Source organism: Falco rusticolus, chromosome 4, assembly GCF_015220075.1.
Source record: "Falco rusticolus isolate bFalRus1 chromosome 4, bFalRus1.pri, whole genome shotgun sequence".
In the NCBI taxonomy this organism is placed as follows: Eukaryota; Metazoa; Chordata; class Aves; order Falconiformes; family Falconidae; genus Falco; species Falco rusticolus.
Window position 1 is genome coordinate 47602636 of NC_051190.1, and position 279752 is coordinate 47882387.

Sequence of the window (279752 nt, forward strand, 5' to 3'; positions counted from 1 at the left end):
CATTCCTGCTTTGCCGGGCCCCCCTCCCACTCCCACCACCTTTATTATCCCCCACCTATATTAGTGCTGCTGCTAATGAGGGGCCCCCAATTAGCCCAGGCGGGGGGGGGGGGGGAGAGGGAGGGGGCAGGTGTGGTGCTGCAGGACAAGGGGGGCTCGCAGGGGTTTGGCCCCCCAGGACAGGGTCTGTGGGGCGCACTCGGCGGGCGGCTCCAGCACGGGCGGAGGAGCCACATGCCTCAAAAATTGCGCACGCCGCCATGTAGGTCACCGAGCCAGTAATGACAGGGCGGCAGCACCGGCACCCACAGCCCCGGGGGGTCACCTGGGGGTGCCTGGCGTGGCGGGGACACCCAGGGCGGCTGGGCAGCTCGCCCAGCCCGCGGGGGTCCCTGTCATCACGCAGGTGCTGGAGTGCTTGCAGCCATGCTGGCTGTGTGCTCACTGCATGTGTGCTACATGCTTGCTGCATGGGCGATGTGTGCTCTCCAGGTGTTGGGTGCATCTCATGTCATCTGCATGTCACCTGCAAGTCGTCTGCATGCTCTCCACGTGGTCGCTGCACCCTCCCTGTGTGTCTGGTGCATGCTCACTGCAAGCTTGCTGCCCGCTGTGCGCTTGCCATGTGGCCCTAGTGTGACCTCTGTATGTTTGCTGCACGCCTGGCACACGCTCTCTCTGTGCTTGCTGCATGCTCACTGCATGCTCTGCACTGCACGCTCTCTGCACACTCACTGCATGCCTGCTTAATCACTGCACACTCACTGCATGTCTGCTTACTCACTGCACACTCCCCTTGTGCTCACAGCTGATGCTCCACACTCACTGCACACTCTGCATGCTCCCTGCATGCTCCCGGCTCGCTGCCTCCTCCTGCACCATATCCCACCTGGGAGGTGTCGGGGCGATGCCAGCACGGTTCAAACCAGGGCTGGGGGCGGCTTCCTCTGGCTGCGGGGTCCCAGGCTGCTGGGAGCAGGGAGTGAACACCCAGTGCCATTTGGCCCAGGGGGTTCCCGCTGGTGCAGGGGGCTGGGACCCCCTCCCCTTCCCCATGCTCCCACCCGTGGCATCGGCCTCCAGCACCCAGGGGATGTGCACCCACCGGGGCTGGACGCTGCGCTGCAGCTGGATGTGTGCAAAAGCACATGCACGTGTGTGCGAGGGCAAAGCAGGAGGCAGCAGAGCATTGCCCCACGTGGCGCTTGCACACGCTTGTGTGGCCAGCACACATGTGCACACACATACATACGCATGTGTAGCTGGCACACATGTGCATGCACACACACACACGCATGTGCAGCCTCTCCAGGTGCATCGCTGCAGAGCCATGTGGTTGCCTGAAGGCTGGCACACGCACACATATGTACATGCACATACATGTACGTGTGCACACGCACACACCATCATGCCGGCGGCGCCACTCCACGTGTTGCTTCCTGCTTGCACACGCTCATCCCGGTGCCTCGGCCCTGGGGGCCAGGGGTCCCCCTCACCCACACAACCCCACGGCTGCAGGGTCCAGCCCAACCACCCTGCTGGAGCCTGATGCTCCGGGCCTGCCCTGGGCAGGTGTGTTTGGGGGCTGAAACTGGGGGTCCTGGGCTGCACCCCCCCAGTAGCCCTCACTGATCCAGGGCCGCGGCAGCCCCCTGCTCCAGCAGCTCCAGCTGTGGGCACACACGTGCCCTGGGCAAACCCACAGGCGGTAGAAGGGGCCACGCTGGCACCCAGTGAGAGGCTCCTAGCGCCGGGCATCCACATTTTTTTCAGGAAAACAGGATTTTTGATGCCTTTGATGCCACCCTGTTGCTCGGCGGGCGCAGAGCCCCCCAGCCCCCCTCCGGGTGACACATCCAGCATCCTGGGGGCTGCAAAGCTGGGGCTGGTGGCAGCAAACCCCCAGGGCCACGTTTTGCACTGGCATTCGTGAGTGGTGAAACACCCCTGGGGCAGCTGTGCCCCCCCCCCACCTCCCCCGGCATCGCCTGTCCCTGCACCCCTGGGTGCTGCCAGGATGGGGGCCTCCACGCGCCAGCGGAGCCCCACACACCAAGACCGGCCGAGGGAAAACAGGAAAGCGAACAGGGCCGTGCCGGAAGGCGGCTATTGTTGGCGTGGGGAGCGGGGGGAGCACGAGGTGGGCTGGGGGCCACCGTGGCCACCCTGCCTGTGGCCCCTCCGGTGGGTGGCACAGCCAGTCCCGCTCCCACGGGATGTGGCTCAGCCCTGGAGGAGGCAGGAGCAGCGGGAAGGCGGCTGCTCGTGGTGTGCGGGGCTTCCTGCCCTGCTGCTCTGGTTTGGAAGGAAAAAAAATTAATAATAATAATAATAAAAAAATATCCTTTTTCCTTGTGTTATTTCCCCAGCACAAGGGGGGCCTGGCTTGCCTCCCCTGGAAGCAGGAGGATTTGGAGCCCTGGCTGCGTTTCAAATGAAAGATCTTGCAAAAAACCTGGAATTTCCTGCCAGGCAGAAACCCGGAGGTTGGACCCTCCTGGTGCTGGTTCTGCTGCTGGGGCAGGACGGGGGGGACGGGGGGGACAGGGGACACGGAGGACATGCAGATGTGCATATCCAAGGTGCACATGGATGCATAGCCATGCTGGTTTGTCTGCCAGCAGGTCCCCAGCTCCCCTCCTCGCCCCGATACAGCCGGGGATATTTGTGCAGCCCCCACGGCTCTGGGGCAGGGCTGACCCCCCACCCAGCTCCCCACTGTGGGGCAGGATGCCGGGGCTCAGCGCACCCCTAAGTGCCACCTCCACAGTGGGCTTTCCCCAGGGACGTGGCCCCAGGGACATGGATGGCCCCAGGGACATGGCCTCCATCCTTCGGTGTGGGGAAGGGCCAGTGCGAACCCCGCTTGGTTTCTGTGGGGTGAAGGACCAGCCAAAGCAGCCGGGCAACACAGTCCTGAGGGGGGTGCAAACACGCACCGGGGTGCTCTCACCCAAAAAAAGCCTTTGGGGACATGGCCAGCCACCGCTCTGCCACCCTGCACCAGCCAAACTCAGAGGACAAGGGGATGGGGGGGGGGGGGGGGGGGGGAGGGGAGCTGGGCCAGGGCTTGGCACAGGCATCCGCTGGGAAGACGGATGGAGTCACTCTGGGGAGGGAAATCCCTGCAGCCCCCCAAAAGACGGGGCAGGAGCTCCAGCAGCCGTGGTTTGGGGGTGTCTGGGGAGCAGGGCGGGGGGGGCTCGTGCTGTGCCACAGTGGTGGTCCTGCCTTCGTCACTGGGGACAGATGGGAGAAGCATTTCCAGGTGGCTTGTAAACACCCCAGGCTCTTTTTGCCCCTCTCCATCCTCCAGATCCCCCGGGAAGGGGGGAAGCCCACCGGAGCAGCCCCAGGTCACCGTGCGTGGCCCCAGTCACTGGGGAGGGGACATGCAAGCTGGCATGTTGCAGGGTTTTCTAGAAGGAGCAGAATATGTCCCAAACCACCACAAAAAAATCACCCCAGCTCCCTTGCTGCCTGAAAAGAGCACGGAAGCCACAGTGGGGGCTGTGCACCGCCGTGCTGGGAGCCACTGGGAGCCACTGGGAGCTGCCGGGTGCTGGCGGCTGCTCCTGGCGGGTTTGCAGGAGCCAAACCGAACCCAGGGCCCCTGTCCTTCAGCCGCTGGTGGTTAAGTGCTGTGTGAGCCATGGTGGCAAGGGACTGTCCCCTCCTGTGGGGACAGCATGGGCGCAGAGCAGCAGATGCCCTCTGGTATCAGAGCCAGGGAAGGGACACGTGGGACATGCGGGACACGCGGTCCCTGCTCCGGCACTTTCCGGCAGGGTCACCAGCTTTGGCCCACGTTCCCAGCACGGGGCCGGGGAGCTGCTGGCTGCTGGCCTGGCTGCTCCACAAGGGAGAAGGGAGCGCATGCCATGCCCATGACTGTGCCCGTGTCACAGGAACAGCTGTCACCTCCTCCAGGGAGTCCCAGAGCCCCAAACCAGAGGGGCGCAAAGCCAGGGCCCCCACCCCCCTGCCCAGGCTGGGTGGCTGCCAGGGCCCTGCAGGGTCCCCTCCAGCATCAGCTGTCTAGAGGGGAAAAAAAAAAACCAACCAAAAAGCACATTTCAGAGCACTTGGAAAGCTGCTGGCTGCTTGGGGACAAGGGACAGAGGAGCAGCTGGCCATGGGGCATGATGCTCGGGGTCACATCCCATGCTACCCCCTGCCCTTGTTTGCCCAGCCCCAAAGGTGCAAGGGGGAACAAGCTCGAGAGGCGGCAGAACCTCCTGGGGGGGACACACAGCCCATGGCCCCTGGGGGTGGCTCCTGGGGGGTGGCTCCTGCGGGGCGCAGGCAGGGACGTGCCCTGAGCACCATCTGCTGAGCTGCTGGGGCTGGAGGGTCAGCGCGGGGCTAAGGACCGGCTTATGCTGCAGCAAAGCCCCCGCAGCGCCCTGAGCAGGATCTGCACCGGGGGGAGGCAGCAGCGGCTGGGGATGTCCCTGTCCTCCCGCAGTGGGGACGTGGCTCCCGCACAGACCCCACGGACGTTTCCTGGCTGAAGCCCCACGGCTGCGGATGCTGTAGGAGACCCCCAGACCCTGCCCCCCCTGTAGCTGGTGCCGAGGGCCCGTGCCATCGCTGCCCCTACTCCCCCGCTTCAGGAACCAGCGCCGATGTGCCACCAGCTAACGGGAACTGAGTCCTCAAGCTCTGGAGCTCCTCAGCGTCGGAGAAGCCCCATGGGGAGAGGGCGCAGGGCGAGCCGTTCCCTCGGGAGCAGCGGTGACACCACGCTGAGCCGCAGGACACTGTATTTCCCGTGGAACATACGGCCCCACTGACCCGCTCCGCGCCGGGCAGAGCGCCCTGCAGCCCCCCAGCCCCTCGCCAGCTCCGCTGCCATCTGTGCTTCTTGGGAAGGGGGCAGCTCCGCAGAGGGGGGGCTGCCGGAGCCCTGGGCACATTACCTGCTCCACCCGGGCCTGGATCTGCAAATCTGTTCTCAGGCTCTCACCAAAGCCTTCGTGCCACCCCACTGTGCCTCCCACCAGCGCCCAGAGAGACAGGGGATAAAATGACCAACGGGTCCCGGTGGCGGCTGAACCTGCTCCACCAGGCTGGGCTCGGCTCCCGCTGCAGCCCACTGGCCTCGCAACAAGGCGGCTGCGGCTCATGGGCGAGTAACCACGGGGCCCCGCGCTGCGAGATGAAAGCAGGGTGCTGCTGGGCGGCGCAGGCAGCAGGGAGGCCGAGCGTTGGCTCTGCAAACCTGTCTGGGCAACATCCTGCGCCGCCGCACGCTGCAGAGGATGTGCTCGGCGGCAGCCGCACCTTCACGCTCCATCAGCTCTTCTCCACTAAAGGCGTTTTTCCTCCTCCTCCCATAGCTGAGCCAGGGGCACATGGAAGCAGCCGGATCCTTCCCTCCAAAAAGGGAAGGTGGCGGAGGGCAGCACCCTGCAGCCCCGTGGGTGACAGCTGGATGGGTGCTGGTGCCCCCGGACACGGTGCTGATGGCACCGGAGCTCAGCGCCACAGGGAATGCTGATGGGAAACACCACGAGCTGACCTGGCAGCACACCCCGCCTGCTTCCAGCTCCATCATAACCCCGGTCCCTGCGGATTTGTACCCTTCCCTGCTCGTGCCCGGGGTCCGGCCCCGCTCCCGGAGCACCCCAGGGGCTGGGGGGGCTGCTGCACCCTCTCGCAGGCAGCAATGGGTCCCAGCTCCGTGGGGGGCTCTGGCCACAGCACTGGGTGGCCACACTGCACCCCCTAGCAGCACCCAGCTGGGGGAGAAGTGGCTCCAGCTGAGCTGCACCCACAAAACCCTGGGAGAGGGGCCGGAGGGTGCTCGGGAGGGCTCAGCACCGGCGGCAGGCAGGGGGAGCGGGCAGGACCTGGTGCTGCAGGGAGGGCACAGCCAGCTCAGGTAGCGGCAGGAGCTCCGGCTGCAGGGGCCCTTACTCCCCCCCAGCAGGAAAATAACGTGCAGATCATCAGCGCAGTGCTTTGGCCAACGTGGCCCACCAGCCCCGGTGCCCACGGCTGTCGGTGGCAGCAAAGAGCCCGTCGGCGCTGGCAAGCCTGAATCCACCTCCCTGCCCACAGCCAGCCAGGTTTCAGAGCTGGCAGAACAGCTCAGCCCTCGGGTACAGGGACATCACAGAGACAAGTCAGGACAACCTCGGCCTGCTGGCTGAGCTCCAGCACCCGCCTGCTCTGCCCCACAGCCCCGGGAGCCAGCGTGGGGCTCGCAGCAGCCCAGGCCTGGCACCTCGAGAGCAGGAGGAATCAAACCTTGCGGCAGTCGAACCAGGAGCGCACACCCAACGGCTTTTAGCAACTGTAGGAAACAGCTCTCCAGCACACGCTTCCCGAGGAGTCCAAACACACCGTGTTTATTTTGCTGATAGAAAGGCTCTGACGAATGTGTAATCACGAGACATTTAGCAATCGGAGCGTGCTGTGTAAATACAACATAATTTATTGGTTCCATTTCAGAGAACTATAGTGGTATTTGTATGAGTGTCCTAACGATAGTACAAGAAATGAGAGTCACGTATGTACAGAGATTCCAGGACACAGAAAAACTCTGTAAGGAAGAAGTGGTTAGTGGTAGTTTGGTCACTGTTCATGGAAACCTTTTCTCTTACCATCAGCCCTGCTCCCCCTCCCCCCAGACCCTAGGTAGACCTATCTACCTACCTCAGGGGCACCGCAACGCTCTCGTCACGCAGTGGAGCTGCTTGTGCAAGCAGCAGGCAGGGCCAGCGGGCTCTGGCTGCACACCAGACTTTGATTACAAGATGTGTGCAGCTGAGCGGGGACGTGCTGCTCGGTAAGAGGGAGAAGGCTCTGTACCCTAATGGGAAGCAGAAAATGGTCCACACGCCCCCAGTAAGCGAGGCAGGGAGGGCAAGCAGCCCAGGTCCTTCTCGGCAGGGCCAGCGTACCGCCAGGAGATGGGGAAGTGCAGGTGTTCGGGAAGACGACTTCCCCACGTGTGTCCCAGTGCCTTCCCTGCGTCATTCCCACCGAGCACAGGTCTGCTGGGCCTGACGCTGCCGGCGCAGATCCCTGTCCCCCGTGGGGATGGCGCATCCAGAGCCGCAGTGGGGCTGCGCGTGGGGAGAAGCTCAGCTGGGGGCTGGTGTGAGCAGATTCACAACAGCAGCGCTCCCGCAGACTCCGTTAGCAGTGGCAGTGCTGGCCTAGCCATGAAAGGAACCCAGGTCCGGCTTCTTTCAGAGAGAACACAAGGAGGGCCAAGCTTTGGGGACAGGATGCCAAGGGAGGGTGAGCACAAAAGCAGCTCTGTCCAAAAACTGGACTCACAGCCAGTGGAAGAGGTGCTGGAACCAACCAGCACCCCAGGGGATCCACGTACACCAGCATTTCTTCCCCAGTCCCCATGTAACCTCCCTTCCTGGGTGGGAGATGGGTGCCTGGAGGGCAGTACCGCGTCCATGGCAGCACCAGCTACACGACATGGCTCTAGCTGAAGCATCTGGCTCGGCTCACTCGGTGCCGCTGCAGTGAGGGCACGGGGAAGAAGCGGTACATGGCTTTTCCCTCCTCAAAGAGCAAGCATTTCCACCAAGTGGCCCAAAATATTTTCTTTTTTTTATAGAAATTACTATAAAAAACTAGTTTATCTAGAGCATCTTTAAAAAAATATTCCTGCGATATCACAGTTTTACCTTGAAACTCATTAAAAATATATAGATTTCTTTAACAAAACGTCTCTGTTCTCCCCCTGAATCACGTCTCCAGTACAGGAGTGGGACTCGGAGTCCTCGGAAGAGATGCCGAGGTGGGAGCAGGAGGGTCTGATCTCAGTGGCACATCCGGGAGGTCATTTCCTTCTGTCAAAGGGACAGAAAAGACAAGGGGATTGCCAGGTGAGGGTGTGGATGAAAAAAGCCTCACCTTTGTTGTTTAGTCATCAATACCCTTTTCGGGCAGGCGGTGACACTGCTACTAAGAGCTCCCGTTTGGGCAGGTCCCTGCTCCCCCCACCACTCCCATTCCCAGGCACCACAGGACACCTTTCCACCTCCCAGCGGCTCCGCAAGTCCGCTCTGCTGCTTACGGCACCGGGAACACCATCACCACCTCCCAGGCCTAACAGGTCACGTTCTCCAGGCTCCGTGCAACGGCAGTGGCGTTGCCCTCGCTTTTCAGCACGGGAAGGAGGCACGGGGGGGTTGGCCATCCACGTCCTGGATGGCCGACAGTGCCAGGCTCAGGCAGAGCACACCAACAAGGCAAGCCGGCTGCTGGAGACGCGAGAGGCTGCTGGAGGACAAGCCACCTACCCCCAGCCAGCGCCCAGCGCCCCTCCCCAGCTGTGTCTGCACATCCTGACTCCCAGTTTCCTGACGGTCAAACTGCAAGGCCAACCGACAGACTGAATTCGGGCAACCTGCTTTGAGAAGGTACCAGAGACCTCTGCCCCCAGCCCACCCCTTCTGTGCTGGCTGCGGATCCCGACAGACCAACGTGTACCCCGAGCCCACCCAGACACTCACCAGTGGTTCCAGCTCCTTGGTGTCTATGAGATTAAACTCTTTCACAAAGTAGTAAAAGTGCTTGTAGCAGGTGTTCACGTGGGCTTCCGACCCCATCTGGGTGATCCGGTCAAAATGGTGGATGTAGACATGGACAAAGACCCGGAAGAGCCGGGAGAGAATCTTCTTCACCACCGGGAGGAAGTTCTTGGGGAAGGGAGTACCTGGGAGGGAAGGCACGACCACGAGAAACTTTCAGCCAAGTTAAAACTGGTTCCTTGGGGGCTAAAACACATTGATAAAACGGACAGACTGAGACAAAAGGGCTTCTGTCCCCGGTAATTTCCAGTTCCTCCCTCCTTTTTCCTTTCTCTTTGGATCAGATTTTTTGAAGCACAAATTTCTTAAGTGACAGTATGCTGCATGCAATCGATTGCCACTAGCAACTGAAAGCAAGAGACCAGCCTTGAAGATTCCCAGCAGCTGTTTCAGCCTGATAGAGGTTTCTTCTACTCCCATTTGGTGTGTTTATATAAACAGCGCAAAATAATAGATACAACCAAAAAAGTTCCCAAAAGAAGAGGCAGTGCTGTTAACTCCCCACAGTTACCTCTTACTTGGATGTGTCCTTAGCTCTTTGGTTAAAAATTAAATATGGTAAGGTCCTCTTTAAAGGCATCAGTTCTTTGGGATTTGTTTAGCTGGGGCCCTGCAGCAGAGCAGTCTGGCCAACCAGCCATCCCAGTAGAACACCACAGTTTAAAGTTCACACAGGTTGTTTCTGGAGGAACGAGGATTAGTTAAACCCTTCCAGCGCTCTGCGAGAACTGCAGCATTTCAGTCGGCGTTAAGGGTGAGGAATCTGGTAAAAGCCGAGCTGAAAACAGTATCAATCAAAAAAATAAAAAAACCCAAACCACAACCCTCCTGCTGTCGGAAACTTGTCTTGCCTCCCTGAACAGAACAAACACCCTGCTTACAGTCCCCAGAGAGTCTCGCAGAAGAGTCCCAGCTAAAGGCAACGCAGCAGTCATTTGGGCGACAGGAGGAACGAGCGGGGAGGATTTTAGTGTTTCAGCTGTCTGAAGAACTGGCTGCTTATGACCCTGCTCCCCACCTCTGCCTGCTCAGCACCAGGTTTAAGCAGCATGTTGGCACGGGTGGAGGAGCCCTGCGAATGCTCGTGTGGCAGAGGCGGCAGACGTGTCCTAAAGAGGGGCCAACTGCATCCCGTCAGAGCTTCGACGGGATTAACGCCGGGGCAGGAGGGAGGGAGCTCTGCTGCATCTTGTCTTTTGCATCCCAGAAGATGGGAGCTCTGAATGGGATCAATCATATATACCTAATGCTTTAGATACTGAGCTCTCACATCTTATTGTACACAAAATAAACAAAAACCCCAACTGTCTTTGTCCCAAAGCCAGTACACAAAGCTGGGTTTGGATATGCAGATTTAGGTGTCTTAGGCCAAATTCTCATTTCCATCACCCTGGCAATAGATGAAACGCTGCCCCTCCCTCCATGCACATGTCAGCATCCCACCCAGCTGCAACAAACAGCCGAGTGCACGCCAGGAAGCGTTGAGCTAGAAAGGGCAGAGTCAGCTAACACCAGCCTGTAATAACAAAGAGGCTAATTATGGAAACGTGGCCACCATCACCAGGCCGACGCAGAGCACGCGTGTTGAACCCAAGCTAGCAATCAGCTCTACAAGAGCTGTCCTCCAAACATGAACTACTCAAGAGTCATGTCAGGGACTGACTTTTCTAAGAGGAGCCTCTTGTCTTCACTGCCTAGGCTCAGCCTGGCTTTCCTCGAGATATCCATGACTCCAAACGGGATCTGGCACAGCTCTGGGTATTCTAGCACTCCAGAAGAGCTCTGAAGTTTCTCAGGTGCTCGGAAGAGCTTACTATGCTGCCAGCCTCTGAGTGGCACAAAAGGAAACAGCTCTGCTACACGGGTGACCTGTGCAACAGCATCTCCTGGAACAGAAATGGGACCCGAGGCCTCCAAGGAGAAGGCTCTGCACCAGCCTCCCTCTCCCCAGCCACAGCTGGAACTGAACTCACCAACATTAGTGGGAAAGATGTCCTCGTTGTTGATCTGTACCTCAATCCAGTCCATCAGGAGGTTCATGTACTGGGGAGCAGAGAGGGCTGTGGGTTTGCGGTACTTGTGCTCATCCTGCCATCGATACTCGTACTTGGGTCCCCCTGACATGACAGGGCAGGACTGCTCCGTGCAATAGTCACTGATGGTGCCGTAGATCAGGTTGATGCGGTTGAAGAAGTCCACCACGTGCACGGCCACCCAGTCGTTCTGCTCCTCTCCCGGCGGCAGCTGGACGGCAACTTTCAAGTCCAAGCCAGCGTTGAGCGAGGCTTGAGCCTTCTTGTGCAATTCGAACCGCTGAGTCCCTGGCTCAAACTTGCGCTTGGGCCGGAAGGTTTTGTCTTTATTGAACACTTGCTTTAAAGCATGGGACATTTTTCTTCTCTTCTTCTTTCTTTTCCAGGTCCGTAGCGATGACAGCTGGAGATGCAGCACTGCTGGGCCGCTTCCCAGGGCACGGCTGGGGTGACTCTGATCTTCACAGAAACCTCCCTCTACTCATCTGGTCCTGATCTGCAACACAGCACAGAAGGGCAGCGATTAGGAGCAGCTCTCTCAACAGGAAACCTTGTCTAAATCCCGTAGGAAGAGATCTGGGATACCATCTGGGCCCTCGCCCCAGATCTGAGGAGGGGGGGGAAGCCAGCGCCAGCTATCTTTCCTCCCCCTTCCCTTTCCAGCCCAGCTTGCGGCGGCTCAGCTGCCAGAAGTGACCTGGGCTGAAGGAAGTCACCCCTGCCAGGTCTCCCTACAGCTCAGCGTGGGGGCGAGGGACCTGGCCCCACGGGGAAGAGCTGTGCCCTCCGTGGGAGATGGCGGCCACCCACCCTGACACCACACCAAGAGATCCGAAAAGCCACAGAAACAAGGAGAAACGCCACCACGTACTCACCTCCGACACACCACATAGTTAAAAAGGGTAAAACACGCTGGCTTTTACCTGGACCAGATTTTTCACCTATGCTTCCCCCCCGTCGCTTTGGAAACAAGCCTACCTAAAAGGTAAGGTCACGCCAACCTACAACGCAGCTCAGCTCTGTTGCCAGACATACTCCAACAAAACGGCCATTCGAGCAGAAGCCGCATGCGCTGCTGCGGTGCTAAAGACAGGACACAAAAGGGCAGAGGGGAACAAGAAAAAGAAGAAGTCGTCGCAGCTCAGGCAACCAGAAAAGAGAATTATCCTGAAATAACAGCAGCTCTCAGAGCAGCCACAGCCTCATCTGCAGGTGCAGACAGACCATAAACATATTTTTCATTTCAATTTAGCTCACTTCAAGCTGAAGGCTGGCTGAAAGCTGGAAGACCAGCGAAAGCTTGCCTTCCTCTTCCAGTCTGAGAAGAATTAGCTCCAAGAGGGTGAGACACAAGTTCAGATCTGAAAGGATGCTGACGAGAAACACAGTTCTGTTTATCTGTAGCTAATTATACCTCCTTTGTTCCCACATCCATCCCCTCGTATAATTTGTGTCAAGCTGCTCTTTGATGGAAGCTTAAGGCAGAAAGCTATGTGTACCAAAAATATTATTTTACACGTGCCGGACAGAGAAATAAATAAGGCATCAGAAATTAACTAAAGCTGATGCCTTACCCAACCTGGCAAATAAAGAGCTTCCATAATGCTGTAAGCAAGGAAACAAATCCCTTTCACCTAGCAGAAATCACTTAGATTTATATGAAGCCATAGCGTTGTTCCAACAGGTAAATGGCAACCTCAAAACGCTGGCATGAAAATCCCAAATTCAAGGTCAAGACTACCTTTGCCGCAATTCAGCCCATCTCTAACAGATGCTGCATAGTGCTAATCAGCATTTCTTCTCTGGAGAAAGATTAAAAAGATTTAAACTAAGGCTTCTTGTTTTCTTATTTAATTACAGCAAGGAAGAAAACCCAAACCACTTCAGTTGGCCCCGCCAAGAACAGGCTCAACGTTTCCTAGTGCTGCTCTTCCTGCGGGAACGGGTTCAGTAACCTCTGCTGTGCAGGAGCCGAGAGATCCAAACTCCTGTTGCAACCTGGGCCACGACATAGGCTGGGAGAAACTGAAAAAGCATTTTAATGGGGCTCAGCGAGATCCACTCTGGGCTGCAAGGTGAATTCACCGCACGCACACTTTTGCTGTGCACACCACTGCCAGAACAGCTGCTGTGACCCCCTACGCTACTGTGTGAGAGTCAATTAAGAAGACATAAAAAAGAAGAGAAAGAAGACGACCCCCCAAAAGAAACGTGTCCTTAGGAGGCGTTTGATCACACCACAGACGTGGTTAGAGGAAGTAGCAAACAGCGCGGAGGAACATCTGAGCGCAAGCCGGCAGTGTGGTTGGTGTGCTGTGTCACAGCCCCACCACATCCTGCGGCACAGTGCCCAGGCAGGAGCCCTCGCAGGCTGTGCCCACCCTGCCGCGGTGCCGTGGCGGAGCCAAAGCAGGACGAGCCTCCAAGGAACCAACAATGTGGACAGCAGGTGCTGATCTGCAGCTATTTCCAGCAGGAAATCACTCCCCGAGAAGCACTTGCACGCCACGATTTCCCTATGCTGGAGATGGAGAAACGTCCTTTCAAACAAACAAGCTGTAAAGACGCACGAGCATCGCCCTCCACAGAGCTCCCCGGAGGAACGGCAGCATCCTCAGCACGGTGCAACTTTGTCCGTGCTTATTTGCCATCAGATCTGTCTGATGGCACCTGTGCTGGCCCCCACACACCATGCTGGCCCCCACGGCAGGCGGGCACTGTCCCTCCTGCTGGGCGAGGATGCAGGCTGCAGAGGATGGGGTAAAACCACAGGGAAAACCCCAAACATCCCTGGGGCTTGGCCACGCACACCAAGAAGCAAACACCAACCATTTACCAGAAGAAATTGTCCTCTGAGTGGGGCGGAGAGATTTTTGATATGGTTTATTTGGTACCAAGGCGGTGTTCATCCTACAAACAACTTCCTCTTCCTAAGGAGACATCATGCATGAGACCTGGGGAGCTCAACGTGGCACCAATTGTCTCTCCTCAGACGACTCAGCACCTGTCTGAAGGCATTAGCAAAATGAGTAGCTAAGACTTCAAAAGGATGCAGCCTATTTAATTACAGTCTTTGACCTAAAAGAAACACTTAGCTCTAGGAGAAGTTAAAAAAAAAAAAAAAAGAAAAAAAAAAGGCACAAAACCCAAAAGCATCCCTGACATTGCTTGAAGATGGTATCACGCATACAACACCTACTTCCACAGGCAGGAGTCACAGCTCGGGCAGCGCTATGACACTGCCTTTGCAGGGAAGAGAAAGGAAAGGTTAGGAACGCTCAGGATATGGGACACGCAAAGCACCTGAATTGTATTTGCAAGCTTCAAAGATGAAGAAAAACAGCATAATCCTCCGCAAACAAACCTGCAGTACATTTTGTTTACCCCTCCTTTCCAGCCAGCCAAGATTACAGCGTACGTCACTGGTGCTCCGAGAGGACCTTGGCCACCCCTGCGAGATCACACAGCCGCCGCAGAAAGCCCCACGCTGTGGCAGGCTGGCTGGAGCACAAACAGACCTTCGGCTTCCCCGCTATTCCCAAGGACACGAGGGGCGCGGCTCGGAATTACGCCGGTTAAGGAGACAACTTGCCTGCCCAGCCAGGGGCGTCAAGGCCTGGCTCTCCCTTCCCCAAAGCTCCTTTTCTCCCCTTCCTCCCCGCTCTTGCAGCTCCAGTCCTCACACGGATTTCTGCTGGCGGAGCCCGGCGCAGGGCTGTTCCCCTCCCCTCAGCGGCGATGGCAGCTCCCGCAGCGCTGCCTTACTCTAATCCCGGGCTCTGGGTAGAGGCAGCCCAGGCGGTCGCTTCCCCGTCCCTTGGTTACTTCCACACGCAGCTCAGAGCAGGGATGAAGATAGAAGAGATGATCACCTCCTCCAAAACACCTGGGAAGTGCCCCCCCTCGCAGCCTGCCGCAGCCGTCCCAAGGTTTCCCAGGAGCAAGCGGCTGCCGCCCAACGCTGCCCGCTCTGCAGAGCCAGAACAGCTTGAGAGCCTCTTCCTGGAGCCCCCGACTGCTCTGCCAGCATCTGCCCTGAGCAACACCCAGTGCTCCCCCGCCACTAACACCCTGCAGGGGCTAAACAACAGCTAGGAGGGGGGAAAAATAAAAAATCAAGCAAGCCAGCATGTCAGCAAGCTCCTACCTGCGTTTCTAGCCTCGGCAGATTATCCTTGCAACGGCTCAGCCCGTCTCTGCAACTTCTACGAGTGCCTGTAGGCACTGAGGCAAAGAGCTTCCTTTTTCAAAGGAGGGGAGGGGGTAGAAAAAGTCCCGTTTCATGCGCGGCTGCAATCCGAAGGCTCCCGCAGGCTGGGGAGGGGTCAGACACGCGGCCACTTCCCTCGCAGTGACCCCAGCACTGGGGCGGCTCACATCCTGCTGCCTCGCTGGTAACAAAACCCTTAAGCAAACCCCAGTGAGCAATGCGTTTCTCAAAATGATAGATTTCTCTCGTTCCCCTTTCGAGAAGCCATGCCACTGTCCTGCGAGACGATACCAATATGGTATTGCTGCTCAGCCTTCACATCCAGTCCGCTGAAAGCTCCTTCTGCAGCTGCTTCTAATTGCAGCCCTTTGGTGACAAGCCTGTGCTGGTCACCCCGTCCCCGCGGAAAGGAGAAGGGAGCAATGAGCCACCGCCTTCCTCCCAGTGAGCCGGGTGCAGTGTCCTGACCAGCCGTGCCCTCACTCAGGCCAGAGTTCCCAGTACAGGACACAACCCCCCCCCCCCCCCAAACCATTTTGATAAAGCAGCCACAATGTATCAGATGCTCTGAGCATTTCAAGTAAAAACCGAATTTACAGAACACGCCTAAGAAGCAAAGTGGCTTCAAAACAACTTAAAAAAGCAAAGATGGATGCACAGGCACATTTTTTCCATAGTTTTCCCCCGCTCCTTTCACAAATACCTTCCCACGGCCATTCTGCACTAGCTCAGTTTCTCGGTACAAGACGATCCTGGTTTTCTACAATCAAAGGAGAGATTTTAATATGGATCAGACCAATTACAGGAAGCAGGGCTGGACTGGCGCTGGTTTCTGTGCCTCTGGAGCCAGCCTGGCAACAACCAGACAGCTCACCTTCACGGGCTGAGGCTCTCGACTGCTCTTTTGAATTGTTTTATGACATGAGAAACAAAAGGTCTGTCCCCACGCTTACCTCAGCCAGGGTAGGGCACGCGAGGAGCATGCGGGGTGGAGGAGGAGGAGGAGGAGGAGGAGGGCCAAGCGCGGCCGCAGCAGGCACGCCTGGCCATTCATAACCCGGCGAGACGGCACTTCCACGTCAGCCAGCTTCCTGTCTGGCACCCAGTCCGGCCCACGGAGCTGCCAATGTTTTCCCAAAAGCGAATCATTCCCCTCTATGAGCTCCGTCGTGGTGTTTCTGTCTTTTCCTCCTGCGAGATGGCTCCAGGCTGCTGCACGAGGCAAGCTCCGCGGCAGCTCGGCTCGGCATCACCCTCCGCACTGCCTTGCCTTGTTTTCCCCTCCACACTTGCTCCTGGCAGCTGAAGCTGCTCCAAAGTTAAAGATGGAGCAGAGAGTTCGTTCTGCTGCTCTGCGGGACAATATCCACATTTTTCTTTTGGAAACCGCTTGAGCAGCAGCCTTAGCAACAAACTTAACAGAGCCATTCAGAAACGCACATTTGAAATGTCGAATTCCCAAGGTTTAGGCCAACAAAGAGCCCTTTATATTTCGCCACAAAGTCAATTTTAAGAAAGTCCTGCTGGTCACCAGCCACCCCCCTACCCCCCGGAATTTAAATCTGCTGCACAATTTGGCTATTTCCAAGCAAAGAACTGTACAGGCACCGCATCTCTCCAGCACCTCCTGCAAGGAGGCTTGCTCAGGAGCGGGACGTGCCTCTAAGCCATGCAAAGGCAGAGCGTGTCTGCATCGCTATATGCTTAAGAGGAGGAAACAGTATAATAAAAGACTAAAAATAGTTATACTGGGCTTTGTTACCTTCCCCCCCGCTAAAAAAGCTATGCATTCAGACCACTTGTAAAGTCAGGCTAGTTTCTACAATAAAGGGAAGAGCCCAGTTAAATTAAGCCACAGCTGGGTTACCAGCCCCAGCGGATCTGAGCGCGGCCGCCCTGGCAGAGCCCATCGCCTGCTGCTGCTCCTGCCGGATGGAAACACCGCCCCACTGAGCGGAGAGCCCGGCTCACCCAGCGGCAAGAGGCACCCCTCAACCAGCACAAGCAGGACGGAGGAGCTCTGCTCTGGCAGTTTACTGCTCTGCTCTGAGCTCAGGATTTAGATCCAGACCACACAGCGGTGACAGGAGGGACGTGATGGGTTTCGTGTGATGGAGCTGGTGCTGCAGGCGGACACTGGGGGGAGGCAGGTGAGGGAGTGAGCGCCAACGGGGCTGGGTAACCCTTTCTGGCTGGGCAGAGGGAGGGCCCGATCGCCTTCAAACTTTGCAGGCAGGAAGACAATTTCCAGCATGGGTTGACCCCCCCCCCAAGCCTTCCAGGCATCCTCCCCACCTCCACAGAGGGTGGAAAAGCCACATGAGAAAGTAACTGTTGTAAAAGGTCACCGCTTCTACTTTCCCTTCCCTGAAAAGGGAAGCTCAGACAGGAGATGCTGTAATTCAAAAATCTTCATTTGAAAGCCTAGAAATGACTGCAGGACAGCAGGGACAGCTAGTCCTGAGCTTACAGATTTAGGGCCAATTTTCTTGCCTCTTACGTGACATCTGCACCTATTGCAATGTCAGAGCTGCAGCTCTCTTGGATGGTTTCCACAGATTGCGCTCATGCATCCACGCCGGAATGACGGCTGCATGTGGAGGCAGAGCTAATCTGCTGCAGGCTTTGCAGACGCTGCATTAAGCTGACAAGCTGGGTCACGACTCCAGGAGACAGGTTAACTGCACAGACAAATATTTCTAGGATAAACCACAGGCAGTGACGCCGCGCTAAGAGCGGCCCTCTCTTTTCGAGGTGTCAAGGGCTGTATTTTGCAGCCTGCTTCTTTGGGAAGACCCTTTGCTGTCCCCCAGCCTGGCTTTGCCCCCCACCACAGGACTCGGAAGGGGAAGTGAGGTATTTATCGAGCCCAGGCTGTGAGCTACACGTTTCTTCCTGCTGTTGCAGGCTCCACATTATTGTCCTCACTGGGCAGGGATATTTTTGAGCCAACAGCAGTTTCATCTACACTAATTTTGGGATCTGCCTCCACCCAAGGAAAAGGTAACAGCGGCTGGGAGATGAATTTTGCCTCAGGCTGACAGAATGACTACAGCAAGAGGCATGATTTTAACAGTGTGGCTACGGGTTTGAGATCACAGGACGTGCCGGAGCTATGAGCTCCTTCACCCACGGACTGAGCCGGAGCACGAGCTGGCCACACGGACAACCTTTCTCATGGCAGGGCTAATCCCACCGACAAACACCCCTTCTCCCCACGTTCATGTTATGCTTTCAGAAGAAAGGCAGTATTTTTTCTCACTGAAAGCAGATGCCCACGAGGCCTGCTCTTCCCCTCTATGAGGAGATACGGCAGTAATCCGGCATGTCTCCAGGCAAGGAATAAGCCCACTGATGTGGGGCTAGAGGTCACCTCAAGACTAACCACATCATAAGACCTCCTGCCACACAGTGAGAGGAAAAAAGGGGGGAAGAAACCAAAAAGGGCCCACAAGCAGCCCCAGGAGAAGCCTGCAGTTAAGGTGAAGGAAAAAAATTACAGTGCCTTTCAGAGCAGCCATGGGCCTGACTCAGCTCCTGCTTGAAACTAAAACATGTTTTGGATGGCTCTAGCTCATCTGCTGTTCTACAGGCTCCCTCGGAGCCAGCGCAGAGGCACGCGGCCACAGCCGCCATTCACCCAAACCCAGCTGGGACCCGGGAAATCCAGCACCGCGGCCCCCGAGCCGGCGAGGGCAAGCACCAAGCGTGGCCAGCCACGGCAGGACGATTCCACTGTGGCACAGCCCTGCCCTGGCAGCACGTGGGAATGTCCGGCAGCGTCACTGCTTTTGCCTCTTCTCAAACTGACTCGAGAACAAAGCCAAGCACCTAGGGACTTCATCCAGACTTTGCTGGAGGAAGTCAAAGCTGCTGCAGCGCAATGGATTTTTATTGTGTTGCCTTTATATACTTGCAAAAGTGGGTTTTTTTCTGGCCTTTGCTGCCTCTTTCCTTCCCCTCTCTCCCTGGCTGCTTCAGGTACCTGGAGCAACAATTCTCCCATTTCATCAGAAGCAGAACAGCACTTTTGGTGCAAGACCAGCTCCAGAGGGAAACAAGTAGCAGACCAAGACAGGAGTCTCTGACAACTCAGCCTCCCAGGGGCATCTGGAAAAGGTAGGATAAAGATGCAGCCTAAGGTGCACTCTTTATTGAAAGCATTAGCTGGATATTATGTATTTCTAAAGATAAGCTGCTAAACCCCCAGCAAAGCTGGTTATGGATCCACTTACAGCAGCATTTATGGCTCAAGTATCATAAAATACCTTCCTGTCTCATAAGAAATTAAAACTCACAAGTTGAAGGCAATTCTTTTCCCAAATCTGAACACCGTGCACAGATCTGGTTAGGTTTTGCAATCTCCCTTCTCTGACCCCACAAGTTTTTTGCTGCTGACAAGGGAAACATTTTTCCTTTGTGCACCGTGGCCATAGCAATCACTGGCCCATGCACAGAGAAGCACGAGTTACAAAACACGGCACACATCAGTACAGTCCAGCCTCTACAAACGGGACTAAATTGCACCATTTCAGTTCGGGTGCTACTTCACATCCCGTCAGTGGAAGAGCCATGTTGGAGCCAAATGTGGACACGGAAGCATCTGGCAAACAGCTCCCACACCAGAGGACTGTTGTAGTCATGAAGCAGGACTTTGCGCAAGATGCTGAGTACGCTTCGAGCTCCCTGAGCCCCAGCCAAGCAGACAGGAGCGCCCGTTTCCATTTCTGATGATAGCACAGTTGACTGCACAACCCCAAGTAACATGTCCAAAAGAGCATCCCAGATCCTGAAAGGTGAGCCAGGCACAGAGAACCAGCTCCCTGCTTGGCACCTGGGCTCAGCTCCTCAGTGTAAACTGAGAACACCAGTTTTTGCTACCACACCACCAAGCTGGCATGAACTCCCAGCACTCCTCCCTTTCTGGGGAATTTTGAAAGGTTACAGGCTTGCCCTCCTGTCCAACTTCACAAGAGCATGACTAAGACAGAAAGTGAATCTAAGATACAGAATACACAGTCCAAGAAACTACAATAGATAAACACAGAGCTGGATGCGAGCCTAAAGCCTGGAAAGAAAGCGGAGTGCAAGGACAAAGCCCTGGGGACTGTGATAAACAGGTGGCTGGGGAAATTTCACACCTCCTAGCAAAAATCTCCCTGTGCCCTGCTGCTTGCCAGAAGACTTCCAGACCAGAAAGGGATTTTAAACAAAGAAAGGGTAGAAATCGAGACAACATGGCCACTCTTCAGTTCCAAGCACTAGGAGAAGGGGGATCTTGCTCTTCACTAGCACTAAAGTCTATGACACAGACTGTCCAAGCATCTGTCTCGCAGGCTGGACAACTTCAAATCCCTCTCTCCCCTCTCAGGAGGGCTTCCCGCCCTTCCCTCTTTGTTCTTCTCACACACAGCAAGTTTGCTTTGAAGGAGCCAAGATTATTGCGCTGCAGATCACAGCAGAGGCAGCTACTGTAAGATTAACATTCCTGGCTCATAGCAAGAGACAGAAGCAGGGCAAGCGTTCGCTTTCAAGCATCACAAGCTGTCCCTCATGACAGCAGAGCTGCAGCTCACCACGATCAGAAAAAAACTGAGGAATTCCTCATTCCCCCCCAAGCACTTAAGAGATTGAGGAGTTTGAACTTCAGGACTATGCCTTCACCTAAAATAGAAACGTTTATTAGCACAGGTAGAGAAGGATGAGGGAAAAGAGGCGGGACACAACACATGAGTATCCAAGGCTGTAACTTCACAGTTACTCCGCAAAGCCCTCGCTCTCTGCGCTGGTTTTTTAACTCACTTCTGAGCCGCCAGCAGGTCCCACCGCCCGGCCCCTGCTGAGGGGAGTCACGGCCGGGCAGGGCCCCCCCCCAGGCCAAGCCAAGGCAGGCTGAGCTGGGCCAAGCCAAGCCGGGCCGAGCCGGGCCCCCCGGGGGCCTCAGGGCCGGGGCGCCGCTGGGGCTGCGCGGAGGCGCCGGTCCTGCCCGGCCTCTTTCAGCAGCGCCGAGGCCGGCGGGGCCCAGCGCAACAGGCCGCTGGCTGCGACCCCCGCCCGGGGAGGCCCTGCCCGCCGCGGGGCCGGGCCGATGCGCTGGGCTGGGGACCCGGCCCGGCCGCCCCCCGAGACCCCGCGGCTGAGGGACAGCGCGGCCCCCCCCCGGCAGCCCCCCTCGCCAGGCCCCGCGCAGCCCCTTCCACAGGCCCCTCCGAGCGCCCCGCTCCCCTCAGCCCCCCCTTCTCCTCCGAGCCCCCTCGCTCCCCTCCGAGCCCCCCCCTCCCCGCACCTGGCCGGTCGCCGCTGGCCCGTGGCTGCGCGGAAGCGTTTCCCCTCGTGCGGCCGCAGCACTCCGCCCCCCGCCCGCCCCGCGGAACGTGGCGGTGGCCCCGCTCGGCGCGCGGCGGCCGGCACTACTTCCTCTTAAAGGGGCCGCTCGCCCGCCGGCTCCTCCCGCTGGCGGTCCCGGGGGGACGGGCCGCACCGGCGGGGCCCAGGCCCCGCAGCCAGGGAGACGACTATTTCCTTTTATTTTTCTTTTTATTCTCCTTATTTCCTTTAATGTCCCTTTATTATTTCGTTTTTCCGCTTTATTATATCCTTTTACCCCTTAGGCCCTTTTACCCCACCCGCCCATTTATTTTTTTGTTTCCTTTTACCCTCCCCCCGCCCATTTACTTCCTTTTATCCCCTCCCCCCTTATTTCCAACCTTAACCCCCCCACTACCGCTACCGTGCTCCCCTCGCACACTGTGATGCCAGCCCAGAGGAAGAGACAGAACAGCTCGTTCCTGTCCTTCACTTTCCAGACATCTCAACACCATTAAAAACTTCCGAGTGCTTAAATTTTAGCCCCAGCTGCGACCCAAACCAACAGAACTCATGCAGCTTTAACCAAGATCGCCTGAATATTCCCCCCCCCCCCCCCCGCCCCGTAACGTTTTATCTAGTGCCAACTCCTTGCCACGGTGCCTTCCAGAAGCACGCTAAAACGTGCCAGCCTGCCCGGTTATTCCCAGTGTTGGTGCCTATAAAAGTACCAAGGTGGTTTAAAACAGGAGATGAAGAACAGCATCACTGCTGTCTCCCTCACTGCAGGGTCCTTTTCTGCTCGTGTCCTTCGTGCCTTAGCACTGCTGCCGCTGACTGCGGGTATGCGATCACCCCCCGATACGCACAGTGGGGAGAGCACAGTGGCAGGATTCACGGTCCCCAGCTGATAACCCCCCCGCCCCCCCACCCGGCAGCGGCGTGAGAAAGGACTTCTTACCTCCTCTGCAGCTTCTGGAAGGAGCTTCTCGTACCTCCCCTAAAGACACAAGCAGTCAGGACTGTGGTAAATCCACGTCACGTTTCCAGGTCCATACAAACTGGAAGGGACTGACTCTTCACAAAGCCAAAAATATAACTTTGTTTTGAAAGTTTATTGGATCATCTTGACACAAAATCATTACAGCAGCTTGTGGTATGTTGTTTTCTTTTTTGTTGTTGTTGTTTTAAGGGAATGTTGATAGCAAATAAATTTGCGAATGTAACACATCATACAATTTCAAAATTCTAGAATCACTGCACAGGATTCTGTAAGAGAAGACTCTACATGCTAAAGTGACAGTTTTCATCCATGAATTAAAAAAAAAAAGGAACACTAGTTGAGGAACATCATCCTTTAAGACAATTTTAATATGTTCAGTTTCTAATACACAAACTGGCTAACCAAGGGAGGTTGACCAATACCAAATCCTACCGCTCCACCCGCGGTGAAGCTTGCTGCAAGCCAATTCCCGCAGCGCGCAAGTGCGGTCACTTATGAAGCTGGTCCTAGCGATGACATCAGAGCAGAGCCTTTGCAAAAATACCTTAACATGGGAAGAGTGTAAAGAGCACAACACACGCTTAAAGTACAGGACGTTCACCCAAAGGAGAAGATCAACGCTTTATCCTGTCTCTGCGTGATGTTTTAGCTCCACTCTGGAGCACTGCTGACGCCCATCGGAGCAGCGACAGCGCTGGAGAAGAACAGACCAACCCAACTCCTCCCTGGGGACCCTTCTGGTACCAGCAACTGGCAGGTCTTGACCTGTGCCTCAAAGCAAAACCGTTCAAGTGTGTTCTCAGCTTGCCGGGTATGGAACAGAAAGTAAAAGAACTGGGGGGAAGAAAAAAAGAAAAGAAAAAAAAAAGCAAGCAAGAGATCTTGGAGGACATCAGCTAAGCATCTCTGTAAAGGACACAGTGACATCCCTTTCCCATCAGCGATTCCACCGGATTCCTCTAGTGCAGAACGGGCTTTGCTTGGTAGACCCTCCCCTTCTTCCCTCTAAAGCAACCTGCTCGCTACAGACGCAGGGCTGCAGACCCCCACCACCCCCTCCCTCCTGCCACCCCCCAGGGCGAGCTCTGCCGCAGGGACCCGGTTCCACTTGGGCTGCTCAACCTGCAGCCACCGCTGCCAGGGCAGGGCCATGGACACGAGGAGGACGACGGAGCCAGCACCACACCTCTGACTTCACAGCACAGAGGGAGGGAGCAGGGCTGCTGCAAACTGGTGTGAGCACAAGGGATTACACACATGGGCACTCTAAGCTGGTAGTGGTCAACCTCCGCTGGTGAGCAAAATGATAACAGAAGCAGGAACAGACCCCTTTGGATTTCCAGTTTCTTGCTACACCCTAACTTTTCAGGAATGTGAAATTGAAGAGGACTCATAAAACACATCAGCAGAGACTGCTCAAAGGGGAGAGGCATGAGAGACTCCATTTGCAGGGGTGGTCAACAGGAGCAGAGAACCACACAGTAACACTTCCAGCCTGTTTCATGCGTTCGCTCTACTCTTTCAGCTGTCACTAAATGAAGGTTAAGGCTCAAGGCAACTACTATAAACAGAAACTCCAACATCCCAGTTCTCACAGGGCTCATTTGGATTAGCTCAAGGAGATGGAGGATGTTTATATGCTGATCAAAATAGATCTTGAGATAATAATAATAATAAATCATATTAAAAAAAAAAAAAGAGGCCTTCAGGTCCAGCACCAGCCTCTGCTAGAAATATACATCAACTACAGCAGCCCTGAAGACATATTCCATGGCTAAGGATCAAGTCAACCTTCCCTGGCAAGAAGCACAAGCAACAGACTCTGTGCTACTGTCGATAAAATTCTGCTTAGTCCACCGTCCCACGCAGATGGCAAGGTTTATGGGATCTCCATGAGCTGCTGAATAAATAGCGCCCCTCCCTCCCTCCCTCCTCCAGTCATGTCACCAGGATCTCTTTGGGCTAGAAAGGGTTAACACCACAGTTTGTAAAAAGTTTTGAAATAAAAAGGTAACATACAGCCTTAAAATGTCTAAACTGCCAACAATGGTGGAGTTAACTGAAAAGCACGTGCCCCAGGATAGTACATGCGTACGAGGGAGAAACTTAACACTTGGGTCTGCTCATCTTTACACATTAGGTGTGTTTCTTGTAGTTGGAATATTTTGTAAGGAATATTCAGCACTTGGACAATGTCTCTTTCATCTCATCCAACAAGTTGCTAAGCAGGGTGGAATCATTACATTTCCCATCTATGGATACAGAGTTCTCTCCCTTGGAAAGAAAAAGAAAAAAAAAAAAAAGAAATCCATTAGTCTTTTCTAAGCAGGGACAATTTTACTCCCAGACAAGTTCAGGGACTGGAAACAGGCGGTGGAGCCTGCACAGGAGCGAAGCAGGCTCTGCCGAGAGGTCACTCTGGGGAAGCCACCAGTGCTGCTGCTACCCACCCAGTATGCACTGGGCAACAGAAAGCCCATGGCGAGGTACAAGCTGCGTAGTAGCACAGCGAAAACTGCTAGATGGGCCGGGTGAATTCAGCTACCCATGGTGCCCCTGGGTGACTTAGACAGGAATACTTCCCTCTTTCTGTTAAGACAGAAAGTGCTGCAGGTTTACCTTCTTTCAGGTCAGAGTGTTACAATGCTCTCACCTTTTTTACCAGTAGGCAGACGTGATGGCCTTGGATAGAACGACTGTACATTGATGCACACGAATCAACGCGTTCCACAACTATAAAGAAAGAAGGAGTTTTCACTTAATGGGCCTGGTTTTAATGTAAGGTTTGCTTCCTGTGAAGAGGAACCACTGCTTTGCCTGGCCTCAAGGAAGAGAAGCTTCTACTGAGTGAGGGGAGGAGGAAGTCAGGGTCAGGATGATATATGTGCCTGGCTCCTATCTGGGACATTTTGCAATAATGGAGGTTAGTCATTCGTCTTTTAAGCAAGCTGCAAAGGTTTTGTGGCAAAAATGCTGATCAGAATGTAATCTCTTCCCCAGAAATACTTTCAGTGAGACACCATCTAACGCACACACCAGAGCATGATGAAACAGCCATTTGTTTTGCTTCATCCAGTACCTCTGTTTTAATAAGTCCAAACTTGAATAGCTCAGGCTCTCCCTTACTGAAACAAAGCACTGGGAAAAGAGGGAGGCTGAAGCACTGAAGATCTAACACACCCTCCAGAGAACAGTCGCAGCCCTAGCCATAAGCAAGCTGCTCTCATGATACCTGCCTCGTGCCTCGCTGGACCGGAAGAAAGCCACAGGGACAGGGAGAACTCATTTTGAAGAACACCGCATGCTCTGAGAATACCAGCATATTACAAAACTGGAAAAAACTCCTCTCCCAAATTTATTTGATCTGGGTATCACCTGCTTCTGTCATCGCTGAGGCCACAGAGCATTGCACTTGCCAAGCACAGCAGAAATTTTAGAATACGGAATTTTGCAGAAGGTTCTGGATCAAGGAAGACTCACCTGAAAAATGATGATGAAAACAGATCTTTGCCAGTAGATGTTGGAAAGAAATGCTAATTCCGTCTATTTTAATAGAACTCATGTGCAGATCTCCAGACTCTAGGAGCTTGGCAAAAGCATCGCTGCAAAACAGGAAGGAAAATAAACACTCATACTAGAAATTCAAGGGAAATCTGCTACATTAGCCCCATGCAGACCTTGAAACATCTCAGGATGCAGAAGTCTAAGTAATACCAAGCTCTAGGAAAATGGGTTTACAGCAAATATAGGAAGCACACTCCACTGGAGTACCCTACGACCTCAACCAGAGCTACTTCCACACAATCTCCACCAGCCTACATACAGGGCGTATAGCTTCTTCTCCAGAATCACTTGAAATAAGTTGATGGACATATTTTAACAGTCAAACGTTACACAAGATAACTGAACCATAACCAAAGCAATCACAAGCAGCCAAAATCAAAAGCATGCTGCATATCTTGCAGAGACGGCCTGCAGCCAAAGCTCAGCTTCACATGGGTGGCAAAAGCACCGATGTTGTGCTCCCTAGATGGCACTTACCTATAGCAAGGCGTCGTGATCAAGTATGAAGCGCAACTGAAGTGCAATTTGAAATCTAGTTTTTCATGGGTTGAACCTTCATCATTCTGCAACAGGTCAAAGGAAAGGAGATGAATGGGAGCCCTGAGGCAGCAAGAGGAGGCACCACCCCCACCTACCAAACAGGCACCAATGAAGAGCTTTAGGGCTTGATTCCCTTCGATGTACCCTGGCTGGGCCTGAAGAATCAGCCCCGAACAGCCATCACGCTACAACATCAGGCCACTTAAGAGAAAAGATTTGGGCAGCCATGCTGATACGTACACCTAGAGCAGTTAAGGGACACAACTGGAGGGACTGAGCTGCATTTTTTGTTGCACTCTGCTGAAAAATACTGAGCAGACTGAATTTAAACTAACACCTAGAGATGTGCCTTTACAGTTCACTATTTCCCAAGGAAAATAATAACCTTGTATCTCCCAGATTTCTTAGGTACTGAAAATAGAACTAGTATACTATTTTGAAGAAACCCTTAAAATAAGAGATAATGGCTGACTCAGAAGTAGCCACAACTGTCTCCATTTACTTCCTTCAAGCTATTCACGCAGCTCCTTCGTTAGTAATTTTACTGAAATAAGATCAGAAACCCTATAGTCTTATACAGGCAAATAGTTTTAATTAAACAATGCCTTCAGCTAACCTTACTCTTGTTCTGGATTTCCATCCTTATTAACTGTATCTAATTCTTATCACTGTTTTCCCAGCCTTGTATCAGGTAGCAGTGTCCAACTGATCTTTGGATAACTGAGATCAAAACGAACAGCCTCTGGGTTGCATCTCTCACTAGTTGGTTGACCTCCTCTCCCCAGCAGATGCACCACTGCAGTGATTTTATAGCTGACAATGTGGCATATGTTTCAGGCTGCATTGCTCACACACTGCCAGGAATGACAATTTAGGACATGCTTATGCAGTATTCTAGACAGTCTTTGCACAAGATGTCATGTAAAAATACTTCTCACGTCACGGGATGGGCTGGTGCAGCAAAGATGAAATGATGCCTTCAAAAAAGCTCTAAAGCAGTGCTTTCCACCCAAGTCAAGCTCCCTTACGCGGTTCTCCAAAGGAAGCAGAAACAGAGTTTAAAGCTGCACTTACTTTGACTATAAAGGACAGTGTTCCTTTTAACTTCTGAGCCATAACAATACTCTGAAGTGTAAACACAAACTGGGCTTCATTAGAGATTCCTAGCATGAAGAGAGGAGAGGGAGAAGTCAGGTCAGAAAATGGTTTCCATACGCAACTAATGGTTAGAATAAACTGATCAGTAGCAGCTAAGCTTGAAACTTTCCATGTAGTTGGAAGAGAGTTATATGCACAATTCCTGTTGTGAATTAACTGTGTTACAGCACTTAGCTCTCGGGTCTCTGAAAAGCAGCAGTGATAGCTGGCATTTGGTAGAGGTTATTGAGTGAGCAAGCGCCTGGGCGAAGTATGTGACAGTGGCAATAAATTTATACTGTTTGTTTCAACTGGAAAAATATACAGCTTTCCAAGTAGTTTTCAGACTAATTCAAATTCCATTTCTGTGTTTTTCTTTTACTATACAAGTCTGTCTCAAGAACTGCCTTATACAGAACAACAACAAAAAAAAGATCCACTGCTTTTTGTGGGGGATCAAAATGCACCCTGAAGCCACTAAATCCCAGAAGACTTCTGTGAGCTGTTTCAGTATTCAAATTAACTCTTTGGCAAAGGAAGTGAAATTCAAAGAAGTTCAGCGATTTGACTGTACTATTGTACTATGTATGAAGTCATCATCCTCCATCTCTGTGTCTAATATTTCTTAAGGGCTCAGCTCCCCATCCAAATAAGCACATACTTATCACAAACCTTCACTGCACATGGCTTCTGCCGTTAAAACAGTGGAACAATAGCTCGAGAATAAATCCAGAGTGGACGCTAATGGTCCACAAACCTATAACTTTGTTTCGTTTAAATATCATAGCAAACTCCTCATGAATTTTGGATTCCTGTCGTTGGCCTTGGTAGCACGTTCAAAGGTGTGCCAGCCTGCAGTCACCTGAAAAAGGAACCTCGGACATGCAGACTCCCAGCCCTACGTTACTGGCTTTGCTCTTGCTGTACAGAACCACCTGTGCTTATAGCCATACTGTAAGAAGGCTTATCCTCTCCAGGGAATTGTGTGAAAGCCCAGGCAGAAGGACATGTCTTTCTGGAAAACAGCAAGGAGCAAGAAGTTCAAAGAATTCTTTCCACAGGAGGGCAGTGCAGGACTAGACATACTCCAAGAACCCTGTGCAAAGCTGCGCATACCAGGGGGTAGCTGGAAGGGTACAGGTATCCCATCATGTACTGATGATCCTTCTGGTCGGAGCATTTTAGTGTTGAGAGAGTCCAGGACATTTAATTCCATGCTCTTAAGGAAGCTAGTGCTTTTGTTTTCAAAGATAACAGAGACAGTAACTTGACTATCGTTCTGCAGGTTTCCTTGAATATCGTATGTCTGCAAACGAAGAAAAAAAAAATACACATCACAGGAAAGATTCAGGAACTTCAAACAGCAGACCCCCAGAACAGAACACAGCATCAGAAAAACGCAAGCTTTAAAAGGAAAGTAATTCAGTACAACTGCAGGACAATGAAAAGCAGGGTGATGATCAGCTCCACAGTAATGCTAAGCAGTGGGAAAATCAACAGCTTAAAAACTTGTTAAGCGGGACATCCAGAGGAATGCAAGTGGAACTTTGTTATATTCCTCCTTCCTGGGATTTAAACAGTTCTTCTATTAAGTGTTGTCTACTTCAAGTCACTATACTATCCCCAGGGTATCCCCTCTTTTCTTAGAGAACACAAAACCAGAAGAGACATCTGGATTTGAATGTCAAAAAACTCACCGTTTTAATGTATGAATTTTCAGCAAGGAGGCGGTAACTGGACATAGGCTGAAAGACAAGAAAGAAATCACAGTCACAGTATAATGAGTTTCTCTGAAAAGAGTTGACTTTCTCCTTCCTCCCAGAAGAGTTTAGCTCCTGCCTTTTCTCCAAGGCAAGGGCTGTCAGTGCACAGCTACTCACTGGTAGTGGTTCATCATCTAGTGTTCCATTCTGCACAGACTCTGTCGTCTCCTCCTCACTGTGATGACTCTTCTTTTTGGCTTTCTTTTTGTCCTTTGATTTCTCTTCTTTCTCCTTCTTGTGCTTTTTCTTCTTATGTTTGGAGGATTTCTAACAAGAACAAGAAACAACAAACCCTTAAAGAAACCCTGTATTTGCAGCCATTACATCATGACCTCTCTACCAATCTTTCAACTCTGGACTCTCCCTCTGTGCAGCCTTCTGGCCTGAACCAAGTTTCCCTCTGCTGCAGGAACCTGAAACAGAGTTCCCATTCCTTAAACCCCAACCATCATTCTGTGCCGAGTCCCAGTAAACCCTTGCTCCCCACTCGGGTGACACCACCTTAACCCAAAGCAGCCCGGGATCAGCAGAAGGACAAATTTCTTCAACTGTTTGGAAGCTCAACTTTAAAACTGCTTCCCGAGCCTTGGCTCAAAGAACAACCAAACCTCTTCCTATGAAGGTCCTCCTCATGATAACATTCTACTGCTGCCTATTTGCAGGTGGTCACTATACCGAACAGGATGCTGGTTGTGATTCCTGTGTGCTTCTTTTTAAGGAATACGAGACACAAGGAGAATATGGCTAAGGGCAGCAGCAACTTAAACCACTTACCTTCCCTTCATCCTCCTCCTCCTCCTCTCGCTCCTCCCTTTCTTCCTTTTTTACCTCTTGAGGTTCAGCCCCAACAGCAGCACCCACTTCAGGCTCACTCTGAGCAGATTAACAGAAGAATTATGACAGTAATTGAATGCAGCTGAAACAACTGAATCCCACACCAAAAGAGATCTTAAGATGACACTTGGCCTCACACCAACTCTTATTTCAGAAATTGCATTAGACTAACATGGCAACAAACCTTCCATCTTATGCCTCTGAAAGCCAGCAAATATGATCACCTGAGGACAAGACTCAAAATACTTCCTCCAAGGAATCCATCCCTTTATATTCTCTGTCTCTTCCTCTGAAGTCTCCCATCAAAATTCATGAGACTCCTTCAGACTGTGTCTCTCATGTCTATTAATACTGCTAGTGTCTAGCTCACACTAGGAAATAAAACCATACAACAATATTAAACTCCACCAATAATATTAAAATCCACCAAGCCTGTAGCTGCATCTGTATTTCTATCCATTGATCTGCACAGCAGAATGAGCTTGAAACCTCCCACTACAGTGTCTGTAAACTGGGGAGATAAAATGTCATCGCTTCATAGCAATAAGTGGAGGAGACAAAGCCTATCTTCCCATCCCTCCTGCAGCATGACAAAGCACTCTGATCACAGCTAAGATGCAATCATCTGAAAAAGTTTCCTGCGATGTGCTAAGATGTCTACCTGTGGCTGGGTAGTGGAAGCAGGTGGTGGAGCAGTGGAGAGCCAGAAATCCAAGTCTTCCTCCTGAATTTCAACAGAAAACAACCAATTATCTTTGTTTTGATAGCATTTTTTTTTTTTAAAAAAAAATCAATTAAACTCTTAAGTTTTCATGGAAATGCACTGCTCCAGAATGCTTATATGCAGATGCTGCAATACATTTAGGAGCAAATAGCTTGGGAAGCTTAACTTTAGCCTTCAAGCACACTTCCAAATCTGGACACAGCTGACAGTAACTGCAAAGTACCCTGCGTATCACAGTACCTACAGGCATTCAAAGCATCATCACAGCACACTGGCTGCATCTTAGGGGAAAAGTGCATCTCTGCAGAGTGGTTAACAAGAAGGATACTTCAAGTCTTCAGAGTAACTGACAACTAACATCAGGTTTTGTAACCGGAAGATTCTGAAGTACATAGGGGACAGGATGTAGAACAGAAGTGAGTTCCAGGTATCTTGCTAACGAGTTCCCCATTTTAAGGGCAGACAAAATATCAATAAACTCAGCTTCCAAATTAGATCTGGAGGCTCTGCTGTGTAGGCTGCAGTAAGCTGAATTCTGCTATCTTATGAGGCTAAGTAAATGTTATTTTTATTAACATAAATCTTTAAATATCTGCTCTTACTGTTGTAAAAATTTAAGGAAATAAAGGTTGAAAACATCCAGCTGTTTGAATTGTCAAATGTGACTGTTCCCAAGCAACAAACACCACAAGAACAAATATGGCCCATAACAGCAGTTTCTAAAATAATGCAAGCCTTGGAGAATTACCTGTTTTTCTTCTTCCTCCTCTACTACCTTTTTCTCTTTCTCTTTCTTCTTTCCTTTCTCTCTCTCTTTCTCTTTGTGTTTCTTTTCCTTCTTTTTGGGTTTTTTGCTCTTCTTCTCTGCTAGGGGAGCTTCTGAGTCTGGTGACTTCTGGGTCTCAACATTTCTGTGCCTCTGCACTGGCAGCTTCTCACTGTCTGCTAAGGGTCTTAAAAATAAAGAGACCATCACCCTTCTGCAAACAGTCTCCCTCAGCTCAGATTATCTACTGGAGGACCAAGACAAAGTATGCTTTGTTTTTAAAGAGTTTGGCTCCAAAAGTCTTAAATCAGCACATGCTTCTGTACCTGAAGTTTATTTATTTAACTGCAGACACTGCCCTGCAGATTAGAAGTTAACAGAAACAATCTGAAAGTGACTTAAGAGCCAAGCTCTTGCTGACACCTAATCACTCTTAAAAGTGATAACTACAGACCTGCAGGCTGAGTAAAACCTACAGAACATACCCCACTTCCAAAGAAACCACTCCCAAAAAGCAAAGACATGAAACAGTGGGAAGCATTTGCAACAGTGCGGGAATTCCAGCAGTGGAATGGTAGCGTGGCTCAAACAACAGCCCTTGAAGGGGGTGGGTTTTGTTACTGATGAACAGATCACTCCAACTGAAGTGCTTATTTTGAGCAATAAACTGTTTCATTTTGGAAGTTTATGCTATGAATCTGTACTCTACCATTACATTCAAAAATGTGTTTTATTATGGGTACCTATTTCCCTAAAGCATGGGTAGTTCAGATTTACACTGTATCCCAAATCCATTACTTGGGGAAAAAAAAACTCACCAGACATTTCTCCATGCTTGTCAAACTCTGTCCAGAAATCAGTAAGAAGTTCACCAATTGCCTCCTTTGCTATTTCTACAGCTTTTACTTGATATTAATTTTTATGTTTGAGCAGCAAGCACCGGTTTAGGAAAATTTCTAAAGGTCTCGCCCACCTTAATTATTTTGCTTACATTGCATGAAGAACCCACCCCAATTAATTTTATTACTTTGAAACACGCACTCTAAGGGCAGCATGGACCCTGTCTGTTTGAACAGTGAACAGATCTCATCTTTAAGCTATTTCACATATACCTGTACAGGAAAAGGGACTGGTGTTGAAAGTCAGTGGGGAAATAAAACCCACACAAATCTGAGGGTCAATGATTTCAGCAGTTTCACCACCCTTCAAGTATTCATGCTGTCCACTGGTGTCAACCGACCTGACAGAGAAGGTCACCCACTAAGCAATGTACTCTTACCTGGAAGGCTTCCCTGAAACCAGACTGCATGTGAGCGTGACACAGACATAGCAGTGCAAGCACAGAAAGAAAAAGAGAGGACAGAGACATGAGAAACCGTGACAGGAGAACACACTGACTCATATGAAATGGAAAGAGAATGGATGGAAACAAAACAAAAGCCCAAAGATGCCTCCTGAAGCACAGCATTCCAAAACTGCTCCGTTCAGTTTGTTCTACGCTGTTGAGGCTTGTGATGCAAATACAAGGTCTACAGTCAGAAATTAATTTCCTTTTATATATTTGCCCCCTGCAGACTCAGAGAGATGTAACCAGCTCATGAAAAAAGGAAGTTTTTTCAGAAACTGTGCATTTTTTTTAAATGCTACATCACTTCTTTGCAAGGTCCTGAGGGACCAAAGCCCTACAGATTTGAGAATTAAAAAGAATGTCAAGACTTTAAAGCCGAGTACCAGAAAGAGAGAGATACTATGCATGCACACGTGCCTGCACAGCCTTCAAAACTTTACAGGATGCATCCATGGACTATAAATCAGCAATTATTTTTAGCAAGTTGATTTTGTAAAACAGCAACTAAAAAAATAATAAAATCTTTATATGCAATACTTAACAGCCCACTGCTAATTATCGCATGGCACGCAGGGATTCAGAGTCTGCTGCACTGCAGCCTTGGGGTCCAGTACTGTAAATTACTTCAGTAGCTGAACAGGGACCAGGCTCTGGTCTAAGTTACAATATGCAGTTCACTCAATCACGCTGGAACAATGTTTTTCAACAGTGGAACCACACTGAATGCCTACAGAGCAATGGGGATGCGACGAACGGGCTGTCACCAGCCAAATGGTTGCAACGCAGAGCATACAGGCTTGCCACGTGTACAGAGGTTCTGAGAAGAATGCAGGTGAATGCAGGTCGCACTCAGTGCCAATGCCAGTTAGACCAGAGAGATACCGGTACACCCAAGAGCTCAGACTAACTCAGATCTGACCCCAGCTACACTGCCTGGGTTTTCAGGCTCATTCAGCCACACCAGCTGATTCCCTTGGCCCTCCCCAGCCCCCTCCTACTTCAGTAGCTTTGCTTTTATCATCTGTGCTGCAGTGGGAACCCAAACCTGGATGATCATCCAAGGTTACATCCAAGACATGGCAAGAGACATTAAGTCTTTTCACCTAATGGACTGTAGATAGTGCCTTTGCCAGACCTGCCCTCATGCATTCTGGTTAGCAATTAAGTAAATTCACATACAAAACCGTCACTTACTTATCCAGATCTATATCAAGTGCCTTATATGGATCATTGGGATCTTTGTCATCTTCGTCACTGGGCAAAGCATTCTGCAGGAGAGATAATGAGACCATCCACTGAAGCAGCAAACCACAGGCAATTCCAAAACTACACCTTTACATCACCCAACCCCGTTTAAGATCGTTAACCCTGGAACAGGCCAGCTTGCAGTCAGGCACAGTAAGTTATGGGAACAATGCATTTTAATGCAGCATCTAGTTACAAGATTAATTCAGAACAGAAAGCCATTCTTCAAAAACTGCAGGATTTGAATTGCTGCTGTTCGGTTTTGATTAAAGGGAATTTTGGGAACAAATACAGATTACATCATTAGCATGTGCAATTAATTACGATCAGCTGCAAACCTGCTGACTAGACAGCAAGTTAATGTCAAAGTGAAGCAGTTAATGTCAAAATGAAGTGACTATTTGGACAGTGTTAGTTTTATAGCAGAGATGCATATTGTTTGTGTTGTTGGCTTTGTTATTGTTTTGTTTGTTGGGTTTTTTTAATAGCTTCAGTGGCAATTTTGTGCACAAAAAGACAATAATTTCTCCCCTGCAAAGAACTGCCTAGGACCATCTCAATCAGTCGTTTCTTGAACAGCTTTGCAAGAAATCAGAGCTCTTAAACTGCAGCAGTACAGACTGGCTGGCAATTTTTGGGGGAAAAAAAAAAAAATTGCTCAAAAGCAGCACACAGATAAACCTCACAACAGAAACCCCCCACCAAACAAAGCAACTGACCTCTGGCATCTCTTCTGTGATGATATCGACATGGTGAGCTGGAGCAATATCCTCCTCACTCTCTGTGTGCAAAGAGTTATGACGATGATGTTTACCTCTTTTCTCCTTTTTCTGTTTTTTCTTTTTCTTGTCTTTCTCCAGTTTCTGTTTATGTCTTCGCTCTTCTTCCAGTTTAACATACTGGTCAGACATAGGCATTCCTGCAGAAGAAGCCAAACTGCTTTCAGGCTACAGTCCACGTGGACACTGATCACTGAAGCAGGCTGTTCGGAGTGAACCTTGCTTCCACCTTCCCAGAATTAGAAGGCTCAACACCTCTGTGCTTCCATCTGATCACACATACAGCCCCTCCAGCACCAGTTTTACTATCACCCTCCATCTCGCCAGAGATAGGACAGAGGTCTGTCCTGCTCCCTGATTCTTGTCCACATTAACTGGATTACAAAGAGCATCTAAACGTTGATATTTTGAGCAGAACCGGTGCCACTGCCGTACCAATGCTGACAACTTCCCATGCTTTCTGAAAAAACTGTTATGTAAGCCTCAAATATCTGCACTTAGAACGCATCACTCGCAACGTACCACGCATCAACAACAGCTTTTCAGGGCAGTATCAAACAACTCATTATACAATTACCTTTTTGTATTTGAAACAAGTTATTAAAATAGTACCTCTACCATTAGACTCAATGTCTCCTGATCACCTTCATCAGCCCTTTAAGACATTCCCAAGGTGACTTACCTACACAGAACAGTGGTTAGTTTACGTGTTACAGACTAGGCTGCACAATATACTTGAATCACAGAATTAAATCTAATACTGTCTTGAGAGGCACTGCACTTGGACTGCCAACTACTACAGTCAAACACATGTAAGTTCAGGAGATAAATATTTAAGAGTCTAATGGAAGTATGCTCCTTGCCCTTAAAAACCTCAGGAGGGATTCCCAAGGAGGAATAATTATTTTTGTCTAACTGAATTTCTGTAATTAAAGAGTAGTTGCACTTACCTGGAACTTTTAAGGGGACAGAAAGGTCAATTTGGACCACAGGTATATGTTCCACACCTGGAGTGTCTTGGTACCGCTGGGAAAATGAAAGTTTGTTACGTTCTAAGCATTGCCAGATACAGATCTATATAAACAGACACATTTCAAGACATCAAGCAGTTTAATCCCTTAAGTGAACATTTTAAAAGATGGGAATGGAATAGCTCAGTACTAAATCCTGTGTGGTAGCAGAGTGCATTTTTAAGCCAGCTGATAACAGTTATAAAAGATCCTACTTTCAGCTCCACTTTTTTAAACCCTACTACTGCCCTAAAGAAGGCTTGTTGCAACAATCTGAAGAATCTTTTTGCTTGTGTTTTATTGCTAGTAACTTGCCACTTCAAGACAAATTTTTGAGGTTTGAGTTGAGGAAAATGGGGCAGTCCTTAGGATATACTGGGAATAAAGCAGATTCTTTTCCTGAAAAAGGTGTTAAGAAGAGACCACGGTGACCTTTTGATTCATAAAACACACTGCATGTTCAGGAGGAGCATGTTCAAGGTTCACTCCCCTCTTCATTCTTCTTAACGAAGTGCCTGGCAATCTGAACCCATCCATCACCCAGAGCTGGGACAAACCACCCGCACAGGCAGTGAATTTGTGACACAAGGGCACAGAGAAGTGTTTCTGTAGAGCTTTTAGAGAATCTTTACTGAAATACAAATACTGAGCTTTCCATAACAAGTTAATCCAGACCATTCCAAACTACTGTGTCATGGGAGCTGTGACAGCTACCACTTCCTTATTTCTAAACTGGTGGTCCACCAGACTCACAGAATGCTGGCTGCTCTGGTGATATCACATCACTTGTGAATTTCTCAACACGAGCAAGACTTTTAAAGACAGTTGTAGGTAGCCACTGCAGCCAGCACACTGATCAGAACTGCAGTGGCAATAATCAGAAAGTCCCAGAGGGAAGCTGCAGCTCTGACAATCAGCGATCCTTTACAAAATTATATTAGAGGCCAGCAAGATATTTTAATGCAGGATCACTCACCTTCTGTGGGGAGGGAGAGCTTTTAATATAAAATGGGTTGTTTGCCTGTTCTTGTTTCCGGGCTTCTCGACGCTAAGAGGCAAAGAGCGTTTGTTGTTAGAATGTTTGTTTATAAGCAAAGAGAGAAAAAAAGGCATCAAAGTGCAAAATGCAAACTCCCTAAATTTTTGGAACAATACATAACTATTGCAAAAAGGCTACAGCACAGTAGTTTGCAAAAGATAAACCAGTTTTGAGTTAGAAGACATACTAGGATATAACTACAAGTACTGTTACTACTAATATTCGTTAGAACGACCCTTCTTTGCTTTTTAATTGTAGACTAGACAGGGTAACTTCCCAAAGACCAGATTTTGATGGCAATCCAAATGTTTCTATTTTCATTTTTGTGAACAGAGGAAGAAGTGAAGATATCAGTCAATAAAAAGTTTTCTTTATGAAAACAAAAAGGTCAGAAGCAAGAAAGGTGATATCGCTACTGCAAACAGTCACATTAGAGTAGTTCACAGAAGCTGCTGAAATCCATGAGCAAAGATGCTTCTTTTTCTGCTAATACAGAGCACACACAGTAACAGAAATACACCCATGGAAGTGGCATGTAAAAATCCAAATAATTGCAGAGCCCAGCACAAGTGTCCTTCCTCCAGACCCTATACTTTGAAGCGGACTGCACCAGACACCACATAGTTTATAGGTCAGATTTTTACAAGAGCTCCAAACTCCTAACAAGGGCTGGTTTTTATACGATCTTGCTTCCATTCGGACAAGATAGCCAAGCTGGCCTTCCAAGAGAACTTTGTACCAGATGCATTCCATAATGTCTAAGAAATATACCTGTATTCAAATACATGTATTTTGTTCACATCAAATCATCAGATTTCCAGAGCTGTAGAGAGCTGGTGGCTCCCTGGCTATATGGAGAATCCACAACAGCTCCAACTGCTTTAGTAGCACTTTTAACATTACTAGTGAATTATGGAGGGAAAAGCATTTTAACATTCACTCACTCTGGCCAGTTCCTCTTCATCTATTTCTGGCTGTCTATGTCTGGAATGCCTTTGCTCCTCATCATGAAAAATTGTTTTGGGCTTTTCATCTTCAGACTCACTGTCTGAGGGAGGTTCATTGATCCAGGCATCAAGGTCCAAGCTGGTAAGAATTGCAGTAAACACACACACTGTAATGCTCGGGGTACTAACTCAAGCTGTGTTTCTCATCATACACTTAGCTTTATTATTTAAGAGTTTAAAAGTTTAAATAAGCCTTTGGGAGAGAGAAGGAACCTTACCCCTCTGGAACTGGTACTTTCTTCTGTGCTTTAGGAGCCACAGGGTTCAGCTCACCAGCAAACAGGGCTATTACTTCCTCAGCTACAGGTACTTCTTTTATTTGTAGCTTCTGAATGTATTTTATTAGCTGCAAGATGCAAGAAGCCTAAAAACAAATGCAAAAGTAATTTCAGCAGAATTAATATTTTAACAAACTGAACGAAAAAATCAACCGCAGTGAAAGTCAGCAGAAGATGACTGTTCTACTCCATTTAAGGGAATTACGAGAAGTAGCATGAACTGCAGGTTTAGAGCAAATAAAAAAATATATCCATGTTAACACTCTCTTCTAGCTGTGTCCTTTTCTTGTCCTTAAGTGCTTGCATAATTTTAAAATTAAATAGTTTTGAGTGAAAGTCTTGCAAGCAGTCTTCAGGGGCTGTATTGAACTGGAATAAGATCTGGGCTCTAACATAAAGTGTCACAACTCTTCCAACTCCAGTTCTAGAGCTTCTCTTTCACCAAGTTACACAAAGTACAGAATAAACGCACCGCTCCATTGATAATAGCGACTTACATAAAATGTGCATGTCTACAGAAAATTACATATATGCTCCAATACAGATGAGAGAATATAAGATAAATTACAAAGTACTATTTTCTTACCCTCTCCTGAACTTCTAGATCTGCACTCTGTACAAACTGAGGCAAACGCTCAATCATCAGCTGCGTAATTTCCTGAGCTGCTTCCTTTTCCCCAGACTGCTCTTTCTGCTGGAGGATGGATGCGTAGAGCTTCACCATATTCTGGACATAAACCGCCTGGATGTGGCCTGGTAAAGTTGTAACTTTAGGCCTCAACATTGCTTCTAAAGTTTGGTTTGCTTCCTCGAGGTGTCTACAAACACAGAGCGAACAGACGAAAGACAGCAATTGAGAAATTTCAACATTTCAGTCTTCAGGGAGATTTCTTCAAAAACCTCGGTTGCAGTTCAAAACGCTACAGAAAGACAGGACAGACTACAAATACATAATCATTTGTCCTCTGTGTATTTTCCCACTCCACATTACAGTAGTAACATGGCACAGAAGAATTTAGAGCTTTATCTTTTTACAGAAGGGGAGGGACATCTCAGTTTCCGCCTTTCCGTGTTCAGCATTCTCTCCATTAACTAAGCACTGCACTTTTCAGTGCTAACTCCATCGATAGTCTGGATCTAGCAGCCCAACTACCTTCCTGCCATTCTGTATTTCACCACTCACATCAATGAAGTTCTATTTCCAACCATTTACTGAACAAAATCTGGTAGGCAATGCTTAATGACAGAAAAGAATGCAGATCATAGCACTTGTTTTAATAAATCTCATGCTCTTATTCAAAACTCTCTGCTCACAACTAAATGGAAGATGTACAAAAAAAAGTTACTGGCCCATTACAAATGGAAAGCTAAAGTTCTTTCAAAGTAAAAATGTGATCAAACTGAAAAAGGAAAGTATGTTCTCTTGCTTCTTAATCTAGTTTTCTTTGCAGAACATTTTTTAATTAGATGAAGACCTGAGCCGTAGCAATGTTCCCTAAAAATATCACACCTACTATGTGAATTTAAACTGGAACCAGTGTTCAGAGTGGTAATTACAAGGAGATACCAAACCAGATGATAAAAGGATACTACAGCATCATGGTCTGTCCAACTCACCAAAATGAAAGCTAGGTAAGCATGTGTATCTGTGCACATGGCCAGGAGATAAAACCATCTATTTAAGCTAGATGACAATGTTGGCACAAGAACATTGAAAATTGTGCTACTGTGGGTACAGAGAAATTTTGAGCAAAAAATAAGACTTTCTAATTCTCAGGAAGATTAGGTTCTGCAAAAACCTTTCAACAAGGGCAAAACAGGGAGAAGAGCAAAAACCAATTCAGTGATCAGACATTTTCCCTAATATCTAAGTGGGGTTAGAGGTTAATGATTAAGGAGATCCTTCAATGGCTTAAGATCTTAGAGCTCATACCCACAACCATGCCTTCCTGCACGAGCAGGCAGGACTAGGGAGACAAGAAAAAAAGACCAGATATAAGACCAGATTTTCAAAATGAAGTATCCGTTTTGGCTAGAAACAGCTGAGGAGTCTATGGGGTGAGGGAGCAGGAAAGAAGCAATCATTTTGTTAGCTTTGGGCGCATACCCTGGACTATCCTTCTCTCAAAAATACGTTTCAGTGACTGGAATCTTTGTCCAAAAGAAGCGGCTCAAAGCGCGCCAGGCTTTCTGTTTGCACTTACTCGGAGAACTCCCCACATATCCAAGCAGCAGCATAAAGCACCTCACAGATCCCATTTCTCTGGGTGTTGCTGGCTATGAGATGAGCATTGTCCAGAAGCATGGCCATTTGAGAAACTGCAAATTTACGAATAGCTTTAACTCTGATAGCTACATCTAACATCTGAGCTGCTATAAGATGCCCGTGCCGCGTGCCTTCCAATCGGGTCAGCTCCACCAAGATGCTTATGTACCTACAAAAAGTGAAAGGGATGCAATTTTATCAGCAGACAGTCATGCATTACCATTACTGATGATTTCAAAGTTGACACATAAAACCACTGACCATTCAAAGTTTGTGATATATTGATAATTGGACTGACTACAGATATCTATGATTTTGGTCAGCAGCTCATCCCGGTATGTTGTCCCTTCTGCTTTATCCACATGAATCATCAGTTTCTTCACTATCTCCATCAAGTTCTTCTTCGATACCTGTTAAAGAAGTTATTGAAGGGCTGAATCACAACTAAGCCATTTCCCGTACTGTCAAGTCCTTCTAACGCCGTTAAAGCAGCCGCTAGCTCTTTGACAGACCCATGTCACATGTTAAGTGAGAAATCACAACCACCTCTAAGCCTCAACTTTGGTCACAATCTGAAAAATAACCTATTTTTCTTTTCGATGTTTTTATTAAAGCAAAGGCAGCACAAATAAACAAAACCATGCTGTGTGAGAGCTGAGAATCAGAACTACTAGCAGCAACATCAAAATCCAGGAGAAAATTAATCTTCTGCCAGATTTAACAGTTTAAAACATTTTTGCTTTTAAACTAAAACAAATTTGAAAGCCATTAATATCCAATGGAATATTAGCATTTCAAAACACAACTGTATTAACTTGCTCTGGAAACTTACTTGTCTAAATAAAACAACCAAAATATTTAGTAAATATAGTTGTTGTGACTGGCTGCTTCCAGCTATGCTCTCCCAATAGGCATATGTTAGAGATATCACTAACAAAAAATGTAGGATACATTCCAGCAAAATGGCAGACTCCCTGTCCTAGGTTATCTTTTGACTAAACACGTAACAAGCAAAATTTAACCTACAGGAACTAAGAACAAACTCCAGTTCTCTTTGCAACAACATTAAAACCACTGTTCTCAAATTATTGAAATTATTCTCATCTCCTGAGTACCACCAGACAAGAGGTGTCCCTTCTTACTTTGCGCTTTCTCCTTCAGAATAGGAAGCCGTGACACACATCTATCACAAGCCCTTTGCGCACTGGAGAAGGGGCGGCACAGACTCTTGAGTGAAAGGCACTTGACTACAGAAGTCACAACCACAGCCCTTTCAGAGAACAAATGTTATCCCTCCAAGGTTGCTCCTGCAGTCGATGTATGTTTTATGAACCGCCCCGTGCAGCTGCAGCACACACGAGAGCAAACAGAATGAGATTCTGTACGCGTCGTTAAAAGGCATGACAGAATTTACCACGATGGGCGGATTTGAAGATTAAAGCTGCCTTCTCCTGCTGTTTCAGAGTGCTCCGGACTGTTTCCCAGATCGCACGACTTATGCCAACCTGAGCTACAGTGTGCTGCAACATGGACTGCAATCTAGAACAGCACAGACCCATCCCAGTATGCTGATGGTCTGCTTTGCACCCAGTCAGTCCGCTTCATACCTAGCTCAAGGACAGGAGGAGCAGCTAAGGCTTCGGCATTAGAAAAGTAGCCGTCTGGGTGTCTCCCACTGCCTCAACTCAGAAACTCCTTCCAGTCTGAATCAAAAATTAAACCCCTCTCATGCCGTGCCAGACGTTTTACTTGCCATGTCAGAAAAAATATGGGAGTTACTATCACAAGACTGCTGGGGAGAGAGGAAGTGAAAGTTCCTTGTTTTTCTTAAACATCAGCCTCCTAAAGTGTCACAGGGGCTGGAGAGAAAAGGAAATACTTATATTCTATAAGTATTCTTATACTCGTAATATAAAAAAATACACAAAAAACATACCATGCCATACAGGAGATCCAAAGCTCTGAGTCGGATAGACTCATCTTTGTCATCCAAACATTGGAGAATGAGATCCTTGTGAGACTGAACTGACTTCGGATGCGTTTTTAGGATTTTGGACATAGCTAACAGCCCCAAGTATTTCACTGTGAAAGACAAAATAAAACTTCTTTCCAAATATAGAAACACCGTTTTGCGTTGAGCATGACATCTCAATACCAAATGCTTCTACTGAAACCAACTTTAATAAACTTTAATAAAAATCCGTGATGAGGAAAAGCAGTTTTGAGAAACAGTGCATCACAAATTAGTCTTTAATTTTATAATCCCATATGCAAGCACATAATTACATATATAATCTTCATCCCGGTCTTCCCGCACCTCAAGTTTTATCACTGTTTTTAAAATATGTATTTAATATATAGAAACTATGGGTTTTGAGAACAGGCATCCTAGAATGAACTTTAAAAGCGCTGCAGATTGGTGTGTTAAGTAGAAGCCCTGTTCTCAACGGGAAAACAAAAAAAAAGACAGTAGGAAAAAGGGCTGCACAAAAAAGGATTTCTCTGTGCTCCTTGTAAGTATTCCTGCATTTCACTATTATGCTTACACTGCCAAACACTCCTCACTACTTTCCAAGCAGCAAGTTTATAAAAAGAGAAAATCCAAACCATGGAAAGAGAGCTGGGTTAGATTTAAATAGCACAAACAGCAGTAATAGTTAATCTCATTTGGTTTTAAAAAAACTCATTATAAAGAAGGGCTCACTATCAAGAATTATTTCCATGTTTGAAATCCCAGCAACTGTTTACAACATACCAGGCGCTACAATACTGAACAAGCTGTCTGGAGAAACAGCTCACTCCTCTAGGACTGCTGCAATTTCTCCCCAGTGGTTGATTGCTAAAAGCTTCCATGAAGACAAGCAACATACTTACAGTTCTGGTCAGAATCTTCTATCAATATCCTTAACTTCTGAACACAAAGCTGGAAAAAAAGACCACATCATGCTTATTACTAGCCTTAATTAAAATAACTCTTCATAAAGTTTACTCAATACACAAGGAAACGTTCTGACCAAGCCCCCGGACCTCTAGGTAAGAGGGTCTTGTTGCATTAACAGATTTCAAAACAAAAGGAACCTCTGTATGACTGTATTGATAGCAGCAGTTGAATAAGGGAGTTAGGAAAAGTAAGAAAGAAGAATCTGCATTTTAGAGCAAAGGAAACCAGAATTTACATAGGAAATGCTTCAGTCTGAAGGATTCCACCTGACTGAGAGCATCTCGGGGAGCTATTGCTTTAACTTTTGGCAGAGGAACACTATCCAACTTCTCCATGGCACTTGGTATTACACAGTAGAGCAGAACAAATAACCCCCCCTCCCAAACCCCAGTGTGGTACCTGGATGCTAGCGCTGTGATTAGGCATCCCAGAGGACAAAGAGATCAAAACTGAAATACACAAGCACAAATTTCAGTTTGTATTTCTGTGTTCTGAATGAATGCAACAACACAATACCTAAAGGTCAACAGCTAGCTCAGCTCACAAGGAAAGAAGCCAGTTTATTTTGTCGTTTGCTTGGACTTCTCAGGGGTCTAGGGGGATGAGAGAAGGTTGTGACACAAACTATAGTTTCATATACTTTAACACTAGCAGGGCAGGGAAAAAAAAGGTGTAGAAGCAGGAACTGCTGCAACAGCCAGGTAAAAGCTGGTTTTCATTACACTTTGTTCTCACTGAGGTTTACTTTACTGATACCGTCTAGCAGTCAAGACTAAGTATGTCATCAGCTACGGCATAACCGAGTTTTTAAGTGTGCACTTCCCTAATGTGATGAGATGCAGCAATAGATCCTGGAGTTTAATGTAATTAGACTGCAGCTTTAATCAAGCCAGCTAGAGACTCGAGGCACAAATCAGGCCCCATTGTTGATGATATCGGACATTTGTAAAGCTGGCAGCACGCAGCCCCACAGCAGAAAAGGTGGTGTTATCTTGTTAACTGCTGCTGCCACAGAGCATGCCCATGTCAACACCAGCTCCGACCGAGCCAGTCACGCATGCTGACCTCAGGCACTAGTAAATACAGCGGCATTTTGCTCCCCATGACCCTGCAGAGCTACGCCTCAGAGGTGGTGTGGTGGATGCTACCATTCCAGGTCATGCGAAGAGCTGGCAGGGGCAAGGTGCTGCTCTAATGCAGGCACGCAGCTCCACATTTCATTTTCCGAGTTTGAGTTTTACATTACAGTCCCTGAGGTGTCCCGGATGTCTGAATTTCCCTTTGACCCACAGAATTATCCTATTTTATCTCAGTGAAGCACACTCTGAGCCGCAACAGAATTAACCACCATGTTATCCCCTTCCCCTACCATCATAATGTCACCTCACATGTCCCCGAAGGAACAAAGGAATATAAATGAGTGACAGATCACCCTTTCCTCTTTGAATTGACCCAGTACAGTAAGTTGCTGCGCCACTATCCAACCTACTCACAACAGACAGGCTCGTGGCCAAACTGTGGATGTCAATAGCCCTCTGCTTCCACACTACGATAGGAAAAATGCCAAGTCTCAGCTGGGATACTGTTATCCCTTTTTGCCTTTGTTTCTCTCTCCACCCCCGTTATGGAGTTCACTTCCCTTCCCCAGAAACTGAAACTGTAAATCAATGATTCCAATTAACTCCTTTAAGGAATTACACCAAGCTTTTAAGCTGTGAAATTGCAGAATTAAAAAATAACTGTTCCTTCATCACATAAGAAAATTTTGTCAGAGTTTTCACAAGGCATCAGTCTTTTTTAAATTCTATTGCTGCTTGTATATTTTGTAGTTCTAGCAGCACTGAGGAGCTTGCATATAAATAATCACTTACTGTTCATACGCCGTTTCAGCCTTTAGCAAATGACATAGCTGTAGTAACTTAGCCTCACCGACTGACAAAGGCTTTCGGTTACAGTTACATAGTAACATAAATCAAAGTTTGTCAGTTGACTGACTTCAGTTATAAAACACATTAAGTTAGAAAAGGGTTTGCTGATGGTGTTAATTGATGACAAAGTTCATTTTTTTTCTAGGTTACAAATTTCAGTTCTCACCTGCTATTACTGTGTTCACACATTCATATAAGAGAGACATGGCTGAGGTGCTGAAACAGAAATCAAGTATTTTAAATAAGGAATGAAAGCGGCACATTTTGAAGAGTTGTCAGCAGTATGTTGGAGCTAGTTAACACCTTTAATTACACAAGAAATTGCCAGTATTCTGTTCCATATACCTTCAAACTAGATGACATTAGTCTCACTTAAAAACTGCTGGGGGGATGAAGGACTACTGAATGTTTTAAAAAAAATATTCTCTGAGAAGCAGCAAGCAACAGCATTGTAACGCAAGGAAGGAGGGAGGAAGCAGTTACTCAAACCCTCCGTACCAGTTACAGAGCACTGAAGCAATCTTGTCCAAGGATCAAATTAAATCCTCTGCTGAAGGTCTAAATATCACGCTAAGGCAGGGAGATGGAGAACTTCAAGTCTCTCACTCTCTCCAAAGGGAACGAGTCGCACGCAAACAGCAGACTCTTCTAGCATGCAGGGACACACTTGCTCATCCCTAAGTGAGCAACCCATTTTCAGTGTCTTGATTTCCCCAAAACTTAAATTCAAGACAACTTTTGCCAGTTGGAACACATATACAGTGCAATGCTGAGGATTTCAAAGGTATTTACAAATCCTGATCTACACAAGAGGGAAACACAGCAAACCTCACAAGTAACAAAGGAGCAGACTCCAGAAGCAAGGTCTGCAAAGGTAACAAGCAAACAACTCCAGAGGCAGCAAGAGCAAACAATTCTGGAGGCAGCAGTCAGAAGCGATACCGTGAAGGTCACTCGGCGCACTGTATATGTGACACTAGCACGCTCACAACCGAGACAATAATTTTTGCTCCCTATGCACTTCGTGGCGGATGGCAGAGTGCTCGGCCTTATCCCTAAGTGATACGAGATCCAAAATGACTGAATGGAGACCAAACAGAACAGGATTAAGGCCCCACAAAGAATAAAATGAATGATTAATGTGGAAGCTGGGGAGAGGAGGTAGTGCCAGGACTGAAGACATACTGTCCATCTTCCTGCTTTTTCTGGCTAAGTACTGTTTCTGGTGAATTTGCATCTATTGGTCACTGCTGCAAAAACTCGCTTTCGGTATCTAGAAGCAAGGCTGCTGGCTGGTCTGCTCTGAACCAGCCTTAAAGCTATACTAGTAGGATGGACAGAAATTTTTGGCTAAAGCTGCTCTCATGGCTACACTGATATATGTTCCCATCTATCTTCTTGCTCTGCCACATGAAAAGAAACAAACCTTTCAATTTAACAACTCATGCACAAAATCACACTTCTCGTAACTGGGAAAACACATGGATTCTCTTCCAAGACATTTACTTTCTGATTTCAGTTCAGAATTAGATCCAAAGTAACACTACAAACCAGCTTTAACAAGGGACAAAGAAGTATCTTCAAATTTATCTGATCTGTATTTAGGATGTATATTAAAGGAACCTCTTCCAAAACATGTCTGGGCTGACAAAGGCATGAGAAAAAACATTAATATACTCCTTGTCATGCTGCTTTGGTGGGTCAGGCATTTCTAAAAAAGTGGAACAAATGGGTGTAGGTGAACGGATACACAGCTCAGCCTTCTTAAAATCAATTTTAATATGTTCTCCATAGTAACCTCTGGCTCAAAATGAAGTGAAAGGAAAGCAAATTGCTCCAATTTTAGTGCGTGCTTTGAAGAAATTCATGACGACAGCCAAACACCCCAAGAATTTCCTTTAAGGTATTTTACCTCTGTCAAGTTTTTTAAAAATAGTCCTGATATGATTATCTTTTGATACTCTAAACAAATAGATCGAGACTCAAGAAAGAGTTCAGAAATGCATCAACAGACTTAGCTACTGATCTACCCAACAGGCCCTTCACCACTCCTAAATGAAGAAAGTAGCATTTACATACATACCTATGGATGAGGTTCGTCAGGGGCTCAATCAATTTCTTTCCCAGCCTAGGTTCTAATGGAGTAAGAGCACCAAACTGTTAAAAAAAAAGTGCAGGGAAGAAAGTGATTTAGTAAGTGCTTTCAAACAGTATGAAAATGTGATTTAAATTGCAGCTTATTATATTTAAGTGAAGCTATATTAAAATATTTTTCTCTTTTTGTATATGTTCACAAACATTAGAAGATATTCCTGGTTTCTTTTTGTTTGGATTTAATGGTAACTATACCTCCAAGCAAGAAATCTATTTTCACACCCAAGGTAATTTCATGAGAATGCTAATCCTGTAAATATAGAATGTATGTAAACAAGAATACCTACCAATTTTATAATTTTAATAAGAACCCAATTATTGGTTGATGACGTCATCAACTTGAAAAAGAGTGGAGCAAGGGAAAGGTAGTTTTTGGGATTGCGTCGAGCCAGCTCACAAATAACATTTACTGCAGCAGACTGCACACCTGGGAAAAAGTGGGAAAAGCAGAAATCTCATCAATGCCTTAATTGTAACCAAAGTTTCTGGTGCAGAACCCCCAGAACAAAAGCAGCTCAAGATCCAGACTTGTGTGTCCAAGAGGAATGGTTCAGCCTCATTACCAACCATGAGGTAGTGAACCAAACACAAGAATGCAAAAACAAACCAAGAAAGGATTTTATTTAGTTTTGGCTATTTCCTAATATATCAGCAAGCTGGGTATCTGTTTTGGGTCCAGTATTAGAAAGAACAGACCACTGCCAGCCTCCTCCCTCCTCTACTGTGGGTAGCTTGTCTGCGGGACGCAGACAACTTTATAATCAACAATCCTACCCACCCTGGAGCTCCCAAACACTCTTGCTTCTTCAAAATATATTATTTAGACATGCTTAAATACAAGACAAAAACAATCCTTAAACAATCTGACTGGTAAAGTTCATTCCCTTCTAACTGCTCTAAATTGATTGTTCTCAATTTGAAATCTTTTAATCTAGATAGTCTGGGTTTTCTAGCAGACAGCAGTCCTTTTCTCCATAAAGCACAACAGTAAGTTATTTCTTAGTTTGCAGGTAAGGGGTGTGTCTGTTTTGCTGTCATTAAAAACATTGTCCCTGGAAGATGCATCTTAAATTTCTACACCAAAGTAGCCCACTACATGCAATTAAATTTCTCGTTCTACACAGACACACATAAATCAGCTGGATATCACAGAATTGCATCACGCACAGAACTCTTGAAACACACGTACAGCGTTTTGGTGCAGTGAAGGAAGACCAGCACCTTCTTGGAAGACCAAGTATTAGTGTGAATATGATACAGAGCAAATGCAAATTTCCTGTGCTGCAGTTCAATTGCACTGACAGTACTGAAGGGCCCCAAGAGCAGCCTGGGCTCACAGTTTAAATGTAAAAAAAATAAATAGACTAAGCAATGTGAAAAATCCACAGCAAGCCAATAGCTGCAGCTTTGTAAAAAGAGCACGGGAAACAATAACAACCAAACCCCAAATCCTGAAATCAAGAGAAATATTTTCAACAGCCAAATTAAGCAAGCAAACAAACCAGGAATCATTAAGTAGCTTTGTCCCATTAAGGTTTAAGCCACTGATGAAGTTTCAATAGCTTTCTGTTACAAGAAAGAACTGGACATTTTCAAGAATGTATTTCTAATACGACAACACCTGTTAAAACTCTCATACAGTCATCTACCTATTAAACAGGCGAATCAGTACCCAAACCACGATTACAGCATTCTTCATGTATTCTCATCTCCACAAGCTCTAAAAGCATGCATACCTAGACGTTTTGGAGCAGAAGAAATTTACCAAAATCCACTCACCAGGATCTGGATCTTCAAGTTTCTCTTTAAGGCGAGGAAATGCAGGACGGAGGGACTCTGGGTATTTCAAAAAAACTTTGTACATGATTAACACTGCCTTCTTCCTGATATAAGGCTTTGTATGTGACATCTGTTAAGGAAACAATTGCAACAGCCTCTCAGCAAATCTGTTTCCAGAGTTCTTCTCAAGGTCCTTATGCCCACACTAGCGCCTCAAAATTTCTTTCTGGGAGACTCAAGTACTTTTTGAAAACTCAGTGTTGAGGGGAGGAGAGTAAAATACTGTCTCATTCATCACTAAAACTAACAGAAATATTCAAGGTAATCCTCTTGAGCCAATTAAGGTCTGTCACAGCTCCCCAGAGAACCCACAAGAACAAAGCATCACGTAACAGTTCTAAATTCAATAGATGTTTACCAGATTTGAATAATTTAATATTCTTTAGTTACAGGGAAAAGTGATTTCAATCTTATCAACTCACCAGTGTCATGATGTCATTTGCCAAGTCCCTGGCAAGATCTGGAGTAACAAAACAGGACAAGCCAGTCAGTGCAACTCCAGTATCATATTGGTTAGGGCTACTCAGATCCTAAAAAAGGAGAAACAGGCTCAAAAATTTAAGATCACACAGGATGTTGAGAAACAATTTTTTCAGAGCAGTTTTATTCACAATACATATGAAGCACAGCTTCTACTTCATGGGTATATTCGTATCAACTATTAACAGGAATGTCCTCCAACACCTGCTAAAATACAGCTAGCCTGGGGTTTAATGGACATGAGGAATCGTAATAGAACAACGGATGATTGCAACATGAAAGCAATTAAAGATACCATACCTTGGTGCTATTTTAGGAACAGCAAATAATTTTTTAAAACTCCTAACATGATCACAAACACATTTAAAGTCCTAAAAAACTTGTATTAAACACTAACCCTGCTAAGTCAAAGCCCAGCTGTCACCAACTCCACTAGGAACAGGTCCTCTTGTCAAGTGCTTAACAGCAGCCTTGCTTAACCTCTCTGTTACAGAAATGAGATTACTTCCCTTCCACGCTGCTGGCAGCACTGTAACTTTCAGTTCATAGAGACATAACACAAGCTAGGGTGTAGTATATATTTTACTGGCCAGGTTCCCTTGGTCTTACTTGTAGTCAGCATTCTACATAGTCCTACACAGTCTTTCCAGCATTTCTAAGCTTCAGACTCTTAACAATATCAATATTTGTATCTGGGTATGTTCAAGTATAATTATAAAACCAGACATTATTGAATACAGAGCATCACAGATCATGCCTTAACTGCAGTTATCAGGAAACAAAAATACGAAGGGAACTGCACAAAGCATTCCCACATGAACTACCAGAATTAATCATCCAGATTCACATGTACACGGAGGCTGCTTCAGTAGAGCTAAACATAGTCAGGCCTTCAGGGTTCTGTGCCATTTGCATCTCATTTCAAACCCTTTTGCAGGTGGTAGGAAATCAGATTCTACTTCAAGAATCTACTTCTTCAGCAGCAACAAAACTGCAATTCATTCTGGCTGTAATGTATTTTGAGAACTGATAACCCCTTAAAATACAAAGCTGCTAGATCAACAAAACATGGAAAGGCATAAATAAAGATGCTTTTAAATAAAAAGCAGAAAAAGGAAGGAGTAGCCTAGTAAGTGACTGAAATTCAGTATAATAAAGTCTCCATAATACAGAAAATGGAGGGACGTTTTAAAAAATATGCACTTATCAGAGCAGAATAAAGGGAATATGAGATAAAGGGAAAAGCACTAATTCTTTAGGAAAAATGTTGGATAACATCCAACTGATCTTTTTTAAGTCAAAGATATTTTAGCTATCTAGATGGTAAAAATGTAGGCACATCTTGTACTGGATCAGTCAAGTTTTAAAGCATTGACACTTCAAAAAATTAAACCAGAACTTTAAAAATAGGAAAATAATGCTGCAATCCAGTAACTCTGAAAAAAATTCAGTGATAAAGCTCTATGAAAATGAATACAACACACTTCGGTCCATTAATACAGCACATAACTTTACATACACCCTTCACCATTTTTACACGTAATTCTACTAAAGTAGTGAAAAGCCTGATCTGTTATTACCAGAAGAAACCAGGCCCTTACAAATAGATTCTGTGGAGCCAGGTGACTGCTCATTTTCCCTCAAGACTGGGGACATGTTTCTTTACCCATTACATTCTCATAAGAGCTGCCTAAGAGACTAGTAATATTAGCAAAGGTTATTGTGGTCACTATTCACTGTATTGAATAAACACAGATAGCTGGTATGAGGCAGCAGAGTATTTCATTAACCCCTCAGCTTGTGGAATGAGAGTAGACTGTAAACCAAGTAAATAGACTTCTGCTTAAACACCTTTACATTCCTCAAAGAAATATTTCATATGGATTTGAAAATACAAGTAGGGAGATGGTGCAAGAAAAAAATTAAGAACTGAAGCAAAAAGTTTACCTTTCGGATCTGATTAGTAGTCAACATAATTACATCAGTCCCTTCATGAAAGCATTGAGAGGCAGCTAGGTAACCAATTCTCTGTAAAAAGGCAAGGAGAAACCCAAAATTTATTTTTAAGTAAATTTAGGCAATGTTTAGATGAACGACAACTGGTAGCTTTATAAGAAACATTAAAAAGATGAACAATTAGGCAAGAGGTTCGCACAACAGAAGAGGCATGACAGGGTTCTTTAGCAAAGGGGGTTTATATCAGGAAAGAAGAATCATCTCAGACAAGTAACATTTCTAGTGGTAGCACAGCTATCTTAAGGGTAGTAAAACTAGCTTCACCTTTTAGTGATCCATTTCTGGGTTTTAGCATCCACCACTTAGTGGATGAGGGAAAGGCTGCGGATGTTGTCTGTCTGGATCTTGGCAAAGCCTCTGACACAATGTCCCACAGCATCTCCTGGAGAACTGCACTGCTCATGGCTGGGCCAGGCGCGCTCTGTGCTGGGTAAAATGCCGACTGGCTGGTCTGAGCGCAAAGAGTGGTAGTAAATGGAGTTACACCCAGCTGGCGGCCGGGCACACGCAGTGCTCCCCAGGGCGCAGTGCTGGGGCCAGCTCTGTTTAATACCTTCACTGGTGATCCAGAAGAGGGGATCGAGTGGGAGTGGTGATCTGTTTGAGGGCAGGAGGCTCTACAGAGGGGTCTGGGCAGGCTGGACCCATGGGCCAAGGCCAAGTGTATGAGGTTCAACAAGTCCCAGTGCTGGCACTTGGGTCACACCAGCCCCAGGCAGTGCTACAGCCCTGGGAAGGGGTGATGGGAAGCTCCGTGGTAGGAAAGGGCCGGGGGGGGGCCTGGTCAACAGCCGGCTGAACATGAGCCAGCATGTGCCCATGTGACCAAGGCGGCCAACAGCATCCTGGCTTGTATCCCAAACAGTGTGGCCAGAGGACTGGGGCAGTGATCGCCCCACTGTGCTTGGTGCTGGTGAGGCTGACCTCAAACCCTGCGTGCAATTTTAAGCCACCCACTTCCAGAGGGACGTGGGGGTGTTGGTGTGTGTCCAGAGATGGGCAACAGGACTGGGGAAGGGGCTGGAGAACCAGGGTTACGAGGAGCGGCTGGAGGAACTGGGGTTCTTCAACCTGGAGGAGGCTCAAGGGAAACCTTCTCACTCTCTACAGCTGCCTGAAAGGAGGTTGTAGTGAGATGGGGGGGGGTGTGTGTGTCAGTCTCTTCTCCCAGATAACTAGTGAGAAGACGAGAGGACAAGAGGAAACAGCCTCACGTTGTGCTGGGGTAGGCTTAGATTGGATATTAGGAAAAATTTCTTCACTGAAAGGGTTATCGAGCATTGGAACAGGCTGCCCAGGGATCACCATCCCTGGAGGTATTTAAAAAAAACCACACAGACACAGTGCTTAGGGCCATGGTTTAGTGGTGGACTTAGCAGTCCTGGGTTAACGGTTGAACTTGATCTCAAAAGCTCTTTTCCAACCGAAATAATTCTATGATTCTCTACTCTGTTAGAATGTATAGATTGAATGATCACAAAGATGTAGAAATAAGGTAGGACTGCCAGTAGAAGAAATGGAGAGTATTAAATTTATTTTGTCTGTGTTGACTCCCGACTTTCAGGTACTAAAGCCTGATGTGGGAACTATACCTTACAAAAGAACATTCCACCCTTTCTGGTGAAAAAGTTCTGTAACACAGAGCATAAAAAAAACCTTTCAAGAGAAATTACAAAGCTATTACAAAATAAAATATGCCCACTACTAGGAAACCTAGGTGTTCTTCACAAAAAAATACCCTGTTTTTCCACAAAAGATATCTGACTGCTATTGTCAAACATCTGGTAGAAAAAGCCTGTATTAGCAGGCCAAGTATTACCCATTTACTAGCAACAAATGGGGTCTACTTCCCTTCCGTATTGAAAAAAGCAATCCAAAAAATGATGTATGAATGCATTCGTTAAATACAGTAACGACACAGCTTGGCTAGTACAGTTGTAGTTACACAGAGAACTCACTTTGAATGTAAACTTCGATGCACTCATGACTTCAATAATATTGAAAGCAGCCCAACTGATGTCGTAGCCCAGCATCTGTAACTGTGAGCAGAGAAGCCAAGATAAACAAACTGCTGAAATAAACAGACTCAAGAAAATAGGTCAAGATAACTCACAAAACCAAACACGTAACAAGAGTCAAAAAACAATGCTATAGGACATCTCAAGTTTATGAGCAATGTTACATTCCACACTACTTGCAGTAAGTGAAAGAAATCTCAAAATTCCACCAGAAGCAAGTTTTAAATAGTCTGCATTAATTCCAGGTAATACATATGCAGTTACATAAGCTTCGTTGTGAGGAGTTTTTTCCCTGGATTTTTTTTAATAAGGCCAGACCAGAACCATTATTATTAAAGTAATTCTTCAATACTATTTCTATCCCTCTCCTCCTCCTCAACCACACAAAGAGAAACAATCACCAGTTTCAAGTGCTCATGCAACTATGTGATAAGAAACAATCCAGTAGAAAACAACTTTTTTTTTTAGCTTGGATTAATTTAAATCAGATTAGCTTCCTGACTTATCTCAATAAAATAAAACTGTGCCAATACTAGCACCAGCATAACGAACAGAATGGGAATACGCAGCCTCTGACATCAGACCCACGTGGAAGCATTTTTACCTGCAGCTTGCTCTTACAATAGTCTCAGAAAAGCAGGCATTCAGACTGAAAATTAGCTCCAAGTCAGCAAGAAATAAAAAAAGTATGTGATTACATCATACCCCAGCAAGGCACTTACGTATGTAAGTTTGCAGACTGCATTTGCTTTCACTGCAATGTTATCCTGCTTTAGCTCCTGCTTGATCTCATCGATGCACTGGGAGATGTATTTTGCCTGAGGAAAACAAACAAACAAACAAAAATTTGTGCTCCTTTACCGGTTTTGTAGATTTCTAGCATGTTAGTGGGGGGAAGCAGCAGAACTCATCATTTGCAAGCACCAAACCTCTCACACATGCACTCTATTCAGGGAAGCGTTTAATTCTGCCAAAACTATTAATTAACAAGAAATATTACAATTCTATTACACTGAGATGTTTCCTCAGTGGCTTCTCTTCTCCTCCCTCTCCCTCACAATGACACTGCTCAGTCCAGAGCTCTAGTTTCCAAGATTTGTGGAAAAAAGTTGTTCAATGGAGATTATGTGCCTAGGGGTCTGAACAGAACCTGAGCTCCATCCACCATTAGTAGGACCTGTACCAACAGGACAAGGGGTAATGGTTTTAAATTAAAAGAGGGGAGATTTCGGTTAGGCGTGAGGGAGATATTCTTCACTGTGAGGGGGGTGAGGCACTGGCACAGGCTGCCCAGAGCAGCTGTGGGTGCCCCATCCCTGGCAGTGTTCAGGGCCAGGCTGGACGGGGCTCTGAGCAACCCGTGCTGGTGGGAGGGGGCCCTGCCCATGGCAGGCGGCTGGAACTAGACGGTCTTTAAGGTCCCTTCCAACCCAAACGGTTCTGTGACTCCTAGAACATATACTAGTCACCTCAATGGGAAGTCAGAGATCATAACGCATCTAGAAAAAACTGTGTCAAATGCTATTAATAGCCCACAAATGTATGGTGACTGATGAAAATACTACAAGTTACTCTTCTTCTGGGCACGCTCCGTGTGCCTACAACAGTCCTCACGCCTGAAGGGACACAGCACAAGTCACATACGGGATACACACACTTCTGCCTGTATCCCTTGCCATCCAACTCCACCAAGGCAAGGACAGCCCCTCCCTGGCTGAATTTTGCCATTTACACATTTTGATAAGCCACAGTTATTTGTATGAATTTCTCAGTAATTCAGAAAGCCAAATGTCACAATGTTTACATTTAAATAGCGGCCCTTCATTTCTTTCCAAACAATCACATCTGTGCTTGTAGGAGGGATGTGGCAAATGCATGATTTAAAAATATCTGTATAGATTTTAGTTTATACATAGGGTTCACTGAGAGTTCTTTCAGTTCACAATTAATTACAATTTAAGTACTGAAGCTATCTGCTACAGAAATCATGAAAATTTAAATGCAGAGAAATAATCTGTCTTTAGAAAGCCATACATACACCAGGGCATTTCATATTCCATATAAATAAATCAACTGCCAGAGGAACCAGGTCAGAAACAGATTACCTATTTTCAACGTAAAATCCTTCCTGAATACCATTACCTTCCACCAAAAAGATATTTTCAACACATAAGTTTACTGGTTTGCCTTTAATTACCATCTCTCCTCTTCAGACTAAATTTTGTGTATTATCAAACCATTACTTGGTCTTTTACAAATGTTCTACAGCAATACTCATGCTTCAAGTCATAAAAGTTTGCTGCTAGAAGAAGAGAATGTTATTTTTTATAAATAGCAGGTGACAATAAAAAGCAATTGTACAAGGTCTGTAGTGCAAAGAGCCACTGCAGTGATCCAGGTGAGGAAATGTAGCAACTCAATTTTAAAGCAGGGACTTCATACTCCAAGCAGCAGTCATATATTAACAATTTACACTGCTATCATACATAGTTTAGCGATACCAGAATTAGAATCCACCATCAGGATGCACAGTGAATACACACAATTCAGAGGAGCAGAAGCTTTACTGGTCTAACAGCTTCTATAGAAGCAGAAAAATTTGTGTCTTTCCTCTCCAACTTTGCACTTAAAGGGATAAAACCAGCTCCTCCATGGCACTGGTAAGCTCAGGTGGAATCGCATTTGCTATTGGAACTTCTACTAAAAGTCCATGTTGACCCTCACGGAGGTCCTGTGTGACCCATTCCCGCAGCCTCCTGAGCTCCCTCAGACAGCAGCCCTGCTCTCCAGAGTAACAGAACTCAGAAGGTCTGATGGAAGAAATTTATGGCAAATGAATTTACTTGAAGAAATTTAAGACCTTCCTAAATGCCTGTATTTGGGACACAAATACTATCTTTGCAGTGGGCATTTTCATGTTAAGGGAGGGCATGCTAAACACCAAGCCACCCTTTCCTTTACAGAGATACCCATCTGTCCTCCTGGATACAGGCACGTGGATCACATCTGCCTGGAGATAGCATTGTCCCCAAACGCTTAAAAATGACATAGAGTCCAGATGACTCCTCCCTGGAAGCAGAACATTCAGGATTCTAAAACCCTTTGCCTGAGGAGTGATTCTGGTCCAGACAAATCCCACAGCAGTTTAAACCCTTGAGTATAAACAACGACAAAAAAAAAAAAAAAAAAAAAGAGACTTCTGACAGTAGGAAATAAATACTTGATCAGAGATGATGAAAGAATGAAAGAACAACGTATACAACACGCAACTGAGCTACAAATACATTGTACCTAGCTTTGAATATTTTATGCACACATAGGAGCATGCTGGAACAGTGTCACACAATCCTTCATGTGTGTATCTTATTGCCACATCTTGGTCAGCAAGGTCAGCACTGGTTCTCAGTGCAGGATACCAACACGCCGGGCCTCAGACGTTATGTCCCTAACCAGAAAGACACATTATTGTCATTTCCCACAGCATCTATCCCCAACTATTTAAATATTAGCTTAAGCTTCCTGGCAACTTTTTGGGAGTTGAACGCAAACCACTGTATGACCAGGGTGTGTGTGGAAAGGTCAATAATGCACAGCCCGGGGCAGCTGAAGACAGGCTCCCAGGTCGCTAGCCACACTGGATGGCCCCAGCAGCCTACAGGCCAGCCCCTGCCCATCAGTTAGCCCACCACAAAGAGCAAATCCTGGAAAAGTGTATTACAGAACTCAGAATGAGATCTGAAACTGAAGTATGGGATTGTGAAGAGCGGAAAGAAGTCCTTCCGAAGTAGCTGCACTTCAAACACTAAAAGACTACAAGGCATGAAAAGACCCTATATATAGAAAGCTTTAAAGGATCAGCAGGTATTAACTTCTTGTTAATCTCTGCAGAGTAGCACCGTCATGAATGAGCAATATGAAGAAAACTGATCTAGTCGGTCTCCCCCTTAAATCTGAAATCCAACCACCACACCCTAGCCAGATTCCCTGCCACATTTAACATATGTAACATTCTACATAAATAGGAAGGAACCAAACAGGCGTGTGCGGACCTTCAGGGAAGCTCTTCCCTGGTCTGGCGAGTGGAATCGCTGACCTCAGCAAAGCACCGGACCGCAGGCTGCACCAAAGCTGACCAACACCCCCAGGCCCCACACCGCGGCCTGCAAGCTGTTCAACCGAGTCAGGCTACGTGGTCAAAGGATGAACCACCACTTGATGCAATGAAGAAAAAAACCACAGTCACTGAGCATGGCCTAAGTATTTGCAGGGGGAAAAAACCCAAATGCAGTTACATACCAACACAGGACAAAATCCGAGTATCTTTCCCAGCATTGATTCACTAATAGTTTTTGCACAAATCCTTCTAATATAGCCATTTGCCAGTGTGGTAATTAAAAATAAATACTTCCCAGAATGTAACTGGCTCTATTTTCCTTAAATGCTTTTGAGATCCCACGAAGAAAGGAAAGCAAATAGAAAATACTTCAGCGTTCATTTATGCTCACAGTATTCATTATAACATCAACATATTTCTTAACTACCGACTTCTTACAAATTCTGCAACAGTCTCATTTGAAGTCTTCCCGGGATGCTACTCCACAGCTGACACATTTTGGCCAGTCAACTGAGGAGCACTTTTAAGTCACAATATTTACAGACCTTTGGACATTCCCAGCCAGGCTGCTTTGAGCAAGCAAGGCAATTACAAGGCTGCCTTTCACTCCTGGTGTAGTGGAGAACAAGCAGAGGCATTAAGTGAAAGAACACCCTCAGAATGATGGCAATCCAGGCAAAGCTGCGAGCCTGCAGTCAAAAGCTGAAGGGCATATGATAACATAGGGAAAAGAGCTGAGAGGGGCTCTTTTATTCCTGCTAGGCTACCAAGTGGGAAAGGAGCCTTTCCCAACTCCGTGGAAAAGGCTCCTTAATGAAATGCTATTGCAACCACTTGGGCGATTGTTTTCTCTCACATATCCCTCAGAAGGAGGAAGATTACAGAAACACACTCAGAGCAGCGCAGCTAAAACCCAAGTAAAGCATGCAGATGTTAGCAGTAATTACTCAACAAATCTGTGAATACAGCACAGTCGTAACTGCCATTTCTTAATGTATTCCGAACAGATGCAGTAAGCATTTTATATCCATTAACAAAACACACAAGCTAATTTTTAAAATAAGCCCAAATTCCTCAAGGATTCCAAGACCTCACCTAGAAAATATGTGCGTTTAAACGAGTGCGACTGGCTAAAATAAGAATGAAGGTATCACAAATCAAAGACACGATCCCTTTGAAAAGGAGGGAGAGAGAAGGGAAAAACCAAATGTCAGTTTATAGGATTTTTCATCTCCCTAACCATATTCCTTTAATTAACTTTGAAAAACACTAAAACTTTATTCCAAGCTCCAGCCAAAACAGAACTTGGGGTTTGCTGACTATTTCAGAGATGTTCACAAAAGACTAGTATTTTTTCTAAGCAGTATGTGAACAAAATTGAAAAATCACTAATCTAACCGAACAATTACATTCCTAGGAAATGTGACTCTCTATGCTGTATTTTCATCGGTTGATGAGAAGACACTAATAATCAGAATGGGTATCACTGCAGAACCTTTACATTTCATCGCAAAAGCTATTAATTTCCAACAGCCTTAAATAAGCTGTACTCTTATCTCAAACATATACCATCTTCAGAAACAAAAAGAAGGCAAACCCATATTCTTACCACTTAGGGTTACAGTCCAGCAAACCAAATGCAGCGGAATCCTTCACCAAAGTCCTTGTCAGGATCCAGCCTCAACCCACCAGATCTGCTGCAGCTGATCTGAGATTGAAACCTGTCACTTACTGCAACAGCAAAGTGCTTCCCACCCAGATGAAAAAGCAAAACGTCAGCGGACGCTAGTCCCTGTTTCTCCTGCAATTTCAGAGTTAAATACAGTGTTTTAAGGAAAGGGTGATTAACAGCAAACACCACAAGGAGCAAGACAGGATCCGACAAAAATGCATTAACTACACCACTCTAAAACAGGAAAAGTTTGGAATAAACATAAAAATAAATCACTGAAATAAACACAAAATATGACATTTCTTTCCTTTTAAGCACTGTAGGATTTATCTTTTTCTGTAGGACTTTGAGACAAACTCCATGAAATCACATTGATCACAAGCACATGGCAATCTCACATGAGATTAAGATGCCCACGGTGCTCCAACTTCCAGAAAACCAGCAACAATGGCCCCTACCTTCTTCTTTTTTAATAATCTTAAGAAATACTACCGGTGGGATGCAAGCCGTGTGACATGACCACCATGCTTAACACAAGAGGCAGTTACATCAAAGACACTCTGTTGGAGGCAAAGCAACTTCCAAATTTGTGCTTCAAACAGAAGATGCTGTTACAAGCACAGTGCAGATCAGCTGCCACCTCCTACCTTAGGAAGGAGGATGGAAAGAAATATGTATCACTTGCCAGGCTTCTATCAAAACCCCCAAAAGCAGTACTTCCCTTCAACATACACCACTGAACTACTCAAATGGAATTTATACACCTGTAACTGACTACAGTACCTGGAACACAAGCATCGTACCATGACAGCACAGCATAAATGAACTGAGGTAACAGCCAAGAGCATAAAAAAGCAAAACGTGCTGCTTTCCACTCACTTGGACACGGTAGCAGAGATAAGTATATTAGATGTTATCTTCTGTCATACAGAACTAAAAATATTATATTATTTAAATGCTGTAGAAAAAACTATTTGAGATAAGCAACAGGATCCTTTGTTAGGATTACTCCACGGCTGGACAGAAAGAATTCCAACGTACACGCTCCCACATGGTATCTATCTCACAGCTAACTTCACTAGAACCATACATAAGCATGTAACAGAGTATAAGCAGCAACTGAGAAACTGCACAGCATTTAAGCAGGTTTGCAGCAGCCAAAATGAAACTATGCAGAGGGTAGTCAGATGTAATAAAGAGCTCAGAAAACATGTTACAACTTGAAAGGCATTTCCAGAAAGCCAAGCTTATCTTTCACTCAGCTGTTGATAAACAGTATTGCTATACGTGCTTTAACATGTCTGTCTTTGCCTTTGCTACCTAGCTTTCCAGGGATTTATTTGCTCATTGTGTAGGTAGCCTTAAGTTCCTAGATCAATGTATGCTTCCTAGATTAATGTACGGCTCGCATCGGTGATAAACACTGGAGGCATGAAGGTGAACCTTTGCCATTTCATTTGCAGTAGTCTTCTCCTATATTATTTATTATAAACATGATACATTATCCACTACCCCCTTGTCTATTACAACCAAAATGAGACAGCAAGACTCCTTGGCCAAACAACACCGATGGAGGAATGTGAAAAGTCAATTTACACTTTTTTCTTTACGTTTACTGAAGTTATACATGCCAACTGACATTTTGCATGATGTGTCCATCTGTCCTAAACTGATTCATGAATAGATAAAAACCTCTGAACCTTATTTTCAAAATTCAGAGAGATGCTATGCAAGTAGTGTACACCTACCAGTTTCACAGGAGATACTAAATGACCCCAAACAAACCACCACAGCACCATAAGGAGCTGCAGAACACCACATACGATCTTCTGAACAGGTATGTAATACAGAAGGGTTGGATTTCAGAAAAGAAACAACATGCAGAGTTGCAGCTGCTCATCCGAAGTGACTCCAAGCGAGACCCAGGCAAACACATGCACGCAGACACGCTGAGCACTGCAGTGCCAGCAGCTTCTCTGCAAGCACCAGGGTGTTCTGGAGGCTCCCATGGAGAGCGCCTTTTCCATGGCTTACCCAAAGAAAACTGAAGTATTTCACACAAAAGAGCACGTACACAGGAAGCTGGAGCACAGCTGTGCAAGCCATCCTGGAACACCTCCACAGGCGGGCTAGGCTGAGATGCCAACAATTAAGTTATTAGCAAAACCCACAACAGCCCAGCACAGATCGGAGTAAGCAAGTATCATCAGCAAGGGTCTAGAGATGGCCCTTAATATCTCCAGTCTGATCAGTCCCTTAAATATACATGTCTCCAGCCTGATCACAAGTACTGTTAATTCAATTGCACAGCAATTAAACAATCCTCAGGGGCCTGTACTGTCTAAATCACACCTGAGCAGACAACTTTTAAGACCAGAGAGATGTGTCAGATAAAAGTGCTTGTCCCTGCAAGTACAAGATGTACTCAAACTTTTATTTTTACATTACTATGCAAAAAGCTATACGAGTACTTTTACAGTAATTTTTTCAATTCACTGGTTCCAGACATATTTCCGTGCATAGTATCAGGCTTTGGTAAAGGCAGGCTTCGTTACAAGCACGTGTTTTGTTGTATGCATAGGAAAGAGTCACTCCCTTCCAAGGAACTAAAGGAACGATTATTTCTGAGACACAGCTGACTGGAAATAGTTCAGAGGGAAACATCACAATAAAGATGCTTAATGATGTATTAATACTATATAAAAATGTAACACTGAATATATAACAAAGGTGTAACACTGATTTATGCAAAGCTATGAGTGCTTTTCAGTTACAGAAAGGTAAGTAGGGCAATGAAGAAAAAGATGGTTCATGGCCATCGCTGACTTAAATTCAGTACAAAATATTTGTGAAATTAAAAGTAAGTTTGTTCAATTACTCCCTGCTGTACAGTCACACCACTCACTCTAAACAAACTTGTATTTCTCAAGGCTGAAGCACAGTGACACTGCGACAGCTCCAAATAATACATTTTATGCAGCCTGAATTTGCCATAAACATTGAGCCCACTGGAAGAAAGTTTCAAGACATCCACTTCGACTCCTACTTACCTTTAAACACCTTCTAACATATGAATCTCAGTGAAAGCTATCAGGTTTGAACATCTAGATCACAAAAGAAATAACAGTAAGAACAAAAGAGCTAACACAAAAACCAGCACTCAACTAAGTGGTCTACAAACTCTGTTGGATCAGCCTACTGACCAGGGAACTGAGGAGCTAAGCCAGTATCAACCAAACATTTTTCCATGCCCAGGAACATTTCAGTATTCAACAGACTTGCAAATATTTCAGTTACTTTGAAGTAACTGGTGGTTGAGTGCTTCTTATTTAAAAAAAAAATTAAAAAAAAAAAAAAAAAAATCACTCAACCACCTTTATGAGCTACTAACACTACCACTAACCATGTTGTTTTCTGCACCTCCTGCCTTACTCAAATATCTTTATATTTCCTGCCACCTGGATTTAAGCAGACTCCCCTTTAGAATTATGAAGCATTTCTATTTTTCAGCATGAATGATCAGGTTTTTTTAATAACCTAAGGAACACAAACGCTTCTTTGTAACTGGTCCCATGACTCAGTCTTCCTGATGTATGTCGTTCAATGCTTCCCTCGCTGCTCTTCAGGTCACACCAGAAATGGGACACACTACCACAGAACTCTAAGTGAAAAACCTAAAGGTACTCTGTACACCAAATATATTCACTAGTCCACATCGTAGAGGATGAGGTTTTTCAGTCACTTTTGTGGACACTGATGACGTCAGAGGAAATCACAAAAGGCCCCATTTTCTGCGCTGGGACAAAGATCTGCATCAAAAAGCATCAAACAGACAATCCTCTGAAGACGACCACAGTACAGAAACGTAGTCAGGATCTTTATTCTACCCTGATTTTTCTGGCCACTCTTCCACTGGCCTTGCAAAAGGCGTGGTGTATGGGCCACTGCGTTTCTTAGGACAAGGTCCTAGAAAGCTCTTCCTCTCCCCTGGACCTGCCTAGACAGAATTTGTGCTCACACGTCTGAAAAAGTGATCTGTCTGGCGCACTTCAAACCTGCAGAAGAGATGGCTACAAAATTATCTGGACTGGGAACAAAGGTATTAGCCCCACTTATGCCACAGTCAATTAAGTAATATTTAACACAGGAGAAAGCAAGAAGCTAATGAAAGGCAGCACTAATGCAAAGCCTCAGCTGCTCTCTACTTGTAATCATACAAGGCGGCCCACATCTTGGCTTCTGTTCCAAGGCTCCAGGCCCTTTATTTTCCGTGACACAGCAGGTAAGGCAGGGACACTGTTACAGCCGGCCTTGCCACCTCAAAGGCCAGCACTAATCTGCTTTTTAACTGATTGGTGCGAGGTCCCTATCCAACCCTCTTTTGTGTATTGTTTCTATTTCTGTCTTTTCCAGTGATTCACACGCTCAAAGAATTAACAATAGCAACTCTAGATCCACTTGAAAGTGGGTGGAATAATGAGCTCCCTTCAAAGATATTAACACACATATGACAAGCAGTAACCGATCGAGCATCAGTGACTGAAAGAGCTGTCTGTCATCAATGAACTGCACGCTGCCTTTTAGTTGGGCTGTTTTCTCAGTCTCGGGCACTAATAAGCTTTTTAGCATTCCTCAGAATTCCCCTGTTAGGTTCCATCCCGTACCCTTTACCTTTAGATACTACCACTGCGATAGTGGCTAGGTGCCAAGCTGTCAGAAGACCACAGCATTAGACCGTCTTCAGCCTCGTTCACCAACTGCACTCAAAAAGACTTTTGTGATGTTAAAAGATTGCTCAAAACTCTTTATCCCACCATTTCATCTGAAAACACATCAGAGAAGTAGCTGGAAGTATGCAGCCCAGCGCAGCAGCCCTTTATTTAGTGGAAAAGGGTTTTTTTATGATGCAGACCCACTGTCCTCAGGTAACAGTCACTAAGAAGTGAGAACGTGCTGCCGGTTTGGTAAGCCCAGTCTCTGAGCAGTGAAATACATATTTCACAGCACAGACACTCAACACACCTCTCATTTCACATTGTATCATCAACTGAAATTAATTAACCAGAAAGATTGCTCCTTTCGCTCTTCCAACTTGCTTCTGTACAAAACTTTTAAAATGTAAACCAGCAATGAGATATTTATCTCCAAGCACTACACGCAAGAAAATTTGCATTTTTTTTTTAATACATTTTTTCCTCAAAGTATTGATTACCAAAACCATGAAGCGCTAATCCTGGCACACAAGCAGCAGATTCTCTGAACGAAGAGGGAGGCAATTTTCTCAAGTCATGAGAGAAGTGCACAGACAATCTGTGCAGGATTTTTTTTTTTTTTTAACCCCTTTGCCCTCCTTAAGTGTCCTCCAGTAAACCAAAGGCACTTGAAACACAGAGGGCTATGGTCTGAACAGGACAAAGCACCACTCATTTAACATCTCTGTTTCTGTTATTTTATCATTTCAGTTTTATAAAGGAACCTCTCACCATAGCATGACACAGTAGTTTCCTTGTTGAGAACAACAAACTTTCTTAACTGCAAATACAAGACACTGCGCAAAAGCCAAATACCATCAAAGGATTATCCCTTCCTTTTATTTCAGATTCAGGAGAATATCCCTAAACAGAATTAATTTCTCACTTTGGAATATCTCGGAAAAAAATCCATTACACTTCTAACCGGCTATGGTACCAGTCATTCCCCTCCCGAGCGTGCTGTGTAGCAGATCCATAAAAAGTAGGCACAAAGTGGGGGAAGTTATTCCATAGGGTACAAACCCACCTAGTAACAGGTGAAAGACTCATCACTTATTATCCAAAAGATTTATTTTCCAAGTGAAAGAGAGAAAACAAGGTATTAAAAGTAGAGGTCAGAAGAGAACGCAATAGGATCAACTCTTTCTTGCAGGTTTGGCTTTCCCTCAGACTTCCAACTGGGAAACACCACAGGGTTTAAGGCACCTGTACAGAGCGTTGCAAAGTAAACACAACATGTCAAACCAGGAAAAGATCTAATGCTGTTACACTACCTCATTCCTTCCACACCGTGTTTACTTTGCAGAAGAATGGTGCAGCTCCAATCTGCCCCAGAAGACTGGAAAATGGAGGGAATATGTCTACACAGAAAAATGACTGTTAACCAACTCCTATCCCTTACCGCTCATCCTTACAGAAGGCTGTTGCTTCAGTTTCAGCATTTTAAATGCAAAACAAACAGGTCAGCTTTGGATATAGACCAGAAACTAAAATGAAAATGACCTCTGACAGGTAATTAAGCCCTCTGCAGGAAGAATGTGAGCTAAAGTGCAAGGCAGCCTCCAGTACTCTCTCAGTTCTTCTTGTGAGGCGGAGGACACTTAAAATTTATCGGTAAAGAGCTGTGATGCTCCATTTACTTCACAACAAGCCTTTGGGGTATGCACTTAAGCGTCCCAGCAGTACAGGATGAACACGTGACCATCAAGCAAGAACGCAGGTCTGTCAGAATGCTGTATCGAGAAACCCACGCCTGAACCAAGGTGACAACCACTTGGCGCATCCTGCACTACAAACATCCTCCACGCGTCAGTGAAATACCAGATACACTCCTTGTGATGGTACCTGCGTAGGAATTGGAAATGAATAAATCTTACTACCTACCAGGAGAGCTGCCCAGGAAGGTGAGGGACAAAGGATGGCACAATTTCAATGTGATTAAATTCCAAAAGACAAGAACCAACACACACAACAGAAATTAAACTTTTTCAAAAAGCTTAACTAAATCAGATGTCAAAGCAATAATCATGCCTTTACTTCTTTCTATCTCATTTTTATGTAACAACCACAGTACCTCCTCTCTAGAGCCACCTCTTCCGTAGAGTGACTCCTGTTGAGCTGAGATCAACAGCTAACATCCTTGCCACCAAAGCACACTGCCGTTTGTTTTAAACAAATCTGCACTTCTGAACAGGGCAGGGCGTGTGTCTTAATTTTAAGCACTTATCTTGAGACACACAAATATTGGTTGAACAACTACATTCAGTATTGAGGCAACATTTAATAGATACAATGAACAATGGCAGCACTGTAGGAAAAGGCGGAAGAAATGCTGCAGCTACTTCCTCTAAAATACCATTCTGATTTTGTAACATCACCTGAAAATTAGCAAACGTCCACAACCATTGCCTGGGAAGTACTGAATTCACAGCAGAAGGTTTACAACCCTCTTCAGCTAGCTCAGCTAGAAAAAAGCAACAGTCCAGTGCTGTCTGCAGCCACTCTGTGTAATTAAGCAAAATCTTTGAAGGATTCCGAAGTAGCCTGCGTTACAGAGGGCACACATTTCATCAGTGCAACATCTACTGATCAGCTGAAGACGTCCTGAAGTTCAGGTTTTAATTTCTGCTGTGCATGTGAGGACATAAAAATTTCAAGACTTGTATTTCAAACCAAAGAGCTACCCTAGTTTAAATTACTACCGTGCTACTATCCAACTACTGCAGCTGACATCAGCCTCTTTCTTACAGTTACAGGCAACACATTTCCTTTGACCTCAGTGAATCCTAGAGAGTGCGTATACCCGTCTAACAACTTCCTTCAAATACACAGAGCCCTACAATATTGTCTGAGGAGTACTTTTTCCTAATTCCAAAGGACATAAAAGCCACTGCATTTTAACTAGTTCTTGTCACAAACTGAGAACAAACTGGGTACAGCTTATGATGCACAGGAACATGTTAATCCTGACTGCATAACAGCATCTGTGCTCTTTATGAAGTCCTGGAAAAGGAGCTATTTGTCACGAAATTATTTTAGAAATGACAACAGTACATTCAACCCTCCTCAAAGACAACTGGTGCCACAAAGGCCTGGACCAGCCTGGACCTTCATCAGAGGGATCCTCAGAGGTCTGACAGCTTGATGAAGCATTTTCTGTCCTATGCACAAAAGAATAAAGCATATTTACTGAAAGCAGCATAACATACAAACCGGGCCTAAGCATGCTATGGGGAAGTGCTCCATAGAAACTCTGTTCACCTGTTTCAGCTTTGAGTACAACGCATCAAGTGTGCACATAAACACACTGTTTCTGCTTTTCCATGTAGTTTCCCCTGTTTTGCAGGGCACTGCACACTTTATAGTAGGACTATCTTCCTCTGTCACCAAATCAATACCCATAAATTTAACATATACTAAAACAAAAACATAAGTTTCCCAGGTATCATCACTACCAAATAACGCCTTGCCCTGTGCACTACAGGCTTAAAAACCGTTGGAACATTCAAGTGGTTTGGAGGTTATGTTTTGCGTTTCAGTCCAACAGCACCAGGAATGAAGACCATAGCCTTCCAAATTCAGTATTCCATTTAGTTCCATGCTTACAACTTTTTCAGATACTTTTCATAGCTGATACCATTTGGATATTGTACTTGTATGAAGACCCATGGTAGTCTGCAAATACTTTTAGCCTGTCACTAACTCCACAGCAACTCACAGATATCCCAGCAAAGCAAAACTGTTAAGACCATTCATGAGAAAGCTCCCACAGCCATGACTACTTACTTGAAGATGAACATAAATGATATCCTTAGTGTTTGTTACTTCCCAATTAACAAGTGACACCTCAATGTGGAAAGTCTCACATAACACGTTCTTGATGACTAATTATTTCACCTATACTAATTTCCCAATCACATGCTTCTAATACAAGGGAGAGTTAACGGGCCAACACTTCCAACTGCTTTCTGGCTACAAGACGTCTGTAACAATGAAAATACATTTTAGTGAGAAGATGTACAACATGAATAACTGAAAAGCTGAATTGTGCCTGGGGTTTCCCGTGTATCAGCTTCACGATGGAGTACAGTCCACTACAGCACTTGACCCTAGCAGCACCACAGGGCGGAATCCCAGTTGGATGTATATGTATGTACGCGTCTCGGGGATCCGGCCACCACATAACACACTAAATGCCGGTATCAGGCGCGACCCTCCCTCAGCCTCCTTTGCAGCTCCTGCTCCCCGGTGCCTTCTCCTCGCACGGTCCTTCCCCCCAGCCCACACCCCGGCATCATCTTCCTCGTTCTGAGTCCTGCTTCCACCTCCCCCAGCGCAACATCCCCTCTCCCGGGGGACCGAGCCCCCGGCTGCTCCGGGCCCGGCGCAGCCCCGCGGAGGGCAGCCCCCACCGCCGGGCGGCCCGGGTGACAGCCCATGGGAGGGCTGAGGCGAGACAGCCCCGGGCGGCGGGCCCGGGGGAGGCGGCAGCCCCTCGGTGGGGGGGCCGGGGCCGCTCACCTCGTCCTCCTTGTGGTTGCGGATCCCGCGCACCAGGTCCTGCAGGTTCTTGTCAAACATGCGGTCGATGCTGCCCTTCACCATCTTCAGCGCCATGGCGGCGGCGGGCCGCGGGGCCTGCGCTCGGGGCTGAGGGGCCGGGCCCAGCCGGGGGGCCGCCGCGGCTCCTACTGCCGCTACGGGTGAGACCAGCGGGCCCGGGCCGCTCACATGCCGGGTGGGGGGCAGGGGGCGCGGGCGGTGCCGACCCGCGGCGGGGCACGGGGCGAGCGGCAGGTAGGGGCGGCCCGGCGGCCGCAAGCCCCAGCTCCGGGCTGCGCTCGGCCTCCCAGCGCCTGACAAAATGGCGGCCGGTCAGCTGAGGGCCCGGCCCCGCCCCCGCCCGCTACACCACGCCCCCGCGCCCGCCCCCGCCGCGCCCGGCCGGCCCCGGCCCCGCCCCGCCTTCCGCGGCCCCGCCCCTCCCACGCTAAACCCACTACGCACGGCCGCGTCACAGGCTGCCCCCGACCCCGCCCCCGAGTTCCCGCCCACCCGCTTGGCCCCGCCCCCGGGAGCGCTCCTGCTGGTCCCACGTGGCGGGGGGAGAGCGGGCCCACGCCTAGGACGGGGGTCCCTCCGTGGGATTCGGGTCACTTTGTGGGGCTGGGGTGTGGGACTGGGGTCCCTTGGGTCCCCTTCGTGGGGCTGGGGTCCGTCCATGGGCCTGGGGTCTGTCCGTGGGACTCAGGTCCTCTTTGTGGGGCTGGGGTCCCTCTGTGGGACTCGGGTCCCTTGGGTCCCCTTCGTGGGGCTGGGGTCCGTCCATGGGCCTGGGGTCTGTCTGTGGGACTTGGGTCCCCTTGTGGGGCTGGGGTCCCTCTGCGGGACTTGAGTCCCTTGGGTCCGCTTCATGGGGCTGGGGTCTGTCCGTGGGGCTGGGGTCCCTCTGTGGGACTCGGGGTCCCTTGGGTCGCCCTGTGGGGCTGGGGTCCTCCCACGGGGCCGGGTGCCGTGGGGCCCTGGTGGGCTGGCAGAGCTCCAGCCGCAGCTCACAGGTGTCATCACTGGCTGCACAGCCAGCAGGGCCCAGTTCTGGCAGTGCCCTGTTGGGGACGCAGCCCCCAGGCACCCACTGCAGCCACCCCATGCGGAGCGAGCACCAGCCTCCACAGCCACTTGCAGCCACTGACACTCATGGGGACCTGGGTGGCCTCATGGATAGAGTCACCCGCTTCCCCAGGTGACAAGTGCCCGCGCCCAGCACCTGTGTCAGCCCAGGTGCATCTGCCGGGGGGTGCCGTCCTGCAGGGGTGGCTGTGCCATGGAACAGGAGAGAGAAAAGGAAACGTGGAGGGGCTGCTTCCCCACCGTTCCCACCCCACCTTCGCCTCCTGAGCAGGATTCCAGCAGCTGGGAAAGGAGAGGAACAAACAGGCACTTGGGATGAGACGGAGATGTGACCTTGCCAAGAGCTGCTCGGGATTTTGAGCCGCTTCATAGCCGGGGGAAGGAGCAGGGTTTCCGTTTGCTTCCCATGCCTTCCCCTTTGGTCCCTGCCTGTGGATCCGACTCCCAGCTCCTTTTTGGGCCCTGGCAGAAGGGAGCCAGAGGGGTTGTTGTTGTAGCCAGAAATAGCTGTGCACATCCACCCTGGAGCCTCAGGTTTCCTTTTTTCAGGGAAAAAGTCAAAGGGTGAGAGTTCTGTTTGCAGGAGTCCTCACAGGATGGATGGCATCCAGGTACCCCCAGTCTTCATCGGATGGATGGCATCCAGGTACCCCGGAGTCCTCATCGGATGGATGGCATCCAGGTACCCCCAGTCTTCATCGGATGGATGGCATCCCAGTACCTTGGCTGAGGTGGTGGGTTGTGCCCACCCATGCTGCCACCGTCCCCCAGCACTGCCCCCCTGCGCCAGTGCTGCTCCCCAAGGGGCTCCACCAAAAACCTCCCCAAAAGCCCCGGTGGCCACCCAGCTCATTTCCCAGCCGGAGCCCAGGCCTGCACGCTGCCACACTGTCGTCACGCTGTCACACCGCACGCCCATGGGACAGGGCTGGCTGCGGGAGCGTGGGCTGGGGGGCACAGCAGCGTGGTGAGCTGCTCAGCGCCATGCATGCACCCAGCGCCACAGCAGCACCTCCGAGCAGACTGCTGGGAACCGAGAGTGTGGGGAATGTCACCTACAGATGAATTTCAGCTCAGGACTTGATCCCTCTGGACTGAGTTTCCAAGGTTTTCTCCTCCTGGGGTGGCCTGACTTGTTTCAGCCTTAAAGATTTGGGGTAATGACTTTATCACTCTTCTTCCTCCAAATCCTTATGATCACCCTTAATTAAGAGCACGGCTCTGACCCTAATCATTGCCATTGGTAATACCTCAAGCCCTTAAAATTCCTATCTTGTCTCATGGCTTTTGCAGCTCAGCTTTATTATTATTTTTTTTAAATAAATAACGCCACCTCCTGTTATTGCTGTTACAATTTCACAGGCAGCTTTCTCAGGGAAGGAACTTTCCTGCTCGATGCTGTGCCTCCGAGCATCCCTAAGGGATGCTGTGCCATGGGAGAGCTCCAGCCACAGGCTACCCAGTCCTGGTGTCCGTCATGGGGAAGCACCAGTTTGGCCCATTGCATCCCAGGTGGAGCTGGGCTGAGCTGCCTCTTCAGGGCCCGATCCTGTTTTTCCCCCAAAGGCAGCACTCCCCTGCCCCGGGGCTCCGAGTGCTCCGTGGGTTTTGCTGCTCAGGCTCCATCCCAGTGATACATAATGAGGTTTGGCTTGTGTTATATTAATTGCTATTTCTGTGTAAACTGAAGGGGAAAGAAACGTGACATCGGAGCTGTACAGCCTCCAAGGGCAAAAGTAGGATTTGCTGCAAAAGTTGTACTCAGGCTGGGCTCCAGCAACCGCTGCGGTGCGAGGGGACCTCAGGACCATGATTACTGGACTGGCCAGGCCCAGCAGCACCAGTCCCAGGGCCATGTCCCTCTGCCGTCCTGTCCCTGGATAAGGGGCAGACTCAAGCTGGGCTCGTTGGGTGCCCAGCCAAGGTCCAGGGGTGCTGGGTCTCATGATGCCACTGCCCTGTGGCATGTCCCTGCCCCTCACTGCTGGCCCAGGCACAAGCAGGGCAATGGGTGGTGGAGCTGGGGTGATGGGTGCCCATGCTGGGGTGCATGTGCTAGCATGCCTGTTAGGGTGACCGTGCTGTGGTACCCATATTGGGGCTCCCCATGTTGGGGTGCCCGTGATGAGATGCTCATGACAGGATACCTGTGACACTGTGCCCGTGTTCAGGTGACTTTTCTGGGGTGCTCCATGCCAGGGTCCCATATTGGGGTGCCCCATGTTGAGGTGTCCTTGAGGGGATGCCCGTAATGGGGTGAGTGCACCAGATGGCCACACTGGGGTGCCCATGTCGGGGTGCCTGTGCTGGAGCACCCATACCAGGGTGCCCCACGTTACGGTCCCCATGCTGAGGTGCGTGTGACAGTGTGCCCGTTTTGGGATGCCCACACTGGAGTGCCACATGCCAGGGTGCCCATATGGGGGTGCCCTGTCTTGGGGGTGCCCTTGCTGGGATGCCTGTGCCAGGGCACCCATATTGAGGTGTCCGTGTCAGGGTGCCCTGTGCCGGGGTGCTCATTTTGGGGTGCCCATGCTGGGGTGCCTCATGCCTGGGTGTCCTGTCTTGGGATTCCCATAGCAGGGTGCCCATAGTGGGGTGCCCGTGTCAGGGTGCCCTGTGCTGGGGTGCCCGTGGCCAGGTGCCTGTGTTGCTCTGGCCTGGCCGGCAGCCCCCGACCGGCACTGCCCGCCCTGCCGCCCCTGCCCGCGCTGCCCGCCCTGCCGGCGCTACCCGCGCTGCCCGCCCTGCCGCCCCTGCCCGCGCTGCCCGCCCTGCCGGCGCTACCCGCGCTGCCCACCCTGCCGCCCCTGCCCGCCCTGCCGCCCCTGCCGGCGCTGCCCGCCCTGCCGCCCCTGCCCGCGCTGCCCGCCCTGCCGCCCCTGCCGGCGCTACCCGCGCTGCCCGCCCTGCCGGCGCTGCCCGCCCTGCTGCCCCTGCCCGCGCTGCCCGCGTTGCCTCCTGCTCGGTCCCCGCGAGATGGCGCCGGCGGCCCGGGAGAGCCGTGGGGGGGACAGCGGGACCCGCCGCGGGTGGGGGTCCCGAGTGGTGTGCCCCTTGTCGGGGGGCTGGCCGTGACCCGCATTTGGGGGATGGGTGCCCCGCGTTTGGGTGGAGGTGATGGATGCCCCGTGTTTAGGGGATGGGTGCCCCGCGTTTGGGTGGAGGTGATGGGTGCCCTGTGTTCAGATGGAGGTGATGGGTGCCCCATGTTTGGGTGGGGGTGATGGGTGCCCCGTGTTTGGGTGGGGGTGATGGGTGCCCCATGTTTGGATGGGGGTGATGGGTGCCCCACGTTTGGGTGGAGGTGATGAGTGCCCCACGTTTGGGTGGGGGTGATGGGTGCCCCATGTTTGGATGGGGGTGATGGGTGCCCCATGTTTGGGTGGGGGTGATGGGTGCCCCATGTTTGAGTGGGGGTGATGGGTGCCACACGTTTGGGTGGGGGTGATGGGTGCCCCGTGTTTGAGTGGGGGTGATGGGTGCCACACGTTTGGGTGGGGGTGATGGGTGCCCCGTGTTTGGGTGGGGGTGATGGGTGCCCCGTGTTTGGATGGGGGTGATGGGTGCCCCACGTTTGGGTGGAGGTGATGAGTGCCCCACGTTTGGGTGGGGGTGATGGGTGCCCCATGTTTGGATGGGGGTGATGGGTGCCCCATGTTTCGGTGGGGGTGATGGGTGCCCCATGTTTGAGTGGGGGTGATGGGTGCCACACGTTTGGGTGGGGGTGATGGGTGCCCCGTGTTTGAGTGGGGGTGATGGGTGCCACACGTTTGGGTGGGGGTGATGGGTGCCCCGTGTTTGGGTGGGGGTGATGGGTGCCCCACGTTTGGGTGGAGGTGATGAGTGCCCCACGTTTGGGTGGGGGTGATGGGTGCCCCATGTTTGGATGGGGGTGATGGGTGCCCCATGTTTCGGTGGGGGTGATGGGTGCCCCATGTTTGAGTGGGGGTGATGGGTGCCACACGTTTGGGTGGGGGTGATGGGTGCCCCGTGTTTGAGTGGGGGTGATGGGTGCCACACGTTTGGGTGGGGGTGATGGGTGCCCCGTGTTTGGGTGGAGGTGATGGGTGCCCCATGTTGGATGGGGGTGATGGGTGCCCCATGTTTGGGTCACCCACGCTAGGGTGTGGGTGATGGGTGCCCTGGCTGGGTGACGGGTGAGCTGTGGGGCGGGGGCAGCTGGTGTCCCCAGGGGCCAGGCACGGAGCGGGGCACCCAGCCAGCTGGCACTGTGGGGACAAGGGACCCATTCAGGCGGCTGCGTGTGCCATGGCTGCTGTGGCCCCGCAGTGGGCGGCTGGGCTCTGGCACCCTGCTGCACGTGCAGCCGGCACAGCCCCTTGCCCCGACTCTGCCAGCACCTCTGTCCCCCACCCAGTCCCCCCTGGAACAGGGACACAGCCGCACGTGCAGGGACGGTGCCATCCTGGAGCAGGGATGGATCCCAAGGATTAAATACCGCGGCCTCATGCCCCAAAATGCCCCATTTAATTGGTTGCTTGGAATTGGTTGCAAACACTGCCAGGCTGGATTGGGCCGGCCCAGTGAGCTGGGGGTTTGGGGAGCCCCTGGAAAACTGGGTGCTGCGTCCTCCCCATGCACCCAATGGAGCCAGGGTGCTGCAGCCTGGCTGCCCACTGCAGCACGGGCAGGGGGGCTGGGGGCTGCCCAGCCAAGGGGTGCACTGGGGCCAAAAGCTGCCCAACTGCTGAGCCAGCGGCAAGCTGGGAGCCCCAGTGGTGGGGACAGACTGGTGTGGGCTGTGGGTCCCTGTGGGGTCACGGCAGAGGGTCCCCACGCGGACCCCGTGGCCCCGGGAGCTCTCTAGCAGCGTGGCATCTGCTAATGCATGGCAAGGCCATGGCGCCAGGCGATTCAGGTGCCGGCAGAGCCTAAAAGGATGAAATTGGGGCTGGTTTTCCGTGGCACAGCACAGAAAGCTGGCAGGGTTGGGGGGGAGCCGGGGGGAACCCCAGCTCCAGGCTGTGCAGGGGGGTTGGAGCTCAGCACCCCTCGAGCAAACCCCGCTCCAGCCCCATCCCACCCGGCACCCAGGCAGAGCTGGGCTTTCCCGCAGCAATTCAGCAAGTGGCATCGAGCGGGTGCCTGCGTGCCCTCAGGAGGTGCCTGGTCCCCAGATTCTGGGGGGGCTGTGTGTGACGGGGAGCCCTGGGCTCAGAGTGGAGGTGAGAGCCCCCGTTTTGTGCCTGCACATTGCTCCCTGCAGAGGGAAGCCCCTCTGGGGGTTTAACTCCAGGACCTCTGGCTGGGTTGATCCACCACCGGTGTGGGGCAGCAGCCCCCGGGGCCACTCTTGCCCCCCCAGTTTGGCTCCTGGCTGGGCCCAGGTGCCACCACGTGGTGATTGACTCACCAGCACATGGGCACCCACACAGCCCACGAGCACGGAGCAGTTGGTGGGCGCAGGGGGAGTTTCCTCCTCCCCATCCTCTGCCCGTCCATCCCAGCGTGGTGGTGATCCCCGTGGGAGTGGGATGTGCGGGGCAAAGCCCTTCATCATAGCACCACCCCCTGCCCCACACAGCAGAAGGGGGAAAGCTTCAGGGTGGCTGCAGCCCCAGGTGACAGTGACTGGGGGGGGCTGGCAAGGGCATGGGGTTCACTTGCAGCCAGGGTGGTGCACAGGGAAGGGCAGGAGGGGACAGGCTCAGCGATGCCCTGGTGCAAGCATAGGGTTGGTGTTTGCTGAGTGGGGGGAGAGCTGGGAGGGGGTCATGTCCAGTCAGCACCAGTGTTTTTCCCCCAGCTGGTACTGGTTCACGATGGGGGACCTCTCGGCCGGCTGTGCAACCCTCTGTACCCCCTGAGAACCCCCTGGGCTGAAAGGTGCAGCCGCAGCACCCATGGGGGTAGGCAGTGGGTGCCCGCCAGCCCCAGCAGTGGGGGCGCTGGGGACAGGCAGCAGAGCCCATGTGGGATGTGCAGCTATTGGAGCAAGGGGGACGCAGCCCTCTGGGCGCCGCACACCTGGCCACACTGGGGATGTGATCACTCTGGGCTTGTTCCAGTGGAAACATCCCTGTTAACCTCGGTGGGGTGTGGGTCCAGCCCAGGGGGGCTGAGCAAAGCCGGCAATTTGGCCAGCATCAGCTACGGTGAGTCTGGGATGCTGGCTCCTCACGTGCGGCACTGCCATCCCTGGGCAAGGGCAGCTCCAGCGGTGGCAGCCGTGTCTCACTGGGGAGAAAAGCCCCCCCAAACTGGGCTCAGACAGACCAGTTTCCAGGACCAGACTGGGGACATTCACAACCACGAAGGGCTCTGTCCTCCCCACACCTCTGCTGGCACCAGTGCGGCTGCGGCATCTCTCGTCTATCCCGGTCCCCAGTGTTAATGCAGCTTCTGCATCCTGAGAGGAAACTGTTGCATCATTTTGTTGTTGTGGCAACTGCAGCCGGAGCATCCCCGGAGAGATTTGGCCCAGGGAGCTGTCAGGACAGATGGAAAGGACAGATGCTGCTCCATCATGTGGAAGGGAACTCCCCATCACGCTGCAGGATTGACCCCTGGAAATAAAAATGGGGCTTGGAAAATGGCACGTGGGCCATTTTGCGAGGAGGGGAAGGGAAGCTCTGCAGGGCTGGGCTTGTGTTCGCATTGTCAAACGTCCTGCCCTGTTTCACGGGGCGGCTGGAAGGCTGACAGGGGACCAAGACATGCAATTCCAGCTGGGGTTAAACAGCTTAACTGCTCCACAAACCGAGCTGTTCGACAGGAGCCATTTGAAGAGCCTGACTTTTATTGGTCCTACCACGAAACAGTGAACAGAGCTTGGCTGTGGTCCAGGCTCAGGGGGAGAGGAGGAAAAACCACGCACCACCAAGGGCACCAGTAACCCTGTCACAGGGGAGCCCAGATCAGGAATAAAGAGAAAGATGTGGGCAGCCAGGATGAGGGGAGACTTTTGCAGGGATGGGGGTGTCAGAGTGGGGAGCGGGTGTCAGAGGAAGGAGCTGAGCCTGCCCCCTGGGGCTGTGGACCACCAGCATCTTGCCCTGCTGTTACAGGGGCAAAAGCCCAGGGCTCCAGCTGGAATATTTAATCTGATGGGAACAGACTTGCCCGCATTAACCCGCCTCATCATCCAACTTGTTATTGTCAACTAAATCAGGTCAATACCCAAGATGAGATGTCGCTGGAAAGGGAACTTTCCGGAGGAAGCCATATGCACCTCGAGCCCCTGAGCCCACCCAGGCCCCCACCCCATGGCCAAGCCCCACCCCATGTCACCCACGAAGGTCAATGCACCCAGGAGCATGGTGGGGTGTCCCGCGGGGAGCTGATCCTGCAGCCCCAAGGGGAATAACACCAGTGTGGGAAGGAGCTCAGGAGGTGCCTTTGCACCAGGCTTGTGCAGGGTGTGCTCGGAGCACCGCTTGTGCAAGATGTTGTTGGTGCATCGATGCCCTCCCTGTGTCCCCCCCATGCCCGCAGGAGCCAGGCAGAAGCACGGCCGTGGTCTGGGGGCTGCGCAGCGCTTCCCCGTTCCTCCCTCAGTCAAACCCAGTTTGCTTGGTGGTGGCAAAAAAATTTACTTAGTTCTGAATTGCAGCGGCACGGAGCCGGGAGGTGCAGGCAGTGGCGGGGGATGCAGCGGGGGCAGCCCACCCAGGGGGAGACAGGTACCGCTCCCCCTGCAAACCTCTGCACTGGCCAAACGCAGCAGCCGCCGATGCCGACGCTGGTCTCATGGCGCTGGAGTGGGTGATGCTGGTGGTCACTGCCTGGTACCCCCCAAAAATCAGTGGTCTGTGGAGCCCTGGAAGCACCTGGGGGTCCTGCTGCAGTGCAGAGCCGCGCCGTGGGCAAGCATGGGGCAAGTGGGCAGAGGAGACCCAAAAAAGCCAAATTTTGGGGCTGTCGGAGGGGGCAGAGCAGCCGCCACCTCTTGGGGGCCAGTTCAGCTCACTGCGCCGGCAGCAACCAAGCCATGGCTGTGCTCACTTCCCTCGCCTCGTCTGGATGGAAAACTTGGCGAGATTGGTGCAAGAAGGATCTCCGGGGTAGGGCAGGCATCACCTGCCAGAAGACCCCAGCGCTGGCGCTGAGCTGGATCCGTCCAGGAAACGTTGTCATTGTCCCTTCCGTCACTCCCCATTAGTAGCCCAGGAGCCCACTTGGGCCACACAAGGACTGTGACGACAAACTGATTAAAGACCAACCTAACGAACTCAAAGAGAATTCTTTAAGCGGAGCCTGCTGTGCCTCGGAGAGCTCCTGCCATGTCTATTTATTTAAATTTAATGGAAGTTTTGTGGTACGCTAATTAAATATGAATTGATTATTTAAGAGGCAGTCAGAGCAGTTTAAGCACTGCTGACTTGATGATTTTAGTGTTTTCTTTAGAAAAACATTCCTTGTTATGTAGCTTTCTGCACGTACGGACATTTAAGGAGGAAAAGAGGGATACAAAGGGAAGAGCGGCCGAGCTGGGACCTGGATGCGCTCCTGGATGAGGGAGCAGCAGCAGGGACAGGAGTGGGGACATGTCCCAGGGCGAGGTCGGCGGCGCAGGGCTCTGCACCCACCTCTACCCAACAGTGGCTCGTCTCGGTGGAGGACAGCGACCTGTTGAAAAGCACAGATGTTAGACCATGCACAGAACACCTCGCCAGGAAATATCCCGCTCCAGCACGCAGTGCTGCCGGGATACGTTTCAGGCACGGTGCATCCCCCACCTGCCCACGCGGCGCCACCAGGGCGACAGGAGCAGGAGCATGGCGCCTGTGACCCAGGCCATGATGCTGCTTTTCAGCCCAAATATTGGGCGTCTCCGTGCGTTGTCAAGGCGGAGGGAGCGGGATCCCGAAGGACTCGGCAAAAGCCCACTGGGCTCTGGTGGCCTTGCCTGGCCCCAGAGTTGTAGCCCAGCACAGGGGGAGAGATGTCGTTACAGCAGAGCAGGGACACCGTGGGCTGGTGCGGACCCTGGCACCGTGGCAGGTGGCCCCCCAGCCTCCCCAGCATGTTTGCAGCTGACCCACATCCTCTCCATCAGGGGAAAAGGGAGATGAGATTAGTACGTGGGGGGCAACAGCCAGGAGAGACAGATGGCAAAAGCATCCTGCCCCGCGCCGTGTTTACCGATCCTGGGCTGAGAAAGCGAGAACTTGAGCGGGGTGTCCCCAGCCCCCCGCTTCCAGCACAACTTCCACCGCTGCTTTGGTGGGGAAAGGCCGGCTCCTTCCAGAAGCTGTCGGCAGGACGCGGGAGCCGAGCTCAGGCTCAGCAATGCCGGCCCAGGCTGCGAGCGCTGCCTTGGGATGCTCTGGACCCACAGGGAACTCATCCCCAGCAGACGCGGGATGCTCCTGTCCCACCAGGATGCTCATCCCCAGCAGATGCAGGATATTCCTGTCCCACAGGGATGCTCATCCCCAGCAGACGCGGGATGCTCCTGTCCCACCAGGATGCTCATCCCCAGCAGATGCAGGATATTCCTGTCCCACAGGGATGCTCATCCCCAGCAGACGCGGGATGCTCCTGTCCCATCAGAATGCTTCTCCCTGGCAGATGTGGGATGCTCCTGTCCCACAGGGATGCTCATCATCGGCAGATGTGGGATGCTCCTGTCCCATCAGGATGCTCATCCCCAGCAGATGCGGGATGCTCCTGTCCTGCAGGGATGCTCATCCCCAGCAGACATGGGCTTGCTGCTGCTTTTCCAGCCCTCAAATGGAAACCCGCATGTGGCATGCAATCCCCCCGCTCCAGTGGGCGTGGGGTGGGAGCGGGGTGCAGTGAGGCTGTTGGTGCTGCAGTGGCGTTGGGTGCTCTTCCCTCAGAACCACCTGCCACCAAGCTGAGGGCTGGAGAGCCCCGAGGCACTGGGCACTGCACCCATGTGCCACAGCCTGAAAAATCACCTGCTGGGATGGCAGCGGCTGCTTTTGAGGGCTCCCAGCCGACCCGGGGGTGCAGGTGCTTCACCTGCCGGAGCTCTGAGCCCACCACCCCCACTGGAAACACTCCTGCCCCCGCACCAGGGCTGAGACTGGCAGCTGTGGTCGGCTCCAACTGCTGCGACGCAGCGATGATGGCAGCTCCTGCGGTCCTGCTGAGACCTTCGGCACGGAGCCTGCCCCTTCTTGGGGGGATCATGCCCGTGTGCACCACCAGGACCCTGGGGCGCCGCAGGTGGGCACACACCCTGCCAGGAGCCGGTGTCACCACCGAGGGTGGCTGAGTCAGTGGTGGGCGTCGGGGTGCACCGTCCCTTTGCCAAGGTGCCAGCGTGGGGCGAGGTGACCCCGGTGTCGCCGGTGGGTGGGAATCCTGCGTCGGCCACCGCGGCTGCACCTGCCGGGGTCCCCAGTGCCGCAGCTGGTTTGGGGGAGCTGTGGCAACGCTTCCTCCGGCTGGGATTTTCTTGTCCCCACAAGCGGAGGAGCCCCAGCAGCAGGAGGCCCCCATGTCCCACCCCACCATGGGGCTGTGTCCCTGTCATGCGTGGGGATGGGGCACCGGGGCTCTGCCTATAGCTGGAGGGGGACAGCGCCTGCACCCCAGAGCAGGGTGGCAGGGCACCCAGATGTCCCTGCACCCCACCCAGGTGTCCCTGCAACCCAGGACAGGGTGGCAGGGCACCCAGGTGTCCCCAAACCCCAGGGCAGGGTGGCAGGGCACCCAGATGTCCCTACACCCCACCCAGGTGTCCCTGCAACCCAGGACAGGGTGGCAGGGCACCCAGGTGTCCCCAAACCCCAGAGCAGGGTGGCAGGGCACCCAGATGTCCCCGCAACCCACTCAGGTGTCCCCGCAACCCAGGACGGGGTGGCAGGGCACCCAGGTGTCCCCACACCCCACCCAGGTGTCCCTGCACCTCAGGGCACCCACAGGTCCCCAAACAAGGGACATCAGCACCCACAGACCGCACCGGCAGGGGAAGCTCTGGCCTGACGTTATCGCTCAGCTTTTATCGCCCAGCTGCGGACACAGCTGGGCACCTACAGAGATGCCAGGGGACATCATGGCCTCCTCGCACAGTCCTGCTACCGGGTTACGCTGGGTTGTAAGGCTGTAGTTGCCTTAGGGAGCAGCAGCTGCCGGGCCCCCTATCGCTGCTCTCTGTGCCTCCGTTTGTGGGCGATGGACCCTGGTGCCCCGGCCCCGCCAAAAGATGCACCGATTGACACGCGGGTGCTGCCCTGGTGCGAGGCCGCGGGCTGGGGGTCCCCATCCCCCACTGAAGCTCCTACCTGGAGCCACATGGAGCCCCTCGGGTGCCCCCGGTTGAGTCACACGCGTCTTGTGAAAAGCTCATGCTGTCACTTGTGCGAAGACTTTGCACCAGCAGCCACGCGGCACATGGGCATGTTCTGTTGCTTTAGTGACCTCGATGTTGCACGGGGCGCGCCAGCCTTGCACGGCCACCCAAGCGCTGTGTGCCAGCCTCGTGCCATTGCATGGGGCACACCAGCCTTGCACAATCCTTCGAATTCAGTGCGTCAGCCTTGCACCCTCACATGGGCTGCTCCAGCTTTGCACGGTCACCCAAACACTGCATGCCAGCCTTGTGCCGTCACGGGGAGGGTTCCAGCCTTGCACTGTCACATGGCGCTCCAGGCTTGCACGGCCACCGGAGCACTGCGTGTAACGCTTGCACTGTCACATGGGGAGCTCCAGCCTTGCATAGCTGTGTGAGTGCTGTGTGTGACCCTTGCACTGTCACACGGGGTGGTCCAGCCTTGCACGGCTGCATGAGTGCAGTGTGCAAGCCTTGCACTGTCACACGGGGCATTGCGGCCTTGCACGCCCACCCAAGCGCTGTGTTCCAAGTAGTGTTACAGCTTTGCACGCCCACCTGAGCACAGCATGCAAGCCTTGCACTATCACATGGAGTGTTCCAGCCTTGCACTGTCACACTCACGTGGGTGTTTTACCCTTGCACAGCCGCCTGAGCATGGTGTGCAAGCCTTGCCCTATCACATGGGGAGCTCCAGCCTCACACTGTCACACTCACACAGGTGTTCCAGCCATGCACTATCACACATATGTTCCAGCCGTGCACTATCACACGCATGTTCCAGCCGTGCACTATCACACAGGGTGTTCCAGCCTTGCATGGCCACCTGAGCACAGCATGCAAGCCTTGCACTATCACAGGGGGAAGCTCCAGCCTTGCTTGCACTGTCACACTCACACGGGTGTTCCAGCCGTGCACTATCACATGGGGTGTTCCAGCGTTGCATGGCCACCTGAGCATGTGGTGCAAGCCTTGCACTATCACATGGGTGTTCCAGCTGTGCACTATCACACTCACACATGTGTTCCAGCCGTGCACTATCACACTCACACATGTGTGTTCCAGCTATGCACTATCACACGTGTGTTCCAGCTATGCACTATCACACGTGTGTTCCAGCCGTGCACTATCACACTCACACGTGTGTTCCAGCTATGCACTATCACACGGGTGTTCCAGCCATGCACTATCACACTCACACGTGTGTTCCAGCCGTGCACTATCACACTCACACGTGTGTTCCAGCTGTGCACTATCACACTCACATGTGTGTTCCAGCTATGCACTATCACACGTGTGTTCCAGCCGTGCACTATCACACTCACATGTGTGTTCCAGCTATGCACTATCACACGGGTGTTCCAGCCATGCACTGTCACCTCCCCGTCACACACACGCGTGGCCCCGCAGCCCGGCCGTGCTACGCGTGTGCAACGTGCTGGCCTCGCCCCGTCGCGCCCCCGGGGGTTTCCAACCGGTGCCCGACCGCAGCGCCCCAGCCCCGCGCGAGCCCCCGCCGCGCGTGACACCACGCGCGCCCCACCCCCCGCGCGGGGGCGCGCGGGTGTCACGCGCGGCGGGGGCGCGCGCGTGGGCGGGAGCGCGCGCGGGGAGGGCAGCTGAGGACAGGGGGGAGGGAGCGTGAGGCCGCGCCCCCCCCCTCCCCGCCCCCCCCTTCCCTCCCTCCCCTCCCCGCGTCTGGCGCGTCGGTCGGGCCCGGCCCGGCCCGGCCCCGGCGCCTCATTGTGCTTTGCCTCACGCCGGCCCAAGATGGCGGCGGCGCCGGAGAGCCCCGCGAGCCGCTAACGACAATAGAGGGAGGCTGAGGGGGAACGGGCGCCCCCGCCGGTACCGGCCTCCCCTCCCCGCCGCTCCCCCCCCTCCTCCTCCTCCCCTTCCTCCCTCCCTCCCCGTACCGCCGCCTCACCTCGCACACGCCCCCCGGCCGGGCCCGGCCGCCACACCCCACCCCGGCCGGCCCCTCTAGCATGGTGCGGGGCCGCCGCCGCCTCCTCCTCCTCCTCCGGCTGCCGACATGGGCGAGAGGCTGGAGCTGCGGCTGAAGTCGCCCGTGGGAGCCGAGCCCGCCGTCTACCCCTGGCCGCTGCCCGTCTACGTGAGTATGGCCCCGGCCCCGGCACCTGCCCTGTCAGCGCCGCCCGGGCCCGGCCACCCGCGGCGGCCCCCAGCCCCTTCCCCCCCTCAGCGCTCCCTGTCACTTGTTAATCAATCTGTTAATGCGTCCCCTTCCCGGCAGCGGGAGTAATTGGCGTTATTTCCCCGGGAGCGCTGGCCGGGCGGGAGCCCCCCCGGAGCGGCGGGTGGAGGGTGAGGGGCTGCCCGGCCCGGGGCGCCGCCGCCGCTCTCCTGCAACTCAAATCCCCAATTTCTTTTTATAATTGGTTGACTAAACCGAAGGGCGGGGAGGAGGAGGACTGGTTAATGAAAAGTTTTCGTCTTTTCCTCAGCTGGTGTAACTGGTTAATAACCAGGGCTGCTTCCAGCGGGGTGGCGAGGAGGGGGCTCCCGGGATGGTAAACATCGCCCCCATCACCCACGGCTGCGGGTGGTCGGGGGGGCACCCCCCCCCTCGTGATATGTGGAAATAATCAAGAGAAGCGTTAATTGCGGGGAGGTTAATTGAGTGTCGGTGCTGCTGCTGCCGCCTCCCTCCAACGGGTGCCCTTGGAGCTTCTCTTTTATTTCGGCTGAACAAGAATTCAAGTCAGGTTTGTCAGTTGATGGCAGCCGTAATCCGCATGCTTCCCCAGAAAATGTCACTTGTCCCCGCTCGGTGACACGAGCCGCCGTTTTTCTCCAACTTGCCTGACTTTTTTTCCTGCCTCTCCCGAGCCCCGGGTGGGAGATGTGTGACCTTGATAACAATGTCCATGTGCCAATGGGCGAAAATCTCACGAGAGGCGAAAGGCGTCGGAGGTTTTGCCTTGGTGTTTTTCTAACGCCTGCAGGGTTTGTACCAGCCCTTGGACGATTTTCCACTCTTAACTGTTGGTAGCACCTCTGAGAGCAGTTCGTGAAAGGAAAAAAAAAAATCTCTCTGTTTTACTTGGCCTGGGTGCTGTTGATGATCCCTTGTGTTTCAGGCTTTGCTCTTGTACGTGTGCTGCTGCGCGGGGAGAACATGCTGGGACACACAGGCTGGGGCGGCTGATATTGTTGCTCGCTTGGCAATCGTGACGCGCTTGTGTGTGAATGATTAGAAATATATTGCTTGTGGCAGGGGAGATGGCTGCGTGTTCGTATCTCCTGCCTGCCTTTCGGTGCTGTTGCTTTATCTATGGTTTCCCAAACATCCTCCATGTATACTGGCGTGCTGTTTTCATCGGCTGCTCCCGGAGCTGGAGCCTCCAGCACACGCTGGTTAATGCAGCCTTTCCTGTTTGGGCAGCTCTGTCATTCGTGTCTGTGTGTGTTCGCGGGCGCGGGCTCTGCTTAAATTGACAGAAACTGAAAGTATAACGATGTCCAGTTCGGTTTTCTTCGTGTGGCCAATTATTAACTTGCATCTCCGAGCAGGTTGCGTGAAGCATAGGTTAAAGATTACATAGGTTAGGGATTAATCTGGAATGAAGGAATGGTTTTATGTAGATTCATAAAACTTCCTACAGGCTTAACAAATAACCCTCCTCAAACTGTAACCTCAAACACCCCCACCCCGCCTTAAAACGTGTGTTTCAGTGCTGCTTTTTGCAGCATGGGAAGTAAGGGTTTAGTTAATTTAGGAGAACCTGGGCAGCCGCTTGTGAAGATGGCACGGTACATAGAATTTCTTTCCCAGTGAATGAGAAGTACAACGGGCCGGGATGCTTATCCACATGTGCTATGTGCATGTGTTAAGGAAAACTGTACATCCTGCTGTTAAACCGGCCTCTTTGTGTTGCAAATTTTTCCACAGTAATACAGAAGCGGATGGGTCATCTGGAGCCAATCAATATTCTGTTCTGCAGTTTTGGTGGAAAGATCACACCGCGTATTAGAGAAGCGTGCGACTGCGAGCGTGGGCATGCAGGCACACACACGCACGCCGCTTGCGGCTCTGGCCTTTGCAGCAGCGGATGAACTCTGGAGCTTTAGAAATAAATCCTTCTCTCTGTACACGGCAGCGTTTGGCCTGCTAACATTGTACTTTGCTGAACTGTAGACTTTCTTTCCCTCGTTGGCTCAGCCTTGAGTTGGCAGCAGGGTATATGTACCGTTGTGGTTTCAGAGCTCAGCTCTGTTTGACGTAAGCAGAACATTTCTTAGTTTCACCACTCTTTCTGCTGCTTGGTTCCTAGGAAGCAAGGTGGGATACCTGGAGGGGGGGGTGGCGGGGGGAAACCACTTCAAGTAGTTTTATTTAGCAGCATTCTCGGTGCTTCCTGTTGTATGCCGTGAGATATATTTTCCAAAGGGAGCTGGAGAGAAAGGGGAGGGGAGGCTTGCAGTCCTCGCTAATTATTTTTGTGGAGAGCGCCAGGAACGGCAGGGAATCATCTTTCCCAACATTAGAGGCCGAGTGGTATTGTAGACCTGCTGCTTGATGAGCACTGCTGCGTGATGTAACCCTGCATTGAGTAACTTGGCTATTTTTGTGCTCTTACTACATCTTAAATTAGCGGCATCGGTATTGCTGTGTAAAAGGCTAAGGGTCTAATCTCTCGTATTAATGGATGCCTGGATTAATAACGCATCTATTTACTGCAGGAACGCTGCTTATTTCATGTATAATAGGAAAAGTGGGGTCTCCTCAGACTGCTGAGTTTGCATAATAGCTCAGCTGACAAACTGGTGCTTGTTGGGATGCTAAAAGAGCCTGGGAGGGTGATGTGAAACATGTATTTCCCTACCAGTCTAATTAGGGCCGTGGGAGGAGAGAGCATTGGTGTTGCAGATACAGCCTCCCACTGGCTTACATACAAAACTGAAAGTATGACTCTTTCCCCCGCCTTCTGCTTTTCTCAAAGGAAAGGCCACGGTTTCCTAATGAATACATGGTGAGCAGTTCTGTCCGTAGCACACTGTGATGAGTAAGTTGAATAGTGCATGGTGAGTAATCTCTCCTCATGACTCACAAAATATTTTCTGATGTTGACCTCTGTTTTTATGAGTGCCCTGCTTAATCAGAGCTGAAGTGAGTTTATTCTTTTGTATGCTGCTTAGCTCCTTGACTCCCACATACCTGCCCCATTTTTTTGTTTGCGTTAGGTTGTCAGAGACCAGTGATACTGCGTTAAAAATTTTGATTTTTGGTATCGGGTGAGGTACGGGCCTGGATAAAGGAAATGCGTAATGTGCTCAGATGGGCGAGGAGCAGAGTTAATGGATCTAGGTCGTCTTAAATAGGCTAATGCTGACAGGGGATGGCATTTGTAGTCATCCTTCAGGTATTGATGTGCACGACTTGGTACTCATTACTTAGATCTGATGGATACAAGGGCTGAAGTCCCCTTGTAGTTCTAAGACTTGCAGATATTTAGGCTTATTCCAGAGAACTGTCTTTTAAATTGGTTCACTCTCTTGTCTCTGGCTTTTACTATAGTTAAATCTGAATATTTATTAGGTTTAACGGTGGAGTTTTTTCATATCGTGATAAGCTCTGCTTAATCTGTGAGGTGTCTGAGGTTGCACTTTGAACTTCTCTTGACAACAGTTCCTGCTTAAGGAGTCCCAGCCTACGGGTGTGTGTGTGTGTGTAAAAAGGTGTCTGGGGTAGAGTTTTTGTTGTTGTTCTGTTTTGTTTTTATATTGTGTTTTTGGTTTTTTGCTGTGTTTTGTGGGTTTTTTGTTTGTTTGTTTTTTTTTTTATCTGCATCAGTTCCACAGTCTGGTCTGGTCTGGTTCTGCTGATGTATCTCTGGGACCAGCGAGGGTTTGCTTGCACACGGAACTGAGCAACAGGAGGCTTCAGAGCTGCTGAAGCTAATTGTCACCAAAACTGATGTTTGCTGAACTGCACCCTATTGCAAATGTATGTGTTTGTGAATGTGGAAGAGCCTGTTTTCTGGTACCGTGTGCATCAGTAAGGGAAGACTGTGGTTCATTTATCTCCTCCTTTAGGCTTGCCCTGAACGGGTCTGCAGCGTGATCACAGTGTCAGTGCTGACAAAGGGGGAACGGGGAGGCACAGCCAGGTGATGAGAGAGGGGAGGTGACACGGGTGTTGGCTTTGAGTGGCTGATGATGGTGTGGCACCGTGTCCTTCACCCAGCTGGCTGCAAATGACTCGCTGCCTGTCACGTTAAATAGTGTGCACATCCTTTCAAGTTTCAGAATTGGGCATCTGCTTGTCTTGCCTTGCTCTTTTCGTGTGGTAGGCCTTCCTGTTGTTTGCCTGCTGAATAGCGTTTCCCCAAAAGACAACTGCAAACCCTTGTGTGAGTCAGGTTTGTGTGTGTTGTGTTCCCCCATTCCCTGGTTGACTCGTTAGGCATTTGTGTTGTGATAGTGCCTGGGAATCGTCCTGCAGCCCTGGCTGCTGACGGGCAAGCTGCTGTGGATCCCAGTAAGGTTACGCTCTGGGTCTTTTACCAGTTTTGATCCTGTGTTCCAGCCTGGAAATCTCAGGCCCTAGACCCAGTTCCAGGAGGGGACAGTCCTGGCTGTGCCGTTGTGCACATCTTACCAGGGTGCGGTACCTCTGCCGTGCACTGCTGAAGCTTAAGCCTCCGCCTCCAAATTAGCAACAGTGACAATAAGTCTGGTTTGAATAATTCATTGATTTGTCTGTGTTCCTCCTCTTTGCTGCTGACTTTCCACTCAGCTGTAATGGCAAAAAATTCTCGTTGGCTAATTGGGTGTTGTCAGAGCATCGCCCTGCAGCTGTAGGAGAGGTGTGTGTGTGCCTGCTACCGAGGAGTGATGGGATACAAGCTTGATAATACTGGACTTTGTACAGGTGGAAGGGAGCAGGGTGTGAGTGTGTGTGTGTGGTGTGGGGTTGTTTTGTTTTCTTTCTGTTTTTGTTTTTTTTTTTCACCCCCTCCCTCCACCAGTCCATACAGCTGATACCATTCTGTCACTAAAGGAATGTGCTGCACACAAAAAGCTCAAGGGCAGGCAGTGATAATGAAAATCACAGCCCAGCAGGGAGTGTCACCTTTGAAATTAAAGATCAGCGGTAGAGATGAATAACAAACCTTGTTTAAGAATTTAGTGCCTTTTTCTGTGTGTGTCACTCAGCGTTACTGGGAATAGTTTTTCTGATGACTAGCTTTGACTTCTCGGACAGTGTGAGGTAGGTGTGGGAGCCGTCGCTGAAGCTGAGTGCCATGGCACGGAACGGTAAGATCCATTTAGGAAGAAACTGGACCTAAACTGGTCTCTGCTGTGTTGCGCCTACCCTGTTGGAGCTGCAGGCCACTGCTGAGGGGTGGTCCCCTGTCTCCTTTCATCAGCCACTTGCTCTCGCTGTTTCCCCTGCACGGATCCAGCCCTGCCCTTACTACAGGCTCCATTACACTCTGGCGGGATGAGCTGATGGAAAGCAGTTCCACGTTTTGCACTTGCGTGTGGTTTTTCCCTTGGATGGATCCGTGCTGGAGGGAGAAGGTAGGGTGCCGGAGCGAGAGCATGGTGAAGCTGCCCCATCAGCTGCTGCCTGCAGTTCCAGGCGTGGTGGCAGACCCTCTGCTGTGCTGCAGTGGAGCTGTGTGTGGGGCGGCTCTGTGAACTGGATCGCTGAAAATATCTGGGCTGGAAAAAAATGTTCCAGTGTTTTCACAGCCGCCCTGATCTGTAATCTGACTCATGCTGCCTTCCCAGGGCAGCGGTGCTGGTACAAAGGAGGGGGTGGTGAGCAGGGGAAACTGTTGAGCTGACTTTGCCAGGCAAAACCTCCTCACACCCTGAGTAAGCGCCCAGAAATTCGGCAGTGGTGGCAGAGGTTAGGGGATTTTCTCTGATTTAAGAGATGCTGTCGATGCAGCTTGTTGGGAAATGTTTGTGGGGGATGACTAATTGCTTATAGAAACTTCTCTAGTAAAGAACAGGTTTGAAAACTTCAGCAGACTTCCGATTTCTCAACACCCCTGTACCCTCCCCAGTTCTAAACCGACATGGAGTGGGGAAGAGTGAATAGTGTACAACTGGGAAATAATTGACTTGGTAATTTCAAAAGTACTTGTGTTTCTCTACTGCCCAGCAAAAAACCAGAAGCAACGACAGAGTTGGCACAGTTACATCATTTTTTCTGTGCTTTTCTGCTCACACAAATGCCAAAGGAAGCCCAGCTATGTGCTGTTGGGAGGTGAGGTGGCCTCACAAGGTGAGGAAGACCATAACTGTACAGCGTTTAATTGTGCAGCACGTGGTTATTACAGAATAGCAGTTTTCTTCTGGGCTTTACCCTTTGAAGTATAACTTGCTACGAGTGACAATTGGTACTTGTTCAGTTTTCAGACTGGCTTTTGTTCAAAGCTCTGACCCATTGGATGCAATGTAAATCATGAGTTCAGTTAACTTACACTTTTTTCCTTAGTATTTCTGTATGAAAAGTGAAAGTTGTCTCTTACAGTGCATCTTAAGACCGCAGTAGTCTTTATTTTTCATATCACTGAATTATCTGAAAGGTAACACTTGAAAGACAGAGTAGCTGTTCAGGATTTCTTGCCCTCCCCCCAACTTCTATCAGCAGATGAGTGTGGATTAATGTTCCTGTTCTAGCCAAAGTTCCAAACTAGGATAATTCAAATTTATCTACCTAAAATTCACCCATCAGTTACAGTCGGACACAGTATTGAAAGCTTTTAGTGTGCCAAGGGAAATCCGTGCCACCACATGCAACTCCAACTCTTGTCCTTCATGGCAGCCTTAATATATATGGAGATGATTATCCTTTCAAGTCTCAGATATGTGACTGAATTGTGTCTCTTCTGGGAATTTAGGCAAAATATCTTACCTCTTGGTATGCAAGATTTATGGGAAATTTAATCACCCTTCTCCCCAGACATCCATATGTCTACTTTTGTACTCTTCCTTCTTTCTTTTTCCCCTTTCATACTGCCTTGCTGCCTTTTTTTTTTTTTTCTTCCTGCTTTCAGTTAACCTTTGAGTGCCTGACTAAAGCTTTTTACTGTAATGATCAAGACAAGGACCGGAGGTGGGGTGCTTTTTGGTCCCTTACAGTGTATTTATCACAGATTGATAATAATAAAGTTTCTCAACATATTTAAAATATTTTCGCTTAATTTATTTTCTCCTTCCTAACAGAACGATCCAGATCCACAGAAGCAGGACAAGTTTGTATTAGGAATTGTGAACAAAATATATGTACTTTTGTAGTAATTATTAAAGATAAGACAAAACTAAGAGGAGCAAGAAAGAAAACTGAATATAGGAAGATATTGGCCACATGCTGCTATAGATGTCAAATTGAGTAGGTACTATTTTTAGAGCATAGGAAGAGGGTGAGTATATTTTACAGCAGGAAATGATGGCTTCATAGATATGAACAGATCTATGAATAACAAGAAAGTTCCTGTTCTGAGTATTTTGTTTTGTCTCATTTCATGAGTGAATGAGAGTTTCCTAAAAATCTGCACTGAAAGAACTTTTCAGTGTTGGATTAAAAGTTGGAGGGACAACTGAAAACAGACTTAGGGAGCATTGGGAACTTTAAAAAAACCAAGGCACTGTGGAAAATTCTGAATAGCTTTCTTAGTAAAAATTAATGGATTTTAATACCGCTTCTGCAGTTGAGAAACTTTCTGATATTTTTTGTGTAGCACCAAAGGGCAGTTTCCTGAGGTTTTGGTGTCAATTTGCCGTTTACTTCTTCGAGCTCAGCAATATTATTAGTGTTTGACTTGTGAAATTCTAAAAAGCTTGAGCTTTCAAGACGGCTTTTTCTTTCCCCGGCTGGATTTCCACAGGGTTGCAGGTGATTACCTCTTGTTTGCATATCTGTTGGCAACAAAGCCCTTCGGTACTTGAGCTACGAGGTGCTCCGGCACAGGGTGGCCGCTGACCCTGGGAAGCTGGGGATTGGGGTCTGCCTGGGTCCGGCCGCTGCTTGTTAGAACAAACAGTCATTTGCAACACACTGTAGGGTTGTTCACAGGTCTTTAAAATGGAAGCTTTTAGAAATGGTTGGCCCTTGGAATTTCATGTGTACTGTTCAGAGGCTGCACTGGATGTGGCTTGTAGCACTGCTCTGCAGCACAAGTCGAAGCTTATGGGGGGGAAAACTGTAACCATTCATATTTTTCTTCTGTACCTCACAAAGCATCTTTCTTTAGGCGCTCAGTAGGCTTCAGAAAGATTACAGGGTTTTATTGCTAACTTCTGTTCTGTAGAATATTTATGCTTGTTAAGTAGGAGCAAAATTTCTGAGCTGTCCAAGGCTGAATTATCTTTACAGAATGTAAAGGCGTTGCTTAAGATGTTGCTTTCTCACCCAGGATGCCCTTGGCCTGCCAGTTTTCCTTGCAGGAGGTGGGGATCAGCAAGTGCTGACCCAAGGGCCAGGGTGTGCCACGAGCTTCCAGCACCCACCAGGGCTGCAGGAAAGCTGTGGGCTTGGGAAGGATACGGTCGTCAATTTCAGCAACAGCGATTTTAGGACCGGCTATTCGTTTCTAGCAGCAGCAACCCTTTGCATAGGTTTGACATAAAGGTTTGTTTCTGGCGGCGTGGATGTGTATGGCTGTTTTCTTTTCTGCTTCCCCCCACCTCTCCAGTTAGTGCTAGTGGAAGGGTTATTTCTTCATTAATGGTTAGGTGACAGTTTGAAACTGATATCTCTGCAGGCAGAAATAACTCTTCCCATCTCTGTCCACTTGCTGTTGCGTCTAAGCTGCCCTTACCCTTACTACGCTGTGGTGAGCTGATCTGGTTGAAAGATAATTACACCAAAATACCGAAAATGTTTGGTTTTAGCTTGGGCCTCCCCTGACTTGGCCATGTGCGCACGCACAGACACCACTGGCCCAAAGCGAGAAGCAGCTCTCAGGGAAGCAGTGGCAAGGCAGGTGGCTGCATTGGCTTAAACTGGGTGAAATGATGGTAGGGCCGCCTGCCTTGTTGATTCGAGTGAAAGCCCAGTAGTCCGCTCTGTCCCAGAAAAAGCAAACACTGGACTCTTTTGCATGTACACATAGTGCTGCTTCAGCCACTGGGATCGCTACGGCATCCGCGTGCTCCCTCCAGCTGTCGTACTGTGGGAACAGTTTATAATTGCCTAAAACTTAACTGAAAGGGCAATAGGATATACCAATGCAAGGCACCGGTTTACCAACATAATTGTATTCCCCTATGTATTCCAATACAGACATTTTGGATATATATATTTTTTTTTTTTAACTAGTCTGTCTGTTTGCATAATAGAACTATTACTTACTAATGTCGGGGCTGTGTCTGCTTTGCACAGACTAAAGCCAGTAGGTCATCCTCCTGTAACTGTCCCATGTGGATGTTGCCTTAGATGCTCCAGCAGAGTGATTGCATGTTAATATATTTATACAGACCCTCCTACACACTATCATGGGAACCGTTCCCTCTTGCATTTGTGCAGTGTCCGTAGCAACAGTTGGAATCACTGTGTGGAAAGGCAAAACGGTTTGATTGTGGTTTAGGCAGCCAAGTGAAAGTGCGAGTCCCTGTTGCAACCAGATCTACAACTGTCTTGTCTAGAAGTTCTGGATCACCTGTACTCATGCTTTATAAGGATTACCTGGAGCAATTTGGATCATCTTCTTTAATGCCTAGTTCCTTTGTTAACTCAGTAATTGAGTATATTTTGGATCTTGGACCACACTTTTTTTTTTTTCTCTTTAAAAATCCTTATGTAGTTGTTAAGGAGGCTATAATGCTCTCCGTGTTTTCCATTTAGTTTTGTGTGACAGTAAACTTAATAGCTACTGAAACTACATCAGCCTTGTCTGCTCACTTGCGTTGTGGGAGATGGGTTTCAAAATGCAGCCTTGGTAGCTCTTGCTTCCCCTGCTGCTTCTCTGAGGCTGGGAGGAAAACAACAGACAAGCTGTCCTCTGCAGATCTCTTTTTATACGTGCTAATATATATGTATATTTGTGAATGTTCTTATACTTTCTTGATGAATGGAACGACAGTAATCGGGTGCTTCAAAGAAGACTTGGTCCTCATCTCACCTGCAAAGCACAAATTTTCTTACCTTGTTGCTGTGGAAGCTGAATGACACAGTCTTGATTTGGGGTAATATTAAATGAAGTCTAGCTGTACAATATATGAAATATTGCACAGTGCAGGCTTTCCCTTTTCCTTACCCAAAGTGTCACTAGCATTTGAGCATGAGGCAAAGACGTTAAAATGCGAGGTGATTGAAGGCACTAGCTGGCAGGGCTGCAGAGCCAGAGATCTTTCCTCTTGTGCAGCTGGCCCGCAGGCAACTCTTTGCTGCTGTAGCAGCTGGAAGCACTTTGCTTTTGGCTTTTCATAGGCTCTTGTCAACCGCTCTTTGCAGGTGTATTGAATATGGAGGTGCTCTGGACAAAGAAGCTTTACTGGTGAATCTTTCTAGACAAGGTGTAAATTAAGTTAAACCCTGGGGGAAGAGGAGCGCAAATTTGTGACAGGCTGAAGGCAGTGGTTTTGAGGGCATCCATGTGCCATGCAGAATGCTGGATGCTTTCCTGGTTCCTGTGGGGATGCTGCAGCTGCAGTAGCTCACATTGCCTTTCTTGGTGTCTAGAGAAATGCTTATCATCCTCCACAGATGGAGGAAACCTAGGGGACATTAAAGAGGCACTTGTCCCACTAGCCTTGTGCAAGATTGATTAGCTTTTCCTAATCCATCTTTTTGATCTCTGCTAACCATCTTGTCTCCAGCTGTAACATCATCTCCTCTGGATTTATGGACCACTGCCTGGGGAGAGAGCTGCCACTACAGGCAACCAAGCTGTTCTTTAAAACCAGGGGCTAGTGAGACTGACCTCTTTTTGTTTTGCGAGTTAAGCAGATCATGTGTTGATCAGAATTCCGTAACTCAAAATGACTTCTGTTGGTGTTTAGTACTTGGGAGCCGGTGTTACTTAGTGGAAGTACTGGAAGTAGAATGGTATCTAAAGACAATCGCTAAGAGGTATATGAGTGTTGCCATTGATTTATTTGTAACCATCTTGTTTCGGGTTTTGTTTTCTTTTAATTGTTTGGATTCATTAGGTGGACAGCGAAAGGCTTGTAGGAAAAATCTTCCTCCTCCTTCACAAATGCTTGGCTGCAGCTTGTTTGCACATTCCTGAAGAGCTGCTTTGGCCATCCAGGCTGTTTTTGGGGGCGTAAATGTGGTCTAACTAAACTGGCTTTGCAAAGGTAAGAACTGCTTTTGCTGTGGGACAGTTTAGTCTCAGGCAGTCAAAGCTATGCATAAAAATGTTCCTATCTATGAGGAGCAGATAAGGAGTCTTGGAGTTCTGCGTATGGTGCTTTGAGAGCTACTGGTTGAAGGCGCACGAGCTGTATTTCTGTTTTCAAGATCCCATCCAGATTTTCAAATCGTTTGTTCTCCTCTCAGGTTTGCAGGCTTGGGCTTTTTTGCTACCTTTAGTGTGTAGCACTGTGCAGACTGATCGGATCTCACAAGGATCCTGCTCTGCGTGGGAGGAAATGAAGTTTAGTGTTCCCCCCTGAGCCCCAACTTACACTTATCCCCGAGGAGAAGCATAGTTTCATAAGAAGGACCTAAATTTAAGAGGGTGTAGATTTGGAAGGGCACTAGGGTGTTGTTCCTTGCTTCAGGCAATGATGGCAGACCAATTTAATTGAACATGTTCTTTGTGTTTGAGGAAGAAACATATGTTTAAATGTATTGCTTTAGGTTAGAGATTCACTTTAGAGTATGAATTGTTGCACTGTGAGATAACTAGTCCTGCACAAACACACCTGAGAGGATACAGTACTGGAATACAGAATTATATCAAAATAATGCCATTCAGATATCCTAAGGGATGTTAACTTGAAAAGATCATGTAACCAAAACAGCCACACCTGGTGGAAGGGTGTGCAGTGCTTTGTGTTCAGGGTGCATCCCAAGCCTTTCTAATGGCTAGCTTGTGGCAAAAATGTAACAAAGAGTAATTTTCACTTTACCTTGCTCATGCAGAGTGTTCCACCAAAACTTCTGATTCAGCCATTTTTATTCAAAATTTGGTGCTTTGTAGACCAAAGTTATGTATAGATAACTGAAATGAGTCTGGTACTGTTCACATGCATAGTATGAATGGGGCTCCTTTCGTTTTCTGACGTAGGTGTTAAGAGTGATAGCTGTGAGTATTACTGAGAACTTACAAGTTCTGGTCCTATTGATTTTTTTTTTTGTTCGTTGTTTTTTTTTTTTTTTTAAATTTGGGTTAACAAACAAACAGTATTTGACTGTAGAAAATGCTTGCATGAAAATACATGTTGGGAAAGAGCTTTTGGGCACCGTCTTGTTTGGCCTTTAAAACCACATTATAGGGCTTCTGATATTTGTGAGATACACATCCGAGAATATGAGATACACATACAAAATGCCTTTTGTACGGAGAGGGCTGGCTGACTCGAGCTCTGAAGCACGCAGAAATGTTCATTATCCCCCCCTGCCCCCCACCACCAGAGAGCTGAGCCTAAACTGCAGGAAAAGTTCCTAACTGAGAACCCTCGGGGTGGGAAACTTTTGGAGAAGAGGTGAAGGGAAAGATCAGCCTCTTAAAAATTGCCCTACAGCCTAATTTCCGTGTCCTAAAGGGCAGAACTGCTAATGCAGCTTGTTGATTTCTGTAGGAGGACTCAGCTGGGCATGGTGTGTGAGCAGGAGTCGTGCGTGCCGGTAGGGCTTCTGGGCACTAGTGTACTAAAAGTAATAGCAGTGGGTGTGTTTCTGGCTTCAAACTCCTTAACTCTTGTGATTAGAGTTGTAGTAACATGTGGATGGAGAAATCTGTTGTAAGAATCGGAACTGTGAAGCTGTTCAGTTTTGCTGGCTGAGACTGTTCTCCGCTGTTTTCCATAGAAAATTGGATTCTCTTACAAGTGACTTTTGAAAAAGTGTCTGCTTTCTTTCCATTATTTTTCCAATGAAATGTCTTGGCAAAAAGTATTGAATTTTCTCTGGGAGCTCACATTTCAATTTTAAATTGAACATTTAGGTTGAAAATAAGAAGTCTTTACTGTAAAGTTCAGCTGGAGAGAATTGACTGCAATAACTAACTTTTAATGTGTGTTTAGTTTTTTTCTTTATTATAAACTTGTTATGAATAGCTTTGGGCATTCCCAATAATTACTATAGGCTGCAACTTTTTACTTTAAATACTTAGTGCATAGACCACAATAAAGAGATAAGGTCTTGTCTCATGAAATAGCTTCCATTTATGTGGCTCAAGATTCCAAGGGCCTCTCAAACTACATAAATACAAAGAACATTGCAGAAGTACAGCCAGGCCAATGAGCAGCACGTAGTATGCTTCCCATCAGCGTGTAGGGGAAGACAGAGGGAGAACAGCTTGGATAGAGTCAGAGGATGAATGGAACTTCTCTTCGTGACAGAGGGTACGGTGGTATCATCTCGTGACTGCAAACAGAACAGATATGCTTCTTGAGACTCGTCCAAAAGGCTTCTGCACAGTGTATTTCAGGGTTGATAGCCAAGTCTGTCTGTAGGAGGCTCTTTACCAGGATATTTTACTGACAAAGCACTGCGAGGACGGATGCAGATGCACATAAAGCTGTGCTCTCACAGATGACTCTCTGCCAAAGTCAAACATGACGTGCTCGTACAACGCGCCTGCACGAGAGGTGTAGCTGGCATGCTGGTGTTGGTTATGGGTCACTGCAGCCTGAACAAATTAAAATAAAAACAAAAACAAACCAAACCACCAAAACCCACCCCCCAGCCCAACCCATGGCTGTATTGGAGAAGCTTCAGGCCATCCTTGAGCGTGTTTTGCCTGGTGGCCGAGGTGGGTGTGAGGTTTGTCCGGCTGCGGTGGTTGCAGCACAGCCAGCGGGAGCTGCTGCCAGTCCCTCCTTGGTTTCCGTGTTCAGCCACTGGGGCTGTAGAAGAGTTTGGGTTCAAGCTGCTGCACCGAGCTCATTTGTGCGCCTGGCCAAAACCAGTGCCTCTGCTGGAAAGGGTGATGGGCAGAGGTGATGCTGGTTGGAGTGGGATTGGTGGGTTTGGTGAGGTTTCTGTTCAGCCTGCCTTTTGAGTTGCTGAAGACTCCCTTACTTATCACTGTCGGAAACAGTTGCACGAATACAGATGTGATGGCTGGTACTGTTTAATGTCTATTCTTAATGAACTTTACAACTGTAATGCTGAAATGGGACTGAAAGTTTCTTTGAAGAAGGAGAAACTGCTTTGGATGCCCTTTAGCTCTTCCCCCCCCCGCTTCCCTCCGCTGTTTTCCATGGCTGTCCCTGCTTTGAAGAAATGTTAGGTGATCATCCCTGATCTTGTTTGCAAGACTTGCATGAGATCTTGGGAGCTTGTCTGCTTGGACCATATGTCTATAACATATACGTTGGTTATAGAGTATAGTAAACTTGGGAAGTGTTCCAATGCTAGAAGTTTAGCGGCAGTAAATATGGAACTGTTTTCAACTTCATTATTTCTAGATAATGACACAAACTAAACTCAGGAAAGGCCCCATCTGGCTGGAGTTCCCACATGAGGTTGTGTTAGTAAAACCACTCACTTAAATTGGGTGATCTGTAGTTGTAGATGTGCATTGTGTTGTGTTTTTTTTTTTTTAAATTTATTTTTCACTTTTTAATCCAAGACAAAGGAATCTGTTAATTAAGCAATTTTGGTAATTCATGGGGAGGTTCATGAACACCTATAGGACAAGGGGTTTCTCCATGTATTCTGCGACCACTGAAACTGTCTAAAACCATCAATGAAGAAAATAACTTCTTCAGAGAAAACGGTTATGCTAGAATAAGCATGAATTCACTTTTCCGGTGTAATGTGCTTATGTTGATAAAGCATATTCTTACTATACAGGAACACAGTTTACTGGGAATGCTAGATCAGCCCAGAGGGTTTCTGCTGTGATAATTCTGCGCGTAGTGAAACATGAAAATTTATAGGGGATGTTTATGGATGAGCTGACTGTCTTGCATTGTTTTTATACTTTGCAGATAAGAAATGAAAAGAAAGTAAAGTCCTCCTCCTGTATGCTTCTTCTATATGGGCACGGAGAGTCAGGAACAGATTTCAGTTCAGTTGCTTCCCTGTTTTCTAGGCGAAGGTTTGTCAACAGAATGACTTACCTGACATCTCTGAACTTAAATGGGGTGACTGGTTATGGGTGCTGTTGGTTTCTATTGGACTGGGGCTGTCCCAGTCCTGGCCCAGCGTGACCTCCCAAGGACTGGAGGCAGCCCAGCCCCAGATCTGTTCCGCGTGGCTCGCCGTGTTTGGGGCGTTTGTGGAGCATCGGCATGTTGTTATGAAACATGACCAAGGTAACACTCAGCTTCTAGGACACAGTGTATTCGATCCCAAATGTCCTGACTACTTTTGTTGGCTGTTTTCTCTTTTTGATACTGTCAGCTGGCATGTTTTGTTTTTCTTTGATTAGTCTCTCGTGTGATTCCTAGCTCTGGGGTTAACTTTTTGCATTCTGAAAACAAAAGCTTTTCCTAGTAAAATAGGAAGTGTTGCTTCATACTCTTAATGTAACAGACTTCAGAAATGTTTGCCTCTCTACCACTCTGTCATGAGACTTTTATCCAGGTATCTGAAGGGCTGTGTGCAGTTTTCTTGAAATGAGAACTTCTACAAGATTGGCTTATCCTATGTGTATAAACTCGTCGTACATGGGGAAATCTGTTTCCTTATGCAAATACAAAAGCTGTGATACTGATAGAAAAGGCTTCTGTTTGACTTAATATTATGTCCTTCCATGTCTTGAAGAAATAATCCCAGCTGTTTTCTGTCATCTGTCCATTAGTGTTTCTCTTCTTGCGTTCCCTTCCTTCCCCTGCCTCTAATCTCTGCTTTCTGTTGCCTGTCCCTACCCTTTGCTATAGAATTTCCCTCTGGTAACTCTATAGAAGTGACATTTCTGCAGCAGAAGACAAGGGAAATTATTTGGGAGTGAGTGAGCCTTTACACTTTTAACTCTGGAAGATCCTTAGATACTAGACTCCTAATTAAAAGGTCAAAGCCACTTCAAGAAACAAATGTCTAAATATAACCTCAACTTTGTGGAGATGGACTCTGGTAACGAAGGCTTCGCAGGATGGATACAACAATATAGATAGGAACTCCTGTAATTTCCCTAAAACAGAATTTTTTGTAGCATAGTGCATATACATGCAGCTCCAGGGGCTTTATTAGCATGAATTTGGAATGGCTTGCTAAACTCAGTACTGCTTCTGTTGCTCCTGAGAAAACTCCCAAATTAAAGTCAACAAACATCTGTGCCTTACAGTCTAGTGTGTACGTGCAATGCACAAGTTTTAATGTGTTTTGTGCATGTGTGTTTTATTTTTCAGTTCACTAAGAGGTCGGCATATTCAGGCTGTCTCTTTTTTTTTTTTTTTCTGTGCGCTGTGAGGTTTTTTTCTTTTACGCTGATACCCACTCCTACTGTTTATTTGATGCTTTATTTTAGAAAGCTATTCACTGGGCTAGGATCTTGCTGCCCATATGGAGCTGTGAGCCTGGACCAGATGCGAGGTGGATGAAATCAGCTGTTCATTGTGGAACTTGCAGTTGAGTTCAACTGCATACCAATAATCCTCAAGGGTATCAGCTACACAATTCCTGACTTCAGGAAATGACAAAGAAATAACTAGAATGACAGTTCCTTCATGTAAATCTTCTGCTAGTTCATAGCAACTTGCAAAATGTATTTCCTTAAGCCTTATTTTTTTCTTTGAGGGCTCATTTTGATGGGTTTAATGGCCTGAGTGGCAGTCAAAGACTCCTTTCCTGGTATGCTTGCCACCTATATTCTTAAAAAGATGGTGATTCCTGAAATCTTCTGACAAACAGTACACCTGATGTCTCTCTGAAAACATCTCTTCTTTTCTTTTTATTTCAGGACAAACACCATGATGCTGCTCATGAAATTATTGAGACAATTCGGTAAGTGTTCAACGCAGATATGGCTAGACCTGTGTCTTGAGATGTCTTGAGACAAGATGCAAAGGAGTGCAGAAGTTACAATTATAATTCAGCAGCTCTAAATTATTTTTGAGCTGAATTGATACTGCTGCAATGCAAATCTCCCTGTCAAACAGACTTTGTTTTAACTTGCCATAGTCTATTCCCTTTTGAACAGAATTAAAAATAAGTAGTGAAACTCAGTTTCAGTGCTTATGGCAGCCTGTATTCGATCTTTAAAAAAAGCAAGGTTTAGTAAATATCATTGGCATGATGTATAAAGTTCTGATCTTGCATATCCTCTTCCCCACCCTCTCCCTTTCCCCCTGTTGTCATGTTGCAGCATTGCTAGCATTTGCATTATTTGGGAACGATGTCCCTATTGGCGTTCCTCTTAATTCTGACCAATGTGGGGAAAATGGGAGGATAAAGGTGAAAGACAGGTATGGAGAGTAGGAAGCCTGAGCACTTCCCAGCACAGGCAGTGGTTATGACATGGCTGGCCGTTATTTCAGCAGGCTTAGGAGGTGTCTTGCTGCAGAACAACTTTTATTAAATGCTAACACAAATTCCTCAAACACCTGAGGGACGTTAATGTGTTATCCGCATTAGATTGTTTAAAAGCTGTTCTTGTTAACTGTTTTAGATCCTTACCGTACGGGCTTCCCTTGTCTGAGGGCTGTATCTGCAGCGGGTTGTAAAGGCTGGGTGGTGCAGATACAGGCGAGGTTCAGAGAGTGATGTTTTGCCTGCAGAGCCACCTGTGCTTTGGTCAGTCACATACAGCCTTGGAAAAGGCAGTGAGCCTCGTCTGCTCCCAGCATGAGCGTGACAGCTAAGTGCTTGCGTGGTGGTGTTGATAGTATCACTTTTATGCACATGAAATCATAGTATTTTCCCATGGTCTGTGGTCGAGAGAATGTGTAATGGGGCTAGAGCTGAGAATTTTTCTTCTGAAGAAGTGTCTAACTACAAAACCTTGACACAGGGTGCTTTGCCATCACTACTTCCAGTTCACTTGTACCGCTGTTAATAAGATCTGGTGCCTTGGGAGCTTGTGGCATCGTTAGTGTGATTATTGAGAAGACCCTTTCTAAAGGGATTTAAACAGATGTGGTGCTGGAAGTGATTGCTGGAGTCATTGGTGCTAGGGCTTTCTGTGCTGTGCTAGCTGAAGGCAAGGGGAAAACTGGGTTAGAAAGTAGTTGAGCCCCAAGTAATATTTCACAACCATGTTTTAAGCAAGATTGCAGTGAATGCAGTGTGTTAGAAGGCTTTTGTGCCTGCCTTGTGCAAAGTAACCGCAATGTGGTTATGGAAGTGGTGGGTAAAAGAATGCAAAGAAGTATTTATCTCTTCAAGCCAGTGATAGACAGCTTTTGACTGCCCATTCCTGAAATTTAAGAGAAAAAATTATTTAGATCAGAGCCCTAACCTTTTTAGGGAGACAGGAGATATTAGTCAGAAGAGTCAGCCTTAGATGTAGAAGTTCTGTCCTTTTTTACTTGCCTGTATATTTATTTGGTAAGTGTGAATCTCACAAAAGGAACCAGACTTGCTGGATCTCTATAGTCATTATTATTCTTTTTTTCCCCCCCACAATTTTAACATTGAAGCACACATCAAGGTGCACAAAGAAGAAACTGTGCTGTTAATACTGGAATTCATCCTATGACATGCTCTGAGGTTATTTGTGGTGATAGTGCTTTCCCATTTTAATGCTTTTGGAGGAAAGTGTGTGCAAAGCTTATGTGGCTTTTAAGCTGTCTTTGAAAGGAAATAATCTTCCAGTGTTCCAAGAGCAAAGATCTCTTCTGTGAGATGTCATCATCAGACGTGTGGCAAGTGGGTGCGCGCTTTCCATTTGTAGTGGCAAGAACATACAGGGCTTTGTTAACTCAGTATGTAAAAGGAATCTTTTATCAAAATAACTTTTGAAAATCTGGTTTGGCTTGGGTCATGTAAAGTGTAAGAGCAGTTTAGAGCACTACACAGAGGAGAATATCCTTGGGGTGAGTGGTTGGTGGCATTGTTTTGGGGTGATGTAGGAAGTGTCTTATCCATATTCAGCTTTGTCAAACCTTGTTACGGTATCAGCATTCTTTTGAAATATTGCACTTCTGCATTACATTTTATGTTAGATTAGCATCAGCCATGGCTTTGAGTATTGTTAGATGCACTGAATACATTTATCACCTTGTTTTGAAGTTGTGCCATTTCAAGAGCTTTATACTACTGCCAATGTCTATGGGCACCTTGCTGTTTATTCAATACAAATGTGAGCTATTGCAGCTTTCCAATTAGCATTTTGTGGTGTCTGCCTTACTCCTAACAATACTGTGATCTTTCAGGTCTGCTGCAGTATTCTGTCTTAACATATAGCTATGCCAGTCTAGAATTGAGACAGGCTACCTTACTATACTTAATTGAAGGCGTTTTTATTTCTTTTCTTGTTCCAGATGGGTCTGTGAAGAAATTCCAGATCTCAAGCTTGCTATGGAAAACTACGTTTTAATTGACTATGATACAAAAAGGTGAGAGGAACATTTTTTTTCCCACCAGGAGGACAGGCCAGCACAGTTTATAGTGAATTAGTTTGTAACTGGTTATTCTTAGACATCATGAACTGAAGTTTTCTTTTAGAACTGGCTTCAGACTCTGTGGAGTTATTTTGGTAGGAAATGTGTAACAGCAATATTGGCAAAGGCTGTTGGATTAAGGACATAATTGGAAACTCCACACAGCAGAAAGTTGAGCTCTGCTGTACGTTGGTATTACTCATTCTGAAACAATGATCGGTATCTGCGCTGTTGGACTGTGTCCAGTGTTAGGAATCTGAATGACACTGAGGTTTCTGGTTTTGTAGTAGCTAAGAATTCCTGTTTAGAAAGTGGCATGCCAAAGCTGTCCGCCAGTGCCATGTTCTCTGCCTGCTGTGCCTGTAGGAGGTTAACCTGCCCCATCCCTCCTCTGGTTAGGATTCGGTGCAAGTGGGATGCTGTTTGGGTGAGGGGCTAAATTAAAAGGCAAGCTATTCATCCTGGTCTTCTGAGCAGTTAGAAGTCATTTTAAGATGCTTGTGGTTACATGTGCATATCTATTCCATGAGTAGCTTAAAATGAACGTATAGTACGTGGCATTCACCTTGAGGCTGGGAGAGGCAGATTCCAACCTGCGGTGTATCTGTGGAGAGGTCGGTGGATGTGCATTGACTTGGCTATACTGAGACTGGAAAAAGAGATGACCCTCAAGCTGCAGTTTACAAAAAACTCTTTGGTTGCTTTCATGGGAAAGACTGAATTGGTTCAAGTCCACAGCATGACAAAACTTTCAGAAGGAGGTTACAGATGCAACTACATCGCTGTAATTAATCACAGGCTATTGTCCTGAGCACCAGATCTGCTCAATCATGATCTGCTTTATTATGATCTGCTTAAGGTATTTCTTCCTCCTGTCTTAATTTTAGTTGTTCCATTGCAAGATGTGTTGGTTCCTCTTTTCCCCCTGACAGATTCAAAAGGAGAAGTCAGGGTTGAGCATCCCTTGTCATCAAATCCATTAATTTGGATTTGTGGATTACTTCCAGCGACTGTAATGCTGTAACTTTTGTAGTTCTGGCACTCTCCCTGGGCACGTTTACCTGGGGAGCATCAGTGTGGTCAGCAGCAACACCAAATAAAAAGAGAAACCCATCTGTTCCCAAAAGTCACACCTCACTTACCTTTCTGCAACCTCTCAAGGAAGTAATAAATCTGTAATTTTGGTAATGATTTTACTCTTTTTGCTTCCCGTGAAAAACATTGTTGGAAAAATTACTTGTGGCAAATAGACTGAGACATGGATGTGAATGAAAAGCAGCAGATTATAGTAGTGCACAGGCTGTGCAGACAGAAACCCATTTCAGCCTCTTGCTTTGTCTTAATGTGGACATGAGCATGGGCAGATGAAAGCTTGAAGTGGAAGTCAGCAGTACTCCTCTGAGGTGTCCTAGCCAGCACAGTGGTAACGAAGATCACAAGAGACTGAAGAGCCACTTTCTTCTGATGTCCCCCAGCCCCCCCCCTCCCCCCCCCCCCCTTCTGGATTTGGGAATGGCCATGATTTAATTATCTTACTCCTGTAGCTCCTTACTGGGGTTTTTTTGCTGCTGCTTTGTGGGTCTGATTATGTAACGGATGATATTCCTAGTAATATCTTTTCTTCCCTGGCCTGAGATGAATTTATTTAATCCTCTCAGCTTCTGTCACTAAGGCAGCTGCCTGAATTGACTGTAATCCCAGCCCAGCCCATAAAGCAATCAGTGTGCTTTTCTGATGGGTGAAATTTTAGATTGTATCCTGGGTCTGTCTGCATTTTCAGTTCCAGGGTTAATTTCTAGAAAAGTATCTACTTGTCTCAGGACCAATGATCATGGAGGGATGAGGGGACAAAGGAGAAAAAGTTACAGATGTTTTAAATTTCTGTGCAGCTGAGAATATGGAAAAGAAATAATAGACTATGAGAATACAAAACTTTGTAATAAGTCATACTTCGAGTTCAGCTCTTTTCCCATTAATTAAAGAAAGTAATACTATTTGACATATACTCCTGGTCTACTGGGGAGGTTTTTTTTAAAGGAAACTGTTACAGAGTCCTAAGGCTGTGTATATAACCACGTGTTCTGCAAGAAACAGCCCCGAACTGGCCACCTACTTACAGTATGTATGATGACAAAAAAAGCACAAGGTTGTACCTGCAAACCTGCGTTTGAGCTCTCTGAATTTAACTGACCCTGCGTTCTTTCTCCCCGCGTAGCTTTGAAAGCATGCAGAGGCTTTGTGACAAGTACAACCGAGCCATTGATAGCATTCATCAGTTGGTATGTATTTACCTTTGTTACCCACCGTCACATTTAGCTGGTTCGAATTCACATGTAACAGACAATATCCCGAAAGCGGTGACTGACTTAATGCTGGATGGTAGGTTAGTCAAGTTAGCCTGCTGTTAGTCTAGTTGTACCATCAGCATTTAGCACTTCCATTCTTTGGGGGATTTAAGTCTGATATTAAACCTTATTTCCTTGATCACACCCAGGCAGTCAAGGAGTTAGTATTGGTGGAGGGACATTCTTGTAGGAAGAAAAGAAAAATTACGTGTTTTCCCCCCTAACTGCAGATTTGTAAGCTATTACTCTTTAGTGTGCACTTCTGGCACCATTATTTTGGCACTTTGAAATAGCTGAGTTACCTTTAGGGGAAAGCATGTAGATGTTTCACGGGGATTTATCATATAGATTTACTTTTGCATGGGGAAATCTATGGCTTATGGGTACTTAAATAATCCATATGAACTCTCCCGTGTATTGTGGAAGTGATCCATGGCTTAGGAATTTCCTTGCTTGCCACTCGCTTCAGCCACTCTGTTCTGCAGGATCACTCTGGCAAAACTAGCATGTAATGTCTTTTCAGACGAATTTAACAAGCTTTTTTGGTTTTCTTACCCCTTATAAAAGGTTGAGCTAGAGGAAACAAAACATGAACAATGAATTAATGTTACTGTTTGGTTTAATGTTGAAGGTATAGCTGGATTTTTTTTCTCTGCTGTGCTTGTGGGAAGTATTTCAAGTGTGCAGTGTTAAGACAACAATACTTTTTTTGCCAGGCTTCCCTTCTCTTTGTGTGTTTACAACTCCCTAAAACTTGTGCTTGTTTGGATTCGGGTGTCCTGGTGTGTATGTTGGTTAATAGCTAAGAATTTGAAGCTATTCAGCATTTGCAGTTGCTGTCTGAAATGGCAAATGTGATTGATTTAATTTTCTTCTTGCCATCTGAATCTCAAACAGAGAAGTGTTCGGGAGGGATTGTGGAATTGTCGTTTTTTGGTTTGTTTTTATCAAAGGGAGAGATGGGCATTTTTAAAACTTAACAACTTTTATGTTTAGGACAGGGTTTTTCTGATGAAGAAAGGAAACTTGATTTTCATCTCTTTCCTGCCACTCCCTGTTTGAGTACATATGATCCCTCCCATCCTACGGTTCCTGAAAGAAAATGAAACTGCTCTTGACTGTACAGTCCACAACAGTTCAGTGGCGATCACTAAACAAAAAATGAGTGAAAAATTTTTTACAGCTACTCCAGCTCTATTCGGTATTCAGCTTTACATTGCCTATTCATTTTTACATCTCTTTAATTTCCCCTTTACCGCTTATTTCCAGCAGACACATTTGCAATTACCTATTCGTTGAGGTGGGAAAAAGGGTAGGGTGTTGTGTGATTTCTTTAGTGGTGTTCACTGTTTTTATCTTTGCAGAGCACCTGCAGACCAGCTTGTGAGAGAGGGGATGGGAGGGCATTTCTCTCATTTCTACGTTACGCCAGTGCAGCCTGGGTTTGGTGATGTTTCCTTGTCCTCACCGTGGGTTCATACCTTCTTCCTGCTCTTTACCTTTAGTGGAAGGGAACCACGCAGCCGATGAAACTGAACACTCGTCCCTCCAACGGGCTCCTCCGGCACATCCTGCAGCAAGTCTACAACCACTCGGTGACTGATCCAGAAAAACTCAACAACTATGAGCCCTTTTCCCCAGAGGTTTACGGAGAAACTTCCTTTGACTTAGTGGCCCAAATGATAGATGAAATTAAAATGACAGAGGATGATTTGTTTGTTGACTTGGGCAGTGGTAAGTGACTAGTAACTGAAGTGGGTTTTGTTTTTCCCTTTTTGCTTGCTGTTTTTCCCTTTCTTTAAAGAAACAAACAAACTGAAATTCATATTTGGAAAGTGAACTGGGGTGAAGGATTGTTCCAGGATAAGCACCTTTTCTAGATAATCCCCAATGATGCCCTTGCTTTTTATGACAAGATTAAATAGGCCCAAACGGACATTCTAGATGTTCTTCCCTGTGGTGTTAGTGAAATGTTGGTCGACAAATGCAATAAACCGGTGTGACAGAAAACTTGGTTTCTGTTGCTGTTGGTGGATACGTTTGTAAAGAAGAAACTATTAAAAATGTTGCTTGAAAGGTAACAATAGCAGTTCCATTTCTAAGGATTCATCTGTTTTCAGTGGATTCAGTTTATGTCCTTCATATGTTAAAATGAGGTTTCTTGACCCTTCCCATGCCAGCGTGAAGCACTTGGTGGGGAATCTGAAAATTAAGCAGTTTTTTCCCTCTGACATACTCTTCTGTGTGTCAAAAAAGACTGTTGTTAGCTTTAACAGCTGCCTTGTGAGACCCCACAACATCTAGCTTACAGCCTACAACTGATCTCGTGAACAGGTTAGAATTTTAAAAGGAAATATATGTTTCTAGTTCGTAAAGAAACCAGAGATGACTCAAACACATGTGGAAGAGATATACTAAGAAGATGATGTTCTTTTTGTTGCTAAAATCTGGTACAGAGCAGGAAAGAAGTAATAAGAATTTTCCCTTTTACTGGATGGTTGTAAAGTTTTAAATGAAGTATGTTTTGGTTTTGTTGCTTGTATGATACAGGACTTCTGAGAAAACAATATTTCAAAATACATTCAGTTGGTAAACCCGAAATACATTTTGAATTTAAATACAGCAGGACTGCCATCCCCTGCAAAACTTAATACATCTTCAGTCAGGGAATTATTATTTTTTTTAACCCCCCTGCCTCCGTCGGTGGGACCTATGTCTGAAATTTCCTGTTTCAGTGACTTATGTTCAGATGAGACATTTGGAAAGACATCAGACCTGACAAACTATTTTCCATCTGGAAGAAAAAAAATTGCCATAGATGCTTGCAATTGTTTGTTCAGGAAGGTTGAGAAAGATCATATCTGAAGTCCTGTAGGGCTGCTAATCATGTAACAAGCTCAAATATTAGACACTTTTACCTGCTATCGTCAGAAATAAAACCAGGTTTTTATTGCTAACTTCTCCACTTTATACTGCTGGTCAAGCTCCAAGATTAAAAACTCAGTCTGAAAAGCTTGTATGTAAGGAACGGTTTGAATTCAGAAGCCTTTGGCTTCTAGTGTTTGGAGTGCTGAAACAAAACCAGGAGTTAGTTGTTGAGTTTGTACTTCATTCTTTTTTGTACTTCATTCAATTTTTGTAAATTGTAATCAATGCAGTATCGCATGCAGTATAAATGAAAACGCTGTCATAGCATATTAGTTTTACCAGTAAATGTGATGCCTTTCCAATAACGATGTGCATCTGGCAGAGGCTGACAGCAGGGCTAAGCCCCCCACTGGGGTGCTGGGGCTGTTCTTGTTAGTTTGTGTGAGATGCCAGGGATGAATATGTGGCTCATTGCAGGAGGAATTTGTGGAGGTATGCATCATCGTTAGGCAAACTGCAATTACAGTGCAGTTAAGTTCTTGCAAAGAGAAAAGGCAAAGACAGACAAGATTAACAACTTCTTACGCTGTATCGTATGCTATCTGACAATGCAGTGTGTTCTTCATTGTCCCTTTAGTCTTTGTCCTCCTTGCTCTTCAGAAATAAGAAACAGCAGAACAGTTCTGCCTCACATCTTTGGTTGTCCAGGTTCTCCCCCTGCATAAATTTGTACATCCTTACCTGCATGCGTATGAAATATGCATACGTGTGCAAAATGCGAGTTGGTGAAAAGACCAAAAAGCAACCAAAAAAACCCTGTCAGCACTAGAGTTCTCGTTGTGCCTGACAACATGATAGTGGTAATGGTTTAAATGCAGGAGTTCCACCCCTGCAATTACCAGTGCCGCTGGCCGCCGGCAGCCAGCGGCACGGAAAACAGCAGTATGTTTTCTGTTTCTGAAATGGGCTCTCCTCTTAGATCCACTCTTGTTTCCCATATGGTCATCTGCAGAGTGATGAAGTGCATGGGTGAGACAAGAACCCATTTTGTGTTAGTCAGAGACGAAAAGCGATGTATCAACGTCCTGTGGATGAATATTGGATGTTTGAAGAAAATCTTAATTAACTGCTTTAACAAATGTGGAATGGTACTGCTCTATGGTGGGTAAAATGCGGGTTGCCCATACAGAGAGAAATCTAATGAGTGGTTTTTTGTCATTTTAGCATAAGCTGGGGTGGGGGCACAGGGAATGTGTTCAGGCGAGGTGTAGGAAAAAAAGTAGCTGGTTACTGTTGGTAGCATCTATGCAGGTAGAGTTTGGAGTGATGGGAATCATGCATTTTGAAGTAAGACTCAGTCTTGCCAGCGTAGTGGTTGCTCCTGAAATTTTGAGTGTTGAACCCTATAATATTTTCTAACGTAGTATTCTAAAGTAGCTCGTATATGAATAAGCTTTACATCTTCTCAGACTTTGTGCTGCATTTCATGGTGAAAACCAGTATAAATATTGCTAGACTATAACCAGTCTTTAAATTAATGGCGTAGGTGTGTGACCAACAAGTATTTATTTTGGGATGTGGTAGGGGTTGTCTTAACTGTTCATTTACTTAATTAGGTAGTGATTTACAATGTAAAACCTGTAGGTTTGCAGGAATGCTTATACAGTTTTAAAAAAATTATAACGCAGCTATTCTGAAACCTGTGTGAATTTGTGGAAATGAGCCTGTAGGATTTAATAAAGTAGCCTTTAATAATTTTCAATACAAACATTGTGGTAAATGTTGTAGTTGTATGCTCTTGTCATAAAGAGCGCGGTGTATTGAAAAATGTAAACCTCAGAGCCACAATGCTAGAAATACTTTGCTGTAAGAAAAGTGAAATTGTGCTGCTTACTTTCTAGTTGGGATGTAAACCCTTTTTACTGAAAAACAGGTTCTTGGTATTGCACATCTGGTCGGGAAGTGGGACTTCAGTAATGCACGTTGCCTTGAATCTGCTTTTCAGCTGAGAGACAGGCAGGTTCGTACGGGAACTGTCAGACGCAGCTGTGGGGTGACGTTGTACCCTGAACCCTAGTCCCACGGATTACCTGATTATTATTTTTTTTTTTTTCCTGCTGCCCTTTGCTCTGAAAGCTCTTATCTCCCTTTGCAGTGGTTTTCTACTGAAACTTGTCCTCAGGTTTGTTAGTTTGGTTTTGGTTTTTTTCTTTTCTTTTTTTTTTCCCTGCAGGTGTGGGTCAGGTGGTGCTTCAAGTGGCTGCAGCCACAAACTGCAAACATCACTACGGTGTGGAGAAAGCTGATATTCCAGCCAAATATGCTGAGGTGAGGTATTTTGGTGGTGTGGGTGTTTTTGTTTTTTTTTTTTTTTTTGGAGTTGTGTGCATATGCCTTATTTGAAGGCTCACTAAGTGGTTCAGGATTCCTGTTAAGTGCTGTACAGGAAAAAAAAGTAGAGTTTCAGCCCTCGCTGATTTTGCTTCTCAGGTCAGTGAGACCTAGAGCAGGGCATGCTTGGGGAAAGGAGTCTGGCTGGACATTTGCTAGCAGTGCTCACAGGGTGCACAGGAGCATTGGCATGGTTCTGAAGTGGTGTCAGGACTAGGAGATGTAACGCTGTTTTAGCATAATGGCATAGGAGCTGCTCAAAGGGAAGCAGTGTAAGCTTCTCCTGGACACCTGCGATCGTTCAGTGTCTGAAATAGCTCCGATACAGGGCTTCCAGAGACCACAGCGTTCAGCAAGTCTAGGAATGAATTCACCAAACAAACCTTCTTAAAGATTTTAAAGGCTGTGTTTCTGCTTATGGTAGTGATGCCCCTTTTTAATGTTCTAGAGTTGAAGTTCAGCTTAGTTATTAAACTGTTACCCAACACGGGCCTCGTCAATTAGCCTGTATCTGGTTAATAAGTGCTTAGCAGGCACCTAAATGAAGTCTTATTGTAAGAAAACCATAATGTTTAGTCAGACAGACAGTTTTCTCTGCACTTCTAATGCTGTGCCAATGGGGAGACACAAAGATAATCAGTTCCAAGACAAACCTGGAAGGCAATTGAGCTGCAAGCAAACAATAGAGGTTAGTCATGCCTTACCATAAGAAGTTTACTTTCTTCAGTAGTCTGAACAGAAACTTACCCTCCATATTGCTAAAACAAGCTGACTCAGTTTGTACGGGCTAGAAAATTATACCTTATGAAGGGAGGGGAAGAGAAAAAAATCCTTGATCCTCCTTTTCAGTGGTGTGGGCAAAAATGCGTAAACACAGTGGCAAAGAGAATCAGACAAGGATCTAAAAATCCTATTTTGTTTTTCCTGCCATGACCCAGTGGAAATTTCCAACTGGAGTACTCTTTGCAGTCCCTCTGCGTGAGCATTCTGGTCTTGTTAGGTAGTCACTTGCAAGGTCTGGACTCTTGTCTGTGTTTACTGGTAAACTTAAAGATCGGTGTTAAAGAGGGAAAGTTAAATTCTCACTTTCACTAATACCCCTCTATGTCATTGTGCAAACACAAGGTTATAGTGAAAATGATTAGGGAAAAAAAAAAAGTTACCCACAAATTGAGTATTAAGAGCACATGGGGTACCTTCAGTTTCAGAAGTACACCAGTATTTCATAGTTTCAGAAGTACACCAGTATTTCATAAGTTATTTCATTATTACTGGACGAACAAAATATACTGTGTTATTCTTCTGGTTACAGACAATGTCCTGTCAGATTTAACAACTCAGCAGCTGCTGCAGTGTCAGAACATGTGAAGCTGCCTGTGCACAGCTAATCTGCCTTGTGCTGTGTGTAGTGGACCAGTTTTCCTCCCCATCTCTGACAAACATTTGTGGAAGGGATTGGATTAAGTTTCTAGTTAAGATTGGCTGTGGCAACACATCTCTGGTTACTATGATAATTAATGCAGATGACTTTGAAAAGCCTCAGCTGAGGAGGAAGAACGTTATGGATTTTTAGTGAAGTTGTCTTAAAAAAATATTAAAATGTAAGTTCACACAGTGTATGAAAATAGTGAAGATTTTTGTGAGTTATCCTACTGAGTTCTGGAGTGCTTTAGAAACATAAAGAATTTTAGAACACATCTGTCAACACACACTGTTTTATTGACCAACTGATGGAGGTGTTCACCATCTCCAAGCTGTCAGTGAAGCCAGAATTCCTGCTATGCTGCTCTCCCTTATCTCCTCTGCCTGCTACCTCCAAATTTGGGCCCTCCCATAGGTGGAGTCAAGTCCTAAAGCTCAGGAGTTTTTGTTTTTGTTTTGTTTGGGTTTTTTTCCGGTCTTCCGAGACACTTGAGTTTCATTTTCAAATGTATTGAATAGGTGTAGCTGGACCCTCACTGCCACTCTGATGACCTGTGCTAAACACGGTCAGTTTATACAGATGGGGACAAGATTTTGTGACTCTGGAGGTGCATATTTGTAAGGCACGAAGCTATCTGGATGTATGGGGGTTTTGGTTCCTTTCTCCTGTATTTGGGCAATGGAAAACTAGTGCCAGCGACCTGGTTGGGTAGCAGCAGGCCTTCCCTCCTCCGCAGCCCCAGGCTGTTTAGATGTGCTTTGACCCATTCTCCCTGGTTGCTCCAGTAGCTGTGATGCTCCTTCCATTCGCTGTTGCAGTGCCTTGCATGTTGCTTTCTGCTTTCTCGTTCACCCTGGCAGACCTGTCTTTATCCTGTTTGTTCCTTTGCTATCTGGGCTTAGACTGGGCTGCATTCAGTGCCTCCTACTTGCTGTGGGATTATGTACCACAACACAGTAGCTACTTAAGGTTGCGCCATTTTTAGTGCTGAGCACTGTCAGCTCAGATTGCCTTGCTTATAACATGTAACTTTGATGAAAAGTGTGGGGAGAATAAGATGCCAGCTTTGACTTGGCCCTGATGAAGCAAAGTTGTTTTTATTTTTTAAAGGAAACTAAACTACATACAGTAGTTGTCTGTCTGCCTATCCTTTGAGTGTTAATGGCAAAAAATGCCAGACCCACCAAACAAAAGTCTTGGGGATCCACAAACAGAGCTGCATCTTCTTTTACTGCGGTGTAACTGGTAACACGAGAAATCCTAATCGGTGGTTTTGTTTTTCCTCCCTTTTCTAGACGATGGACAGAGAGTTCAGAAAGTGGATGAAATGGTATGGGAAAAAACATGCAGAATACACAGTGAGTGAAATTCAGCTGAAAAACTTTATGGTCCATGCTGATGTACAGAATTTGCAAAGTCCTCCTCAGCCTTTCACCAGCCAAGCAGCAGTATGAGTCATATCTGCTTCCTGGCTTTTATCTTGATCCCGAGGATGGTGTTCTCAAAGACATCCTCCCAGGCTTGTCTCTGACTTGCTTGATGTGATATGGCATTACTGGGAGTACTTTCAGGTCTTTTCAGAAGCTCTTGGAAGATATATTCTTCTAAAATGTTCTAATTTTAACTGGGGCTGCCATGTGTCTTAAATTTTGTATGTTTGTATTAAATATCCCCCCCCGTCCCGCCTGGTGTGGAGGTTCTGCTGTGTAGACTATTGAAAATGGCAGCTCCTTCCTGGGTTTCTGAAATCTCCTGCTAGAAACAAAAGCTGAAGCTTTGATTCTACAGGCAGGTGAAGGTGTGCTCTCCTGGGACAGGTGGTGGGAGGGGATGGGATGGCAGGTGTTTCAAGGATGGGATGGCAGGGGTTTCAACACGGGAGCGTGGGGCTGAAGTTCTGGATGAATACCAGCACTGTGAGATTAGAGCAGAAAACTCCAGGACCAATTAACAGGATAGATGGCTTGTAGTTGGAGGTGTGAGGGGTGGGTTGTGGGCTCAGGGAGGATGGAGGGTGGTTAGTTCTGATTTGGAAAGGATTTGAGTTAGGTGCTGTGAGGGTGGAGGCAGAGCAGGAGGAGTAAATGGGTCCTTACAGAGGATCTCTCTGCTTGTGGCTAGGGACACATGGTGAAATAGCTTTCCCCTTCCTCCAAATGTTACTTAATCATTGTGGATATTTTCCACTGTAATGGTAGTGTGAAGCATGTGCAGAGTCGTGCACTGCCTTGTCATTCCTTCCCCTTTTCCTTTTCTCCCCCCTCTTAAATGTCATTAAGAAAATCTGCTCCCCAGTTCATCACTTTCTAATGAGGAAATGTACGTAGTCATAGTACAATAGGAACCCACTGGGAGTTTTGAAAATACATGCTTTTATGCTTCTCCTACCACCTTCCTATGGTCAGGGAAGAGGCTGGATGGATCAAGGTTCTTCCTTAATTGCCCAGAGAAGCTGGGTGACACTTTCCTGCTCAGAAGTCACAGCTAGCAACGTGTACCGCGGTTGAAGTGCCAGCAAGTAGTTGAGGAACTACTTCTTCATTTTCCTTTTGTACAGAACCATTATCGCTGTGTTACTGGAATGGTTTGCACCACATGGCTTTCAGCATTCCAGCAGTGTGGGATCAAATGGCAGGTCGTAGATGGCCAGGCGTTGTTTCCCAATTTTCTGTGTCTGCTGAGATCCCCAGTGCTCTTTAGAGGGCTTATCTTGTAAGGAAGGTTGCTACAACCATCCCTTTGGGAAGCAGGCGGGATAAGGTGATAGTGCCACCTGCCTCTGCACTTTCTTCCTGAAATGCCTTTACTGTATAGTGTGATTTTCTTCAGAGGGATGCTGGGCCTGCTGTGGGACTAGTTTGTAGGAGGATTGATATCAGGCTGCTAACTCTTTCCTGCTGTGGAAACACTGTGAATGCTTTACTTTTCATGAAGTGGCCATATGGCATTTTTCCATTGTGTCACCCAGCTGGCATTACATGAAAGGAATTGTTACTGAAGATACTCTGCTTGCGAGCTGTGTAATTTAAAGAATAGGATAGGAACTTGGACTAAAATATTGAAAGCATATTGATTGCCGTAGGCAGCGAGCATTTCCATATTGTGCATTCCAAGTGACAGAGTCTGGTACTATACTGAAACAAAGCTACTTATTTTTTCCTAGGTTCTTTGGCTTTTGCAACTGTTTTCTGAAAAGTGTTTAGAGTAACATTTCTCTTGAACATACAGTCTGCTTTTCTGAGAAGAGCTGAACACTTACAGCACTTCTTGTCTTAAGGAAAGTTTCCTATCACCTTGTGGTAGTGATGCTTGATGATAGATTTTGGTCTTTCACATGTAGAAACACAGGGCAGATTTTATTTAGAATTTATTGCTTCATCAAACATCCTAGGCTTTTGCCAAACAGTATATTTTTCTTTAGTAACTTCTTAGCATCTTCTAAGGTGACTATTGTTAAACAGAGCAAACATGTCTCATAATACAGCTAGAAGACACTGGAAGGCATGGAATTAAAAACCTGGGATCTTTATCTGTCTGGAAAACAACTTTGGCCCTGAAGAATGCTTAGTGGGATCCCAAAATTCCAAATGTTGAAGTCAAATAAGCACAAATCGAAATGGTCTGTCATCAGCAGAGCTTAACTTGTGGATTCCACTCTAATGTTTTAGGCAGTCAGATGAAAAATAAATATTTTGAGAAGAATAAAGTGTTGGAGGAGGGAAGCTTGGCAGAAGTTCAGTGGGGACAAGTCTTGGATCACACCTGCAGCTTTGTCTGAATAATGTGGACGGTGGTTTTGACTTCATGCACATAACAGCTGCCTTGCTGTAAAAGTAAAAATTGTGGTACATAAGGCAGCAATAAATCCTGGAGTTGAGCCTGCAGGGTTGTGGGTGGTGCGTGTGTTTTTTAACAGCCAAGAGCCTAGTACAATTATAGGTTTCCAACAGAAATGGGTTTTTGATTTCTCACTGAAAAGTGATCTGCCGGTGAAGTCTTGTCTTGTAGCTAGCACTGTTTTGGTGAGGCAGCAGTTGATTGCCCTTAACAGCTCTGCAACAAGCTCAGCAGCTTGGACACATGAATTCTGCTGAGCAAGGTTCTGAGACAACATTTAAAACAAATCCTGATCATCCAGGTGTATTTCCATTCGATTTTGTCCACAATCATAGAAAAAAAGTCTCTTTTGAGAAATGGTTCCATACAAAATATGCAGTCACATATATGCACATTTTTTCAGTAAAACAAAACATCATTGTGTAGTCACCTGCAGGTGATAATTGCATATTAAACTTCTCCAGTAGCTAGTGACACAGAGTCCTGAGGCACGTTGGGTGCCTGAGGCTTCTGCAGAGCTACAGCTGCAGAATGGGTCGTTGCTGCAGCTGCAGAGTGGGAAGATCATTTTGGGGCGTGAGAGGAGTGGGAGAAAGGTTGCTCACCATAGGTTGGCTTGTAAGTCTCCTGATCTCCAGCTGTTGTAGGTAATCGTATCTCATAATCCTGTTAAATGAACAGAGTTTCATTTTAAATGAGCTGTTCAATCTCATGAGTCTAATTGGAAAAAAAATTCCCCCAAACCCAAAAGAGTAACAGTTTCTGATAAGAATATTCCTTAGTTCTTATATTCAACTGATAATATTTCAACTTGACATCAATATTTACATCCCTGTGCTATGGTTGTATGGTGGTTGATGTCTAATTCCTGACCAGTTAGGGATAATCATGTTCTTTGCAGGTCTTCTCTTCTGCATCCAGAGGGAACGCATTATACTGCTAGGGCTTTTTTTATCATCATCAGCTGCTTCAGCTTGTTGAGCTAGAATGTCCCACTTCCAACACATCTCACTTTGTTTCAACTCCTTTTATCTTCTTTTTTTCTCTTCCCATGGAACTGAGGAGTTTCCAAGATTAGCCTTACCCCATTCTTTTCAAGAAAACTGTTGTCTGAAGGAAACAGGAGACTTTTCGAAGGTCATTAGGCCGAGATAATTAGAGAGTCTTTCTTGGGGAATTTCTGCACATGTGCAGCCATCGAATTAAAAAGTGATATTGCAATTAAGAGGCAGATGGGTTTTCATGGTTTCTAACTGTAAATATCCTCATGTGGCCTCCAAAATGGGAGCCATCTCCAGGTATCTAGGGCACAGTGCTGCCATTGCCATGTCGCGGAAAGTGCTTTGGTGTTCCTCCCGGGGTACCCTTGAAGAAAGTTTTCAGTGTGTTCTCAGTGCCTTCCACCTCTTGTACGCTCCTGCTAGGGGAAGGCGTTCTTCTAGTCGTAGGTTAGAGTAGGTCTCAGCAAGCGGAGCTGGAGGTAGCTGCAGTTGCATGTTGGGCTTTTGCACAAGGCCAGGATTTGGTTTGGTTTTGCTTACTCAGGGTTGTCATAACAGAATACCTCCCCCTGTTCCACAGAAGCTTGTTTTAGTGGTAGGTGGAAATCATCTACAGGTCTTCAAAATAAGGCAGGAGAACACAGGTCAGCGTTGCTAAAGGCTGGGATTTTGGCTGGATGGACATTGGTGGCACGTGTGCTGTCTGCTCGGAGGAAACCCCAGTAGCTTCTAATTGCTGAGGATGCTCTTGTGGTTCAGCTCCGTGGATCAGCGGTGATTTTTGTTGTGCATTAATCAGGGGGAGCCTGGTGTCTGTAAGCTCACAGGCTTGTCTCTGATTGAGTTTGGGGTGCCCCCTCTGGCCTGTTTTCCTGGAAATCTCAGTTCTGAGCAAAAGCAGAGGGATTTGTGTAGGAGTTTCGTTGTCTCTTGTTGCCTGATACCAGCTGCTGGTTTGTGGGGATAACTGACATCACCGGTATTTAAAAACTTCCATTGCTGAACAGTGCCCTGCTGCTGAGGAGAGGGCAGGATATCTATTTGTCCCAGATAATTTCGAATGCCCTATTTCAGCGGGAAGCTTGATGTTTTGGTATTTGAAAAGCCCTCCAAATGTCCCCTGTGGCTTTGAAATGATGCCACATTTTGGAGGTTTGGATTCGTGCCTCTAGTTATTTTTGAAAAGAACAGGAACCTAAAAATAACCATGTGTACTTTTCCAGGCAGAAATGACTGGTTTTTGTGAGCCAAGTGTTTGCATGGAGGCTGCTGGAATGAGGCGTATTCTGCGTGTGAATTTATGGGTTAGTGTAGCCGGTCAAACAGAGCGTTACCAGAGAGACTCCCAGCCCGGCGCTGGGGCGAGAATGGAGCCCTCCTCCGCGCTGGAGGGGCTTGACCTTCATCAACTGTTGCTCTGCTACGTGATGAATGCACGGTGCTGGAGTTGTACCTCTTGTTGCTTCCCCCTGGGCGGTGACCTGCTGGTTTGCTTCGACTTACAGGAAGAGTTAGAGGAATCAGATGCCGTTGAGCGTTATTTCTGCAGTCTCCGTAGAGCAAATTTATCTGTTTGAAAAACCTGAATAAAAAAAACCTGTTTTGGCTTCTAAATTTAGAAACAATGCAGGCTGGCAGCTCTCTGAAGCGGATTTCACTGAGCTAATTATCCTTTTAGATAAAGCAGGGCTCCTGCATTGTCTAATCAGATGAAAATATCTGCATTACAGATGGTCCCTTCCATTCATTATTCACTAAGGAGATTAAGTTTCGAAGGGAGAGGAGGACCGGGATGGGGGTGGGGACACTGGTGGGAAGAGATTGAGTGCATCCCCATCGCTGTCACCGCTGCTTTGCATGGGTGTGCCACCTTCTCCCTGCGTGGCCATAATGGACCAGTTTCTTCTGGTTTAGCTACTGCAGCCCTTGGCCAGGAGTGAGTGAGCTGGAGTTTCCTTACCAGTTCTTGTTTTGCTCTCAAAATTACTGTAAACCACAGAGTTGCCTGGGATTTTGGGGGGGATTTTGTTGGATTCCAGTTGTCAGTTGATGGGGAAGGCTCTGCTTTCCTCCATTCAGGCCATCATGTATTGATTACTGCTCCCCACGTAGAGTAGGCAAAGAAACTGGGTGTCAGGAGCAGTCAATTAAATACCTCTTGTACTTTGTTTTGCATGTAGCAGACCACTGTTCCAGGAGTCACTGTCTTGCTTCCAGAGAGGAAAAAAAACCCCAATTTTCTCCCAGCCACAGTTGACCATCTGGTTATTTCTATACTCCAGTATTTTTCCTGGTGAGATTTTCCCCTCAACTATTGGCTAAGTATGAGCTAGGGTAGCATTACGGTACAAAAATAGATGGGCTTAAACAGGGCTGTGGTTCGTTTGAATGTAACATGGCTAGATCTTGCCAAAGTAGATGGGGGGGCGAGGGGGGAAAAGGTGTTCAGCCTCCATGGGTTGTATTAGTTTAAAGCATGGAGATTTTGGATTTAACTGCGTTCTTCCTGACCACATGGGCAGGACAAACATATAGTGTAACTGGATCCAAATAAAGTAGAACAGCCATTTAGGTTAGATTTCAAGACCTTTATATGAAGCTTAGTATTTGAAAATAGTTTCATGTTACACTGCTTCTTTGTTCTCTTGTTAGACCGTGGCTTTATAATCATGCTTCCTTATTTTTCAAATGTTTTTCTTTCTCCCGTTAGTGTATGAAAACCTTGTGTGGACATTAAACCATGTGGTGTGGAGGACTGCAATATAGAAGCTAACTTGCAAAAGTTGTTGTAAAATAAATATAGTTGCCTTGCATGTGGGTTTTCTTCTCCTGTGTCTTGGTTACTCAACGTGAAACTATTTAAAGAACAGATAAGACTTTGAGACAAAATTATGTATTAAAAATAATCTAGAAATGGTCTCCATTTTACAAATAGGGCAAACAGAACTCAAAAAAATTGTTTCCATATATGAGGTGAGAGGAAGTCAGTACTCCTTAGGACTATTCTGATGTCTCATTGAGTTTCTGCTTTAGGTTTTGAAAATACCTACTAGTATGTTGTTAGGTTGGATCTCTCTGAGTTCACGCTCCAACATCCAGTTTGTTTTTACTCTAATGGGGATATCAAAACGTGCATCCCTTCCCAGTAGGTGTGAGAATACAGGTAGTAATTCTGCTTTAAAATCTTATTTCAGCCTAGCTGTTTGGCAGAACAGAGAATTCTGACTTAACTTCAGTTATTCTAACCTGCTGTTTTCAGCACGTTTAGTTTCTAACACTTCAGAATCTTTGCCAAGTTCTTGATCTCTTGCCCGAGAACCCTCAAATGTTCACTTTTCCCACCCGTCTTGTGTGTAGCAGCAGGGCATTTGGACTTCTTTTCCCCAATTCCTTTCCGCCTGAGAAGCAAACCCAGTCCTGCTGGCAGCTGTGGCTTTGTCCTTCCCGGCGGCTCAGACAGGTTTGCCTCTGGGCTGCTCTGCTGAGAGGAGAAAGCTGCAGTGGAAAACACCAGGCTCTGGTGCTTCACGGAGACAGGGATCCTGGCTCAGCTAGCGAGGCTTGAGAGTAGCTCGAGTGTGTCTGCATTGCAGTGCCGGCACTTCTGTTTGAGTTGTCACTAAATGAGAATAAGTGCTGGCATGTGCAACGCTCGCTTCTTTCCGTGCGATGCAGTATATGCAGAGAAAGGATACTAAGCAGTCACTGTCGTTGCTTTGATGTTCCTGAGGTTCTGATATAAGCCATCATCTTTCTTGCTTGTTCAAAGTGCGTCGTCATCATTAATTATACAGCTGCATATTATTTTTTTTCTTGCTTCCTCTTATCGTCCTCCCCCAACTCTTCTTCTGCCTTACTTGTGGCACAGCGAAACAGCATGGCCCGTAGATTCCCCTCTCATTTCAAAAGCACAACTGAGAAAACATTGCTGGGTGTTAGTTGTGTAGCTGGGACTGGCTGTGGTTTCATCAGAAAGGTACTTTATAAGTCACTGAAGTCATAACAAATTATTTTCAAATAAGCCCTTTATGTTACTTGAAAATGTTAGAAGCATTCCAGTTTTATATTTAAAAATCAGATGCATGCCTGTCTGGTGCAACAAGAGCCTGAGTTATGACCCTGTGCTGAGTGTCCTTGCTCCGGTTCCCCCCGAAGCAGGGCAGTCAGCAGGGGCTCAAGGGGGGTTTGCTGATCGCTGCTGGTCGGGGTGCTGCACAGCATTGCTGGCTCCTCTGTGGAGCACAGTCTTCAGAGGGCAGTGGTGAAAGCTGGAGACCCTTCCCCACTGCCCCTGGGGCAGGAGAGCAGCTGCGGGCGGGAGCAGCGAGGGAGGCACCGTGGGGAGCCGAGGAGCAGCTGGGTGCTTGGTCCCCTCGGTGTTCCCAAAGGAATTTGCTTGGCCTTACCCGCAGCAGCATCCCTGGGCTGGTGCAGCATGCTTGGCCTTGGCCAGGGGAAAAGGGATACGGAGCAGCAAGGAACAATGTTAACCCATCTGTGTGTGTGTGGTTTTTTTTGTGTTCTTTGTCTTTTTTTAAGCTGGAAAGAGGTGACTTCCTCTCAGAAGAATGGAGAGAGAGAATTGCAAACACAAGGTACAGTACAGCGATTGAATGCTGCTTTATGAACTGGATGTTTGGGAGTTTGTATAATGGAAATTGGGCGGCTGGCCAGCTTTTTATATAGAATTTCCATAGCAAATACCAAAAGTCGATCTGCCAACTTTTATACTGGCCTCTTTAGATCCTGTTTTCTGACTAGAGGAATGGGTTTAAATGCACGTCCCATGATATTCCATACAGGGGTGTATCCAAGATAAATTCTGGTTATACAGAGCAGTATAAACCTCTGTTTTGCATATCCTCGTAGTTCGTGTCAGTGATTCTAGCAAAACATAGTTATCTTGGCTATTGGTACACACAGCTAGGCTCACTTTCCATTTAAAAAAAAAAAAAGCAAAAGGCCCAAGTGAGTCTGTTCCAACTTAAATTGGGAATTAATTTAAGCTGATTGTCTTGAAGACTTATTTCTGTGAAGATCTGTACAGAGGGTTAGACTCCTTTCTGATGGTAGCAAAAAGGGAGTAAATTTCTGAAAAGCAATAGGATATTGTTCTGTATTTTTAAAGGCTTTGCAGTCTTTCAGCCTTATGGACGGAAGAAAAAGTCGTTGTTTTTATGACCTTGTTGGGGAATGGGAGGCAGTTGCCAAAGAGGGCTCTCTGAAAGTCTTCAGCGTTATAGCAATTTATGAATTGTTTCCAAGACACTGTTTTTAAGAGTACTCCATCAAGAAGGCATCTGCCAGGCTGATGATTTTTGTATTATTATGTACCTCAGTTAAAACTTCTGGAGGCGCCGTTTAATTTGTGGACAGACTTGTCCCACCTTGCGGCATGGTGGGGCTTAGCTTTGTTGCTTGCTATTCCAAATGCAGGCTCCTCTGCTGTCTGTGCAGCCTTTCCTGGAACAATTTTATATATATATATTTATATATATATAATTTTTAGCTGAGGTTCATCTAAATGCATGCAGAAATGCTGGTAGATGTTTATTTTGTGTGGTATGCAGCTAACTGCATGCCTACAGATCTACAGCCACCTTGCTCTCTGATACAGAAATCCAAAAACCAGTAGCTTTTTGCCCGCAACTGTTAGGTGTTTGTGTTTGTTCCGAGTGTGCCAACTGTTCAGCGTCTGCTCTGTCTAATGAGGCTGCAGATTGTCTGATGAATTTGCACTGGAGCCATCCAGCCTTAGGGAGTAAGTTGAAGTGCCCCCTTCCCGTGAGCATGGAAGCTCTGAAGGGAAGGGTGCGTTTGTACCACGGCACGGTCCTACGTGGTTGAGCGCTGCCGTGTGAGCAAGCTGTGCGGCACACGGTATAGTATCCCTGTAGTAACTGTACTTGTGGCTTAGCAATACGTGCTGAACAGAGGGCTGAACTCAAGGTGGGCTCGGGGCTCCTGTGCTTTTGTCATGTGCATATAAAATATTGTGCCAGAATGAACACTAAAAAAAATACAATCTGGCAAGCTCTGTCTTTTTCCCTTCCTTTCCTGGATGTTTTCTAGTCCCATTAATATGCTTGGCTGTTTTGCAGGGCCTCTTTTTTGGCACACGGAGGGAAGGAGGAGGAAGAAAACCCTGCTAGCCTTACTTGCCAGGCAGGGTTTCCCAAATTTCCAAGAGCAAGGCGTAGCAAGAGTAACTTTTTTTTTTCTCTTGGTGTATAAACATTTTTTTCATCCGTAGTTTTTAATAGCTTTGGCTGCTGCTCTTAAACTCAGTGTCCTTGTTGAACACGTTTCGTGCGTGCAGGCACTAGGAGGGGAGTTTTCAAACACATCTCTTGCAAAGAAATCAGTTCTTCGTGTTGAAACAATATGCCAGAAAGGCTTTCGCAGTTCATCAGTGCATGGTGCTTGACGGCTTCCAAGAGATGTTGAGGACTCTTGTTGCAAGCTGGTAGGAGACAGGCACCAGGGACAAGGACAAGCCTATCCTCTTAAAAATAAAAGGATGATGTTTTTTTTTAATCTGTGACGTGTTACGTTTTTCCCAAACATTTTTATCATTTGTGTGATTCAATCTACGTGCAGGTTTTTTGTTTCTATTTGACTGGGTTTTTTTCAGGAACAGCTCCTCCCTCACTGGGTTTCCTAACCCAAAAAGAAAGATGCAGCTCCTCTGTTGTGGGTTGGGATGAAGCGCTGGGTCTAGGTCAGGGAGAACATGCTGAGAGATGTCAAGTGTCTTTTTGCATTACAGGGGAATTTAGAGCTAGAAGAGAAAATATATTTTGATATTTTGCTCTGGTATCTTAAAAGCATGTGAAGAAGTGATGGGGTGAAACGTGCCTTGTGTTGGGAGTATTGCTTTTCATGTGTGGATTAACTACTGTGTGTTGGTAGTTACTGTGTTGGTGTTTGACCTCACCATGGCAGAGATGTGAAAACATTTTGTGCATTGTTTTTATGTTGGAACTTACAGTACAAAACTCAGCTGGATGCTAGGAGGAGCTGTTGGAGGAGGGTGCCTTTAAATTTTTTTAAACATGTAATTTTGCAGGCAGTGTCCCTGAATGTGAAAGGTAAGGTCCTGCTTTGTGGCACTGTGCAAGAAGAAAGGGTTTTGTTGGGTGGATGTCACTGAACAGTGGGGGACGAGCAGCATTTTTCAGTTTCATAAGTAGCAGTAAAGGCTTTATGGGACTGTGATCGTGGGGGGGTAGCTGTGCTGGGGTGCCGTTTGCCTGTCCCTGTTCATTAACTAGACCATTATCTTGCAGTGTTATTTTTGTGAATAATTTTGCCTTTGGTCCTGAGGTGGATCACCAACTGAAGGAGCGATTTGCAAACATGAAGGAAGGTAACAAATCGAACTCAAAACCTTTTTCCATTGGTGTCCTGCTTACTGTGGGAGCTGGTGGTGGCAAGGGCTTAGTGACAGCCGTCAGAAGCCAGGTTGGTGGGTTTCGTTCTGTGCCTTGCGGGCAAGCATCTGCACCACAGTGGTTATTCCTTGGAATTTTTGCCTCCTGTCTTAATATCTCTAACCTACCTGATTACTCAGAGGTAGCTCTGCGTGTACAGACTCTCTGCAGAGCTCTGTAGGGGGGGAAAGAACTGCCGGTCTTTCCTTACCTGTGACTGGAACCAACAAAGCATGCAATGGCCAAGACTGCAAAGCTTCCTGGTGGCCTCAGCATGGCTTTGGATATCCAGTTGCTGTAACTGGATTCTGTTACTGGCTTCTCCTAGTTAAAGTTGTCATGTTTAATACTGGGTATTAACGAGTAAGTATTAAAAAGGGGACACTGTCACTGGGTGTCGTGTGTGCTTCTTGAGAAGTCGCGTTGCAGACACCAGTGACCAGGCATGCCCAGTGACCCCTCTGTGGCCGTTACGTTGCCCGAGGGGCCTTTTTTCTTTCCTCTTAACCTCTTGGATAAGTAACAATTTTATTTGGTTATAGTAGAAATTACAAAAATAATATTTTTTGAAAGAAAAATGTGTGGCATGAACAAAGAAGCTGTGGCTTCCCATGGTACAGCTTTGTGCTGAAGTAAATAATGTGACTTCTGGGCTCTGTTGCAAACTGTAAAATCCCCAAACCTAAGCTCTTGTCTGTAATTTTAGTGGGTTTTTTTTAAAACTTTTGCTTCACGGTGGCTTGAGAGAAGTGGGGAAGGTTCAAGAGCGCTTTACAAACCCGAGAAACCTTAGTTCTCTTCCCAGAAGGTGCTGAGGCTCCTGAATGACCGCCAATAGCTGCGAAGTGGAGATTATCAGTCTTTTGTTTAAAAGGGCTTTGGGGGCTTGTGTATAAAAGCACTAACTAGGAGTGAGATAGCTGTGCTTCTAATTGGAATGTCTGTAAATTGCCACTGAGAATTAATGTGCTTTTTTTCTTTTTTTTTTAAAGTATTTTTAAGATCTGTCATTTTAAAGTGATCCTTGAGGTGTCACCTCATAGCTACCTAGCAGGACTTAATATATTGACTTTTTTGGGTGCTGTCAGAATGAGCATTAAGTAATTTTTTTTTTAGTGATAGACAAGTGATAGTTTTATTAGGGCTGCTCTAGGGCTCTGTACTGGGTTATATTTAATAAATAGTCAAATAGTCATTACTGGAAGAAACGGTGGTAGCTGACACTGCTTTTTCTTTTTTTCTTTTGCCAGGTGGGAGAATTGTGTCCTCAAAACCTTTTGCACCTCTAAATTTTAGAATTAACAGTCGAAACTTGAGTGGTATGATTGCCCTTTTTATTGTTCGTTACAATTATGGTGTATTCATTACTCAAACATGTCTGTAGTGCGTTTTTGTTGCTCTTTAAAGAGTTGTGTAAGTAAGTGAAAAATGCTGTTGTACTATTATAGCATACATGCCAAACCCAAACAAATACATAAAAAAAAAGGAAACAAAAAAAAAAAAAAAAGAAACAAACTAAAAACCCCATGCGGTGCTGGAACAAACAGACACTCTTTTTATGGGGTTTATCCTGCTATGTTTAGATGTCTATAATGTCAATGTTTACCTGGCTGGGCATCTTTTATAGTTGAAGAGGAATAAGGTGTTGCAAGGGCGTGATTCATTTCTTTAACTACAAAGAGCTGCAGTGACTAACATGCGTGCAAGTTCCTTACACCACGGCTGTCTAAATCTGGCCAGGTAAATCCCACCAGTCATGATCTGTAAGGCTTGGAAGCTGAAATGTTCAACTTTGAAAACTTTTTTTTCTGTACTGTAAATTGATCAAACAGACCTATCCCATAAACGCCCAGTTGCTGTGTCTGTTTCATTGCCAACAAAGTTTTGTGTTTTTCTTCTCTGCTGAACATAGTAGACATGCTATTTGCCAGTGCTGGCCTTTGCAAGTGTGTGAACTACACTTTAATGAGGTCTTGGGATTACTAACACCCCATGCTCTTGGTTTTTCTTCTGACCTTTTTTCAATTCCTTTTTTTTCCCCAGTTTTTATTGTTGAAATTTTTCAAGCAAAAGATCAACCCAGGCCGGGTTTTACATGTATTTACTGTGTCTAGTGCAAAACATTCCCTAAATTTAAAAAACGCCTTATTCCGCTCCTTGTGCAAACATGGCAAGTAACACACTGAGTAACAAATCTCAAGCTGCGTTTTCTGTTTTTGGCCTGACACGCATGGTAAACTGCTTTTCAAGAATAGTATTTTCAAGACTGTCAATAAGGCATTTCACTGAAATAGTGCCATTGTGGGTTATTTTTACGAAGCTTGAATTGCTGTGAATGTCCTGTGCCTGGGACAGCCAAAATGCCCTTTTCCTTCCTGTGTGATACTCTGTTCTGTGGCATATGATGGTTTGGAACCTTATTAACGGTCGGGTCCTGGCTTGCCAGTCCTTTGTAGACGTGTACTTAAAAATAAAAGGAAAAAAAAAAAAAGACAGAATGGTACTCCTGGAAATCCTCAAACCTCCAGGGAGCTGACATCGGTCTGTCAGTTTGCTAGTAAGACAAAGAGCGCCTAAGTAAAGCCTACTACCTCTTGTACAGCACACTACAACCAGATGAAATATAAGAAGGCACTTCTGAGGTTTCAGTTAGGAGACCTGCCGACATAAATAAATTTTTTTTGGTCTCTCAAGGCTTTTCTTTCCTGGCCTCTGACCATTTTGTGATCTCTTTGCGAGGTTTGGGAGACTGCAGTTATTGAAGATGTGGTGGGGAGGCAGAGGGGCCAACGTTTTCTTATTATTTTTTCACTTAATAAAAGCCTCGAGTACGACTATCATTTGAGCCGGTTCTTTATCCTATTTCAGCTTTCACCCCAGTGTGGATTCACTGGGAATGTTTTCTAGAATGCTGAAATTTTATATATCCACTGTTATTTAATGTTGATGATAAAATTATATAGAGATAGCTCATTAAGATTTGGGTGAATGAGATTGCTTAGCGTAAAAATAGATAATAGCCTCCACTAATAGGAGACTCATCCAGGGATTCAGGTAAGAGGTCCTGCAAAGAAATTACCTTTGTAGGCTACAAACAGCGATGGAAAATCGTGGGAGTAAATTTTAGGTCTTAATCCCATTCTGTGACCACACTGTGTTTGGGAAATCCCAGTATCAAATGAACATGGATGGGCTGTGCCAGGCCTGGGGCTGGTTCCAGTCTTAATGGGCTGCTCTAAGTGACACTTCCACAGTTAGTAGTTCCATCTGGAAAAAGAAATGGAAATGTGGTAAGAGTTGGGACAAACCAAAACAAGTATTAAAATGTGGTTAAAATAGCGGTTGAAGTTGCTGGATCCTAAACCTGGCTTCTTGACTCTTCTGGGTAATTTTCTATTTAATTAGAAGCGTGCTGTAATTTTTTCTGCAGTCATGCCACTCAGTGCTCAGCAGCTATGGAAATGCTTAGACACATCCCATACCTATTAATTTTAGGGAACAAAACAAATAAAGGCAAGAAAGCAAATAGAAAACATGTTTGTCCCCATTCCAAATATAGTGCAGTTACAGTTTACATGGGTCAGGTCTAATGATGTTCTGTTACTGGTTCCGTTTAATTAAATCCTGCCTGTTACTGCAGATGGGTTCCTTGTAGGTTCCACAGGAAGGTTCTGTTTGTTGAAAGCTTGCACTAGCACATGATTTTATTCTCAGATGTCTATCTCTGAAGAAATGAAGGGTAGATCTTCCAAATGTATTAAGTTTTCTGTAGGATGCATGTAGCAAGAGAATAAGAAGTTATTTTTTAAACTCGCTGCATTGCTTTCTTCTAGGACATTGCTATCTGAATCACAAGTGATCTTTTTGTTTTGAATGTGCTTTTACTGTTGCCTAGCTAGTTTCAGCTGAGCTGAGTGAGCTTTGGTTCCCTAACTTGACTTTCTTCCTTTAGATATTGGCACTATAATGAGAGTTGTGGAGCTATCACCACTGAAAGGGTCTGTGTCATGGACCGGGAAACCAGTTTCTTACTACCTGCATACTATTGACCGAACCATAGTGAGTATAAATACGGGGCAGCAGATCTCTGCCTGCTCTGCCTGCGCTGAAGTCAACACGCCAGCTTCAGTTCGTTGTTCTGGGGAGTTGTTCTCGTATTCCTTAGGTGTTTACAGACCTAAAGCATGCCTAACTGGAAGGGTATAATTGTGGACGCTACTGTCGTAGCTCATTAATTTGTTGAAGGTGCACAGACTCACAAGTGTAATTCCTTCTGATGCCTCAGCATATGTAGCTGTGCGGAACGGTGGTCTTGTGCTGCCGCTGCCACACTGAGTAGAGGCTCTGTGCGTCTTGAATTCTTCACTTTGCATTGTGGTGTACAGACCATTCCATTCTGTCGTATTCAAGCTGTAAATCTCAATTTTAGTTAAATTTTCAGTTGCTGGAGAATCAGCCAAAGCTCCATAACGGTGCTGGTGCATTTGCTGGTTTTTTGTTTGGTATTTTTTTTGATTAAAGAAAACAGAAACAACCCTGTAGAAACATAAACTTTTGTGGAGGGAGTGTTTGTTCCCACACTGAGTTTTTTACGATATGGTAGTAAAACTATTTTTATTTTTCTTAGTCTGCTGCAGTCTAATAATGCTTTTGTTAAAGAATATGCTAGAGTGCAGGGAAGTATTTTGGTGGAGTACAAGAATGAAGTAGCTTCATGAAAAATGTTTTGCTGCGTGGGGATATATGACACAAAGCATTAAAGCAGGGATAGGCAGTGGTGAAGATGAGAAAACCTTGTTGAGGCTTGGATTATGTCCTGCTATACAACGTGTCTTTGTTGCTAAAAAGAATGACTTCTTAATGTAGCTTATCAGAAGAAAACCAGTCAGAATTTCTGCAGTTCTGCATTTGTCGTAAGCTAATATTTTGTTCTTATGTATTTGTCTGTCATGACTTTGAAAATGACTATCTCATCTTTCTGTTTTCAGCTTGAAAACTATTTTTCTAGTCTCAAAAATCCAAAACTCAGGGTAAGTTTCAGTCATTTTCTGTAGAAAACTCAATGGAGCAGCCACTGTGAGGAATGTAGTTGCTTGTTAAAGATGTACAGAACTGATAGAAAATCAGATTTTCTTGATAAGCAAGGAATGTGGACATGGAGCTAATTTAAGTGAAGCATCGTGTGCCATCAAGCACTAATACAATCATGTTCAAGGCTTTCTAATAGAGAATTAATGGGGCAGCCCCAAGGTGGTTTTGCCTTGCACTGGAGGTCTATAAAGAGCTATTCCTTCATTAAAGAACTGAAGTTAAAGAATGGAAATGATAGTTTGAATCCGTCCCAGTGTTCAGCTGCATGAAAATGAAGCTGAGGAGTGCTCTGAGATGTTACTTTTGGGACATGCTATTTGAGACATAGAATGTGTTGTCAGTTGCTGCAGTCTGTGCTGTTACATGTAGAAGTAAAATGCCAGCGGATTTTTGAGACTGTGCTGGGCTGTATTAATCTGAAATTACCAATGGGGCTGGTTATTCCCAGTAAGAGAATTAAGTGAGGCCACTTAATTTAAAACTTCAGGTGAACGTTTGTCTTCAGGCTGACTTGCTTAGTAAGTGTTGCAAACAGACTAATGGTAGCTTTGAGATCGGGTAATTTCAGGCTGCTGAATTCAAACTTGGGAGAAAAAAAAGACCTCTCAGAGTCCAAAAAAAAAAAAAAGCAAGCAGGGTGGCATGCATGTACTTATGAACTTCCCTGATTTTAATGGTGAGGCTATTTAAATCTGCCATTTACATGGTCTAGTCGATAACTTGCTTAAATTGAAGAGGTGTTGGAATTTTTATGCAAATTAAACCTCACCTGGAAGGTACAAGAAGGGCTTTGAGGGAGCTCTTTGAAATTTCCTGTCTTTGCTGTCTAGTAGAAAATCAAGCTTAAAAGTTGCTGCTTTTGTCTTTTATCGTCTCCTCTACAGACTTGGCTAAAGTTGAATTAGACGATGATTAATGGCTTTGCCATTTCAAGTCACGTAAGATTTTAAAGTGATGTAGCAACACGTGAAATGCTAGGGATATAGGTAAAGCTATTGAAATATTTAATAATAATTTAAAAAAAAAACAAAAAAACAAGCAAAACCCAAAACCTGTAACACCAGTGTGTGATCTGGAGGGTGGGATTGGGAGGGGCAGAATAAGGGAAAAGGTTGGGGCTTAATCTCCTTTGCCCTGTGGCTGCATTTCTGAAACTTATTATAGTATAATATAGTATAATATAGTGCAAAAGGGGGGCATGCACTTATTTGCCTTTTCCCACTGAATGTTGCCTGAGGCAGGGTAAGTTTTTTCCCTTGCTGGTAACAAAAGCTGGTTTTTTTCTTTTTTAATTAGGCATTGTATGATAAGAGCACTTACACCTAGCTCTTGTGGGGGACTAAGCTGGGAAATGCAGTGGTCTGTCTTAAAAAGTGGTAAATATGAACAAATTACTAAGTCTTTTAAAACATTTATCTAGGAGGAACAAGAGGCAGCTAGACGTCGTCAACAAAGAGAAAACAAGAGCAACACAACTACTCCAACGAAGGTTCAAGAAAACAAGGTGAACACCCTGCATTTTTGTAGAGTAAATGCATTTTCTCTTCATCTGTGCATAAACTCGTAGTCTGTGTCAGCAACAGCCTGATTTTGTGGGGAGACTGACTGCGTGTGTGTTCTGAACATGTGAACTGGTGTAGCTGTTGCTGTGGACAAAAATGCTATGGAGTGACTTAATAAAAGCTATGCTTGGGAATTGCACCGCTCATTCTGCAAAAAAGGTGTTGCAAGATGAATAGACTAGTTGGCTGTCCACCCTTGCTCACCTTCAGCACCAGCTTGCAGCGCTTACCCTGAGTCATATCCCATGGATACGGGACTGGAGTTCAAAGTGTGCTGAGTCTCTTTTGGGAAGACTCATTTCCTTTCTCGTTCCGTTGTATAATACTGTTAGAAATTCAGTGACGGTTTATGCACAAAAATGTGAAGTATTGAATATACTTTGACTTTTAAATGAAATTCAGTTGAAGAATATAGTCAGTACAGGGTGAATAGTCAGCTTTTCTTAGACAACAGTTAAAACTTTCCTTTTCTGTAATAAGTCCAGAAAAGAATGAGCACAACTCCTCGGGTGTTGGGTCTTACCCCAAGCAAGTCTGCTTCACTGGCAAGTTATTTTACTGCAATGCATCAGTTTCCTTTCAAAATTATTAAAGTTATTAATGCTTGCTTAAAAGGAATGCTGTATATGCAGGTAGAATTGACTAAAGAGGTCTCGGCTTTTCAAAATCTATTAGGATTCTGGTGCTGAAGAAGAAAAGGCTGCGGCAAATTCTGTTAAAAAGCCATCTCCCTCCAAAGCACGGAAGAAAAAGCTAAGTAAAAAAGGAAGAAAAATGGCAGGCAGGAAACGAGGACGTCCCAAGAAAATGAACACTGCAAACACAGAGCGCAAGACCAAGAAGAACCAAACCGCACTAGAACTTCTGCACGCTCAAACTGTTTCACAGACATCTTCATCCTCTCCTCAGGGTGAGTTCAGGGCTGGCAGTGGAAGAGGCCACCCCCTGCCGCAGGAGCCTAGAGAAGTATGTGAGGCTGTGAGTGCGTGCTTGGAGGTTGTCTTTCCTTCATTGCTAGGTTCAGTTTGGTTTTGTGTCCGAACTTCTCCCTTGCCTCCAAAGCAAAGCTGCCCGTGAGCCGGTGGGGTGCTTCTGCGAGGAGGTGGTGGCTGTATCTGGCTGTAGGTACTTGGTGAGAAGCTGGAGCTGAGCTGTGGCTCGTAGCTTGTCTCTGCTGCTGCTGTCCTGAGGATAAGTTGCAGATGCCCTTCCAAACTATTTGTTGCAGTGTTGTTAATCTAGCAAAGTCACCGGATCTCGCATTGTGAATGACAGGCTTTCCAATGGCAAAGCTGCTAGACTTGCTAGAAACAATGACTTTCGTAATCTGAAAGGTTGTTTTTTTTTTTCCCGTCTCTCTTTAGATGCATACAAGTCACCTCATAGTCCATATTACCAACTACCTCCTAAAGTGCAACGGCATTCATCGAACCAGCTACTGGTGACGCCTACCCCACCTGCACTACAGAAGCTGCTAGGTAAGGCTGTAACGGTGTGCCTGTACTTGTCCTGGGAACCTCTCCCTGGAGGTTTCTGAACATGCGGTAAATCCAAGGGCTACAAATAGCCAGCAGCTGCGGAAAGCTGTGTATTGAACAGGAGGGGGGGTAGCTTCTTCCTCATCTTCTCCCACCTGCCCCACTTCTGTTGGCATCACCACAAGGTCTCTTCTGTTGCTTGCTGCTGAAGTTGATGTCTCAGTCTGCATTTGTTTTTTGACGTTGTTTCAGCTCTTTGGAAATAAGGAAAGGACAAAAGGAAATAAGCTTGGGTGTAGCAGGAATCCAAAGTAACTTTGAATGGGAATGGCTAGTCAGAAATAACTCTCTTTTAAATTAAGACATTCTCTTATTCTTAAATGATGGAATCTTGAGGAACACCACTCCATTTTCTCTGCAAAATTTAGAGCAAAGTAAATGAGATGCTGTCTTGAGTTTTTGAGATCGCAGAGGCAGTGTCATTGGAAAATACGGTCCGTGTGCAAGGCATGATTTAAGGAAGAACTTGGAGGGTGTTTTTTTGGGTCTTCTGGTTCCCCCTCTCTGCTACCCCAAGCTGTTTCTGGCCTTTGGCATTGGGCATGAGCCAGTCTGAGATCATCTGGGAATCTGATGGAACGTTCCTCTCTATGCAGAGACCGAGGGCACCTGTGGTGCCCTTAACTCCTGCTCTCTTGCTGTGGTATCTTACAGTTGGGACTGATTTCTTACTGGAGAGAAAGAGAGAGAAAAAGAGTAATTTAGAGTGACGTTTTGTGTCGGGTGGGGTTGTGGGGGGAGCGGAGAGAATGCCACTTGTCTGGAGTCAGCCCTGCTGCAAAGCTCTGTACTGTGTACCATCTGTTAAACGTTTTGGCTGCCTGTGATTGCAGCAGACTGGACTTAAGCATGGGGTTGGCTTTGTGGTGAAAGGGCCCCAGCGGTGAGGGCTGGGGAGAAGGCAGGTTCATTCTGCCATAGGAGACGGGAGATGGAAGCAAGTGCTTCTTGGAGGGTGGAGTAAATGTGGGTGTAGAGCCTGTTGTCGCTCTGTATGGAGGTGGTAGGAGTACAGCAAGCCCTGTCTTGTGAGCTGGGAGGATGAGCGCTCTGAGCTTGGGGCTGGGTTTGGCTGTTACAGCTAATCTCTTTTATTATTTCTACTTACAGTGCATTAAAAGCTGTTCAACTCTTCTTTCATCATGCAAACACACCATTAGCACTCATCCTCTTCCTCTGTGTGTTTGAATGTGTTGTCATGACTTCCATTGGGGTACCTATTATAAGCAGCTAATGGATCCAAAAGTTCAGCTTGCATCAGAAGATGGGTTTTCAGCATGCTCTAAATTGATCTTTAATGGCTTGGTCTGACTTACAGTCCAAATAAAAAGCAAGAGTGGGCAAAGTGGGGAGAGGTGTCAAGGGAGCAAATTGGGATAAATAGGGGCATTGCACTTACTCTCGCTTGAAATGTATCATCTCCTTATTTATTTTGCAGACTCTTTTAAGATCCAGTACATGCAGTTCATGGCATACATGAAAACTCCTCAGTATAAAGCAAGTCTGCAACAGTTACTGGAGCAGGAGAAGGTAGGTCTCACTTTTAATGTTTCTAAACAAAATTGCCAGAGTACCAGGTACCTTCTGTGTGGGAGGAAAATGCTGGAGATGGGCATTGTGTACACGTGACACCAGTGCTGCATCAGGTCACTTACAGAGACTCTACCAGAGTAATGTTTAGGCTGAATGCTAACTCGGTCGGTCTTTGTGTGCTTAAATTTCCAATCTGCAAACTGGGAGAGATGCACCTCCTCTCTTCTCTCTGGTGCCCTTCCACCTAATAAGACTTACTTCAATATTTCTGTTTTTTTCCTCTATTTTCACATGAAGCTGCGTGTACCTGTGCAGGAAGCTGGTCTCTTGAACCTTGTCCTTTTCTCCCATTTGGGATTGGCAGCTCCTTTTCTTCTCTGTATGTCTCATGGGTCACAGGAGCAAGAGGGTGGTGGTCGATGTCGCCAGCAGTACACACTGCCTGAACACGTTCCTGCCCTCTGCTTAGCGGGCTGCCCTGCGTGGATGCATCCTGTGAGCTGCTAGTCAAACTGCTCTTAGATAATTAAATTGGGCTTGATCTAGCTAAAGATTGTAGCAGCTTCGGATGAGGACTGTCTTGAAAAACACTTGTTCCTTGGAGCTGAATTTTCTGGGTTTTGACATCTATTCTTTTCTCGGGGTAGGAAAGCCTAAATGAATTGAGTACTGTAGCATGAAGGCGGCTCATTAAACTTGTAACAAATTGAAGTTTGGGATTAAAAAACCCAAATTGTCATGACTGACTTAGGAGATAAATGAACGGAATCACAGAATGGTTTGGATTGGAAGGGACCTTAAAGATCATCTAGTTCCAACCCCCCTGCCATGGGCAGCGACACATGAATTGATAATCTAATGATGGGCAAAGTGTAAATTTTCCAAGTCGTGGGTTGAAATACATGGAAAGGCGAAGAAAATCCTGCAGCTGTGAAGTGTGGCATTTTTCTCTGCTATGGAGCCATCTCCCCAGCAGAGGGAGGAGATTTACTGGCTAAACACCTTTTCTTCTTGTATTGCTTTACCTCAGTTATGACTGATTTAATTGGTTTGTAAATCAGCCCAGATGAGAGAGACTGTGCCTGCTACTTCCATGGAGGAGCCCTTTCTCATAGAGCTCAACAGTAATCTTTAACTTCTGCCCAGTTCCAGCTTTTGGTAGCCCCTGTGGAAGCTTGCCTTTGCTCTGTGGCCTTTGTGAAGGTGTCAGCATAAAGCCATAGCGTTGGTTTCTGCAATTCTCCATCCCAGGAACTGTTTCTCCAGTCAAGAGGGGCTAACTTGTGCCCCCCTGTTCGTTACTGAGAAGTGGTTGATGCTGATGTGGTGCTCACGAAACCTTTTTTTCTGTGGTTGTTTCAGTTTGTTTTCACAGTCAAACAGCACTTCGAAATTTCAGCTTCTGTAAGCAGCATATTTTTCTGCTTGTTCTGTACTTGTCAGGAAAGTCAGCGTAAAGCTAACTTACCTCCTTGCCCAGAAAACAGCCCGAGAAATGATAGTGTGCAAGTGTTGTGCTGTACACTGGAAGTCAACATGGAGAGTGTGGAAAAGTAATCACTTCGTGTTGGTGTCTGACAGCTGTTTCATACTTTAAGACATTAAAATGAGGAATTCAGTATGAAAATATTTTTTTCAATGGAGCGATACACAGGGAGTGTGGCAGATTAAACTTCACAAAGGCAGAAGCAGAACTTTGCTGGATGAGGTGCTGTTGTGTAGTCTGTTTAGTATCTCCCTCTTACATGAGGTTTTTAAAGTACAAGAAGAATGTTTTTGCTGTATGATTTTAAAATAAACAAGATGCTATGAGCTGCTAGTTCACCAGGTTGCCCTTAGATGGAGCTGTCAGTTCCTTCACTGCCTGTAAAGGCTGAATGAAATGACTGATGTTGAAAGCATAAATGACTTTTTCAGCATCACCTATGGCAGTCCGTTCAGCATTGCAGTGACTCCACTGTTTTCCCGAGTCCTTGGCATGAGAGGCAACAAGAACTGTATGCCAGGTCGTGTTTCTCACAAATGTGGAACTTGCCAGCACTGCTGCTTCCCTCCTTGGAAGATCAAGGTGCTTTTCACCCTTGTGTCCTCTACTTCTTCTTGGAGCGATGGCTCCGTTTCTGCACAATTCCAATTTGGCCTCCGCAGCAGAAGTTGGAGCAAAGTGTAATCTCCAGAGCTTGCTTTTCTGGCTGCACTTGTCTTTCAATTGGGAACTGCTTAAATGAGACAGTTTAGCCAGCCCCGTCCTTGCCCTTTGCGGCTCACACGGTACCCAGCCATGGAATGAGTAAGCAAGTATCTAGTTAAGGAATGTTATGGGCAGGAAATATTCTGGGAGTGGAAGGGTTGGGTGGCATGCTGAAGTGATGTTGGCACTGCAAGTACAAGTGGTTTGGCTTGCTTATGACTTTCTTCCTACCTCCCCCACAGCGTATTTTCATTTTCTGCATGTATTCCATGAGTATTGTGTAGGAAAACTCTGAATTGGGTCTCTGGAGATTTAGATTCTGTTCCCAGTTTAGTAACAGTTTTCATACAGATAATCTTTTCCAGTTCCATTTCTGCTCTGTAGGATGTGATTATTACTACTTCTTTACAATGCACTGGGAGAATAAAAATTAATTTTGAAGATTGTCCTGATTATATTTTTCTACGTAGGAGAAAAAACTACTTCAAAGCACTTTTCAGCTTTCCTAACTTCACCAAGTGTTAAACACTGGCAAAGAGAGGCTCACAAAAGTCTGAGAGAGCGCTAGATTAGTTCACACTTACGTGCTCTGAGCTCAGATTCATTCCCAACTTGCTGTACAAACTAGGTGTAAATGTCCTACTGAGCTGGACCATGCTGCAGTTGGTGCTAAAAGTGTATTTTCTCACTCTTCCCTCTTCCAGGAAAAGAATGCTCAGTTACTGGGGACAGCACAGCAGTTATTCACCCACTGCCAGGCACAGAAAGAGGAAATCAAACGTCTTTTTCAGCAGAAACTTGATGAGGTAGCCCTGATCTGATGCAAGTGGATGTGGATGCTTGTTAATCATCTGCATGCAAACATTTTTGATAAAAATAAGTAAGACCAGAGAATAGTCTCAGGTCTTCAGCCTCAATTTTGCAGCAGATCATGCTAAATAATGTGGAATCTGTATCACTCTTTGGTTATGTTTTATCTTCATTGTTGAAATTGTTGTGTGCCACTCTGTATCCAAGGGAAGGGGGTGACAGACCACAGACACTGTGGTATTTCAGTAAAGGATGCATCCCCTGCTGGTTGAACAAACTCTGTGTTGCCAATGCAAATTCAAAAGCACAGAAGGAAATGTGGTGGCTCTTTACAAAAATAGTGTTCTTTTGGCTGGCAAGAAACTAAATGCCAGTTTTAAAGTTGAATTACTGGAACAGCAGCTTCAAGTGAGGTACTTTTGTCCTTCGTCGTTATCCCCTGGCAATGACAAAGTGCCTTGGAGAATGCTGCGGGAGTTGCTGTGAGCTGTATAAACTCTGTGGATCTCCTCGATGTCATTTTTGAATGTGACAGTTGTCGGGAATTAAGCTGTCAAGACCTTACTGAAGGATCTCTTTCCTTCTCTTCATCTTGTAGTTGGGAGTTAAAGCTCTAACATACAACGACCTGATTCAGGCTCAGAAGGAAATCTCTGCTCACAATCAACAACTGAAAGAACAGACGAAACAGCTGGAGAAGGATAACAGTGAACTCAGGAACCAGAGCTTGCAGCTGGTGTGTGCAGTGCTTGTGTCTGAGTAGCAGGGTGATGCTGCCCTTGATGTAAGGAGGATGGGTCATAAGCCAAGGGCTGCCCCTCTCCAAGGTGTCTTAATGAAAAGTCATCCAGGTGCTGTAGCTTCTCTGTAACGGAGAAGAATGATGAGGGAAAGAACACAGGTGGTCCCTTTTCTCAGTGACCTTTATTTTACCTCTAACCAAATGTGACAGTTGGCTCTGGCCTCAGCTGTGTCCCCTGAACAGCTTGGCACCTGTGTACGCACTTGTTGCTGAACCTGGATCTTGCTGGCCAAGAAGTTTGCCCAGTGCTTGCTTTGGGTGGCCCTAATGCTTCTGGGGTTTGTCTTGGTAGCTCAAACTGTTCAGGGGCAAATCTGGATGTGGAGCAGGTTAGGGAGGGTGGGTGATAACACCCTTTTCAGAAAGAGCCAGGCCACATCCTGCCACACTATGTAGGGACCACAGGACCGTTTTGGTGGCATTTGCCTTAAGCTGAGAGGAGTTTTCAGTGGGCTAAGAAGCTTCTTGCATATATCCAGTCGAAAGATGCCTGGCTTTCAGCTTGCACCTTGGGTGGTGTGAAGTGGCGAGAGTTGTCTTGTGATCTGTTTGTCTCGTGCCTTTGCAGCTTAAGGCACGGTGTGAGGAACTGAAGCTGGACTGGTCAACGTTGTCACTGGAGAACTTACTGAAAGAGAAGCAGGCGTTGAAGAATCAGATTTCTGAGAAACAAAAGCACTGTTTGGAATTGCAGGTAGAGAGCAAAAAGCAAATCTAGAGTCACCAACTTGGGATAGCTTTTGGGCCAGTTAAGGGTATTTGGCTGAATATGATGTTAAAGGTTAAGCTAGGTGGCAGTTTTCTTCTGCCCCCTTCCCCCGCCCCCCCCCCCCCCCCCCCCCCCCCCGAGATTAATCTTTTGATTAGAGGATTTTAGTAAACTTGAAGAATAAGGATGTGGATAACTTTTAAAGGAAGCAAATGCTGTGACCTGATTCCTTGGTAATGCTGTGGAAGAAGGAATCGTGGTTTATTGTTAATTTATTTAAAAAGCATGACCTGATGAAAAGTCCTGCTTCTTTGCATGTGTGCTCTGATGTTCTGGCTGATTCAGGGATCAGTACCCACAGAACGTCACTTACCATAGCGAAAACAAATTAAACTGCTGTGTCTGAAGAACTTTTATTTTCCTGTGAGATTAGCCCTAGAGCTAATACAGCCTTTTGCTGGATACTTTGACGTGGGGCGACTGTTTCCTTCAAAGACTGGAGGTATCAAGTGACTCCATACTCTCTATATAAGTTGGAGACACTTTATGTTTGCTTTCAAGATCTGAGTAGTGCTTTCTGAGAGTCCCAGAGCCATTCCCCTTACCTGTGCCTTTTGGTCTCAAGCTCAGAGCAGCATGTTGAAATTTGTTTCTCATATTTTGGGTCAACTGTTCTGCGTTGTTCCCAGAGATGGGGCCACTTTTACTAAGAATCCTATAGAGGCAAAACTTCATAGTGTGGTAGAATTGTTAATAGTCTTTAATCATTGTCCTCTTCATTTAAAGATCAGCATTGTGGAACTTGAGAAGAGTCAAAGACAGCAGGAGCTCATGCAGCTGAAGTCGTACACGCCATCTGATGAATCACTGTCAGTACAACTCCACAATAAAAACCACCTGAGCCGTGATCCTGAGGCTGACCACGGCAGGTTCCAGCTGGAGCTGGAATGCTCCAAGTTTCCTATGCCCCACATCAATGGCATGAGCCCTGAACTGTCCATGAACGGCCATGCGACTCCCTATGAAATTCATAACACCTTTAGCAGGTCGTCTTCCAAGCAGAACACGCCTCAGTACACGACCTCTCATTTGGACCAAGAAATAGTTCCGTGTACCCCAAACCACAGCAGCAGACAGAAGGCAGACAAGCTGACGAGCTTGTCCCTACCTGATTATACCCGGTTTTCCCCAGCGAAAATAGCACTAAGGAGACACTTGAATCAAGACCATGGAGTCAATGGAAAAGCAACAACTAATGAGATACAGAGGTGAGAGCGATCCTTTCCTGGGATGGGAAAGGAGGGGTAATTGCTTCTTTTAATGACGGTGGTTTATTTGGATTGTGGAAAAACATCCAAACATCCAACGTTTAGAAGTGGAGGTTTATACGCTTCTAAATGTTTTGTTGTAAGAACATCATAAGTGCCACCTGACTGAGTAAATAAAGCGATACGGCACCTTCCATTGGGCACAGGAATTCCTTGCAAGGGAGAAGTCATCAGCTTTTCTGTTCTAATGATCGTACGTCTCTGTTCCAGAGCTGACCACGTCAAAGAGAATGGCCTTACATATCCAAGCCCTGGTATTTCAAATGGCATAAAGCTGAGTCCTCAGGAAACTCGGCCCTCTTCCCCAGTGGCCTTACCAGTTGCAGGCGAGAAGGTAAGAGGTTTGCTGGCGCTCAAGCGCAGAGATGTTAACACCTGGTAGAACAAAGAAGAAGTTGTTCAAACTAGGGAATGCAAGCATGCTCCTTTTTATGCTCAGCATGGCATGGAAAATAACAGAAAATACAGTAGGTGTGACACAATAAAAAGATGCTGGCTAGAGGAAGAGAATACTGTGCTCATGACAGACGTGCCTACCTCCGCGTTACTGGTTTGCATATGAACAGTGCCAGTGATGTAGTAGGACTTCTTTTTGATCTGGTGTGTGTCTGCTTGAACCTGAAAAGTAGACTTTTCCATTGTTAATAAAAACAACAAAAAATTGTCCACGTAATTGGTCCAGCCATGAATCACATTGGGCTCATTTTAGAGCAAGGAGGTGCCCTCCGAGAGGAAGTTACCATGGAAATATTTCTGGCTACTTTATCTTTTGTGTACAGAGGGCCTCCAGGTATGAGTTCTTTCAAATGGGTGCTTTTCACAGAGCTCTGACAAAGACACTAGGAAATGGACTTGTCTAAGTTATCCTTTTCCTTATGCCTGGGGCCAGCAGTAGCTTTAATATACATATTTCTATGCTGTTGGATGCTGTTGTCCCAGTAGACTGGTGCTGGTAACAAAAGTTGCTCCATGCATGCCCTGTCTGTGCTGTATAGTCATCACTCTTAATTGTGTAATTCTTAAAAAAAAAAAAAAAAAAAAAAAAAAAGTGCAGGGGGGAAGGGTTGGGGAAAACAAATATAGATGAGCAGGTTACTGTTAGTTTAAAAAGTCTTGTCAGTAATAGCATGCGGTTAAGAACATTACTTTGTTTCACCTTTGCAGGTTTTGAGAGAGAGAACCTCTGTGAGTAATGGAGAAACTATCACCAGCCTACCTATCAGTATTCCTCTCAGCACAGTGCAGCCCAATAAACTCCCTGTTAGTATCCCTCTGGCCAGCGTAGTCCTACCTAGCCGTGTTGAGAAGGTGGTGAGTAAGGGATTGTCAACACTTTCCATCCCTAACTAAAATCACACCGGGCAGTAACGGGGTGCTGTGCACCAGAATCCTTCCTGGGCTGCTAATCTTGAATGTCTGATGCTTTGGGGGAGGCTGCTGTTGGGGTGCATCTTCTTGGCTCTTAGTCATTCTGTAGATTTTTCCTCGCGTGGCTGGGGGGTGGTGGCATTTCAGCCAGGAAGGAAAGTACATGCCTCGAGATACTACTAGTCTTAAATGTCTGGGTGGAAAGGATGCAGAGTCTGAGAGTTTGTAGTAGTGAAAACTCACAGGTGTCAGTTTGGTCTAGCCCCTGCCTTCTTGCATGACCCTGGGAGACAAATTCTTCTGCCTCAGTTCGGTGATCTCCAAATTGTCTTGTCTTATAACATATCTGTGTAGGATGAACTTGAACAGCACCTCGAGGCCGTAATGCCTAATGTGCAAGGGACTGCTCTGCAGCATCAGAGAACTGGAGAACTTCTGGGGCCATCTCTTTTTGAAATCCTGATAAGACCGTGCCACTCAGTGGCAGAGGAGTTCAAAAAAGCCTGGTCCAGACAGAAGTGTTACACTAGAGAACTGAGAAGCATTTGCTGCTTTCCCATGGGAGCTGTGAATTCAGAACCTGTCCACAGGTTCTTGCCTTACAATCCCTATTTGGAAAGCTGGAGTTGTTTCATAGTATGGAATCTACTATCTTTTTCCAGCTGAAGGCTTCTAGTTGTAGCAGAACTACAGCCTGCACAGCTCTGAGCAGAAGTTGTACGTCCTGGGAGGAGAGAGAACGCTAGCTCTGGGCAGCATCTCTCCCTTCAACACGCCGTTTATTCAGGCTGCCATTGCATGATTGTTTTGCCTGCTTTAGGAAAACACCACTCGTTGATTGTACCCTCAGTGTACCAGGGAACATAGCCTAATGTGTTTCACATACAGTTTGGGTTGTTTTGGGGGAATTTCATGCGCACAGCCTTGGGGGCACAATACAACCATTTGTTTCCTTTCTGGCTGCCTATGAAATAGTGGACCGAGGCACTCATTCTGACAGCAGTGCTGTCCTGAGTCTAAACTTGCTGGGCCAGTGAGCCTGTTCTCCCTCTATCTGCCTGGTATCTGTTGTAAGCTAGATACTATTGCAGTATAATTAATAACGGTATTTATTTTTGTCCCGTAACGTGCTGTTCTGCATTTCTCTCAAAACAAGCAAAATCTAGGACACTTAGGTAGTAGAGCCCCTTTCCTTGGTAGATCTACCAACGCATGTGAATTGTCTTTAACCTGGTGACTTCTGAGTATGCTTCCTGTACTAAAATGCCTGTTTCTCTCCCCCCAGAGAAGCACACCTAGCCCAGTTCATCAGAGTAGAGACTCATCGACACTTGAAAAGCAGATTGGTGCTAGCTCTCATAATGGCGTAAGCAATGCTGCTGGAAACAAGCCACTGGCTTTGGCTACCTCAGGTAACAGCCTCACCTACGCGCAGGTGTGCTGTCTTGTCGTGACAGCATCCCCCAGGGCATGCGTTGGAGTTTTCGGAGTGCTACAGGCCATTTGGGCAGTAGGGCGCCAGATAAATGTACCTTTTGTAACAAGAGCAGAGAGTCACGGAGGATGTTGCTTAGAGATAGTACGTGCCTGCGGCTTGGCTGCGTTCTGACATAAAAGTATTGGTTTGGGGTGCCTTTACCTGAACGGCAGCACCTCGTAGTGTAAATAAATAATTGCTTTTGTAAATTCTTCCATGTGGATGAAGAGATTCCTCCCTTGACAATGTGGCAAACCAGCAAAGTGTTGCATAGCTATGCTATGCGCTGATGATCTAGCTTTAGAAGTTTTATTTTACAGGGCGGTGGAATTTTTGTAATAGCAAAATAAATTTCTTAATGCAGGGTCACAGTGGTGCCTCATGAGCAGTTGTAAAGGCACAAGTATCCGGGTAGGAAGAAAGGTCAAACAGGAGAGGATAAGGGATACCTTTAAGTGCAGGCATTGCTTCTGAACTCATCTGTTGAAGTCATGGCCTTTTGCTGTTCAGGATATGGAAATGTTGTGGATCAGGAAAGGTAGGCTTTAGCATACAGAAGCTATTCTACAGCTGATCCCTCATCAGAGAGTGCGTTTGTTCTGAATGTTCACCATCTCGAGGGGCTTGTGTTGTTCCTAGCATCTGTTTTGCAAAGAAGGGCTTGGCTGCAGTTTTCTGTAAAACCAATGAAGTATTTAAAAAAAAGAACTTGTTATAAACAGTATCAAGTTCCCTTCTACCCCTTTCAGTTAGACAGCCCAGAGACAAGCCATACTAGAGCACTAAACCCATTGATGATGCACCATGACAAAGATTTGATTCCCTTTCCAAGCTTCCTCCTGTGTGATGTTCTTCTGCCACAGTTTCTTTGAAGGTCCCCTGTCACTTTCAAAGCCACAGCCTTTTGTTTGATGTTGAGAAGGAGGATGGCAAAGTCCCTGCTTTCTGGGGGAAGGAAACAGACTGAATTTGGCCATCTGTTTCCTTGACAGTAGGAAGGAGTCGAGAGTAGAGGAGCCCTGATTTCAAAAAGGCATAATGGTTCAAAAGAAACTTAGCTGGCATTCCATTTAAAAACTGGGTAGACCATAGAATGTCTCCATATGACACATGCATTTTCCTGAACTGGCAAGAGAGTAGTGAAAGTTGTTAACTCCTCACTGAAACCCTGGGCACAGAGCGCCACGTCCTCAACTGCACTGTGTAAAAAGCAGCTGTGCAGTTTCCTCCGCAGTACATGGCCACCAGCTGAGCTAACGCAGGTAGAGCTGAAACCACTCCCAGTCATCCCAGAAATCTAGCACTGTGAACTATCACTCAGCAGAAGCAATGATGTATACTTTCCCTTTCAACAGGTTTTTCTTACTCTTCTGGCTCCGTGGCAGTCAATGGAAATCTTACAAACAGCCCAGCCCATCTTAACCATAGTGTTGATCAGGCAGCTCTGGACGACTCTGGGAGTCTGTTTAACTCAGTAGGGTCTCGGAGTTCCACTCCACAACATCCTTTGCTAATGATGCAGTCAAGGAACTCTGGGCAAAACTCCCCTGCTCACCAGCACTCCACAAGCCCCAGGTTAAATGGCACATCCCAGAGCCTGGTAGGGGTATTGCAATATGCAGATGCTCAGAAGATGTTTGCCGAAGGAACAAAGGGGGATCTTCAGTCTGATGCAGCGTTTTCAGATCCTGAGAACGAGGCCAAGAGAAGAATCATCTTTACAATCTCTCCTAATACAGGACATGTAAAACAATCCCCTTCCAACAAGCACAGTCCTCTGCCCATGAGCGCTCGGCTGGACTGTGGCCAAGCACACGCGCAGGATGGGAAGAAGCGAGGCCGGCGGAAGAGATCCTCCACTGGGATTCTCAGCGGGAACTCCGGGGTCTCCCCTAAACGCAAATCCTTACCTACTGTGTCTGGACTCTTTACGCAACCATCAGGTTCACCGCTCAATATCAACTCCATGGTAAGGGCAAAAATGAAGAGCTCGAGCAAGAGAGAAGGGCCTGGGAAAGCTCTTTGCATTAGAAATAAGCTTCAACTGCTCTGTTCTTTAATGTACTTGCAGGCTGTTACAGGGCTAGTAGCTACAATTGGTGTGAAGACCCTTTGTGAAAATGGCCCCTCTGGGAGGCGAAAGAGTTGCTGGGAAGGTGGTGAACTATTTCTGTATAGGTGGAACCTCTTCAAAGAGTTCTTTGCTGACAGAGCATTAAAAATTAAAAAGAATCTCTTCCCTTATGACAAAGAGCTTGTTTCTCCAGTGAAGTTGATTTTTAGGCTGTAGGTTAAATATTTTGAAAATAGTTTAAACTAAGATTGACTAAATAGCGTAAGAGTGCCAGAAGCATATGGCATTCTTGCATAATTAAGCCAGCTATAGAAGTTGTGTTCATGTGATCCTGCAGTGGCAGTTTGGAAAGAAATGCAGTTATCCCATGTCTTTGTTTCTGCGTTTAAACGTAAAATCAAAGAATGAAAATGAGGTATTTTTCCAAGGTATATTTAGGTTTTCACCCCAGGTTGTAATGCAGGATGGTGCGGTATAATAGCAGCGCTAAACAAGCAGCTGTGGGCATATCCTAAAGCTGAGCGGGTTAAGCCTGCTTTTAATACCCTTAACAAGATGCCTTGTTTCTAAAGGGATACTCTCATCTGTAACTGCTTTCTTTCCTTCTTGCCCAGGTCAATAACATTAACCAGCCTTTAGAAATAACAGCCATTTCCTCTCCTGAAAACTCCCTGAAGAACTCTCCTGTTCCTTACCAGGACAATGACCAGCCCCCGGTACTGAAAAAGGAAAAGCCCCTCATTCAGAGCAACGGCGTTCATTACTCTCCTCTAACATCAGATGAAGAGCAGGGATCCGAAGATGAGCACAATAGCAGCAGGTGAATACACAGGCACAGGTTTCAGGATGAGATTTCTGAGACCTGATAACGCTGCTCTAGACTGGAGAGGTGTGTTAAGCTGCCTTTGTTCCCTTTGCCTTGGGACCGATGCCATTATGCCAAGCCTCTTACACAGCTGAAATTGTGAATAGAGAAGGTATTTAGGAAATAGTACTTGAATGTGTTGCTGTGTTTGCAAGGCTGACAGAGCCTGGCCTCTGAAAGAATTAGTGCAGATTTTTTTTTTTTTTTTTGGATGATGCGTTGTAGGAGTGCTGAGACTGTGTGTGCAATACTAACTAGGAATCAGTCTCCGCTTACTCCCAGTTTCATCTTGATTCAGAATTCTTCCCTTCCTGCCCCAAACTATTGATGTGTTGCTGTGAAAACTGAGTACTCGCCACCCCTTGCCTGCCTGTGGGGTGCAATTTTTTTTTCTTGTTTAAGGTGCTGGAAAAGCAACCACCATAGACACGTGAGCAACAGCAACCACTATAGACACGTGAGCAACAGCCTACTTGTTGCTTTTCTTTCACAACAACAAAGTCCTCTGAACGTGCGCTCATCTTGGCAAAGAGTAGTAATTCCATAATAGCTTCTACTTAAAGTTGTGGATTTTTTTTTAATGCTTTTAAGTGTCTTTAGTAACATACAGCTGTCTAGCTGATTTGCCTTAATATACTCTAGCCACCTGTTAAGACGTGAACAGAATAGGTTGTGATGGCAAATGTGCAACAAAAGATCTGCGATGAGTGTTACAGCCTTTTTATTTTCCCACTAGAATTGAGAGGAAAATTGCAACGATATCATTGGAAAGCAAATCTCCACAGAAGACTGTTGAAAATGGTAGGTGTGAGGAATGTTAATTATTTGTTGTGATGGTTGGAGTTGGGGAGTGGGTGTCTGCTGCTGGCTGAAGCTGTTAGTAGGAGGCTTTTCTCTGCTCCTGTCCTGCTGAGCAGAGTGCACTTCTGCCAGGTCCTTCAATAATCAGAATTAAGACAGGTGTCCAATAATTAAGAATATTGGGTCAGTTCTTTCTGTAATCACAGGTCACCAAAGATCTGACCTGTCTTTTTGCTCACTCAAGGTTTGGGGAGGGATCTGCAGTACAAAGACTGAGGAAAAAGTAGATCAGCATTGTCAAACTTTTTCAGAGCAGTAAACTGAATTTTAAGGACTTCTAGGCGATTTCACCAATATTTCTGCCTTTGGATCAAACCCAGAATTACAGACTGATAAATTGTGGGTGTTGAAAGAGAAACCCCTGTTCTTAATGCGCAGATTCAGTGACTGCTGTTTTTTAACATTTATAAATTTTCTTCCAAACTAGGTGGCAGCTTATCTGGGAGGAAACAAGCACAAAGCAACGAAAACATGAACAGCAGTAAATGGAAATCAACTTTTTCACCAATCTCTGACATCAACCTGACCAAAACTACGGACAGTCCCTTGCAGTCGGTTTCATCTCTGAGCCAGAATTCGCTGTTTGCCTTCAGGCCGTCCTCCGAGGACAGCCTTGCCATCGATGCCAAGATGACGGCACATGCGAGGAAAAGCATTGCCCTGCCCTCGGCGGGGGCGGATGGGCTCAGCCCTGGTACGAACGCCGCCAACGGGTTCGCGTACAACGGCGGGCTGTCGGCTGACATCGGTTTACACGGCTTTATCGATGGTGCTTCCCTTCCACACAAGGCTTCGGACGTGGCGGCTTCCAACTGCTCGCTGGGTTTCCAGTCACAGCGAAGCAAAGAGGTGGGGGTATCGGAAACAAATCCCTTTTTGAACAAGAGGCAGCTCGAAGGCCTCGGCGGCACGAAAGAAGACTTAAATCGGTCAGGGGTGAAAGGCAAAGAGATCAGCGACATAAGCATTCGTACTGGGGGATCTTCAGAAAAAAACTCTTTGCAGCATAACGGAAAGGTCGGCAAAGGAAGGGACCGAGATGTGGAGTTTAAAAATGGCCACAACCTTTTCATTTCTGCTGCTGTTCCGTCTGGTGGCCTTCTGAATGGTAAAAGCCTTTCTACTGCTGTTTCTTCAGCAGGCAACCCAGCATCTTCTGTTCAGACGCACCATCCTTTCCTAAACACTTTGACCACTGGATCGCAGTTCCCCCTTGGCCCCATGGCCTTGCAAGCAAACCTCAACTCGGTGACAAATTCCTCAGTATTGCAGTCCTTATTTAATTCAATGCCAGCTGCTGCCAGTCTGGTCCACGTGTCATCCGCTGCAACCAGACTGACTAATTCTCACACTATGGGGAACTTCTCTCCTGGGGTTACAGGTGGAACAGTTGGAGGTAGGCAGAACTCTTTCTCTGGTATAAGACAGGGCCTAAAGGAAAGTCTGACGCTGCCTCTCCAGGGCTGAAACCCTTGCTTTTCTGCAGGATGTGAAGCAGATCTGTCCCACATAACCAGTCTCCTCTCTCTCTTTCTCTCTCTCTTTCTCGGAGATGCTAGGATGAGTTCAGTTCCCCACAGTGAAATCTCATGATCTTTGTCTACTAGATGAGCTTGTTGTATCACCTTAATGAAAGAATACACCCAGACTTTGTGATTTCATAATGTATGCTTGTTCAGATGTTGCTGTGTTGGAACCAACTTAGGTCTGCCTGCAGGTAAAGGATTTAACTTGTCCTGGTACCAAGTTAAGGATCTCTAACTTGTCAACTTGAGTAAAGGTTGAGGTTAGGCCTCAAATGGATGTAGCATGATCCAGGAAGAGTAAAACATCAGTGCCTCTTCAGAGGAGATGGTGTTGGGAATTGCGTAGCATTCTGGCTCCGGAATGGACACAAAAGGCATTTCTTTGCCAGGAGGGGCAATGCCATATGCACCTTGCACTTCTGGGATCCTGCACAGCCTTGGCTTCTGTGGCCCAGACCGGAGACAAGCTGGCAGGGCTAGAAGATAGCCTGAACCTGCTGTTACTAAGTGTCCAGGGCAGTTTTTCTTACCTGTCCATAATCATTCAGGCACCATGTCGGGAAATCCTAACTCTCACATCTCTCAGCACATAGATTTGCTGGAAATACAATCTCCCCTCTGCTGCCCTGTAAGTGGGAAAGCAGGAGGGTGGGGAGGGAAGAGCAGCAGTTTGAGTCTTCAGATAAACAACTCTAGAGACCACGTAATCTCATCAGAAGTCTACCCCTGTGGTAGAGAACTGACAGTTCTTGGGTCTGACCATTTTTCCTCGTGGCATTTAGAGGTTGGCAGTAGGAAAGGTAAGTGAAATCTTTTGTACCTCCTGGCCTGCACCATTATCTCTCATTGCTTGCTGCCTTCTCATGCTGCATATTTTTGTATGGGGCTGTAACTATTATAATTTTGCTTTTTTCCTTTTTTTTTTGTTGTTGTTTTGGTTTTTTGCTTTTTTGTTTTGTTTCTCTTGTCGCTTGAGACCGTACAAAGCCCATCTGTTGAAGCTGAGTTTTTCTCTCCTGTTTGCAGGTATTTTTAACCATGCGGTGCCTTCTGCCTCCTCTCCTCATCAATTTGGAGCCAGTTTCAGCAGCAGTGCTGTCTCTAGCAGCACAGTGCTAAGCTTAAACCCTCTGCAGGCTGTTGCCAGCACCTCATCCTCATCTTTCCCACCCCCTTCCTCTAATTTAGTAACATCTAGCGAGACTAGATCTGCTCAGCACCTCAACAGAGCGCCAGTGCAATCTGTTTTCCATTCCCCTCCGCCCCCTCCTAACGTTTCATTGCCCCCACCTCCTCCATTACTTGCTTCTAACTCCGAGCCTGCGCTTCTGCAGAACCTGCCATCCATCCCACCCGGCGAAGCTTTTTTGCCATCCTCTTCTGCTGCTTCTGTCCAGTCTGCTAATGCTTCTTTGTCTATTAAGCTAGCTTCTCTCCAGCACAAAACCTCCCGCCCCTCCTTTACAGTCCATCACCCGCCTCTGCCCCGTTTGGCGCTGGCACAGTCCGCGCCCATGATCACGCAGTCCAACGCAGCTGGCACGTCCGCTATGTGGGTTACACTTGGCATGCAGTCTCCTTATGCTTCGCACCTTTCTGGGGTTAAGCCACGATAAAGAGCTTGCTTAGCTAACAGTTCTTATTTTGTAAGGTAAGGCTAGAGAAAAAAAAAGAGGAGTTTTGTACAAGATGCTGAATGATGCTTCTTCCTTTTCAGAGACAGGTTGGGGATGGGCTCTGTGAAACTCTAAAATGTGGGAAGCAGATAATCTGACGGCAGAGGATGGAGAGTCTTAACGCTCTCTGTTCTGGGAGTCAGGATTTCTCGACAAAGAGTGCCCACCATCATACCTCTGGTCTGTCTCATCTGACGTTAGGATTATGTGCAGGTTGAGATTGCTTCATGAAAATGTCTATTTCTGAAGATCAGTAACGGGGAGGAAATGTCTATTTTTAAGTACGGTTTTATACACTTATTGGAAGTGGTTGTTGTCTACTTTGATTCCCCCTTCCCCTCTTCTTGCCCTCCGACGCAGACTGTTGCATCTCCACAAGTCCATGTTCGCATAGCGTTAGGACGCGTGATGGTGCTGCTTTGTGACTGCATGTGGCAACACGATGGTCTTGTTTTTATTGTCAGTCGACAACAGCTGCTCTAAATAATCATAAAGTTAAAAATCTCCAGGTTACAAGCTGCAGCTTTGTCTTGGAGAGCAAATGCACTGGTCTTGCACTGCAGTTAATGTGCCCCCTGCATCAATGGAAAACACAGCTACAGGTAGCAAAGAAAGGGGTGTGATTTATCTGTGCACTGCAGCTTTATCGGACTTGCCTGCTAGGGCAAACAGTAACAAACTCATCAGATGCTGTATTTATGCTCACTTGGCAATCACTGGCTTCCCGGGTAGATTGTGAATGAGAATACAGGGGATCTGCAGGGCCAGCTGTGGTCCGTGCTTCGTAGAGGCTGGGGGCATAGAAGAGAGGAGGGTTTCTGGAGACTGTACCCATTCTTACTGAAGCAGGTATTGAAATGTCTTCAGAGCGACTCCAGAATAAAGTGTACCACCACAGAGTTGGGTACTGTTGTTCCTGAAAATACTCTGTGGCATCCTGATGTAACAACTTGTGCTTGCGAAGTTCAATCAGTCTGTTGGGCCCCGGAGCTTGCTCCGTGCTTTTCTTGTAGGTCTTTGCTGTTGTTGCTGTTCACTGATACCAAAGCTGCATACAATATATGGTTGAATACTCTTTGCTGCTTATAAAACGTATGACTCAATTACAATATACCTGAGAGATTCTTTTGACTGCGCATTGTGTATAGTGTCTTCATCATCACATTGCTCCACAGACACGAACAAATCCTCATTAGGCTTTTGTGAGGCACGTAAGTATTACCTCCGTCCTTCTGTACGGGGAAGTGATGCTGAGGAGTTTGGAGCAATGTGGTCCCTGTGTGCCGGTGGAGACCCAACAGCGTGATGTGCTTACGGAAGGGGCTTGGAAGGCCCCGAACAGAAACCAGATGGGGGAGAAGGGGCGAGGAGGGTTAGGCTCAGGGCTTTGTGTACATGGGCGACTCTAGTGTGAAAGCTGCCTGCTGAACTTGCCTTACCTGGAACTGTGGCCGTATTGGGCCACGCTCCCTGCTCTTGGGTGTGGTGGCCCCTGTCACAAAAAGGTTCTGAGCAAAGTGGGCAAGGCACAGAAGTGACGTGTGGAGAAAAGGGGATGACAAAGCTGGATTGTGGAGCAAATGAGCAGAAATGATGCTGCCGGGAGCTGGTGTGTGACGGACATACTGTAGTTGCGGTCCTGTGCCCTGTGACTCTTGAACCGTATGCCAAGTGCTTGGGCAGTTTCATTGACTTCGGTGTGAATATGTGTGTTCAGAGTCCCTGTGAACCAAAGCCGAATTCTGGAATCGGGGGGCTAAACTAAACTGCTTTGCTTCTCCTAATGTTTCTCCCCCAGGGCAATAAAAAATTCCAAGCAGATTAGAGTGTGCTAGAAAAAGGCAAGTGCTGAGTGGGGGAATGCTCCCCCCACGCCCCCGAGGTCAGTCGCAGGAGGACAGAGTCCGATGTGGTCACACAGAGAAAGCTTTAAAACCTGCAACAGCCCGCGGGGCCCCGTGTCACTCCTGGAGGCATCCTTTCTGTCTAATTGCAGTTGGGTCAGGAGTTGCTCCTTCTTTGCTGGCTAACGAGGTCTCGGAGCAATGTAGAAATGATTGACACGTCTAACACACAGCAGATTTTTGTCTTTTATTTAGATGAGTCTCTTCCTCTCCTCCTGTTGTGCAGGTAACTAGGATTTCTACCTCAACCCAATGTGACCTATGCAAGGACAACGTGGACCAACTTCACTCGGCTTCCACTGAAAGGTGCTCACCTGGCCTGTGCAGGGGTTTCTACTCTCTTACTACTGGGCAAAATAAAAACATAAAAAGACCTAAACAACAGAGAAAATATTTACTGTGAATCTGAGTAAAAAAGAAAAAAGAAAAAAAAAAAGGCAAAAGAAATGCTTAAAGCTCCAGTTTGTATTGTTGATAGTTTAGATAAAGTATTTATCTTTTTTTAAAGTGAAAACAATTTTGACTTATTTTATTCCACCTAGAATCATAAATACAACTTATTATTAAATTCTCTGAATAATAAAGGACTGGCAGACCAGCAGAGATGTAAAGAGCCTCCTCTTGGTGCTATTTCACCCGTCAGAACTGTGCCTCCGGTTTGAATCCTTGGTGCTGAATTTGGAGGGTTGACCAATGCCAAACCCAGTTCTCGGAAAGGTCTGCAGTTTATTTATTCAACTTACTCTGTTCATATACCAAAATCCGCCTGGTTGGCAGCAGCGTGAGCTACAGAGAAAGGCAGCCTTCTATTTTGAAGATCAAAATCTCATTTTGATTTTAATTGGAATGGAGCCGGGCACCCTGTTAACGGGGTGGTTTTTCAGTGCGTTAGTGACGAACGAGCACCCAGTCTTCCCCTCTGGGGTGGCAGATGGAGAGCCTGGGGTGGCCCAGGCGAGCTTGGCCAGCGCAGGCACGGGCTGAACAAAAGAAATCCAAGTCCTGCCCCGTTGAACTACTTCGCTGGGCCGTTTGCAGTTGCTGGTGGCACTCAAGTCACTGTGAATTCTGGTAGCGAGTCTGGTAACTTGTTTTGTGCTGGCGTTGGCATATGAACAGGGTGTGTAATCACTGGTATTGGTCAGGCCCGTTTTACCACCGTTGGGAAGACTGAACATAGCGCGTCTGTACTGGTGCAGGTAGCAGATTTTCTCAGCTTGTTGGTTTTTTTTTTGTTCCAAGTACAATGTATTTTGTTAGTAGGGTTTTGATACTTGATTCAGAAATGGGTTAGCCGTGTGCATTTGTTGACGAAGTGCATTTTGCTTTTGTATTTTTTTGCTTTTAAGTAGGTCTAAATGGTAGTTCACAAAAACACCACAATCTAGCTTACCGTGCTGCCACACTATCAAACTGGTGCAGTTAATTGTATTGTGACTTGGTGTTCTGTGTACAGAAAGCGCTGCTCTGAGCAGCGGCTGTATTTTATAGAGATGTGATGAAAAATTATAAATTTCATATACTTTATTTCATTTATTTTTTAGATTGTACAATGCACAGTAAACTTGTAAAAAATTATTTATTCGAGTGCACAAAGTGAGGAGAAGGATGATCCATTCAGTAGAAATCACGCTGGTCTGTAGTTCAGACTGGACCAAGCACCAGGAAAGGAAACTACAGTAGAAGAAGGGGAATTGCAACAGCAAGATGACTAGAGGAAAAACACAGTTAGGCTTTGGGAAACGGCTGCCTGCTAGCCCGGGCACTCACTGTCCTTGAATCCCTTCTAGGTCGCTAGTGCTCCCTAGGGAGTCTCCCACCTCCAGCCGTCAGGCATTTGCCTCAGAGCTGAGCCCTGCTGTACCAGCCACCTGACGGAGCATCCCCTGGGCACAGAAAGCTGGGCTGAACGCCTTGGCTGTTCAACTCCTGCCTCTGTGTTTGAAGTAGGCGAGGTACCTCTGCCCTTGGGCACTCTCTCCTGCTGCCTGGATCCGGGAGGAATGGTCACGAGCGCCATGCTGGCCGTGTTCCCGAGAGTGGCGCGGGCGAGGTGCCGCAGCCCTCTGCAGGCTTCGGTTTAGCCTTTTTCCCTGTACCTGGCGATCTTAGTAGAGATTTAGGACAAAGTGCAGTTATTTTGTTGATTCCTAAGTGTGTCTTCCCTAGGCAGCCCTTGTGCGCAGAAACAATCTAACTTGGCCGCCTTGTTCACTGGAAAGGGAAGGGATTGATAGCCGCTGGAAATGAGGGACGTTTCGGAACTGGTTTCTGCTTTGTGTGTGGGAGAGGACAGCGGTGCGCCCTGCTGAGTAACTAACAGCAAGATGAAAACCTGGAAAAGGGCAAAAGTGCTCCAAGGGTGACAGCTGAGGAACAGCCAGTAGCTTCTAGTAGAAGCCGTACACAGTGTATGTCCTGGAATCCAGGAAGACAATGTAACCCAGATGTTTTGCAGCTGGGACGTGGGCAGCTCTAGCTTCTTCCAGATCCTTGGGTTGACTAGAAGTTGCAGAGCTGCCTTAGCATCCTTCCCAGCACCCGGCGGAGTGCTCAGGTCTTTGAAGGCTTTAAACTGGTGGGCTGTGCCTGAGCGATTGCTGGAGGGGCAGCAGCCTTAATTACATCTCCCCCCTATCATTTATATCCCTGATGAGAGAGATGAGGAAATACAAGTAATAAGCTCTTAATCACTCTGCTTTTATAAGATCCTCTTCTGAAAAGGGACCAAGAGCCAGTGCTCCTCAGACCTCTTGTGCCCCCCTTCATCCCAAATTGCAGAAGACTTGCAGTGAGACGACTCGCCATCACTTGTTCCGTGAGGGGAACGTTTGCCTGTGCTCGTGTGCAAGGTGCTGACAGGACACGAGCAAAGGTGCCCGGTGGGGAAGGAGCTGACTCGCAGGGCTCTGGGGAACCTGCCGTGCTTGCCGGTGCCTGCTGGAGGACCATCACCCAGCTGGCTCCCAGCACTCCTCTGCTGAAGAGGATGGCCGGTCCATGTTGTGGGAATGACGCGCTTTGTCCCAAGCTTCGTAGGATTTCAGGGATTGGCGCCTGGTGAGCAGGATGGAGCTGTCAGACGGGGTTTGGTGCTGGGCTTGGCACTGTTAGCCTTACAGTTGGACTTCATGGTCTTGGAGGTCTTTGCAAACCTAAATGGTTTTGTGACCCTTCAGAGCAAAGACCCCAGGCAAGGAGCTGGTCATCTCCCCGCTGGTGGGTGTTGTGGAAAAGCAAAGCCCCCGCTGTCCCTCAGCATCACCTGTGAGCGCAGTGGTCATCGGCAGTCATCGGTGTCCATGCGGGACGTGCTGGCAAGCAGCCATCGGGCTGGTAGCACGAGCCCGCTGGCTGCAACTGGGCACATGTCGGCTCTCAAGATGTTTTCAGCTACCCAGGATTTTGGAGTCTCTGACTCTCCAGCTGTCACCTGGGAAGGCCAAAGGAAACAGGTGCTGACCCAGGAATAAACGCCTGGCTGGGATGTGCTTGAAAGGGGCTCAGGCTGCTGGCCAACCTGCTGAGCATCTGCTTCAGCCTCCCAGGGTCCCTTGGGACCGGGCCTTCATCTACCTCTGCATTGCTCCCAGTGACCCGATGTCTCCATCTTGGCCACCCGCGCTGCAGGAGCCTGGAGCTGCTCTTGCTTTGCCAACGTCTTCCACCCATGCTTGGCACCATTGGCACCTTCACCCTGCCATGCATGGTGTGACCACAGCGCTTCGCTGGTGCTAATCTAAATACTGCATCGTCATCCCCAGCGAGATGCGCTTCCAGGAAGGTGCCTGATAAGCTGATGCTTCCAGGGAGCAGCACTGAGCTGGGAACCGGCCGAGCGCAGCTTTGGGATCACTTTGGTAGAATTGCCTGAGCCGGAGATGTGGTTGCCAAGGGATTTGTCTTGTTGCCTTCCCTGCTCCCTGGCCTTTCATTGCTTTGTCATAAGATCAGGCGAGTTCAGCTCGTTTCTCCTCTCTGTGAAACGGGGAAAGACTTACCTTGCTGTCGGGTTGCTGAAGGAATATCTTGGAGATGTTATGGTCTGATCATACGGTCACAAGAATAAGACCCTCGTGACTCTCCTGTAGGAGCACTGTGCCAGAGGTCCGAAACCTGTTTTCAGTAATTGGAGATACTTCTGAGTAATCAAAGCCAAACAGCCAGTTCCAAAAAGGAATTCCTTCTGCTTTACCACATCCTGCTGGGTCCCGTTGTTCCGTGGCTGTCACACATGTTCCTTCTCCACACCACTGCTGCCAGCAAGGGGCTCATCAGGAAGCTAAAATACATCTTGTAGCACGTATGTTGCCAAAAAAAAAAAAAGAACTTCCTGAGCGTTGGGCTGAGCAAAACCTGTGCCTGGCTGCTAAATGTCAGCCTTGAGGAACAAGCCTTGTGTGCTTTTCCTTCTTTGGTGGTTTGCTACCTCCGGCTGGCGCTTGCCAGGCTTGATCTGCCGAGACTTGTCGTGCTGCGGAGCTGGGAGTGCTCCATTAATTCTTCCATTAGCCAGAGGTGTGTGGGGCACGCGGCAGTCGGATTTCTCTGCTTTTTTTGTAGCTGAGGGAGAAATTGGGAAGCGTTGCTGGAGGACGGAGAGGCTTGGGCTGCTGAGAGCGAGCTGGTGGACAGGGTGGTGGGGAAGGTCGAGCTCTCCCTGCGTCGCCGCTTGTTTTGGTGCAAAAGAGGCTGTTTCCTTGCAGGAGCTGTGGATCACTCTGGATAATCTTAATGATGGGAGGCGTCTTCACTTCTCTCAGTTCAGGTTGTGGATGCAACGGGAGAGAGGTGAAGGGAAGCTGCCAGCCACAGGGAGTGCAGCGCGTCCTGCCCGTACGTGACATTTGGAGGCAGAGTCACTGGCTCGGACTAGTTTCTTCTAACAGCAGGAACTCATGTCTCCTTGACCAAGCGTAGAAATACTTTTCTTATGCTTCCATATTATTTTCTTCCTTCCTAGTGGTGACAGCCGCTTTATCTTTTAGTGCACAGTTGGTGCTTAGCCAGGGCTGCGGAGTCTGCGCTCCCGGCCAGGACTCGCCAAGGTACCCCAGGCAGGAAGGCTGCGGTACTTGATCCTGAGGGATCTACTAGTCGCTGGTTTTGTGAATCAAGCTTTCAGATCCCCAGGACTTGACGCTTCTCAGCCTGAAACTCACCCAACTGTTTGTCACTCTCGGTTACTTAATCTCAAGGTGTTGAGTAGCTTTCTTCTTTAGGCAAACAGCACTTGAGCAAGTCACTTCCTCATTTGCCGTCTGCTGCTCCAATAGATTTCAGGCCTGATGGTTCCGTTGACTTGAATAGCATTTTGGAATGGAGGATCCCTTCAGTACCACTTGGCCACCGTGGCTGGTTGGGGTGGCCGCGTGGCTCGGCACAGTGTGGCCAGGCATGTGGCTGTGTGCACGTCGGTCCCCCCCGGCCGGGGGAGCGCTCCCTCCCAGAGCTGCTGATGATGCTTCTTCAGCCTCCTCCTCTGGGACTGGACTGGGACCTTTAAAGGCCCCTTCCGACCAAACTACTCTGTCGTTCTGTGGTTCCTTGTACAGATGTTTGGGAATAGTTGCTTTGCCTGGGAAGACACATGGGAGTGGGGTGATGGGGAGGAGATGGGTGCAAGCGAGCCAGCTCCGCTATTCAGCGCACAAACGCAGCGGGGCTACAACAGCGTTTGCTGGCCGGGTGCTCCGCACCACACTGGATTTACTCCCGTGGTGATCAGGTTCTGTCTCATCCCAGCCTTCCCTGCTGCGGAGGCTGTATCTTCCCGTCCTGCTGGGCTTCCCCTTCTGGGAGAAGGTCTTTTATTCTGGAGTAACGAGGTCATGGACAGGCAGCTTGGGGTCACCTCCGGGGACCTGTGCGGTTTGATTCTTGCTAGGATTGTGTATTTAGAAAGCAGCATCTGCTCCCCCATCCCATTATTTTTCCACTTGGAAGAGAGTTCCAGCAGAGGAGAGGCTGAGTGGGGAGAGCACCGGCAGAGCTGGGATCTGCAGTGGGGTGGGCTTGGCTCTCACTCAGGTGATGTTTTTTTTGTGGGACCCAGAGACCCTGCGAGCGGTTTCAGGGCCAGTGTGCGCTTCCATCTCCACCGAGATCATGCAGGGGACTGTGTCTGTGGGCATGTTGGTGGCTCTGGCACAAGGACCGATGGGACCTGTGCCCTTGTGATGCTCCAGCAGCAGGGGCTTGGTGGCAGGAGGGGTTCCCTGTCCTGGAGGCAGCAGGATGGCTCTGCAGCACAGGGCACATGTCCATCCAGCCCTGCGGACTGTCCCCGTCCAGCCCCACTGATGTCCCCCCCATATCACCGGAGGGTGCTCCGTCGGGTCCCTGCCCCGCTCAAGGCTTTGCTGCGTTGCTGGAAGGGGAGCGCTGGGAGCTCGTGTCCAAGCTGCTGCTCGTGACCCCCCTCCGGCGCAGCCCTCCCCGTGCCCCTTCCTCAGCCTCTGAGCACCGGGAACACGCAGCTCCCCCAGCCGGGTCCAGCCCTCGCCGGTGCCGGGTGGCTCTGGGTGACGGAGCCCTGTGTGTAACCCCTCAGCTCCGTGTTGGAACCAGCCCTTTAATACAGGTTGTGGAAACCTGCAGGTTACGGCTGGGAGTTGGTTTTTCTTGTCGCGAGTCCCCCCGCCCGACACAGGTGACTGTCTTGAAAAATTCTGCTTTTGTTGTTTTGTCTGAGCCAAAACTGTCGAGAGGAATTAAGCAGTGGGAGCTCCCAATGATGGTTTCTTCAGTTAGGGCATGGCTGTTGTCCCACGGACTGCAAAGCCAGCAATCACGTGTTTTATAAATCAGTTTGGGGAGAAGAAACTAGACAGTGTTTTTGTGAACTATCTTTGCAGCACTGAGGAAAAAATCACAATAATTGGCTTTTTTTGGAAGCACGGATGTGTAGTCAGTGTACAAGTATTTGAAGTTTTATGGCTGTTTAAGACTTTTTTTTTTTTTTTTTTCCCCTCCTTTTTTTTGCTCAAACATTTCCGTAGCTTGCCTATCAGGTTTTCACTAAAAGATGGATTACCAGTTTTAAAAATGTTGTTGTGCCATATTTTATTTATCCTTCTGCATTTATAAATATATAAATATCTATTTAGACTGAATATTGATTGCAATAAAAGATGTTATTATTGTGAACTTCAGGGTTTAAACCAGAGACAAAAAAAAATTGGAAATACTTCTCCAGTATATTCGCTGTTGGCAGCCCTCTTTCTGAAGAGGTTTTTTTGGTTTTCTAGTTTAAAAAACAAAATCGCATCTTAAATTTTTACAGTGCTAACCCTGAAGTTCTCAAGTTTGTGATCCTTTGGTTTTTTTCAAGGTACATCTGGTTGCTTTTCTGGTGCGGTCAAATTATTCTTTAGGAAGGTCTTGTTTCTGGAGTTAATGATGAAAAGGTGGAATGGGTTGATCCATCCTGCTTGGCTTTTTTAACCTATTAATCTTTGAAGTGATCAATTTCAAATTAAAACCCAACTTCTTAGGTCTCTGTTCTACTTAAACTTCTTAGGAGTGAGAGCCTGCCCTCGCTGAGTGGGACTTGGATGGGGAAAGCAGTAGATTATGAGGTTGCTGTTGCTCAGGAATTGATTAGTAAACTTTTAACTACTAATAAAAATCCATTTTTCAATGGATTTTTTAAAAAACCCATTTTCTTAGAACAGTGATATGGGATGTTTCCTAGTGAATAGGAATTAGTTTATATAATTTAGCCTATTAAACTGAATTATTTAAAATTCAAACTTCCCCTAATTTATCTTTTTTTTGTTGTTTTTTTGTTTTGTTTTGTTGGTTTTTTTTTTTTATACTGGTAAGTTGTCCTGTCATTCCTTTCATTCTTCCATAGAAGTAGCGTGAATTCTTCTGGTGTGTATATATGTATGTATAATATATATATTTCCACCCTGCCTTTCTAATTCTCCACAATGTAAGAGTTAGTTTTTTCTCCCCTCCCTTCCACTTAATTTCTTGTGTCTTTACCTTGATTTGTAATTGAAACAATGCTTTGAAGTTTTGTCTTTATATTAAAGTGTATGTATTTTAATACACCGTACTGTTGTGGCGTTTCACTGCTTCAGCTGCCATGGGAACGAGCTGCTCTGGGGCATGGCTTTGCCTGGTGGCACCGGTGGGCGCAGGCAGGGAGAGACACCCCCCCCTGCTCTCCCCCCTCCCCACTTTTAGCCCTGGGAATGCTGAGGGCAGTTAAATTCTTGGGCTTTTTATGAGCCCTGGTGGCATTCCCCATTGACCCTTTTTGCCAGTAACCTCACTGGTATAATAAAACTGAACGCAGCCAGGCGACGTGTTTAAACTTTGGAAGCGGTGGCTGTAACGCTTCCCAAGCTCGTTCACCCTAAGAGTCTTAAAACAGGGTGAAGGCGCTGCTTCACCGCGGGCTTGCGTGGCTCTAGGCAGGTTCTGGCAGCTCCTCTCCCTGAGCACGTCCCTCACTCGAGCCACTGCCGTTAGCAAAAAGCCTCTCAATAAAATCCCACTGCAGGGCTGTGGGCAGCCGCCTGCCTTCCCCACACCGCTCCTCCTCATAGGACCGATGGCGCTGGGTGCAGCCGCCCCTCCTCAGCCAAGGCTCTGGTTTCTTAGAACAGCTCTGACTGCCACCAAGATTAAAACAAGTTTTTATTGGAAATGTTCACTGTATAAAAGAGAAATGGCTTCAGTATGCTTTCAGGGAGCCTGTACGCAGCACTCGCTGCAACAGGGCACTGAAATACAAAAAGCACAGTGACCGGAGTGTGAAAAATGAACAATTATTTATAAATCACCAGCAGTTGATGCAGGTCTCAAAGTACCGTCTTCCCTTACTCCTGAAACCAAACCCAGTGTCCTAATGCTACTCTAGAAGTTGATCTAACCGAGTTACCGGGCCTGCCGCTGGCCCCGTAACTCTTCACAGCATTTGTCTTACATTCAGTTAAGAAATGCCATTGTCGCCTCTTAAATAAGTGTTGGGATTCTCTCTTGCTCACCCAACTGTTCCCCGTAACACCTGGATAAAATGCCCATTTGACGTACAGTGAAGAAGAAGTGGGTGTCAGCTCTACCTCTAGGAGAGGATGCGAGCACATCTGGGAAGAGCACATCTGGGAAGGCACGGGGCTGAGAACCCTTTGCTGGCTACCGGTGGTGGCCAGCAGGCACGAGCGCCTCGCCGCAGCACCAGAACCTTGCTAGGAGTGACCCAGCATCTGCCACATTCCCAGAGTTTTGTTCCTATCCCGGCTGACTTTGCATATTGAAGAATCCCTAATGCTGCACCCTGGGGAGCCGGGTTTGGACGTGGCCGTTCTGCCCCTGGAACTGGCTGGCAGCACTGGGGGACGTGTTGGCCGCAGACAAGCCAGGGCTGAAGCCACAGTGCAGCGGGACCTGCCGTGGGGACCTGCGGCTGCCCAGCTCAGCTCGCGCTGTGAAGAGGAAAGAGTGGCTGCCAAGCCCCGTGCGTCCATCCATCCTCTCTTGAGTGACCAAAGTCCCTTTTTCACAGTAAGTAAAAGCTGCTGCGCACCCCACCAGCGTGTCAGGACCATGCCCTGGCACTGAGGTAAAGCAGAGCAGGCTTGGGAGGATTAAAATGCACTTGAAAGTCATCTGAGGACACTAATTCTCTAAAGCTCAAGCTCTTGTGTGTTCCTGATTTTAATCCCTCCTTGCAGCTTCCACCAGTTGCCATCTGTCTTCAAAACCGCCGGGTTTTCTGCTTCCCCCCGCCCTGCCCTCGGCTCCCTACACAGGACAGCTGCCCCTCTGCTTATTTTGGTAATTTCTGGAGCAAGCACCTGGAACAACTGAAGGGAAAGGGAGTGTTTGGGGAGGGAAAGGAAAAAAATCTTGGCTTTGAGATTAAACATGAAGCATCAGTGACATCTGCCGCACTCCTGGTACCCAGCAGCAGGAGGTCAAGAGGGGAGGCCAGGCCACTGAAGCTTGCAATACGGGCTCTCATTCCGGCATTAATTCCCAGCCGAAGAGGAAGAGACCTCACGCTTCCCTTCAAAGCCAGGTATGGAGCAGGCTCTGCCCCACCTCACTTACCGCCCGCTGGGAGCGGCGCAGCCCCCCCGCCAGCTAGCAGGAACAAAGCTGGGGGCCACACCCCCCCCCCCCCCCCCCCCCCCCCCCCCCCCCCCGCTCAGGCCAAGCCTTCCTGCTGCATGTACCTGCCCCAGTGGCAAGTCAAGTTCCTTCTGTCATCAGCCGCCTGACAGCATCACCTGGGGCCTTTCCTGGAGCTTTTCCTGGTCTAGTTCCAGGGGAGCTGCAGGGGTCAGGGAACTGGGTCTCCTGAAGCCCTGGGTGCGGGTGGGGGGAGCGTCCTTCTGTCCCTCATCGCTGGGCAGTTTTTGCAGAGCCTTGAGGAAAGACACTGTCCCCAACGCTTCTCCCGAGGTTACGGCAGCCGTGGGGAAGGCAGCCCAGCTTCCCTGGCAGCTCTGACCTTGGCACACAGTTTTCTGGTCCTTCCCTTTGAATACTCCCAAAGGGGAGAAAAGCTGCAGCTCAGGGAACGAAGGGTTTAGGCCCGGCTGTCACAGCTCCCTGGGTTTAACTTCTGCAGCCCCTGAAGCTCAAACATCCAGCCAACGTGGAGCAGTTCCCTCTTTACAAACCTTCCATCTGGCTTTCCTCTGGGAAGCCGGAATAACTGCACAGCTTGGCCCAGCCCCCGGCACGGCAGTGGGGAGGCAGGATCTCTCAGCCCTCTCTCAGCTCCCTTGTGCTTTGCAGCTTTGTCTAACATGTTTGTGACAGCGCTCTAATGCTCTGCAGCTTCACCAAGCCTCTAGGAATTAGCACCGCCTGCTCCAAGAAGGGAAAGGAAGAAAACAACCCCCAGAGGCAGGCGCCAGTGGACACAACACAGGGCAGTGGGTGTCCCCCATCAGCTGGCCCCGTGCTGAGCCCCCCCGCGTTAATGGAAGGCTTCCCACTCCTCCTGGCTCACAGCTTGGCCATCAGGCTCTGGGTTTGGGCAACCAAAATGGCTTTGTGATGAACAGAGGAGGGCGTGACAGGGTTAACCCTGCACGCACAGCCCTGAAACGGTGGGAGCATCCTCTTACAGCAAGGGGATGAACAACCAACCCTCCATGGCTCCCTTGGGAAGATCCTGAGCAGGAATGGCTGCATAGCTCCTGCAGGAGGGACAGGGAGGAAGAGGAGGGCTAGAGCTGCGGGAGCTCTGCACTGCCCCCTCCTCTGCTCTCCCTGGGAGCCAGGGTGGTTCCACGCCTGCTGTGTCAGCAGCGGTTCCGACTGGCTGCCTCCACAGCTGGGGCAAGTGGGAATGTGCAATGAAATCCCTTTAAAAAAAAAAAATCATACAAAATTATTTGGCTAATAAATTAAAAAGTCACTTGGTCACTGCTGTGGGGAACTGCTGCTGTTCTTCCCCGGGGTGGGGGGGGGGGCTTGGGGGTGACCCTCCGGGGTGAGCCTGGGGCCAGAAGCTCGGTCAGCCCAGGCGAGGGATTTACTGCTTGCGTGTTCCCAGCTGGAAGCGCGCTTCCTCAGAGATCCCGTACTGCTCCAGGGGGTCCTGCGGCAAGAGCACAGTGAAGGCGCCAGTGAGATGGGGGGCCGGTGGGACCCTCCCTCAACCAGCCTGTGGGCTGGGGCTGGGTGCCGATCCCCATCATGTGCCGGATTTACCCCGATCCCCATCATGTGCCGGATTTACCCCGGCTCAGCCCCCAGCTGCTGTTTCTGGTACAGCAAGTCAAGCAGCCCTCAGGGAGGATGCAGCAGATACCCAAGGTTATGGGCTGCATTCCGGCCACGCTGGCACAGGAGAGCTGCAGCCACCTCGGGCAGGGATGCTCCAGGGAGCCTGGCAGGGTGTGCGCCGCATCGCTCCGAGCTGGCCAGGCCTGCCTGCGAGCTCTTCCAGGGAGCTGCTGGGAGTCTGGACCAGCCCTGTCCAGCTACAAACCTCGGGCCACTCCGCCACGGGAGGAGCGCACGCACGAGGGTCAGCGCTGAGTACGACAACACAGGCTGCTCGGCAGGGGAACTCTCGGGTCTGGCCGTGGAGACCACAGCGTCAGGAGCTGCCTCACTGCGGGATCTTTCACACAGATGGTGGCAAAGAGCCTTGCGCAGGGCAGCTGGCAGCAGCACCCGAGCACCCCAGCCCCTGCTCCAGCCCAAACCCATCGGTCACCACTGGACAAGCCGACATCGAGGGACTCACCTTCCCTGTCATTTTCTGGATCTCATTCCGGTAGAAAATCAAGCTCCTCCTCATGAACTCGTAGCTGTAAGACAGGAACGGACCGTGCAGCAGGCTTAGCAGAAAAGGATGTGGAGAAGTTTCAGATGCTATTTAGAGCTGAAGGGAAGCTTGCTTGAGAGGAGGTGACCGCTCTCCTCCCTGGGTTCACCACAAGCTGATCCCAGAAAATAAGCGGCACAGACTGCACAAAGCAGACCTCGCACCAGCAGCACAGCTTACCTGGCTCGCTTGAGTGCCTCGATCCACTCCTGACACTGCTCCTCGCTGTCACATTCAAAGCAGTATTTCCTCTCCGGCTCCTCAACGAAACCTGCCAGGGACAAGGAAAAGGCTTAAGGGAGGTCCCAGCAGAGCTGCCTGCGCTCCACTGCCTCCCCCCCAGCCCCCCCAGCTGCCAGGCCACAGTTAGCGTCTTTGTTTGACTGAGACAATCCCTGACCAAGCTGGTCACCCCCACCTCTGTCCCCTCCACCCGGGGTGGCTCCTGGCTGGCCCCGAGCAACTGCCTGCCAGCCTGGAGCAGCCAACGACTTCAGAAAGAGCAACTTCTCAAAATGACCTGGAACTGGACTGGGCCAACACGGCGAGATTCGGGACCAAAACTCCCTGAGCTTCCTTGCAAACTCTCACCAGAGATTTCCTAATCAAAGTTGAAAACGGCCCCAAGGAAGGGATTTTGCTATAGGCAGAGGGCAGCCATCAGAGGAGTTAAAACGCACTCGGAGAAAGCACTGACCTGTCTTTGCTCAAGGCTTTTGGGAGTTTGGTACTGGGCACCGTGGAAAGCAAGTCCCCATGCAACTCCAGTTCTTTACCAAGACAGAATCAGGACATCTAATTAATTACACTGTCCCTGGAGCGCTGCTCTTTAGTGCACAGTCCACAGAGATCTAGGCTGCTGCTGCGAAATAACTGGGTCAGACAGCACCAAACCCCTCAAGGCTGCCATGCAGGACACAACTTGCCACCAACTGCCGTTGCTTTTAACAATTTTCTCAGGAATCCTCATTCACCAGAGCTCCCAACAGTCCTAAAGCCCCAGAAATTCGAGGTGTGGTGCTTCGAGAGATTGGTATGTTCAGGCTCTTTGAGGGTCCTTTGGAGACAGGGAGAACACCACCTCTCCCGGCTAAAGGAGGAGCCGAGGCTCTGCACAGGAAAGCAGCTGTGCCCAACAGCCAGGCCAAAAGATACGGGGATGGCCTTGGAGAAACATCCTGTTATTTTTGCCACATACCTCTCACACAATGATTAGTTGTTGGATGAAAGGCTGCTTACAAAGGACGACACACCATGAGCCAGCTGGAGCCAGGGCTATCAACACAAGGACAAACAGTGTGCCGGGAGGGCTGGTGCTAGATTAGCCCGACAGATGGTTTATCTGAGGCTCGGGTTTGTTGTTTTGTTTTTTTTTTTTTTTGATAAAATGCACTAGCACAGAAGCAGCAATCTGTTGATACCAAACCCTCCCAGAGAGGGATTTCCACAAGCCCTGAGCTGTGGTCTCTCTGTCATTGCTGCTTCCCTCCTCGCGTGCAACTGTGCAAATCCCACAGGCTGTTCCAGCCAGCAATGGAATACCGCTGGGCTCGGGATGGGGCTCGGCAGAGTAACAGCTGGCAGCTGAGGGGAAGGGCTCGGCAGCCCTGACACCCCCCCCCCCCGCCCTCGAGGGGCAGGAGGGCTCGGCAGCCCTGACCCACCTCACTGTTAGCATAGGGGAAAGCAGGAACTAAGGAGCAAAACATTTCCTTTCACGTAGCGCTATTTGCCGTGCAGGAAACGCACAGGGAAAGCACAGGCAGAACTCACTGATGGAGAAGACGTTGTCCTCCTCTTTGGTGATCCTGCAGTGCTCCAGCAGCAGAGCTCCAATGGGCTGGAAAAGACCCAGTGAGAGAATTTAACCAACATTGTCTACCGGTGCGGCAGCGCTCTGAACCCAGGGGTTTGCCTGGTGGCTTTTAAGCAAGTTTCATAACCTGGCGCTACTTAAAATTCAGTCTAATTGCAGGAATGTTCCATGTTCTTTTAATCGACCTTTTTGTGTCCACTGACGTGCTTCACTGTCTTACCTGTAACGCTTTGCACACGTTCATTTCTACTTGCTCAGATTCAGCCTGGGCTTTCGCATTCGTTTCTGTGATGCAAAGGCAGCCCAGTTGTTTACTTCCTCGCTCAGTAAATCAAACGAAGATGAAATATTTAACATGACACGCAGAACAACTCACACCAGACTCGGCAAGGGCAGTCCTGAAGCTTTGCAAGAGGTTGAGAACAGCGTGGTGACAGACTAGAACAGCTCAGGATAAGCAGACAGGCGGTAGGCAGGCACTGTTTGTTCGCCAGTGCACACTGAGCAAGGACACGAGAACCAACCGGTGATATCACAAAAGCAACGCACAAGCAAATTCTTTTGTCCAAGCTAAACAAAATGAGAGAGGCCAATAAGGCAGCAGGGAAGATACTGAAAATCCTGGTTTACCACCTATTTTTGGCACAACGGCTTTACATCCGCACACCCTCCACCTACCTGCTGAACTATTTCTGATACGTTTCAGAACATCCTCTCCCCTCCATCAGAACACACATGTGAGTGCTTACAAAAAAACACCAGAAAAGGAGAGAGCAGAGCAGCCCTGGGCAGCAGCGAAGGCACCGCGCCGTGTCCTCAGGACCTCGGCCCACGCTGGGGGGGAGCCCCAGCCCAGCCTGCACACAGACACGTGCCGGGGCAACTGCTCAGCACCTTGGACCCCCTGAGAACTGCAGCTGCGGCTCTAGCAAAGCAGCGATTAGCGCCTGCAGTCTGGCAGAAGGGAGAAAAGGGGTTTTCTGAAAACAGGAGCTTGGCCATTATCAGGGTAAAATATTTATGATGGACTAAATCTAAAAACACCACTAAAAGCTTTCTGGTTCCTTTGTTTGCAGCACCAGCATGCACACAGCACCTTTCTTCAGACATATTACTAAGATTGCTTTTACACTAATTTCCTAAGAAGAGATTCTTTACCAACAAGTTATCACAGGCTTCGTTAAAAACGAGCAGATCTCAGTAGTGGCAAAGCCAGAAACAGAACCCAAAGGTCCTGTCCATCACTTCTTTTTTTTCTAGCCCCGAGCAGGACTTCTGCATGCCCAAAATAACCACACTGGCAGGGTATGGCCACAAAAGCTTCCCAGTAACAGCGTGCATTGGGTGCAAGTAACATTCATGTAATAAAAAAGAAGAAACGCTGCTAATTCTCTTCCTGGGAGAGCAAAAGATAAGCTTCCCCTCACAGTTTGGCATGATCAAAAAAAAAAGTCACAGTCTTCACCCTTTGCAGTTCTGAGGTTGTGTTTAAAAGGTTTGTTCCAAGCTCAGTGGAGAAGCACCCGGGTGTGTTAAGAGGGCAGCGCTGCTTCTCCCTGCTATGAGTGTCCACTGAGTTGATGGAAGAGGGAAAGTGGGTGCGCGGTCCTGACTCTGGCAGCCTGTTACCACTTTACAAAGGCGCCACCATCAATGCACAGAAAAAGACAGAGAGGGAGGAAAACAACCAGCACGACCACCAGAGCAGGTTCCGTACCTCTGCTTCGTCTGTCCGGAAGTAGAAGAGAAAGTTGACAACAAGCTTCACCAGGCGTTTCTTTAACACTGTAAAGAAAAAAAGAGCATTGAGGGTGTGGAAGGGCCAAGCTGGCCGGCATGGAGGGGGGCAGAGGGGAGCCCTGGCCACCCCCCAGCACGACGCCGATTCAACCACCCCTACAGGGAAGCTCCGGTTCAGTTCAGACTTTTGCTCCCAGAGCCCCCCAGCCCGCTGCTGCCACAGGCTGAAAAGTCATTTGGCCGCTTCTCGGGTGGCTTCTGGGCAGGCAGAGCCCAGGGCACCGCGGCACTGGCAGGTGGATGATGCAGCCGACATGGCCGGCTGGGCCCAGCGAGCGATACGCATGTGGGGGGAGCCCCGGGGCTGCCAGCACGGATGTCACCTCTGAGGGGCAAAGCTGTGGCGGCGGGGAAGAGACCTGGGGTCAGGCAATGAGCTGCCCAAACGCTCCTTCCCCTGGGCTTGTTACAAATATTGTAACTAATAATTACATTATTAGTTAGAATTAGCAACCACATTTGATTATATTGAAACACATTTGATCTTATAGAGTTATTTCAATAGGAATATAAAATTATAAGAAACATTTTAGTGGAGCTTTGTATTGTAATCATTGGTGGCCTCTGTATACATTGGAAGATCAGGAAAAGTGGCCCATGAATAGGACACTGAATTATAACACTATTCTGCAGTTAATGCTGTTCTGTAAAAGGGAGGGGAAATGGAGTGAAATGCCGTATGTGGATTTGTTCTTAGGAATAAATCAGTGTGCCTTGCGTAGAGCGGAAGGGCATTGGAAAAAAGATTGTCCTAAGAATAGGAATGTTCAGCAGGAGATAGCCAAAGTAATGGTTTTAGATGATTGAAGGGGACCGGAGGGGAACCCAGCTGAGCCTCCGGTTATAATTAAGCTGGGAGAAAAAGAAGTTAAATTTTTAGTGGATACAGGAGCGACATTTTTGGTATTAAATACCTGTAAAGGAAAAATTGGAGCAAAACCAGCCAATATAATAGGAGCAACAGGGAAAGAAGAAAACAGGCCATTCCTGCAACCCCTGGATTTGAAATTTGGAAATAAGATAATTACACATGAATTCTTGTATGTACCAGAATGTCCGATACCCTTGTTAGGAAGGGATTTGTTATCCAAATTAAATGCACAAATTGTTTTTGAGGAAGGAGAACTTTTCTTGAAAACACCTGAGTCAAAAACGGGAGAAATCCTGATGATACAAGAAAAAGTAAAGGAGCAGGAAACCCCACCAGAGGTGGATTTGGCAGTGATCCCTACAGTATGGGAAGCAGCTACTCCTTGAGAACCGAAACTAGCAGAGCCTGTCAAAACAGACTTAAAGGAAGGTGCAGGGACAGTGAAAATTAAGCAATATCCAATCAAACCAGAAGTGAGACAGGAACTAAAGAAATTGATTGACAAACTTGTGGAGTATCAAATTTTGGAAGAATATGAATCCGAGTATAATACTCCTATTTTACCAGTGAGAAAACCTTCGGGTGACTATAGGCCGGTGCAAGACTTGAAAGCAGTAAATCAAATAGTTAAGGACATTTATCCTGTAGTAGCAAATCCTGATACGTTGTTAACAGCGTTAAAGGAGACTTATCAGTGGTTTACAGTGCTTGATTTGAAAGATGCTTTCTTTTGTATACCTCTGGAAAAGGGAAGCAAAAACTGTTTGCTTTTGAATGGGAAAATCCACAAACTGGGCGAAAGATGCAGTTAACATGGACAAGATTACCCCAAGGATTTAAAAACAGTCCAACCATTTTTGGAAACCAGCTGGCAAAGGAACTTGAGATCTGGAAACAGGACAAACCGCTACAGAAGAAAGGTTTACTTGTATACAGGTGACTATCGATCTCTTGAATTGCCTGGGACTAAATGGGTACAAGGTATCCAGGAAGAAAGCCCAAATAGCCCACCAGACTGTGGTATATCTGGGTTTTGCAATTCCAAAAGGACAACGACAGTTAGGAAAAGATCGTAAAGAAACCATTTGCAGTATACCTGAGCCGAGAAATATTCATGAACTCAGAGCCTTTTTGGGAATGACAGGGTGGTGTCGCCTTTGGATTATGAACTATGGGCTAATAGCTAAACCGTTGTATGAGGCTCAAAAGAATTCTCCCTTTGTATGGGACCCACAACAGCCAAGAGCTTTTGTAGAGTTAAAACGTGCCTTAATGTGTCTGTGCCTGCTTTGGGACTCCTGGGTTTAACCAAAGATTTTCAGTTGTTTGTTCATGAAAGGCAACACCTTGCACTGGGGGTGTTAACTCAGAAGATAGGAAGCTGGAAACGACCAGTCAGGTACTTCTCCAAACATTTATCATCAAAAGGAAGTTTTACAATTATTGCAAGCAGTTCAGAGACCAGGTCAAGTAGCAATCACGCACTGTAAGGCACATCGAATCGGGAATACAAAAATAATTGCTGGAAATAATTTGGCTGACAAAACGGCAAGAAAGGTAGCAAAGGAACAAGCATTACAGATGGCAGTAATTCCTCCTAAAACAGTAACCCTTCCCAGGGAAAAAACAAGATATTCAGAAGAAGATGAAACTCCTAATGGACAAGTAGTAATTCCACCTCTTCCGATGAGAGAAGTAATCTAAACAAGACATCAGGAATATCACTGGGAATCAGAAGCCTTAGTAGCTTCTTTACGGAAACAAGTAGTATCAGTTAAAATGTTAGGATTAGCCAAAATGATAACTGCAAATTGTGAAGTATGTTTGAAAAACAACCCAGTGATTAAGAAAAGAGTCCAACTAGGTACGTTAAAATCTGGCACAGAACCTGGAGATTATTGGCAAGTAGATTTCTGAGAGTTACCTAGACAAAATGGGTACCGGTACATCTTGGTGGGGGTTGATACTTTCACAGGATGGCCAGAAGCCCTTCCCTGTCGCACCACACAAGCAAAAGTAGTGGTGAAGTGGTTACTAAAAGAAATAATTCCAAGATTTGGAGTTCCTATTGGAATTTCTTCTGACAGAGGTCCACACTTTGTTGCCGAAATAGTCCAAAGTATTCGCAAAATATTGGGTATTACTTGGGATTTACAGGCGTCCTGGAGGCCACAATCTAGTGGAAAGGTAGAAAGGATGAATCAGACTTTAAAAAGACAAGTAAGTAAAATTTGTCAAGAAACTAATCTAAAATGTCCCTAAGCGCTTCTTTTGGCATTATTATGAATTGGAGTGGAGTGAATTAGCCAAAGAGCGGACCCTCAGTCAGTCCTTAATAATTATTATATGGAAAGTCATATGAGTCTCCAGAACCAAATCCAAACATGCATGTAAAAGGAAAGCAAGATGTGTATAACTATTTGCTTTCTCTAGAGAAAACTTTGGCTGCGATTCAGAGTGCAGTAATTTGGAATAGACCTTTATCCCTGGAAAACTCAGTGCATGACTTTCAACCAGGAGACTATGTCTATGTGAAGACGTGGACCTCCGAACCTTTGCAGGAGCGCTGGAGGGGACCTTTCCAGATCCTGTTAACCACTTTTACAGCTATCAAGATTGCAGAATCAGACGCTTGGATGCATTATACTTGGGTGAAGAAAGCACCTACTCCGTGGAAGATTGTTAACTGTGGTCCAGAAACTTTAAAACAGACTCTGAAACATGTCTAATTTATCGTATCAGCTTTTGATAGTTCTTTGGATTTTATGCTGGAAAGTAGTGCTGGTAGGATCATGGGCTGACTTGGTGGATAGGAACAAAAGACAATTAGAAACAGAACAAGTGATTAACATTCCCAAACAGATGTTTGAGGAAAATTTGATGTTAGGATTGATTAAAGGATTTGCCAATTTGCAAAATGTTACGAAGATTACTGCTTGTTTACCAATACCGAGGGCAGTAGGTGAATCTATTCCATGGGGAATTTAAACTATGAATCTGACCAATCTGGAACACAAAACCGAGACCACTTACTGTGAAGAAAGGCCAGTGACTCAATGAACAAGTACAGGTTATCAGAAAACAGTGGAAGTTGCCAGGTAAAGAAACAGATTGTAAAACTACTGAATTATGGTTTTATAACAGGATCCCGACCTAGTGCCATAGCTCGAGTTCTTCTTCCTGGGGGTCCAAATCCCCAGTTAGGATGGTGTTCATATGACGAACAACTTAAAACCAATGTGAGCAAAATATCATGGAATGGAAGTGTACCAAAACTGGCCAAGGTATGCAATCAGCAGAACAATGGGACTCAATATGGTCCATGGCCATATTTTCTCAATTCCAGTACCTGGCCAGAACTCCTTGGTGTTTCACCTGGGAAGGAAAAGCTTCTGCAGTTTTACCCTCAGTCAATGATAAAGCAACTTCATCAACAGAGAAGGAGAATAAAATAGTGCCATGGTGGAAATGTGAAAAGGTGTATGATTGCAGCAATGCAGAATTAATAATTCAAAGAATTCCTCCTTTGGCAGCTGCTCTAAAATATGGTTGGTTTTGCTGAGGTCTTAAAAATACTCTCAATTTAACCAGCGCCTTTACACCCAGAAGAGGAACTCTGTTTAGTTGCAGAAAATCTACTATTCAAAGTCCAGGACATTTAGTTTGGGCATTAAGTGACGGAACCTGGACAACTCATTTACCATTAGATGGTAAGGTGAAACAAATTACTTCAGGCATGCCAGCATTGTGTCCGATTTGGAAAAGATCACCATTTAAAGGACCCTTGGAAAGTTTGAAATTAAAATGAGTGGTGATACTTGGAATGAACCATCAACCAGAGTAAAAATTGTCTGGGCTCTTGAATCACTTTTGAATCCTATAGCATCATATAGAAATAGAGAATGGCTTTATCAGTGAACAGGTCAAGTAGACAAGTTAGCAAACATCACCAAGAAAGGGTTTAAGGAATTGAATATACAGTTACATGTGACTCCCAGGATGACCTTACAAAACAGAATGGCATTAGATATGCTTTTACTTAAAGAGCATGGGGTATGCGGATACTCAAAGATAAACTGGACTACTGCTGTATTCACATTCCAAATGTCACCCGAGATGTGGAACATGATCTGGAGTTACTGGGTAAAAATGGAAAGGAAACAGAATCAATTCGAGAAAATATGTCAGAAGATTAGCTAGGAAATATTTTTAGGATGGACTCTAAGCTCTTTGATACAGTCCATAATCAAAACTTTGTTTCTGTTACTGACTGTCTTTCTGATGATCATGCTGCTATATGCCTGTCTGAAGAAACAATTTACCAACAGAATTGCAGTTAATCGCATGATCATGAGAGAAGTACTGATTATGGCACCAGAATACAATCCACCACCAAAATATGCTGAAACAAATGCTATGTAAATAATGTGAAAGTATTGAAATAATTTTCAACGCTTTCAAAGCGGGAAAATGTTACAGATTCATTATTAGTTAGAATTAGCAGCCATATTTGATTATATTGAAATATATTTGATCTTATAGGGTTATTTCAATAGGAATATAGAATTATAAGAAATATTTTAGTGGAGTTTGTGTTTGCACAACAACTGACAGCTACTATGAAATCCTTTGTACAGCCCTGTACCACGGCTGAAAGAGTAGGTCAGAATCACCTAGTAGGAATGATTAGAACTTAGATAACAGACTTGAGATTAAAGACGATTGGATACAGTACTTACGTAGGAGAATGCATTGAGATGTCAAAATGTAGAATTAATGGGAACTGGGGAGGGTAGACTGGAACAACCCGTGGAAGAGGTGGAATTACCACTTGTCCATTAGGAGTTATCCACCATCCAGCTAGGTTTTTCTTAGCATTTAGTAACTGACCTAATTTGTCATCTTCTGAATATCTTGTTTTTTCCCTGGGAAGGGTTACTGTTTTAGGAGGAATTACTGCCATCTGTAATGCTTGTTCCTTTGCTACCTTTCTTGCCGTTTTGTCAGCCAAATTATTTCCAGCAATTATTTTTGTATTCCCGATTCGATGTGCCTTACAGTGCGTGATTGCTACTTGACCTGGTCTCTGAACTGCTTGCAATAATTGTAAAACTTCCTTTTGATGATAAATGTTTGGAGAAGTACCTGACTGGTCGTTTCCAGCTTCCTATCTTCTGAGTTAATACCCCCAGTGCAAGGTGTTGCCTTTCATGAACAAACAACTGAAAATCTTTGGTTAAACCCAGGAGTCCCAAAGCAGGCACAGACACATTAAGGCACGTTTTAACTCTACAAAAGCTCTTGGCTGTTGTGGGTCCCATACAAAGGGAGAATTCTTTTGAGCCTCATACAACGGTTTAGCTATTAGCCCATAGTTCATAATCCAAAGGCGACACCACCCTGTCATTCCCAAAAAGGCTCTGAGTTCATGAATATTTCTCGGCTCAGGTATACTGCAAATGGTTTCTTTACGATCTTTTCCTAACTGTCGTTGTCCTTTTGGAATTGCAAAACCCAGATATACCACAGTCTGGTGGGCTATTTGGGCTTTCTTCCTGGATACCTTGTACCCATTTAGTCCCAGGCAATTCAAGAGATCGATAGTCACCTGTATACAAGTAAACCTTTCTTCTGTAGCGGTTTGTCCTGTTTCCAGATCTCAAGTTCCTTTGCCAGCTGGTTTCCAAAAATGGTTGGACTGTTTTTAAATCCTTGGGGTAATCTTGTCCATGTTAACTGCATCTTTCGCCCAGTTTGTGGATTTTCCCATTCAAAAGCAAACAGTTTTTGCTTCCCTTTTCCAGAGGTATACAAAAGAAAGCATCTTTCAAATCAAGCACTGTAAACCACTGATAAGTCTCCTTTAACGCTGTTAACAACGTATCAGGATTTGCTACTACAGGATAAATGTCCTTAACTATTTGATTTACTGCTTTCAAGTCTTGCACCGGCCTATAGTCACCCGAAGGTTTTCTCACTGGTAAAATAGGAGTATTATACTCGGATTCATATTCTTCCAAAATTTGATACTCCACAAGTTTGTCAATCAATTTCTTTAGTTCCTGTCTCACTTCTGGTTTGATTGGATATTGCTTAATTTTCACTGTCCCTGCACCTTCCTTTAAGTCTGTTTTGACAGGCTCTGCTAGTTTCGGTTCTCAAGGAGTAGCTGCTTCCCATACTGTAGGGATCACTGCCAAATCCACCTCTGGTGGGGTTTCCTGCTCCTTTACTTTTTCTTGTATCATCAGGATTTCTCCCGTTTTTGACTCAGGTGTTTTCAAGAAAAGTTCTCCTTCCTCAAAAACAATTTGTGCATTTAATTTGGATAACAAATCCCTTCCTAACAAGGGTATCGGACATTCTGGTACATACAAGAATTCATGTGTAATTATCTTATTTCCAAATTTCAAATCCAGGGGTTGCAGGAATGGCCTGTTTTCTTCTTTCCCTGTTGCTCCTATTATATTGGCTGGTTTTGCTCCAATTTTTCCTTTACAGGTATTTAATACCAAAAATGTCGCTCCTGTATCCACTAAAAATTTAACTTCTTTTTCTCCCAGCTTAATTATAACCGGAGGCTCAGCTGGGTTCCCCTCCGGTCCCCTTCAATCATCTAAAACCATTACTTTGGCTATCTCCTGCTGAACATTTCCATGCCATCAAATCCATAACTGAAAAAGGCACTTTCACATAGACTGGCCCATTGTTACCAACTCCCTGTCGCACAGGAGCTATTGCTTGTGTCTGCTGTAGAGTTCTCCGGGAAACGGGGGTATGAATTACAGTCTTGGACAGTCTCTCCTCCACATCCTCTATTCCACTACTCTCCGGTTCCTCCACCTGCTCCTGTTCCCTTAATTCTCGACCCCGATTCCTTTCCTAGGAGGGGATATATCTAATTCTGTTCCTTCATCAATTTCAGAGGCAATTCTGTTCTTCAAACAGTCCTTCCCAATCTCAAAAGGCTGAGCAACATTTTTTCACTTCCTTGTTATCAGAAGATATAGCCATTACAAAATTATCTCTAATATTTAGCTTACATTCATCCTGCCAATCCTTTCTTTGTCTTAAGTAAAAGAACAAATCCACATATGGCATTTCACTCCATTTCCCCTCCCTTTTACAGAACAGCATTAACTGCAGAATAGTGTTATAATTCAGTGTCCCATTCATGGGCCACTTTTTCTGATCATCCTTACAGCCATGCTCACACTTTTCCACAATCGTTACTTTAAACAAAGGTATATAACACAGTATTACACACTTCTTAATTTCTCCTCAATACACAATCAAAAGTAAACAATTCTGTAACACAAAAATACCCTTCTAACTTCTTGTTAGAGGTGCTACCTTAGAGAACACTATAGCATACAGGTTCTCTTGTCTCCGCTGTTGTCCAACCCTGCAATAACTTCTGCTTATGACTCACGGGCAGACACCTAGGCTTCCACTTCCACAAGGATCCTTTAGTCCAACCCTGCGCAGCTTTCACCACGTCTGACAAGCAGACAAATGCAGTGGGAGTCTAACCCACTTACTACAATTACAAAAAAAGAAGTGTCTTACCAAAATCCAGGGAACGTCGCGAAGAGCCTTACGGATCGGGGATCGATGGGTATCCCCGAGAAATCCTCGGTGCCAGCTGGAACCGATCAGGTCCCCGACTCCTCCGGTCCCCTTCAGCGAGGTCCCATCTGGGTCGCCAAAAAATGTTACCGAGATCTCGGAATGAAGAACTTATCGACACCAATGTGATGCAGATAAGCAGACACTTCTTTATTGATGGCCAGGTGCGTGAGTGAGTCCCCTCACAATCAACGCACACCAAGCTTCAAAATCATACACCATATATAAAACTTATTCATACATATTCATTAAGTATTTATGCATAAACATAATATTTCCCCAAAATCATCAACATACTCTCCTCCCGTGTCTCATTCTGCGCAGTAAAGATTAGAAAGATCTAGAAATGGGTCTGGGGTACTATTTGGGTAGGTGGTACATGAGTAGGTGGTCCAATCTCCCCCTGCTGGAATTACCTTTTACTTAAGGTAACTGTTTCTTGGCAGGTAACTACAGGTTGTTCCAGTCTACCCTCCCCAGTTCTCATTAATTCTACATTTTGACATCTCAATGCATTCTCCTACGTAAATACGTAAATACTGTATCCAATCATCTTTAATCTTAAGTCTGTTATCTAGGCTCTAATCACTCCTACTAGGCGATTCTGACCTACTCTTTCAGCCGTGGTACAGGGCTGTACAAAGGATTTCACAGTAGCTGTCGGTTGCTGTGCAAACACAAACTCCACTAAAATATTTCTTATAATTCTATATTCCTATTGAAATAACTCTGTAAGATCAAATGTATTTCAATATAATCAAATACGGTTGCTAATTCTAACTAATAATAGATTTGTAACACGGCTGCACCCCACCAGTGCCCCTACTCCGGCCCCCCACCCCTGCCCCCTCCCCCCAACACTAGATGCCACACCTGGTGCTCCCCAGCCCTACAGCCCAGTCCTCCCAGTCTGACCCCAGTCCTCCCAGTCTGACCCCAGTCCTCCCAGTCTGACCCCAGTCCTCCCAGTCTGACCCCAGTCCTCCCAGTCTGACCCCAGTCCTCCCAGTCTGACCCCAGTCCTCCCAGTCTGACCCCAGTCCTCCCAGTCTGACCCCAGTCCTGCCCACCCCACGCAGCCAGTTCTCCCACCAACCCCGCCCAGCCCTCCCAGTCCTGCCGTGCTCCTGCCCTCACTTTCCCAGTCCTAATCCCCCAGTACCACCAGCGCAGCCCCCCAGGAGGCCCAGCTCTCCCAGTCCCCCTGCAGCCCCGCCTCCCAGCCAGGCCAGGCCAGGCCTGCCCCCCGCCTCCCCCCAGCGCCCCCCCCTTACCGCTCCCCTTCTTGGGCACCCGCATCAAGATCTCGGCCGCCTTCTCGGCGGGCTGCCGGGCCAGGGAGAGCAGCTCCCGCTCGTTGTACCTCATGGCGAGCCCCCGCCGTCGCCTAGTGCCGCCCCATCGCCCCCGCCGCCCCGGAAGTGCTCCCGCCCGACCCGGAAGTGGCTGCCGCGCGCCCCGGAAGCAGTGCGCCGGAGGGGGCAGCGCGCACGCGCGGCGCGGGAGCGGGGAGCGGGGAGGTGCGCGGAGGTACGGCTCGGGGGGGGGGAGGGGGCCCCGAGGGCCTTGTCGGGGGCTGGGGGGGCGTTTGGCTGCCCCTGAGGGGTGAGGGGGCGGCGAGCCTCGCTGAGGGGCGCTTGGGGAGCGTTTGGGGGGCTTTGGCCCTTGATAAGGGCTTGGGGCGGCGGGGGGGGGACTTCGGCCCCTACTGGGAGGCTGGCGGGGTGTTTGGGGGGCTGATCCTTGCTGAGGGGCTGGGAATGGTTTGGGGGTGTTGACCCCTGCTGAGGTGTTGAGGAGTGTTTGGGGAGGGGCTTTGGCCCTTGCTGAGGGGCTGGGGTTTTTTTTTTGGGGGGGGGGGGGTTGGCCCTTGCTGGGGGGCGTTTGAGAGGGGCTTTGGCCCTTGCTGGGGATCTGGGGGTGTTTGGGGGGGAGGGCTTTGGCCCTTGCTGAGGGGCTGGGGGTGTTTTTTTGGGGGGGGCTTTGGCCCTTGCTGGGGGGTGTTTGAGAGGGCTGGCCCTTGCTGGGGGTATGAGGGTGTTTGGTGGGGGCTTTGGCCCTTGTTGGGGGCGTTTGAATGTGGCTGTTGCTCCTGCTGAGGGGCTGGGGGTCTCTGGCCTTTCTTGATCCTTGATGGGGGATTTGTATCCATTTGTGTATCCCATTTGTGAGGGGGGGGCTGGGGAGCCTCTGACCCTTGCAAAGGGTCTGAGGCTGCATGGGGGTGGCTCTAGGGCCTGGGGGGGGCATTGGGTGGGAGGGCAGCACCAAGCCGTGGTGATGGAGGTGGGCTTTGGCCCACAGCAAGTTCTGGGGTGGAGGTGGAGGGCTGGAGGCTCCTGTTTGAGAGGGGTTGGGGGGGAGTCGCTGTGGGGCTGCTGAGCCTCACTGGGGCCCAGCTGAGCTGGCAGAGGAGCGGAGCTCTGCCTAGAAGCAGCGCCTGAGGAGATGGGAAGGTCTCTGGGGGCTTATTTTGGATCCTTTTACTTCTACTCGACTTACCTACTCGACTTACAAGTCAGGGCGTACAAGACTTGCACCATTTGAGATGGTGCTGCGTGGCGTTTGCTGTGCTCGTCTCCTGTCCTTGCTGGTGGCTCTCAGCGCTGGGAGCTCCAGGTTAGGAAAAGCGTTAGTCATCACTGATGTTGCTTTTCCTCATTTTTCCAGGCTCTGCCTTTCTCTGTGAGCAGCTGAACCACAGAAGGCCCCATCATGGATTTTCAACATCGTCCTGGAGGTAAAACTGGAAGCGGAGGCGTAGCCTCTGCCTCGGAAAGTAACCGAGACCGCAGGGAGCGGCTCCGGCAGCTGGCTTTGGAAACCATCGACATCAACAAGGTGAGCCTTGGCCTCTGTGTGCCGAAGGAAGAAAAGACACGGGGCTCCCGTCCTGCAGGCTGCTGTGGGGGTGGGTTTAGAGCTTTGCCTGGGTGAAACGGCTTGGAGGGTGGGAGATTTAGCGAAGAGCTGTGGCTTGGGATGAAATGCTTCTGTTGCTGGTAGTGTGGGAGTTCAATGAGAAACATTTCTGGCGGGGCTTACTGGGGAGGTGCCAGCCCTTGGGTGTTCAAGTAGCTGTTACTATGTTATTTTTTGGTCTTCTGGAGCATGGCGGGTATCTTGCTGTCCCTACGCTGCAGTCGGGTGTGCTGTCACCAGTTAACAAAGCTCCTGTTGTTTCTTTCTATCTTCATAGACCTAAAGCAGTGTTGTACTGTTCATTTAAATCAATGAGTTCTGTCCTGCTGCTGCAGGAAGAATTTGGCAGTATTTTGATTATTCTGCTGGTTTGCCATGTATTTTTTTTTGGTAACTCTTTAAAATATTTCTCTTTGTAGGACCCTTATTTTATGAAAAATCACTTGGGCTCTTATGAATGCAAGCTTTGCCTCACACTGCACAACAACGAGGTGAGTTGGACTGCTGTCCGTCGAGCTCGGTGGCAGTGATTTTAGAGTAATAGTAGCTTCAAGTGCAGGAACCTGGGAAGTGCCTGATGCCCGAGTGCCGAGGGGATGGTGAGTGGGTGGTGGCTTGTCTGCGTTACACCTGTCAGTTTATGACAGTTCAGCAGTTGAAAGCAACCTGCAAATTTTGAGTAAGATTCCTCTCTGCTCAGGATTAAAATACCTTTGTCAGTGGGTGATATAGTCTCTCCTCTGTGACAAGAATCTTTCAGTGCAGGAACAGTCCTGTATCCACTTAACTTTCTTCTGCCTTGCTTTTTATTTCAGGGAAGTTACTTAGCACATACCCAGGGGAAGAAGCATCAGACCAATTTGTAAGTCGTTCTCCACTCCAGCTTTGTTCTCCATTACCAAAGCACTTGACAGTTACGGTTGTGTTCATCTGTAGATCTTGAACTCCATTACAGAGCAGCACACTGTGCTAGAATGTTCTTGCACTGTGTATGTTGCCTGGTAAACAGCCTGGCACTAGCCAGTGGGTACAGCCTAGGTCTGCTCCAAAAAATGGTGCTGGCAAGCTCCAGTTGGAGCTCAAGTTCAAAGCCAGTTGTGGGATTTCTGAAGGAAAGGGGAGGAAGAATCTTAAAAGCAGATTGTCTAGTGAGAAGGATCTGGTTTTGTGAATACAGGTGGGAAGAAGTCTGTAAGTTTTATGTGAAGAAATCCAGTTTGTGTTGGTTTAGGTGACTGGTTTGTGGGTTTTTTCTTTTTTATTTCAAGAAATCTTTTCAAATCCATTTGTGGAGACAGGCATTAAGGTCAGCTTGGGGGTGGATAAGATAATTGAGATGACAGCCTGTAGTGGGGGGGAAGGCATGGGTAGAACCGGCCTGTAGTGGTGCTTGTGGAAGACAAACAGCAGGTTTTCCTGGCCTGCTTTCTGTGAGGCCCTGAATATTCTGTGGTAAGGGATTCAAACTGCTGCTGGTGTATTCGTTAGAAACAAACGCAGCTAACCGAACCTTTCCAATTTGGTACATTTCAAATGAATCTGCAGGGCCCGTCGAGCTGCCAAGGAAGCTAAGGAAGCCCCTGCCCAGCCCGCACCAGAAAAAGTCAAAGTGGAAGTGAAGAAGTTTGTGAAAATTGGACGACCGGGTTACAAAGGTACGTTGGGGCTGTCTGCCACAGGAGATGCCTAACGCCTGCTGGAGCTTGCCTGAAGTGCAGTGCTGTGGATGTGAATTATTAATTAGTCTTTTTAGCAGATCTCTCCATGGATAAGATACGGGCTTATCTCCTGATGTCCTTTATTGTTTAAATTACCCATGAAACATCTCTTTATTGCTGACAGTCGAATGAGAACCATTTTAATAATAGATTGGTATGTCTCAGTCTTTCAGCTCTTATTAGAAGTCACGCAGGAGATGCTGCTGTTTCAGTCTCTCTTCTCCTTTTATTGTGCCGTACCATCTTTCACTAATGCTCATAAATCACTCATCATGTGTATAGCTCAAGTTTTTTCTCCGAACCCCCTGTTGTTTTGTTATGGCCTTCAGTACAAAACTTGCCTTCTTTATCTCACAGCTGTGGTCTCTGCAGTGCACGGTGTCTTTGCCCCGCAGCAGCTGAATTTCCACAGGGATCTTTAGAATTGTAGAGTTGTTTAGGTTGGAAAAGACCTTTAAGATCATCAAGTCCAATGGTAAAGCCAACACTGCCAAGCCCACCTTGAAACCATGTCCCTGAGCACCACATCTACATGTCTTTTAAATACCTCTGAGGATGGTGACTCAGCCACCTCCCTGAGCAGTGTGTTCCGATGCTTGATAACCTTTCCAGTTAAGGAATTATTCCTAATATGAAACCTAAACCTCCCCTGCTGCAACATGAGGCCATTTCCTCATGGCCTGTCACTTGTTACCTGGGAGAAGAGGCTGGCCCCCACTTGCCCACAGCCTCCTTTCAGGGAGCTGCAGAGAGTGAGAAGGTCTCCCCTGAGTCTTCTTTTCTCCAGGCTGAGCACCCCCAGTGCCCTCAGCCACTCCCCATCAGACTGGTGCCCCAGCCCCTTCCCCAGCCCCGCTGCCCATCTCTGGACATGCTGCAGCACCAAAACATCCTTCTGGAAGTGAGGGGCCCAAAACTGAACACAGTAGTAGCTCTGGTTACAGACAATGTGGCATTTTGTTTGATAGATGGGAGAAAAATCTTGTAATGTGGCATTGCTGGAAGCATTGTGTGTTTCCTAGGGCAGAAATAATGTTGCTCTAACGCTGCTGTGTGATGTACTGAGCTTTATTTTCTTCACAGTGACCAAACAGAGAGATCCAGAAACAGGCCAGCAGAGCCTTCTCTTCCAGGTAAGGGCACTGTGAAAATTCTTGGTGTCTGGGTTATCCAAGTGAAAGTGCTGCTAAATGAGCAGCTCTTTGCAGGATCCATGAAAGAAAGAACTAATTAAAAAAAGCCTTTACCTTCCTAGTCCTCTGCTGCTGAAGGTGTCAAGCAAATCCATGACCATAGTTGTCAAGCTGTTTGCTTTGGTGGCCCTGAGTTTTCTGTTCGGAGCTGCTCTCTCAATACGCTTCGTAGTCAAGGGGGTTGTTTTGTACAAAGGGGGAACAAGAAGGGGATGTTCTCCTCAATGCTGTAATCACACCCCAACAGATTGATTATCCGGAGATCGCAGAAAGTATCATGCCTCGTCACCGGTTTATGTCAGCCTACGAGCAACGGATTGAGCCCCCCGACAGACGCTGGCAGTACCTTTTGATGGCAGCAGAGCCCTACGAAACCATAGCTTTCAAGGTAAGGTTTGGGATTTGGGCAAGATCCATTGTTTTCCAAGACACTTAATTCCCATTGAACGTTATTAGAGACTTGGATTCTAGCCTCTAGGGGGTTAATGGAGTGGAAAAGGGGTGTTGAGAAGACATGACTGGAAGTCATTAAACCCTGCTGAGAATCAGTGGAGACTCTGGCATGAAAACTAGGCTGTGTGCTGAGCTCTGGGGAGCCGCTGAATTCTCGCTGTCTGGCACAGAAAGGAACCTTCTGGGCTTTGCTCCTCAGCCTTTGTGCAGATGTTAAGAGAGGGGTTTTTGCCAGCACACTTGTCCTTGACCGATAGGGAAGTAACTTAATTCTTTCCTGCCCCCATCTCTATCTAATAACATCCGAGACGAGCGCATCTCACAAGGGCCTGGAATAACTGTGCTTATCTTGCGGGCCGTGGTGCTCAAAAGGGCCATTGAGCTAATCTGGGGGTGCTAATAATAGCTCCTTATCCTCTGATGTTGCAGGTGCCAAGCAGAGAAATCGACAAAGCAGAAGGAAAGTTTTGGACCCACTGGAACAGGGAAACCAAGCAGGTAGCTGAAGCACAGTGATACCTTCCTGAAGGGTGAAAGAGGGAGCATGAGGACAGAGCAGCTCGCGGGGAAAGGCAGTGCGGGAAGATCAGCACATGCCAGTGACATCCATGCTGCCTTTGATGCTAAAATCCTCATCCCTTCAGTGCAAATGTGCAGGGGCTCCTCCTGACAGAAAGATCTTCCTGTGTGTGATCTTTGTGAGGATTTAGGTGGGAGGACAGCATGCCGGGTCGCTGTCAGCAGCAGCAGAACGGTGCATAAGTGTGTGACACCGTGCCCTCTCTGTGGCTCCTCGCTGCGTGTTTCCTGCACGCAGCTGTCTGTGGTGAGCCGGCGGCGTGGAACTCACTGGGTAGCGTGTGTGAGAGCAGGGGACGAATGCAGTGGGGGTACTGACCCCATCGCAGATAGCTTGGTGCTTAAAGAGGTTCTGGAGGAGTTAAAATCCTGGGCAGGACTGGTCTGAGTTGTGAGTGCTGCGGGGTGGGAAGGCAGGCAGCACCAGTGAAGGTAACGGGCCGGGGGAGATCCAAGCTGTGTTGTGGGAGGCAGAGCGCAGCTGTCCTGTGGTGGCACAGAGTGGTCCTGAGGATTAATTGTTCCCTTCTCTTTGCTTTTCTCCCCTCCCCAGTTCTTCCTTCAATTCCACTTCAAGATGGAGAAGCCACCAGCTCCCCCAAACCTCCCTCCAGGGCCCCCAACAGTGAAGCGGCCACCTCCGCCTCCACTGATGAACGGCTTGCCCCCCAGGCCACCTCTGCCAGACTCCATGCCGCCACCTCCTCCAGGAGGCATGACCCTGCCTCCCATGCCTCCCTCTGGACCAGTGCCGCCACCCCCGGTGCCACCTCAGTTGCCACCAGCGCCTGGTGTGCCCCCCCCGGCTCCTTTGCCACCCATGATGAGGCCACCTCTCCCCACCGAGGGACCAGGCACTATCCCCCCTCCGCCTCCCTCCAACTGAAGCCCCTCCTGGACTCAGTCCTGCTGGACTCCTCTAGCTCGTATCTTTTTATATGCAGATCACGACTGATTCAGAGAATTATTTCTGGTTTGTATGCCTGTGAATCTGACTAAACCCTGTAGGTTCATTAAAAGGTTTTTGATTTTCCTTTCTCTATGTTTTCCCATGTTTTGGTTAGAAATGGTGCCCTGTGTTCACTTTCTTTAGCCCTTGGATAGATAAAACATTCCCCGTCCGGTTACATTTTGGAAATGCTCCAAAGAGGAGGCAAAGGATTGGAAGTCTCTGGGCGCCTCGCTTCCTCCTGACTGAGCAGCGACATCGAGCTCCGCTCAGCTGCGTTGGCTTCACTTGCTGCCCCTTCTTAGGCTGCTTGATGTGTAGCCCATAAATTACCAGTTAATCAGTTGCTATTCAACTGAAATCCTTGATTAAGCTGTTCATTCAGGGCTGGGGAGACTTGTCATAGAGATGTGGAAAGGATTCTGTTACTGCATCACCCATACCCGCAGCGGCGGGCAGAATGGGGGGCGAGCAGAATTTTCTAAATTCAGCTTTTTCTGTCTTCCCGCTAAATGACGGTTGCAATTGGGAAGGCGTCACTCCTGCTGCATTTGGAAACCTTTCCCCTCCCGGTGCCGGAGCGCTGTGCCGTAGCTCAGGTGTTGGCAGCTGGAAGCTGGAAACATTTCTCCTGAGGAAATTGGTTTGGGCTGCTGCTCAGGAGTCCTTGAAAAGCACCAGATCAGGTTTCGTTGACAATTGAAGACCCATCCTTGCCCGGTAAGCAGGTGCTTAGCTCCTGCCTGCTGCACACTAGGCTGGTCATGCCAAACGTGGGCTCACGGACGGTGCTGGTGCTTTGTCGGTGGCAGTGTCGGGGATCTCCAGATGTTTAGTCAAAAGAAATTACCAAAGCTGCAGTGATACCAAATCCTAGTTTGTTACTACAATTCATTAAATGTTGTCTGTGCTATTATGAAGCACCTGCTGTCTGATTTTTATTGTATATATCCTCCCACTACGAGACTAGTTTTGGCAAGCTTTTAGTTCTCTGTGGTTTTATTTATACTAAACGTTTCCTTCAAAAAAATACCATTTGGTTCCCATTAAAAACCGGAAGTTCTGAGATTTCTCCTCTGTCCTTTCCAGGATTCCTTTCGCCGCACTGGGTGTCTGTGTGGGATGCGGGGCGGCTCGGTGGGTCACAGCACCGCCGGGGCTGGGCTGCTTGCCCCAGCCTTGCCCTTGGCCAGTGCCTGGCTGGTTCCACGGAGCGCGGGGGCTGCAGCCCTGCAGCTGCCTGCCCCTTCGACGGAGGAATCCAGTTCTTGGCCTCTTCTGCTGGCCTGACACAGGTCCTGCTCGATCCCACCCACCGCGTGTCCAGCCCTCGCTGGCCTCACCGCGCCGGCAGCGCTTTGGGTCCAGCTGAGCTGGCCCGATGGCCGAGTGGGCTGGCGGGGGGTCTCCCTGGTGCCGGTGTGTGCCCTTTGCCACAGCTGCTGTGGGACAGGGGGGTCTGCCTCACCGGCCCCATGGTGTGGTGCTCGTGGCCCTCCCCAGCTCGGCTCTGTGGTCCGTTTATGATGTGCTGGAGCCAGATCCTGAGCTCTGAACTGCAAAGTCCTGGAAACTCAGAGAAAAGTCTGAACATGCAGTGGGAATTCTTTGTGGGTACGTTTCCCCCTGCCCTCCGTTGCCAAAAACCCCCTGAGATCTTTGGGTGGCGGGGGAGGTTTCTCCATGGGGCGCTAGGTAGGTGGTAGTTCCAGGCATTACCGTGAGTATTGGCATCTCACAGAGAGAAAAGCCCTTACAAAGTGTTGTAAGACTTGCTAAAGGCAGCTCCTACGTGTTTGCAGCCGCAGGTGGCTGCTGCACCCGCGAGGTTCTTCACAGCCTGGGCCTTGGGGTGGGCTAGGAGCCCGTGTGAGGTACCGGCTGAGGGGGATGCTTTCCAGCCGAGAGGAGAATGCTTCCCATACATTTACTTAGTTTCTGTCCGTTATCTTTACCTGCCTCCTCCTAGTCCTGCTAATTCTTCCCTCTTGGTGTTTCACTGCTGATGGGAATAGTACGTGCCGGTCCCCAAGAAGATCCAAGCCTCGATGTCCATCCTCCTTTAGAAAACATCTGAAGTCAAGGACGTGCATCCCTACGAGTAAGAAACAGCTTTACTTTGTTTTACGTTTTCAATACGAGATGCAAACCCAAAAATAGCAAAAAAAAAAAGTTTCTTTGAAACATCCCTCCCTCCTCTCCAGCATGACAGCCTTTGAGTTGCTCAGGGGAGGTGTGTTGTGCATTGTCAACTCAAGGCCACCGCTTTTTAAAAGGGAGACGCCGTCCTCCCCTTCTGCCCCAGCGCTTTGGGACGTGGGAGCAGCTCTGGGAGCAGCGGGAGTGGGAAGATGAAGGTGGCTCTCGGGGTGCTTGTGCCGTGCCTGGTGCTGGTGCTCCCCTCTGCAGCGCTCCCAAGGAAGGGGAGCGGGGGGGAAGGGGCTCCCGCAGTGATCCGCCTGGAGCGGGGGCTGCCGGCAGAGCTGGGGCTGGAAGCAGAGGAGGGAAAGAGAGAAAATGTGAGTTTGCAGGAAGGAGGGCGACCCAGCTCGGCAGCCAGAGCCAGAGTGGCTGCTGCTGCTGCTCCCCTCTCCCCGCAGCCCGACCCGGGAGCAAAATGCCCGCAGGGGGTGGCGGAGGCTGGGGGCACCCCCTGGCCGGGCTCCATCCTGCACCCCTGGCTGCTCGGGGGGCTGGAGGGGCCAGTGTGCAAGGTGAGAATGGACCAGGGTGGGCCGGCCCCGAGGCACCTGGAGGTCGTGGGTGTTCTCACCCACTACGAAAGCAACTTCATCAAGCTGTTGAGCCAGCGCAGCAGCTGGGACGAGAGTGACCTGCGGACCTTCGGGCTGTGCCCGGCGGGGGAGGCAGGTGCTGCGCTGCAGCCCCTGAGGCACATCCACGCGCACGTGCTGGAGCCGGGGCAGGATCGTTTCCTCGTGCTGCACCTGGAGGAAGGTCGGTACAGAATCCCTGCGCCAGGCCAAGCGGAGCGGGCGGACGCAGGTCTCGGGGATGCTGCTTGCTTGTTCTCGTTCAGGGTTTTCAACACCGGGTGATGTTTGCGGGGTTGGGTTCCTTTTGAGATGAGCAGTGCAATGCGGTGCCTTCGTGGGGACGGGTTTAGGAAGCTTTAGCCGTGATGCCAGCCTGGGTGCTGTGGGGTGCCCTGTGCCTGCCACGTTCTTGGTGGCTCCTGCTCTGCCGTGATGGGGGTTTCTCACTTTCCGCCTTAATGACGCGGGTTGGGGCCCCGGCCCAGCTCTGACTGGGAAAAGACGGGAGAGGATGGGATGAGCAGAGCTGGCGGGTGCTGCTGTGGGCTGAGCACGTGCCGCACTCACGCTTGGTGCTGCCGGAGGGTCCCGGGCTTGTGGGGGCAGCTGCAGCCTCGTGCGAAAACCAGCGAGGCGCCTTCCTCTGCCCTGTCTCGGTCAGTGCCGTGATCGAGGGAGAAACCCCCGGCTTTAATCCGCCCTCCTGCGTAGCGGGAAGGTCACAGTTGTTTGTCTGTTCTTGGAATCTCTTCCTTCCCTCCCGGATTTTGGATTTTCAGCCAAACCCCCAGTACCTGGCAGCTGGGGATGTGGCCCTTCCCCAGGCGGTGCCGCTGGCTGCAGCGTGACGGCCACGATGTCCCCAAGTCCCTGAGGAGCTGCCACGGGAGGAGACGTTTCCGTGGGTGGGGGTCTGCCCAGGAAAACCTGCCGGAGCGGCTGCGGGAGCGGGGCAGTGCCCATCTTGCCACGGCTGCAGAGTTTGCCCCCTGCCCACCGCCCTGAGCCAGGGAGGGGCCCCCACGTCCCCCTACCCCGTCAGCTCTGGCCCACGTGCTCCGGCCGCCGTGGAAGCGGTGCTGGGCCTGAAGCCCCCTCCTTGGTGCTGGGCCCGAAGCCCCCTCCTCGCCCTGGCCCCACAGGAGCCACGGCGGCCGGGGGGGGGCCTTCACCTCCTCTCTCTGCTCCTTTCCAGTGAAGTGGGAGGCGCGGGTGCTGCTGCGGTTCAAGCTGGCGTTCCAGGCGGCCGTGGGCCGGCGGCTGGGAGAGCTGCGCGCCGCTTTGCTGCTCTTCTACCGGGGCAGTGGGGCGGGGGGCACCGGCCCCCGCGGGGGTCTGCTGGCTGCTGGCACCGGGCTGGCGCGGGAGCAGGTGGGCGGCCGGAGGATGCGGTGTTGGGGCGGCCGGGCAGCGGGAGGGGGTGTCACAGCTCTGCTCCCCAGTCCCTTTGCCATCCCTCTCCCAGTCCCTTTGCCATCCTCTCCTGGTCCCCATTGCTGTTTACTCCCAGTCCCTGTGCCACTGCCCCCCGCTCCCTGTGCCACCCGCCCCCCGCTCCCTGTGCCACCCCCGGTCCCTGTGCCCCCCCCGTCCCTGTGCCCCCCCGCCCCCTCCCGCTGGCCCTGCAGATGGTGCTGTTGCCCCGTCCCCGGCTCCCGGCAGGGGCAGGGGGGGCAGCCCGGGGTGCCCAGCCCGCTCCGGGGGTCCTGCCCGCCCCCCCGGGCCCACCAACATGGCCGGGGGCAGCAGCCGCTGCCGGGAGAAGCGGGGCGGGGGCCGGGCTCGCTAAGGGGTCTCTGCCCGCTCGGGGGTCTCTGCCCGCTCGGGGGTCCCCCTGCACCCCGCGGCTCCCGGAGCAGCCCTGGGGCTGGGTGGTGAAGCCCCCCTGCCCGCCCTACCCCCGGTGGTCCCCACCCTCCCGTTTCACTGCTCCCTGGGCCACCGGGCACTGGGTGACCTGGAGCCAGCCGGGGGGGTTCCTCTGAGTGCCCCCCCGGTGATGTCTGACCCGCACCCCCGGCGTCCCGCGTCTCCCCTGGGTGCAGAGCCTGTGCCTGGCCGGGGACACCCAGTACCTGGTCCTGGGAGCGGCCGTAGCGTCCGTCACCCGCAGCAGCGAGCAGCTCAGCTTCCAGGCTGCCCTGGCCATCCGGCACCGCGGCCAGGGAGGTAGGGATGCCGGGGGGGGCGGGGGGTCTGCGCCCGACCGTGGGCATTTGGGTTCCTCTCAAGCCTGTCTGTAGCGAGGGGCTGTGGGGACGTGTGGGACCCCCCAGACCGGCGTCCTCACGGCTACACTCCCCTCCAGGTGCCCCCCTGCCCCCCACGGAGACCCAGCAGCTCCTGTTTGGCTCCGATGACAAGTGCTTCACCAGGATGACCCCCGTGCTGCTCTTGCTGGCCGAGTCCCTGCAGGAGGAAGAGGAGGTGGCTTTAGCCCCTTCCTCCTACCTCTCTGCCGATGGGGTGCTGGACACAGCTCCGTACCCGCAGCTCAGGTCCGTGGAAAAACACAGGGGCTGGGAGCCCGGGAGAGAAGCAGCCCCAGCCTTTCTGCCAGGGGACCGTGGTGGGAGCACGTGGGCCAGGGCCTGGCGGGACCCCTGGGGTACACAGGGACCCCGTGACTCTATGTTCTCCCCGCAGCCCAGCCCAGGCCGGGACCGAGTGGCTGCCGTCACCCACCGCCCCGAGCCCAGCCAACACGTCGTCCCCAGAGCCCGGCGGCAGCAGCCAGTTCCTGGGCATCCTGACCCAGTTCATCCGCCAGGTCCTGAGCCCCTCCAGCGAGCCGCCCACCCAGCCCAGCTCCCACCACTGGCTGGACTTCCAGGTGATGGAGACCCTCCCTCACCAACTGCTCAACTTGTCCGAGGAGGCAGCGCTGGAGCGTCTGGTGCAGTCGGAGGAGCCCTCGGTGCTGCTTTTCCCCCAGGACAGTGGAGCCGTGCTGGAGCAGCACCTGGGGGGCTGGCAGCCGGAGGGGACCGTGCTGCAGCTGCTGATGGGCAAGCTGCATGCGGTGATCCAGGAGCTGAGGGACATGCCAGCTTTCCAAGCCAACATGGGGCTTTTCCAGCACCTCCTGAGCTTCTGCTACTACCCGCCAGGGCCAGCTGAGGGTCAACCCGGAGAGCGGCCGCCTGGCTCTGGGAAGATGCACGCGCTGCTGCTGCTGAAGGCATTGCAGACGGTGCGGGCGCGCTGGCAGGAGCGGAGGAAGGTGCTGCGGCAGAACCGGAGTGCACGGCATCAGGCCCACTGCCGCCTGCAGGAGCTGACCATCGACCTGCATGACCGCAAGTTCATCGTCATGCCCACCGTCTACGCGGCCAACAACTGTGAGGGTCCCTGCAAGCTGCCCCTCTCCACCCGCGTCACCAGCTACTACTCGCACACGGTGCTGCTGCTGGGCATGCAGGAGCGGGGCTCGCCCCTCCAGCGGGCTCCCTGCTGCGTGCCCATCCGCTACTCCGACCAGCTCATCATCAGCCTCTCCACAGAGGGGCTGGAGGTCCGCAAGTTCCCCAACATGGTGGCCGAGGAGTGTGGCTGTCGGTAGAGGCACCACCCGCCTCCCCACTCACCGTCATCCCGTCCCCCCCCCGCCAGTTTGCCCTCGCAGCTTGGGAGCTGGTGCTTCTTGCTCAGACGGGTGCTCCCCGCGTGTCCTTGCCCCACGGTTTGTCTCTTTAGCGCTGCTCTGGTTCTGGGTTCATCTGTAGCCGTGCTGCTCCCTGGGGGCTGCTCTCCAGCCCCACATTCCCCTGCACCTGCTCCTGATGCCCGAGGTGCCCGTGGGGCTGTGCTGCAGCGTGACTCTGACCCCACAGCGGGGTTTGGGCTGGATACGGGTGCCCCAGGGCCACCGTGGGAGGGTAAGGCTTGGCAGATGTGGTCAGGACTATGCTTATTCATCCCTTCCTTCTGTTCCCGTAGTGGCTAGGCAGGGCAGCTGTTGGTTCCGCCAAGCCCCCTGACTTGCAGCATCCTCTGGCTGTTTCCCAGCCCACGGCCCCTCGCCAAGCCCCTGCCAGCCACCCAGCTGCACCTGCAAAAGCAGAACAAGAGGCCAAATCCTCTTGCAGGGACCAGCCTTTATCTGGGGACCTGCCCCTGTGTGAGCCAGGGGCCAAGGGCTGGCAGGGTCCCGTCTGCATCGCCCTCCGCTGACCCCGCTCCTGGGGCGCTGCCAGAGCTGGGGGGCGAGGGGACTGGGGGGACAGGGAGAGGGCAGCGATCCCCTTACACCTCCTGGGCTGCTCACACCATTAATAGGAGTGGGTGCAAACGGCTGCCAAAGCACCTGCTCCGCGTCCCCGCTGGCGTCAGCACGGAGAGCCCGGCTGCCCCCAGATCATCTTCCCAGCTCAGCCCAGCCCTCAGCACAACCCACTGGGGCTGCCGCAGGCTCCAAACCCCCGGGAAGCAGCTCCTGGGCTTGCTCTGGCTGCAGCCCCCTTGGTGCTGGGACCAGCCCTTGGGCTTTGCAGTGTCCCCGCGGGGCTGCCGGGGGCACGGCCGGAGCCTGGCACATGCCAGCTGTGCCCCACAGCCCACGTGGGGACCTGGGTTGGCCCTGAGCCCCTGTACAGTGGGGATGGGGGGTGCCAGAAAACACACAAACAGGACCAGGGACAAAATCTTTTCTTGTTATTCTTTTTTTAAACATTCACTTTAATACCTTATTAAAAATGAAAATAGTTTATTTTAACCTCTATTGATTTAGCAAATACTTAAACCTGTTGGGGCTGTGAACGTCTCCTGTAGTTGCTACAGCGCTGCATGATATTGCACTTGCTTTTTCGTTCCTAAAAGCGACTCTGTGAAGGCAAGGCCCGAAGGGATCCCCGGGTGATGGGCTCTCCAGCCCTGTTTTGTTACCAGCAAGCTTCGCACCACCCTGCAGCGATGGCACCGGGGTCCAGCGAGGTGGTGGTCGTCTCCCTGACGTCCCTCCGAGGATGGCTGCAGCCTGGCTTTGTTATCCCAGAATCTACTTCTCTCTTGATTTGCTTTGAATAAAACCATTTAGTCAATTGAAGAGCTACGCAGTTCAGAGGCAAAATCTGTTCATTGGGATCCCTGTGCCCACTGCGCCACCCCGATGCCTTGGGGGCCACAAGTGAAAATGAACTGCAAGAGAGATTTTGGGTGGGGATGCAGAAATAGTGCGAAGCCCGGGTGAAGAGAAGCTCCTTCCCCTGGTCCCTTCGGGTTGCCTTTGCGCATCTAATCCAGGGGGACCCAAGGTCCCTGGGGAGGCTCGTGCCAGGCTCCCGAGCTGCCCTGCCGCTGCTTGGAGATCCCAGCGTGCTGCCTGTGCTGCCGGCCCGGGATGTCTCTGGGAGCTGGCAGCGAGCGGCAGGGTGTCCTTGCCAGGGGCAGCGGCGGGGTTGGACCCCCCTGGATTCAGCATCATCGAGCCCCTCGGTCGCCCCAGCCTCAGTCACGCCTCTTGCCCTCCCGGGGTCTGGCGGTGCCATCCTTCCCCGGGGCGGCCGCGGGCTCCCAGGGCTTCCTGCCCTTCTGCTGCCGCCAGTCCCGCTTCGGGCTCTCCACGCCGCTGTCAGCCCTGCCAGGACGGCCCTTCCACCCCTCCTTCCTGGGCTCGTCCCGCTCCCGCCGGCTCTCCTTCCCCTCCCGGCCCCGCTTCTTCTGGGGCTGCTGCTCCGGTTCTCGGGGGGCCCTGGGGGCTCTGCCGGGCTTGTCCCCCAGCACCCTGTCCTTGGCTCGTGCCTCCCTCCGGCTGCTCCGTTCCGCCTGGGTGGCACGGCCCTCCCGGGCCTTCTCCTTCTCCTCCTTCTTCTCCAGCTTCTTCTCCCGACTCTTCTTCACCTGTGTTGTGGCCGGTGGCACGTCGGGGACATCATCTGTGGGCTCTTCGTCCTCATCATCCTCTGGTGCCGAGCGGCCAAACCACTTCTTGAAGATCCAGGGCTCTGCCTGGGAGGGGACGGAAGGGACCAGGTGCCAGTGACACAGCCCAAGGGAAGAGGACCCCTCTCCATCCCTCCCCCTGGAGACAGGAGGTGCCCCGAGGATGCCCTTTCTCCCTCTACCCCAGACCCATACCAGGTTGCTGTCAGCATCACTGTCATCATCATTGTCACCGTCATCATCACCGTCATCGTCACCATCATTGTCACCATGATCATCCTTGAACATGCTGCTCTCCGGCTGGGCAGGCTGGGTGGTCACTACTTCTTGGACCTCCTCCTCCTCGGTGCTGACCACCTCTGGGAGGGGAGAGGGACAGGCCACTGTCAGCAGGGGACAAGGCTGTTTCAGGTGTGATGTCCCAGACATGGGGTCCCCAGGGCCACCCCACTCTGGGACATGGCCCCATCTCAGCTGGATCAAGGGGGGTCGGGGCAGCATGGAGCACCCGAACCCACCATGAAGGGGAGGCGGTGGAGGGTCCTGCCTGCTGCGGCTGATGCCCTCCTTGGAACACGGTGCTGGAAGAGAGAAAGGGAGAGGGGGCAGGAGGTGGCAGCAGGGTCTGGCCACCCTGCCCCCCTCTGACTGGCTCCCGGCTCACCTTGGAGCACCTGGAAGGTGACGCTGAGCAGGGCAACGACAGAAGCCACCAGGATGCACTTGTTGAGGGTGAGCCCTTCCCAGAGGAGCGGCTCTTCCGCGGGGTCCAGGCTGGGGGGCTCCACCTTCCTCTGCACGGGGAGGCTCCTGGGGACTGAGGACCCCCAAGGGAAACAGTGTTACCGGGGGAGCTGGGAAGCAGCAAAGGGCTCTGAGTTGGGGGTGGGTGGGAAGGGCTTTTAACATCTTCCTGCACTGCCCACCCAGGGCATGGGCAGGGGTAGGAGCTGCCTGCCGCGCTCCCAGCAGCGGAGAGGAAGGTGTTTGCACTACAGGGATGGGGAAAAGATTGTCACGTGGGCTGAGTCCGAGGTGTTCAGGCCACCATGGCGTTAGGGCATCCTGAGGCTCGAGTGGAGAAAACCTCTGCCCATGCTCCCAGCTCTGCTGCCCCCCACCCAGGGCAGAGAGGAGGAGGAAGAGGAGGAGTGGCATTTGGCAGGTGGCTGAGAAGCCCCATCGCCATGTTGCTGAGCTCCCAGGGGACTGTGGAGAGCAGAGCTCGTTCCGTCATGCCTCCTGGGCTGGCCGGGGATGCAGGACAGGGTCTATGCCTCTGTGGCCACCTGGGGCCAGTCTGGCCATTCTGGGGCAGGGAAGGGCTTTCCTGCATGCCTACCTGGAGGCCCGGTAGTGCTGCCTTTGGCTCCCACCTTCTCTGCCCGCTTCTTCTCTGCTGCTTTCTTGTCCACGCTGAGCGGTGCTGGCTCTGGCATGCTCAGCTCAGGCTCGTCCGGATCCTGCTCAGGGATGTCAAGCCGGGTCCCTGCCTCCTCTAGCCCCTGCAGGGAGGGGGCGCAAGCATGGCTGGGGGTGTAAGAGCATCACGTGGCCCCACGGGGAAAGCAAGCAGTGTGGCTGGGTGGGGTGGGCGGCATGGTGCACATCTGGGCCCCCTCCCAGAACAAGGGATGCTCAGCATAGCTGTGGAGGGACCCAGTCCCTGTGCTTGTGCTCACACTCCTTGGGTCCCCCAGGGCTGAGCCGATGCCGCCACTGGCCTTGATCAACACTAACCGGGCTCCTCAGCAGCTCCTCGAGCATCTAGCCCAGTATCTGCATCAGCAGCCTTAAAAACATGTTGGGTTTTTTGAGGTTTTTTTTGTCTGCTAAGATGGATGGAGCCACTAGCTGGCTCCGTGCAGCACGGGCGCTGGGGTGCAGCCCCTATGGGTGGGCTGGCAGCTGCTGACCCCCAGCTTGCACTTAAGCAAGCCCACCCCAGCACAGCCCTCGGGGCTGGATTCATCCCCAGCCCAGATGAGCACGGCTTCACGCATCCAGGAGGGCAGCAGGTTGGACCCAGGGCAGCTCACCGGCAGGGTCAGAGCACCGGGAGGAGATGGGGCACACGACATGTTGGGGGTCTGGGCTCGGTGCTGCTGGGGACTGGGGCTTTGGTGGCTGGGCTGGCTGCTGGCTTGTGTCAGTGCCACCGGATTGGTGCCACAAGGGAGAGCTGCCCACCTGCACGGATCAGTGACAGCAACAGCTGAAGGATGCGGCCCTCAGCTCCCCCAGGGTGGACGTGCTGCAACACCCCACAGAGCCCTCCTGGGCTGAATACTGCTGTGGGACAGCCCCCACCCCCAGGGACCCCCCATGCACCCCCAGTGCTGGGCTGCTGCACACTTACATGGGCTCTGCTACTCTCCCCGTCGCTGCTCACCGGCGTGTTGGCATCTGTTAAAGACAAGCACAGTGCAGTGCATTAGGTGGCGAATTCAGGGAGGTGGGAATTGCCAGGGGCTGGGGGCACGTAGCCTTCCTGCTGCCACCCACCAGCCTGCAAAGCGGGGACATCATGGCCACGTTTCCCCCTTAGTGTGGCCGGGTCACCTGTGGAAAGAGGTTTCAGACGACAAGCAAAAAGCCCCCCGGCCATCGCGGCAGCAGCTGGCAAGGCTGGGGTGTAACAGGAGCATGTGCAGGCCTGGGGCTGCTGAGACCCAAAACGGCACCATCCCAGGTATCCTGGGGGTCTGCAGCTGAGGGGGATGGTGACTTCTCTGCCAAGGCGCATGGGGGGACAAATAGCCCAGGGTGCACACAGACACCCCGAAAATGCGGCGTTGGAGGCTGGAAGGCTGGAGGCAGCTCATGCCATAGCCTAGAGAGCCAGATGAGTTCTGGGTACTGTGGAGCAACCAGACCTCAAAGAAGACCTCAAGCCACCCCAGAGAAGTGTGAAGCTCAGGGATGACTCTCAGGGCTTTTCCCAGATGTGAAATGGGAGAGAAAATCGGAGAGTCCCCAAGGCCCTGAAGCAGTTCGATGCAATGAAAGGCTGGGGAGCATGCCGGGCTCCTCGGGCTCCCTGGGGGTTTCTTTGCCCCTGGGTCTGGGGGTTTGTTACGGGGGTGAGGATGCACCAAGGTCTCAATAGCACGTGGCCTCAGCCCTCTCAGCCCCTCTGAGCGCAGCCCTCGCACTGCTGGGATCTGGATACCACATCCTTGCAAGCCCTCACCAGAAGAAGGAATTTTTGCCCCCTTTGAGCTGGATTTAGTTTACTTTCACCCAGTGGCAGAATGAACGCTGAGAAAAAATAGCAATTCCAAGGATGACATCTAAGACATAATAGTCGAAGCAAAACAAATAAGTAAGAGGAAACCTTTTGGCCAGGGAACTGTGGTCTGAAAGGTCCTTGCATTCAAGAGGAAATAAAAAAGTCTTCGATTTTGTTTCAGTGATGGTGAGTATGGTCCTTTCTCTGCTGGGAAGTGAAGGAGCTGCTCCAGGACTCGCAGTTGGCCAGGGGGGTTCCCAACCCCAAGGAAAGCACAATGATTGAGAAATTTTCCTTAAAGCATTTTCCCCCCAAGTGCTTCTTGTGCTTTTAAGCTACACAGCTATTCATGGCTTTTTTGAGCAAAGATGAGCGCAAGGAAGATGGAGGAGAGCGCGAGCCTCTGTTCTTCTTTACCCTGGCCATGGCTGATGCCCCCACGGGGTGGCCCCTCGTTGCCCTGTGACTTCACGGTGCCACCAAGACCCATCCCTGCCATGCTGTGCCCTCTCCTGTGGGGCCTCAAGCACCACGGCAGCAGTGCTGGCATGGCCACAGCCACAGCCGGCACCTCCTGGCTGCCGGCTCACGGAGAGGACAAGGTACCTTTTCTCCTGTCCTTCCTCGGCTGCCTCTGAGTGCTCCCCGCCCACCCGGGCAGCTCGTCGGTGGCCTCGGGGGATCCCAAGTCTTTCTCCGATGCCTCACAGGGACCTGCTGCCATGTCTCTTCGAGGGACTCTCACTAAACCAAGAGGGATAAAAAAAAGCGCTGGGCGGTTGGCAGGCAGCAGCACCGGTGCTGGGTGGCAGTGTCCTGCAGCACACGGCCATCCCACCACATCCTCGCTGTGGTCCCCAGTCCTCGGCTGAGCTCAGCTCCCCATCGTGGGGTGCTGGGCTGTTCCCACACCTCCATCCCTTGGGGGTCACCTGGACGGAGGAGCCCAAACTGCCTCCAGCCCCTGGGAGCACTGCCAGGCTTTGCCAGGCTGGCTGCAGGGCTCTGTGACAGCCACACCGCGACCAGGCAGGCAGCCATCCTCCCAGTGCCAAGCGCCCCAGGGCGTTGATTCGGTCCCAGAGCTGACCAGCTCTGGGTCTGGGTCTGCTCCCCTCAAGATGGGAGATGGGGGTCTGTGCCACAGCAAGAGGCAGATGCATTTCAGGGCTCTACAGCCCATGCGGGACCCTCATTCCCAGCCAGGATGGGTTGTGTCACCTGCAGAACGGGCTTCCTGGGGCCCGTTCCCATCAGACCAGCTCAGGCACCGACGTACCAAGCACACAGCCACTGTCCAGGCCAAGCAGGGCAGGGATGGCCACCGATGCCAGGGACATTTTGCCTACAGCAGGGCTGGTAACCCACAGCCCCAAGCTCCAGCTCTTAATTCACACCGTCTCTGGCACAGGAGAGCTCCCGTACAACCACTTGACCCATCCATCCCCTCCCTGGCATTGCCTGTGCTCCCTCAGATGCATGCTCCACACACTAGATCCTCTCTTAAACACGCAAAATTGCAGACACCCAACAAATAAACGGTTCTGCTGTGCTGCCGCTGGGATTTTTCCTGCACAAGCTCCTGAGATCGCCTCTACCGCTGACTCACATCGAAGAAACTTCCAAAAATAGTCCCCTTGCCTGCCCGGCTCTCCCTGTGCATGCTCGCATGGCAGCGCTGGGACAGGCCCCGTGGCCCCTGATCCAGGGCTGCCCAGCAGCGAGCTGAGTGCTGCCTCAGGGGCTGTGCCCGTGGGCTGCCCCGCATCCAGCTGAAAGGGTTAAAAGCCACAGAAAGTCATACCTGGGGCTCGACCACCGCTGCCTTGCCTCCAGCCCCCCAGCTGGCTCCAGCTCTCCGGGGTAATATACAGCAACAGCTGCCGAACCGTGCCGGAGCAAAATAGCACCCAATCACCAGGGGCCAGAGCACCCGTGCTCCAGCCCCAGAAAAGGCAGTTTAGCCCCAGGCACCGAAAGCAGGGGCTGCCCTAGCAGGGCGGGCACAAGGGGATGCAGCTATGGACATGGCTTGTCCCTCTGAGATCCCCCCCGCCCCATGAGCACAAATTGGGGAGAAGGGGACGTTTGGTCCCCAAGCTGGGGTCTGTGACCTAGCTGGGGGATGGACACGAAGGCCAGGGATGCAGAGGGGCTGAGCAAGCATGGTTAAGAAGGTGATGCAGGGCTGAGGAGGAGCAATCCCGCAGGACCATCAGTGCTTAAACAACCCCAGTGAAAACCATTTTTTGCCAGTGTTTAGAGTAGATCCTTTGCCCTCCGAGCCCTTTGATTTCCCCATGGTACCTGCTCCTGCAGCCAGGTCCCCAGGAGCGCTGCCACAGCCACATCTTGGGGAGGCGTGGAGGGATGTGGTCCTCACTGCAGCTTTCTGCTCACAGGAGGTAGCCAGGAGATGAAGCATCTCTCATTTGGGGAGCTGAAAATGAGCACTGGGCTCTGGACCTGCCTGTGCAAGGTTATCCAGAGCGCCCAGCTCAGCATGGGCAGGTACAGCCTCGAGCAGAAGCGCCTGTCCCAGGGGACGTGCTGCAGCTGTGGCTGGTACCAGCCCAGCACATCTTGGAGGCATCCTGCTTTGAGGACATCTCTCTTACAGAGAGCCACTTCTGAAAGGCTTCAAGTTTAACAAAAGAACCCTGAAACTGTGCCGCTTCGTGTCTGACATTTTTCTTTAGCAGAGGTCTGAAAGGTCTCTGACTGCAACATCTAAAGGAAGAATAAACTGGGCACTGGCAGCCCGGAGGGGACTCAGCCTTTCATCCAGGGCTCCGGACACCCAGCAAGACTGGGTCGTGGGCCTGCTTTAGGGCTATCCAGCAAATGAACTCAGGAACAGTCGTCTGCTTTCCAGGGCAGGGATTTCCCCTCTTTGGCAGAGACAGGACTGAGCACGCCGCAAACCCTGCTGTGGTATAAATAAAGTGCTGCAGAAGCTGAATGCAGATGGAGGAAGGGATGGAGCTGTAAACACAGCCCCCCAGCACGCCACGGCTGCGGGCACACAGGCCAAGGGTAGTTTTCTCAGTTTTAGTCCCGCTCCAGTAAGGTCAGAGCTGTTAACTGGCAAGGCACGTTTACTTTATAGGGACGTAATGAAAGCAGAGAATCATAAATAGGTCGAATAAAAATCTCTTCTTCTCCCAGTTAATCATGTTTCCCATGGTGCTTTCAGGTTCGCAAGCTTGCTCCTGCCTCCCGTGGGCGAGCTGGTCCTCCCAGGAAAGAACCAGAGGCTGAACAGGCAACGTCTGCACACACAGAGCTCAGGCAAAACTCCTATTTTGTCCCTCCTCACCCTTTCCAGGACCTTTCAACACCCAATTCCTGCTCTGTGGAGGGACCATGAGCATTTTTGCCTCTACATGTTTAGCTCTGAGCAGTTCTCCACCGAGCTGCAAAGCCTCCATCTCCATCAGACAATTTATCCCAGGCAGATGGAGGAAAGAGATTCCCAGAGGCAAATTCTTTCCTAATCATTTGAACCCCTCAAATCCTGGCTTCTCCCTTGCCCTGAGACTGATAAAAGCGTCTCTGGGATGGGGTTAGCTCGGGGGAGGGGGGTAAACACAATCTGGCTGTGAGACCAGGCAGAGAGAAAGCCACTGGAGGAAGAGCTCAGGAGGCCAGTCAAGCCGCGTGATGGACACGGGCCCGGCTGCACACAGGCTGTGCTCCATGCCTGGGCTAAATATTGACTCCCTGGCTTTGGCTTGACAACACAAATCTGTCTTCTCTGACTTCCCAGGCTGTCAGCTTGCCTCAGATTCACATGGGTGCGCCTCCGTCCGCAGTGTGCCGGCTGCCCCCAAGGCTCTGCCGTGGCTTCATGGTTTGTGATCCAGATGGACTGAGTTGTGCTGCAGCATCCCCTTGCTTCTATGGCAACGCTCATTTATCCTCCCACCAGGACATAATCTTCTTTCTCCCCATCTTTAATAACTTGCAGTTAAAAGGCAATCATAAAGACATAAAATTAGTCACTGATTATTTTCGGCACTGGTTAGTTCTGGGGATGTATTTTGCTTTTCTCTGTGCAATTCCCCCTCTCCCCAGAGCCCCTACTGCTATGGCAGCCCTGGCCAGACTTCATCTGCTCCTGCCACAAGTACGAGGGGAGGCAGATGCTTGAGCTGGGGGTGCAGGTGGGTTTCCTGCTGCCTCAGCTCTTGGCCCAAACCCGCTGGCTCACTGGGCTGGCTGCAGTTCTTTCCTCCAGATTTCATCCCTGGATCCACCAGACCCACCCAACTGGGTTCCCAAGGCCTGGGAATCAAAACCCTTCCAGCCCCTGAAGTATTTATCCACCAACCCTCATGCAGGCAGGGCTGGGCTCTTGACCTGATTTTAAAGACAGGAATTTGGATGTTGTCTGCTAAGCCCAAGTCCGCTGGGCAAAGCAGAGCTCTGAAGGCTGGTCTCTGCTCCAGCTGGACCATCACCTCCACACTGGCACTGTCCCTTTGCGCAGGTGCGGGTGGCAGTGGGTGCTGGCTGATCTGGGGCTACACAGGTGAGTGCCGTCCTGCTGCCGGCTGAGCCGCAATGCGCTGCCTAGCAGCTGTCAGCACCAAATACCTGCTGGAGATGAACACGGCACTCAGGCCAGGCATTGCACGGGCTTGTTGTAGGTGCCTCGTGTCTTGGAGCCCTCCACCCTTCCCTCAGATGTGGTTGGACACTGCCACCGGGCTGAGATGTGATCGGAGTGGGGAGCAGAGCTGGCGGCTGGAAAAGAGGATCACGGAAACAGGATTTCTCAGGGAAATCAGGTGAAAAAGCATCCTGATTCCTTGCACGATCAGAAACCTAAAGGCATCGGTGTCCCCATAGCAACCTGGCCACGTCCCAGCACTGACAACAATATTCTGCTGACCCAAAGTTCCTCTTTCAGTTGGATCCAGCATACATCAGCTCTTCCCATCCTCCACAGTTGTGCAATGTCTGTGTGCTGAAACACAGCTGCTGCCTCCTTACCCCGAGGTAGCAACACATCAGCGTCAGCCGGGGAGATTATTTTTCTGCATGATTGCAAGAACCACAGACCTTTACGAGTGCTGGCGCTATTATGAAGCTCTCAGGAAGTTACAGGAAGCGAAGAGATGTCTTCTTTCTGCCAGCTGTGCTTCTCCTGTCAAATCACGATCTGTCACCACGGGAGATTTTAGATACGTTGAGCTGAGCCATCTCCTTGCGGAGGTGCAGCTAATTGAAAGCCCGGAGCATTCTGGAAGCTGGATGTTCCTGTGGCTTCACGCCACCAGGCACTGCAGTGGGGGTGGGTAACACTGCCCGTGTTGGAGGGAGCCAGCAAGAGAGACGGAGCATCCTCTGCACGAGCCGATACCCAGAGCTGATACCTGCACAGGCTCCGCTGCCCTGGTGCAATGCCCTGGCTGGCTGCTTGCAGGTCCCAGCCCTGCTTGTTCAGCTCGTAGAAAGCATCTGATAGCAGAGAACTGCTGCGAGAGCTCAGGCCTGGGCCCTTCCTCACAGCCTCAGCGGTTTGGTTAGCCAGGAGAACATAGCCAAGGGTATCTTCTGCCCCCTCTCCTGGGGCGAGGGTCTGACAGGGTCTGGAACTGGAGAGGGAGAAGGGAGCACTGCAGGACAGGTACTGTCTCAGCCAGCCCTTGGTTTAACAAATCACAGCTTGCAGCATCTTTCAGGACCTTCTTCTTACCCTGAGCTTTTAGCCATGGGTGAGCCTGGTGGGATGGCAAGCCAGGAACACTGTCAGTCTTTGTTTAAAGGCAAGGGGACATCCTGCCTATGGACCAGGCTGGGAGGACACACCACCATGGGGTCTTCAGGAGCCTGATGCTACAGACCAAGCACCAGCTGAACACATCCGTCTGGGCAAGGACAGCAAAGGTGATCACATCTGTCAGGGAAACACTCTCCCATGTCACCTTTGGCTTTGCAGCCCTGAGCTAGAGCTCGCCAGCCGTCCGTCCAGGTACAGCGCAGTGGTCGTGCTGGACCCACCTGGCAGCAGCATCCCAATTGCATTCAAGGTCCGGGTTGTCTCATCATTGTTCAGAGCGATGGAGGAATTGTGCTGGGGACAGGCCTCAGCTTGGCAGAGCTAAGCAGGACAAGGAGTAGCCATGATCCTGCCCTCAGGTCCTGGGTCCAGTTACATGCAGGTTACCATGGTCCAGTTACAGACCTCAGTCCCATGACTGGCTGGAGCTTGGGCCACTCAGCACCGTGACAAGAGATCAGGCTGGTAGGGGCAGAAACCACCACATCGAATGCATTCATAACTGGTCAAGAGCTGTGCGGATTTGCTCTAAAATGAAATGAGCTCGTCAGGTCTCTGCGAAGGGCAGAAGAGGCAACAGAGGGGGTGCAGGAAGCCCCTTTGCCCCACACCTCCTCCTTCACCGTGACATCAGTGTCTGAGCAGGGATGAGCACAGCGCAGGGATGTGCCGCGGGCAGCGATCCCACCCAGAGGGAAGGCTCCTGGCCCCACCGCTCAGCGCAGCAGCCAGGATTGCGCACGGGTGAGTAACACCCGTAACCCACCATGCTGCTGGCAGCCAGCACAGAACACCGCAGTGCTGCCGGAGGGAGCGCCTTTCCCCAGGCTCACCCCATCCCCTTGCTAAAAGCTGTTGGAAGCATTGATCCCTCAGCGCTATAAGATCTATAGGTATTCAGAGCAGCTCTACATTAAAGCCAATCTGATCACACTCTAATCCACGTGTGACCTAAATACTCCGACTTACAAATCTCAGAGGTTTTCGCTCCCTTTGCCTGGCAGAAGGAGCAGCATTCAGGTCAGCGGGAACAGAAGATGCTGGATCCCATTAAATGCTACTTTTAGTCTCGGCTGCTTTCAGTAATTGTTCCATGATCCGTTTTCTCACAGCCCAGCGCCGCTTAGGGCTAATCATTATTCTCTTTGAAGATTTACAGCTGTTCGTACCTCCGAGGAGAATACAAGCATGCAATTGTGTTTGAACACGACATTTCAAACGAACTGTCCTTGGAAGTGCCAATTGGGAATGGGGAAAGTGGCCGTGATGTTTGTCCCTTGAAGGGCCACTGCTGGGGGCTGTGGCTCTATCAGTCTGAAATAGCCACGTCAGGGGAGAGTGAGGCACAAATTGATTAAGGGGAAAGCGAAGCTTTGGGTAAGGGGTGCTGGCACAGCCTGGGAATAATATCCCAGCTATCACAAATCTTCCCTTTTTGACTTTCCTGTGGGAGGGCAGCAGCCAGTTTGTTAGTGCCTCTATCCCATGAGGTCTGGCCCCGCCACGCTGGCACCACGGGGGCTGCAGATGCTGACCCGTTCCTCCCTTTCCAAATCACAGCCAGCGAAGGAGCCGCTTCCCTCTGCTCCAGGCAGGTGCCCTGCAAACAACACAAGGCATCGGGAGCGACAGGTCTCTGCTGCCAGAGCTGCCTTGTGCGAGGGGCTGTTCTCTGCTCCTCACAGCAGCCAGGCTCTCTGGGATGATGGCATCCCTCCGGAGAGCAAGTCCTGCTGGTTTTAGCACCTTTCCCAGGGCTCCAGGTTGCCCTGACACCATTAATAACACTGCAAAGCCCCAGTGGGACTGCGCAGCCATTTCAAAAGCAATCAGGCTGTTTCTAGAGAAACACCTTTTTGTCCCTCTGCCATGGCCGGGGGGATGCTCACAGCCCCGCTGGGCTGCGGGATGGCAGGGAGGGTGCTCAGCCCCAGCACCCTCGCACCAGCTCTGCGACGTGGCAGGGGAGGAGGTGCCCCACGAAGACTTCAGGTCTTTAGGGTTAGGAGGGTCATAAAAGTACAAAGCCCACCTCAAAGTACAGCAGAAAGCGCTGCAGCGACAGCAAAAATAGCAGGAATTTCTGAACCCATCCCAGACCCTCAGCTGGGGTTCCCCAGTTTCCCAGTGCCTCCCCCTCCCCGGTTCCCCATTTCTCTCTTTGTTATCAGACAAGAAATTCCCAAATTAAAATTCAGCAGACTTCAGAAACCAAAGGCAAAAGTTTTGTACATCTCCTCCCTGTCTCACACCATGTATTTCTTGGTTTCCTTGTGACAGTAGAGGAAGGCTGGAGAGGTTTGGGTTCTGCTTTCTTAACAAAAATCCCGCTCTTGACAGGACCAGGACTGTCTGCTCTGGTGCTGCTTGCCCCTGTAAGGCACTTGCTGGGATCATCATGGATGTGTTTTGTCATCTCTCTGAGGTTTGGAAACTTTGATGATGACTTTCCTTCTGCATAATTTTAGCTGCTTTTCAAACTACTCAATTATAAGCGGCACAGAAGAAGCTGGGACCTGGGGAAAAGGTTTCTGAGTGAAGCTCCCTCCTGCTCCAGCTCTCCCTCTCCCTACTTGGATAAAGTAATGCCAAATGACATATATTATGTAGTAGTAACAAGCAAGAACCCAACCATTTAGGCCTTAAAATAGCAGCAAACTCCCTTTCCCAAAACACATTGTTAATTATTCAGTTTTCTCTCCTTTATACCCACCATCCTTAACACCATCCTGCAGACCCGGTTTTGACCAGCACAGGCAATTCCACTGCAACAAGGCAAATATATAATTATTTGCATCTGCCCTGCTTGCAGTTCCTGTAGGAGCTGTAGGGCTCTCTGCTCCCATCCTCCTGGGCTAAATTTGAAGACATCAAAGCTCATGATCTTTAATGTTTTCTAGTCCTTTCCCAAAATGACCCTGCTAGTCATGCGTTCCTAAACTATGTCCTGCTCAAACAGCACACAACCAGATTTGTATTTCAAATAAGGCTTGAGACTCCCCACAGCCATGACCAAACTACAAGAAACCCGTGGCTGTGGCTGGCTGAAGCAAAGGACAGGCGGATGGAGACAGACAGAGAACAGAGCATCCCCCCTTGCCCTCAAGCTGGCTTCTGCTGACCCCACGCCACCAGGCACCCGGAGCCCGTGAAGCTAGCACCCTGCTCTGCCACACTGGAGCCAGCGTGCTTTTGGCTGGAGCTGATGGTCAGCAGCCAAGCAATTAAATTTCCCCTCCACCCCGCAGCACAAACACAAAAGCCTTCCCAGAGCGTCGCTTCGCTTTCAGCACCCGTGGCCGGGAGCTTGCGCAGAGCCCATCCGTGCGGCACTAAGGGGAGAGATGTCGCTGGACTTCATGCTCATGGGTCACTGTTAATACCCACAGCCTGCAAGGGCTTTGCTGAATTGCAAACACTTTGCTCGAGACATTGGGTTCCAGGCCAGGAGGAGTGCTGCTGGTGTAAATCCAAGGCAGCTTCTCTGAATCCTTGGGGTTATGCTGGATTTACAAGAAAATTACAGAGCTCTGGTTCTCTGGCATCAAAAAGGCCTGTCTTTAGGACTGATGTTTGTTCACAGCTCCCTGCCATCACTAGAAGAAAGCAAATGTCCTGGAAAAGCCAGGCTGCAATCACAACTTGCCATAATTAATATAAGCTTAGGTGGAATTTTTTAATGAAGGACAGAGCTGAAGACTCAAGAATGAACCTTGACTGAAAGTGGGCTCCTGGAACGGAGCAAACTCCTGCCCACCTGGCCGGGGGAAGGTCTTTAAGGGGACTCAGACAAGTACCTCCAGCTGGGTGGATTCATTCAGTCTGGAGCTCTGCCCTGTTTTTTATGCTGTTTTCTCACCAACACCACATGGTGATGTCAGTACTGAGGCTTGTTCTGACTACTGACCCTTCTCTTTTCTCTCCTGAAGAAACCAAACCACCTCACTCTCACAGTCCAGTTTCAGCAGCCTGTGCCGTATTTTGGGGCAGGACATAGCCCTCCATGATCATACCTTGGATCACAGCAGCAGAGTCTGGCACAGACTGAATTAGTTCCCATGATCGTCTACGACACCAGTCTGGTATTTCTTGGCAAAAAGGCACAAAGTAATGAAATGCGCCCCAGGACTGGGCAGGTAGATGCAGAGACACGCACGGGAAATGGCAGCGTGCTGATGTTTGCTTGCATGCGCAGCCAGCGAGCACCTGAGGCAGGAGCCTGCAGGGTCTGGTAGTAACAGTTATTTAAAGTGATGATGGAATTATTATAAAATGGCAACACTAGCGCATGAGTGGGCAGAAGAGCAGGAGATGAGCTGCTCCACAGCTTTTTCCCAGCAGCAACGTGCTCAGCATCCCTCACCAGCCAGGCTCTGCTCCCCAGCTGTACCCTTCCACCTCTTGTCTAGGGACTCCTCAAAGGACCACTTGTACATCCCAACGAAAGGACCACCTGTAGGCTCCATCCTGGGAAGAAAACCCAGGCACAGCAGCTGGAAGGGCAGGAATTGCCTTGTCCTTTCCCAGCTCTGGGGCAGGCATTTGACTTTGAAGCGTGGCTGCCCTCGAGTGGTGTCTCAGGGGCACGAGTGAAGCTCATTGCACGCTTGCAACACAGCCCCAAGACAAACGTTTAAACACGACTACCCATAGTTTCATCAGTTCCCAACCCTCCTCCTCGCCACACATGCGCCCAGCCTACTTCATGCTGGGAGGTACGAAAGCAAAGCCAGCTGAGTCCTTTTGCTATTTTTTTTCTTTCGTTCCAGTGAAATGCAAACAACACCCTGAAAGAATTTCCTCCTCAAGCCCCAAGTTAGGCCCCAAATTAGCCACTCAGAACCACAAGGGTTTTCTTTCCATAGGAAATGCTGCAGGCATCTCAGGCACCAGCAGCACAGCACGTTTGCCAGGCTGAGGCCTCTGCATCTCAGGAAGGAGCCAGGTCTCACCAGCACAGCACGGTCTCCAAGCCGGCCTCAGGTGTCTGCAGTGATGCAGCTGATTTCGTATTCTAGCCATCCAGGGATTTTAACAGCAAAAGCAAGAAGAGCACAAGACACCTCTCCTTCAACTACCTCTGCCCTTTCAGGGATGCGAGCCCTCTCCATCCCCATCAGCCTCTTGCAGGGTTGGATGGATCCTCCACACCACGACAGCCAACAGTCTAACAACCCGCTGGCTATGTCCCACTCTACATAACGCAAGGAGGGTGCTTTAGAAATGTTGGGGGGTTGGGGGGGGGTGCAGGGAAGAGGCAGCTCCCCTGCTTTCATGCCCACAGAAGCTGTCCCCAGATGGGGGACCAGCCACCCCCAATTTGCTCTATGGTCACCACTGGGCTCTTCTGTCCTACAGTGACAAGGACCAGAGACAGAACCTGTGGTGGCCCAGCAGGTGATGAGCAAGAGAATGAGGAAGAAGCCCAGAGAAACTAATTAGCCCGTGCCAAAATCCCATTTGGAGTGTTTTGCTCTTGTACTCAGAGGTGAATGATCTCATCAGAGAAGCATCAAAGGCAGCAAACCATTTCTGCAGGTGAATGAACAACAGAGCCAGGCTGAGAACTGCGGGACAAGCCGAGACAGGTCACAGCGCAAGGCAGAGCCGGGGTTTGGCTGCAGGGAGGTTTGAAGCTCTGGGCCGCCTCGTGGGAATTTCTTTTAACGTCAGGCTGGGGAGGAGCGTTGGTGAGTAATTGCTCCATGGCAGGTCCAAGAAGTGAATAATTTTCCAAGAATAAAGGTTAAAAGCCTAGAGACTCCAATGAAAAGGGCTCTATAAATAGGACTAAGTAGGCAGAGCAGTGGGAATAACGGGCAAAAAACCTCATGTGTAAAAGGGATGGAAATGATCTGATGCTCACGTCGGGATTGGACATGCAGTGGTCTCTGCCAAGCAGATGTTTTACATAAGCTAACATTGCAAAGAGATTTGGCTTTTGTTTTGTTGTTGTTGTTTGGGGTTTTTTTTCCTATTAAAAACAACTTTCAGACACTCCTCTAAGAGCACAGCCTGTGGCACCTTGTGCTCGATGAGAGCAGTGAGCTGTCTAAAACCATCCTACCCTAGCGGTATGTGACCTGACTTGTCTCCAAACTGGAGAGACATGGATTTGATGGATGGATCACTTGGCTGTTAAGGAATTGGCTGGATGGTTGCACTCAAAGAGTTGTGGTCAGTGGCTGGATGTCCAAGTGGAGACCAGTGACGAGTGGCGTTCCTCAGGGGCTAGTGCTGGGACCGGCGCTGTTTAACATCTCTGTTGGCAACATGGACAGCGGGATCAAGTCCACCATCAGCAAGTTTGCCAACAACACCAAGCTGTGTGGTGTGGTTGACACGCCAGAGGGAAGGGATGCCATCCAGAGGGACCTTGACAGGCTTGAGAAGTGGGCCCACGCAAACCTCATGAAGTTCAACAAGGCCAAGTACAAGGTCCTGAACATGGTTGGGGCAATCCCAAGCACAAATACAGGCTGGGCTGAGGATGAATTGAGAGCAGCCCTGCGGAGAAGAACCTGGTTGATGAGAAGCTGGCAACATGTGGTTGCAGCCCAGAAAGCCAGCTGTATCCCGGGCTGCATCAAAAGCAGCGTGGCCAGCAGGTCAAGGGAGGGGATTCTCTCCCTCTACTCAGCTCTCATGTGACTCTACCTGTAGTATTGCAACCAGCTCTGAGGACCCTGACATAAGAAGGACATGGACCTGTTGGAACGAGTCCAGAGGAGGCCACGAAGATGGTCAGAGGGCTGGAGCACCTCTCCCATGGAGACAGGCTGAGAGAGTTGGGGTTGTTCAGCCTGGAGAAGAGAAGGCTCCGGGGAGACCTTAGAGCAGTTTCCAGTACCTAAAGGGGCTGACAAGAAAGCTGGGGAGGGGCTTTTTACAAGGGCATGTAGTGGTAAAACAAGGGGTGACGGCTTTAAGCTGGAAGAGGGTAGATTTAGATGAGATATTAGGAAGAAATTCTCTACTGTGCGGGCGGCGAGGTGCTGGCAGAGGCTGCCCAGAGCAGCTGTGGATGCCCCATCCCTGGCAGTGTTCAAAGGCAGGTAGGACGGGGCTCGGAGCAACCCGTGCTGGTGGGAGGTGTCCCTGCCCATGGGTTGGAACAAGATGATCTTTAAGGTCCCTTCCAACCCAAACCGTTCTGTGATTCTATGACTTGTCTCTGGACCAGAGCATTATGCTGGTGTGTGGGACAAGGCACCAGGACAGCAGCTGAAATTTGGTGTTGCTCAAACCATCACATGGGATGACTTCTGCTGTGCCCAGAGGAACCGGAGGAGCTTTCCTACCGATTTCTGTCCTTTGCCCGCCATCCGCCCCTCACGTCCCTGGGTAGGGACAAGCAGGGTGCCCTAGCTGGGGTGCAGGCTCACGAGCCGACACGGGCCCCGTAGGGCAGAGCTCTGCCTGCCCGTGCACAGACGTTGGGACCTGCCTCTCCCTCTTCCACTCAAAAAGGAAAACCATCCAGCCCTGGGACATTTATCCTTCTTTCTCTTTATCTGTCGCTGCTCAGTGCTTTCTACAGTTATTAGAAAGAGGTGTGGGGTGCCAGACAGCAGGACCACGTACACTTTGGTTATTTAAAGAGCCATAACCCATCTGCAATAACAGGCTGCAAATGAGCTAAGGCTGCTCAGAGATCTTCGAGTCACTGTGGATTAACTGTGCAAATGTCAGCTCAGGGCCTATGACAGTAAAAAGGCATCCTAGGGAATTACTGCGCGTGGTGCAGAGATGATGCTAGAAAAATCCATCCTGTGTTTTCAGGATTCCCCTGTGCACCCACATCTTGACTGCTTCTAGCAGCTCTGGTCACCCCTGAGATGACACAGATAAGCAAGAAAAAGGGCTGGGTGTGGGAGCAAACGGTGCACACAGCAGAGCTTCCACGTGAGGAAAGGCTAAAGAGAGGAAAATGTCAGCTTGGAAGAGCAACAAAACCCTGAGAGAGCTCCAGCGAGGGAGCAGTTACTCTCCAATTCACAAAGCACAAAAACTGGGCTCCCAGATGCAATTAGCAAGCGACAGGTTGAAAACCAGCAAAGGTCTCCTGCACAGACGTGTAAGGCAGTCATGGATCTCATTGCCATGGGACAGCAGGAGCCAAGTGAAGACATACTTTGGAAAAGGGTTTAAAAACCTGCCTGGAGGAAGGGTCCACGTTATTAGACTCGAGAGCCCAAGTTGAGCAAGGTGGCTGGCCAGCCGCAGCGCCACACGCCTGCTCAGCTGGGCTGTGCTCGCTGCCTTGCAGTCACAGGGTAGATGCAAATCCAGCGAAGTCAGATGATTTACAGGAGCTTTGCAATTGTGTCCAAGGTTAGAAGCCAGGCCCAGATCTGCACATCAAAACAGATTTCCCATAAATTACTCTGTTAAGCCTTTTCATAAAAGCCTTAATCCAGCATGAGGATTCGTGAGGAACCTGTAATGTTTAATTAAAGGGAAGAAACTGATCCTGCTGTGAAAAACTTCCAGATCCCATGCCAAGCTCATCACTGACTTAATTTACGGGACATAAACAGGCCAGAAAATGGCATAACCAGCAAAGTTGTGTAACTTCTGCCAAATTGGGATACAACGGCTGTGTGAAGGGAGGGTGATTTACAAACTAATTGAGAAGGCGGCGGAGGTGTAGCAAGAAAACAGTGAATAAACTCCTGGGCAGCGCAGGACGGGAGGATCTAACCTATACCCTGTTCCAGCTGCTCGTTTTGCTACTGCCCCGGTTTCTGTCTCCTGGCACGAAGGTTGCTGGTCTTACACAGCCATGAAATTCTCTGTTGGCTTAAATTACACATGTCCTTCAGTCTTCTAACCCTAGATGTCAAACCGTCAAGGCTGCCATGTCAGTGACATGGGCATAACTTCTGGTCTAACTCCAGTGAAACTGATAGAATTACTTTGGATTTACACCAGTACCACCCGCCTGCACCCCACCCACTGCCAGGGAACGTTTCTCCAGTTTCCCTGGAGCTCCAGCTTTCTTGCCCTGTGCATGCCTCTCGGTGTAACCATGCCCACGGCGGGATGCAACGTGTGCCCAAAAAGGGATTCTCAGTATTATTCATATGGAAAAAATGCTGTGGGATTGCTTCCCTTCACGTAACTAACTGGTCCCATGACCTCAGTTTCATGGTTCTGTATTTCTGAGTGAAATAATTTCCAATACCAAGAAGGGAGAGGCTGCTGGGTTTGTGGGGAAGGCAGCGGGGAGGCTGCAGTGAGCAATTGCTTGCAGAAGAGCCTGACTTAGGAGCCACACCTAAGACGAGCTTGGCTCCAGCCCTGCCTCCCTGCATCATCTTTCCGGTGTCTTTTTAGCAACCATGAGCAAGCCACTGCATCGGGACCCTGAGCAATACCTAAGAGCCACAGAAACCTGCTGCTGGAGACGCCTTTGATGGGGTGTCCACCAGGCCCTAAATAGAGCAGCTCTCCACTTATGTGGAAGAGGGAGGTGAAGAATTCAAAACCAAGAAGGGAGAGGAGGTCAGCGCAGAGCTACTAGAGTTCAGCTGCAGTTTCACAAATGCTTTAAATATTGCTCCCTGCTGTCCTGTCCAGGCCTGGGCAGTGCAGAGAAAGCTGAAAGATCAAGGTCTTGGTGGGGGGGAAAAAAGTGAACAAATAGAGGGGAACGACAGGAGCAGCTCCCTGACTGTACAAGGAGATGCCTCCAGCTCCCTCCCTTCTCTTGGTTGCTGTAGGAATCAGGATTTTGCAACAAACCTGAATTCGAATACTAGAGAGTGAAAGGAACTGCAATGGCAATCAGGTGGCTCATGTCACATCCCTGAAGCATCCCACAGGCAGCCCCAGGCGGCTAAATACCTAGGATGAGAACCAGCCTGCCTCCTGCCCCATCCCCACCTTGGGAAGAAGGCTCTCACCACATTTCAGAGACACACCAGGTGCACAAGAGGGATTTCAAAGCAGAAGAAAACAAATTGAAAAGGCAAAAATATATGCAAAAAAGCCCAACCCAAGGCTCTTAGGTGCAAAAAGTGTTGCAGGTGCCAGGAATACCTATGCAAAGGGAATGTATGAAGATAAGCACCAGCTCACACTGCGGGTGAGAGATCAGCCTGTCAGGGCAGCACATTGCATCAGCAGGATGGGGCTGAAGTACACAGACTGGAGAAAATCATGCAGGAGGGTCTGGGGCAGAGCCACCGGCTGGTGGAGGCCGAGCACTGAGGCTGGAGCTGCTGTGGGCTCTGACCGGGGACAATCCCACCACCTCGCAGTGTTGCAGCTTCCCTTTCTGTAAATAGAGGGAATAATATTTGCTGTTCTCCCCACATCACAGAAAGGTAAAGAAATTCACTAAGATGGATTGTAGAAGATCCTAGGTGAGTTTACTAAAGTACTTTGCATTTTTGTCGCAAAGTTTAACCCCAAATCCACCAGCCCCAACCGTACAACAGTATCTTCCAGAGCTTTGTTCAGTTCAGCTTCCAGCATCCAAACAACAGCTTTTTCTCCTTCTCATCTTAAGATACTATCCACTGCTTGCCACATCCCACAAGCAGAAATCATCCTCGACACCCAGCCTATAATTTCCATTTATTTAGCTTAATCCCTTTCACAATACATCATTCATGCCACTGCCTTCCTCCTTTGGGCGCTCATCACTTGTGATGGGCTACAGCTGTGATTGCTCAGCTGACCTGCAACATGTGCTCCCATCTTTGCTGGTTTTTGGGGATAAATCCAGGGCCAGCGTCTCACAGCTCTGGGGATAGGGTAGGGGAAATGCAGAGTGGTGAGGGAAGGCATGATTTGCACAGGGAATTAAAAAAAGTCAGCCTTGATTGCTAATGAATACCTTGCGGCCATGTATCACTGGGATTTTCCTTTCCTTACACCTGAGAACATTGTCATCAGGACCACAAAGGAAACGTAATGAGAGCGAGAGCAGGAGATAAAGAGGAAAGCTGGGCAGCACAGGGAGTGGAGGAAGGGGGAAAATACAACAGAGGGAAGGAAAAGAATCAAGGTCATGGGTGAGCAAACAAGCCAGAAATTCAGGTAAACCAGGCAGAGTCTGAAAATGGAACACCATGGCAAAGCAAATCCAGGGGGAAGAGGCAGGAAGAGGGTGCCTGGTCAGCCCCGAAGGATGAGAGCTGTGGAGGGGATGGATGGATGGACCCACAGAGCTCCTGGGGCAGGTTTGCAAGATGGTGACTGGCAGCCCCAGCCCATCACCCCAGGCCCAAGTGTGTGCCCCCTGTCCTGCCCACTCCCCTACCCACTGCTCTGTCCAGGGAAGCTCACAGGGGAACTGGTGCCTGGTGGGTGCCCAGGACTGGCAGTGATGGACCATAGCCCCTGTGGGCCGTGGGACCAGCACCCTCCACCGCAGCCCTGCTGTGGCCACCTCTCCCATCTGTTTTTGCTTGTGCCAGATGGGAAGGGGAGGGAGGGATGGGGGATGGGGCCGCATTGCTGGGATGTTGGCGATTCATTTCTTTCTATTCTTTTTCCAGTGACATTTAAATGGCTGGCCCCAAAATGCTTTCTGATTGCTGTGTGTTTTTCCCAATGACACAAAGGCGAGAGTCTTTCAGAATAAATCATTTAGAGGCAGGGGGAGAAAAAAAAGCAGCAGATCTGACCCCAAAGGCACATACACCTCCCTCCTTCTCACCTTCCCTTACAAGCAGGTTTTGGAGCTGCTCAAGCAAAGGGGAGAGCGAGCAGGAGTAATTTTCCATGTATGCAGGGAACAATTGAGCCCTGCATGGTTTTCATCGTTAAAATGCTTCCCTCCAGCAGTTTATGTTCATCCACACCAGACAAAGGCGATATGCATGCAGAGACCAGTTTAGTCTTGCTCCACCCGCCGGTGGTGAGGAGACGAGGTGCGGGGTGACGACGGGGAAGAGGAGTGGGAAAAGAGATGCTAACACCACGAGGTGGGACCCGCTCCAGCTCCTCTCCCTGTGCGGGCAGGGGATGGCTGAACCCAGCTCTGAGTCACCCCTTACTCAGACCTGGCGCTGCCACAACCATGCCCAGGTACGTTGACTGGTTTGGGGACGGGAGAGGGGACACTGCAGCTTTGACAGAGAAAATAAACATGTGGGTTTAGGGGGAAGCACAGCTCAATGCTGCTGGCATGGCACCGTTGCTTCTGCATGCAGATGGCAGGTTGGGGAAGGAAGGTGGCCACATCTCTTTGCAGCAGTGCTTTCTTCAGCCTGATGCTGCCAGCCTGGCTTCTCCTGGGAACCAGCCCCTCTACTCACAGAGGGTTTCCAACTGCCCTACAAGGATGGGAGACCACCTTCCCCATCCTCCGTTCAAACACCAGGCAGCAGCAGGATTGCTCCCGGCGAGAAGAGTGTGTGCTTGTGCTGAGGTCGGATGCTGTTACCGTGTTTGTACTGAGAGGCTTTAAGAGGGAAGCAAGGGGATGTGGGCATCCTCAGCCCTGTCTCCCCACAGCACAGCCCAAAGGGGGCTGAACACCGCTGGGGCTGGGGGCGTGAGACTGAGGAGTGGAGCCTGAGCTCCGAAGGGGCCCAGCAGGGAGATCCCCAAGGCGAGCAAAGTCTTGCTGTGATCCTTTTTCCTCTTTGTCCCTGATTCCCTACCCATCTCCGCTCCTTTCAGATGGAAGAACATACTTCAGTCCCTGGCAAGGAGTTCCCTGGCTCTGAGCATCACCTGCAGCCCCCTCATGAGGAAGAAGAATGGGGTCTGAGCCCTCAGATGTCACCTGCCCAGGTGTCAAACCTACACGTGGCTGTGAAAAGCATGACTGGTTTTCATAGCACAGATCTGCCCAAAATAAGAGCCCCAAGCTTCCGCAACTAAAACGGCTTTTAAATGTCCACCTCCAGTACCTGTAGGGCGGTGCAAGTGTGTAGCTGGCAGCTTCACTGCTCTTGCACATCAAGTTGCAGCGTTGTTTCTGAGCCCCTTTTGACACCTCTTCCCTGAGCGCTGCCCAGCAAACCCACCACCCTCTGACACCTGCTGCTCCCTGGGAGCACGCAGGGCTGAAGGGGCAACATCACCGGTATTAAGGCAACCATGTCAAGAGAACGTCTAGCTCTGAGTGTGAAGAAAGATAAAAAGCCACCAGTTTTCACCATAAAAAAAAAATATATCTTTGTTATCAAACAGCAGCACATAGGAGCTAAACAGACTCAGGACCAGACTCCTGGTGGGAGATCTCTAAGTAACATTTTTGTGGTGCAGAGTAAGGTTTTGCCAGCCTCCTTCCACCTAGATACCACTGAGCCAGCGGTTCAGCCCAATGCCGGTTTGTATCCCTTTGCCAGACCACTGAAAGCAGCTTTCAACAAAACATCAAAGCAGGGACCCAAATGAATCACAGGATCCAGTGCTGAGACTCCAGCAGCCCTTTCATGAAGCACAACAGCCTAAGCTCTAACATCCTCGTCCAATTACCGCCCCCCCGGCAGCTTTTCACTCCCTGTTCTGCTTGGCTGTGTGTGCTTTTTTAGCTCTTTTTTTCCAGTATCCAGCAAATGCATTTATAAATAGTTGGGTTTTACCTAAGAGGCGATGGCACTTAGGTGGTCATGGAGAGATGCTTTACGTATACCTTATGTGGGAAAGATTTTGGATGGCTGAAATATTTCTTTGGCAAGAAGCATAACAAGGAGAAAAGAAGCTTTTAAAGAAGACAACTTCAGTTTGCTCAGCCTTACGAAGGCCAGAAAGGGTAGGATTGCTACACATAAAAGCATCCAAAAGAGAGTTGAGATGTCTACGGCAGCATAAAGACAATGTTGGCATGAAACCAACTGGGAAAAAAATGGATACAAATAAATATAACTGGGATTAAAAAAGAGCTTCATAACTCTGAGCACTCAGCTCGTGGAGTGACCTTGCAGGGGACACGCTGGAGGCTGTGAGGGTGGCACACTGTACCTTTATGAATGCGATCCTAGGACCATGCATGGTCAGCAGGTCTGGATTTGACTCAGAAGGTCTCTCCCAGCCTTATGCCTCCATCAGGAAAGACATTCCCCCCCTCCCCCCCCGGTCTGAAACTGGGAAGCTAAACCTTGCAGCATGGGGAAGTCCCAGTGCTCAATGCCTCCATAAAGCTGTGTCAAGAGCTCAAAATCTTCCCAGAAGGAAAGTCAATCCAAGCAGACACATGAGCTGACTTCCCTTGGATTGCGGGTGCCTTGAGATTGGTAGCTTTTTAGAGGACTCTAATGAGCACAGATCTTGGAGAGCTGTAACAATAGCTTATTTTCAAGGAAAATTAAGAACAGCTTATTTTTCCTAATTTTGCAGTTTCCTCCAAACAAATGTATCACAGCTGTTATACGTGGAGGTCATGGAAAAAAAGGTCTCATCAGAACCGCTGTGAGAACTATTTTGGCCAAAGGAAAAGAGTTTGAATGTGTCCTGTATGAATACAATGAGGAGACGCTGAAGAGAAACTGTCTGCTTGCCCATGGTAACAGAACAATGAATAGCAGTCATGAATTTAAGGGGGAAAAGCCCAAATACTTTGTAGTAGTAAAGACAGAAAAGCATTGGAAGAGATTGCCTAGGGAAACATTGGCACCTCTGTCACTGAAGGGTTTTATGAACAGGTTAGACACATCTGTCAGGAATGATTCCCAAAAAGCTGATCCTTTCCTGGGGCAGGAGCATGGGTTATATGGCCTTCTGCAATGGCAACTGGTATCATCTGTGATACACAGCTCAGCACCAAGATGAAGACAACATGGTTTTCTCTGATCAGTTACGTTCAAGGCTGGATACAGAATTGCTGCTAGTTGCCAGCACAAACCCAGTGGGCCCTCCACGTCCCACAGCGACCTGGAGATGACAGTCCTAAAGCAGGTCTGAACCCTTCGCTCTCAGCCTCAGCCTGTGGTATTAGTCTGAACTGGAACGATAAAGGCTTAATCAAGCCTTATATATTATTAAATTTTATTTGCATTGCTTTGCATGCCAGACTCAGGGAAGATTTTTCATTAAAATTCAAAGCGTTTTAAAAGTCCCAGGGACACAGAGAGTAATGATGCAAACAAGCAGAATTTCAGTGCCATCGTGCTGGTGTTGCTTGACAAAGACAGAAGCTGCAGCGATGGTGGTGAGAACCATGCAGAGGCCCAGGGTAGTGGTCATGTCAATCAACATCACCATGAGAACAATTAAAAAAAAAAAAAGTTTCGTATACATTGGTATCTTGAAGCCACCTCTGTAACAGTTTATGGGGAAAAGTATCCAGTTACCATACCTACTTAAAATCTTAAAACCACAATACATAAACCTAACAAATACCAAATGGCAAGATATTAGGACACCATTGAAAGGAAAGCCCAGTATAATAGGAAAGAGAATTAAACATGACTATCATTGCCAAAGAATAATCTCCCATAAATGTTTTTAAAGGCAACAAAGAGGATTATCAATGAGAGTTGAGATAGGATAAGGGCAGATAATTTAGGTTCAAGAGAACATTTTGCTTATTTCAAAGGTACGTTGAGGAGACTTAGTGACCTAAATCCCCCAGCCCATTTTCTGTAGGATTTGAGGTCGGAGGAGACAGCCTGTAGGGAGCAGAGGCACCAGACCTCTTCAGCTCCCACTCTCAGCTCTGCCTCTGTACAGCCTGAGGCTGGTCCTTTCTCGCTGCCTCAGTTTCCCAACCCACAGTGACACAAGCGCAGTAAGTCACAGCCTCCAAAGGGAGCGCGAGAGGCAGCACTGGAAGCTTAAACTTGTAAAACACAGATCCTATTTTCCCTGTCTAATGAATTCAGTGGTCACAGAGATGGGGTAGGATCTGCTGCTGCTGCGACACACCGATCTCTGCAGGGATCAGTTTTAATGTGCATGCTCTAGCCCATTAAGCCTGTGACTTGATTTAGCAGAACTACAGAGCTGCCGTACTGTGCACATTGTTCTAACAGCTATTAAGGACTGACCGGCTGACTCTCATTGCTTCCTGTCACATCCTGTTCCTTGAAGGATAGCTGATTACATTTTCCTCCCTAATGAACTCAATGAATCTGAAGATGGGCTGAGACTGCCCAATTGGGTAGTACACAATCTTTGGCTTCCACTGCTGCCAGACAGCTGGCTGTCAGAGATCGAAGATATGTCTGTGTGTGAAGCCAAACAAACATGGAAGCATCACGGAGAATAAGGAACTGTGAGCTAAGAAATTAATGTGCTGTAGGACAAAAGTCTGGGGAAGCACCAGGAAGGCACAGCACCGTTACAATCTGCATTGTGATTTGAAAAGACATACCCACTAGACAATCCAAAAGCAAAACTCTCTCACCCAAGAAAGGACGAACATTTATATGGGGATCAGATGTTCAGAGGAACAGAAGTAACAGCTTCAGTAGCTAAAATACCCAAACCCCAAATTTCCAGACCAATTTTTAACTCCTTTCCAAACAGTTTATTGTCTGCAGTCACAGCTGCTCCCTTTCTTTGCATACACCTCTGAAGCAGTAGGTTTTCACATTGTCATCTGAAGTACTGGGTAAAAATCACTGTAAGCAGGAAATCAGACTAACTAGGTCATCGGTGCAATCCTGAACAGTAATTTCAAGGTTTCTTGCCTTCCTTATGCCACCTTTTTATCTTCTCACACCATAGGATATCTGTTGGCCTTATTAAGAATTACAAGCACATGCTCCGCTCTGCATGGAGGTGCACTTTTGCACTCCCCAACAATTAGGCTACCCTGCCTCTGCAGTGGGAAGCTCCGTGGGTCAAGTTAGGGTATCTGCCTGAGATTGCTGGGTTTACGCACAGCAGGACATGCAGGAATAAACAGCTCCCCTAATGCCTGGTTACTTTGGAAACACTGGGACAGGCATCGCGATGCTCCCAGGAGCACAGCGGCAAAACATTGGAAGTCCTTTGTACCGGCTCATGCCTTTCCAGCAGGGTAAGCAATGAACCCTTCAAATCTCAGCTTCTTCTAGAGTTAATAACAAACTGGAGACAGGGTAAGTTAATTTGTACCTAGAACAGCTTCATAAATAAAAACCTTCAGGAAAACAGGAAGATTCTAGTAATGAAATAGAACTGCCTTCATTTTAAATCCTCCACTCCTAAGTGTGTTGGCAGCTTGGTGGCTTATTTGATAGCAGTTTGCTGTCAATCCCTTATAGACATCGTGATAGCGCGAGTTATCTTTGGATTTTGGCTTGTTGCTTACAGGGCAAGCAGTGGGGAGACACCAAGGTCTGCACAGGTTGGGGGTCTGCTACCCACTTGCAGCTCAGAGGGGTTTTTCTGGCTGCAGAGGCATGGTGGGTGGGCACGTTGGAGAGGATATGCTGCAGGGGAAGCTTGCGCTGCCATTGCTCTACCTGCTGTGTGGGTAAAGGCTCACCACAGCTGTCAAGCTGCCACCTTTCACCAGCCTGAAATTCAAGAGTATTTTTTAAAAATATGTAAACAACCCGAGGTACTAAGCTGGCCTGATGACTGGTTCCAGCTCCACTTTCACTTGGAGGGATTGCTGACGATCTCAGTACACAGAGCCATGAGTAAATATTGGTTCAAACACGGATAGCTCATGGGCAGAAAGCACAAGGCTGCACACAGCTCAAATAAACAGCCTGCCAAAAGCTACTGGGGCTGGACCTCCCCAGTCCTCCTGCGGCACCCCAAGGGCTGCCCCGGCTGTTAGCACAGCGCCGGTGAGCTCTGGCCAGCGACTTTGCTAAGTGCTGAATTGACGGGGATTATACCCAAAATAAAGCAGTGTGCTGCACATACAGCTGGAAGAAATCCCACTTTGCCAATTCTGCTGGTCAAAGGCCATTTGTGGGCTTGTTCTCAGCTACAGCAAAGGGGCGAACGGGTTCCCTTACTTTCTAAAGGACGAGTGTGGGGTACAACTTATTGCAGGCTAAATAACCTCCCCTGCCCTTGAGGCTCATTAATTTTATTTATGCGAAAATATGCTCGTTAATGCTCTTATCACAGGAATGATCTAATCGAGGGGGAAAGTCTTTGAATATATCCATTTTAATGAGCTGCTGGGTGAAATGTTTAGGCAGGCAAAACTGACACTGAACTAGTTTCTGACAGAGCAGATTCTGCACAGGTCTTAACGCTCATCCTGCTGGCATCTATTTGTTTTGGTAACATTTCCAAATGAAATTACGAGTTACAAAAGCTGAGCTGTACTGTGCACTTCCTCATCTCTAAGGCTGCCTGATCCAAGCACAATAGGAACTGAAGGAAAACAAGCTATGCCGTCCAGCTCGCCTTCCCAACACAGAGGCTGTGAAAAGTGGCCTATCCAGCAAAGAAACGTGAACAAATAAATCCACCACACAAAGGCTCCATCAAGCAACTGAGGGAAAGAGGTAGCAGAGAATGAAAATATTCGCGAAAGAATTCCAGAAAGCTGCTGCACACCAAAATGCAAATCACGGCGTGATGGCAGGGGGACTTGTTTTCTCAGGACTTGGCTCTGGAAAGTGCTCGATCTCGTCTCAGAGTAGGACTCCCCTCTGTGGCATTACACCCTTTGCGGGAACCAGACCTTAAACACTTCTCATTAACTTGGGGAGGAGGAGCAGAGGCAGAGGGGATGGATATGTGAGCTGCATCTGGCCCAATCTAAATGAAACAGAATAATGCATTGTGGAAGGGAGGATGTTGCAGTGTCTTCCACTTCATTGTTTTGTAACTACCTCTGAATTCCTCATGACCATTTATTTGTTCATTAATGGGCAGCAACACCCAGAGAAAAATCAACACAAAAATCAAGCTTGTGAAACATTATTCTTAAATTACGGAACCATAACAACAAACTGCTCAAGCACACTTCTTGCCCCAGAAATCTTAAGGTGCCACCCTCTGACCGCGTCTTCTGTCTCTTGCTGTTGGCTAACCCGCTCTCTAGCTGACTATATTTCCTGTTGTCCCTTCAAACTTCTCCCCTCACACCCACATTATTTTTACATGGAAACTGAACAGCAATGCCTGGTAAATTTGATTCTGCAAACTTAAAAGAAAACAATTCAGCACTTATGAGGTGACCAGCACTATGCTGGATTACACCCCTAGATCAGATAATGAGACTTTAAAGCATTTTAAGCATCTGTTACCTCATCTGCATTCAATATATAGTCCTCTTCATACCAGCTGTTTTTAAGTGAGAAAGCAGAGATCCAAAGTTTCATTGGTAAGAAGTGCTGACATTTGTTGGCCGGATGAACTAGTGACTGCTTTCTTCTACTTCAATATCTCACAAAGACCTTGGAAAAGAAATTCTTCCCTGTGCTGGTAAACATCTAAGAATTCCGGTTTAATTTGGCAGTGGCATGCAGAATCTCCTTCCAGCACAAGTGGGTCTGCAGAAAACCTGACCTTCAAATCAAATAATTCTTGCATGGATGACAATGAAAACGAGGAGAGTTTTCCAGCTAGAAAAAGTGTTCTAATTACATGTCCCACAAAGATCAGAATAGATTCTAACACACCAAAGAGCATTTTTAGTGGGGGAGCATTTAAAATTAGACAATGGGTAGTTAACTGTTACTTGTAAGGAAATGAACCAGAAGTTCTAAGGGAGGAGATGGGTGGACTGAAGAGCCCTGCTTTATAAGACTTAGAAACTATGGGTCTTTAAAAGTTTAGAAATAACACTGCCTGGTGTTTTGATAAAGACCTCACAAGCTTTTGCTGTACTTCCTCCCCGCACAGACCTGACCAAAATGAACACTTAAATTATTCTGGGACTGAAACTGGCTAAATTATAAGGTAGAGGAGTCATCACACATGACGATTTCTGTGAACACAGGTCACGATGGACATCTCTGCCACAGTTTCTGTCCTGTTTTGGTGTTTGGCTACACCTCTAGGTAACTCTTAAAACTAAGAACAAGTAGAGTCTTCTTGGAGTTGAAACAGAGAGAAAAGGCAATCAGAATGACTTGATTTTACAGTCTGGCTCAATTAATTTTTTTTTAAACCATTTGGGGGGGGGGTTTACTAAGTGTGTAATGCTATGTTAGGCCTGCAAATGCTTTAAAAGACAGCTTATGTTTTTCTTTCTGTTGTACTTCCCTAGTCAGCAAATCAGAGATGAATTAATTCCCATGATGCTGCTAAATGTCATAAACATCTATTTACACATTCAAGAGCTACGACAGCATGATGCAGCTAAGCAGAAAACACATGGGGTGTTCTGCTATGTGTTAAATATAATTTTTTCCCCATTCACCTGCATTGGAGCTTTGTGACTCCTCTAGAACATGAACGCAGGAGCTGCTTCAACGAAGGCTGCAGCAGCCAACTCTCCAATAGCCTCCTCAGTGGCAGAAAAACACACAGAAGCACCAATATCTGCAGCTGTGTTATTTAGTTATGTTTTAATCACCTAAACAATGGAACAGTTCGTCTTTCTTTCTCAAAATAAAAGATGTGATACAACTACAGTATCAATATGCAGGATTTCAGAACCGGCAAGTCTTATGAGTGTTTTGGGTCCTGTGCATCTTTGTAAGCACTAGTTTCATGTCAATTGATCACAAATACTGGCAAACCTGAAAACACAAAATGAAGAAGATTCAGTTACTTGCCCGTTTCTTGCTCTAACATCTGTTTACATCAGATAGCAGTTTTGATTTTGACTAACTTATTCCTGTGCTGGCATAAACTCTTCTTCCAATCTAGTAACTTTCAGAAAGTAAAAACTGTAAAAAAGATCGACAAAGAATCACTTACTGGTGATTTTGACCGATGTTTGAGACCTCTTTTGTTAAAATAGGCTGAAAAGCATGCTGAAACAAGCTAAAAAAGGTAATTCTAGAGAATTAAATTCCTTGGCTTTCCTTAACCTGAAATAATTTCAGCTTAGATTCCTAATGCGGGGTTCAGTTGTGTGGCTTCTTCTGTACTTTCTCCAATAACAGGTCTGGTTATTGAGTAACACAGACTGTACAAGATATTTTCCCAGGTCGTTTCATACAGCCTAATTGCTATGACCTGCTTGTGTTAAGAACACAGAGCAACTGGGACTCGCTGCTTGTTCTCCTCTGAGGCGTTCAGTAAGCAGTTCAGGAGAGAACTCATAAGCTCCCTGCTGCATCTCCTGCTTTAGGGACTATGCTGGTCCTTTGAAACACCCATTTTTTGGAGATGAGAAGGCTGTGGTGTCTGGGAGCCAGTGGAATGAGGGGGCCTTTGACAGTGTATTTGCTGACACCAGCATAGGATTTGGGATGAACTGGAGCCTCAGGACTTCGATGAATGAGCTTCTCTATTTTCAATTGTCCATTTTGCCTCTGTGTTAAAAGATACCATGCCACAGCAGACGTGGGCAAGTAGGAACGGATGCTCACACGTCACCTGTGAGGGTTCACTGTCCAGTGTATCGGATAATACCAGAGACTGAGACGGGTTTGGACTACAATGCCAACCTAGGAACGCAGCTGGAGCAACTGAGGCACTGACACATAGTTACTTCTGCCTACTCTGCCATGGATATGGCAAACCAGCAGTAAAAAACAGCTGGAGATGGCAACACCTCAAACTGCCTCAGCTGGTAATCCTGAAATTGTGAGTCAGAGGCTTCTCTGTGATGATTTATGAATCACTGTTACTGCTAAACTGGAAGTCAGGCTATCTCAGCAAAACTGCAGCTGGAACTAATCCCACATGATATTTAATGTACAAACCCAGAACAGGTTGGTCAGGCTTTTTGCAGACTATGGAGCAGCACAGCGTTAATCGGGTCACTCAACTGCAAAATGGAATGATGGCCCATTGAGATGACAGGTATCCAAAGGGCAAAGCTGTTTCCAGTGCCACAGTAAAGAGGAAAGCAGCTGCAAAGATGATGTCCTCTAACACAGTGCCATTATAAGAAATTACAGTCGGATTACTACATAAATAATAAATGCCATTATTAGAAATAATGAAACCTATCACAAAATGCTAAGGCAGTCCTTCCATCAACTAACATGTCCATTCCCCCATCAGGAAAATAACACACAACACATGAATTGCTAAATCTTCTCTGATGTGCTTCATTTGGTCCGGATATTCCTGAATTGCAGCTATCCCATTGTTTCCAGTTGGTCTCTGGGTAATGCATTAAATGGCAGTCAGCTTCCCCTCCATAAATCAAGAGCCAAATCTGGAGAGCGAGGTGAAAGCAAGCACTAATGTCTCAGTGATGCTGTGTGCTGGCAGCTAAGCGCAGATACCTGCAGCAGGAAAAGCATTTTGCTCTCGTACCTCTCACTGTGACTCCCAGACTAGTGGCTGGCTGCTGGCCAGGCTCGGCTTCTCAACTGAGCCGTAGAACAGACAGTGTTCTCTTTTGGCAATACACTTTGTTCCATCACAGTCCATCAGAACAGTTTCAGGACACAGAAGGTGGGTGGGGATTTAGACACAGGTCCTTGTGCAAAGTGGAACCCGTCAGTGGACTATCCATGTGCTCAGAGCTCCTGGATGGGAATATTTTAAAGCAAATAATAATAAGCAAAATAAAACCCCTAAAAAATAAAAAATGCCCAGATGCAGCTACAGTACCTGAAGGCAATAAAATAGGCATGTCACAGCTCAAGTTGAATGGTGAAAAAACAAATACAGCCATCTACAATTGTTTTTTAAGAAAATTTCTTTTAGAAAACCACGATCTTGAAAATCATTGCAATGTCTCCTTAGTAGTTTTCTTTGGCTCTCTAAACACCTTTTTCCACTTAATTTACGATGCATACCTGACTGCAAACTTGATTCAGCATCATTTAAACCATTGTTTTGAGATTTCTTTCTGTATAGGATAAGATTCACTGTTTAAGATGTGCCCTAACTTCTGAGATGTGCTTCTGACTTGGTTTTCAGGCCGAGACATTCAGAAATGGCCGAGTCAAAGATCTCCTGCCATGGTAATGATAACCTATTTACCTTCTGTACACACCTGCTGCTTTTAAGACAAAACTTGAAGACTGATCCTCGCCCCAAAGAGATGAACCTGTGCTTTCATCAGTATTGTCCAAAAGAGAAGCGGGGTGTCCAATGTTCAAATTCGCATCCGTTCCTACAAGCTTTGCTCTCGCTGTGGGGCTGCAGAAAGACCCAACCGTGTCCCCAAGCCCCAAATTTCCAAAAATCCTTGTGGGAGCTGAACAGCAGCCGGCTAGGCCGCAAGGGGAGCCCAATGGACTGGGCGTTATGGGGACACAAACCAACTTGTGCCGTGTAAGCAGCATTTATTCCCTCCCTCAGGAAGGTGCAGCACAAAGCCTTTCTGCCGTTAGAAGGTTGTCACCAGCTGTCCCCTGCTCCCCAGAGCCAAGGCCACAGGGTACTGCGCCCACCAGCCAACGTGCAGGCCCAGGAGGAACCGAGGCCTCTGTGGCGAGGCCGCAGCCCCCCTTCGCACCCCAAAACCGGGTCACAGCTTCAGCCCGTCCCTTCAGGGCCCTTCTCCGGCACTTTGGGGATTTCCTTCCTATTTTTTTAAGTAAAGTTTCTCTCAGCAACCAGGCGACAAACGCTCTGCACGAAGCTTGGAGGGTGGTGATGGCCCCCCCGGGCCTACTACGCCCCACAGGAGGCCCCACTGCCGCCCCGCCGCTGGCGGGTGGGCTGTCCCGGCCGCCCCGCGACCGCCCGGAGCCCCCTGCCCGCCGTCCTCCGCCAGGCCCCGCGCAGCCCCTCTCCACCCCACCGCCGCCCCACGCCTCCCCTGCGGGCGCATGCGCGCAACCGGCCCCGGGCCCGGCCCCTCCCCGCCCCCGCGGTTTACCTCAGCCAGACGGGGGCGCGGACACGGGACTCGAACCGCGGGCTCTAAGGGAAGTGAGCGCCGCGGCGTCGCGCCGAAGCCTCCCGGCCGAAAGCCACCAGACCCCGCCCACCCACAGCAGGCATGGCCAATCAGAGACCGCCATTACCTTTCTCCCCATCCCGACGCTCTTCTAACCAATGCTTGAACCTCCTCATGCTGCCAGCCAATAGAAAAAGAACTCTCTGTTCCTCCCGTCTCTCTCCTTTTAACCAATGGAAAGCGAGATTCTCTAAGGGACAACCGGGCCGTTCACCGAACAGACGCCGTTTCCCGTGGGGGGGTGCAGCCGGGCCCGTGGGGCGTGGTCTGGACGGGAGGCGTGGCCTAAGAAAGGTATATAATGACCCACTGCAGCGGCGCTGCCATTTTGTGTAGCAGCGCCTGGAGAGCGGCCGGCGGGAGGCGGCGGAGGGTTTCGGGGTTCGGACCAGAGCGGCCGGATGGTGAAATCCTCCCTGCAGCGGATACTCAACAGTCACTGCTTCGCTAGAGAGAAAGAGGGGAATAAAAGCACCATCATGCCCGCTGTGCTGAGCCTCAGTACCGGACAGAGCAGGTGAGGGGCCGGGGCCTCCCCCAGCCTTCGCACCGCTGGGCGCTTGTCGCCTCCTCCCTTTCCCTCAGGGCCCTCCCTGATCCTCCTTTTCCTCCTCTTCGTCCCTCAAGCGCCGGTCGCCTCCCCCGTGACCGGGGGGAGGGGAGGGGTGCTCCGTGGCGGGTGGGGGTGGGGCGGCCTCGGCGCTTGGCTGTGGCCTGGCCTCCTCCCCCGCAGTGCAAGGGGGGTGGGGGCGAAGTGAGTCAAAAAAACCAACCGAGCCCCCCCCAAAAAAACATTTTTTTAGAGCCCAAGGCCGCGCCTAGCCGCTGTCGGGCCGGTCGCACCGGTGAGTCGCCGTCCCCGGTCCCAAGGGGCTGCCCCCCCCCCCCCCAGTCGCCTCAGACGGCGGCTGCCTCCCGCCATGTGCCACCTGAGATGCCGCCCGCGGCGGGGCCCGGCGTCCCTGGGCTTGTCACGGCCGTGGGGGGACGCCTCGGAGAGCACCCACCGGCCCTGGCGGGGGGCGGCGGGGCCCAGCCCCTCCCGGACGAGGCAGCGAGCTGGGGGGCCTGGGGACAAAAGCCGGGCTGGAGGCTGGGCCCGGCGCCTTCGTCCGACGCAACACCCCACCCCTCAAAATTGGGCAAAGATCCCAAGGGATTGCAAGCTGTTATCCCCTTATGTAATCGTAGATGTTCCTGAAAACTAATGGAGGGTGCTGAGCCTGAAGTAGAGCATAGCAGCGCTAGGAGAGCTCTTAGATTAAAACTCAACCAAAAGATTAAACAACCCCAACAGATTCTGGGAAGAAAAATACCTGAATCAGGGTGACCAGTCCAGGGTGATGGATGTGTAGGACATCAGTCCTTCTTGCATCAAGGAAGCCATGGTTAGACCTTGTATGTGGACTGTGAAAGGAGTTTTAGAAATCTTCAGAAAGCCATTTTTATACTGGATTGCTATTTAAAGACTTATTTTTTTTCCCAAGAGGACTAAGCGCACACAAGCATCACTCTCAAAATACAATCTCGATTGCAACCCTTCATCATGTACAGCCTTTCATTGGGTAGAAGGTGAAATGATATAAAGGATTGCTGCTGCGCACTTTTGCAGGGGGGGCTCAAAAGCTTATTTGTAAGGGTAGTCAGCGATGCATAGCTGTACAATCATTTTGAGATAAGCATCTAATGCTAGTACTAAAGAAAAACACCTCTCTTTTAAAGTGCCTAAAATAATGGATTGAACACTCATTTAATTGAGAATGTGCAAATTTTAATTTTTAAATAAAACTTTTCATTTGCTGTGCTTACTAATGCCTTCCAGCATATAATGTTTGACCTATATGGCCGTTCAGTACCTTTCTAATGCGGATTATTCATCACAAGTTTCAAGCTCGTTAAAAAAAAAAAATCAAAACTCGTACGAACTGTGCAAAATGGTGGATTATTTTGTACATGTTTATTCTGATTTGCAAATGGCTGCTGGCACTCAACAGACAGGACGATTGTGAAAATTTCCCTGAGGGCCTCGATTGCTGCATCTGCTGAGATGACGCAACTCAAGAGTGAGCCTGCAGGGTGAAGGATGGTGCAGAGGGAGGGGCCAGCCAGCACAGCCTTTGCTCTTACTACAGTAGAAGGCTTATTCGGTTAAGCAGGCTTACGTGGATGGGGTGAAACTTAGCGTGCCTACAAGAAATAAGGTTTGTATCTTAAGAGGATAACATTCCTGATCTCAAGTACCGAACTTTGCGAAGCAGTGTAAAATTGCTCGGAGGAATTAAGCAGAAAGGCTTGTAGGTTTTCAGATCTTCAGGTGTGGTCTCAAAGTTCAGACTGGCGATTTTGCATCTGAGCATGGTGAAAACATTTGAGGTAGTGACGTCTGTGAGATTATTTCATGTAATTTTCTGACCTTGAGCTAAGAGTGCTGATGCAAAGGTCTAAGGTAATTAGGGCCATATATCTGAGGGAAAAATGATCCCTAGCTTGCTGGGCCCATATACTCATGCTAATTTAGGAGAACAAGGAGGGGGAGAAAATGGGATCTTGCCTGTGTGATAGCAGAATGGTTTCTTGAGGTCGGGTCAAGCATACTGGTGCCTTGGTATAGAAAAACACGTTGCTCACTTCAAGCTGAGGGTATTTTAATCTCCAAGCCAGTTTCTCTCTCAAAATACCACAGTTGTAGCTTTCTGACCCTTGTGGGTCTGGGCTTGAGGCAGTGTTCCTGGCCCTGGTCTGGAGGTTCCTTTGTCTTGCCACTTGCTTGGGTTGCAGTGGGAGGAGTTCCCTTGGCCTAGGTTTGGGGGTTTTTTGTGTTTGTGTTTTTGTAAATCTTACCATGTGATCACTATTTAAAACCCAGAATTCACAGGGCTTTGTCTAACACTGCCTTTTTGCCTCTCCAACTGTGATGCCTTTCTAGTTCCAGGGTTCCCTTCAATTGCTGTAGTAACCTGGGTCCGGGGCCTCGGTGGTGCTCCTGATGTCCCTCACCCACCCCTGAAGATCCCAGGTGGGCGAGGGAATAGTCAGAGGGATCACAATCTTTCAGCTAATTTATTTTATTCGGTGAGTATGAATAATAATAAGCAGCTTGCTGTGGTGAGCTTGGATGCATTTCTGCCTCAAGCCTGTCAATGGGAGCTAATCCCTTGTCCAAAATGAATTGGAAATAACTTTGCACATATTACTGCTGCAGGATAATCGGCTGAATGTAACAGAAGAACTAACATCTAATAACAGGACAAGAATTCTGAATGTCCAGTCAAGGCTTACAGATGCCAAACACATTAGTTGGAGAGCAGTGCTGAACAACAACAACCTCTATATAGAAATTCCCAGTGGTGCTCTGCCTGAAGGGAGCAAAGACAGGTGAGTAGAGTAAAGCTGCAGTTTAACTTGCCTCTCTCTTGAAGGCCTATCAGTAGGGTGGAACACTTCACTGTTGTTGGTGTTCACTTCCGTTGTTTTGAAAATTGAAGTCTAATGAAGGTACTTGATGCTGTCTTGTAAGGAGCTGAAACTAAGTGATCTTGGTTTGAGGGCTGCTTCTACCTGTTCTGTCGGGCAGAGCCACCCAAAAGTTCAGTGATTGCAAGCTGATGTTTCCAGGTTACTGGTTTTAAAACACCAGCCTGGTTCAGAGTCTGTCACTGCAGTCATCCCTTCAGCTACAACAGAAAAGCATGTTTTCTGTGTTACTGAAGGCTTGGGTTTCTGCCCTCAAGTTAAACCGAGGGCTTGGGGATCTCCTGTTGGTGTGTCTCCAACACTGCCCTCTGACACCTATGGCTTCATGTGCAGATTGGCGCACAGTCCCTTGCTGATAATCTCTGGAGGAAGTGCTTGCTCATCTGCATCGAACACCTTGTATTTGTCTTGCAGTTTTGCAGTTCTTCTGGAGTTTGCTGAAGAACAGCTTCGAGTCGATCATGTGTTCATTTGTTTCCACAAGAACAGAGATGATAGAGGTAGGTGTTAACTCATAGCACTGTCTCTAGAGATGCAAATGCAGTATTTGAAGTTGGGTTTGGTGGATGGTTTGACTGTACGGTATCAGATGGATGAAACTTGTTTTCTGCTTTTTTTTTAAGCTGCATTGCTCCGTACTTTCAGCTTTTTGGGCTTTGAGATTGTGAGACCAGGGCATCCCCTTGTCCCCAAGAGACCAGATGCTTGCTTCATGGCCTACACGTTTGAAAGAGACTCATCAGAAGAAGAATAGATTGCAATGTTTGCCTCTTAGAGCTTTCATGTTGTCTATAAAGATGATTCTGTAGAAATTTTGTCAACATCTATTACAGTATATATCTCTGTATGAAACATTGTGACCAACTGCTCTGGTGGTGAGATGTTGAAAATTTCAGACTCCACATCTTTTTCTGGATTTGTGCGCATGTTGTGGTTGTGCAAATAAATGCTCCCTCCAAATTAGCAGTATATTTCTTGAAGTTTAATATTGTGTTTGTGATACTGAAGTATTTGCTTTAATTCTAAATAAAAATTTATATTTTACTTTTTATTGCTGGTTTAAGCTGTTTAACACTTGCACTCTGAAGAGATGGCTCTGGAACTGCCCCGACTATTAAAGTTGCAGGTACAGAAAGGCGTTGGTCATTCTTTGCTCGACTGGAACTCACGGCTATGATCTGCCAGGACTGGAAATAATTCGGCAATCCTGTAAAAGCCTGCTTTTGGTGAAATAGTTAGCAGGTTCTCAATTTCCATTGGTATTTAGGATCACTGCATCCCTGCTGTATTGGTGTTTCAGGGCCTGTGTTGGAAGGTTACAGGTGAAATGCCAAGAAGCACAGCTCATGGCTGCCTGGAGCTTGCAGGGGCTGAGTATCTAATGTGCAACTTTGGTACCTGAAGTATCAGTGATACTAGTAACAGAGTTATGTCAGTGTGTGTTGGTGTGTGGGATGGCTTGACAAGTTCTTTGCCTGTTGTCTAAGAAGGCTTGTGGCACTTCCATAGCTGCATCCTGTTGTGGCTGGGTGGCCTCCAGAACTCCTGGGGGGATGGGTTATGGTCTGAGTGTAAGGGGAGGGGGCAGTGCCAGGCAGGGCCTGGTGCTGGGGTCTGCAGGCACAGCTGTTGGGTGTTCAGGATGCTGAACAGAAGGGAGAAGGGCTGCTGTGTAGTGCTAGACTGAATGAGATGTGCTGGGGTTACTAGAGGTAAGTTTCTGAAGAGCTGTGCTTTAAAGCATTGTATTCCAGGTTCTTTCAGTACTGAATGCTTGCTGATTTGCAGGCTTCTTTGGCACTTTTTGAGCCAAATAATTTTTCCTCTATAGAACCAATCTTTTTCTCTATAAAAACCTTGGAGCTGTGAATCCCGGGGATGGGTTGTTTTACTGGGTTGTTACACTGTGGGTCTCGGTGTAAACAGGCACATGACCATGAGTGCATGCTCTGCCGGCCCTGGTGTCCCGCAGCGCCTGGCTTCAGGAGCTTTGTGTGCTCTGAAATGTGTCTGTGAGCGGCCTGTGGCTCACCCTACGGGCCATCCCTCGGCAGATCCTCTGGGATGAGCAGTACCGGCATCACGTGGCATACACCAGGATGTAACCCCTGCCATGCCCTTCTCGGAGATGCAGCAGGGAGCAGATCCTGCGGTGGGCTCTGCAATGTGCAGTAACCTGGAGGTGGTGGTACCATGTTCCCAGAGAGCCTCTTGTTAAATTAGCAATGCAGTGAAAGGTGGATGTTCTTGATGGTCTGTTTAATTGGCTTCAGATATTTATATCAACCTCTCGTTAATGCGTGGGCTGTGCTCTGCTCCTTGGGTCCTGGAGTACGGTGGGTAGCACAGCCGTCATCTGCTGGCAGCGTGGGTGCTGCCTTCCTGTGAATGCGACAGGGCTCCTGCCCACAGGTGTCCTGCCAATTTTCTTGTGCCCATACAATTGTGCTTTTCCTCTGTGTGTGTTTTGTTGGTGTGGGTTTTTGGTTTTTTTTCTTTTTGGAAAACTGAACTTGCTGTTTCCGTGTGCTGAAGGCCAGCAAATAGGAGGTGGGCATGCTGGGGAGTTCCTCCTTCACTCAACAGGCTGGCGAAGGTCTGAAGTTGTCGAGAGAAGTTCTTGTTCTCCTCTGCGATGCCGTCGCTCTGCTGTCTGCGGGGACCTGCGAGTCTGGAGGTGTCGGTGGTCCTGCCTTGAGGGCCGTGGACTCCGGTGGACGTTGTGGTGACCTTGGGTGCTCTGAGCTGCTCCCGGCAGAAGGGGGAGGGGGTGACCCAAGGTGAAAACCAGAAACAGGGGTGCAGGGGGTGCTCGGAGGTGCCGGCCGGGGGCTGGGGGGAGCCTGCAGGCACCGGCGGAAGCAGGTTTTGTCTTTGTTTTTCCGGTCGGATGCACAAGGTGGCTTTGGACGAGCTGCTGCTGTGCCACGGGCTTTACTGCCATCTTGTAGCCACGCGGGATACTACAGGGGAGGCGGTGGGGACAGCGGGGCTGGGCCTCCCCCAGGACACCCCCCTCCTGCACGTTTTTGGCCCCAAAGCCCATACTGAGATTTGAACATCAGTTCTGCGGCTGGCTGTGCTTGGGCAGTGACCGTGGCGGGGTTTGTGTGGCCGGGGAGCTTGCTTGGTCCCTCCTTGCTCATCCAGGCTCGCTGCTGGGTTCGGGTGCTGCTCCGGGAGGGCAGGGACCCCCACTGCACACAGCTCACACAGAGGGGCTGTGGGCTCAGCTGGATCTGGCCCCTGCTGCAGCCCAGGTGATGGGGCTGCTGCCTGTCCCAGCTCAGCAGGAGGCAGGACCCCCCTGGCCGGGGGAGCTGGGAGCGTGCTGCTCTGTGGTTTCATCTCAGGAGGGATCACAGCTCCAGTTTACTAGGGTTTGACAGATTTTTGAGCTCGGGGACTCCATGGAGGAATTCTCCCCGATCCAGCTATGCCACAGTGACCGGTGTGGCACTGCCAGCATCCCTGGGCACACAGGGGCTGCCCAAGGCCGGGATGATCCATCCCACTGTGTGCACAGCCCACGGAGGCTGCTCTTGCTGCTGTCATGTGCTGGCTGCAAGTGACTTAATAATTGCTTAATTAACAATAATTCAAATGACCTGAGCAGAGCCTTGCATGGCATTTCACTGCGATGGTCACTCGGCATCGGCATGGCTTAGGGGAGCAGGGCACAGATCTTGTTCCACACCAAGCAGCAGATGCGAGGGCCCTGCCTTGGTGCAGCCAGGGACTGACCCTGCAGCCTGGTCCTGGGATGCAGCACCCAAAACCTGACCTGAGCTATTTACTAGACACCATCAGGGCTGTTCTGGCTAATTGCTGCCAAAGTTTGTGAAGTCTGGCTTTGTGTTTCTCTCTGGATACATCAGTGGGGTGTGTAATGCTCTCAAAGAAGCGCATAAAGGACCAGTATTCAAGAGGCTCAGCTCTGGGTTTTATTGAAGCTGTGTGGCTGCTGTATTTCCCCCTTTAAAATGTCATTTATTTTTGTGCCTACGCTGCAAATTGTTTCTAAAAAGAGCAGGCTGTTCGGGTTATTGTATTTCTCCTTTGCTAACGCATTAAGGTGAACCATAACGTGTGGCTTTGCATTGTTATTTAAAACAGCAAAAGCCTCGTGGCTGCAGGAGGGGTCTGAGGGGGCTTTGTGCAAAGTCTGAGCCCCATAAACTTTCCTCGGGATAATCAGCCACTAAATTGGTACTTGATCCTGTGGCTTCCATCCAGCTGTCTTTCCTGAGATGCTCCAATAAACGGGACTCACAAAATCAAATAAAAATTGGTTGAGAGTGTAAAAACACACGTTGCGTTGTGGGAGCCATGGGTGGGAGTTTGATCCCAGCTTCATCATTCATGTGCTGTGGGGGAAGCGGGTTCAGGTTTGCAAACAGTTTTCCCAGCCAGGACCAGCTTGCGTTCCCTGTGAACTGGTGGATTTGGCCAAGTCCTCACGGGCTCTTGGCTTTGAGGAGACCTTTTGGGTGGCTGAGCTTCAGCTTGCCTTTAAGGAGCGTAGAGAGCCTGGGTGACTTGGTAGAGTGTGTGTTCGGTGACCTCCTTGAAGTACTGGCAGCACAGCCACTCCTCAAGGCCAGGGCTCCCCACTGCCCCAGCTGAATTCTCTGCAAAATTCAGGAGCAGCAGAGCCCTCTTGACCTCCACCCAGCTTCGGAGCAGGGTGAGGGTCTTCTTGCTTCTGGCGAAGAGCTCCTGGCGAGGCCCCCAGAGCAGGACCTGCAGGATGCTCCTTGCCTGCTCAATGGAGACCCTCTTGCAAGGATCTCTGTGCAGAAGCAGCATGGCCAGACGCTTGAGTCCCGTGGAATAGATGGACAGGGAAGGGATTTCAGGAAGTCTGTTGCTTCTGAACCCCAAGGTGTTCTCCAGAGAGATGTCCACGTGCAAAATATCATAGATGAGCATGCCTACATTCAGCTCATCTGCCACTGGGGAGGGTGGTGCACTGCGCCCCTCGCTCCAGTCCTGCTCTTGGCTGGTAGAACAAGGTCTTCGCTTGTCTTTAACCTTGAAGAAGCTGCTGATTAGCAGCCTTGGAAGGGACAGCCTCGGGGATGCCTCCTTGCCTTGCTGGCTCCGGCGAGGGCATGGGCACTGCACCAGCAGCAGGTTCTTGGGGCAGAGGTCTCCCTGCCCCATGTTCTGCATTCGGAGATGCTCCAGCCCCATGCACACCTGCAGGAGCAGGAGGCAAGCCAGGCGTTCGTAGTGCCCAGGGCTGGTCCTGTGCAAACCGTGGGATTCCTTTACAAAGTCTGCCAGGGTCTGGTAGGGAACCTCAGGAGAAATGAGGACCTTCAGGACAGGGCGAGTGGCAAGATGGGCTTGCTTCTCTCTGGAAGGGGACTGACTCAGCTCCCTGGGGCTTCCCGGGAGCACCAGCTCCCAAGGGAGGTGGTCGGTGAAGCGGCCGATCAGGCGCTGGATGCTGCAGTGCACTCCGAGGGAGTTCTGCACACCAAGGCTGGTGCAGCACGGCTTGGGGACCTACGAGGGGAGACAGGACATGGCTAGCTGCGTGGGGATGGAGCCACAGGGTGCCTTGTCCTGGGCCAGACCACCGCCTCAGCTCAGGGCCACCGGTCCTGGTCTGACCCATGCATGGTGCTGGGGTCCCCCCGCACCCTGTGAACCCACAGGCACCCATCAGAATGGCTTTGAGTGAGAAATGGGTAAGAAGAGGGGGTGTAACCCCCAGCTGGGCTGCAAAGCTGCTTTGGCGGGTCTGGTCTCATCCTGCACTGCCTGAGGAGCCAGCTCTGCTCCAGCCTCTACTTTGTGTTTGCTGGCCCCTCGAGACCACCTGCCAGGTCACCTCCCTCAGCAGTGCCATTCTCCTTGACGTGTCCTTTGGAGCCGTGGGAGCTGTCACCCCAGCCTGCACCGGCAGCACCGCCTCATTTAGCAAATGCAGAAGTAGGTGGAAAAAGGGGAAGTGCCTGTGTGACGGGGGCCAGTGGAAAAGCCAACGCTCCCCGTTCATGCTTGCCTGCCGCCCTGCAGCCCCCCGTGTGGCAGGAACTGGCTTCTTCTGCGCCACCTGGGGTGTTTTCCCCAATTCCCTGCTTACCTTGGCTGCAAACACCAGCTGGCTTTGCTCAAAAGTGAAGCCCACTCGGAAATACCAGGCGTCGCCGCTTTCGCAGCACGGCTCCCGGTCCAGGATGCTGAGCGTTGCCCAGTTCTTCCCTGCCAGCTCTGCCTCCAGCAGCTGCTGCCGCTCCTCCGGCCCCACGAGCTCCTCCTGGATGCGAGCTGAGAGCCGGGTCAGCGTGGCCACCTGGCACCCCAACACCACCCCGCACACCCCAGCCGAGCTTTCCAGGAGCTGCAGGAGCTTCCCCAGCTCCCCGTCTGCCGTTCTGAAAGTCAGCTCCGCCGGGCTGGGCGATGGGGCTTTCTGTGGGCTGCTCCAGGCCACTGGTTCTCCCAGGCTTTGGGACTTGGTCAGGGGCTTCTTGGGTCCCCAGGAGTGTCTGTCCTGTGGCGGGATGGAGCTGGGAGCCTCCTTGTGCTGCAGGTGGGGTGGTGGGGTGCCGTAGAGGATGCTGCTGGCCCATGATGTGGGATCGCCCTGATGGTGCTGGGATGGCCCCTGCTCCGGGAGGGACTCCGCTCGCTGGAGCTGCTTTTTTGGCAGTGGGGGGGGGCAGGGGGTTTCGGTCAGGCTGAGAGGGGGGTCTCCCAGCTCCTTCCCTTCGGCTAGCCTTGTGGGGGACTAGGTGGGCCCGCAGCTCTCCTGGGGAGGAGGAACAGACACAGCAGCGCTGAGGCTTCCCTGGGAGGCGGGGTGGGGGAGGGTGGGGGGAAAAGTGGGTGATGAAGCAGGGTGGGAGTACAGGCACATTATTTGCCCCGCTGCGTATTTGCAGCCCCAAAGCAATGCCCAGCGCCAGCCAGAGGGGTGACGGCCGCGTGCTGCGGGAGGAGGACGGGGACAGCGGTGGGGTTTGTCCAGGATGGGGCAGGAGGGCAGTGGGGCCGGGGCATCACTCACCCACGTTGCTGTAGATGAGGGCTGGGTCGGAAGGCCGGGGCGAGTGCCCCCCCGGGGTGTCCGGCATGGGGGCAGGTAATCCAGTGGTGCCCAGGTCCAGGATGCTGCAGCGAGCCCTGCACGGAGCCGGGAGTCAGCGCTAGCCCCCCCCAGGGGGCTCGGACTCCGTTCGGTGTCGGCTCAGGGGAAGAATAAAGAGAAAGGGGAAGCAGTTGCCTGGGGAGCCCTGGCTGTGTGGTTTTGGTGCAGAAGGCAGGGAGTTCAGTGGCCCAGTGACTCCAGTTCCTGCACTGGGGGTGCTCCCGAGGAGGGGAGCTGCCTCAGGGGCTTCACGGGTGCTGGTTCACGGGTGCAGGGGGGATCATGCCTGCCCTGTGGTCCCTGTTGGGTGGCCGCAAGGAGGACACGATGGATGCCACCATTGTGCGGTGCAGGAGAGGTGTGGGACAAGAGCAGGAAACGCCTTTGCCACCCCTAGCCCAGATCTGGGGGGGCAGGACAGGGGGTCTGTGCATGGGGTGGGCAAGCAGAGAGCCCGTAAGGAGGAGAGCAGCGGGCAGGAGGGTCCACAGCCCTGGCTGTGGTTTCGCTTCCCCATCCTGGCCCGGCTCAGTGCAAACCTGCTGTCACAAACCCTACCCAAACTGCAGTGGCTTTCTCTAAAAACTCCGGTTTCTGCTGGGCCATCACTTGCTGCACTGCTCCAGGCTCTGCCCCCCCTTCGGCCCAGCCCAGCCCCCGTTATCCCCCGGGAAGCAGGGAATACTGCCCTGCCGCTGGCGGGGGTGCAAAGCGTGGGGCTGGAGCCTTGCTGGAGCCTCTTTGGGCCCTATTTGCAGAGCAGTTTGTTACCTCCGAGTTTTCCCTGGTAGTGGCGGGGGCCGGGAGGGCTCCAGCTCCATCTCCCACCCCGGCAGTGGCTCCCGCTCCCCATTCCAGGCTCTGGCAGCGTTGGCCATGGCACCGCCAGGAATCGCCTCGCCCAGCTTGCTGCAGCCCCGCTCGCAGGATGCTCTTTCAAAACCTGCTTCTTGCAAGCCTCGAGGAAGCTGGCGGCCTTGCTCCCCAGCAGCCCCACCGTGGCTCTGCAGCCATGCGCTGCCCTGCTGTGGCGGCAGCAATTGCATCGCCTTCGCTGCAACCTGTTGCAATGGGTTTGCTTCCCCAGAGCCGCTGGTGGAGGCTTCACACTCTTCCTCCCGGGCGGCTTTCTGGATGGCGGCTGTGTTAAGGGGGGGAGGGGGCGGATTTCCGCAGTGAAACCCCACAAATTATGTAATTAATTCCCTGCTCTCTGGGTTGTGTTACTCTAGGTAGATTGGTGGGGTGGAATTTCTTTGGTTTTGATGTTTTTTGCTGGGATTTCCTGCAGCTGTTGCACAGGTCGTTAGAAAACACTTTTTTTCTCTCGGAGCTTTGCAGGGGCTGAGAGCACAGAGCAACCCAACGCAGGAAAAAATGCCCCCTTTGGTGCCTGTCCCCTCTAGGATAAAGCCTCTCTTTTAACACTCTAAAACTCGAAATATTTTAATAGCTTCTCCTTCTAGTATTATTAGCAAATAACTAACAGTACCCATTAGCAAATGGTGGGTGGAGGAGTGGGCGAGCCCCTCTTCAGGAAGCCCAGCTTCAGCGATTTCTGCTGGGATGAGCAGGCTTTGGGGGATGTGGATTTGCATGAAGAAAGTGGAAGCATCCACATCTCTACCATTTAAGCTGGACCATGCAGCCCTGTGGGACCAGGCACCCCTCCAGGACTTGGCGGGGGGGTGGGGGGGGCGGTTTGGGGCTTGGTGTGTGCCTGTGAGCCTGAAGCCCCCCTCTGCGAAGAGCCCATACCCCTCCGCTTTCCTCGCCGTGTATTTTGCAGCCCAGCGCCAAGCGAGCCAGTAGGTTTGTGTCTGTTGGCCCGCGGCGCTTGCCGAGGGCCGTTTCTGCGGTGCCAAGGCCATATGCTAGAGCTGATCAAAATGCGTGTTGGGACTGAGTCATGCTGGAATCCAGCACTAGCTCGGGGAGGATGTGCAAGACTTTGGGAAATGACAGCCCGCGCTGGTACCCGAGCGGTGCTTCCCACGCTGCTGCCTGCTTTGCTGCCTGCCCCTGCGCCCGCCCCCCCCCCCCCCCCCCCCCAGCCCAACAGCGAGGCTCCGAGTTGCTCCCCCAACATGTCATCTAGGGCTATAATGCTGTAAAAATAGACCATAAATGGAGCATTTAAAATTCAGCAGGATCCTGGGCTTATTGATGGTGTTCAACAGCAGGGTCAGGGTACATATTGCCCCTCATCCCAGTAAGTCATTTATGTTAATGACTGTGCTACAAACTGTTTTAAGCAACAGTAAATCTATTAGAAGCATCCATATTTTTTTTGCCTAATTAGTAATATTACCGTCAAGATATACCAGAGACCTTTATGAATAAAAATTACAGAATGAATGCAGTGAATGTGACCCTACCAGGCTAGAGCGAGGTGGTACGAACCCGGGCAAGCCCTGTGGCGCAGTGGGCGGGAATTGCCTTTTGCAGAAGAATTAGCTGCAAATATCTTGGTGCATCTTATAATAGTAAAGGAGACAATGCCAAGTTTAAAAGCATCCCAAGCCCATAAAAAGGACATGATTTTGGTATCGCTAAGCCCTGCAGGACTAGTAAGCAGACACTAATTTGCTTCTGCAAACCACCGGGCATCCCCAAATCTGTCAGGGGGTTCCCCTGCCTGGCCCAGTCTGATAGAGCGGCTGCAGGACAGCGAGGGCAATTGCAGCCTCTGCTCCGGGGGGGGGTGGAGCCCCTTGCCCCCCACCCCAAGCTGTGCAGGGGTGGGATTTGGGGAACTGATGCAGGGAAGTTTTTACTTTGCTGAAGCCTTTTTACTTTGTAAGGAAATCGGTTTCTTTTCACAGCAAGAAATACGATCTTTAAAAGCACCTGCTGGAAAATTGCATTTTCCTAATTGCATTTTTCTAATTGTATTTAATTTTTGGTGGGTGTTTTTCCCCAGAATCACTCTCAGTAGATAGCTGCTGCAGGGATGCTCCGTGCCTGGCTCGGGGCAGGTCAGGGCGATACCTGTGGTACTGCCAGGCTTGTGTGGGCGCATGGGCTGGGCACAGCGGGCACCGAAACCACCTCAGCCACTTTCTCAGCATCTTCCGTCCTGGCAAGTCTCTTCCCCAAAAGCTGCTAAAGGAGCAGGTGGGCTCGGCCACGGCTCCCAGGGGTGTCCCCGAGGCCACGGTGCACCCAGACCCTTTGGCACACGCGCAGACTGTAACCTCAGCCCTTGACCTCCCAGGCGCCCTCGTGCCATGCAATATGCAATTTTTGTTTCATGCAGGAAATGAGAGAAAAGCCCCAGTTTCCTCTTTTTCTCCCATTACAGCTCTTGCCCTGGCTGCAGGGGCTGCAGGAGGCCCAGGGCACGGGCAGCACCCCGGTTATTCTGCAGCCAGGGGCACCCTGCTTTGTGCTGGTGAGGTGGGTGCCGGGAATCTCCCTGGGGAGCAGTGGGGTGTGGAATTTTGGGGTGCAGAGGCTGGGAACTGGCCCAGGGCCCTTTTCTCCAGCAGATGGAGGCATTGCTTTGCTTCCACAAGCTCCCAGTTCCCAATCCACTCCCATGCTGGGAAAGCTGGGGCTGCAGACTGGCACGGGGGCTGGCCAGCCACAGAGCTGGGAAAGAGGGAAATGGGGGTTTCGGGGTGGTGGTGGTGTAGCAGCCCCCTTGCTGGGGGGCACCAGGACAGATGGTCCCCAGCCAGCCGGGCGAGGGGACACTAGGCTGGCTGAGCACCTCATGGGGATGGTGACTGCAGCTTGGCCAAGGGCAGGGATGGCCTCCAGGGTGTCCCCCGGGGCTCCAGGACAGGGAAGGGCACTGAGGGGGTCACTTCAGTTTTCCTTAGGAGAGAGGCGCCCCCACCCAGGGCCGCTGGCTCCTGTCCTTGACCCTACTGTGATGCCCCTCCGTGCCTCAGTTTCCCCAGGGAGAGAGCTGCGGTGCAGATCCCCAGTGCCTGGTTTTCCAGCCTCCTCAGAGAGGTTTCGCTGGGTGTGTACATCTGTGCACGTGCATGTGTGCGTCTGTGCACTCTCGTGTGCATGTGAATCCTTTTAACACCCCCCCCTCCAATGGCCCTGCAGGCAGGAGGTGAGGTGCAGCCTTTGCACCCTTCAGCTTAAGTGTATCCTTATAAGCACTCTATTAATAATTAATAATAGATTAATAGCAGTGGCAGTTTGTTAACACATACGCATTAATCATTTATTAGTTATTAATATGGACTTTAGTACCTTCTGAAAGTTGGTTTAGCATTGTTTTTTAAGGGCTTTGCAGGGCTGATGGTGGCAATGACCAGCTGATGGGCTGCAAATCCCAGCAGAGCTCTGGGGGGGGTGTTAACGGCTGCCTGAGCCCTGGGACTCCCCTGGGCTTGCACCAGGCTGCAGCAGGTCTGGGAGCACAAAGGCACCAATCCTGCACGTGGTGCAAGTGTCTCCAACCACCCTTTCGGGTCCTGCCCAGCCCCACGCTTCCACCTTTGTCTGCTGATTTTGGCTTTTCTTATTTGAGGCACATGGAGAAGAAAAGGGGGGAACAAACCAGACTAGCCACAAAAGTCCCGTTTTTTTTCTCTTCCCCCCCCCCCCCTCCCCCCGCCCCAAATACATTTCACATGCTCATGACATATAAAACTGTGCCGGGGCTGCACTGGCCAAACCTGCCTTTGCTCCCGGCTGCAAGGGTCTGTGCCCGACCCCCCCACCCCCACCCTCCCAGGTAAAAAAACCCACCCCAGCCACCGAACAAGGGTGCGCGGTGAGGCCGGTGGGACCCCTGGCACGACACGGCATGCACGGCTTGGGGAGCGAGGGGGCACTGGGCATGCGGGGGGCCACGGGCACCGGTGGGGGTCATGGCAGGGGATGGATGGGGGGATCTGGGCAGCCTTCCCCGCCCAGGTCGGGGGCTGGATCCTGGCAGTGACCGGCTGCAGTGGGGAGCAGCCCCGGGAGCACCTTGGAGAGGACTGGGTGCTGCACCCACCGGCTCCTTCGCCCCCCACCCTGCTGGGGCTCAGCTGGGGGCACCCAACACCCGTGGGTGCAAGAGCAGGACGGGGTGCAGGGGATGATCCCAGCAGCTGCTCTAATTTGTGCCTCACGCAGGAAAGATCATGGGGGGGCCCCAGCCCCCAGCCCTGGTGAGCTCCTGCCTCCCGCGCAGCCCCAAAGGGCCGGGGATGCCTGGCAGGGGACGGGCAGGGGACGGGCAGCCGCCTTCTCCAGCTCCCAGTGCCCAGCCTGAGCGCCGCCGGCTGGAGAAGGGGCATCCAGGTGGGGGACATGCTCCCCCTGGAATGGGGACAGAGGTGGGACCTGCAGCAACCTCTGCGTGTGCACATGGGAGGAGCAGACGAGGAGGAGGAGGAAAGTGATGGGCTCCCTGGCCTCTCTAAGTCCCATCCAGGGTCTTCCCTTCCAGCTGTGCCAGCTCTGCCCCTTCTCCCACCCATACAGTGCTGCCCTGAGAGGGGAGCCCGGGGACACCCACCCGTGGGCATCAGCGCTGGAGGGTGCGGGATCCAGGCAGACACGACGGAGGTGCCAGCTGGGACCTTCTCCCTGTGTCTGCTTCTGCCACTGGTTCCCCAGCTGGTTCCTGCGAGCCCTTCTCCCCTTCCTGAGGCTGCACCGCTGCCCTGTGCAGGACGAGCCAGCTCCCGCTCTCCTGCAGACTTGGACTTTGCAAACCACAGAAAGTGGACCCAAAAGTGCCTTTTGCACCTTCGCGAATCCCGACTCCCCAGCCCTTCACCCTCACTGCTCCTGCAGCAGCTTGGGCAGATGCAAAGGGCTTTGCCTCACCCTGGGGCTGCTCCTTCTGGTTTTAGCGACCTTGGCCTCATTTTGCCTCTTTTCTTCCTTTTTTCTTGCTGACACTTCCTCAGAGCCCGGCCTTGGGTGGGTTATTATTGCTTGTGCAGGAGCATCCCTGGGCACCCGCATTTGCAGATGCTGCGTCTTAAATCTGCCGACAGGAAGCTATCACAGCACGGCTGTGCCCCAGGGGGTCTGGCTTTGCCGAGGGGCTGGGGGAGACCCCCAACTCAGCGCAACCTCCCCCAGCACCCCAGTCCTGCATCGCCCAGGAAGACTTTTCTCTTGGAAATTCATTAAAAAACATATCATTGGACCAACCCCCCCCCCAAACCAACAACAAGAAAAGAGAACCATAAACAACCACCAGGAAAGTTTTCCGGAGAGTCTCTTAAAAAAAATGGGAAAGGGGGAAAAAAAAGAAGCAGGGTTTTTTTTTTCCCAGGCCCAAACGCTGCTGATCTCTTGGCAAGAGAAATGCATAGTTGGTAGCAAAAATGTTGGCTACATCGGGAGCCCCTGGAGCTGCGACGGCTGCTGAGCCATTGTGCCCCAAGGGCTCACCACAGGGCCGGGACAGCCGTGGCCATCGCTCCCCGCCCCTAAGGTCCATGTGGTTCTGACCCTGCTGGCCCACGGCACCTCTGCCATGTCTCCGTCTGTGTCCCAGCACTGTGAGGTCCCGCCACCAGCCCTGGGACGTCCCTGGTGCTCCCACCACCCCTTCGACCCCGTTCCGCCGTGGCCGTGCCCGGGCCCAGGCAGCAGACAACGGTTCTCTTCTGGGAGAGGCTCAGATCATCTTCATGTTGAACTTTCTGGCTCCTCCTTGGCCAGTGGTGGTGGTGGGACCGTCCACCTTGCGGAAGGAGTACTCCACTGAGAAGTTGTTCTTGTGCTGCCCCCGGCCCCGGCTCCAGACGAAGAGGAGGAGGAAGCAGAAGAGCACCACGCCCAGGAAGGTGATGCAGCCCATGGCCGTGGAGACCAGGATGGTCTTGAGGTCCAACGTAAACTTCAAGAAGACTTGCGTGTCATTGTGGGAGGTGTCGTTGAACTCGCTGAGGTATAAAGTCCGGTTTGCGTAGCGGGAGCCATCAGCTGGGCGACCCTTGACTGTCAGGGTGGCGAAGTAGGTGTCGTTGCCGCCTGCGTTGCTGGCGATGCAGATGTAGGTGCCACTGTCCTGCACCTGGGCGAAGCGGATCTCCAAGGTGCCCCCAGGCAGCACGGTCACCCGCCCTGTGCTGCGGGTGGTGATCATGCGGTGCTGGGGGGACACCCAGGCAATGGAGGGGTCTGGCTCCCCGTCTGCCCGGCAAAGGAAGGACACGGACTGCCCCTCCTGGGCTGTCACGTGCTGCAGCTTCCGATCCCGGATCTTGGGCTTCTGGCAGGTGAAGTACTCGAAAAGCACAGAGTCCGGGAAGTCGCGCAGGGCATTGCCCTGGATTTCAGGGGGCGAGGAGCACATGGGCTGCTGCCCGTCGAAGTTGAGCGTCTTCCGCCGCTGCAGGATCCAGAGGAGGCGGCAGTCGCAGGCCAGGGGGTTCCTATCCACCCGCAGTGTCTCCAGCGTGTTGACGGAGTGAAAGGTGCTCTCCTCCAGCGTGGAGAGAAAGTTGCTGGAGAGGTTGAGCAGCCGGATTTGTCTCAGGCCGGAGAAAGCCTGCGGCTCCACGGATATCAAGAGAGCGCCCACAATGTGGAGCTCCTGGAGCCGGATGAGGTCTTTAAAGGAGCCCTTCTGCACAGTGCTGATGGGGTTGTAGGACAGGTTCAGGTACCGGAGGTATACCAGGTTCCTCAAGGCAGCGGCAGGCACGGCTGTGATGTTGGTGTAGGTGATGGAGAGCGAGGTGAGGTTCAGGCCCTGGAAGCTGGTGGGGGAGACGTCTTCCAGCAGCGGCCAGTTGTCAATCTCCAGCTGCAGGAGGTTGTAGAGCTTCTTGAAGTTTTGGTCCTCCAGTGCAGAGATGCTGAGGTGCCGGAGCCGCAGCACCTCCAGGTTCTGGAGGTAGGAGAGTGACTCCGCTGAGATGGAGGTCAGGTTGCACTTCTCGATGGTCAGCTGCTCCAGGCCGAGCAGCCCTGAGAAGGCCCGCTGGGAGATGTACACCAAGTCGTTATCGCCCACCTCCAGGCTCTTCAGGTTTCGCAGGTCCTGGAACATGTAATCCAGCAGGATGACGAGTTTGTTCTCGCTGATGTCCAGGAGCGTGAGGTTGGTCAGCTTGGTGAAGACCCCTGGTGGGATGAGCTTGAGCTGGTTCCCCCGCAGCCGCAAGGTCTGCAGGTTGAACAGGTTGCTGAAAGCGCCCGGCTCCACATTGGAGATGATGTTCTCACTGAAATCCAGCTCCTCCAGCAGCGGGTATGGGGAGAGGTCCCCCGGGTTCAGGCAGCGGATGCGGTTCTTGTTGAGCTCCAGGATCTTGGTCTCGGTGGGGATGCCCTCAGGGATGGAGGTGAGCCGCTTGCGGTGGCACACCACCGACTTGATCTGCGGGACACACTCGCAGCGGGCAGGGCAGGCTGCCACCCGCGGGGGGCTCAGGAGGACCAGGTGGAGGACCAGGACCAGAAGCCACCATGTCATTGTGTAGAGCATGGTCTTACGGGCTCACTACTGTTCCCCCATGTGCCTGGAAGGAAGAGAGATGCAGAGTGAGTGGCAAGCCTGGGGGAGGCTAACAAAGTCCTACCCAGCCCCAGATCACCCGTCTATGGGCTGAGATTGGAAAATGCTCCCCAGACCGTGGCCTGTGGTGCTGGTAAGGCCCCAGCACCCCCCAGGAAACCCACTGGACCCCACTCTCAGCATCTAATGGGTGACCTTGTGATTGTGCCCCATGCAAACCTGGGGTAAACAAGCCCCACTGCCCGCACATTCTGTTGGGAGAGCACAGGAACCGAGGCAGGAGGAGAGGTTTGTGAAAGGGCAGTGTAGGAGCAGAGAGATGCAGCCAGAGGCCTTGCAAACTCATGACACAGGTGGGATGCCACATGTCCTCGGCTCCCCCTGCAGCTGCAGCGAGGTCTTATCTGGCAGCACAAATCCTTCCCAAGCCCGGGGCTCCGTGAGGTCCCCCAGGACAGGGGATGCTCAGTGCTGCACGTAGGGACCTGTCCTCCCATCCCTGTCCCCAGCATCGCCCTCTCGGAGTGGAGATTAAGGCAGCTGCGGCACAATCTTCACAGCAGAGGGATTAATGCCGACCCTGCGCAGCGTGGTGCCCTGGCTGCCCTCCTTTCCAGGGATTAGCACTTGGCTGTTGCTTTCCCTTTTCTCTGCTTCCCCTTTCCCACTGCCCGTCCCTTTCCGCGCCCCAAAGCCGCTGGGCTGCCACTGCACCTGGAAACGCACTCCACAGTCCCCCTTTCCATAATGAAGCACTGTCATTAACCTAATTAAGTGGCAGAGCTGCTTGGTTGGGGTGCTGTGGGGTATTTCTGGGCCTGCATGCATCCTGGCATGCCTGCCTCCATGGGGAGATGCTCACCATGTCCTGGCAGCCCCTCCTTCTCCTCTTCCTCCCCCTCCTCCTCCTCCTCTTCCACCTCTGACTCCTCCACCTCCTCACTGCCAGGGTTTATTTGCTTTGTGCCCTCCCAGGTGTCTCCTGGCCACTGCACCTCATGGGCAGGAGGCAAGAGCATCCCTCTTCCCAGCTGCTCTCCATCGACAGTGTTTACCTGCGCTCCAGCGGCCCTCACCGGGGACAAACCTGCCTGTCCCTGGGACATCTCCGCTCACAGACTCCGAGCCCTGCCTTCGCTGTTTTCCAAATTTTCAGCACGGCCAGACTGATGGTTTGAAGGGGCAGTGGGGCACCGACCCCTCAAGCACAGGGGACCACATCCCATCACTCCCACAGCACTGGGACAAACTGGTGTGCAGTACCCGAGAGGCAGCCAGGCTGGCTCCAGCCCTTCTGCCTCAGGGAAGCCCAAGCCCTGGCTCCGGGGAGCGCTGGACCTTGTTTCCTTACCCAAGCCCCCACCCCCTCACTTCTGTCCCTCTGGGTCCATCAGGGACCCCAAACACGGCTGCCAGAGCCCAGCCAAATGTGGGGAGGGGGGACGGGAGGATGCGATGTCCGGAGCCGCTCAGCCCATCACAGGTTTCTTCCAACCTAAATGATTCCATGGCTTTTCCTATTCTATGAATCCATGACTTTTTTTTTTTTTGGTGCGTGCCTTAATCTTGCCACATTTCCCTTTTTCTTCCAGCCGAGAGGGAAGTGTTCCCATTTTTCACACAACCACAGGGAGGGGACCAGCAGCCGGGTGGGATGCAGCATCACATTTCCTTGCTGGAGGACAGTGGGGTGGGACCAGAGATGCCCTTGATGCCCCAGCCCCTTCTTACCCCCTCGCCAGCTATGCAGCCCCCTCCAGCAGTGCTCAGGCTTCACCACTGCACCCAAACCCCCCTGTCCAGTGACTGGGGGTCCCCAAATGCCCCCCAAGCACTGGAGGAGGGATGTGGCTGGAGCTGCTTGGCAGCTTCTGCCTTCTGGGAGGCTGCTCACAGCCATGCCAAGAGCATTTTGCGTTCGGCTCTGCCTGGCTGGTGGCCTTGGGAACCCGAGCTGGCTCTGGGATGGGGGGGGGGGGGTGGCTTCCTTGGTCCCCCCACTTCAGAAGGCTCTGCTCCTGCTCTGCTGCAGGGCTGAATGGGCAGGATGCACTCGGGCACGACCTGCAATCCCACAGGAAAAACACCTTCCCAGTTGACTGTGACGCATTTTTTCTAGGTAGCATCTCTATGCTTGGCTGTATCTTGTGCCTGCCGTCACGTCCCCCAGGGGCTGGGGGTGGATCTGGCCCCTTCCCCTGCCCACAGCCACGGTGCTGAGGCAGCCCATGAGCACGCCAGCTCACCGCCGTGTTTATTATGAATGAGCCCGCGGTAACCATACTCCACTTTTGGTTACTACTCTGGCCACCTGATCCTCTAAGCAGAGGTATGAACCCGCTGGCGTTGTTTTACCCGGCAGCCGGGGAGCAGGAGCCATGGCCCATGGCTACCCTCCCCGCTCCGCAGCTGCAGCAGAGCACCCATGGGTGCTCTGGTGGAGCTGGGCACGGCCCCGACACCCTCAGCAAACCCCACAGCAGGGGATTAATGGGTGCTGGATGAGCTTCCCCTCCCAGCAAATCCAGGTGGATACACGCTCTGGAGTGGGGGTCTCTGCTGGCCCCGGAACATCCCGCAGAAGCTGCCCCAGCTGTGGAGACCTCGTGTCCCCTGCAGTGACAACTGGGACCCCATGGTCCCCATCCAGCCCGGGCAGAGCCCAGCACAGAGCTGAGCCCACTGGCTATTAATAGCTCATGACTCCGACAGCGCGGTGCTCTCCAGGGCTCACCTCGTCCCCGGGGACTGAGGCCAATTAAGACTCCAGTTGAAGGCCTAGATACAGGCTCTTCTTCACATTTAATTTATTTTTAAAAATAACACGCCTGCTGCCTGCAGGGCTGGGGAACAGAGCCGGGAAAGCCTGCGGCTGAGGGGCTGCGGCACAGGGTGGGGAAGCCAAGCAGACCACCTTTGGCTAACTCAGAGCCCCTGGGAGCAGCCCCCAGCTCCTTCCCCCCCTCCCCACCAGGACAGGTGGCCACTGAGCCTGTTTTGTTCCAGCCACCCCAGCACGGTGCTCCCCAGCCACCCGGTTCGCAGATGCTCAGCTGCCAGCCACCCCAGCTCACAGGTGGGGTTTCGCTGCCTCACCACCGCTGCTCCGGGAAACGGAGGCGGCAAATCCCTGTCACCCGCTTCGAACGGCTCCTGCTTTGGTGGCACACGCTTGGCACACTCAGCTCCTCAGACAGCAATTGCTCCTCAGCCACCATTCCTCCCTTTTTCTGAATAAAGACCAGAAAATAAGCCAAGGGTGACATTTCTAGGTTCCCCTGTTTTGACATCGTGCACGTACAAATGCTTCGGTCAAAAAAGCATCTTGTTTTATCGTACCATTGACTTGCAAGATGCAAAACGGTCCTGCCGAGACCTTCTCCTTCAGGAACCCCACTGCTGCTGCTGGATGAGCCTGTGTCACCTCCTTCACAGGTCTGCCTGGGGAGGCTACATGCTTGGGACAGGGGATGCAGGGGACCCCAGGGGAGGGTGGAGACCCCCAGGCAGGGAAGGAAAAACCAGGGCAGAAAGCAATGCTGGGACCCCCATGCATTTTTGAAAGGCTCATCCTCAAAACACCAATGGGGGGGATGTGTGTGCCCTGACACACAGGTGACAGGGAGGTGGCAGTGCCAGCAACCCGTGCCAGCACATCCCAAATTGACATGAGACAGGAGAGGGCTCCTACAAACACCGCCGGCAGCCAAACGCTGCTGGAAACACCCCGAGCGCTGCCTGCTCGATGCTGCTTGCCAGCAGCCAGCCCTGCCCTGGCAGCGAAGCGTCCCAGCTGCCTGCCCACGGCCGCCCTCGCTCCCCGGCTGCCGTCCCCAGCCTGCCAGGCTCTGTGCCAGCAGCTCTTCGGCGCAGACAGCGGCACCTCCGTGCTCGCTGGGGGCCGTGCCAGCATCCTCGCAGGCGCCACTGCCCCGCTCAGCCCCTGCACTGGATTTGGGAGGAGGATGGTGTGGCCGAGCATCCCTGCCGAAGCAGGGTGGTATTTCCCCTGGCTTATTTCCAGCTTGCCAAGACTGCTCGGGCAGAGCGCCGGACTCTCCATCAGCACAAACTGCCTGTGCTCCCCGGTCCTGGGTTATCAACTAGATGAACTCTGCGTTCCCAGGAATGGGGTACAGCTGCATCAAGCAGGCTCGATGGCTCGGCTGGGACTCAAACCACTCGGAGCTGCTGGCTTGGAGCGGAGGATGCGCGCGCTGAACGGGGACTCCATCAACTCCCATGGGTGGGTGCCAGGCTGAGCTCTGGGCTTTGCCTCCGGGTGGGAGCCTTGGCACGGGGAAGCCCAGAGCCAGAGCCCTTCAAGACCCGAAAAGGAGCCCAGCTCCCCAGTCCTGTGCCAAAACCCATCCAGACGCCTGCTCCTTCCTCCCCACTAGAAAACCCCGCGCCCCTATTTATACCCTGCAACAACCAGCAAAAGCACAGCCTGCCCGCGGGGGTCTTGGGTTGCAACGGAGACACCCAGAGCCCCCGGGATGTCTGCTTCGTGCTCAGCTCTCACTGGTGATGCTGCCCAAATCAACCTGTAGCACCTGCAGGCTGACACTGGCCCCCCGGGGCAATTTTAGGCATTTTTCAGAGCTGATACAAAAAAAATCCGTGCCCAAACGTGAAGTCAGGGATTTGAACCATGTATTTCCAGCCACGGCTGCAGGTGGCTTTGCTCACAGCAGAGCACAGTCACCAGGGACATTTTCCAAGGGCACTGAAACAGGGACCAAAGGCGATCTTGTGCTGCTCAGTGTCTCCAGGGTTTCTCCTGCCACCACCCAAAAATAAACCTGTGGCTCTTGCAGTTTTATTTTATCCATTGCCTGGAGTCTGCAAAACCAATGGGTATGTGGCCACGCTGAGCTTGGAAAACCCACAGGAAAGACCAGGGGGCATGGGGAGGATGGAGATGATGGGGAGGAGCTGAAGGAGCATCCCTGGCTGTAGGAGTGACACCAGCAGGTTTCTCCCTCTGCTGAGGGCAGCAGAAACAATTCTGCTTATGCTGGGGAGTGGAGGAGAATAGATCAGATCTGAGGCATAAACAAAGAGGCAGAAAACTTGGAGGGTCAGAGGAGGCCAGTGACGTGCCTGCGCCTTGCTCTAGCGAGGCTCTAGTGATCAGGCAATTAGCAAACCAAGCATGAGAATAATCCAGCTGAAACAGGGAGAGGAGGAGAGAGCTGGGGATAAGAAGGAAGAAAATCAATCACCAGACCTAATGGAGAATTATCTAGCAGAGAGTTATTCCTAATCCCATCAGAGTCTGGCTGGGAAACAAATTCTTCCAGCTCTGCCACTCCACAGCATGTTTTTCTGGGTCAGTTCAGCTCCCTGCAAAGCCGGGTGGGAGCAGGCAGGAGGCAGAGCGGGAGCAGCGGCGGGGACAACCGAGCGGCTGGGTGGGCGGTGGGGCAGCCTCTGCAGCAGGAGGGCAGCCGGCAGGCTCCGTACGGTGGGTGCTCCCACGCCGCGGTGGCTCGTGCCTGCAAGACCTGGCAAATGCCCCAAGGTCGGGGCTCCCCGGGGCACCAGGCAGCCAAGTGACTGCAACCAACAGCCATGGCAGAGCCCAGCAGGGACCCGTGGTGGCTGTCCTCCTAAGAGTCACCCTCCTGAGCCAGCTCAAACAGAAACAGGCTTTCCTGACGACTCACAGAGATGGAAGAAGAAAGTGTCGGAGGAGAGATGTCTGTGAGGAGACCAGCTCCTGCTGGGCCACTGCAGAAAGTGTCCCGAGGCGTGACTTCAAGGGACTGCTCGAACAGCGTGGAAACCTTCTGTAGAAGGGAGTTACTCAGGTGACTGGCAGCTGCTGCATCCCACTCGTCTCCCCCTGCTCAACGGCCCCAGGTTTCGGGGCCAGCCGAGACAATGCTGGAGCACGAAGGCTGTGTGAGCTTTCAGCAGAGGCAGGATTTACCCTTTCTACCCAGCAAAAGCCACGACTGATGTCTTAACGGAGCTGTCTTCCCACCCTGTGATCCCATCCTGAGTCCTAGCTGAGTCCTCAACAGTCGAAACCACAGGACTCTCCACTTTTCCTCCCACGTGGAAACTCCCAACCCTCACAAATGCTGCGAAAACCCAGAAATGAGGATTCCCTAATGAGCTAAGACACCAAGGAGACAACTTGAAAGAAGCCATGGCTTATTTTTAGAGTCAACCTTATGATTCTTGAGCACGTGGCCCAGGCAATACTGCACAGGCAGCCACAGATTGGCCGCAATCTGCTTTTCTTCTTGATAGACGTCATGTCTGAATCTCTATCTCTACAAGATGCTCCCGGGAGAGAAGACATTTAGATACGACCACAATGTACAACATTTCTAAAAGGTCACTGCATGTACTAGGGAACGAGGTGCAGGAGCCACTCATCAGCAACAGGGGCTTTGGGGAGGTATTTAACATTCCACAAGCATCTTTATTTCTCTACCAAGGTGAGTAACTCCTCTAAAACGCGGGAAGGGGGAGCAGGACTGGTGGGTGCTACACTCTTATTTCAACCCAAGCAGTTGGCTTGAACCACCAGCCAGATCTGAATCCCGACACCCACTGGGCGATGGTGGCTGAGAGCAAACCTGGCCCAGACCTTCACGACCTCAGCACCTGCTGGACCACGCGGGAACCAGGGCTGGGCTCCACTCCCTGTCTCCAACCAGAACGCCTTGCTGGTGGTGAGCTGCTCCACTGGCATCGCTCAGAAAACACTGGAGTTGAGCTTGGGTTTAGTCAGGGGCGGTGGTCCCCGGATGGGCACCGGGGATTATTTTTTTCAGGACTCCCAGCAAGTTTCTGCTGCGCAGTGAGAACTTTTAATTTGCAGAAGCCGTTAATGTCATGGGCAGGATGAAGAGGGTCGGGAAGGCAAATGCAGGCTGACGATGCACGTCCCTGGGACTTCACCCCAATGCTTTGCCATCACTGTCTGTCACCCGACCAGCTGCTGGCCACAGATCCCATGGTGTCCTTGTCCCTGAGCATCCACTCGGCTGGGAGAGGACCCAGCAACGAGCTCAGAGGCCACCCGGGTCTAGGAGGCTCCCCCTGTAAACCACCTCCCCCCTCTCCCACTGAACAGCAGGATGCAGCCCAGGAGGCTTTGCAGAGCTCCTCATCCAAACCAAAGCTCCTCATCCGAACCAGCCTGGGGGTCTGCCCGTACTCAGGTTTCTCCCCAACCCAGCACCGAGAGCGGGGACGGGCAACCCGAGCCCCCGGGAAACGTCCTCCTGGCATCTGTTGGGTTTTAAAGCCCACGCCACGATGCTGCTGCAAGATGTAGAAAACACACGCTCCCAACAGCCCCATCCAGCACAGCCGTGACAGCCAGGCAGGCACGTACCCTGGCTACGAGCAGAGCATCTCAGGACGCAGGGCTGTGCTCCTGGCAAGGGCTCCTGCCCCCACTGAGACACAGATAAAAGTCATTAAATGAGAAAGGGGAATTTGCTCCTTCTCCTGCAGCTCCTTCCCCCTCCTGCCTCCCACGGCGTGTGGCTGCTTTACGAGCTCATCGCGTACCTTCTGCACCAGGGCTGCCAAAACCCAGCCTGGGAGCAGCACCCCAGGAACAAACCCTGGGCGGCAGAGAGCACCGGAGCCCGTGTGCCACGCATGGCTGGAGCCACGTGGAAGGGGACGGAGGGAGCTTGCTGGAACCTGGCCAAGCAGGACATCCCCAGGCAGAGCTCGCTGTCCCCCCTCACTGGGAGCACCCATGTCCTGCCACAGCATCCGAAGGGGCTCCCAAGCAGCAGGGACAACGTGCCACCTGGCCACGTGAAGGGGCCCTGTGTCTTTGCTCCTCTAACCCAGGCAGCTCCATAATAAATGAAGTACAGGAGCAGGATGATTAATAATCATAACTGAAAAGCATACACTGTAATTAGCCACCCTTCAGAAAGCTGATTGATGACGCTGCTCGGGGGCGCGCGGCGCACCCAGGCTGGCACACATGCAGCCGCTGGCCCCAGCCCCGGCCAGCACCTGGCAGAGCCCCCCCCCAGCTGCTGGTCGAGGACATCGCAGCAGCCTGAGCACCAGCTGCTTCCCCGCAGGCTTTGCCCCGGCAAATGACCTCATTTGTCCACCTGGTCCAGCGCGCCAGCCCTCGTTAGATTAGGTTGTTCATTAAGCTCAGCATCTTGGTGATGCTGGCCTGAGCCCCTTGGGAGTCTGGCATGTAAATCTCACACCGTGATTGATGCTTCCAGCTGCCGGCACTGGACCTTTGATGGCAAAGTCTACTCTTCATCCCTTACCTGAACTGCAGTGGCACCCAGCGCAGAGCCAGGGTTGCACAAAACCAAGTCAAGGTGGTCACAGCTACCTCTCCAAGGCACACAGATAAAATGACAGCTATTTCCAGGCTTGACCCTCAGAGAGGACCCTGCTCCTGAGGGCTCAGCCCCAGGGGTGCCCTCACCCACGGCGGGGGGTGCAAGGGTGCCTGGCACGCTGGCGAGCCCGGCTTCCCTCCAGAGAGCGAGCCTGGAGCCCTGGGGCTGGCTGCTGCCAGCCCACGGGCACCTCACCTCGGGAGGGTGATGCATCACTTGGGAGGCTTTAATTCAACTGGGCGGCTGGACCTGTGGGCAGGATGAGCAGGATGAGCAGGCTGACAGACAGATGTCTGCTCCGAGGACAGGGCAGGAGAGGCAGCCATGGGGGGAAAGCAAGCGGTCCCAGCAGGACTGCTCGGCTCTCTACAGGATAACGAGCTTCTTGTGGCTCTGCTAGCAAACCTCTGTGGGTGCAGGGGGGTGAGAGGGGCAGGTATGGAGCCCCTGATCTGCTGGAAACCCTGCTCACAGCTGGAATCCCAGGCAAGGGGAGTGCGGAGCAAAAGCCTCCCCTCCACCTTTCAGCTCTGCTCAGCATCAGTCCTGGGCTGAATGCATTTTTTAAGACCTGTCCACAAGCTACTGCATTGGCAATTTCATTGCCATCCCAATTACGATCATGGGAGCAGCGAGCAAAGAAAGCAAAACGCCATTACAGGGTGAAATAACGCTTGACATTGCAATCTATACCTCATCCTGCCAGTGGGAGAGAGACCGAACCCCCCACTGTAATAAGTCCCTGGGAGGGGAGGGGGACGGCGGACTCGTCCCAGCCCTGCCTGAGCCCTGGGAGAGCAGAGGCCCCCCCAGCCTCGCTGCTCAGATTTCGGAGGGGGTTGCCCGGGCCCTGGGGGGGGGTGTCCAGCTGCGCCACCCCCGCATCTCCTCCAGGCTGGAGACTGCAGCAAGTGGTGACATTTGGAGCAAGACACGCTGGTGTCTGTCCCCAGATCTACAGCTTCGGGGCATCAGCTGTGGCTGCAGGACCAGGGCAGTATCTCCCTTCCCACACGCAGCCCCAGTGAGGTCCCCACAAGTCAGAAGTCTCCATGGCAAGAGGGGAAGGGGATGGCAGGGCTGTATCGCTTCACTCCCTGTCCGGCATCTTGACAGCAGAGCAAGGGCAAAGGCTCCAGAGCCCCTCTCCCAGAGCTGGGGGACTCCCGAATCCCATGAAACCCACCCAAACCCCAAACTGCCACTCTTCAAAGCGATGCTGCGCGTGCAGGCCAGTGCGGCCAAGTCTGGGGTCCCCGCTGCTGTCTGCCAGTGGCCTCAGAGGGTGTAACAGAGCTGAACGCCCCTGAGCTTCACATCACACCCCCACTTCAGTTACTTTTTCTTCATTTTGGGGCCATGGCAACAGGCAGGAGATTTCTCAGCTGTTACGTGGGATAAACCACCAGCTCGATGGTACCAAGTGCTCCACACTGAAAAAGGATGGTGGGGACGAGGAGGGAGCTAATGCCACCAAGCAGGGATGGCCACGAGCTAGAAATGAGTTGGATTTCAAGCATCCCAGCGTACAGATCCCATGAGGTGCAAGGGCAGGGATGCTGCTGTCCCCCCCGCCCCTGCTCAAGCCCGGGGGGTGCTCACCGTTCTGCAGGTCCGGGGCCGCACCAACATCTGGGTCTGCTGTGGCATCTGAGATCGGGGATGTTTAGACAGCAAAGTGTCCGGCACAGCCAGCCTCGGCTCCTCTGGGCAAAACAGCACAAGGAGACGACTGTCAATCACCTTTCCACAGTGTCCAGCACAGAAATCTCAAATAAATGCCCCCAAAACCCAAGGACGTGGCACACGGGCACCTCGCAGAGAGGGGAAGCATCGAAGCATCCATAGTGTTGCTCCAGCCCAATGTGTGACCTGACCATTCCAGCTTGCCCAATTACATCCATAAAATGATACAGCACTTTGTATCCTGAAGTGTCCTCTGACAAAGAGGAGAGTGTTGGAGCCAACAGCAGCTCTGGGATGGAGCAAGGGAAGACCCGGCAACGCTCCTGGGCAATCACCTGCGGGGATGCCAGGAGGCAGCACCCCCACAGCAGGTGCCCATGGGCAGCTTGCCAGGAGCCCCCTCATTTGGGGAGATTTGACCCAAACCTGGGAGAAGTGCCCTGTCCCATGTCCCTCCCCGGGGCTCTCTGCAGGGCTGAGACATGCTCCCAGCCCTGAGGGCCGGTGCAGGGGATGCAGGACACCAGCCTGCGAGCACGTTTCACTAGTTTGCTAAAGTGTTTTGAGCTCTCTGGATCAACCTTAATTAGTCTGTAACAAAGAAAGAGGGAACTGAAACAGCTCCTTTTTCAGGGGAAATCCACACCCTCCTGGTTAAGAGACCACAGATGGTCCCAGGCTCGGGTCCTGTTCAGCTACACTCACACAGAGATGCTGTTACAGAGATGCTGTTACAGAGATGCTGTTACAGCCTGGCAGCTGCTCTGACCTCTGCTCGAGACCCCAACTCATCTCTGCCCCCTGCTCCTGTCCAGCCCAGCTGCCCCAGAACTGCTCAGGGGGCATGGCAGCAGCTGGGGAGGTTAATTCCTGCTGAGAGGGGACTGGGGAGCCTTCGCCAAAGGAGCTTTCCATCGCTGGAGAACAGTGGAGAAAGGAGGAGCGGGCCCTGCAGCGGCAGCCCGAACCATGTGCCACCAGATCCCCCGCTTTGTGCTTGGGGGGGACATCGCCAGTGGCACCGGAGCTGACCCCAGGAGGGTGGGTGCCCCTGCCCGGGCAGAGCCACCCCCCGCAGCCTCCCCCCACATGCTCCTGCAGCCCCAGCGCTGCCTACCTGCTGCTTCTGGATGGGTAAAACTGCACTTTTGGGGTCCCCGGTGAACCGAGAGTGCACAGCACTCCAGAGAAGCTGAAATTCCTACAGGAAAGCATCACTACCCCAAAGCGAAAGATGGAGGGATCCCCCTAAAACCCACCGGCTCGAGGCTCAGCCATGCAGGTGCTGTGTGGGAGCTCCGCTTCCCTGGCCACCCCTGAGCCGGGGGTCCCACACAGCCCCTGGGGGGTGCAGGGTGGCTGGGCTTCACCAGGGACTGACAATCCCAGCCCGTTCCCTGCTCCAGAAAACCTTCCTCTTGTCTGCTTGGCCTGGGGGAACCTCAAGTTCTCCCTGGGAGGGCAAGCACCCACATTTCCAGCTGCCAGGTCCCAGTGTTGCCAGCAGCACAGAATCATGGAACGGCTGGGGTCAGAAGGGATCTCTGGAGATCACCTCGTCCAACCCCTGCTATGGCAGGGTCTCCTAGAGCAGTATCTCCTAAAGACCACACCAGGATGCCCGTGTCAAGCTCCTCTGGGGCAGGAGCCCCCCACCCTTGGCACACACACACACACACCCCAAGTCTCCCAACCACAGCCTGCAGATGTGCACAGCAGCAAACCTGCAGCTCATCCCAGCCCGTGAGAGACCCACAGGGGCCAAACCACAAGAGACCCAGACCCCAGGAGCCCCCCGACATGCCCCCGCTTCAGGACACCCAACAGTGTCCAGGGTCCAGCCAGCCAGCATTGTGCTGCCCTGGCATATGGGAGCGCGGAGCATGGAGCAGTAAGCCAGAGACTTTTGTTCATTAGGGCAATTAGCATCACACTTCCCAGCCAGGCAGGCTTCCACTTGACCTTCAGTTATTGAAATATGAACAATAAAAATGATGTGTTATTGTGGAGGGGGTGTCACAGGCCGTTCATTTGAAATCATCTCTCTTAGTAACATGCACCCCCAAGAACATCTTTTTGCAAAAGTAAATAGGAAAGTTTGGAAAACCATCTGAGAAAGAGAAAAAATTCAGCTCCACCCATCCACAGCAGCAGCCCAGCAGGGACAGGCATCTCCTGGCTTCTGGGGAGGGCAGAGCCAGAAATGACCCCAGGGAGAGGAATGGAGAGACGGGGCAGAGCTGTTCAAAAAAACCCCCAAAACCAAAAAAACCCCAAACAACAAGAAGAAAGAAATAGAGAAAAGACCTGTTTCTTAAGAGTCTTGGGAAAGTGGGAAGTTACTGAGATGGAGGCAGCTGAGCTGGACCCCAGCAGCACAGCATCAATCCAGCATCGAGCGGTCCCTGCACCGGCTCGAGGCTCAGCCATGCAGGTGCTGTGTGGGAGCTCCGCTTCCCTGGCCACCCCTGAGCCGGGGGTCCCACACAGCCCCTGGGGGGTGCAGGGTGGCTGGGTGGCCAGCAACAGCCGCGACCCAGCAAGAACCTCGGGGCAAATTCATGGGGAAAAAACCCACCAACAAACCCAACTGGCAGCTGTGACGGCTGGTGCTGGATGAAACAAATCCACCAGATCACAACCCCCTTTGCCACTGCAACAGCAAACAACTTGGGCCTGAACTCTGAATCCAGAGGCTGCCAGATGTTGGTGCAGGACTGAGCAAGGCAGGGAAAGGCAGCGGTGCTGAATGCCAGCAGGATGCTCCCTTAGCTGGAAATCGCTTTGCCATGAGGCTGGTGCTTGATGCAAAAAAAGTGAACGTGAAGACAAGACGAGGAGGGATGTCTGGCATCACCAGCTGCACTGCCCAGGGAGCAGACCAGAGGCTCCAGATCCACGTCAGCCCTGGGCACAAGGACTAATGAAAGCAGGAATTCCCCCCCGCCTTCCATTTGTCACACTTAGTTAATGCTTATGGAAAAAGGTTGCGATTTAGACCGCATTTATGTCACTTCATCTTTGGTTTGCAATTGCAGGGTCCTGCTCGTTTTCTACCCCCAGTTAGTGTTCAATTACAGGGGCGCTGCTCCATCCCACCTCACTGCTGCACTGGAACGGAGAAGAGACAATGGTCCTGGCCATGCAGCTCCCCCCAGGTCTCCGGAGAGGAGATGCTCTGTAGAAGGCTGACCTGAGAGCAGCCTTTTTCCTCTGGCAGCACAAAGGGAAGCAGATGGACTTTCTTTCAAATGAGATTTAAATGGAAAAACACAAAATAGCTCATTCTGCCAATATTGAAGAGTTGGCGCCCAGCTGTCCCAAGCACGGGGAAGGTCAGACCGGGTGACCCTCTGGAAAAAGAGGCCAGAAGCACCAACCACCCGCACAGTTTGCTCCTGTGGCCGCACCACTGAGGCTGGGTCTGAAACAGCGGTCAAGGCACGGCTCCGGGCACAGAGCTCAACACCTTATTTTCCTCCCAAGGGAAAAAAAAATAACCCACCTAAACTTAGGTATTATGGTCTCCATAAACCAGATCACTGCAAAGACTCAGTCAATGGAGTCTGGAAGAGATGCTTGGTCAGAGCCGCCTTAGTTACCCTACCTGGCACTGCAGGATGGTGCTCTGCAATCCTCTGCTGCTCACCAACCCGCCAGGGGTGGCACAAGGATGGTGCTTACGAGGCCTTTTGAAGGTAGGAAGCACCTTCCTGAGCCTGCCTGGGTCTTACTTGGTCCATCCCCAGGGGCAGCAATCGCTGCTCCTCTGACTTGGGTTGTTTTACAGCCATCCTGGCTGCCCGGCCACTCCACATTACAGCCAGAGCTCCTTGCTTTGCTGCGCCCCAGGCAAGCTGGCCCCACAGCTCCTCAACGCCCCTCTAAACTATTTCAGCCTGCAAATGAACCCTCTCATCCCTCCAGACTGAAACAGCATCAAAATAGAGCAAGAAAGGCAAGCAAGACCTCGGGGGCACTTTTCTGGAGATGCTGAGGATGCGAGATGAGTTGAAGGTCAGGCACATCCCCTTGACCCGCTGTGTCTGCTTGCATCTGTGCATGTAAGTGGCCACGATACCCCCACGCTCCTGGCTCTGAAGCCAGCAGGGGCTTTGCTACCTCCAGAGCGATGGGTTGCTCAGCCCCAGGGAGAAGCAGGATGGTCCCCACTGCCCGGGCTCACCCCAGGTCCCACATGGCCTCCTTGAGTCTCCCGGGAGCATCAGGGTCCTGCCATGTAACAGGGACAGCACTCGGGCTCAAATGTACCCAGGGCAGTGAGAGGGAGAGGGACAATATTTGTTTCAAACATTTCTTCTATTCCCTTTCTATTAAATATTTTCCCTCCTCCTCTCAGAGAACCTCCTTTATTTCTCCCCATCTCCCTCTAGCAACGGTATCTGGGAGAAACAATGAATTTTTAATAGGAGGGGGCGGTGGGAAGCAGGAGACCCTAAGGCAAAGAGATAAAACATTGATCTATTAAATAACTCCATTATCACAAACCCACATTTTAGGGAGAGGGAATCGCACGAAGGACCATGCAGCTTCGGGCAGGGGCCGATGGGTGCCGACATCTGCTCACGCTTGGGGTCGCAGCCCCTGCTTTTCTCCTAAACCAGTGCCAGGGGGGATGCTTAGCAAAAGCAAGCTGCAGACGGGGCGAATCCTGCTCAGAGGGACTTTCCTGGCCTTGCCACATGCACACGGTCATGGCCGAGGTGGCTCTGGGTGCGCGAGACCCCCAGAGGCCATTGCCCAGGAAGGGGAACCCTCCAGCTCTCCCAGCCCGCAGCACTGTGGGTTGTCCCTCTGCACCAGCTCTTGCCATCACCTGGTCCCCACATCCCCCCGGGCTCTGCAGGGACATGGCTCACCCTTGCAGGGCAGAGGATGCCCGGCTCCCCACGGCGCCTGGCCCTGCCGCCTCATCACACGGCTACAACTAAATATAGTCCCCAGTTCTCTTTTCTTGTAGGCAGAACCAGTGCTCCGGGTGAAAGTCCTTTCCCATGAACTCACTGTTGCTTAATAAAGCACAAACCCTCGGAGACCTTGATGCTGGGATCTGTCATTTTAATTCTTGGTGACACTTGTTCCTCTCCACTACGGTACGTGGCCGCTGCTATTTTGGCTGGCACATCGGGAGCCAAACAAGAAGCCCTGGTGCTTCACATCTGAGATGTTAAGAGCTGGGATGCAGCTTTAAAAAACAAACCCATATGATGGATGGGGCTGCAACCTGCAGCAAAGCTCACGGTGGCATGAAAGATTCAGGGAGAGGAAGGCAGGAAAGCAAGGAAAGATCTGGGGGGCAGCCAGAGGGCACGGGAAGGAGGAGGGCGAAGGAGAAGGGCACGTGTTGGGGCTGCGGCTGGCTTTGCCACTCAGGACTGAGCTGCTTGGCGAGATGGATGCTGCCTCCACTCCCCAGCCTGGTACCTGGGATGCCCGTGTGGATACCAAGGCACCGTGGCAGCCTGGGGATGGCAGCCCAGAGCCTTCACCGTTTGCTTTTTGAACTTGCCCACAGGGAAGCAATTTCTCACAGTTTGCCCAAATTATCCACCCAAGTCCCTGCTATTTGGCCACGCTGGGGTGAGTTTGCTCCTGTCCTTGGTTTGCCCATTTTCTGTCGAGAGAAGTGCTCGGGGCTGGGGAGTGCTCTGCTCTGCGACAAGTGCCATTCCCCCACCTTGACACCCGCACCAGCCCTGGCCCCACATCTTGGCCAGCCTCAGCCCCCACCTCCCACACCCCACAGAGCCGGGGCACCCCTGGGCCAGCACAGGGGTCCAGCTACGGCCCCAAAGCGTCACAACTTAAAAGCCAAGAGATCAAAAGGAGAACCCAGCACATGCCCTTGCCAATGGCTGCCCAGCGCATGCTGCCGACAGCTGAGCGATGCTGCGGTCCAGCCCCCTCGCTCCTGCACCCCCTGAGCCAACGCTGATGGAAGCATTTGCTTTGTCTTTCAAGGTAAACCCCAACTACACCTCAAAAATAGCCTTCCAGAAAAGTCAACTGATAACACCTGAAGCCAAATCAATTTCCCTACCATTGCCGGCAAGCTGGAGTGGCTCTCGGCATCTTTTCCAAATGCTCTTGCAGGTTTTATTGCTTTCCTTCATCTCCTCTCACATCTCTGCTCTGAACATTTCTGCCCTCGCCTGTTCGATTTGATGTTTTTCCAGGACTCGAAAAGCGGCCCTTCGGGCTCCAGCAGCCCCTCCGTTAGCAGCGTTAGCAGCGCCTCCTGCCCCCGCACTGCAGCCCCTGCCCCGGGGCAGGGGAGGTGCCGCATGATGCCCCCTCCGCCCTCCTCAGACAATTTAATTGTTGCTTTACAGCTGCAGCCACAGGCAGGCAGCAGGAGTTTGGCTGTTGCCATCTCAACCTACAAAGCTAGGCCTCCGGACTCCATCCATTTACAGATGGGGAAACGATGCGCGGGGTGTATATTGGAGGTTTTTAGAGCCACTTGGGAAGTCAGTGTGGCCAGGGACAAGCTCAGGGACAGTCTCGCTTGGCCCCCGGGTCCCTTAGCTCTGAGATATGGCATTCGGCACCTGGGGGATGCTGCTGGCACCAGGCGTCCCACCCAAGCTGCCCACAGCACAGCGAGCCGGTGGCACGGGAATTACCGCTGCCCATGCAAAACACCCGTCCACGTTCTTTTATATTTCCAATGTTATTTCCAGGGCTACGGCAACAGCTCGCTCCCGTCCTGGGGATGCGAACGTAGCAGTGATGCAGCTCTTATCTGCTGGAGCAGCCCAGCTCCTCTGCAACCGCCTGCTCCTCCTGCCTTAGGGCAGCTTCGGGGCCACCCACTCCCTGGTAGGATGCTCGGGGGCAAAACAGTGGCAAGCCAACCACCCGAAGCTGGAAAAAAAACCCCAAACAATTCTAACATCAAATTAAAGCCTTTAAATGCCAAGCACAAATACAGCTGGGCGCTCTTGTCCGTCTGTGCCATCGGGCTTCAAATTCAATGTTTAATTCGGGCCCGTGCTGCTGCTTGGAGAGAAAGCGCAGTGATTAGGTTGGGGCCTTGGAGCGAGGGATACGTTATCTTGCAATGCAGGATTAACACAGCTAATAAAAACAGACATTCCTGAGCTCCAAACACTAGAAAAATATGAAAAAAGCCCCTGGCCCTGTTATCTTCAGTGAGGGATCGGCAGAAGCGAGTCCCCTGGGAAGGGCTGAGCCTGGCAGCAGCAGGAGGTGGTGCAGGATCCAGCCGTGCCTGGGAGATGCCCTGGCTCTGCCACCGCAGCGAGCCCCTTGCTCAGCCTGGCGCAGCCGCTTCCCACCCCAGGCATTGACGCCACGAGGCAGAAAAGCAGCCCAAGAGGGGTGAAAAGCAGCCCAGTCCCCATTTCTCTGGCCCTCCAGCTCCCTCCTCCCAGCAGAGCAGGATAAAAGCAAAATCTGCTGGGTTTTAAGCCAAAAACCCCAGCTCTTTCAAGAAGCTGTTTTGCCTCCTGCTTCCCTGTGTCAGTGGGGACACGTTTGCACCCTGCTCCAGGGGTGCTTCTCCTGCTGCTTTGCAAGCTGGGCATTGCCGTGTTCGAGAGCATCTTCCCCTGAGCCCAGCTCAGCCAAAGACCAAGAGCTTTGGGAAGGGCTGCAGTGGGATTTCTGCAGCCTCTGAAAACCATGAGAAATGTCGGGGGGAACCAGAAGCCACCTCTCCCAGCTGCTCCGGCCAAAACTCTGCTAGTCCTCCGGCAGCAACTCCGCTCCCTCCCCTCCACCTTAACGAGCACCACAGAACACTGTTGATAGATACATTATCTCAAATTAAACCGGATCAATCACAGGCTGTCACACTGGCAGCTCCCCAACATGTCTTGAATTATTCTCCTGTTTAAAGGACGCACGGCACGTTCCTTGCCATGACCCAGGGCAGGGGGTGCAGGCAGCAGGGACTTTGTCCCCAGCCTCCATCCTGCAGCGTGAGGGATGACAAAGCAGCGGCGAAGGGCAGAGCTTTGGGGTGCAAAGCCGCATGGTCCCTCGCTTTACCAAGAGGTTGCCATGCGGTTCATCACCTGCATTTTGCATTTTTAAGGCCACCGGCAGAATCTGGCCCTGGCTTTAAAGACATGCATGAATATATCACACTGAGCAGCCGCTGGGCTTGCAAGGAACTGCTGGGCAGCTCTGATTTTTCAGTTTTAGCTTGTTTGATTTTTTTTTTTTTAAATATTCCTTGTGATTTGATTGAGAGAGATGTTTGCAGGAACTTTCCCTCTCTGCATGCAGCTTTTCTCATGCTGTCTCCCTTGCGTTCGGGCTGGACCTGGGTAAACCAGTGCCCACTGGGGTGGCCTGCTCTAGGCAGGACAGCTTCCCACCCGCAGGCAGCGCATCCCCAGCCGGGCAGGAGCAGGCAGCAGCTGGCAGCTGAGACCAAGCAACAAAACTAAGCAGCAAGTGGTAGCTCTTCAAAAGGCCCAGGCTGGTCCTCACCAGGCAACCAAACGTCCCCAATCCTGCTCCATCCCCAGGTTCCAGCCTCTCCGGCTGGCGCAGCCGATGCTCTTTGCTCCGAGTGTGTGGACTCACACTCTGGGTGCTGCCAGGCTGCAGATCCACACGCTGAGCCGCTCTCCATCTATTTTGTGGGTGCTCTGCCTGCTTTTGTTATCCTCTCTCTTCCCGTTTGCTCTTTTCTCCTTCCCAAAAGCTCGTCTCAGGGTGAAGGCTGGGCACGGATTGAAGCAGCAGCTGCTCTTCTGCCACCGCCGCCTCGCGCGAACGCGGTGGGAATTAGAGCACCTTTTGTCAGGTTTTAAGCTCAATCCGTTTTGCAAGTGGATTAAGAAACTGGCACAAAAGTACTCGGGATGTGGAGTAGGAAGAGCAGGCTGCTATTCCAGAACGGCGACAGGAGCCGCGTCTGCTGCGATTGCTGCCTGCTCCATTTCCCGGAGAACCACAACCCCGGCAACATTCCCATGTAAACCAGACTGGGATTGCGGGCGGGATGCGCCTGGCCCGAACCCCGGGGGTGCGGGGGGCCGCGGCTGCGGGGCGGGGGGCAGCGGGAGCCTGCTGGACCGGGGGGGGGCCGACAGGGGCGGGGAGCAGCCACCTCCCGGCCCTGCCAGACCGGCTCGGGGCCGCCGGGGGGCTGCCCGCAGCGGCCCCAGCCCTGGCGGCGGGGGGGCTGCAGGTACCGGCCCCCCCCGAGCGCCGGGGCCGAGGGCAGCGCGGAGGAGCGGCGGAGCGTTGAGCCGGCCGGGTTCGGGCTGGACCCCCCCCCGCCCCGGCGCCGCTCCCCGCCCGCCTGAGGCCATGGAAGCCAACCCGGCACGGGGGGCGCCAGCCCTGCCCGCCCCCCCCCGGAGCTGAGCCCCGCTCCCCGCGGCCGCCGAGGGGCCCTGCAGCCCCGGGACGGTGGGCACCGGCCGGGCAGCCGGTTTGGGGGTACGGGGGGCAGGGGGCGAGGGTGGCCCCAGGGCGGCGGGGGCTCCGCGGCCGCCCCCCCACCCACGTGTGCGCCCCGCCGGGCTGTGCCCCCCCCCCCCGGGACCCCGCACTCACCGCTCGGCTCCCGCTCCCCGGCTGCCCATGGCGCGGCGGCGCGGGCAGAGCCGCAGCCCCGGGGGCGGCGCGGCGGCGGCTCCGGACGGACCCCGGCCCTGCCCCGGCACGGCCCGGCCCCGGCTCTCCCCGCCGCCCGCCGTGCCTGGCCGTGCGCGGCGGAGCGGGCGTGGGAGCCGCCCCCCGCGCCCCCCGCCGGGCCGGGCCGCGCCGCCCCGGGAGCGCGGGGGAGGGACGGGGACAGGGACGATGCGCGGCCCCGGGCTGCGCTGCGGGAGGGGGGAATCCGTGGCGGAGCGCAGGGAAGGGTGTGGGGGGGTGTCTCCTCCTCTCCTCCCCGCCTTGCGGTGCCCGGAGGGGAGGGGTCCGCCCGGGGTCCCCCAGCCCTGGGCTCCCCGAGCCCATGCCAGCACGCCCGGGTACCCGCCTGGGCTCCCCCAGCCCCGTGTCACCCAGCCGGTGTCTCCACCACCCCGTGTCACCCTGCCTACCTGCCCTGGGACAGGGTCCTGGGGCCCACAGCACCGTGAGCCCCCCTCCCTGTGCCGCAGACTTACCCCGCGGGGGTGGTTGTGGACCACCATTGCCATTCCCCCCCCCCGCCCCCCAACTGGGAAATTGGGACAAACAGGGCATCGGCAGCACGGTAACAGCAGGAGTGAGCATGGCCCCAGCCCAGCTCCTGCGCGCCCGCTGGGCTCCATTACCCCACACGCAGCCACAGCAGGGCCAGGAAGACGCCAAGCTCTGCGGGTGACAACGTCGGTGCGCCCACCAGCACCCACCACCCACATGGAGACAGTGCTCACCATTAGCCATTCCTCCTCTGACCTCTCTTGCCCCTCAGCTCCTGCTAAAGCCTCCCGCAAACACGGATGATTTGGTTAATTAGGCTTTGAGGATGGGAAAGGCCAATTCCCTCTTAGGGCTGACAGAATTCCTGGTCTGCTCCGTTCATCACTGCTGGTCCAGGCTGGCGCTAGCCTCGCTGGTCACAGGGCTTAGGAGATGCAGGCTGCTGAAGTGGAGTGTCCTGTGCCCTTGATCTGTTGCGTGACAGCTGATGAGCATCACCTGAGCGATTTGGTTACAATTTCTGCATCTGGCAGCGGTTTTCAAGCGGGGTTTGGCAGCATGTCCTCCATTTTACAGATGGGGAAACTGAGGGAAGAGATCAGGAGTAAGGAGCAGGCACAGCGCTGGATCCCAGGCTGATTTAGTGCCACGGGCTCCCTTGCTAGATGTTCCTGCCTGGATTGGCTGCATTTGTGCAGGATGTTGCCAGGAGAAATGCCAACAGCTCTCCCAGCTTGGGTGCCTTATCAGTTCCACTTGCAACTTCCATCCCTTGCTGCAGCCCAGTGCTTCTGCTGATGGAGATTTCTGGCTGCCTCCTACTGCTCGTTTGTTCTGGGATGTGGATTTATAATTTCAGTGCAGGCACAAGCATCTCAGGCTTTCCCATTTGAGTTTCATCCCTGGATCTGCAGTTAAAACCAGGAGATTTACATGGGTGTGAAGGCATTTAATTGCTGTTTTAAACAATAACAATTTATCTGCTTAATAAAAGGTGAAAAATCCAAGCATGAGAAATGCAACTTAGTTGGAGATGTATTTTTAAGAGGCTGGTGTTGGGGGGGAGGGCGTGCTGGAGCGATCCACGTTTCATTTCAATTCCCTAGGATGAAAAGGTGATTTTGGCTAATTTGAACCTAGTCATTAAGCTGCTGTTTCAAAAACACAGAGTCAATTAAACAGCTTCCCCCCCTCCTCGCTCCACAGGCCTGCCTTGTTATTAATCAAGGGACAGGGGGAATTGCTTCATCCATACGGCTCATGCTCCTGTCACTGGGAGCCAAGTGCTGATCTGATTTTATCTGATGGAAGATGCTTTCCCTGCCTGCTGGCCAGGATTAGAGTTGATTTTGGGGGGCAGAGTGCTGGTAATACAGAGGGGAGCCCAGGTTGGAGGGCACCACCTTGTCCTTGTCCCCTCTCCAAGCCTCTCACCAGAAATCCAAGTAATTTATGTTAGAATCTGACCCCTTCACACCATTATTTTACTTTGGGGGAAATCAAGGCACAGACAAGGGTTTGTCACTAAAGCCCCTGGAGTGGATTTTAGCTCAGACGTGATCCCTCTCCAGGTGTGTCCCAGTTCCCACCTCCTCCTACTAGCTTTGATGCCCCTTTAGCATCAATTTGGACTTTAATGAAAGCCCTGGACAAAAATGCAGGGAAGAGGTGCCAGGCTGAGGTTAACAGCTCTGCTTCCCTGGGCTGGAGCCTCGCAGCCCTGTGCTGGGCATCAGAGAAGCCCAGGGAGCCAGGTCTTGCTGTCCAATTAATTCAAATTTGCATTAATCAGAAATAACCTTATACTAGGAGACAGGGGGCAGGCTGGGCCAGGGGCCACCCATCCTCTGAGCACCCAGAGCCTGCTCCCTGCCACAGGCATTTGGGGGCTCTCCTTAGCTCCCTGGACTTTACCCCTACCCATCACCCCTATCCCAAGATCCTGGCCCTATGTAAAATAGTTGTGTGTGTGTGTGTGTGTGTGCCCTGCCCCTGCCATGAGGATGGGGACCCATAAACCACATTGCTCTGAACTCTGCCTCTTGCTCAGCATCAGGACTGGGGACGGAGTGGGACCACCTGGGTTACAGCTGTACCTTGTGAACTGAGGGGAACACAAATGTCACCTCCTCCTGTCAAGGTGTCCCTGTCCCCAGCTCAGGGGTGGGCTGGGGGAAGCACAGGGTGGTATGCCCTGGGGCTGTCGGCACACAGTGCTTTGGGGGGATCTCTACCTTTGGAGGTGCTGATCTGAGAGAGCCAGCACTAGGAGCGCCTTGACAAGTTTTACTGTTTCTGGGGCGTTTTCACACAGACTCAGCAAAATGATTTAAAAAAAAAAAAATAAACGAGAGAGAAATAAAAAAATCACAGCTGCTCTGGCACACACTCAAAATCCCAAAGAGTTTTTGGCTGAAACGTGCCAACGGGAAAAAATATAACCCAATAAACAGAGAGGTAAACTCCCTTTTGCCCCCCGTTTGCCCTTCCATGGTGGAGTGAGGGAGCTTTCCCTGCTGGGGGGCTGTGCCAGCCCCCAGTACCACTAACCTGGTCCCCTGCCAGCTCAAATGCAGCACTCCAGCACAGCCAGCTCCGGTGACAGCCAGTGATTTCCCTCCCATCCCCCAGGATGCAGCAGTGGGAGCCATGTGATGACTACAGAGTCTTGGTGGCTGTTAATTTTGACTAATGGAAACCTCGATTAACTCCTAGAAGGAGCCGGCCGGGTGGCTCATGATGTGCGTGGCGGGTGCAGGAGGAGGCAGCGTTTGGTCCTGCAGAGGTCGGGCGGTTGGGGAGCTCAGCGAGTGCCCCTGGGCACTGCACTGATGCTGTAAGGGTGCCAGGGAGCTAGTCCTCGCTTGGCGGGGTACCAACCCCAGGGCATGGCTGGAGGGCAGCCCAGACACCCCCAAATGGCTCTGCATCAGAGCCAGCCAAACCAAGGGGGCTGGGGACAGCACCGTCCTCAGCGCTCACCCCCCTGGGGTGGATGCTGCCCGAGCTGAGCCCTGTGCCAGGAGCCTCTCTCCTGGGTGCCAGAGGCTGCTGGGGCCCACGGGGGGTTGTTCCCCCCGTGGATGTGCCACTGGGAGGCTTTGCAGGGACCCAAACACAAGTGGAGAGTGACACCACATGGCTGGAGGCAGCAAGGCCCTGGGCGCCCCAGGGCCACCACCCCAGCTGTCTTCTCCTCCAGCTGGAAGGGCAGGAGGGGCCCCTCGACATCCACAGGTCCCCAGCCTGGGGCCACCCCCTCCCAGGGACTCGCCGGGGTGGGACCCTGCACCGCCTGGCCTGGAGGTCCCATCTGGCTGGGTCCCCCATCAGCACCCCAAAATGCAGCGTCCCCACCCCATGTCACTCAGGCAGGACTCCAGGGTGCAGACGGAGGGGCATAGCCCACAGCCCCTGCTCCTGGGCATTGGGGAGCACAGGATCAGGTCGCTGCCACACCGCACACAGCGTATGTGACCTCCGCCGCGTGGAGCCGGCGTCGTTGCCCTTACAGAGCCCGTTTCCTCCAGCTCACTCTGCCCTGACCCCGATGCTTCTGTGTCTGCGGTTTTGATCTGCTGCAGAGCACGGACCCCTGAGGGAAGACATCTCACCCCTGTATTTACCTACAAAGCACCGGACGGACGTACCTGCCCTGCAAACACAGCCTGAGCCCATGACTAATCCTAGTTACTTTTAATAAATATTTGGTACCTACAATGAAAGTTTCTTTGGCCAAGCACCTGCTGTTCCGAGCTGTCCCCAGCAGAAAAGCCATCAGGCGAAAGGTTTTAATTCAAGCAGGAAGGAGAGGGACCTTTCTCCCCTCTGACTGCCGGGGCTTCGAGCAGAGGGGAGATGGGGGGAGCCAGCGCTTGGCTCCTCACCCACCCACCTTCAGCACCGCCTAAGTGAGCCCTTTCACCATGTCTGGGTCAAGTGTCCCTTCTGTCAGTGAATTTGGGTGAAGGTGACAAACTCTTCAGAAGGATGATTCCCCCCATCCCTGTTTTAAGGTCTGGGGCTCAGTTTTGCAACAAACACCAGCGCCAGGAGCTTTGCACCCCACCAGCCCCCAAACCCAGCACACCTATTTCCCAGCCCCGAGGAGGATAAAGCCAATTATCCCTCACTCGCCCCCCCCCAAGCTGCATTTCTCCTGCTGCCACCTGGCACGATGCTCGTGGTGGGGCTCAGCCCACCCGGGGTCCCCTTTGCGAGTCCATCGCTGCTGCAGGTCCTTTGCCAGGGGCAGGGGTGTCTGTGCAGCGCCCAGGTCCCAACACCTGCCCGTGCTCACGGAGCTGCTCGCTGCCTGGCGTGGAAGTGCGTGTGCTCCGGGTGCTGCATGCCCACCTTCCGGGCTCGCCCATCCCCACTGCTCGGCTCGTGGCCCTGCTGCAGCTGGCAGCAGAGCGTCTAGCCCACAGCCGTTGATTTATTCCCTCGGCAGCTCGGCAGGTGAGGCCAGTACTGCCCAGCTCGTTTTCTCAGGGGGTTCTGTTGGCCCTACTAATCCAGGAAGGTGCTCCAGGCACCAGGATACATCGGGAGAGGAATCCCTGCCAGCAGATGCGCCCCGATTCCTCCTCCCACTGTGATACTCATCTCCAAAGTGGGGTTTGCTGCTGCTGCCCAGCCTGGCAGGATTGCAGAGCCATCTGTGTCCTCAAGGACCACCAGACCGTGCTGTGGTGGGGGTGGTGCAGTGATGCTGTGGGGTTGGGGGTCCATCGAGCGGAAAAGCCTAAGGAATTGCCTCATGCTGAGATCCCTGCTCGACCCAAAAGCAGCAAGGAGTGGGAAATTTCAGGCTTTAAATCCAGCTCTGGGTGCAGCTGCCCGCAGCGGCCGCACATCCCACCCCCAGGCTGCCTGGAGCTCAGGGTGGCGGGGGAGATGGTGCTGGGCTGTGGGGTGAGGGCAGGCAGGGAGCCGGGCACGGCCACTGCAAATGCTTCCTCCAACCCACCTGGCTTTGCCAACAACCCCAAAACACACATTTCTATAGCACTGGGCCCCTCAGGGGTCCTCCAGGGGCTGGTCACATATGGAAGCCAGCACTGCAGTCACTCTGCACCAGAGTGACCGGGCAGCATGTGTCCCTTCCCAAAGCACTGGCCACAGCTCTGTAGCAGCAGCGCAGGCAGCTGCGTGGCCTGTCCGAGGTGGCAGATCCCACCCTTGCTCAAGGAGCTGATCTGGCAGCTGCCCCTGCAGTGATTTTCTTCCCATTTCTTGTTCCGGTTCATGGCCCCACATGCCGCTGCATGTCCTGCCGTATGCCTGCGCAGGGGCCAGGCCAGCGGCCACCCCCCACGCCACCCAGCCTCTGCGCTGGCCTGTGCAGGCTGCCGAGCCCTTGTCACTGCTCCGGGTGGGTGCAGGACAGTGGGAGGCATCTGGCAGCACCAGCGTGTCCACCACCAGCAGAACTGGCCGAGACATGGGCTGGGGGGTGCTTGGGCACTGCTGAGGACAGCGCAGCTGTCCTGATGCAGACGGGCAGAAGGGGTGATGAGAGGTGCTGACACAGCAGTTTTTTTGCCAGGCTCTGCCTGTTTCACCTCCTCTGTGCGGCAGAGGTACTGGTGGCTGCTGGAAGGGTCCAAGGTCACCTCTCCATCCCTGAACAAGTGCAGGGGTTCATGCCAGAGCCGTTCCCGGTGGGATCCCGCGCTCCATGCCACCAGAGAGCTGGGGGCGGCTGCTCCGCTGCCTCCTCACTCCCTCCCCACTAGGAAATTGCTCCTGATGAAATTCAGCCCACATTTCCCTTCACTCAGCTGTGTCGTGCAAAACGCGCTTCCCACCCCCGTTTCCCGTTTCCCTCTGCCTCCCTCTACCTCCCTCGCCCTCCCTCTGCGCACGCCTCCTGCCTGCCTTTATCTGAGAGTGGCATCAAATCCCTCCCGGCAGCTCCAAGCTCATTTTCAAATATCATTAGAGCTGCTTTGCAGGCAATTAGGATTCCAGGCACTGTGGTGCCGTGGCCGGCAAACACACCATTTGCACTTGCTAGACAGAAACTGTCCCCGGTGCCTCCTCTGCCCCGTGCTTCCGTGACCCTGGCATCTGTCTTCGCGCTCAGCACCAGTAGACCAGGTTCTCCTCTCCTTAATTCATCAGCTCCAGCCACGGCTGTGTCTGCTCACAGCTCTGGGAGCTGCTGGTTCCCAGTCGGATGTCCCAGGGCTGTTGCAGACAAGTCACGGCAGTCCTGTCCCCAGCCAGTCTGAACAGAATCGCACGAGTGGAGCATGTAGCCTGGTGGCAATAAAACCCCAAAAGTCATGCCCGGTGCCACTGAGGGATGGCCCTTGCCAGGTTCTGGCTCAGGGATGTTGCAGGTACGTGATGCTGAAGCTGGCAGCGCAGGCAGGAGGGAGCTCACTACCCTGGCTGGGGACCTGGGGGGCTGCTGGGGCCAGCGGCCAAGGAGGGGTCCTCCTCACCCATTTCTGATGGCTCACTCCCACGCAACATTTCTGATCCACTGGTCACTCTGCAAGACAACATCTTGGGAGAAAAGTGGCAAGTCGTTGCAAATTGCTCAGGGACACATGCCCAGCCACCGCCAGGCTTCTCCCCTTGTCTGGAAGGAACTAACTAAAAGCACCAAACACAGAAAGGAGACCACCCACCCCCCAGCTGGGGCTCGGTGACCTCATCCCTCCCAGCCCCTCTCCTGCTCTGTGGCCAGTGGGCACTGGCAGGTGACAATGGTGACAACACACTTCTCTGACCCTTTTCTTATTGGAGGCTTTCAAGGTTTTCTTCGCTCTGCTGTGTGCCCTGTCTTGCTCACTCGGGCTGCCCGGAGTGATGCGCCCTTTTCAGTCCCTTCCATGGTTCAGGGTCACGCCAAGTGCCAATCCCTTGTGATTTGCTCCGTCTTTCCTGTCCTCACACGTACCATGTCCAGGACACGATCTCAGACAACGAGGGAAGAAGCTCCCTCAGTCCCCATTCCTTACTGCTCTGCTCAGTCCAGTGCGTGGGGTCCTGCTTTTTTTGGCTGCCTACTTTTGCTCCATGTCCTCTGAGTGGGATGGAAGCCGTTATGTTGAAAGACAAGACAAATCATGCTGGTATGCAGTGATGGTAGAGCTGATTCATAAGCCAGGTGGGTCTACAAGGTCTAATTTGGGATGGAAGATAGCTGACGAATTCTTTCTTGGGAAACTAACTTTTCTTTGATGAGCACATTATTACCTACCAGCAGAATGCCATTGCCCTGCCCAGCCAAGCACTCGGCTTCCGTGGGACAAAGGGGCTGTCATGGTTGGGAAACCTGTTTTAAAGAGGAAGTGTTTTAATATAAACGGCTTAAAATTTGCCAGAAGGATCATCTCCCACCCATGTGTTGGTCTTCAGGGGCATTGGCTGACACCAGTTTGAAGATGGCAGTTTCTCCCCTGGGGAATCCAGCTGTTTCCAGTTGTTGAGCACCTCTTCTGGCCCACGTGTGAAGCGTCGCAGTGCTGGCTGTGTCTCGCCTGCCAGAACAACCCTCATTGCCCACTGCAGGGATGAGGAGCTCCGGCTGTCCCCATGCCAAGCAATGCTTTGGGGCTGAACGTGGCTCCGGGGCTGGAAGCAATTTCTCCAGCGTGACCCTGTGGGAATGGGTTTCATTGCTCCAGGCTGCCTGCAGCCAGGCAGGCAATGACAGCAGCGCGGGCAGCCTTGTCCAGGTGTGGGTGCTTTGGAGGCTGGGGGAGGAGGGCTCTTCTTTGGCTGTTGGTAACTGGGTGCTGGGGTCAGCGCAACCAGGGCTGCTCTCACACAGCTACTGGGGGGGCTGCAGGGTGGGGGGGCTGGCATAGAGCGGGGCTGCGGGAGCACCTTGGGGAGCGTCAGTGCTGGAGGTGAGAGCTGGCGCTGCACCTGGCATCCAGCCAGCATTATTAGTGTCTCACTTCTGCAAGCAACAAATCCACCCACGTCCTCGATGGAAGGAAAAACTGTTTGGAAACAAGACCTCTACCTGGCACACGGATCCAGAGATGCGCACACCGCCCCCCCCTTCCCCATGCCTCCCTGCCTGCAGCACCCAGCTCCCTGCACACTGCACTGCAGCAGCAGCAGGAGAGGGGCAGCTGTGCCTAAGGGACCTCAGTTCCACCATGACCATCCCCAGCACCCTGTCCCCTGTCCCTGCTCGTCATGCCAGTGACAGCTCTCTGCACCTTGCAGCACTTAATATGCAAGAAGGGGCGAAGATCGCTGCACCCTGCCTCATGCAATGAATTATTAATCCAGCATTAGACAGGTTGGACTATTAAATCTTCCCCACCAGCCATCCCTGGCTGTCCCCCAGCGTGCAGGGACACCGGGCCCGGGTTGTCCATGTCCTGCTGGGGGAACTGGCCAGAGACCAAGTGACCCAGGCCAAGCGTGGTGCTGGCTGTCTGGAGACTGTGTCCCTTCCCCTGCTCCGCCACTAAGTCATGGGGAATTTAAGGTTGCTCTCACCCCTTGCCCTGTGCCAGTCTTCACTGCTCTGCCCCAGGGTGAATCCTGGAGGAAATCTTGGGATCCTGCTGCCACGTTCTGGGGCTTCTAGGGAAGACCTGAGCACAGGGTGGGGTGCTGTGAGAGGAGGGGGTGCTCCCAGGGGCACAGCAGCGCATGGATGCTCGGTGCTGCTCAGGGAGCCATTGCAGCGCCCAGGGCTGTTGCACAGAGCAGGGAGCACATCGGCTCCCTGACGCCTGCTCCCAGCACGGGGGCAGTTGTGTGGGGCAAGTGCCGATGCCGGGGCTGCTCAGGGTGACTCAGCATGGGAGGCCTGCTCAGGTCCTGTGGGGCAGCGGTCTCCTCGCCCTGCAGCACCTGTGGGCAAGCCCTGGGGGCAGACCATGCTGGCACCCTGTCTCACCTGCATTTTCTGCCACTGAGCATTCAAGCATCCCATGGAGGAAGGGAGAAGGAAGGGCAGCTCGAGGCTGCAAGCTGGCATGGATCGCTCCACCTCCCCTCTCCAGCCACCCTGTGCCCCCCATGTGGCTCTTGCCCTCCTGTCACTCCTCAATTGCGTCCCTGCTGCTGGCGAGCTCTTCGCTGGCAGCTGCCATCAGCACCAGCTGCCCTGCCAGTGCTGCCAAGCCAGCCTCCTTGGCAGGGGGATAATTAGGGCTGCAGGCGAAGGGGAACTATTGCAGACTTTTGCATTTTCCCAAGCAGTCATCTCTGTTACTGTCTTCTAAGCAGATTAAATTTGGGTCCCAGGCAGGGCAGTCCCATGCCCAGCTCACCAGGCTGCTGGGAGGCAGAAGGGGGTTTCTCTGAACATGGAAAGCAGAAAGAAATTCTTTACACTGAGTGTGGTGAAGCACTGGCACAGGGTGCCCAGAGAAGCTGTGGATGCCCCATCCCTGAAACATTCAAGGCCAGGTTGGACGGGGCTCTGGGCAACCTGGTCCAGTTGAAGATGCTCCTGCTTGGGGTGGTGGGGTGGGGTTGTCTAGATGGCCTTTAAAGGTCCCTTCCCCGCCCAAACCATTCTACAATTCGTGAGAACCTGATCCTTTGCTCAGAAAGACCCATGTGCACAGATGTTGATGCTGGAGCTGCATATCAGAGGCCACCGCATCCCCCTGGGGGGGCTGCAAAGGGATGTGCTTTGTGGGGAGCAGCATCTCTGCTCAGATTACGAGCATGGGGGACACATCCACATCAGCTGATGGCTGGTGTCGCTGAGGCGAGCTGTCCGTGCTGCACCTCATGGGGCCAGGACCACCACCAGGCTCTGCTCCCCCCCAGTGGTCCCCGTGGGCAGCATCACCACACTCAGCCCTGACCTTTCCCACAACGATCTCATGGAAGCTTCAGCTGGTCAAGCCCCTGCATTTGCTGCAAGCCCCCGGAACGTCCCTCATCAGTGCAAAGGAGAGGAAGGGAGCAGGATGAAGCAGGAGCAGAGGTGCTCTACAGCTTAAGCAAACACCCAAGGAAGCGTTGTCTCATTGCTGTCCACGTCTGACAAAACCTACTAAAGTAACAGGAGTAACAATAATCCATCATACCGCTGCTGTCATTAATCCCTGGTAATTGTTTCTATAATTAAAAGCCCCATTGTGTCTTGTCTTTCTAATGATTTATCAGCTAGGGAGCACTCTTGCATGAATGATGCATGGCTGTTGGGAGCACATCTGCCTCTGGGATGCTTACCTTTTAAAGAAATGCACGGTGCCTGCTGCAGTGCAGCAGTGTTCCCTCACTGTCCCCTTCCCTCCTGTGCATCGCAGGCTATTCAACCCCGCGATGCCATCCCCATCCTGAAGACACCCCTTAGCTGCCTGGGAATCAGGAACCAGATTGTTTTGATCCTTTGGGCAAAGCTCCTGGCCTCTGATCTGCAAGTGAGCTACAGCCGAGGACAAAACTAGCTCATGAGCTAGAACAGCAAAAGAGAAGCCACCTGCTTCCCCAGAAGTGCGGGAGGGCTGGGTCTCATGTCGCAGATCATGCTCCTGCCTCTGATGTGAGCTGCAATGAAGACTTAAAACAAGGTGGGAGGACCTATTTTTTGCTGGTGATAAACCAGGCGGTCTTCAGATTCCTTCTCTGTTAGAGACCCTGGAACCGCTGAGGAGACTGACTGGAACGTGCAGTGGAAGATGCAATCCAGGGTGGTTCCTTGGTTGCACAGAGCTGTTCTGGGCATGAAGTTTCCTTGGCTGTAGGCTCCTCCTGAGAAAGCATTCTTGGTGATAAAGCCAGGAACTGCTAAGAAGGCTGGAAGAATCACTGAGGCCCCAGCAGACAGCCCACCTCCTCCATGCTCTGCAAGAACGCCAGCCTGGCTAGCTTCCCAGAGCCCCTGGAAGCACTGACAGTGGCGAGCAGGGCACAGCCAGCCAGGATGAGATGAGGACAGCAGCAGGTCCTCTGGGGACAAAGCAGCAACCTGCAACCTTGCCTGCCTCTTCATATTGCAGAGCTGCAGGCACCATGCCCAGATCCCCCCTCCCTGGGGGAGCTGGGATATGGGGACAGGTCGGGAAGATGAGTCACCCACTGCAGGCAGAGAAGCACCCACAGCTACCAGGGAGGTCCCTGGGGAGAGGGGGGTGACCTACCTCAGAGCAAGGAGGGGCCGGGCGGTGACCTACCCCCCAGCTCTGTTCTGCCCTGAACTGAAGCTGCAGGTGCCTCTTTCCCATCAGACAGATCCAGGGCACTCTTGCCACGAAACCCAGCCCAACCCTCGGCCCCTTTGGGTGCTCCTGCACCCCGTACCTGGAACCAGCCCTAGAGCACCGGCACATCGTGTGTTAGCACCAGCAGACCAGCTCCCTGGCAAGGACCTCATCCTTCCTTACCTCTGTGGGGCTGGGGTTGGGGTTGTCCTTAGCTCTCAGCCTTCCCTTTTTCTAAGCTGATATCTTGCAGCATCTTAAATGAAATATGAATAAATACAGTGAGTTTTGGAGAGTGCACGGATGAAGCTAATCGGACCTGAAAATTACTCTCCTTTCTTGTGTGAGTCACACAACTAATGTATGTGCATATTAATGCTTGCAGCATGCTCTCCTTCCCATCTTTGTTTTGAAGAGCTTGCACTGGGGGTTTAGCTAGAAAGACGCACACCACCGCTCATTTCACAGCTCAGCTGAACATGGCCCGTAGTGTGTGGGGGTCTGGCCCACCGGATCTCACAGTTTTTCTGTTACTTTGCTTGCAGTGTGACACACAATAAGTCTCCAGGTCTCAGCTCGCCATCTCCCAGCTGGACATCAGCCCAGTCATGGCAACCAGTACAGCACTGGTTTCTCCACACCACCCAACTGTGACCAACAGCTTGGCTCCGGTTCAGGAGACTGCAACAAGGGCAACAGCACAAATATTGGCTCAAGGCCTTTGGAGAGCTTCAACATTCCGAGTACACACGAGCCAAAAATATCTGGCCTGGAAACCATGTACCTCGTGATGGCTCCATTTCCAGCGGTGCGGGTGATGGCCAGGAGCACTCCGGCACTGGTGTGCTCATCTGCTCCCAGGTACGCCCCTGGGTGCAGTTCTCCTCGTGACAAGGGCCCGTGTGCCCAGGTCAGGGATAAACCACTGCTTAGTTGGTCCAAGGCATCCCTGGACTCTCAGATCCAGATGGATGCCAGGAGTGGTGGTCAGCCCTGCTGACAAGCCCCCACCGGCAACCACAACCCCCCGAAGGGCAGCTTGAGGCAGCCTGGCTGGGTCTCACCGCACGCATCCCTGAGCCAGGCAGAGCCCACCACCAGCTCTGCCCCTGCACCCGCGTGCCTCTGGGACCACGCTGCGTCCTCGGAAAAGGCACAGATTAATTCCCCAGACAGCCAGGACCAGAAGCCTTACTCTGCAGCAGCGATGCCCAGCGCTTGGTGTGGTGACAGACACGGGACAGCCGTCTGTCTCTGCCACCAGATGCAATGCCAGCTGTAAACCCACCGTTTTGGGGGCGGCCACAGCGCTTCGACCCTGGCTGCCTGCGCCGCAGCGGAGAGCCTGATCCTCAGCGCAGGCCCCTGGCTCTGCCTGCAGCTCCTACCGAGCTCCCCAGGGACTCATCAGTGTCTCCCTCGTTCCTGTCGCAGCGGGAAGATAAAGCTGGGATTATCGCAGCAGGCTGCCAGCTGCAGGCAGGAACCTCGCGTGGATGATGGCACTGAGCAGGCACCTGCCCACGCCGTGAGGGTCCGCGTCTCCTGCGGAGGTGGTGGGCAGGAGCACAGCCAGAGGGACCCCCTGAACTACCCCTCTGCCTCGGGAAAGCAGCTGCCATGAGGGGCCCTGATGCTTTTCAGGAACTGCAGTACCAGCCGTCCGCTCCTCCTGCTGGCAGGGATACTGGTTTTGCTGGGGCAAAGCTGGGACTGTGCCAGGCACAGCACCACAGCCCAGCATTGCCAGGGGCTCGCAAGCTCCTGCTTCGCTTTCCAGGCGGCGGGGGTCCCTCAGAGAACAGCTGGGCTGGAAAAGGCAGGGGATCAGGGTCAGGTGGTGCTCGGTGCCTGCCCCTCGCTGCTGGAGCACTAGTTCTGGGGAGACCAGGAGACTGAAGGGGAAAGAGGAGCCTGATGGGAAGAGAAATGCTGTGGTTTTGTCTTTTCCTGAAATAGAGGAAAAGATTTTGTAACTAAAATTATGACCCATAAAGATGATTTTGCTGGAAATTAATGTTTTGAGTCCCTGGCAGCTGTATGCACATGATAGGAGAGAAATGCCTCCTGTAATTTAAAAAATTACACTTAACGTTTAACCTCATTATTTCCAGAGTGCTGGGGCAGAGGCATTGGAGCCGATCACGTTTCCCCCTCCACAGCCCCCACGCACGCCAGGGACATGGCACTCACCCCGAAGGGACAAATGAACAATTTTCCTCTGCTCCTTGTAGAAAAATGCAAAATGCTCCTTCCAGCCCTGGAACGAGGTTGGAATAGGGGTTCTGACCCTCTCAATTACCAGATTTGAACTGCTGACGGCGATGGCATTTCTTACAGCACTGTGCCACGGGATGTGATGGCCGCTCTGCCCGTCAGCCCCTTTATCAATGGCTCACCCCTCTGCTGAGCACAGCCCAGCAAATCCATTTCTCAATCCTAATTAGGCTCCATCCAGGGCACGGAGCCAGCAGCCCGAGGAGGAGAGGATGCTAATGAGGGATGCCAGCCCTGGGGAGTGCCTGCCACCCCCTTTCCCTGCCTGTCCCAGCTGCGGGGCTGTTCCCGTACCACCCTGACCCCCCACGCTCCCAAAGACAGGCCTAAGGTAACCTGCCCATGGCTCCTAATTGGATTTGCTCATGCTAATTATGATCATTTTTGCCTCAATTAAGCCATTTGTTTCCCACACAACTCCCTTGTCATAGGTCTAGCAGGGAGCCCTTTGCAGACTGCTTGGTCCACACATCCTCTGGGGACATTGACTATCAGGATTGCCTTGGCTTACCCCTTTGGGCTCCCTCAAGGGCCATGCTTGTCTCTTCATCCTCCTACCATGGCATTAACCCCTCTATTTCTCTCCCTCCCCCCATTCCCCTCCTTCCCATCCTCCTCTCTCACAGCACCCGACTTGCTCTATAGTGGTCTTTGCCGAGGAGACGCATCTCTACCTGACCAGAGCTCACCAACCTGCTGTACCAGGCTGCTCCTTGCATCATCCAGCCCCAAACCCAGCTGGGCTGCAGCCACCCTGCCCAGGCTGGGGAACATCCCTGTGCTCCACCTCCCCACACTGGGGGGAAAAAAATAGGCAAAAAGCCACAGACCAGGACAGGGAACAACAGGGACTATGGGAAGGAAGGGGAGGGATATCCAAAAGTGCTTAGTAGATTCCTGCATTTTGGCAGAATAGACTCTCCCATCCCTCTCGCCCTGCTTGCAATCCTCCCCCCCCCCCCCAGATGTAACAAGGTGCCAAGCCTTCAAAAAGCATCAGGTTCTGTAAAAACACCTCCCAGGGAACAGGCTGGCTGCAGCAACGCTTCTCTGCCCACACAGCCTTTCAGCTACAGACCTGTATTCCTGGGATAGACGAGCCTTATCCTGCCGCAACTAGAAGCCCATGTGCAAGCAGGTATTGCAGGCAGCTCACTCACAGCCCTGCAGAACCCCTTAACCCCAGCAGCAGGGACACCCACCAGGCCACCAGCAGCCCCTGCCACATTCAGGCACCTCCCAGGTGATCAGTCACTGCTCTCCAGGCTGAGCCTTCGCACACTAGCAGCGGCAAGACCATCAGCTTCCTCCTTTTTCAGCCTGCCTCCCCAACAACGCAAACACGCACCACCTACTCACTTGGGCTGGATTCAAGGTGATGACCTTGGGATAAAGCAGCTTCACAGCCAGTTCACACTCCACTGAGTCATTTACTTCCTCCACAGTCATCTGAGGAGCTCTCTTCTTCCCAGGTCAGGACGCAAGACATGGGAAGCTTTGGGCATACCCCTCATTGCAGACAGGTGTGCACAGAATTAATTTGCAGGTGAGCTCTGAGAGCCAGATTTAGTGCTAGTTGTTTCCTCACCACATTCTAAGGCATAATCACTCTGCAGCCTGGCACCCAGACAATGAACAAAGCCTTTTCTTTATCTCCACATCCAGGGTTTGGGAGCAAGCAGGAAAAGCCTGCACAGATTTCAGACAGAGCCCTCACCTAGCTACATGCCACTAAAGGATGCTTTATTAATCTCTGCTTTGAAAACACTGGCTGCAGAGAATGGGAGAGCTGTCAAACACAAATGAGGAGGAACTGAATTAATGCAGAGACCAATATAATATCTAGGAGTTGCAATATCAGCTCCTTTATC

At 50.3% G+C, this 279752-nt stretch overlaps 10 protein-coding genes across 29 annotated transcripts; 4 read left to right on the forward strand and 6 right to left on the reverse strand.

Annotated features, from left to right (window-relative positions):
• Positions 1 to 7608: 7608 nt before the first annotated feature.
• Positions 7609 to 21222, reverse strand: MOB3A (MOB kinase activator 3A). Of its 4 annotated transcripts, none has more exons than XM_037384595.1 (5): positions 21097 to 21189; positions 13437 to 13608; positions 10541 to 11096; positions 8490 to 8692; positions 7609 to 7823 (listed from the first exon to the last, which is right to left on the reverse strand). In XM_037384595.1, the coding sequence occupies exons 3-5, from the start codon at positions 10956 to 10958 to the stop codon at positions 7794 to 7796; spliced, it is 651 nt and encodes a 216-aa protein (XP_037240492.1). In that variant the 5' UTR covers positions 10959 to 11096; positions 13437 to 13608; positions 21097 to 21189; the 3' UTR covers positions 7609 to 7793. The 4 variants fall into 4 exon arrangements, with proteins under 4 accessions (XP_037240492.1, XP_037240493.1, XP_037240490.1 ...); XM_037384596.1 differs by having other exon boundaries at positions 13430 to 13608; XM_037384593.1 differs by lacking the exon at positions 13437 to 13608 and having other exon boundaries at positions 21097 to 21222.
• Positions 21223 to 22212: 990 nt separating this feature from the next.
• On the reverse strand, positions 22213 to 69190 carry AP3D1 (adaptor related protein complex 3 subunit delta 1). Of its 3 annotated transcripts, XM_037384386.1 has the most exons (33): positions 68854 to 69190; positions 54518 to 54613; positions 53736 to 53816; positions 51709 to 51789; positions 49704 to 49811; positions 49222 to 49351; positions 47730 to 47869; positions 47372 to 47445; positions 45455 to 45504; positions 43760 to 43809; positions 43294 to 43342; positions 42356 to 42501; positions 40681 to 40829; positions 40358 to 40588; positions 38740 to 38971; positions 38094 to 38239; positions 37813 to 37954; positions 36806 to 36877; positions 35770 to 35845; positions 34760 to 34959; positions 33990 to 34063; positions 32727 to 32750; positions 31430 to 31634; positions 30619 to 30681; positions 29898 to 29996; positions 29241 to 29390; positions 29058 to 29105; positions 28477 to 28666; positions 27298 to 27386; positions 26161 to 26246; positions 25600 to 25721; positions 24773 to 24852; positions 22213 to 24393 (listed from the first exon to the last, which is right to left on the reverse strand). In XM_037384386.1, exons 1-33 carry the CDS (start codon positions 68947 to 68949, stop codon positions 24298 to 24300), a joined length of 3675 nt encoding a protein of 1224 aa, XP_037240283.1. In that variant the 5' UTR covers positions 68950 to 69190; the 3' UTR covers positions 22213 to 24297. The 3 variants fall into 3 exon arrangements, with proteins under 3 accessions (XP_037240283.1, XP_037240284.1, XP_037240285.1); XM_037384387.1 differs by lacking the exon at positions 32727 to 32750 and having other exon boundaries at positions 68854 to 69189; XM_037384388.1 differs by lacking the exons at positions 53736 to 53816; positions 54518 to 54613; positions 68854 to 69190 and having other exon boundaries at positions 49704 to 49741; positions 51709 to 51727.
• Positions 69191 to 82931: 13741 nt separating this feature from the next.
• DOT1L (DOT1 like histone lysine methyltransferase) lies at positions 82932 to 159558 on the forward strand. 8 transcript variants are annotated; one of them, XM_037384367.1, is made up of 29 exons: positions 82932 to 83348; positions 100240 to 100283; positions 102761 to 102835; positions 105096 to 105159; positions 106731 to 106959; positions 110327 to 110421; positions 113203 to 113265; positions 121285 to 121340; positions 124035 to 124114; positions 125429 to 125497; positions 128131 to 128237; positions 129167 to 129208; positions 130690 to 130773; positions 131507 to 131741; positions 132196 to 132309; positions 133808 to 133899; positions 136798 to 136899; positions 137502 to 137639; positions 138274 to 138399; positions 139201 to 139682; positions 139953 to 140076; positions 140907 to 141053; positions 142396 to 142522; positions 143943 to 144556; positions 145276 to 145481; positions 146263 to 146327; positions 146815 to 147783; positions 148940 to 149564; positions 151720 to 158673. In XM_037384367.1, exons 1-28 carry the CDS (start codon positions 83268 to 83270, stop codon positions 149527 to 149529), a joined length of 5220 nt encoding a protein of 1739 aa, XP_037240264.1. In that variant the 5' UTR covers positions 82932 to 83267; the 3' UTR covers positions 149530 to 149564; positions 151720 to 158673. The 8 variants fall into 8 exon arrangements, with proteins under 8 accessions (XP_037240264.1, XP_037240263.1, XP_037240266.1 ...); XM_037384366.1 differs by having other exon boundaries at positions 148940 to 158673; XM_037384369.1 differs by having other exon boundaries at positions 145360 to 145481; positions 148940 to 158673.
• A 569-nt stretch (positions 159559 to 160127) lies between these two features.
• PLEKHJ1 (pleckstrin homology domain containing J1) lies at positions 160128 to 177340 on the reverse strand. Of its 2 annotated transcripts, none has more exons than XM_037384617.1 (6): positions 177191 to 177340; positions 167334 to 167401; positions 165574 to 165640; positions 163981 to 164071; positions 163720 to 163783; positions 160128 to 163065 (listed from the first exon to the last, which is right to left on the reverse strand). In XM_037384617.1, exons 1-6 carry the CDS (start codon positions 177282 to 177284, stop codon positions 163000 to 163002), a joined length of 450 nt encoding a protein of 149 aa, XP_037240514.1. In that variant the 5' UTR covers positions 177285 to 177340; the 3' UTR covers positions 160128 to 162999. The 2 variants fall into 2 exon arrangements, with proteins under 2 accessions (XP_037240514.1, XP_037240513.1); XM_037384616.1 differs by having other exon boundaries at positions 163720 to 163813.
• Positions 177341 to 177395: 55 nt separating this feature from the next.
• Positions 177396 to 183819, forward strand: SF3A2 (splicing factor 3a subunit 2). Its single transcript, XM_037384562.1, has 9 exons — positions 177396 to 177446; positions 178587 to 178757; positions 179258 to 179329; positions 179654 to 179700; positions 180384 to 180493; positions 181640 to 181689; positions 181997 to 182137; positions 182632 to 182700; positions 183335 to 183819. Exons 2-9 carry the CDS (start codon positions 178632 to 178634, stop codon positions 183665 to 183667), a joined length of 948 nt encoding a protein of 315 aa, XP_037240459.1. The 5' UTR covers positions 177396 to 177446; positions 178587 to 178631; the 3' UTR covers positions 183668 to 183819.
• A 1026-nt stretch (positions 183820 to 184845) lies between these two features.
• Positions 184846 to 190751, forward strand: AMH (anti-Mullerian hormone). Its single transcript, XM_037384631.1, has 7 exons — positions 184846 to 185344; positions 185700 to 185831; positions 186007 to 186688; positions 187703 to 187878; positions 188553 to 188676; positions 188816 to 189005; positions 189154 to 190751. Exons 3-7 carry the CDS (start codon positions 186082 to 186084, stop codon positions 190067 to 190069), a joined length of 2013 nt encoding a protein of 670 aa, XP_037240528.1. The 5' UTR covers positions 184846 to 185344; positions 185700 to 185831; positions 186007 to 186081; the 3' UTR covers positions 190070 to 190751.
• Positions 190747 to 225281, reverse strand: LOC119146603 (submandibular gland secretory Glx-rich protein CA-like). 7 transcript variants are annotated; one of them, XM_037384549.1, is made up of 8 exons: positions 225175 to 225281; positions 223656 to 223870; positions 194747 to 194793; positions 193730 to 193850; positions 193052 to 193204; positions 192906 to 192968; positions 192583 to 192770; positions 190747 to 192453 (listed from the first exon to the last, which is right to left on the reverse strand). In XM_037384549.1, the coding sequence occupies exons 4-8, from the start codon at positions 193824 to 193826 to the stop codon at positions 191953 to 191955; spliced, it is 1002 nt and encodes a 333-aa protein (XP_037240446.1). In that variant the 5' UTR covers positions 193827 to 193850; positions 194747 to 194793; positions 223656 to 223870; positions 225175 to 225281; the 3' UTR covers positions 190747 to 191952. The 7 variants fall into 7 exon arrangements, with proteins under 7 accessions (XP_037240446.1, XP_037240450.1, XP_037240444.1 ...); XM_037384553.1 differs by having other exon boundaries at positions 192583 to 192746; positions 193730 to 193892; XM_037384547.1 differs by having other exon boundaries at positions 193730 to 193892.
• Positions 225282 to 225572: 291 nt separating this feature from the next.
• On the forward strand, positions 225573 to 229780 carry OAZ1 (ornithine decarboxylase antizyme 1). Its single transcript, XM_037384592.1, is given in 6 exon segments — positions 225573 to 225772; positions 228182 to 228239; positions 228241 to 228327; positions 228458 to 228630; positions 229144 to 229229; positions 229353 to 229780. Coding segments are annotated over 6 exon segments (651 nt in total). The 5' UTR covers positions 225573 to 225656; the 3' UTR covers positions 229484 to 229780.
• Positions 229781 to 230837: 1057 nt separating this feature from the next.
• Positions 230838 to 235746, reverse strand: PEAK3 (PEAK family member 3). Its single transcript, XM_037382599.1, has 3 exons — positions 235654 to 235746; positions 234827 to 235474; positions 230838 to 234243 (listed from the first exon to the last, which is right to left on the reverse strand). The coding sequence occupies exons 1-3, from the start codon at positions 235744 to 235746 to the stop codon at positions 233242 to 233244; spliced, it is 1743 nt and encodes a 580-aa protein (XP_037238496.1). The 3' UTR covers positions 230838 to 233241.
• A 4656-nt stretch (positions 235747 to 240402) lies between these two features.
• Positions 240403 to 265043, reverse strand: LINGO3 (leucine rich repeat and Ig domain containing 3). The gene is made up of 3 exons (XM_037384458.1): positions 263882 to 265043; positions 254237 to 254340; positions 240403 to 244281 (listed from the first exon to the last, which is right to left on the reverse strand). The coding sequence occupies exon 3, from the start codon at positions 244245 to 244247 to the stop codon at positions 242430 to 242432; it is 1818 nt and encodes a 605-aa protein (XP_037240355.1). The 5' UTR covers positions 244248 to 244281; positions 254237 to 254340; positions 263882 to 265043; the 3' UTR covers positions 240403 to 242429.
• Positions 265044 to 279752: the final 14709 nt, after the last annotated feature.

Bases quoted from the DNA above. Each gene is read 5' to 3' on its own strand.
- MOB3A (XM_037384593.1), bottom strand. From the start codon at position 10,958: ATGTCCCATGCTTTAAAGCAAGTGTTCAATAAAGACAAAACCTTCCGG. The intron at 8,693-10,540 runs GTGAGTTCAGTT...CTTCCCTCCCAG, and splicing joins CATCTTTCCCACTAATGTTG to GTACTCCCTTCCCCAAGAAC. The intron at 7,824-8,489 runs GTGAGTGTCTGG...TCCCTTTGACAG, and splicing joins CCAAGGAGCTGGAACCACTG to AAGGAAATGACCTCCCGGAT.
- AP3D1 (XM_037384386.1), bottom strand. From the start codon at position 68,949: ATGGCGCTGAAGATGGTGAAGGGCAGCATCGACCGCATGTTTGACAAG. The intron at 40,830-42,355 runs GTATGTTTTTTG...CTTCTTTAACAG, and splicing joins TGGATCTCCTGTATGGCATG to GTATCGAAGAAGAACTTGAT. The intron at 29,997-30,618 runs GTAGACATCTTA...TAATCTGCTCAG, and splicing joins CTTCCACTACCCAGCCACAG to AGTGAGCCTGAAGTGGGTGC.
- DOT1L (XM_037384366.1), top strand. From the start codon at position 83,268: ATGGGCGAGAGGCTGGAGCTGCGGCTGAAGTCGCCCGTGGGAGCCGAG. The intron at 136,900-137,501 runs GTAGCCCTGATC...TTCATCTTGTAG, and splicing joins TTCAGCAGAAACTTGATGAG to TTGGGAGTTAAAGCTCTAAC. The intron at 142,523-143,942 runs GTAACAGCCTCA...CCCTTTCAACAG, and splicing joins ACTGGCTTTGGCTACCTCAG to GTTTTTCTTACTCTTCTGGC.
- PLEKHJ1 (XM_037384616.1), bottom strand. From the start codon at position 177,284: ATGAGGTACAACGAGCGGGAGCTGCTCTCCCTGGCCCGGCAGCCCGCC. The intron at 167,402-177,190 runs GTAAGGGGGGGG...TTTTCTTTACAG, and splicing joins GGTGCCCAAGAAGGGGAGCG to TGTTAAAGAAACGCCTGGTG. The intron at 165,641-167,333 runs GTACGGAACCTG...GGTCTTTTCCAG, and splicing joins TCCGGACAGACGAAGCAGAG to CCCATTGGAGCTCTGCTGCT.
- SF3A2 (XM_037384562.1), top strand. From the start codon at position 178,632: ATGGATTTTCAACATCGTCCTGGAGGTAAAACTGGAAGCGGAGGCGTA. The intron at 178,758-179,257 runs GTGAGCCTTGGC...TTCTCTTTGTAG, and splicing joins AAACCATCGACATCAACAAG to GACCCTTATTTTATGAAAAA. The intron at 179,330-179,653 runs GTGAGTTGGACT...TTTTTATTTCAG, and splicing joins TCACACTGCACAACAACGAG to GGAAGTTACTTAGCACATAC.
- AMH (XM_037384631.1), top strand. From the start codon at position 186,082: ATGAAGGTGGCTCTCGGGGTGCTTGTGCCGTGCCTGGTGCTGGTGCTC. The intron at 186,689-187,702 runs GTCGGTACAGAA...GCTCCTTTCCAG, and splicing joins CGTGCTGCACCTGGAGGAAG to TGAAGTGGGAGGCGCGGGTG. The intron at 189,006-189,153 runs GTCCGTGGAAAA...TTCTCCCCGCAG, and splicing joins GCTCCGTACCCGCAGCTCAG to CCCAGCCCAGGCCGGGACCG.
- LOC119146603 (XM_037384549.1), bottom strand. From the start codon at position 193,826: ATGCCAGAGCCAGCACCGCTCAGCGTGGACAAGAAAGCAGCAGAGAAG. The intron at 193,205-193,729 runs GTAGGCATGCAG...GGGGGTCCTCAG, and splicing joins CAGCACTACCGGGCCTCCAG to TCCCCAGGAGCCTCCCCGTG. The intron at 192,454-192,582 runs GTATGGGTCTGG...GTCCCCTCCCAG, and splicing joins GTGATGCTGACAGCAACCTG to GCAGAGCCCTGGATCTTCAA.
- PEAK3 (XM_037382599.1), bottom strand. From the start codon at position 235,746: ATGCCCCGGCCCCACTGCCCTCCTGCCCCATCCTGGACAAACCCCACC. The intron at 235,475-235,653 runs GCTGGCGCTGGG...GGGCCCACCTAG, and splicing joins ACGCGGCCGTCACCCCTCTG to TCCCCCACAAGGCTAGCCGA. The intron at 234,244-234,826 runs GTAAGCAGGGAA...CTCCCCTCGTAG, and splicing joins AGCTGGTGTTTGCAGCCAAG to GTCCCCAAGCCGTGCTGCAC.
- LINGO3 (XM_037384458.1), bottom strand. From the start codon at position 244,247: ATGCTCTACACAATGACATGGTGGCTTCTGGTCCTGGTCCTCCACCTG.